The 288358-nt window shown below is 43.9% G+C and overlaps 1 pseudogene; it reads left to right on the top strand.

Annotated features, from left to right (window-relative positions):
• The first annotated feature begins 185685 nt into the window (after positions 1-185685).
• On the top strand, positions 185686-200958 carry LOC142454629 (uncharacterized; annotated as a pseudogene).
• The last annotated feature ends 87400 nt before the right edge of the window (positions 200959-288358 follow it).

Here is a 288358-nt window from a genome sequence, read left to right on the forward strand (position 1 = left end):
CAAATGTGGTGAAGAAAGTGGATGGTTCTTGGCTATCAAAAGATATAGCACCTAGGGTCTTAAAGGCTTGAAGTTAAACAAGCATCCATCTAGGAGGGAAGCAAATAAGCCACATGGAAAAAGCACACCAGCCTGTGTGATCATGAGGTATTGATGGGATCAGGTATCAGGAATCAAAAGATCTGAAACAAAAACTATATCAATGTGAATGAGGAGGGATTGAGGAAATGAGGGGAGCTAATAACAAAGATTATAAGACAGAAGAAAATGTTCTATAATTTATTATTTTGATGACAGTGCAACTCCTATTGATGTGACTGAACTATTGAATTGTATATGTGGATTATGTCCCAATAAACATGCTTCAGATTTCTTTAAAATAACAAATGCTAATGACAATAAAACAGAAGAAGGAAAAGGAATGAAAAATACACCGTAAGGTGATTTATTTAGACAAATGGAAACAATAAACAAAAGGAGTAAGGAAACAAGCTGTACATCTTGGAGATTACAATCATTGTCATGTAACAAAATTTATCTGAACTGTTGAATGGGAACTCAATTTGCTATGTGAACTTTTAGTGAAATCACAATCAAAAGATGACATATCACTGTGATTGAGTGGGGACCCAAAACCCATCTGTAGACAACTGGACATCTCCTTATAGAAGGGTCTCGGGGAGGAGATGAGCCAGTCAGGGTGCAGTGTAGTACTGATGAAACATACAATGATCCTCTAGTTCTCTCATGCTTCCTCTCCCCCACTATTCTGATCCCAATTCTACCTTACAAATCAGATAAGACCAGAGGATGTACACTGGTACAGATAAGAGCTGGAAATACAGGGAATCCAGGACAGAAAAGCCCTCAGGACCAATAATGAGAGTAGTGATACCAGGAGGGGAAGGGGAATGTGAGGGAGAAAAGGGGAACCGATCACAGTGATCTACATATAACCCCCTCCCAGGGGGATGGACAACAGGAAAGTGGGTGAAGGGAGACATCTGTGTGAGACATGAAAAAATAATAATAATTTATCAATTATCAAGGGTTCATGAAGGAGGGAGGGAGGAAGGGAGTGAGGGAGGGAGGGGAGGAGAGGGAGGGGGGAATGAGAAGCTGATACCACAGGCTCAAGTAGAAAGAAAATGTTTTCAGAATGATGATGGCAACAAATGTACAAATGTGCTTGTCACAATGGATGGATGGATGGATTGTGATAAATGTTGTACGAGCCCCCAATAAAATGATAAACCAAACGATGATATGTCTAACCATAACCACATCAATAAACCCACTAAATGTAGTCTGAATAACCTATTTGCAATGGAAAATTTTTCAGATTGAAGAAAAATGAAGACACAAATACATTATGCTTAAAATTGCAGCTGCAAAGGAAACAGTGTGATGGACTGAAAGGATAGAAACATGTATCACCCTGACTTTAATCAAAAGGAATATGGAGAAGCTAGTAGTACCTGTTAAAATATATTGCAGAGCAAAATAATTTTTTTAAATCAAGAAAAGGTTTGCATTTAGAAAGAAAGCGTCTTTGAAAGTTATGAGACAGTCCGGTATGTCTTTACAGGAGACACAGTCACATCTCTCTCCTTCAGAGCCACTAGTGGGTTTGAACCACACATGTTGTGGCTTGACAGGAGTGGAAAGCCCCGTCTTCCTCATGCAGAGTGACTGGTGGTTTCAAACCGCTGACCTTGCAGCTCGTAGCTCAAGGGTAACAACTACACCAACCAGAGGGTAGACATGCATTAACTTGGGTGAAGGAAAAGGCAAAAATGTAAGGAGAGACCAGCATAAAATGACTGTATACATCTCCTAGCACTTAGCTAACATCTATAGCTAGTAAACATCTGAAGTTCAAAGCTGGGTGCACATATCCCCAGCAGAATGCACACTGATTTTTTTAAGCAGCTTTCAATTATTCCAAGCTCTAATGGACACTTTCCCCTGACCCAAAGAACATTTCACAGTCATCACAATCTAACAGTAACATCTTCTTATATTTATAACTATCCTTGCAAGTTTATTTGAGAGAACACTAATGGGGAAGCAGTATTTTTAAATTGTGTTGTATTCACCTCTAATAAAGCTTCCTTTCTCTCTGGCCAACAGTGCATACCTTTATGCTCTTCTTCACCCAGTTGTTAGTGGGTACGAACACACAGCAACTTTCAATTTCCTGACATTGCAATTTAGCAGCAAGGTCAAACTAAACTCAAATTTCCATGAGTGTTTTCAAAAATAGCGATGCACAGACCTCGATCCAGACCACTTACAATTTTGCTGGGCGATTGTTTTAGGCAATTGTTTAGGGAAACTCCTCATATTCCAACCCCTTGGAATTGAACCTATTAGTCTACAGTCACAGGAATTAAGCAGCGGATGATACCTCTTGGACTAGCAACGGCAGTCTAAGATCGATTGATTCCAACTCATCGTCACCCCATGTGTTCTGGAGTAGAATTGCTCCATAGTTCTCAATGGCTGTGATATTTGGGGTATATAGATCAGTAGGCCATTTTTTCCAGAGGAGCCTCTGCTTGGATTCAAATCAACAACCATTTTTTTCAGCCCAAAACTCATTGGATTGTTAACTGCAAAATCAGCCATTCAAAACTGCCAGCAGCTTCGTGACAGAAGGAGGAAGCTGTCTTATTCCTGTAAAGATTTATAGTCCTGGAAACCCACAGTGGTAAAGGAGCCCTGTAGTGCAGTGGTTATACATTGGGCTGTGGTCCACATGGTCGATAGCTTGAAACCACCAGCAGCCTGGTGGGAGAAAGACTAGGCTTTCTACTTCTGTAAACAGTTGCAGTCTTGGAAAGCCACAAGGGATCACTGTGAGTCAGCATTGACTTGATGGCAGTGAATTTGGTTTTTATAAGGTTGCTATGAGTCAGGGTCAACTCAATGGCCATGAGTTTGATATTTTTGAACCTTCAATTAACGGCCTCATTTGTTGTTGATGTTAGGTGTAGTTGAGTCAATTCTGACACATACAGGTCTAGCTCGAGGCGATAGACTATAACAAATCCGAACACTGGGCGATCTCGAACTCTCCTCACATGCTTTAGTCTGTCGTTGCCATCACTGGGTCAATCCTTCTGGTTGAGGAGCATCCTCGTTTTCATGGAACTTGTACTTTAGCAAACACAGCATGTCCAAAATCTCACCATCCTCACTGTGAAAGCTCCTCTGGCTACACTTCTCCTTCTGGCGGTTTCTATCATATAGTTAATATTTTTCACCAACAACATAATTCAAAGATATCACCGCTTCTTTGGTCTTTATTCATTGTTAAGCTTGCACATGCCTGTGACTGTTGTTTCCTTGGGCACTGTTCCTAGTGAAATGAAATGTCAATCTATTCTCTGTTTATCATGTTATTTCGTTTTTTAAAAATCATTTCATCGGGGGCTCGTACAGCATTTGTCACAATCCATCTATCCATTGTATCAAGCATGTTTGTACATTTGTTGCCATCATCATTTTCAAAGCATTTTCTTTCTACTCGAGCCCTTGGTATCAGCTTCTCTTTTTACCCTCCCTCACCCCACACTACCTCCTCATGTATCCTTGATAATTTATAAAATATTTTTGTCATGTCTTACACTCACTGATGACTCCCTTCATCCACTTTTCTGCTGTCTGTCTTCCTGGGAAGAGGCTGTATGCAGATCATTGTGATAGGCTCCCCCTTCCCTTCCCCTCCTGGTATCACTACTCATTATTGGGTTTGTTTATCTGTCCTGGATTCCAGTGTTTTCAGCTCTTATCTGTACCAGTGTACATGCTCTGATCTAGCTGGATTTGCAAGGTAGAATTTGGGTCATGATAGTGGGGGGAGGAGGCATTAAAGAGCTAGAGGAGAGTTGTATGTTTCATTAGTGCTATACTGCACCCTGACTGGCTTGTTTCGTCCTTGTGACCTTCCTGTATGGGGATGTCCAATTGTCTACAGATGAGCTTTGGGTCTCCACTCTGCACCCCACCCCCACCAAAACACCACTGTGCGCCCTCCCCCTGAGCCCCTATTGTACTTGCTCTCCCTATAGGTTCATCAAACCTGGGTTTCATATACTGAAAAATGGAAAAGCATATAACACAGCTTCAAGAAGATGACCTCCAATGAACACCTCTGAGATACACCCTACTATGAGCAAACAAAAACCAAACCAAACAATACAAACACATTAAAAATTTGGAAACCAGGTCAGGCCCAGCCTGCATCATACGGGGGGAATCTACTGACAAAGTTTTGACTGTTTAAGTCAGATTGATGCCTTTGATCTTATATACTCCTCTCTCCCAAGCTTTCTGTTTAGGGATCACTTTCCTCTGTTCCCTCAATGCGTTTTTGTTTCTTTTTTTGTTTTGTTTTTTATAATTTTTTAATCATTTTATTAGGGGCTCATACAATTCTTATCACAATCCATACATACATCTATTGTGTAAAACACATTTGTACATTCATTACCCTCATCATTCTCAAAACATTTGCTCTCCACTTAAGCCCCTGGCATCAGGTCCTCATTTTTACTCCTCCCTCTCCACTTGCCCCTCCCTCATGAACCTGATAATTTATAAATTATTATTTTGTCATATCTTACCCTGTCCAACATCTCCCTTCACTCACTTTTCTGTTGTCCATCCCCCAGGGAGGAGCACACATGTAGATCCTTGTGATCAGTTCCCCCTTTCCAACCCCTCTTCCCTCCATTCTCCTGATATCGCCACTCATACCACTGTTACTGAAGGGATCATCTGTCCTGGATTCCCTGTGTTTCCAGTTCCTATCTGTACCAGTGTCCATCCTCTGATCTAGCCAGATTTGCAACTAGAATTGGGATCATGATAGTGGGGTGAAGAAGCATTTAGGAACTAGAGGGAAGTTGTACGCTTCATCGTTGCTACATCACACCCTGACTGGCTTGTCTCCTCCCTGAGACCTTTCTGTAAGAGGATGTCCAGTGGCTTACAAATGGCCTTTGGCTCTCTACTCTGCACTCCCCCACTCATTCACTATGGTAAGATTTTTTTGTTCTGATGATGTCTGGTACCTGATCCCTTCAACATCTCATGATCACACAAGCTGATGTGCTTCTTCCATGTGGGCTTTGTTGCTTCTGAGCTACATGGACGCTTGTTTACCTTCAAGCCTTTAAGACCCCAGTTGCTACATCTTTTGATAGCCAGGCACCATCAGCTTTCTTCACCACATTTGCTTATTCACCTGCTTTGTCTTCAGCAGTTGTGTCGGGAAGGTGAGCTTCATAGAATGCCAATTTAATAGAACAAAATATTCTTGCAGTGAGGGAGTACTTGAGTGGAGACCCAATGTCCTTCTGCTATCTTAATAGGAAACCTATAACTATATGCACATAGATCTATTTCCCCATCCTCATATATAAATGTATTTGCATATGTAGATGTCTTTATCTAGACCTCTATAAATACCTTTTGCTCCTTAGCTCTTTCCTCTATTTCCTTTGACTTTCTTCTCATCTCACTCATGCTCAGTCCCCACCAGAGTTTCAGAAATCCCTCTTGGTTACATTACCCTTGATCATGCCCTACTAGGCCTCCCACACCCTCCTAACCACCAATTTGGATCACTTGTTGTTCCCTTGTCCCTGTGTTTGTTAATACCACTTCCTTACCCCTTACCTTCCCTTATCCCATGTCCCCCTGGAACTCTCAGGCCCATTGCTTTCTCCCCCAGATTGTTCATCCAGCCTATCTTATTTAGACAGACGTGTAGAGATAACACCATGCACAAAAACAAGACGGAGCAAAACCAAGCAGCAATATACAAGAAAACAACAACCCAATGACAAAAAAACAAAACACAACAAGAAAGAAAAGCTTGTAGTTAGTTCAAGGATTGTTTGTTGGCCTTTAGGAGTGTTTTCCAGTCCAGTTTGTTGGGGCAGCATGCCCTGGCCCCAAAGTCCACCTTCAGCATTCCCTGGTACCTCGCCGCTCAATTCCCTTGCTGTTCTGTTGCACCCCCTTAGTGTTTTACCTCAGTGTGGCGGGATCAGATTGGGTGCAATTCCCACACTGTGTTTCCCCTGTAGAGCTATGGGTCAGTGAGGGACGGCATGTCTCATAATGGGGCTGGCTATGTGGTCCTCTGTGGACTGGGTGCTCTAATTGGGAACATCGTCCTCAAGGCCTGGTGGTCCAGGATGTGCTCCACTCTCCTCCTCCCACTTCATCTGCTCCTGTGTGCTCTGATCAGATATGTCCCTCTCCCGGAGCTGCAGATTCAAAGCCGCCCTTTGACATAAATTATTCTGGGGGGAAGAGCAGATGTCCACTTAGGAGTTGGGATTGGGGCTGGCCCTCCAGACCTCTGCACTGGTTCCATACACTATGCCTGCATGTTGCATTCACATCTTGGAGCACTGGGTTGAAGTCTGGTCCCTCTTTCCCTGTGGAGATATAAACAATACCTTCCCCTTGGGAGGGTTAGTGCCCTGTGCCCCAACTACGCATTTCTTTATTATTATTATGATTTCCTTTCCCCACCTCCGTTTTAGTTGTTTACCATGTGTATCCCTTTTTTTGGTCTGGTTCCTGCCATATTACCTGGTCCTCACCCCAGGAATGTTTGTATACAGTAGCTTTTTCCCTATGCCCCTTTTGCATTTTTTTTTTTAACGAGCTTACCTCAGAGAACTCATGTTGTACTTGTCCTTTTGTGCTTGGCTTACTTCGCTTAGCATGATTTCCTCCAGTTCTTTCCATACAGCAATGTGCTTCATACGTTCATTACTGCTTTTTAGCGATGCGTAGTACTCCATTGTATGTATGTATATACCACAGCTTTTTAACCCAATCATCAGTTGATGGAAATTTGGATTGTTTTCAACTCCTTGCAATTGTGAACTGTGCCGCAATTAACATTGGAGCAAAGATGTCTGGCCTTGGTTTGTTTATTGCCTCTTCTGGATATATGCCCAGTAGGGGGATTGCTGGATCGTATGGTAACTCGATTTCCATCTGTTTTAGGTATCGCCAGATAGATTTCCATAGTGTCTGTACATACTTACACGTCCACCAGCAGTGGATGAGAGTTCCTCTCTCCCCACAACCCCTCCAACACTTGTTGCTTTCTGATTTTTTGAATTGGGCTACCTTTGAGGGTGTCAGGTGGTACCTCATTGTTGTTTTAATTTGCATTGCTCTTATGGCTAAAGATCAGGAACATTTTCTCATATGTTTGTTGGCCATTCAGATTTCTACCCCTGTGAAACTTCTGTTCAAGTCCTTTGCCCACATCTCAAGTGGGCAAATAGTTTTTTTCTTTTTGAAAGCTAGCAGAGTATTGTAGATTTTAGTAATAAGACCTTTGTCTGATGAGTCATTGCTAAAGATGTTTTCCCATTCTGTGGACCCTCTTATTACTCTCTTGGTGAATTCTTTCGATGTACACAGGTATTTTATCTACAGTATATCCCATTTGTCAATTTGTGCCTCCTCTGTGTTTGTGTCCTTCCCTATTTCTGATAGCCTGTGTATTCCCTGTGCCAAAGTTCTCAAGTTGGTCCCAATTCCCTCATTGATGGCCCTAAATTTGGGGTTTAACTTCAAGGTCTGTGATCTACCTTGAGTTTATTCTTGTGCATGGAGTGAGATAATGGCTTTGCTTCATTTTTCTGCAGGTAAATATCCATTTTTGTCAGCACCACTTGTTAAAGAGGGCATCTGCTTCCCATTGGATATTTTTCAGGCCCTTATCAAAGATCTGTATGCTGATGATTTTATTTCTGGGTTTTCAGTTCTTTTCCATTGGTCTGAGTATCTGTCATTGTACAAGTACCATGTAGTTTTGACAAATGTGGCTGTATAGTATGTGTTAAAATCAGGTATAGCAAACCCTCCCACTGTGTCCTTCTTCTTGAGGAGTTCTCTGCTAATTCTGGGCTTCTTCCCTTTCCATATGAAGTTGGTAATCAGTTTTTCCATTTCTTTGAGGAAAGATGAGGGTAATTGAATTGGGATTGCATGAAACTTATATAGTGCCTTTGGCAGAACTGACATCTTGACTATATTGAGTCTTCTAATCCAAGAGCATGGAATATTCTTCCATTTGTTGAGGTCGCTCTTGGTTTCTTGTAATAGTGTTCTGTAGTTTTCCCCATATAGATCTTTTGTTCTTTTAGTCAGGTAGATCCCTAGATATTTCAATTTGTGTTTGGCTATTGTGAAGGGTACCACCTTTTAAATATCTTCTTCTGTGGTCTTATCTGATGTGTATAACAGTCCGATGGACTTCTGTTTGTTGATCTTGTATCCTGCCACTCTGCCAAACTCCTTTATTGCTTCCAGTACTCCCCTTGTGGAACATTTGGGATTTTCCATATATAAAATCATATCATCTGCAAATAATGGTAGTTTCACCTCTTCCTTCCCCAGACGAATACCTTTGATGTCTTTGCCTTATGCTGTTAGCTTAAACTTCCAGCACGATATTAAATAAGAGTGGGTACAAGGAAATCCTTATCTGGACCACTTTTTCAGTGGGATTGTCTTGGTCTATTCTCCATCGTCTACCACGCTGGCTGTTGGTTTTTCATATATAACTTGTATTGTCTTGAGGAATTTTCCTTCCATTTCTATCTTCTCAAGGGTCTTAAATAGGAATTGGCATTGGATGTTGTCGAATGCTTTTTCTGCATCTATTGATATTTTCATGTGGTTCTTATAGTTTTTCATGCCAATGTGATGAATAATACTAATGTTCTATTGTATGTTGAACCATCCCTGCATCCCTGGTATGAATCCCACATGGTCATGGTAAATTATGTGTTTTATGTACTTTTGTATTCTGTTGGCTAGTATTTTGTTAAGGATTTTTGCATCAATGTTCATTAGGGATATTGGTCTATAGTTCTTGATTCTTATGGGATCCTTGCCCACATTTGGTATCAGAGTTATACTAGCTTCATTGAAGGAGTTCAGGAGTTTGCCATCTTTTTCTATGTTGTGGAAGAGTTTGTATAGGATTGGTGTTAGTTCTTCCCTAAATGCTTGGTAGAATTCTCCAGTGAAGTCCAGGGGGATTTTTTGTTGGTAATCCCTTGATAACCTTGTGTATTTCTTCTATTGCTGTGGATCTGCTGAGATTCTTGACATCCACCGAGGATACTCTTAGGAGGGATTGTTTTTCCAAGAATTTGTCCATGTCTTCCAAATTTTTGGATTCATTGGAGTATAGTCCTTTGTAGTACTGTGTAATTATCCTTTTGATTTCATTAGGGTCTGTTGTAATGTCCTCCCTTTCATCCCTTATTCTTGCTATTGAAATTTGTTCCCTCCTTTCTTTGGTTATGTTTGCCAGCTGTCTGTTGATTCTGTTTATCCTTTCAAAGAACCAATTTTTAGGAGCATTAATTTTTTCCCATAGTTTTCTTATTTTCCCTCTCCTGAAACTCAGCCTTGATTTTTATAATTTCTTTTCTTTTGCTATTAGTAACATTGTCCTGCTGACTCTGCCCTAGTTGTTGTAAAATTTGTGCCAGCATATCAATCATGAGTCTCTCTTCCTTTCTCAAGTGTGCATGTAGTGCTAAGAGACTTCCTCTGATAACTGCCTTTGCTGTGTCCCATAAGTTTTGGTATGTCGTGTGCTCATTCTCATTGGTTTCTAGAAATTTCCTAATTTCATCCCTGATCTGTGGCAGTACACACTCCTTTTGCAGTAGAGAGTTATTCATCCTCCAATTGTTTGCTCTTGTTTTCTTTGTCTTCCTTTTGTTGGGATCAGAGAGAGGTCTGTATGATATCAATGTGCTTAAATTTATGTAGATTCACCATATACCCCAGCATGTGGTCTATCTTCAAGTATGTGCCATGTGGATTTGAGAAAAGTGTGATTTTTTTATTTGGATGGAAAGCTCTGTAAATATATTTCAGGTCAAATTGTCTAATTATAGTGCTTAGATCTCTAGCCTACTTCTTGAGTTTCTTTTCCTGTGATCTGTCTTTCTCAGAGAGCGGTGTATTGAAGTCATCCACTAATATTGTTGAAGCTGTGATTTCTTTTTTCATCTTTTGGAGTGTTTGGTTGACATATTCAGCAGGTCTCTCATTCGGGGAATATATATTTACAATGCTTAATGGTTCTTTGTCTACTATTCCCTTGAGCATTATATACTGTCCCTCCTTATCTCTTTTTATGGTTTGCACTTTGAGGTCAATTTTATCTGAGATTAGGATTGCAACCCTTACTGGTTTTGAATTATTGTTTGCTTGATATACCTTTCTCCAGCCTTTGATTCTCAGCCTATTTTTGTCTGTAGCCTTGAGCTGTGTCTCCTGTAGGCAGCAGATTGATGAGTTGTTTTCTAAGCCAGTCTGCTAGTCTCAGTCTTTTAACTCCTGAGTTCAGGCCACTGATATTCAGGGTTATTATCTCCATCTGAGGACTCTGTGATGTTTTCTTATACCATTTGTGTTGGGTGTTTTCCTACTTTCCTTTCTCATTAGTGTGTTGTGCATGTGTGTGTGTTTGTATCATTCTTGACTTCTTTCCATCCTTAAGCCAATGATATCTTGGGGTCTGTTTTCTCTTTGCTGCCCTCTTGGTGAGGTTGCTCTGTGTGGCAGTCCCTTATTTATGCTTGGTGAGTGTTGTTCTTCTGCCCATACTGGGTCGGCAAGGATCTTTTGTAGGGCTGTGTTTCTTCGAATGTATTCTTTGAGTTTTTCCTTGTCTTGGAAGACTCTTACTTCTCCATCTCTCTTGATTGATAATTTGGCTGGGTAGAGTATTCTTGGGTTTGCATTGTTTTCCTTCAATTTTTGGAATATGTTACTCCACTCTCTACTCTTCTTCGTAGTTTCTGCTGATAGGTCTGAGCATGTTCTTATTTGTTAACCTTTACATGTGATTGCTTATTTTTCCTAGCTGCTCTCATGATTTTCTCCTTTTCCTCAAAGCAGGATAGTTTAACTATTATGTGCCTTGGTGACTTCTTGGGAATCAGTCTAACTGGTGTTCTTTCAGCCTCCTGAATGGTTACCTGATTTTCATTCATAAGCTGGGGAAGCTTTCCTGCAATAATTCTCTCACTATTGTTGCAGACGAATCCTTTATTGTGTCTTCCTCTGGTAAGTCAATAATTCTAATGTTGTTTCACTTCGTAGCATCAGACATAGCTGTTAGGTTTTCTTCAGCTTCTCTGATGATCTTCTTAGATTTTTGTTCACGTTTGTTAAAGTCTGCTTGGCTGACCTCCTAGTCACAGATGCGGTTCTGTGCTTCCTCCAGTCAATTCATGAGGTCCGTGTTTATGCTACTGGTTTTTGTTATCTCCTCCCTAAGCTCCTGTATTTCCCTTTGGTGTATGGCCTTTATCTCCTCTATCACTTCATTCTTTTTCTGTATGTTTCACTCATATCCTGTATGACTCCAAGCAGCATTCTGTAATTTTTTTTTCCTTTGGCAGCTCAATGTCTGCTTCTTCTATGTGTGTTCTTATGTTCAGGACATTTTCTGCCATTGCCTTTTGTGTCTCCTGTTTTTTCGTTGAGGTCATTGGGGCTAATGACTGTTTACGTTGCATTGTTTTAGAGGAGCCAGGTGCCGTTTTCCAGCACTGGCCGTATCTGAGAGACTTGTAGGAATGCTTCTTCAAACTGCCGACAGCTAATTTCTGAATCCCTCCAAGACTTTAGAGGGATAAAGAGAAGAGATGGAAACAAAAGCAACAATGTAGCTGAACACCAATTCCTGCCCATGGAGCTGTAAGGGTCCAGTCCCTGCCCCAAGGCAGGCGGTGGAAAACTGTGTCTGTGTTGAGACCAAAGTCCCCCTTCGGGCTCCAAATGATCCTGGCTCCAGCAGAGACAGTGGCAGGGCCAGGTCAAGCCCCAGCCAGTCTCCACTGAGGTAAGCCAAAAGCCCCCAGCCCCTCAAAATCCCATGGGCCTGGCCTACTTATCTTTATGATGCTCCTCCTGCATTCCAGCAGTGTTGAATTTCCCTGTAAGCAACTCTCCTGGGCTGAATTCTGCAGAGTCCCTCTGGCATGTGTCACTTCGTGGCCATCTTCCATGAAGTCTCCCGCATTTTTGTTTCCTTTACATTAAAGTGCAATCCCTACTGGAAGAGCTGTACTGATTTGTCTCCATCAGTAGTTATTCAAATCCTTTTTACTTTTACCAAGGAAGTTTGTGTCAGCTGCACATTGCAGTGTCTTTCTGAATCCAGCTTCTTAGATTATCGACTCAACACACATATTTCATAACTATGGTGAAAAGATATGACTGGTATGCACAACTTTCCCGGTCTTAAACCACATCATATTTCCTGGTTGATTCAAATGTCTGCCTCTCAGTCTACATACAGGATCTGAAAGACCACAACTAAATTCTGGAATTCCTATTCTTTGTTATGTTCTCTATTATTTATTATTAAATTCTTATTTAGAAGACCTAAAAAATTGTTAGCCAGGAACTAACAGCATAGTGATGTTTCTCAAGCTTCTTATTTTCCTACCACCTTCCTAGTTTTTTTTGCCACATTCCTGTATCATATGTTACATTTTGGAACTGAAACATAATAAAAAATATTACAGCTTTAAATAGAAAACTAGAGCCATTTGCGATTGAAAGAAGACAACTGTAAAACAAAACAAAAGAAAGCAAACAAACATCACCCTACCCCAACACACACACACGCATACAAATGCAGCCTCTGTGACTTGGCAGAAAGCATCCAGCCAGAGGTCTACCCTATTCATTAACAAGGGAGAAACTCGCTGCCATTGAGTCAATTCAGACTCAGAATAGTGTTTTCTTAATGTACAATTAAATTGCTCTATATAAAGCTCTCTCTTATACACATATGCGTCTCCCTGGATTTGTTTCTCTAGTCTACCTGGATTAACACACCAACCTTCCAGGATCTTTCTGTTCCTTGCGAGTGTTTTGACTTGCATTTTCTAGCCAGTTCTATCCAATATAGAGTGAGAAGCAGGTTTATTTAAACATTTTTAAAATTTAAAGACACACCAGCACCCAACAGAGAGTTCCCCCTTGATATAATCAGGAAAATTGAAAAGGGATAACACCCTTCTCAGTTCAAGATCATTTAATGGCATTTCTGCTTATCAAATAACATCATCTTTGTGGCACAATTTTCTAGTTTGGAAACATTTGACTTAGATCAGTAGCTTTACAGGTACAAAGTTACAGTAGGCTATGATAGACTTACATCCACTTCTGCATATATTTCCTCCTTAAGAAAACTGCCAGTCACACTTGAACCCCCACAAGAATCTTGGAAACAGCAGAGTAGTAGAGAAATAAGTGACTCAATGTTTGTGCGTCTGATGTCAAGTGTGGAGATAAATGAACAGCTCAAAGTATTCTCCATGAGCCAGCCGTGCCCAGGATCACGTGGGAACTTGGACGTGAAGTCCAAGAATTGTGACATCAGAATCTGTATTGTATTCAGCCGGGTGCAAGCACATAAAGGCTTGAGAAATCCAGGATGCATGTCACCAACTCTGTGCCACTTTGCCATCAGCATCGTGCTATGCAGAGCTGGAGCTTACAAGCAGCTGCTGACTTCTGGGGAATGTGGGCTCCTTGCTCCAAGACCTGACTGTCTGCTTTGTCTCAGGCAGTTTCCTCTACAGCTGATAGGCCATCTGCACAAAAGAACCTTTAATTCCTTTGGCTGCAGCAGTTTCTGGGAGGTTCACTAATACCAGCACATCTTTGCTCTCAGCATGGAGTTGAAGAAGTCACAGATATTGGGCCTAATGAGAACCTTTAGGGATCTTTTCTTTGTTATCCAATTTCCTATTTATGTCTTGTAGTCTATGTATTCATTAATTCAAACAGAGATGGAACTCCTTTATCACAAGCCCATGTTTTGCTTTGGAATATAAAGACAAATAAACTCTGAGCACTGCCACAGAGATGGACAAGAGACAAGTACACCAACTTAGTAATATATTAAGATCAATGACCATCATGTTAAATGTAAACCCTGTAACCTCAGACTTCCTAAAATCAGAGTTATAATGACCAGCAGTGAGCTGGGACCTATTGTAATCTGGGAGAGATATTTAACGGAACACTTTTTTCACCTATGAAGTTTTAAAAATTAAGATTTTTTCTCCTCGTGTAACAGTTATATAAGTGACATTAAAATGACTGACTAAAGTTTCAAGGAATTCCAGAAAATTAAAAGAGAAAAATAATCAGAGCTCTTTCCTCCTCGCTGGGTCCCCTATATTCATTTTGAAGTCACTTTGGGAATTATCTACATCGATCCTTAGCCTCAATGATTTTGAATATAACTTCCTAAATCTGTAAAATGGAGATGCCTCTGCTGAGGATTCGATGAGTGGTATGAAGAGTGCCCACCACTGTCCAACATGCCCTGATGTTCACTGATGAGGAGCGGCCTGGACTACCAGAAGCAGGAATTCATGCAATAGAATTGTTGCTGTTGAGTGCCATCGCGCTGGCTCCGCCATCCTAATAATTGTTCCCATGCCTGAGCCCAATGAGGCAACCACTCTGTCCAACCATCTCTCGAGGGTCTTCCTCTTCTTTACTGCCCTTCTGCTTTACCAAATGTGATGGCCTTCTCTAAGGACTGATCTCTCATGAAAATAGGTCGAAAGTATGTAATAGGAGGTCTTGCACTCTCTGCCTCTAAAGAGCGCTCTGGCCTTACTTCTTCCAGTACAGACAGGTTTGTCCTTTTCACAGTCCATGTTACCTTCACTCTTCTTCTCCAGCACCACAATTCAAATGCACGGATCCTGCTGTGCTCTTCCTCATTCAATGTCCAAGTTTCCCATGCAGTATGATGGAATGGAGAACACCACGGCTTAGGTCAGGTGCATCTTGGTCTTCGAAGTAACATTCTAGCGCTTCAAGAGTCTAAAGAGGTCTTGTGCGGCAGATTTACCTAATACAATATGTCTTTTGATCTCTTGACTGCTGTTTCCGTGAGCATTGTTTGTGTATCCAAGCAGCACAATATCCTTGACAATTTCACCCTGTTCTTTTATCATGATGTTATCTATTAGACCAATTGTGAGGATTTTGGTATTCCTTATATTAAGTCATAATCCACACCAAAGGCTATAATCCTTGATCTTTATCAGCAAGGGTTTCAATTCCTCCTCACTTTCAACAAGCGAGGTTGTGTCCTTTGCATGTCTTAGGTTGTTAATAAGCCTTCCTCCAATTCTGATGCCACATTCTTCTTCATGAAAACCAGTTTCTCTGATGATTTGTTCAACATACAGATTAAATATGTATGGTGAGAGGATACAACCCTAATGCACACCTTTCCTGATTTTAAATCATGTAGTATTATTGCCTTGTTCTGTTCCCACAATTGCCCCCTGATCCATGTACAAGTTCCAAATGAGCACAATGATGTGTCCTGGAAATACCATTCTCCTGGTTATCCACAGTCTAGTATGGTCCATATAGTCAAATGCCTTTGCATAGTCAGTGAAACACAAGTAAATATCTTCTTAAAATTCTCTATTTTAAGTCAAGATCCATCTGACATCAGCAATAGTGTCCCTCATTCCACATCCTCTTCTGAATGCAGCCTGAACTGACAGGGAGTTCCTTGTCGATGTATTATTCGTGCTGGGAGATCTTAAGCAAAATTTTACTTATGTACAATTATCAGTGATATAGTTCTATCGTTTGAGCATTCCGTTGAGTCACCTTTCTTTGGAATGAGCACAAATACGGATACTTTCCAGTCAGTTGGGCAAGTAGCTGTCTTCCAAATTTCCTGGCATAGATAACTGAGTACCCCCAGCGCTTCTTTAGCTTTCTGAAACATCTCCATGGATGTTCCATCAATTCCTGGAATGAATTTGATATCCACTTCCCTATTCTATCAATTCTGGCTCCATTTTCCTGCCCAAGGGAAAATGTAACAGCCCTTATAATAGTGCTAGCCCTTGAACCAGTGATCAAAAACAACTCCAAACTCGATGCCGTTGAGTCATTGCTGACTCACAGCGTCCCCTGTGGGTTTCCAAGACTGCAACTGTTTATGGGAATAGAAAGCCCAGTCTTTCTTCCACTGGACCAGTGATATAAAACAGATTATTTTATATATATTGAAACATAATAGCCCTTGGACCATATAGACAAGAGAGAATTAGAAGGATATGTTTAGGGTTTGTATACCATTCTTGGGAAGACTGGGTTTTCTACTCCAGCTTTGGGGGCAAAGGGGATTTGTGTTAGTTGAGCCTTGGGCAAGCAGACCCTGATAGGAAATTAGAATTGGAAGAGGGTTGTATGGTGGAAAGCAATGGGGAGAGGCCATATCTGTGTAAGAAAAAAGGGGGGCAGAGGGGGAACAGGATTGAGAAGTGTGATAGTCTGGGTAAACTAGAGAAACAAATCCATGGACACACATGTGTGTATTAGAAAGAGGTTTATATTCAAGAGCAATTGAACATTGCGAATACATCACAGCACCATACAGATCAAGTCCATAAGTCTGATATTAGCCCATATTTCTGATATCAATCTATAAAATCCTCTTCAGACTCACGAAACACATGCAATGACACTGAATGCACAAGATCACAGGCCAGTGAGTAGAAAATCTTTGGATCCAGTGTCATTGGAAACATCTCAGCACTGGCAGGGGTCTCTCTGTGGCTTCTCAGGCTTCTGAGGTCTGGTTGTATCCATGTGGCTTGTCTTCTGCAGTGTCTCCCAGGGAGTAGCGCAGAGAGAGAGAGAGAGAGAGAGAGAGAGAGAGAGAGAGAGAGAGAGAGAGAGAGAGAGAGGTGTCTTTCTCCTCCAAGGAGGAAGTACCAGATTTCCCAGAATTCTTAGGAGAAGGCCATGCCCACAGAAGTCTCATTGGCTATCTTCAGATTGACAGCCTAGACTCCACCCCTACATTCTTAATCCTTAAATTGACACCAGATTCGGTGACTGCCACAAGAAGGTAAAGCCTTCAAACCACAAAGCTAATCTAACCTTTGTAAGAGAAAACTAGGGAGCAGAGAGCATAAGCATGTGGGGCCAATCTGACAAGATCTCAGCCAACTCCATGGGTTGTCCCTTGGGGAATCCTGTGTTGGGCAGAAGTGAGGAGGCCCTGGTACTCTTATTGCCCTGTTTCACTTATTGCCTAGGGACTGCTTAGAAAGAGTATGGCCTCGGCTGAAAAGATGGGGAGGACGCTGAAGTAGCAAACAACGGAAGCTTGCCAGCTGAGTTGGGGTAACAGAAACCCCACAGACAAGTTCAGGAAGTTCCCAGAGCAGAAGCTACAAAAGAACTTGGCTTCTAGGATGACGCTTGGATGGTGGCAAGCATTGCAGAGAAGCCTTGCCTACAGCATGGCCCCAGTGTTGGGGTTGCAGTGACTCTACATGGATGAGCCTGTGGGCAGTTTCATAACATCCTGTGCAGCCTGGGTGGTGAAAATACGTGAGAGTTTCTGAGTTTACAGGAATAAATGATGGGGGCCGGACTGGGAGAGGTCCCCTGGCCGAGCCAGGGGAAGGCAGAGTACATGGATCTTACCACTGAAGGCCATGGGCAGAGTGACATTCAAGAGATCATGGGACCAGGTAAGCCCCAAGGGAGACGAGCAAGGTTAGCCGATAGCCATGAACCAGGTTGGCACTTCCCTGAAGGCTGCTCCTGGGCTCACCTGTCACCTAGAAAGCACCACAGTGATGAGCAAGAACCCTGATCTGCTCGAGTAGTTCTAAACATGTGCGGCATTCTAAACCAGAGGGACACCAAGTGACAAGATTGAGTTGTCTGCAAAGGGAGGAGAAGCAGTGGAGTGAGGCCTAATGTGAGTTCAGTTACAGAAAGTAAAGAGATTTCCTAATTTTCTAATATTTCAGGTCAGTAATGTGTACTACAATGAAGGGGTCAAATGCCTAGCACTAGGGGAATCACTGCCATCACGTTGATGTCAACTCACAGAGACCCTCTAGGACAGGGTAGAACTGCCCTGTGGGTTTCTGAGACTATAACTGCTTTTGGGAGTAGACAGCCCCATCTTTCTCTCGAGGAGCAGTGGTGGTTTGGAACTGTCAACCATAAAGGTCACAGCCCAATGCATAACCACTATGCCACCTGGGTTCCAGTAGGAGACTAGTCTGGTGAATTATAATACATTCATTTTGTGACATACTAGACTACTGATTACAATGATATTTATATTAATGTTATGTAATAACATTTTCCCATTCAATTGGTTGGTGGAACAAACAAAGAAATACTGCCCACTGCTTTGTAACCACTCGGAGGCAGTCCATAGAAAAGCTTATCTGGCCTCTTGACACATACGTGTTTTCATTACAGAAAAAAATAAGACGTTTGAAACAATGCTCATCTACAAGGGGTTTGGGCATGTTTATATCCTCTGTTCTTCCATCTTTTTCTAATGTTAGTCAACCCCGCCACCTGATTTCATCATCACTGACGGCTCACAAAACTTTCTGTCACCTCCCCAATAGGATCCCTGAAGACAAAGCTGATGCATAAGCAAATGTGGTGAAGAAAGCTGATAGTGCCTGGCTATCAAAAGATATAGTGTCTGGGGTCTTAAAGGCTTAAAGGTAAACAAGCAGCCATCTAGCTCAGAAGCAACAAAGCCCACATGAAAGAAGCACACCAGCCTGCATGATCATGAGGTGTCAATGGGACAAGTATCAGGCATCAAAGAACAAAAAAACCATATCATTGTGACTGAGGGGGAGTGTGGAGTAGTGACCCACAGCCCGTCTGTAGACAACTGGACATCCCCTATGGAAGGGCCACAGGGGGGAGACTCCAGCCCCCGCATGGCTGCTGCTGAATGATGCGCGTTTTCATGAGCACTTTGATGTCCTGGTTGCTCCTTTCTTGATGTCTCCTTTTCTTCATCCCTCCCTCTCCAGCACAAACCATTTCCTCGGGCGCCTGCTATTTTCCAAATACTATTTGAAAAGCTAGGACCTAGGGGTGGGGGGGTGGGGGAAACAAAATCAAACTTTTAAATATTTTCCCATGTTCCCACAGTGTTCATAATATATTCAAAGATGACCTTAAGACCCGGTCTTGCCTTCAAGCCCACAGTCCGGGAAAGAAGCAGTGATCTCCCCAAAGATGTCCGGGTGGGCTTGTCCTTGTGTTCATTCTCTTTCCCACCCACGCCCAGTCCTGACATCACCATGGGCACTTGCTGGGGGAGAGAGACAGACAGACTGACTGGCATCCAGTGCATCGATGGTCCAAGAGCTGCTGCAATCCCGGGTGGGTCCACACCTAGCCATAAACGTTTTCCCTCTAATCATCATTACTAGCTCTAGTACGTGTTCATCACACCAAACAGAAATTCTGCCCCTTACTCACCGGTCATTCTCCATGTCCCACACCGGTGGTCACTAATAACCCTTGGTCTGTGTGTAGGCCTAGTCCAGGTATTTTACTGAAATGCTGCCGTATAGCAGTTGCCCTTTGGTGACCGACATATTTCACTCACCAGAAGGTCTTTAAGATCCACCCATGCCATGGCATCTGAACTTAATTTCTCTTTAGAGTTGACCACGATTCCATGGGTTACGTACTCAATTGTTGATGGGCACTTAGGTTAGGTTGTTCCTGACTTTCAGCTACTGTGAATCATGTCCCAGTGAACATTCACGTCTAAGTGCCGGCCCAACTCCCTGCTTCCCATTCTTTGGGAGAGACGAGGGGGTACCCCCACCCCAAAACTATGTATTAATTTAAAAAACCAACCTTATCACCTTCAAAGGACTCTCTAGGACACCTAATACATTTGTCAAATCTGTAATTCCATTCTTGGAATCAATTTTCAAACTCATCTATCAGGGTGGCTGACAGTACCTCCCTCCTTTTTCTCTTTTACTTCTTCTATATTTTCGAATCGCTGTCCTTTCATGTCCCTCTGCATTTGAAGAAACAAAAAGAAGTTGCATGGAAGGAGGTCAGGTGAGTCATGGGGCAAGAGAGGCCTGCTATTTTTTTTTTGCCCAAAACTGGCACACTGAGATGGCTGTGTGAGCAGGTGGATTGTTGTGGTGGCAAAACCAGTCCCCAGTCTGCCACAATCAGGCCTTTTTTGTGGCACAATGTTAAATAATCATTTCAGAACCTCAAAATAAGTGATTCTCAGCCTTCCTCATGCCACAACCCTTTAATACAGTTCCTCATGTTGTGGTGACCTCCAACTACAAAATTATTTTCGTAGTTACTTCATAACTGTAATTTTGCTATTGTGATGAATCATCATGTAACTATCTGATTTGCAGGAGGTATTTTCATTGTTACAAATGAAATATAATTAAGCATAATTAAAGCATAGTGATTCATCACAAAACAATAGGTAATTATATATTGTGAAATATTTATGTGTTTTCCGATGGTCTTAGGCAACCCCTGTGAAAGGGTTGTTTGACACCCAAAGGGGTCGCGACCCACAGGTTGAGAATGGCTGGTCTAGGGAAACAAATTCAGTGATATTCCTATGTATCAGAAAGAGTTTTATATCAAGAAGCAATCTTATGTTATGGAGGCATCCCAGCCCAGTCCAAATGAAGTCCCCCTTTAGACTCCCTTGACTGCAGACTGGCGATGCTGAAAGGTGAAGTGGGAAGTAGGAAGATCACAGGCTGCTGGGTGCAGAGTCTTGTGATCCAAGGTTGGCTCTCTGGGGCCACCTCTGGAGGCAGGCGGAGTCCCAGCAAGCAAGCCGGAAGATGAAGGGAGAGAGAAAGAGAGAGAGGGAGGAATCCCAGGTATCTCCCACTTACACAAAAAGGCGCTCGACACCAAGGAAGTGTCATCAGGTTGCAACCCAATTGAAAGGTTGGGTCCTTTCCCTACTCTTACCAGGAGTGGCTAGCTGACCGAATCCCTACCCATGTCAGGCCCCTTGTCACTGTGTAATGCCGCGCTAGAGGCACTCAACCCAGTCAGTCTGGGGCATTCTTACCCAGCCAGTCCTCTTGAACTACTGTCTCCGGCTCGAATCAGAAAATTTCCCCTCAGCATATTCTTTTGATACTTCCTTGAAGACTGTTCTGACCCCAAACTCCTCAGCCTCCACTTTCACTCCAGCACAGGGCTACCTTACAAGGAGCCCCCTCTCTATTGCGGGGACCCCCCAGTGGTGCAGTTCGTGCATGTGCTCAATTATGAACCGCAAGTGAGTGTGTGGCTGGAGGAACGGTCTGGCGAAAGCCCAGGGGGGCACAGTTCTAACCGGCATGGTAGGGGTTACTGGATTGACTCCATAGCGGCTGGATCTGCGCAGAAGCTCTCTCCTGATGGCTGTCAGGCTGTACAGGCGATCAGGGGGTTGCAGAAGTGTTTGGTATACAGATTTCAGGGTTCTCAAAATCCTGATTTAAAAAAAACAGTCCCTCCAGTCTTCCGTTTGCACCTCATGACAAATGTTCCTTTGGCAGCTTTATAAACAGACTGCTAAAATGCCACCTTTTAAGAAGTGTGAGAGGCTTGTGGGAGAGGACAGCAGGGGGCCAGGAGCACCAGGTGCAGAAGCCGGCTTGGCCTGAGCTGGCAATTTGAACGGGCACAGCTTGTTCATCTGCAATGTTTGGCCAGCTTGTAAGATGTAGAGGAGAGCCATCCTTCATGTCAGCAGAGATGACATCGTTGACCCTCCAGAAATCAGACGTGAGGTTCTGGGTGTGTTTGTACTCTCAGACTTGGACGCCTCTCGGTTTGGTATGTGAGCAGCCTGAAAGACAGTCCAGCTCAGAATGCAAAGATGGGTTTTGAACAGGGGAAGCCAGACCGTCTGGAGTGGCATCAACCACTACTGTCCTCCCCTAACCCTGTTTCTCTTAACAGCAACGAGTTCTGGCTTACGGGTCGAAGCAGACACAGATCAAATTGGGTACTTACCAACCCAAACGACCAGACTGCAGAGCGAGAATGAATCGGGTCATCTTAATACTCCGTTTGGGATCCCCAGAAGCCTACTGTGCTGTGAGATAAAGGAGTGCACTGGGTGCATTTGTGATTGTTCAATTAGTGCAGACTTTGGTTTGAACTGGGTGCAGGCCCATCCCTCCACAGAGCAGATGGAGTCCGCTCTGTTTGGCTCATCACAGACCACCAACGGAATTCCGCTTAAATGCTAGGGATTCCCAGGAGGCTCATCATACACGTCTCAGTTGCTGCCTGGGACAAGCTGGAAATGAGGAAAACAAAAGTCTTCATGTACTAAGTGAGGACAAACACGGCTACTTCAGGAAACGAAAATGCCCAGAATGTCCTAGCGAAAGGGACTGGTCCTTCGTCAGAAAGCCTGTCTCCACCGAATGGCCCCTGAGGTCTTTGTCCAGCAGGTTGGGGAGTTTCCCCCGCTCGAGGGTACAATTCTGCTTGGCAAACGAACAGCAACAAGCAAACATTCTTGGCCTCTGAATGTTGTTGTAACGTTTTTCGGTGCTGTGGAGTGGACTGCCACTCACTGTAATGAAATGTGCAACGGATCTTACGCCATCCTCATAATCATTCCTGAAGCTATTGTTGCAGCCTGGCATTACTCCCACTCTTCTCTATCACCCCGACTTGACCAAGCACACTGTTCATCTGCAGGGATTTGCCCCTTCTGAGAATATGTGCAAAGTAACCATTGAGAGAAGTCAACTTTCATCCTGAAGCTTCCAGACTATCGGCACAGCCTTTCTTCGATCAACGCCAGCTTTAACACTGTACGGTCCAATGGGGCAGCCACTGGTCACGTGTGATGAAAAGCACGTGAAATGTGCGTTCAGTGTGCAGTCAGATCTCACTTCAGCTGCCCATAGAAAAAGAACACCATTCACCTCAATGGCTTTGTGCTGACTCTATGCTGAAACGATATTAAGCTAAGCAAAACCTAGAGTTAAAGTTGACGTCACCTATCTATATATCCCTTTAAAACTTGTTCTTGAACTTAAATTCTGAGCACCCACTTTAAGAAGGCTGTGGCTGACAGTGAACATGAAAAATCCATGCTCAAGGTCCCCACAGGGAATAAGCCTCCAGGGAATCCTCTCTGACCACTGACCAGGGATATGAATAGGCTTGCTATCAGATCAAGTGCATTAGAAAATGGATTAATGCAGATGTCCTTCAGTTAAAATGTAATCACTTGCCATTTGTTCTCCCTTTTGACAAAATTGTAAATTTTTGTTTCTATCATTTTCTGCTGCTCTTTTTTGGATTGATCTTTTTTCTGTTTTATTCTGTTATTGTTGTTGGACTTGTCTGTGTTTCATATGGCTTTCTTTATAGGAAATCCTGGGTAGGTAAATCTACAGAGACAGTAATTGGAGTAATAGTTTGTTGGGGTTCTGACTGGGAAGGTTGTGGATAAATCGGGAGTTGATAATTATGAGTAAAAGAATGAAGAAAATGTTCTAAAATAATTTGTGGTGATGACGGCGCCGCTCTTTTAAATGTGTTTAAACCACTGGATGTGTGGTATGTGTGTGAAATTCAACAAACTGTGAACACCAATTGTCCCTGGCTAGCTTTATTCCCAATAACTGTACATTTGAGGGGGCTGGTTCCCCACTCACAAGGGGAAAGCTTGTAGTCTTTCTCCATTGAGAATACCGTAAACTGCTGGTTTTGGTAAATGCCCTCCCTGTGTTATCTGGAGGCATGTACCTCCTATTCCCACTATGCTGAGAGATTTTATAAAGCAAGCTTTAAATGACATGGATGTCCGTTTGTTTTGGACAACAATCCAAAAACCTCCTTCTCTTGAACTAAGTCTGAAGTCCTCTTCATGAGACAAAGGCTTTTTGTTTGTTTGTTTGTTTGACTACAAGCAAGGGCAGATTTAAAAATTCCAATGCTTATGAAACAATGGCTGTTAACCACTACCTGTTCTCCAGGAGAAGCAGGTAAGAGACGTTAGTCAAATGGGCATTCCCCGCAAAGATTTAGGAGTTCAAACATAAATCTTTCTTCACTGGTTGCTCCTCTTTTCTCTCACTACCAATGGGGGTTTTCCCAAGCACCACATAAAGGTAGGACACGGGCTATCTCCATCTTACAGACCAGCATACCTGGATTCCTATCACACATCCAATCCCACGGGCAGAAGGAATGCAGGACCAGATAAAGGGATGAGATAGCAAACCTGAAGGCAAGGGGCAGGACATTAGCTCCATCAGGCCAATGTTCAGCTATTTCTTTCTGCGATTGTGTCAGCTCCTCAGAAAGATGGCATTCCAATATATCTGCTGACATGAATTGATTTCTATTTAATTTTCACATTATCTCTGATTATAATATTAGGCTTCTGTAGCACACCACCTGTGATTTTTAGTCCATTGATATCCCTCAACATTACAATCATTTCTTTTTTATTATTATTTCTCTTTTTAAATTTAATAAATCATTTTATTGGGGGCTCATACAACTCTTATCACAATCCTTCCATCCATCCATTGTGTTAAGCACATTTGTACAGTTGTTGCCATCATCATTTTTAAAACATTTCCTTTCTACTTGAGCCCTTGGTATCAGCTCATTTTCCCCTCCCTCCCCCACCCATTTCTTATATGCACTTTTGCCAATTATAAAATATTGACATTGGATACTTTTTTTGAGAACTAGTTTTTCTTGAGCTTTTGGTTAGTTTATATAATCAAAGCATTATAAAATATTAAATTAGCATTTAAAATGAACACTGCCCCCACCCTTGTTTTTAGCTGCCACGGGCAGTCCCAACTCAAAGTGAACTGATCTACGCACAATAGAAGGAAACACTGGCCAGGCTTGTCTCACCCACACAATCATCGCTATGCTTGAGTCGACTGTTGTACCTGTGTCTGTCCATCTCTTTGAAGGTATTTCTCTTTGTGGTTGACCTCCTACAGCACCAAGTAAGATGTTCTGTTCCAGAAACAGGTTTCTCCCAACACCATGCCCCAAGTACATGAGATGAAGTATCTCATCCTTCATCCTTACTTTTAGGAGCATTCTGGCTGTACTTCTTCTGACACAGATTTTTGTCATTCTTCTGACAGTTCTCCATGCATTCAACATTCTACGCCAAGACCATAATTCAAGTGCATAAATTCTTTTATTCCCAACAGTTTGATTGGCATACAATTCACATATCATATGATTTAATAGTTCAATCCCATCAAGAAGAGTTGTACAGTCTCCACCACAATCCGTTTTAGCACATTTCCTTCATTCTGGTACTCAGTGTTATTAGCTCCTCTTTTCCCCCAGCCTCCCCTACCCTGTCCTTAAGGAACCATTAATCCAGTTGCTATCTCTATAGATTTACCTACACTGGATTTGATTTCATATACAGAAACACATAAAGAAACAAACAAACAACTAACAAGGAAAACAAAGTAGAAAAAATAAAAACCTCAATTGAAAAGAAAACAGAAAATATTAAAAATTACAACAAATTTAAATGGATTGTAAAGAATGTCAAATGATTGGGTGCTAAACATTTCTTCTTTGATCTTCCTTATTTAATGCCCATCTTTTGTATGCATATAAGGTGACTAAAAATACCCTGGCTTAGGGTACAGTATAGCACCGATGGAAAAATACAACATTCCTCTAATTCTTTAATGCTTCTTCCCCCCACTATCATGACCCCAATTCTACCTTACAAATCTAGCTAGACCAGAGGATATACACTGGTACAGATAAGAGCTCCTGACACACGGAATCTAGGACAGATGATGCCCTCAGGAAAGTAAAGGGAGTAGCAATACCACGAGGATGCGGGGAATGGGGTGGGGGAAGCCAGTGATAAATGCATAATGCCCCCCACCCCAGGATGATGAACAACAGAAACATGGATGAATGGAGACAGTGCATGATGTAAGATATGAAAATAATAATAATGCATAATTTATCAAGGGTTCATGAGGGTGGGAGTGTGGATGATGGGGGAACAAAAAAAAGGAGTTGATACCAAAGACTCAAGTAGAAATAAATGTTTAAAAATGACGACAGCAGCATCTGTACAAATATGCTTGATACGATGGTTGTATGAATTGTTATGAGCTGTTAGAACCCCCAGTAAAGTGATTTATTAAAATAAAAATAAAGAGAATATCCTGGTTTGAGTCAGGTGTGCCTTAGTTTTCTAGGTGACATCTGTTTTGAACACTCTAAAGAGGTCTCTGAGCTGTGGATACAGGTGTAGACACAGTTGTGCAATCATGTCAATATACCAATTCAAAAAAATAGAGGTATTGGCCTAGGTGCATAGTTTATATGGCAATACATTGAGGAAGTGGATGGACTTTGGGCCTTTGCTCAAACCCTCCCTCAATGCAAGAACACTTTGTTCTAACGACCTGGCATTCTGTGATGCTCACCCTCCCAACACGATCACTGAAGACAAAATGGGTGCATAAGCAAATGTGGTGAAGAAAGCTGATGATGCCCGGCCATCAAAAGATATAGCTTGAAGGTAAACAAACGGCCATCCCTGTGCCATCATGAAGTGTCAACAGAATCAGGTAACAGTCACTAGAAGACCCCAAACAAACAAAAAAAAAGCATGTTCTTGAAAATGAGGAGATGCCGGGACAGAGACTCAAAACCCATCTGTAGACAATTGGACATCCCCTCACAGAAGGGTCACAAAGAATGGATGAGTCAATTAGGGTACAGTAGAGCACCGCTGAAACACACAATATTTCTCTGGTTCCTTGAGGATCACCTCCCAATATCATGGCCTGAGTCCTGCCTTTCCGTTCTGGCTAACCCGAAGCATGTACACCGGTACAGGTAAGAGTTCAGGTCAGATAAAGCCCTCAGGAACAGATTTGGGAGTAGTGATACTAGGAGGGTAGGGAGAAGGTGGGGGGAGGAGGAAAGGGAAACCAATTGCAATGATTGATCCATAACCCCCCACCCGGGGGGGGGGAACAACAGGAACATGGGTGAAGGGAGACAGTTTCAGTGTAAGATAAGTTATAATTTATCAAGGGGTCACAAGGGTTAGGGGTATTTGGAGGGGAAAAAGAGGAGCTGATACCAAGGGCTCAAATAGAAAGTAAATGTTTTAAAACTGCTTGATACAATGGATGCATGGATTGTTATACGAGCTGTAAGAGCCCCCAATAAAATGATTTATTAAAATTTTTAAAAGAAATAAAATACCTGGCTTGAGGCATGTGTACCTTAGTCTCCAACTGACATGTTTGTTTTGAACAAGTGGCCTTATCAGGAGATTCTGTAATGCAAAATGGTATTGCTTTCTTCACTTCTTCCTTGGGCTTTGATAATGGATCGAGTAAAATAAAGTCCTTCATAGTTTCCATCTTTTCTCTGTTTTTAATGGTGATAGATTGTTTTAAGTCCAGATATTTGCCCATTGGATTATAATATTTTACCATGCCATTTGGAACTACCCTTTGAAATGTTTTTTCAGCTCTCATTCATCATTTCCTCTATTTTCTGGAGCTAGTCTGTGGTCAAGAGCAAGTTTCAGAGTTTCTTCTCACATTCATATTGGCCTTTTCTTTCTTTCTTGTGTCTGGTGTGTGTGTGAGGTATAGTTTATTGTGCCATCCTGGCCGATAAACACACATGGGATTAATTGAAGGGCGGAGAAATGAATGGGTCAGCGAGCCTCGCCTTTCTTGTTTCTCACTCTTTGATCATCGGACTAGTATGCGGCTGCCTTGCTTGTTCTGTGCCTCAATTTACAGGCTACACTACCTGTGGGACGCCTAGCCTGTGGACTGTGTCACTGTAAGTTGAGATTCCTTCAAAACCTGCTTCACCACACAATTGGAATTTACATCTCTTGAGCTGGGGACCTGGCTGACTGTTGGTGACCTGCCTGACTGTTGGTGACCTGCCTTGCTGTTTGCTGCCTGTGCCAGGATAGCCTGAATTTCTCTACAGAGGACTACCTGGCGACCCTCAAGACTTGAAGGACTGCCAGTATCTCACAACTGTCTCACAGGAGTGAGTTATACTGAACCATTTGTACTGCTGTATAATTTAACAGTTCATTTCTTGTGTTTTATATATATATATATATGTGTAATATATATATATATAATTATTAGCCATCTGGTTTTGTCTCTCTAGAGAACCCTGTATAACACAGTGTGTGTGTGTGTGTGTGTGTGTGTGCAGTTTTGTGACTTTGTTAGAGAACCAGCCTTCAGTTTTCATCTGCACTGCTTGCAGGTTTTTGAAAGTGGTGATAGGCACATAGGTAACCAATGAATAGAGAATGTTTGCTGACTCTTCATCCTCATTATGGTATCTGGACACCGTACACTGATACAGCAGGGACATTCCTGATTCCTTTGGCCCAGAAGGCTTTGTTGAGACTCTCATGTCAATTTATATATCTGATGTTCCCATCTGCTTCATGGCCAATTTCTGAATCTCTTTGGGTGGTCGAGGGGCATTCTTCTTGAATCCCACTCCATGGATGCTGTGCGACTAAGATAAACTTACGTCAACTTGGAGATATCTAAAAGTGTAGTGGTGGTATCCAACTTATCAGTCACAGCCTGATGGTGCCTCCTGGGGGGAGTGGCCTCCTCCCTCTGCCTTTCCATTTCTACGTGCTGATCCTGAGAACTGATGGAACCTATTTCCATGGACCTTGGATCCACGTGACTTCGCGCCCTCCAGCCTGTGATCTTCCTACATTCTGCATCATCGCATGTAGCTGCACGGACCTGAAGAGGGACTTATGAATGAGTATTGGACTTATGGATTTGAGTTGGACTGGGCTTGGATGCTTTCTTCATATGTAATTATTTCTTGATATACTCTGGTCATGACTTAGTTGATAGCTAAATGATCTTTCTTCTCACCAGCCTTTTTGCGGTAGCCATGGTGCTGGCACCAAATTGGGGACATTCTTTCTTATTTTAGGAATGACTTTTTTACTTTCTTCATGTATGATGACATTGATGTCACCTCCAAGTTTGTCTAGTGTTCAGTTGTTTTTGTTTAATATGTCAAAGCTACTCTTGAAATCGTCTCCAAATCAGGAAGGCTATATTAAAAACCATACTTTGACACTCATGGATTTGTCTTGACTTTTCTTCAGCTTCACCTTGAACTTGCTTCTGAGCAATTGGTAGAGTGTTCTGCAGTCAGCTCCTAGCCCTGTCCTGACTAATGACAGTGAGCTTCTCTCTAGTCTGCAGATGTAGTCTCATCACCTCCCCGTGAGTTCCATCTGTCGAGATCCACGTGCATAGCTTCCCTTTATGCTGTTGAAAAAAAATGTGTTTGCAATTAATACATTGTTGGTCTTGCAAAATTCTGTCATCTTATCTCATGTGTGTTTCTATCAAGCAAAATTGTATTTTTAATCCAATTCTTAGTCTTTGGTTTCAATTTTCTCATTCTAATTATCAGTAATTTTCAATGCATCTGGACTGAAGGTGTGATCCATTTCTGACCCAGAAGTTTTTTTAAAATCTTTGATTTCTTCATCTTTAGTGATAGTGGTTGTGGCATATATTTGAATAATATATTAATTTGTCTTTCTTGTAAGCACAAAAGTATTATCCTCTTACGGACAGCATGGTACGTTAGGACAGACCTTGAAATGTTCTTTTAAATGATGACTGTGATGCCATTCCTCTTCAATTTTTCATTTCTATCATAGAAAACCAGATCATTGTTCAATGCGAATGGGCTACTACCAGCTCATTTCATTTCACTAATGCATAAAATATTGATTGATTCTTATATACTCTGTTTTTTTTTGATGACTTCCAATTTTCCTGGATTTGTACTTTGTACACTTAACGTTCCAATTTTTAATGGATTGTTGCAGCTTTTTTTCTCATGCCACATCAGTAAATGAAGGTCTGAAAAAATGTACTCCATTTCCATTGTTAAAGTGAACTCTACTTTGAGGAGGCAATTCTTCCCCGGTAGTATTTTGATTATCTTCCAACCTTCAGTTCTCACCTACTGGCATTGTATCAGTTTTGAACTGCATCAGACAATGCTCCATTGCTGCTCAAAAGGTTTTCATTGGACAATTTTCCCCCCAAAGTTGATTGTCAGCTTCTTCTTTCCAGGCTGTCTAAATCTGGAAGATCCTCTGAAACCTATGCATTATAGGATGACACTATTGGTATTCAAAATATCGATGGCATTGCACCCAGCATATAGAAACACACAAACCATCACATTGTGAAAAACTGACAGATGCATGGTGTATGGTTCTGTGTCAATTGGGCTGGGCCAGAATTCTCAGTAATTTGGCAGTTGAGGCCAATGCCAATGAAGTGATATAATACCGTGTAATCAGCTTCATGATGGGATGGGCTATGAGCAGCCAAGCAGTTGTCGGAAGATGAAGGTGGAATTGTTGTTGTTAGGTGTGGTTGAGCCAGTTCTGGCTCATAGTGACTCTATGTACTACAGAATGAAACACTGCCCAGTCTTACACCATCTTCACAATTGTTCTTGTGTTGGTTGCAGCCATTGTGTCGATTTATCTCATTAAGCATCTTTCTCTTTTTCTCTGCCCTTCCACTTTACCAAGCACGATATACTTTTCCAAGAACTGGTCTCTCCTGATAGCGTGGTTCAAAGTATATGAAATAAACCTCCCCGTTCTTCTTTTGATGGAGCATTCAGCTGTACTTCTTCCAAGACAGATTTGTTTGTTCTTTTGGAAGTCCGTGGTATTTTCAATATTCTTCACCAGCACCATAATCCAAATACATCAATCCTTCTTTTGCTCTTCTTACAAAATGTCATATGCATACTAAGTGATTGAAAATAAAATGCTTTGGGTCAGGCACACCTTAGGCCTCAAAGTGACATCCCAGCTCGGTGAGACTCTAAAGACATCCTATGCAGCAGATTTAGCCAATGCAATGTGTCACTTGATTTCTTTAATGTTGATTCCAATGATCCATTATGACAACTCTGGTCCAGTTTTGAGGATTTTTGTTTTCTTGACCTTGAGTTGTAATCCACACTGCAAGTTACTGACCTTGATATTCATCAGTAAGTGTTTCAAGTCCTCCTCACTTTCAGCAAACAAGGTTGTGTCATCTGCATATCAAAAGTTGTTATTAAGGCTTCCTCCAATTTTGATGCTGTGTTCTTCTTTTTTTTTTTTTTAACAATTTATTGGGGCTCATACAATTCTTTTCACAGTTCATACATATACATACATCAATTGTATAAAGCACATCTGTACAGTCTTTGCCCTAATCATTTTTTTCTCTTTTCTTCTTTTACATTTTATTAGGGACTCATACAACTCTTACCACTATACATACATCAATTGTATAAAGCACATCCATACATTCCCTGCCCCAATCATTCTCAAGGCATTTGCTCTCCACTTAAGCCCCTTGCAGCAGGTCCTCTGCTGTGTTCTTCTTAATGTGGTCCAGTTTCTTGGATTATTTGCTTAGTAAACAGACTGAATACATATGGCGAAAGGATACAATCTTGATGCACACCTTTTTTTCTGATTTTAAACTATTTAGTATCTTCTTTTTCTATCCAAATACCTGCTCTGAATTGACATTAGTTCTAGGAGACACAACACACTCTGAAGGCCCACCAGTCAGAGTAGGGGCATGGAGATGTCTTAGCTCAGGCCCATCTCATGGTGGGTCCTTTAGTAATGAGTGCCACCATTAAGCACTTCGAAAATACAGGGGAAGTGATTCCCACTGTATCACCATTTAGCTCGTCTATTTGGCCTGTATAAAAAGAAGAGGGCTCTTGAGAATGACAGTAAATGATCATAAACTTGACCAGGTGGTGATTCCAATTGAAGCTCCTATTCTAGATGTAGTTTCATTCTTAAGCAAATTGATACTTCTCATGGTATCTGGGATGCAGCTCTTGACCGGCCAATACCTTTTGCTCAATCTCAGTTTCAAAGAACCACCAGAAGCAGTTTGCCTTCAGCTGGCAGGAGCAACACTACACTTTCAAGATCACCCACCTTAATGTTACATCAACTCCAACACTATGCCATGATTTAGTCCTCAGGGACCTTGATTGTTCTTCCTGGGTACAACCACTGCTGACAGATTGAGATCAACCAGCAACACGGTTGTGGGTTGATTACATAGGCCTAATGCAACCTTTAAAGGTAAGGAATAAGATATATCTGGATAGAGATATAGGAATAAGATATATCTGGATAGACATATAAGAATAAGATATATCTGGATATAGATTCTTACAAGAATAAGATATATTTGGATATAGATTCACCTAGCTCACTTGCAATGCTTCTACCCAAACTACCACCAGTCGACTTACAGAATGCTTTATCTACCAACTTGGTATCCCATGCAGCATTACCTTGCAAGTTAGTCCAGGTAGACTAGAGAAACAAATCCAGAGATACTCATATAGAGAATTTTATATAAAAGAGAAATTGTATATTAAGAAAACATGCCAGCCCCATCCATATCAAGTCCAATATTAGCCCATATGTCTGATACTAGTTCACAAATTCCTCTTCAGACTCACATGGCACATATGATGAGTTTGAATGCAGGAAGATCACAGGCTAGTGGGTAGAGAGCTCTGACTGCCATCAGCATGGCTCGATGTGTCTTGTCCACAGGAAGATGGAGCAGAGAGTGTGTGTGTCCCACCTCCAGGGAAGAAGAGAGCAAGTCCCAGAATCCCCATGAGAAGGCCATGTCTATTCAGAGGCATCTTTGGCTATGACCTGATTGACAGGTTAGACTCCACCTCTTTTCTCAAGTTGACACGAGATTATGTAACTGCCATACCTTGGAGCGAGGGAAACACTTCAAAGTAAACAAAGTTTGAAAATGTACCCAGGTTCATAGAACTCCCCACTCTTACATGTTTGCCATCATCAACACAAAATCACAGTGCCAGCTTCATCAAAATGCAATGACAGTGATAGCTAGGTGGCAACACCCTACAGGATTAGGATAATGGCTTCTATGAGATTGTATATGCTCAAACCAGCATCCAATATATGGTTCTGTTTCTCTAATAGCCAGAATTCCTGACACAACCAAGAGGGATGGTGTTGCATTCATCATCAAAATGGATAGAATTTTAAAAGACTGACTTGTTCAGGGAAAATAATCCTCTTTCAACAATACAAGAGTTAACTGTACACATGGACTCCTTCAGATGGAATAAACAGAAATCAAATTGGCGAAATCTGTGGAAAGAGACAATGGAGAAGCTCAATATCCATAGAAGACAGGTACCTGGCCAACTGAATAGAAGAGTCAGCTGTACCTATATGTACCCGTTCCAAAGAAAGGTGACACAACAGAAAGTTGGTAGAACAATATCATTAATATCACATGCAAGTAAGTGTTTGCTGAAGATCACCCAACCATGCTGCAGCTGTGCATTGACAAGGAGCTACCAGAGGTTCAGACTGGATTCAGAAGAGGACGTGGAACAAGCGAGACACTGGCCAACACACATTTGGGTGCTTCAAAAGTTAGACTTATTTCTGGCTTTATTTGACCTACTGATCCCAAAAATGCTACCAGTTTCCCCCTTTCAGCTCTAGTTTGGGTGATACAGAACATATACCATATACCATTCTTTACTCCGCTTGCCCAGAAAAAGTCAGGATATTTTAATGTAGTATTTTAATCAATGCCTTTTAAGCTTGAAAGCAACCTATTAAAATGAAAGAAAGTGGACTGCATGAGAATCTACTTATTTCATACCCAAGCACAGATTTCTGATAAAAATTCTCCAGTCATTTGACTCACAAGAAGTTCCATTAGTAAGACTGTTTGTTTGTTTTTTTTTTGGCTCATCACTTCTGTGACATGACATAGAAAAAGAAATGTAGATCATTATGAAATCTTATCATTTTGGGGGCTTTGTAGCCGAACCTGATTCTAGCTCTCATTCCTTCCCTTCATAAGAGAACAAATGGTCTTTCCTCCACCTCCTTGGGCCTCATTTCACAGCAAGCCAAGAGAATATTCCCTTTGTTCTGTTCCCACACTTACTACCCTGAATAATAGAGATTAACCTCTATGTGAAAACAAGTGGATGAACAGGGGTGTGAATTCAGGAGCTCCAGGGACCCTTTACACATATACGGTGCCTGAAATTCCATCTTTCTTTTTGGCCCAACAGTTTTATTGGCACTAATTTACATATCATATAATTCAATAGTTCAATCATATCAAGGAGGATTGTACAAGCACCCCTGCATCAATTGTAGATCATTCCCCCCTCACCCCTTGCCCCATGGTTCAATCGCCTTTAAGAAGAGTTTGCAGTCACAATCCATTCTAGGGCCCCCTCCCTCCTCCCATCTTCATTATTTACTCCTGAAATCCCCTTTCCCTCCCTATCATCCACCCCCACCCCTAAATTCCCTATATCCTCCTGTATCAGTCCATCCTTCTATTTGGATTTGTAAGATATTCCATTGTGAGGATTTCTGCTGAAACACAAGTGATTCTGGAACCCACTGTCCACGAGCTGAGTCTGGCTCCCATCCACCCCTAGGACCCGCAGAACCGCTTCTCAGGCTCCTTTCCGTCCCAGTAACACTTGGTGCTAAAAATTCAGGTAAGTCTTCTGCAAAAGACCTCTTTGAAGTTGTTGGAAAGCAAAGATGTTACTTTGAAGGTGAAGATGCATCGATGTTCGTGGTAATTTATCTTTCTCCAAGACTGAAGAGATGGCCTTGTGCACTTCTGCCGTCCTGGTGCAATGACCGATTGTAAGAGAACTGTGGAAGTTACATAACCTGGTGCCAATTTGAGAGGATTATTCGTGAAGGTAATGGAGTATGGCCTGTCAATCAAGATATAGCCAATAAGGCCTCTGTGTGGGCATAGCTTTCTCCTGAGAATTCTGGGAACTCCCGTGTTTTTCTTCATTGGAGGTAGGAGATACTCTCTCACTACTTACTCCCTGGGAGACTGTCTACTGACAAGGCAGACTCCCTATGAGACATCCCTGAGGAGAAGCCACATGAACCTACCCTGATGCAGCCCTGGGCGTTGGAGAAGTCACGTGGAAACCTCTGCCGGCGCTGAGATGCTTACACTGCCACTGGATTCAAAGACTTCCTACCCACTGGCTCGTGATTGTCCCTCATACTGTGACACTGTATGTGTTTGGTGAGTCTGAAGAGGGCTTTACAGATCGGTATCGGACATATGGGCTAATATCAGACCTATGATCTTGGACTGCACTGAGTTGGGAGGTTTTCTTAATGTACAATTGCCCTTTATATAGAACTCTCTCTTAGACACATGTGAGTGTCGATGAATGTGGTTCTCTAGTCACCCCGGAATAACACAAAAACCATGTTTGTAGCCATTATTTTAAAGAATACATTTCAAACTGCATTTTGAACTGTCGATGAAAAGATGCCACTCCCTCGGGTTATATTCTGAGAGACAAACTTCTTTAGAAGGTTTCTGATGGCGCTGTGTACTGCCAAGTTATTGACTTTGGTAAAGAATGCCAGCAAGCCCTTGTCTCTCCTTCAATAAAATGGAATTTCTGTTCCAGGATGAAGCACATTATTTCCCTTGACTGCAGAGGCCAGAAAGTCAGAAGACGCTTTAGCAGATTCAACCCCTTGATCTGATGATCAGTTCAATCTCATCACAACGTTCACTAGGTGAAGTTGTCTGGGAGCCGCCATCTCTGCCCTTCCTTTCTTCACCTTGTGCTAGAGCAAGGCTCACCCTCTGACAGCTGCAGCAGCTCACGGAAATGTGGACTGGGTGCAAAAATCACGTGTGGAGCAGTGTACATTCCAGGAAGGAAGTAGACGAATAGTATGAAACAAAGGTCACTACATACAAAATTGTGGGTTATTTAAACACCTGGATTTCCCACTGAAATAAGAAAACTTGTTATGAGATGCCCTTTGTGCAGAGAAGACCTTATAAAGAGAGGACTAGCGCTTTATAAATCCAACCATTCCTCAGAAACTAGAGCCGATGCTGTCTGTCTCCTGCAGTTTCTGAAACAGCACTTTGGATTACCCCAGGAACCGACCTAAAACCAAGACACCGAGAAAAAAATGTTGTCGGCTGTGATCTCACTACCGATGCCAAATGGATCTTGGCTGAAAGCAGTAAATATGAGAACGATGTTTACTTGTGCCTTATTGACTATGCCAAGGCATTTATTTGACCACATGGATCACAACAAACTCTGCATAGCCTTGAGAAAACGGAGCCTTCCAGAACGCTTCATTGTGCTCATGCAGAACATACACAAAACAAGAGGCAATTGTGAGAACAAAACAAGGCAATACTGCATGATTTAAAATCAGGAACGGTGTGTGTCAGGGTTGTATCTTCTCACCGTATTTCTTCCATTTGTATGCTGGGGCATAATCAGATAAACTGGATTATATAAAGAAGAATTGAGCATCAGGATTAGAGGAAGGCCTATTAATAACCTTTGATATGCAGATGACACAAACTTGCTTGCTGAAAGTGAGGAGGACTTGAAGCACTTGTTGAGAAAGATCAAGGATTGCAGCCATCGGTATGGACTACAGCTCAATGTAAAGAACACTTATTGAAAGGACCATGGACCCACGAAAGAACAAACAAATGTGCCTGGGCAGAAATGTAGCCAGAATCCTCGTTCGAGGCAAGGGTGCTGAGACTAATCTCACACACTCTGGACACGTTGTCAGGGGAGACCAGTCCCTGGAGCAGAACATCATGCTTGGTAATGTAAAAGAGCAGGGGTGGGAGGAGAAACCTTTGACAAGATGAGGTGACACAGTGGCTGCAACGATAGGCTCAAACATGATACCAATTGTGAGGATGGCCCAGGACCAGGGAGCGTTTCGTTTGTGGTGCATCGGGCCTCTGTGAGTTGGTACCAACACTGAGGTACCTAACAATAACCAACAGCAGCTGCAGGAGCCGTTTCCAGGTTCAATGTCTCTATGTAAATGAGTTTGTATGCATATGCATATGTGTGTCTCTCTACACAGTTCACTCACTTTGCTCTTCTAGATAAGCCAGTTGAAGACAGGAGGCAGCCCTCAAATGTTGGCCATGGCCTCTGAGAGCGCTTCTCAAACGACACTCTCTAGGGGACCAGCTTGCCTCCTGATACCAGCCCTGGGGTTAGGACAGGGCTTTCTATCGTTTCCTTCAACCTTGAGTTTATACCTATGTGGCACTTCGCCTCTCTGTTGTGTCAATACTCTTCAGACAAAAGCCACACGTCTGAAACCGTGCTTAGTGCAGGTCGGGCTTGTATTCCCTGAAGCTGCAGGTGGAGGGTGGATCTCAGCCTCTAGCCCCATTCAGAATCACCTGGAAGTCTTGTTAAAACACAGGTGGCTGGGCCCTAGCCCCAGAATTTGATTCAGATTGGGGTAGGGGGAGGTGACAGAAGTGACTCTAGGGTTTTGTGGGCTTGGGAGAAAGTGTATGAGAACCAGAGCATTCAAAACTGATCATTTCCTCCCCAGCTATGAAAAGACTTTCAACAGTTCATGGAAAAATTGAAATTCCAATGTAATGAGTGTGATGGTATTTTTCAGGAAGTCCTCTGCCATGTTCTGTCAGAATCTACCTTGTAACAAGACCCTCAGGTACGTAAGCTGCTTTGTGTGTATGTAATGATCACCTGGGTGGAAATGCAAATTCTCAACAGTGGATGAACCCAAATGAGCCACGTGGAAACCCTACTGAAGACTTTGGTTTTTAACAAGCTCCCAGGTGGTGGTGATGCTGCCAGTCTGGGGACCACACTCTGAGCATCACTGCTTTAGAGGACTAGGCAGCAAGGCTGGAAGCACAAGATCACCTTGGGAGTTTAAAAAACCCACTGGGCCAAGACCTGAGTTGAAAAGCGTCCTAGGTGACTGTAATATACAAGTACTGAGGACTTCTGATTTCACTGAGAGTATGGACCCGCTTGAGAAAATCATGTGAGACAATTGATTTCTTCCTTTCTCAAACAGCAATGAATATTTACTTAACCCATACAGCCAGACAGCCACCAAGACAGACTTCATTATCTGTGCTACATCTGTGTTATAGTCCCTGGTTTAATCCAGTCCAGAGGGAAATTGTGGTATGTGTTTATCTGAAAAGATCCATTTAGGTGGGTTTGCAATTTGAAAGGACATTTGGAAATGAGGCATATTTCATTTCACTAATGGAAATGACACGGCTCATTAAACCCCGCCAGTAAGTTTCCACTTGAAAAGCTCTATAACATCCTGGTCAGACTTGGGGGGGAGGGGGGGCTTTGTGTACTTGAACCACACATTTGATTCTGTAGGAGCTTATAGTGCAGGACCCACGGAACTTGCTGTGAGGTTGTTGGCATGAAGGAGCTAATAGCAGCCACGACAAAAACACCAAGTAGTGCTTTTTGCACCCAGGAAAGCTTCCTTTATTTCTATTTCTCAACTGCTGTGAACTCAGCTAGTTATGGCACTGCTGTGGGTCAGTGAGAGCTCCTCTTCCTGGTCCTTGATTTTGGAAGTTCATAGCTGTGTGCAAGGTATCCGAGGCCCTGCCACTATTCCTATAGCCAGAGCACAGGAATCAAGTTGCAGGGCTATCTCCCCGCTCCCACCCACCCCAGACTCAACTCTGGCCTTTCTTTCTACACCAGTATGGCCGTGGAACATGTAAAACCTGCATGTGGCGTGCTGTTTACCTGTATGGGTTTTGAAGTCGGACAAAACCCCACTGCCATCCAGGGGACTTCAATTCCCAGGGACCTCGCTAGGGATTTCAAGGCTGTAAATCATATTTAATGTGGTTCTTCCAGCCTAAGTCTCTGCCACTCCCACCAAATGACCTTTTCCTGTCTGGGAAGAAGGTGGAGGAAGACACTGATAGGCTTCAACTATGAGAAACTGCCAACAGGACGTATTGTGAGCACCATCCAGCTGCGTATAAAATGGGCCTGGTGAGAAACAGAAGAGGGGAATCGTGTTGCCAGCAACAGGCAGAGTGGAGCATGCTCCCTGGACCCTGAGATCCCTGTGCAGTGACCCTCCTGGATCCAGAAGTCAGCTGTGACTTCAGAGAAGCAGCAGCAGAACCAGGAGTCAGAGAATGAGATGGAGCAGGGGCCATCCCAGCCCACAGAGCAAGTAGAGCTGAGTGCTCTGGGCCAGGAGGCTGGTTTGTGGAATGGGGTCTTTCTAGGGGAGTTGGAGGAAGTGGGGTTGCTGACCCATGAAAGTGAAGCCGAGTGCCTTGAGGGTGAGGGTTACTGAAGTGGGGTGTCTCTGGGCACGTAATTCAAGGAGCTGGGTTCTCTGGCCCCTGGGACTCTGTACCCTGTTCTGACTGAACACTGTATCCTGAGCATTTCTCACTTACACTGAAATCTGTTAACTTCCTTAATGAACCTTAGATCCTATAATACTGAGCCTTGTCTGGTTTTCTGTGTGAGCACAGCCAGAAGGTTCGAACCTAAGAGAAAAGGGAGAGTGTGTTGTTTGAGACAGAATACAGTTTGCTTAAACGATGGATACAACAGCATGTATCCCAAATTTCACACAAAAGAGGAGAGTTCAACCCAGAAGAAACCACAAAATAGAGTAGATGTGGCTTTGCACAGCAATTTTTATGTACATTAAGCTTAAAATTTTCTCAACTACATGAAAAAAAAAACCAACTAAACTAAATGAAGGAAACAACAACAGAAACTTAAGTACAGATATCTAGACCTTCAAGCTACTCAAGTTGTACCATGTGTGAAGCTACCTGGTAATGAAAAGGAGGTAGTTATTTCTGAATACCTCTCAATATTATATTGGAGATTTATCCATTCTGCATTAATCTGTAATATATGAATTTTAAAAATTATATAGAGTTATAAGGATTAAATGACAAAATATGCACATAAGCAATTGGAATTCTTTCTACACCTTTCCTTGGATAGTTCACCCCTCATCCAGGTTTAAGGAGAACTGGCAGCACAAGAGCTCAAAACAGTTGGCTTATTGAAGTTCAACCTGCCCAGTCGCTCTGCAGAAAAATGAAGCTATATGCTCTCACAAAGATTGACATTACACTCTTAGAACTCTGATGAAATACTTTTATGCTGCCCAAAAGAGTCACTAATTGATTTGGTTGTGGTGTATTTAGTTATTGATCATCCAGTCTTAAGTGTCTCCTCTTTGAGAATACCTCTAGGTTTACATTTCTGGTTTCCAGACACATTCTGGCCACAACTTCTACATCCATTCAGTGGAGCATCACTGTGTTAGACCAGGTTGACTCAAGAAACAAATCCGGACGCATTCATATACGTAGAAGAAAGAGCTTTTATCAACGAGGAATTGTATATTAAGAAAACATTCCAGCCCAGTCCAGTCAGATCAAGTCCATAAGTTCGATATTAGCCCATAAGTCTGTTACTAGTCCACAGGTCCTCCTCCAGACTCACGAAGCACATTCAATGATGAAAAAATGTAGGAAGATCACAGGCCAGTGGATGAGGTCTTGTGGATCCAGTGGTGGGGAAGCATCTCCAGGGCTCTTGTAGGTGTCAGCGTGGCTCCACATGGCTTGTCAACAGGAAAATGAAGGCAAAGAGAGATGCAGTTCCCAGAATCTTCAAGAGGAGACCACGCCCACAGGAGGCAGCATCAGGCTGGGACCTGATTGACAGGCTAGACTCCACCCCTACACTGATTTATCAAGTTGACATGAAATCATGTAACCACCTCAATCACTCATCCCACTTCCAATGTTTTCTGTTTCCACATCACTTTCTTACCTAACCTTTCTGAACGTTGTTTCCGAGTAAGCACTGCCCTTCTAATGTCAAACAGCTGATTTTCTAAGGTGTCCATGCTTCCCTAGTGCTGTTGTTCCTGCTTACAGTTAGGGCAAGGGGAAGACTGGGAAAGAATTGGTGCGTTTGAATTATGGTGTTGGTGAAGAATACGGAAAGGACCACAAAATGCCCAAAGAGATCAGACAAGTCTTCCTGGAGGAAGTACAGCCAGAATGCTCCTTGGAGGCTGGGCGTTGAGACCGTGTCTTGTATAATTGGGACATATTACCAGGAGAGACCAATTTCTGGAAGAAGAGGCCATACTTGGTGAATTTATAGACTGGTATTGGGCTAATATCAGACTTATAGACTTGATCTGGACAGGGATGGTATGTTTTTTCAATATACAATAGCTATTTTGTACAAAAGCTCTTTCTTATACATATATGAGTCTCCCTGAATTTGTTTCTCTAGTCTACCCAGACTAACAGGGAGCATGGTCTTTCTTATGATTTTGAGCTTCATTTTTCTCCTACTCCATCCAGAATTAAAAAAAAATCATTTTCTTGGGGGCTCTTACAGCTCTTATAATATTCCATACATCAATTGTTTCAAGCACATTTATACATTTGTTGCCATCATTTTTCTAAACATTTACTTTCTATTTGAGCCCTTGGTACAGCTCCTCTTACCCCTCCCCCCACCCCATGACCCTTTGATAACTTAAAAATTATTATTGTTTTCATGTATTCAGAATGTTCCAATGTGATCCTTTCCAAAGCAATTGGCAGTGGTAACTGGACACCGTCTAGTTCTTCAGATCTCAGGGTTGTACAGTCTAATGTTTGCACGGTCCATTAGACATCTGAACTAATTGTTTCCATCAGTTTTAGATTCGTACCATTTCTCCCTTTGAAAGAGTTTCTAGCTCTGTATATTGGTCACTTGTTTACGCTACTCTGTCTTGTTTCTTCGTGTGAACTGAAGTTGTCTGTTGCCTCTGAGACATTATGACGCTATTGTATCTGTAATCAATTGGTAATTTTACATTGACGTGTTCTTAGGCACTCACCACCTATGCCCTCTTAAGTGTGATAGAGAATGTGAGTGCATGCATGATTCTCTGTTCATTTACACGGTTAAAGATAGTTTGGGCTGGTGTTGATAAGTTGGTACAAGAGCAGGTTGGCCCTTGTCCACATGATGGGACTGTAGGTGGTGTCGGTAAGGCTGGGCCACGTGGGCATGGCTGCTGTCACCCATCAGGTGAGACAAGAAAACAAACAGAAAAATAAACATAACAAGTTGGGAGACTCAAACAAAAAGCAACAAGTAAACACTATTTAATAACCAAAGAGAAGAAAAAAAGGACAATAAAAACAAGAGCAGAAACAATTCCAGGGAGCAAAACTGTGGGGGAGGGGGGTAAGAAAAGAAAGTAGTATTGCGGGGAAAATAATAATAGAAAAGGGAGAAGGAAACGGAGAATAGAGAAACAAAAATAAAACGAGGGAAGCAGAGAAAGCAAGAATAAAAGGGGGGCAGGAGAGAAAAAGAAAGACAGCTAGGGCAGTAGCAGCACCAAACGAAGAGAAAACCCGGGCAGGACATTCATCATGGGGCTGCACACTCCACAGCCAGGAGCTCACAGGGGGAGGGGGAGGGGAGGGGAGGGGCACTGAGTCTTACACGAAGTTCCTGCCAGGCTAGGTATGTCTGGGGCCACAGCATCCGATCCAGAAATTGTTTGAGCAGGCTCATCTGGGGGTGGAGGTCAGAGTGCTTATTCCTAGAAAGAATTCTTTGGGGCCCCGAGAGCAGGTGGGAGCAGAGTAGATGGTTGGGGAAGGAATCCTTCCCTGTCCAGAGGAGGCCAGGACTGTGAAGTCTGCTGAGAATGAGTTCGAACATCTCCAGACCCTGGGGTGGTGCAGCAGACAGCTGGTGCACGAGGATGGACGAGGCTCTGATCTCAAGCTGGGTGGGTGCAGGTGGGAGCTGGCCCTCCTCTGGTCACCGGGAGGAGGCTGAGAACGAGGGAGGAGGCCACATCCTCGCTGCCAGATTCTCTTTATTGGCATTTGTGTTGTTAGGCCATTGTCTTGGTCGAACGGTGCTTTCTTAAGTTCAAAGTGATCATGCATGTCAGGTCAGCTGACAACTCACCACCTCTCCTAGCTGGCATTCTACTCGCTTTTCTGTGCTTTCCTCTGAAGTTCACAGTTCCAGGATGTGATGATCCGATTCTGTTTCCTTTGGTCCCTGGTGCCTTTCCTGTGGCGTGTCTGTCTGTGTAGCATGTCCGCCCAGTTTGCCATCTTCTGGGAAGTCTCCTAACACCAGATAATTTTGAAAGAGGATCCTTATATGTATGATTCTATGCTCTTTTTAAAAAAAAAATCATTTTATGGGGGGGGGTCTTACAGCTCTTAGAACATTCCATACATCAATTGTATGAGGCATATTTGTATATAGGTTGCTGTCATCATTTTCAAAATATTTTCTACTTGAGCCCTTGGTATAAGCTCCTCTTTTTCCCCCTCCCTCACCCACCCTCCCATTCCTTGATCAATTATATGTTATTATTATTTTGTATCTTACACTGTCTATTGTCTCCCTTCACCCACATTTCTGTTATTGATCCCCTTCAGGGTTTGGGGTATATAGCCAGCCTTGTGATGGCTCCCTCTTTCTCTCCCTTCCCCCTCCCTGACCATCCCCCTACTCTCATGATATTGCTACTCCCACTACTGTTCCTGAGGGGACTATCTGTACTCAATGCCATGTGTCGAGAGACCTCTCATCTGTGTTCTCCAGTCTAGCCAGATGTGTAAGGTAGAACTGGATCATTGTAGTGGCGTGGGTGGTGGGGTGAGGGGGATGAGGCGGTGGGCAGGGAGGGGAGCACTCAGGAACTGGAGGTATGATGTGTGTTTTGTCGGTGCTATACTGCACCTTGGTTATGATTCTAGGATCTTATAGATGTTTCATTGGTGCTTCTTTGCATAAAATTCCTAAGTCTGTACACAGAAGAATCACCTAAGGACCTTGTTAAAATGCAGATTTGGAGTCAGTAGATTTGGGGAGGAAATGAGCTAGTTTGAGCCCTGGATGGAGGGAGGGGCAGTAAGATCCTCAGAGCTCTGGGAAACTGTGGCTGTGATTCCCCAGAATCAAATGAACTAATTCCCGAGCTAATACTGCATATCCTGGGCTTTCCTTTCTCCATTTGTAAATCAAACAGCTAGGATGTATTAACCAGAGGAGATGCCCGTTCCTTTTCTCTAAGTGTCCAGACCCTGACTGACAACCTGCACATAGAAAAAGAAATGACTAGCAGATTCATTCACGCAGATGCTGTTTTTAATTACATTGTTGCGCAACAGCTTCAGCTTCCAGGTGTGGCCTTTAATAGAGCACTTCTCTAGGAAGACGTCAAAGAACGCATGAAGGTGTGGCTCCCAAGTGGATTTTGACTCCGTGACCCCATCGGAGAAAAGTGAGCCGCCCCACAGGGTCTCCACAAAGCAGACTGCCACGTCTTTTCTTGCAGGCTGGCTGGTAGGCTCAAACTGCTGACCTTCCAATTAGCAACCAAGCACTTACCCACGGTGTCCCAGGGCTCCCACGTATATTTCCCCAATATATTTAAATGCAGCTCATCTTTGGATTTCCATGTGATCAACAATTCCCCAAAGTCGTAAGTTAAATACATTCATGGTCGTGAAATCTTAAGTTAAATAAACATTCAGGTCTTCAATGTGCCAGTTACTACAAGAGATGAATCATGGTATTATGCGAGGTAAACAACAATATAAAACAAGGTCACTGTGATAAATGATAAGAGGAAAGTCAGCGCGAAGCTGACATTTTAAAGGGTGAATGTCATGGTATGTGGACTCCATCTCAATAAGTCTATTATAAAATGTGTATTTGGAAAAATGCAATATGAAGTAAGGTCAAACTTCCTTTATTTATAAATGACGTTCTGAGACAGTCCGTGCAGGGCTGAGGAGGTGCCCTCTGGGTCAGGGCACAGGGCTCCTTCTGTACGAGCGATGTTTCTGTGTCATCTTGGTCCACAGTTTCCACCTTGGGCTTCAGGATGGCTACCTGAGAGCCAGTCATTAGGTCTGCATTCTAGCCAACAGGAAAAGGATGACAACGGCAGAGGACATGAGTCTTGTCTTGAAGGACCTTCCTAGAAATTGCCTGGCACGTCTACTGCCATTTCTTTGGCAGAATAAGGTCATAAGACCACACCAAATGAAACAGGGGGCTTATTCTCAATACCTACCAGCCTCTCTGGGGCCACCATCAACTCAAGATGTTCCGTATGGGTCAGAGTAGAGCTGTGGCCCACGGGATTTCCAGTGGCTGAAGTTTCAGTAGATCTGCAGGCCTTCCTTCCAAGGTGCTGTGGTCGAAGCTCAGCCCTTTGGATTAGCAGTGGAGTGAATTATCCATTTGCATGTAGGTTATGTATATACAGTTAACCGAGTGCGATCCAGTTGATGTGACTCACAGGGACCATGGGTGTTAAAGGAGAGCTGGATTCCACGGGGATTTCAGTAACTGATTGTAACTGGAAGTAGACTGCAGGTCTTTCTCACCAAGTACCTGTGAGTGTGCTTTTACTCTGTAAAGGGGACTTGAACCTGAAATTTTTGGTTAGCGACCAAGCATAGTAACCTTTTGCACCACCCAGGGACTGCTGTGAATAATTGAGCAAATTAGACCTCACCTGGGCACCAGAAGTCAAGGGAATCTTCTGGGTGCCTAGCAACAGAACAGAATCCTGGGCTGTCCCTGGAGTCCCGTAGCTCAGACTCTGAACAGGACTGAAATGAGCTGAAGGGAAAATAATCTCTCTTTCTTGGAGATGCTTATAAAGGGGAAAATAAAATAAATCAATGTTTTCTATTTTTAAAATTCTAATAAACTGTTTTGTTTAATAAGTATGTGTTAGGCTAGATTATCTGTAGAAGCAAAACTAATGAGATTTCATATATATATATATATAATTTTATATCAAGAAACTGACTGCATTAGTCCAGGTTGACTAGAGAAACAAATCCAGAGACACGCATATGTGCATAAGAGAGAACTTTATGTCAAAGAGTAATTGTATATTGAGAAAACATCCCAGCCCAGTCTAGATCAAGCTTATGAATCCAATATTAGCCCATATGTCCAATGTTAGTCTATAAATTCCTCTTTAGACTCACGCAGCACATGCAATGATGCTGAATGCAGGAAGATCACCAGCTGGCGAGTAGAGTGGATTCAGCAGATCCATTGGCAGTGGAAGCATCTCAGCGCTGGCGCTGGCCTCATGTGTCTCCTCCAGCTCTCTGAGTGTCTAACCAGCAGGGAAAGGAAGGCAGAGAGACTGGGTCTGGCTCCAGTGAACTATTTATCTCTGTTGGGCCTCCAAACCAAGCTATGACCTGATTGACAGGCTAGACTCCACCCCTTCGCTCAGGCTGACAGGAGATTAGGTAACCATCACAGTGACTCACACAATTGCAGGATCAGTAAAGTCCAGTGTAGTTTAAGTCCCTGGGTAGGAAGTTAAACTGGAGGCTTTTCCTGACTGGGGTAGTGCCTGAGCCAACAAACCGGAAAGCAGGAAAATGACCAAGAAGCAAAAAGACAACAGGCTGGTGGAGGCAGAGGTGGATGAATCAGCAAGTCAGGCTGGTGGCTGCAATGTTGGATGAATTCAAGGTCGGCAAGCAGTATGGCACACTAGCTGATCAAACAGATGCAGGATCTGCCCCCCCTCCCTCCCACACAGGGCAAATTAGCATTAGGTCACACCCCAATGAAACTTCCTTTCCATTGTATCAAGACTGTGACCAGATGAAGTGGGTAGCACTCCACCCAATTCTTCCCACATCTGATTGATCACAGAAGAGCCCATCAGGGGTTTCAGGACATTAGACTCATCATGGGGGAATCCTGGCCCAGTCAAGTTGACATAAAACCTAGCTGTCACAAAGTAAAAGATAGTTATGTATCATGAACATGTAATCATTTCTACCCTCCACTCCTAAGAGAGATAATGAGTATAAAATAAAGAACATTATTTTCCACATGTCTAGTATAAACAAGAAGACATAAATAAAAATTTTAAAGCTAACATTTGTATATTGTTCTGTAGTTTGTCCATTTCATCACAGGATAATTTAAATAAACTCTAAACATAATGATGCCCTTCAATGGGATTCCCATTTCACGCGTAAGAAAGCAGAACTTTATTACTGGGAAGGGATGACGCTCACAGCCTTGTAATCCTCCAATACGTGACTAGGACATAGTGGCTTCTGGGTCACATGTGTGTGTGGAATGTGTGGCGTTTGTGTCTGTGTGTACCTTGGTTACTACAAAGAGCTGAGAATGCCCTGAGTAATTGGGGAATCACAATTTAATGTCATAGGCAGAAGAAGATGCTTTTGTGCGAATCGACACCAGGGTTCCCTAGCATAGGAGACCTGTCTACCCTGTAGGGGAACATTGAGACCTGGTAAGGCTTCAGTTTTTTCATACATCACTGGTACATATTCTGCCAGCTGATGTGACAACCGAGTCCGATCCTTTCCCTTTTATCCGGTCACTGTTATCAGTTAATGCAGGTCTGTCATGCTCACTGGACTTCCACTAAGGTACTGAGTTATCTCCTGACCCATCTACAGGTCCTTAAATTCTTCCCACCTAAACTCACAAAGAAGGAAACACAACTCTGCACCTCCTTAAGTGAGTCAAATCCCTCATCTCCACAACCCTGACACCAGAACTAAATGGTACCACCTACCCCTGCCAACCGCTCTAAAAAGGGATCACATTAGAAGGTTCTGAATTGGACAGAAGAAAAATGTGGTAGAAAACTCAAAATCATGGAAGAGGCAAGACATACTGGTTGGACAGAGACTAGAGGTACCACAGAGGCAATGGTGATCATCACCCTGTAGGGCTGAGTTAGGAACACTAACATTAGTAAGATGTGCACACCTTACAAAAATCAACCATTGAAGAACCAAAGGGCAGCATTTCCCTAAGGACAAAGATCACAAAGATCGACACACTACAGAAAAGTGGGTAAAGGGAGACAGCGGTAGATGTAAGACATGAAAAAAAAAACCCAATTGATAAATTATCAAGCACATGAATTGTTGGATGTAAAACTGATGATCTGCTCTTTAAACCTTCACCCAATTCACAATAAAAAGTTTAAAATAATTAAATGGCTTTTTAAAAGAATTAAATCTCTGCTCACGAACAATAAAACATATCTGGTAGAAGAGGAAACGGTGAAGTGCACTCTAGGAAATAACATGAAGGATCTGGGGGCAGCCCACCTTTCTCATAACAGGGTATCATTCATGTCACCCCATGAGCAAGAAAAGATAGGTCCACTTACCCACTACACGTCACTCATTCTCTGAACAATGGTATCAGACACATTAGACAGCCATGCAGAATAATGTTTTATAACAGGAGGGGAAAGCAACTAATAAATTGAGTCTAGCCTATGGTTTTGATCACGTTAAATAGAAGAAAGGAAGTACACGCACCTGCTATCAGTGCTATTGCCATGAATTCAGGGGAAAATGCTAAAGCAACGTAAGGGTGGCAAATTAAACAAACACTAGGATTCCCACTGTTATAAGCTGCTCGTTTCTATCTATTGATATGCACACACACACACACACACACACACACACTGTAGGAACGCTTCCATTCAGATTTGAGGAATCACCCAACCCATCCTAGGAGGCAAGGATTACGCGCCATTTTCCAAGAGATTTAATAAAAAGCATGATGGAGACTCAGGTTCTGGTGTGAAGCTGCTTACTGTGATCAAGGCTTTGGGTGAGTTACTGAACTTCTTGACACCTCAATATTCACTTCTTTAACATGGAAATAACAGTAACCGGTGCTGCTACATGGGCTTGATAAGAAAATACTACAGCCCGGCACGCAGCGAGTACTTAATAAACGTTACTGAGGAGCATGCTGCTATTGGTCCTTTTCCTTTTCTTGTGAGGAACCTGCTGATGATTATTTGTGGCAACCCTTCTGTTTGTTCTAGAAACATCTGCTTCTCGGTCTGGGTGGTCTCTCTCTGATCTGAGAGCTCTGGGTAGAAAACTAGCTTCATACATGGGGATCAAAACGAAAGCCCACCTCTTCAAATGGGCAGAAAAACAGAAGCTGCAATGCCATCGTTTCTGTCACAAACCAAGGGTGCCGGAGCTGGGGCAGGCAGCCCACGTCATGTCACGCGTGAGTGGCATGTAGGCCGAAAGGAATATGGGCAAGTCTTCCACAGGCGACAGCAGTGTCACTGGCAAAATAAAAGCAAGAATGCTACTTTGAGGACTAAAGAGTGCCTGACTCAAGTCACAATATTCTCCATTGCATCCTGTGCATGTGAAAGTTGGAGCTGAACAAGGAAGGCCACAGAAGAGTCGAGGCATTTGAGTTGTGGTGTTAGAGAAGAATATTTATGTCCAACCGACTGCTAAGAGGACAAACCGATCTGTCTTGGAAGACGCATCACCAGAGTGCTGCTTAGAGGCAAGGATGGCCAGACTTTGTTTCACATACGTTGGACATACCTCGTACGGTCAGGAGAGACCAGTCCTTAAAGGAGGACACCTGTTTGGTAAAGTGGAGACGTGGTGAAGAGAGGAAGGCCCTCAACAAGATGGACTGACATCGTGTCTGTATCAATGAGCTTAGGCATGGGAGCAATTGTGAGCGTGGCAGAGGATCATGCAGTGTTTTGTTCTGTGTGCACAGGGTCGCTATGGGCTAGAGCCAATTGACAGCACCTAACTACAACAGTGATCGTCCTGCAGGAGTCAAAGAGGGAGGGGGTGAGAGCCCCACACATTGCAGCTGGAGCTCGGCATTTATGGGTCGCTGCTTCATGTTTTTAAAGAATAGTTTTAATTGACGTGTATCATTAAATGTCACCATTCAATAAAATTAAGGAGAATCATGCAGTCATCGCCACCATCAATTTCAGAACATTTTCTCTGGTCTTCATTTTTGTTGGCTCCCCATCCCCCACATCCTCCCCAGCCATTCCCCTAGGTAGTTATTAATCCAGTTTCTGTCACCATAAATTTATGCTGGAGCCCTGGTGGCAAAGTGGTTACAGGTGGGGCTGGAAACCACAAAGTTGGCCGTTTGAAAATACCAGCCACTCTTTGGGAGAAAACCCGGTTTTTCAACTTGTATAAAGAGATACCGTCTCCGAAATTCACAGGGGTCTTTCTACTCTGTCCTGTGGAGTCACAATGAGTTGGCATTGACACAAGGGCAGTTTGTTTGTTTTTTAAGTTTGGATTTCATATACAGAAAATCATACAAAACACAAACAGGAAGCAAAACATAAAAATGAATAAAAAACAACCCAACAACGATGACTGGACAAAACATAGAAAAACTCCAATAAAAAAGAAAGCATAAAATATTAAAAATGGAAACAAGTTTAAAATGGGTCAAAAGGGAGATCAAATGACATTACATTTCAACCTAACTCTATCTTCTATAATCAGCTTTACATGCTCTCTGTGATAGCAACACTCTTCACCTACTTTGACAATATTCCAAGGGGGTTGATTCATTGAAGGTTTTATGCATGTGGGGATCCTGTAAATGAATTTTTGACTTCCACTGTAAGCCATAGTCTTTTTCTAATCAGAAGTTCACAATTTAAACTCTGATATTATTCCCTTCTTCAGATTTGGATTTTATTATTTGCAATCCTTGGACCACACAGGCTGGTGTGCCTGTTGTATGTGGATTTAGTTGATGCCTCTCTTAGATAGTTGCTTGTTTGACGACAAGCCTTTAAGGACCCAGATGGTATTCTTTCTGATAGCTGAGCACCCTCTGGATTCCTCACCCCCTTCCCTATATAGCAACTGTATCTTCAGTGATCTCTTCAGGAAGGCAAGTATCGAATGGGCCCATGTCATAAGACCTAATTGTCTTACATTGGAGCTAGACTTAAGAGAGAGCCCAAAATCCATTCATGTATCCATGGTTTATGTATATGTTTATTTGCTTTGTTGGGTTTTGTTTGTTTGTTTGTTTATATATGTTTCTGGTTCACTTTAGAGACATCATGATCATTTTATGATAGAGAATATTACATATCATCTTCCTGGGCACAAGATAATTCTATTGATAGTTTCATTAATTTAGCCAATGCCTTTATATTGTTTACTCTGCCTCTTTGTCTCCCAGAACCCTCCTGAATTGTGCTGGCTCAGTTTTCCCTTCCCTTTGTCAGAAGTTCAGTTTATTTTGGCTTTAACTCAGGGCTTTAGAGAGGAAAGAAAATATATCATATTTCCTCTAGTCAGAGTTATATTTTCAGGGCACAGCTGCCTGAACCCACTAGAAATAAAATAAGAGGAGATAAGAGATCATGGGTAATTCCCACACAGGCCCCTCCTGCTGTCAGAGAAGCCCAAGGAGAACATATTCTAGAAAGTTGAGTCTACCAGGCTTACAGCATGGATTCTACATGCTGGTGTCTTATTAGCCAATGGCTTGAATGGGAGCTCTTTCCTGGGTGCAAGAGGAGCTGTCTCTAACCTTTGCTCTACTTCCAAATTCTAATGACTGCCTGTGGTCTGGGAGCAGTCTAATCTTTCACATGGACTGTTGGAACTGGAAAGTCCCTGAGATAAAGCAGAGGGGGAGAGAGAGAGAGAGAGAGAGAGAGAGAGAGAGAGAGAGAGAGAGAGAGAGAGAGAGAGAAAGCAATTATTCAGAATTATTCAGTGACACTGAAAAATTATAACAAATACTGGCAGTATAGTCCACACTGTGGGAAACCTTCTCATTGGACCTTGTAATTTTATGTCCATGTTGTTTGTGTATGTGACCAATACATATGTCCACTGGCTTCAAGCAGGTGATGGGAGAATGAAAGACTTGTGTACCAAGGAATTTGAAATATTCACCCCAGGACAGCAAATGATTGGCAGAAAGTATGGGCCAAAGATCTAGTAATAATAAACATTTGTATACAGTCATTATTGAGCTCTTATAATAAGTAGAAACTATCCTTCGAGCTTTAACACCTTCACTACAATCTGATCAGTTGGGGGCCAGTATTATTCCCATCTTATGCGTGGGGGAAAAGTAGCTTAAAATATTAAATACTTTTTCCAACCCCCCACCCCCACCCCAAAGCTTCTAAGTGTTTTTTTAAATTTTTAATCATTTTATTGGGGTCTCTTACAGCTCTTATAACATTCCATTCATCAATTGTATCAAGCATATTTGTACGTAGGCTGCCATCATCATTTCCAAAACATTTCCTCCTTGAGCCCTTGGTATCAGCCCCTCTTTAATCCCCTCCCTCTGCCCACCCTCGCTCCTTCAAGTGGTTAAATCAGCAGTTTACATGGTAGCCAGTCTGCAGAGCCAGGGCTCACCTCATGCAAATGACACTATTTTCCGGAAGGTGATCTCCGGACCAAGAGCAGGGTGAGCTCCCTTCATTCTACATGGACTCCTGTGTTGGGCTGGGTTGACTAAAGAAACAAATATTAGCACCTCAGTCCAATAAAGCCTTCTTCAGACTCATGCAGCACATGCAATGAGCAAAATGTGGGAAGACCAGAGGGTGCAATGTCTTGTGGATCCAGTGGTGGTAGAAACATCTCCAGGGCAGGTCTCAGTAAGTCTCCGCGTGGCTTGTCAACTGGAAGACCAAGACAGAGTGAGAATCTGTGTGTGGCCCACTTCTGTATTTATGTAATCTGGGGTCTATTTGAGGATCAAGAGTGCAGGGGTGGAGTCTAGCCTATCAATTAGGATATGGCCCATGAGACCTCTGTGTGGGTATAGCCTTCTCCTGAGGATTCTGGGAACACCAGTATTTCCTCTTAGAGACAACACTCTCTCTCTGCTCACTTCCTATGAGACATTTCTGGGGAGAAGCCATATGAAGCTACCCTGAGGCTTTCAGATTTTGGAGCTGGAGGAGCCACATGGAGACCCCTGTCAGTGCGGAGATGCTTACACCTCCACTGGAACCAAAAGACTTCCCACCCACTGGCCTGGAATCTTCCTGCTCTCGGCATCATTGCATGTGTTTTGTGAGTCTGAAGAGGATTTTATAGATTGGTATCAGACATATGGGCTAATATCTGACTTATGGACTTGATCTGAACTGGGCTGGGATATGTTCTCAATATTCAATTGCTCTTGTATATAAAGCTCTTTCTTATACACATATGAGTCTCCCTGGATTTGTTTCTCTGGTCTACCCAGACTAACACACCCACCTCCAGGGAGAAAGAGAGGAGGTTTCCAGAATCCTCATGAGAAGGCCATGCCCACAAGAGGCATTTTCAGACTATGACCTGATTGACAGGCTAGACTTATTTATCAAGTAGACATGAAATTATGTAACTCCCAAGGCAGGACCTGGACTCTTACCACCGGGGTGCAAGTTACTTTTCTATCATCCACTAGTCCTTGTAATCATGGACCGGTTCCTTATCCGCATCACCTCAATCTCTCGATCAGCTGGTGACAATAATCATACTAAGTTCATGAGGTTGTGTGACAAGCACATGAGATAACACAGAGCACCTGGTGGAGTCAAATGGCTGACCTTTTGTTTGGCAGATCAATGCTTAGTCCACTGCACCACCAGTACTCCTTTGTAAATTTCTTCCAAAAGACCAAAAACCAAACAACCCACCCAAAACAAATGGGCCAAACCCACTGTTATCTGTCCATTCTGATTGTTAGGGACCTTATGTAGAATTTCCAAGACTATAAATCTTGATGGGAGCAGACCAGCCCAGGGCTTCACTGACAGTGCCACCAGGGAAACGTCTCAGAACCTAGTGAATGCCAACTCTTCTTATCACCTGGTAACTGCTACAAATAACAGCTATCAATTGAGTGCTTGCTTTGTTCCAGGTACGCTTATTCTTAGATATAGGATTGGAGAGGGAAAGGACTTTACAGCTATAAAGAAAAGCTATAGCTGGGAGGAGACAGATATTGAAATCAATTTTGATATCACATGAAGCGATCCATAAAGGACCAACGGGAAAGGAGAGGCAGGCAGGAGACACAACTCACACAGAGACTTGAGCCAGTGTCTGAAGAGTAAGGAATCGTATGTGCTAAAGGGTTGAGACCTCATCCATGGAGGAAATGGTGCAGGAAATCAAGGAGCTGGGACATTCTTTTTTAAAAAATAAATCATTGTACTGGGGGATTTTACAGCTCTTATAACAATCCAGATATCAACTGTATGAAGCACATTTGTACCTATATTGCCATCATCATTTCTTCTCTTAGGCCCTTGGTATCAGCCTCTCTTTTTTCCCTCTCTCCTCGATCCTCCCACCCTCATAAACTCTTGATAAATTATGTTCATATCTTACACTGTCCGCTGTCTCCCTTCACCCACGTTTCTGTTGTTCATCCCTCTGGGGGTGGGCAGGAGGGGTTATATGTCCATCATTGCAATTGGTTTCCCATTTCTCCCCTTCTCCCCTCACCTTCCCCCTACCCTTATGGTATTGCTGCTCCCATAACTGTTCCTGGGGGGTTACCTGGCCTGGGTTCTGTGTGGAGAGCTCTGATCTGTACCGGTGTAGATGCTCCAGTCTAGCCGGATTTGTAAGGCAGAACTGGGGTTCATGATAGTTGTGGGGGGAGGAAGCATTAAAGAATTAGAAAAATGTCGTGTGTTTTTCCAGTGTTATACTGCACCCTGGCTTACTCGTCCCTTCCTTGTGACCCTTCTGTAAGGGAATGTCCAATTATCCAGTGATGGGCTTTGGGTTTCCACTCCAACCCCCCTTGTTCACCTCAATATATTTGTTTGTTTTGGATCTTATGATACCTGATCCTGTAGACACCTGGTGATCACACAGGCTGGAGTGCTTCTTCCATGTGGGTTTTCTTGCTTTCCTGCTCAATGGCCCCTTGTTTAACTGCAAGTCTTTAAGACCAGACACCGTATCTTTTAATAGTCGGGCACCATCAGCTTTCTTCGCCAAATTAGCTTATGCATCCATTCTGTCTTCGGCGATCCTGTCGGGAAGGTGAGCATCACAGAATGCCAGGTTATTATAACAAAGTGATCTTGTGTTGAGGGAGGGGAGCTGGGATATTCTTAAAACAGGAAGTGGCACAATCATTTCAGAGTCTGTTAACCTCTCACCAAGCCCTGCTTAATTAGAGATGAGCATTAGCAAAGCTCCAAGAAGAATAGTTCAATTAAAACTTTTTCCAAATTAAAAAAATTCTGATCTATAAGTTTTAAATACCATGTAAAAATAACATAAAAGGATTCACTGTACAAAGGGACTTCAAATTGTTTTATATCTCATATTTACTCAAGTGTGAGTGACTCTCATTGATTTGACACTCTGGTGCCCTCCAGTTTGTATAAAATATGCTTTATAAACACTAACATAGCACATGTTGCCAGAGGCTTCTCCTGAGTAAGACTACGAGATAATGCGCCAGGCAGCTCCCTCAGTGTGTGTGCCAGAGAATATATGATTGTGGGGCATGATCTCCAGAGAAGAGGAAGAATTCTGAAAGTCAAAGCTTGAGTTGGCTGGTTTTTACAGCAGTAAACCCAACTTGTCCCACCATATCCAAGCCGCATAGCCAAATAAGTGACCATCCAGGTGTTCTCTGCTCTATCTGTCTCACTCAAAACCAGAGAGCTACAGGAAGTGGAAAACACCAGGCTAATAAGGAAACCGCTAAGGATGTGTGTAATGATCCGCATAAATATGTTCATGACAGTGTTGGTAATGGTAGTAACAACGCCCCCAAATGGGGAAGTGTTATGAAGTACAGTGTATTTCTAGGATTCACAACTATAAATTAAACCAAACCCACATTGAGTTGATTCTGATTCATAGCAGGGCTATAAATCTTTACGGTTATAGATAGCCTCATATTTTTCTCTCAGAGTGGCTGGTGGGTTTGAACCCCTGGCGTTGTTGTTAACAATCTGACACCCAAATGGCACCAGCAGGGCTCCACTAGTGCATAGTGTTGAAAATGGTGTCTGTATGTGGAATATTATGTGAACAAAAAAAAAGCATGGCCTAGAAACATGTTTTCACATCTAATGATAATTATTATTATCTTTAGGTGGTAGGATTATGAGTAAATAGCAAACTTTTATTCTTCATATAATTTTATAGGGTAATAATTTTTTAAATTATAATAATTTAAGTCTATCATTTTTTATAGAGACCAAAATCAAAATTACTGCCATCAATTTGATTCTGACTCAAAGTGACCCTATAGGACAGTGTAGAACTGTCTCTGTGGGTTTCCAAGACTGTCACTTTCTGTGGGAGTTGAAAGCCTTCTACTATTTGCTATAGTAAGCATTTATTAATTTGGTATCCCAATTAATTTTTTAAAGCAAAGGAACATATACATGAAACTAATTTAATATTAATTGTAGGATCTGTATATAGGTTGATCAGTCTTCACAGAAATCCGATGGGATGATGTAACAGAAATCATTGATTTTTCCCACATCTGTGTGTTCATGGTTCTTGTAGTGATTGTTCACCAGACTCCTAGCCAGTGGGACATGGGCAGAAGTTATGTACCCGACTTCCAACCTGACCATAATATGAGGGAAAGTCTGAAAATTGTTGCTATATTAACATAGAACCCTTTACCAAACAAAAATATCAAAATGTGAAACTATTGTTTGTTGACATTTCCTCCATCTGCTTTTGAAGGCCATATTTTCATCTCTCTGACCATCCCCCAAAAGATTGACTTGTGTTTGATTGACTACAAAGGCCCTTGTCTGTGTCGATCATAGCTAACATTGCCATAGAAATTATAGAACATTCCATTGTGCTTATGCAGAACCTAGACACAGACCAAGAGGAAATTGTTTTAACAACAACAAACAAGGTGGGGGATAGTGAGTGGTTTAAAATCAAGGTGTACATCGGGGTTATATCCTTTGACCATTCTTACATACAAGCCTGAGCACATCATAGCTAGCTGGACACAGCAGCAAGATTGGTGGAAGACTCATTAACAGTCTGTGATATGCAAGCGCTGCAAGCTTGTTTGCGGTGAGTGAAGCGGACTTGTCGCGCTCACCGATGAAGGTGAAAGACAATAATCCTCAGTGCGGATTACACGTGAATGTTAAAAAGAAACATCCTTACAACTGAGACGAGAAACAGCCTCTTCAGACATGGAGAAAAGATTGAAGTTGTCTAGAGTTCTCATTTTTGCTTGGATCTACCAGCAGTCAAGGAATCAGGCAACGGATTGCCCGGGGAAATCTGCTGCAATAAGCCTCTTAGAAGCGTTGAAGAGAAAGCCGTCACATTGAGCAGTCTGGTGAGCCTGCTCCAAGCCGGAATGCTGTCTATGGCCCTCCATGCATGCGAAAGCCAGAGAGTGAATGACGGGGCAACAGAAGAATCGATGCTGGTGAGCTATGCTGTCCAGGAAGCCAATGCCATGAGGAAACCACACAGAGAGATATCTCCCCACCTCCGGGAGGTGAGGTGAGGTGAGTCCAATTCCTCACCCACCCAAGGCCTATCACCAGGAAGGAGCGGCCAGACAGGGCTCCACTCTCCAGCCTTCTTTTACCCTACTCTGACGCTGGGGGTTCCTCTTGTGACTTTCTGCTTTGCTCTTGGGTTCAATCACCTTTCAATGGCCATGAGAACTCCGAGAAGACTCATGATTAAGAGAGCTGTGAGATTACCACAAGCCAGGATCAGCAAACATGAAGGATACAGTTCCACAGACCCACCTCCTCTCAGGTGGTAGCCAAGCCTCCCTCCAGCCCTCAGCCTCTCATCCAGGTGACCCTTTGGTTTCTGCCTCTGGAGGCCAAGAAGCCAACCTGCCACTCTGCCCAGTCGTCTCATAGTCTCAGCAAAGCTTCTCTGTTCTGACTTATGGTCTCTTTGCCTCGGCCTCTCATCTCAGCCTGGCTCCTTTTGTCTGTGCCGTGGCCTCTAGGCCTCAGCCACGGATGCCTCTGGTGTCAGCTTCTGCCACTTCACACAGAGATTCCAAGTTTTCTCTACTGGTGGCTCTTCTTCCTCGATGGTCCTGGGATTGCTCTGTATTCCTACTTCTGATGGTCCTGGGATTTCTTGGTATTCCTGCTTCTGAGATACCTCTCTCATGGCCAGGGGGTTGACAACCAGCATCAACCGATAATCCCCTCTCCATGCGTCACATACCCTATTTGCATAGACCCACCCATCATTTGGTGGGAGCTACAGAGACATGGCTGGAAGAACTCAATTCAGAGATTCCACTTCACCACAGTCCTTGGCTGCCAGGAGAGGGAACAAATCTGCAGTTGCAGGAAATACAGCCCCAAATGCTCGTTAGAAACAAGGACTCGGTCTCCTGTGCTTTCGGCAGACTATCAGGGGGAAGACATGAGGCTTGGTAAAATAGAGGCTTGATATTGATATTGTCAGCTCCTCTGCCTTTAATCACGCATGTGTCCCAGTGATGACGCGGATGGTGCTCCGTGGGTCCCATCTAGAGCTACGTTGTACTGATTTGCTGCTACCCACGTCTGTGTGACAGTGTCCTCAGGCTCGTCCACATCCTTTTAAAAGCTCTATGTCCGCAGCAAATCCTTGGAGACCATCATGACCTCGTGCAGACGGTCTCCCTCAACTGAATGATAAGTTCCTGAAGTTGTTCTGTCCTGGCCCCCTAAAAGGCATGGAAACAGGCACCACATGGCGGTGGCGATGCGTAAGTTGAGACCAAATGTGTATGCATGCCTGAATGTAAAAAGGTTGGATCTGCTCTGGACACTTTCGCCTAACTCACAATAAAAATTTTTAAGAATAAATAAAGCAATAGAGGGCCAGTGGGGTGGGGGGAGGACAATGTAAACCCTCAACCAGGCAGATTGGCACAGTGGTGGCTGCGCCAGGCTCAAACAGAAAGATGGCAAGGATGGTTACAGGCAGGCAAGTGCTTCATTCTGATTTTCCTTTTAAAATCATTTTATTGGGGGGCTCTTACAGCTTTAATCACAATCTATCCATCCATCCATCCATCCATCCATCCATCCATCCATCCATCCATCCATCCATCCATCCATTGAGTCAAGCAGATTTATACATCGGCTGCCATCATCATTTTCAAAACATTTTCCTTCTACTTGAGCCCTTGGTATCAGCTCATTCCCCCTCCCCTTCCCTCACCCTCCCTCCCTCATGAACCCTTGATAACTTGTCTTACACTGACCAGTGTCTCCCTTCACCCACTTTTCTGTTGTTCGCCCCCCCCACCCCCTCCTGGGAGGGGGTTATAGTAGATAATTGTGATGCTTTACATGGGGCACTATGAATCAGAATGACCTCTACAGCCCCCTAAGGACAACAAAACAACCCCTCAGCAAAGAATCCAGCACTCTCTGATTTGAACCTCAAAATGGCAATTTGGGCATCCTCAAAGGGCTTGAATTACTATGCTCCTCTCCGGGGGTTCTTTCGGTTTTGGGAACTAAAATAAGTAAGAAGGGTCAAGATCAGGAATGCAGGATTTATGGGATAAGGTTTCCCTATGAATTCCTCATAGGACAGCCTGGCGTGTTTAAAAATTCCTCAGCACAAAGTTTGTTTTCTTTTTATCACCCATACAGTTTTCTTAAAACTTCTTCCTCATAACCCCTCCTGAGTGTCTTGTCTTTTCCAAGACATAGGGAAAAAAAAAATCATTCCTTTGCAATTCCAGATTCCAAGTCGCCACAACCTTCTGAGCTGACCTCTCTGCCGTGAACAGAACTGGCCCAGAAGTTCTCTTTCAGTTGGACTTTTTCGTTTTTAAGGCAATGAAATAAGATCAAGACAAGTATACGATCGAGGGTGTTTGTCTGCAGCCACCCAGAGATTTCAGAGGCGTGGATAAGCTTGCTTTGTTTAGTGTAGAGGCGTGCATGTATGAACTAGAATACCAGTAGCAATGCGCTTTCACTTACTCTCATCTTCCCCAGCCTCTCTGTCTCTGTCACTTTCTCTCTCTTCCCCTCCACCGGAACAACTAGAAGCAAATGACTTATGGCCTGATGGAAGATGCTCAGATGGGCCACTTCCCTGTTTATGACTCTATAGTCACATCCACGTTTTAACTTTTTTCCACATCTTCATAACATTTTATTTAGGCTATCATATAGTGAATTCATTTACTACTGTTATTTTTAAATGCATCATTTTAATTGTGAAAGTTAAATTTATGATAGCATTAATCTTAATAAATATAACTTACATTTACAAATATTCTTTGAGGTCTTCAATAGTTTACAGAAATTTATGAATTGACCTGTGGTCTTTTTTGCGCGTGTGTGGTAGCAATTTTTTTCTTTTTTCACATCCACTTTTTCAGAGCAAGAAATGTTACGCCACTGAGACATCCAGCCATTCACTTCAGCAGCGGCTCCTTCAGCCTGTGCTAATAAGGGCGAGGACTGCTACCATTTTACAGATGAAGAAGCCAAGCCTCAGAAATGAAGTAACGTTCCTAAAATCACGCCGCGCATTCAGGGTGGCAGTGGGGTTCAAATGAATGCCTGTTGTTTTCTAAATCCATAGACAGTTAACCTTCATTTTCCAGCCACCATGGTGATTTTTCACGTGCTTGTCCGATGACCCCCTGGCTGATGGGGCTGCAGTTAAAGCTTGAGAGCCACAGAAATCAGGTGAGATGCATTTAGTGGATCTTAGGATGCTATTAAACACAGCAGAGGCGACAGAGCCCCTACTTTCAGGGGGGTTGATGCAGTCACACAGAAGAATCAGCCAAACACAAGCATCCCCAGCGTTGTCAAGTCAATTCCTCCTCATGGCAAACCCTGAAGCCAAAGCAAACTCACCGCCCTCCAGTCTGCTCCTGGTCATCCTATAGGACAGCATAGCTAGAACAGCCCTAGGGCAGTGGTTCTCAACCTTCCCCATGCTGCGACCCCTTCATATGGTTTCTCATGTGGTGGTGACCCCCCAACCGTAAAATTATTTTCGTTGCTCCTTCATCGCTGTAATTTTGCTACTATTATGAATCAGGTGACCCCTGTAAAAGGATTGTTCGACCCCAAAAGTGGTCGTGCCCCACAGGTTGAGAATCGCTGCCCTAGGGTTCTCTCCCCTGGGGTTTTCTGAGGCTGTAAATCTTTACCGCAGCAGGAAAACCTCCATTCTCTCCAGTGGAGCAAATGGTGGGCTTGAACTACTGACCTTGCAGAAAGCAGCCCAACACAGAACTCAGTACACCTCGGGGCTCCTTCGAGCCCCTACAGGAGAGAGGACAGGAGAGAATGGAAGTGCTGCTTCCTAGGGTTTCCACCCTGTCCATCGCTGTGAAGGCAGGCTGCCCCTCATCCTCCCACCCAGCAGTCAGCTGGGACGTCTCACCTGCCAGTTCACTGCTGAGCATTTTAACCACCGTGCTACCCTGGTACCATGTTGGACTGCTAACCACAAGGTCAGCAGTTCAAAACCACCAGCCTATCTGAGGGACAAAGATGAGGCATTCTTCTCCCATGAAGAGTGACAAGCTTGGAAATCCACAGGGGCAGTTCTACCCTTGCTGGCCATGAGTGAGTGCTAACAGGGCTCCTTCACTCAGAGGCAGGGGTTAGAAAATCTGAATGTTTAGCTGATAATCAAGTAGAAGTCTTGGGGTCACTGTTGGTGTTTATGAGATTGGAAGTCATTGGAAGTAGTAGATAACGTCATTCTTTCTGGGCCCCTCAGTTTATGGGCTCCTCTGTCCCGTCTTTGGAATAATGCCCATCACTTCGCACGGAAGCTCTACATGCTAATGACATATTTTCCCAGATCTCAGACCCATGACCTGGCTTGACCTCTTAGGCACATCTGCCCCTGGCATAGGAACCAAGTGAGTCAATGGGAGAAGAAGAACTGAGAGGAACCACAGGATAAGGCTGTGCTGTTACTTGTCAGTGGCAGTCGTAGGAGCAGCCACACCAGAGAAATTGTGCCATGTGGTTTTAAGGCGATTCTGGCGATAGAGCCCTAACCTTGCTCTCCTGCAATTCCTGGGAACTACCAAAAATCCTTTTTTTTTAAAGAGACTTTTCAGCTGGTTGGTGCTTCCTATTAAGAACTCCACCTGCTGTGTCTTTGGAACCTGATTGAAGCCGGGTTAGCAGCGCTCTGGTGTCAGCCTTTGAAAAGCAACTGCAAAACATTCCAGGTGGTTTACACTCCAAACTAATCCAATGCAGTTCTTCACACCTGGCAAGCACTTCTCCCCCAAGCTCCAACCCAAACCCTAACCCAGACTTTATGGGGACCTCACTTCATACCTTCCCAAACTTCCTTTCAGTGCTAAAGTATCCAACAACCACCACCACCACCAAGTCTCTGGGCTTCCCCTGAGAAAGGCCAGACTGGTTACCCCTGAGCAGATAAAGGCAAACACTGCCCTCATGAACTTGAGGGCAGGAATCTGAGAATTCTCAGGTGTCTATATTACAGACTCCAGAATGTTTCAGGTGTCACATACCCTCCACGTGAGCGATGCCACCTTGCCTAGGCTTCTGCTGCTTCCCGGTGCCTTAGAGCTGGCAGCAGTCGGGGAATTCCAGTCACCGATGGGGACATCTGCTTGTTAGTTTCCATCTGCTCTGTTGGCATCTGGGACCCTGTCCTAGAGGCTCCTTATGAGTCAGCGTCGACTCGACGTAGTGAGTCCTCGCCTCAATGCTTCACATGTGGACGCTCTCATCACGATTTCTGACCTCTGAGCCTTGCCGCCTCTCAGCTTTGTTTCCAACGGCCCATTTGGGGGCTTAGTCTGTTCAGGGACCGATAGGAATTATCTGAAGCCACTTCAGGCCTATCAGTCCAGTCATTCCACATACCCATCCATCTCTACTGACTACTCTTGCTTCCTGTCCAAGCTATATATATATATATAAAAGCTATATATATATATATATATATAAAATATATATATATATAAAAGCTATATATATATATATATAAAATATATATATATAAAAGCTATATATATATATATAAAACTCACTAACTCAGTGAGTTGATTCTGATTCACAGCAACCCGACAGGACAGGGTAGAACTTCCCCTAGGAGTTTCCAAGACCATAACTCTTTATGTAGGAGTAGAAAGCCTCATCCTTCTCCCCTGGATCAGCTGTTGATTTCAAACGGCTGACCTTGCTGTTAGGAGCCCAGCTGAATCCACTGTGCCACCAGGGCTCAGGTTACACTTAGAAATCAATAGACACCCCGCCTCTGGGCTGGAGTCTCTCAGACTGACCGTGCATTTAATCATTACCTCCACCTTCACCAGTTGGGCACACACCAGGGAGGACAAGGGACAAGCCACGTCTTCTGAGGCCAGATCTCCAACCTTCTTCTTCCAGAGATCAAGGGAATTTTTCAAAGTTAGTTTTGAGCTTGGGAAAAAACTGGCTCTGGGTCATTATATAGTTGTTGCAATCTTTTGTCCCAAACCTTGTGTTCTATTAGGTTCCTGCTGTGGGTTAGGCTTTTAAAACTGAAACATGCTTCTCTCCCTCTCTGATGTGTCAGTTCTGCCTGACAAAGTGTATTGAACTCCCCAGCTGGAGCTGGGGGGAGGGCCGAGAGGGAACGGGAGAATCCAGGGGACCCCGCAGTCCAGATCTTAGAATAATTCAATGCAGTCGGAAAAGCAAATGACATTGAGTCCTTAGATCGTGTCCATTTATTTACAAAGCAGAGGTTGTTTCATCTCTGCGTGTGACACAGGTGCAGTTTCTGTGTGCATCTGAGATTAATCCCTGTACAAGGAAGCGCGCCTCTCCCTCTTCTGGGATTTCACGTCAATGGAGTCTTGCACGATGTGCGTTTTGGTGTCTGGAGTCTTTTGCTCAGCTTGAAGTTTGTGAGGGTCATTCGTGTTACGTTGCACACTTTTTATTAGTGTGTAGTATTTCGTTTTATGAATTGGCCGCACTTACATTCACCTGTTCTCACGTCAACACACATGGAGTTGTATCCAGTTTGAGGTTATTAGGAAGAAAACTGCTGTGTTAGTCTGGGTGTACTAGAGAAACAAATTAATGGACACAAATATGTGTTTAGGGAAGAGCTTTATATACAAGAACAGTTGAATATTGAGAAAACATCACAGCCCAAAGTCTGATACCAATCTATAAAGTCCTCTTCAGACTCATGAAACACATGCGATAATGCAGAATACAGAATTTATTTTGTATTGCCTTACTACACTAATTAGTTTTTTCAGTTTGAAATAGTAATAATGAGCCTCATCTTTTTTCTGACCTTAGTCGGGAGTTCAATAGTTTACAATTTATTTATTATTCTCATTAGCTGTACGTACTTTACAAGTATCCTTTATCAGATTGAGGAAATTGTTTTCTAATCTTAGATTACTGAAAAAATTTATTGTAAATGAGTACTGAAAGTTGCCAAATGTGTTTTCTACATGTATTGAGATGATCCTATAATATTTTCTTTTTTTATATTGTTAGTTCGATAACTTACACTTGTTCATTTTTTTAATATTAAATAAACTTTGCAACTTTTTAAAACTTGAGCTGGTCATAATGTATAGTTTAAAATTTTTATCACTGTGTTCATCAATTTATTAATAGCATTTTGTTTAGGATTTTAGTGTTTATGTACCCAAGAGACAGTAGCCTATAATAGTTAGAATTTCTTTTCTCTCTTGTAAAAAAGTATATCAATTCTCCTTTAAATATTTGGAAAATTTTAACCAACCAAGTCATCTGATACAGAAGTTTTGATTTTTTTTTATGGAGGGAGGAAAATAAATTGTTACTTACAATTTCAACATCCTTATTAAATATAAGGCTAATCATCTTTTCAAAATTTCTACTTGTGTCAGTTTAAGCAAACTAGTGTTTTTCAAGGCCTTTATCCATTTCAGTTTTGTTGTCAGATTTCTTGACATACAGTTGTGACATTCTCCTTGTGGTGAAGTGAAATTACTTGGTATGGCTCTTCTCTATATAGCTTCGTAACTCCCAACAGGTGATTGGATGGAACCAGGCAAATTGGTTGTGTGAACCACTAACAAAGGTAATTGATCAATCTTGCCATTCGGTTGGGTCTATGAATGAGCCATCTCAGAAGCACAAGGAGGATCCTATGACCATCAAGAAAGAAGAGCCATCAGAAGAAGACATGCAAGATGTTTCCCTGAAGTGGTGACAATAGAAGTCACCACAGGTCACAGCACCAAGATCGTGAGACTTTGCAGAAGACCCTGAGGTAGAGTGATGGGTTTCCCAGGCCTCAGGACATGGCAGAGGCCAGGAGACACTGTGGCCGAAAGACTGAGGATCAGATAGAGACATGCATGCCACCGTGGCTGAGAAGAGGAGCTGTAGACAAAATAACTGTCACCTTACCATTATGCGAGCTGCTAGCTTCCCTAATACACCCCATAATCCTGAGAATTATATCTGTGATGTCTGCAGAGTCATTGCAGTGATTCTTCAAATCCAGTAAAGGAGGAGTGTACCAGGAGAGGCTGGTGTCAGAATAGGGCAAAGAAGAAGGGAAGGTGGGGACATGTCTGACCTCTGCCTTGTGGCAGTCTGCCCTGGACTGGTTTTGATTGAGATTTTCCTTCTCCTTTACTCTTGTAAAGAGTTACAGTCTCAGAAATCCACAGGGGCAGTTCTATCGTTGCCTGTTCTATAGAGTCACTATGAGTCAAAATTGACTTGATGGCAGTGAGTTTGGTTTGTTTCTTGTGTAGCCAGAGGTGGTCAGATATGGACCCTACCATTTTCTCAATCCCCTTATGTGTTCACCTGGGTTGAATAGCAAAAAAAATCCAGAGACACTCATATACTTGTAAAAGTGAACTTTATACCAGGAAATAATTATGCATCAATAGAACATCCCAGCCCAGTCCAAATCAAGTCCATCAGTTCTATATTGGCCCGTAAGTCTGATATTAGCCCATGAATTCCTCTTGAGACTCATGAAGTACATGCAATGATGCCGAATGCAGGACTATCACAGACCAGTGGGTGGAAAGTCCTGTGGATCCAGTGGCAGTGGGTGCATCTCCAGGGCTTTGACTGCTATCAGTGTGGCTCCAGGTGACTTGTTAACAGGAGAGAGTGTGTGTGTCCTGCCTCTAGGGAGGAAGAGAGGGAGTTCCCAGAATCCTAATGATTAGGTCACGCCCATAAGGAGAAATCTTCAGACTGTGCCCTGACTGACAGGCTAGACTCCACCCCTTCATTCTTTTATCCAGTTGGCATGAAATTGTGTAACTACCACACCTTACAACTTTTTCAATGTTTAATTTGCTGGTTGTGTGTATGTTGTTGATCCTATGTTGGGATTAACCATTTTTTGTTTTTGATAATTTTTCTACTCCACCTGTTTCTATTTTATTGATGTCTGGTATACTTGTCAATGTTTTCTGTTTTTTAATTTCTTTGGCTTTACATATTTCATTTGGTCTTCTTTTGTGCTAGCATCTTAGAATATAAGTTTAGGTCCTTGATGTTCAACCTTCTTTATCAAAGCAATAAACGTCCCTCTGAGCACTGTCTTCATTGTGCTCCACACATCTATGTAAAGATGTCAAATTTTAAATATTTTTAATACTTTGAATTGCTAATGAAAACTCGTGTGAAAATGTTAAATGCTGCAATGGAGCATATCATGAAAAGTAAGTTTTCTTACAGTACAGCTTAAACATCTGGCAGAAAACCAAAAAAATACCCCTTTACTTTGTTGTTGGTAGATGTCTTCAAATAGGTTCCAAATGATAACTACCCTCAGTGCACAGAATGAAGCATCTGCCCTCGCCTCACAATTGTTGTTACGTTTGAGTCCACTTTTGCAGCCACTGTGGTTATACATTGAGGTAAAAAACCACAAGGTCAGCAGCCGAAAGCCAACACCTGCTCCTTTGGAGAAAGAAAGGGCTCTCTCCCCTTATAAGTAATTACAGTCTCAGAAACTCCCAGGGACAAAACGTCCCTGTCTTATAGGGTCGCTCTGTGTGCTAGTCCAGGTTGACCAGAGAAACAAATCCAGGAACACTCGTGTGTGTCTAAGAAAGAGCTTTATATCAAAGAGTAATTGTATATGAAGGAAGCATTCCAGCCCCGTCCAGATTATGCCCATAAATCCGATCTTAGTCCATATTTCCGACACCAGTCTATAAATTTCTCTTCAGCTTCACGCAACACATGCAATGATGCTGAATGCAGGACGATCAAGGACCAGTGGGTGGAAGGAAAGTCTTGTGACTCCAGTGCCACTGGAAGCATCTCAGCACTGACGTGGGTCTCCATGTGGCTCCTCCAGCTTCAGGGCCCTGGCTGCCATCAGCAGAGCTCCATGTGGCTTGTCAATGGGAATGTCAAGCAGAGAGAGTGGGTTCTGCCTCCAGGGAGGAAAACAGGAGTTTCCAGAATCATCAGGAGAAGGCCATGCCCACACAGAGGCATTATTGGCTATGACCTGATTGACAGGCTTAGATGCCACCTGAGTTAGTTTATTGGGCCAACCTGGCCAATAAACACATGTGGGATTAATTGAAGGGTGGAAGGATAAATGGCTCAGTAAGCCTCGCCTTTCTAGTTCTCGGGTCTCTTGCTTTGTGATGGTCGCACCAAGGTGCAGCTACCTTAGCCAGTTCCCTGCTTCAGCTGGCAAGGCTCACTTCCTGCAAGACATCCCAAGGAAAAGCCACATGGACCTACCCCGATGCAGCTGTAGGTGTTGGAGCAGCCGTGTGGAGACCCCTGCCAGCTCTGAGATGCTTACACACTCACTGATTCAGCTTTCCTCCTGCAGTCGGCATCATTGTGTCTGTTTTGTGAGATGGAGGAGGACTTTGTGGATTTGTGTTGGACATATGGGTTAATGTTGGACTTCTGGGTTTGGGCAGTACTGGGTTGGGATGTTTTCTTGATGCACACTTAACCTTTATATAAAACTCTCTCTTATACACGAGTTTCTGTGGATTTGTTTCTCTAAAGCACCCAGACTAACACACCACCCCTTTGCTCAAATTGACAGGAGATGATGTAACTGTCCCATTATGCGTCGGCATCGACTCAATGGCAGTGAGAGAGAAAAGAAGGTTGATCTATCTCATTGAGGGTCTTCCCCTTTTTTGCTGACCTTCTACTTTATTAATCATGTTGTCCTTCTCCGGGGACTGGTATCTGATAGCAGGTCTAAGGTATGTGAGACTAAGGCTCACCATCCTTACTTGTAAGTGCCATTCTGGCTATTCTCTTCCAAGACAGATTTCTTTGTTCTCTGGCAGTCCATGGTGCTTTCAATGTTTTTTGCCAACACTATACTTCAAAGACATCAATTCTTCTGTGGTTATCTTTATTCATTGTCCAACATTCATATGCATATCAGATTTAAAATGCCATGGCTCTGGTCAGGCACACCTGAGTCCTCAAAGTGATTCTCTTGCTCTCCTACACGTTAAAGAGGTCACGTGCAACAGATTTTTCCCAAGGCAATAAATACATTGTTTGATTTCTTAACCGCTGTTTCCATAGCTTTGATTATGAATCCAAGCAAAGGAAATCCTTTTCTCTGTTTATCATAATGCTTCTATCGGTCTAGTTATGAAGATACTGGTCTTCTCTGTATTAAGTTGCAATACAAACCGCAGGCTTTGGCCTTTGTTTGCATCAGCAAGTACTTCAAGTCCGCCTCGCTTTCAGAAACGTTGTGCAGTTTTCATTGTTAAAAAGCTTTCATCTGACCCCGAACCGCCCCCTCCTTTTTCTCATCGAGTCCAGTTTCTCAGTGTATTTGTTCAGCATGTAAATGAAATAAATATGGGGAAGGGGGCGACCTTGACACACTTTTTCTGATTTTAAACCCTGCAGCGTTGCCTTGTTTTGTTGCAGGACTGCCTCTTGGTCCACGCACCGCTCCTTCACAAGCGCAGCGAAGTGTGCTGAATCCCCGTTCTTCTCAATGTTCTCCAGGGTGTTTCTGTGCACTCCCGCCCCCACCCCCGCGCTCCTTTGTAACTGACCAGTAGAGACGTTATTAACTATTTGTATACATTCGCAATGCATGTACCCAAGTCCCAAAATGGCATGTAGATACGATTCTTTTTCTAAATTCCAGTGACTTTCCTGCTTTAAATTTAAAAAAAGAGGTTATCATTTGATCTTAGCCAAAAGGCCAAAGGGGAGGGAGGGCATACGAAGGACTCAAGTAAAAATTTTAAAAAAGTAAATAGAAAATGTTTTCAGAATGATGATGGCAACCAATGTACAAATGTGCTTGACACAATGGATGGATGTATGGATTGTGATAAGAATTGTACGAACCCCCAACAAAATTATTTTAAAAAAATAAATGAGGCAGTTAAAAAAGAGAGCGATTACCAAGCACTATTATCTTCAAATGTTGATAAGCTGGTACAACTTAAGTCCCACTAATTCACATGCACTACCTACTCAAATGTCCAAAGCTTCACAGCCCCCAACAATCAGGAAAACTGGACTACCGCAACCAAAGGGGCTACAGAATGCACACAGTTCTGACAAGAAACCACAGTGAAAGAATGTTTTCAGACAAAATTCTATGTAAAAAGCAAGCAAACAAACAGGAAAACAAAAATGTCAATACTCAAGTCAGACAAATGCATGACAATGATTCCAAATTGAAATTAAGTATGTTTTATAGTAGGGATGCAACAGTCCTCACCCCCACCTCCGATCACATTTAATGTCATGTTGACACCCAAGGCAGCCAAATCTTACCACCATTGAGCATCCCAATATTTTCTGGTTGTACACAAAAATAAACAACCTATAAATGATTTCAGATCTTAAAAAAAAGAAAGCATTTACACTGAAAAAAAAGGGGGGGGGTAAAGTGGGATTTCCTCCTCCTTAAAAATGTTTCTAGAGCTACTAAAAATCTCGCATTTACAAAATAGTTGACAAAAATATTCCTCTGGATTCTACAAGAAGGAAGCTAAAGGGGCCCGCTGATAAGACATGGCAGATAAACGTGAATCAGACGTGGCTTCTTTTTCTCCACTTTCACCAGAGCTGAACGATCTTGGTTTTTCGTTTCTCCATTTTCAGCAGGAACATCTTCTCTAGTGTCTTGGTTAGCGACTTCGACCTCTTTTCCCTTTGCTCCCTCTGTCCCTTGTGCTGGCACTGTTTTTTGTCGGAAGATGTATCTTTTCCTGCTTCAGACACAGGTTTTGCTGACAACCTCAAGATCTCCTCTTGCGCTCCTCCCTCACCTCCCCTTCACCCAGCTGACCTTCCTTTGGGCGTCTTAGCTGAGGGGAGGGTGCTTGATGCAGGGTACCGAGAGCTTTCTCAAAGCTGGGTTGCCTGGCCGCTGCCCCTCTCTCTGTTGCCTGATCTACTAAGACCCAGGGTGGAGGCGGTGGGAGAATGGGGCAGTTTATTATAATCCACATGGTCCAGTGATTTCTCATAGTCAATGGAACACAATTAAACATCTTTCTGAAATTCTGCACTTGAGCCAAGACCCACCCACCTGGTTTCCCTCATGCAATGTCGTCTTCTGAATTGAGCTTCAGTTTCTGGCAGCTTTCTGTCAACATGCTGCTGTGACCACTGCTGAATTAACTTCAGCAAAAATTTATTTGCATGTGCTATCATTGATATTTGTTCTATAATTTGCACATTCTGTTGAATCACCTTTCTTTGGCAAGGACACACGTATGAATCTCTTCCAGTCAGTTGGTCATGTAACTGTCTTCCTAATCTTGGCATGGATGAGTGCTGGTACTCTATCAATTAGTGGAACCTTGTTTGTCACTAATGCTTTCAGTGCAGCTTGGACTTCTTCCTTCAGGACCATATGCTGCCTCTTGAAATGGCTCAATGCCCACCCATTCTTTTAGATTCAGTGACCCTGTGTATTCCTTCTATCTTCTTTGATGCTTCCTGCACTGCTCAACATTTTGCCCATAGAAATCCCTCAGTATTTCTATTCAAGACTTGAATTGTTTTCTTCAATCTTTCAGCTTGAGATATGCCGAGCATGTTCTTCGGCTTTCTGTCTTCTTCAAGCTGCCTTTTCTGTTATTTTATATTATCACCCTTCCATTAATAGTAGTTGTATTCACTGGACCTCCCTGTGGACAGACAGATACTGTCCTACCACAGACAGCATTGCACTTCAAGGTTGACCTCAAAATGTTTTTCTGTTGTGTTTGGTTGGCAATGAATGGGACACTGTTGATCTCGAATCTATCGGTTTGGATAGAGTAACCCAGATGACTGTCTGATTTAAAATGTCTAGTACCTGTCCGGTTCAGCCCACTGATGCTTAAGATATTGATCTCTATGTGTTCCATTTCATTTTTAACAAATTTCAATCATCCATGTTCTCATAATTTATGAATATTTTCTTTGTTCCATCTCTTTTTGACTCATGTTCCATGAGCAAATGAAGGTCTTGAAATTACATACAGTTAATACAACTCAGTTAACACAACTACTAATCAAATGTATGCACCGACCTCTGAAAGCAGTGAGGCATCAGGTGAAGCACGCTACCGCATTTTTCAGTCTGAAGGTGACGACGCATGCACTGAAAATGCATCGGTAGTCACTGGCAATTTGAACGTGAACGTTGGAAATAGGAAGAAACAGAAGTCAGAACATACGGCTTTGGCGATAGAAAGCTTGACTCCATCCAGGTCCTGAAGGTCAACTCCAGTGTGAAGAAGCAGCTCTTCCTCAGTCGTATTTTGAGTGCCTTCCAAGCTGGGGTTGGGGCTCAACTTCAGGCACTATCTCTGACAGCGTGCTGATGCTGTTCATACAGTTGATGGTGGCCAGTCCCTCAGAAGTGGACAGCCTCTTCTTTCTCCATAGTCTGTTCCTAGTCAAAAAGCTCTGCTGAAACCTGTCACCATGGGTGGGCCTGCTGGTATTTGAAATACTGGTGATATTGCTTCCAAAATTATAGCAACGTGCAAACCATCTATGGCAAACTGATAGACAAGTAGTGGATACCCCTACTGGTTCGAACGAATGCACTTGACTGAAAGATTATTTCAGACATGTCAGCTCTGCTAAGAGATCATAGAAAGACTATTTAATCACACGGAGATGATTTGTCATCAACAGACACTCTTTGTCGCCTCTAGACCTGAAGAGGGCATGGAAGGACATGGTGCGACTGGAGACTGGCAAAAGCTTGAGCCTTGCTGAAAGGATCCTCTGGAGGTGCTGTAGTTGTAGAGTAGTAAGGACACTGCCAGGACTATTTCCTCAAACAAGAGCAAGTCAGAGGGGAAATATGGCGACCCTCTTGCCCCTGTGCTTCCATCTTCTGCTCTTGGCTCCTTTGGTTGAATCCACGCCAGTCTAAGATGGTAACCCTAAGAGAAGGGGCCAAAGGGGATGGGGTAAGAGCAAATAGGGAGGGTGTTCAGGTGTTATGGTGCAGCAAGTTATTTTATATGATTGTTGTAACTCCCACCAAATGTGAGATACTTGTAACCCACCAAGGGGACGGCAAAGCTTGCTGGCCATGTAAATAAAGGGCATACTACCTTTGAGGGTGGGGCATGCAAATAAGATGTATGGAACTCTATTGGTGGGATTGATCCATTTTGTCATCCCTCTAGAGTGTAAAATAAGTCATTTCAGAGGCAGAGAATGGAGCTCACTGTCATCAAGTGAAACTAATTCATTCAAGTGATATTGATGGGACATTCTTTAAGCCAAATTGAGCACATTCGTTGGGCCAAGATTCCTACAGTGAATGTCCTCTATCCAGGACATAAGAAATAAACATACCCTCTCTGTCCATATCAATCATGCTTAAAACAAACACCAAACAAAGTCTACATTTCCTTCCTTTATGTTCTTGCCTGAAATCCAAAATCTACATGGTTATCTAGGTTAGCCAACATGGACCAAAGGTTGGAAAGTAAACAAGTGGCCATCGAGCTGAGAAGAAGCACACCAGTCTGTGTGATCATGAGGTATCAATGGGATCAGGTATCAGGCATCTAAGACCCCAAACAAAATGATGTCAATGTGAATGGGAAGTGGGAGATCGCCTCAAGGAGTGGAGACTCAAAGCCCATCTGCAGACAACTGGACATCCCCTTACAGAAGGGTCACAGGAAGAGACAGGCCAGTCAGGGTGCAGTACAGCACTGAGGAAACATACAACTTTCCTCTAGGTCTTTAATGCTTCCTCCCTCCCAGTATCATGACCCCAATTCTACCTTACAAATCGGACTAGACCAGAACATGTACGCTGCTACAGATAAGAACCCACAACACAGAGAATCCAGGACAGATACACCCTCAGGACCAATAATAAGGATAGAGATACCAGTAGGGGAAAGGGAAGGTGGGGGGAGCAAGGGGGAATTGATCACAAGGATCAACATAAAATTCTCTCCCAGGGGGATGAACAATAAAAAAGTAGGTGAAGGGAGACAGTGGATGATGTCAAATATGAAAATAATAATTTATCAAGAGTTCATGAGGGAGGGAGGGGGAAATGAGGAGCTGATATAGGGGCTCAAGTAGAAAGAAAATGATTTGAAAATGATGATGGCAACAAATGTATAATTGTGCTTGACACAATGGATGAATGTATGGATTTTGATTTTGATAAGAGCTGTAAGAGCCCCCAATAAAAGTATTTAATTAAAAAAAGATATTCCTGCTTTTACCAAATAAATAATTTCTGTACCTTTTTGGAAAGGAGTAGGGAGAGTTAGTGATTGAGGTTGTTATTTGACAATAAATCCAAGTGGAATTAAAAAAAGAAGTCTTCCTTGGTTTCTCAAGACACACACATGCACAAATCTTAATAAGCATCAGGAAAGGAGTGCCAGGCAGGAGACACAACTCACACAGAGACTTGAGCCAGTGTCTGAAGAGTAAGGAATCACATGTGCTAAAGGGTCGAGACTTCATCCGTGGAGGAAATGGTGCAGGAAATCAAGGAGCTGGTAGGTTTGAACCACTGACCATGTGATTAGTAGTCCAATGCTTACCCACCGTACTGCCAGAGTCCCTTAAAGCACGTATACAAAGACATGCATTGGGAAATAGACACGATTGTGTTGTAGACTCACAGTCAGTTTCTTTCAACTTTAATTATTGATTGAAATTATTGACCAAAAGAGGTTGCAGGGGTAGGAGGGAAGATGCTGAGAGCGCCCATTTCATGTTTTCTGAGGGGTGTGTGTGAATCACAGGGAACATCATGTTTCAGAGCAAGTCAACAAAATGAGGAAAATCTTAAATGAATGGATTCACACAATACTGCCATAGTGGACGGAAACATACCAATGACCAGAGGCACAGGAGCAGACATTTTGATTTGTGATGCAGAAGGTCCCCAACGTATACATGAGTCAACAACAACTTAACTAGCAACAAAGACCTTGCAGGCTCCTGAGCAGATGTGTTGAAGTGATGCCCGGTTCTCCAAGGCCCTAAACAGTACTTGGCACATGCGGGGGGGGGGGGGGGGGGGAGTTCCACAGCTGCTGCTTGGTGCGTTGTGTTCCCCAAACCCTTTCCTGTTCACGGATTCTGCACGGGTGGGGGGGGGGGCAGTCGGCACCACCATTACTCTCTGTCCACCAATAAGGACGTTCTTGAGAAGCAGCTCAAGTCACCAGTGAGTGTGGGACATGAATAGAATTTTCCCCAGCTTTGTCTCCCCACAAACATGCCTAACCTGAGAGGCTATTTGCCAGCACAAGGTCAGGTGCTTAGAGATATTTTCTTTGTAGGCATTCAGCCATCCAGAGCAATCAGACTCTATTCTTTATCCCACCATATGGGGTCTCACTCCCTGCTGTTAAGGGCAGTGGATTCCTTTCCACAGAAAGCGTAGAATAAGTCAAGTCTCCAGCTCAAGGACAAGCAAGGTTATGCCATCTAGACACTAGGATCCGCCCATCTTGCCACATGTGTACCCCTGATCCCTGCTCTTCCTATCACCTATACACCCCTAGATCGTTCCCCTCCCATTACTGTATTGCCTTTGTTACAGCCTCTTCCTGTGACGTAGGTCATTACCTGTAGTCAGGGGGCTTGCACATCCCCAAGTATATGTAAGCTTTGGTTAGAAATAAATCGGTCTCCCTGGAGCTCCTCTCTGGTCTCCGGATCTCCACATGGCCATCAAGTGGGGTTGAGGTGAGCATGCTACTGTGAAATGTGTCTGACTCCTTCATTTTATTCTCTCTCCTATCTTATTCTCTATGGCTTTACTGCAATCTTTACATATTATCACTGTACAATTGCACATGCCGGGTCTGTGATGCTTTGTTAGGGGCTGGCTCCCCTTACCAGTGAGCTAGGAGATGCTCACAAGATTTCTGACACCTCCACATGGAAAATGCACACCAGCCTGTGAGATGACAAGGCATAGAAGGGATCAGGCGTTAGGCATCAAACACACACACACACACACACACACACACACACGCACACACACGCACGCACGCAAAATCATAGCATTGTGAATGAGGGGAAGTGCAGAGTGGGGACCCAGGGCCCATCTGGGGGAAATTAGACATCCCCTTGCAGAAGGGCTGTGTGGAGGTGATGAACCAGTCAGAGTGCAGTGTAGCCTCAATGAAACATATGATTTTCCTCTAGTTCTTGAATGCTTCCTCCTCACCCACTGTCATGATCCCAATTCTACCTTACATAACCAGCTGAACCAGAAGATGTACACTGGCATGGATAGGAACTGGAAATACGGGAAATCCAGGACAGATGAGCCCCTCAGGAACAGTGGTGAGAGTGGCAATATTGGGAAGATGGAGGGAGGGTGAGGGAGAGAGGGGGAACAGATGACAAGGTCTACATGTAACCTGCTCCCTGGAGGACGGACAGCAGAGAACTGGGTGAGGGAGACGTTGGATGGTGTTAGATATGATAAAAATAATACTTATTTATAATTTATCAAGGGTTCAAGGGGAGGAGGAGCAGGGATAGAAGGGAAAAATGAGGAGCTGATACTAAGGGCTCAAGTAGAAAGCATGTCTTTTGGGAATGATGATGGCAACATATGTACAAATGTGCTGGACACAAATGATGTATGTACGGACTGTAAAAATAGTTGTATGAGCCCCTAATAAAATGATAAAAAACATTCATATGTGTTTTGTTAGGCTTTATTCCCCCTCTCACCCTGCCTTCTCCCGGATCCCATTCCTGTTCACGCCCTTCTCATAGGCATCAAAGTCTTGTCTATTGCTGTATAAATCATGTTTCTTTTTTTGTTTTTCCTTATAACAATGATAACATTAAATATTTTCTTTATAACTGAAAAAAAACAAAGATTTCTGACACCTAACTCCTTGCTCTTGGATCCTCTGTCTTCATATTCAACCCAAATTTCCTCCCCTTTTGCCAGGTGGTGCTCTTAGTTATTAAGGAGGTATGAGATGAACAAACTTGGGGAATCTCAGTAGCCACGATATTGGTGATTCACACGTGGGACATATGTTTTTCCTCCCAAAGGCATTTACATTAATAATAGTAATAATAATAAAAAGAAACAAATGGGGCAACAACTAAGCCCTAGAAATAAATAAATCTTTAATTGTAGTGCGTAGCAAGTGTCTTGGGAGGAGGGCACGGAAACAGAGGGACAGGGAGAGGAAAACCGGCCCATGGAAGGTCATGTCTTCTAAGTCAGCAACGTCCCCATCAGCACACCAAGTCCTCCTTGTTGAAACACAGTCATCCTATCTTTCATAATGTAGGAGCTCAGTTCATTTCCAGGTGCAAACTGTTCATTCTAGTTGCATGGTAAATTGTGTACTGTTCTTGGTAGCTGCTGTTGAGTCAATTCTGATGTACGGTGGCCTGATATGGAAAAGTCAAACAATGCCCAGTCCTATGTCATCCTCGTGATCACAGGCCTGCCCAAGCCTATTACTGCAGCTGCTGTGTCAATTCACTTCACCGAGGGGCTCCCATCACCTGTGGTCCCTCTACTTTACCAAACACAATCAATGTCTTCTTTTAGCGATTGATCCCCAGTCAGACAATGCAGGACAATATGATCCAGGTTTTCCTTGGCTAAAATTCCTGTCCAGGACAGACAATTCATTTCTATGCTGCCATTGTGCCTTTACACCTGGGGAGCAAATATTAGCTTGTCACTTACCTGAGGACAGATACGGAAGGCAGAATATATATTTTTTTAACTTGAAAGAAATCCATTGTTCTTCTAAAATTGAAATTCATGTAATCCTAAGGCTTGTTTGGCTCTGCAGATGTTCTGGGCATAAAAGTGTTTTAAAGCAATACCAGGAAATCCAATTGGCCTGAGCTCTTTACCTCCTGACCCCAATTCTAGTGGGCTTATTGTCCCCACACCGCTCACAGTACCAACAGTATCTATCCCCTGTAACATCACCAAATGGAATGCTCATGTAATTAGATTTCATCTTGAACATTTCCCAGCCTGTGAGAAAACGCAGTATCTCAGCATACTCAGAAGCTCCAGGGGGAGGTTGCTTTAAGTACAAGTATATCGTGAACACATGAGAGAGCAGGTAATGAAACAGAATTCCCCAATTGGGGTGAGGGTAGATACCCCATGGAGGTCAGAGGACCATCCCTGGATGGAGGGAGATAGATGGATGGTGGGCTTCCTTAAGACCCGCCCCCCACCCAGCCATGCTAGCAAACAGTCCGTTTAAATTTACATTATTGACATCAATTTGTATACCATAGGTTAAGGAAGGAAGTGTAGAAGTCAATGACTTTTGTATAGTCATGGAGTTGTTCAACCATCAATTCAAGAAAAATCCACCCCAAGAAAAATCATTCTACTTCTTAAGAGGTACTCCCAGACCCTGATAATGACTTATCTACTAACTTATCTATGGATTCGTCTGTTCTTCACCCTTCATAGAAATGGCCATGCAATAAATGGGCTCTTATGACGGGCCTCCTCCTCTTAGTATTATGTTTTCAAAGTTCATCTGCCTTGTAACATGCATCAAGCATTCCTTCCTTGTCATTTAGTTTATTTATTTTCTGAATAACATCCCATTGCATGGATATGCCACATTTTGTTTGCCTAATCATCCGTCGGTAGAGATTTGTATTTTAGAGTGTTTGGTTGCTGTTGAAGTTGAATCGTGCTACCACAAACGTTCATGTAGAGGTTTGGGTATGGATATCTGTTTTCCTCTCTGTTTCCCCCAGGAGTACAATTGGTGCTATGGTACCCCTGTCTTGAACATTTCTGACGAACTGCCAAGGTGCTTTCCAAAGCAGCTGTGCCGGTTCACCTTTCTCTTATGAATGCATGGAGGTTTCTCCATCAGCATGGGCTATTGCCTGTCATTTGGATCATAGCCATTCTAGTGGGAGGGAAGTGGCGTCTCACTGTGGTTTGGGTTTTCATTTCCCTAATGACTGGCCATGTTGAGCACCTCTCTAGTTTATTGTCGAATTCTAAGTGAAATGCATAGATTCTGGATACAGGGTGCCCTAACCTTCTCCAAAGGAAACCCCGTACAAGCTAACTTTCTTTCTAGGTGTAAGAGAGAAGGAGAAGTGAATTCTGGATGAGAGTCACTCTGCCCTTGTAGGCCTGGAGGTGGCCAAGTTGAGTGAGAAGCAGGTTAAGCTGGCTGCAATCAAGAAGCATTTTGAGGCCTATCTGAGCACACGTTTGAAAGAAATGGGGCTAGAGCCTCAAAGATCTGTATCCGTAGGACTGGAAAGAGTGGCTTAGCCCAGGAGACTGCAGCCTCTCCAACTGGCAGCAGAGACCAGATGCAACCTGTTGATGGTCCCCGCTCCAAAGTGTCATCCCGTGACCACTGGCTAGAAACTCCCAATCTTAGGTCCCAATTCAGACGGACTGAAGCAGAATCTGTACTGAAACAGGGAACCTAGGTGATCTACAGGCACATGACTATTTCAGAATCGTTACCATAGGCTACTTACATACACTGGGATTGCCCCACGGAAGGCCTTCCTGGGCACTGTGTCCGATAGGCCTGACTAGTGCTTCAGACTGGCTGTGGTGAGGAACAGCCATTCAGGTAAAGTTTATCTCGAGCGTCCCCAAACCAAATCTTCCCCAATCTTAATTCTTTTCTTCGTATTGTGGATTCCACCCTCCTCGCACACATTCCTTTGTTTAGTTTTTAGTTTGTTTCTGAAACAGCCAGCACATTTTCTCCCTCTCTAATAGGCGAGCCTGCTCTGCCTACCCTTCCGCTTGCCTTCACATCATCGGGAAGACCTACATCAATGTCGTCTACATAGTCACTTTTTTTCCCCAAGTAGGAGGAACCCTGGTGGGGCTGATTACCTCAAGGCCAGCAGTTCAAAACCACCAGCCACTCTGATGGAGGAAAAACTGACACTTTCTACTCCTTTAAAGAGTTACTGTCTCAGAAACTCACATAGCAGGTTCCACTCCGTCACACAGGGTCACGCTGAGTCAGAATCATCTCAACAGCAATGAGTGTGTTTCATTGGCTTAGGAGGAGCTCTGGTGAAGTAGTAGATTACACACTGGGCTGCTAACCACAAGGTCAGCAGTTTGAAATCACCAGCTGCTCCCTAGGAGAAAGATGAGGCTTTCTACCCCGGTCAAGATTTACAATCTCAAACACACAGGGGCAGTTCTGCTCTGTCCTAAAAAGGTCACTAAGAGTTGGAGGGAACCAAGAGTTGGCCGTGAGTTTGGTTTCATTTGGTGAGGAAATAAGAAGTAAACCTTTTGGTAGAAAAAACAAAAGCCAAAACATGGGGGATTTTCTGGCTCCTGAAATGACACCAGGGATGATTGTTAGGTCGGAAGAGCTGTTTTTAACACCATCAGGGGTGGAGTTTGTGTACTGGTGTTAAGCTATATGGAATAGTATACTTCACCAGAAACAGGTTGCAAATTTGGTTCTGAGCTTCTCAGCAGCCAACAAGAATAGGGAAACTATAGATTACATGTTCAACATCCAAAACATTTTCAGTTTGCTTTTTTATTTAAATCAGTTATTTAGGAGTTTCACAGGCAATTTTGGTTACTGAAACTCTGAAACTAAAGAGAATTTTCCTCTTGATTATTCATATTTCCAGATAAAACCAGGTAGATCCAAATACAGAACAAAGATTCCAGTGGAGGTCCCTTGAGTTAGCACAGGATAGAGCAAAAGAGCCTGAGGCAGGTCCTGTAACTAAGAATCACTCTAATGTGCTTACAAACCAAGTAACTGAGACCTCAAAGGTGTATTATTCTACAGATAAACCATACCATGTGTGTTAGACTAGAGAAACAAATTCAGAGACACTCGTATGTGTATAAGAAAGAGTTTTATTTATAAGAGCAATTGAATATTGAGAAAACATTCCAGCCCAGTCCAGATCAAGTCCATTTGTCTGATATTAGCTCATATGTCTGATTCCAACCTACACAGTTCTCTTCAGACTCACGAAACACATGCAATGATGCCCCAAGCAGGAAGACAACAGGCCAGTGGGTGGAAGTCTTGTGGATCCAGTGGTGTTGCGTCTCAGAGCTGGCAGGGGTCTCTATGTGACTCCTCCAGCTTAGAGCACTAGTGTAGCACCATGTGTCTTGTCAGCTGCAAGGTCTCCAGGGAATGAGCCTGTGTCACACCTCAAGCAAGCTATTTATCTCCTTAGCACCTCCAAATGAGGTCATCAAGCTGCCACCTGATTGACAGGCTAAACTCCACCCCTTCACACTTATGAACTACTGCACCATGTAGGCAACCATTTGAATTAGCGGTGTTTAGTGAACTATGTTTTTCCCAACTCTGCAGCAAACTTAGAGAGTGAGACAGTTAAGGTTTATTGTGCCAACCTGGCCAATAAACAGCTGTTGGATTAACTGAAGGGCGGAGACATAAATGGCTCGGTGAGCCTTGCCTTTCTAGTTCAAGGTCTCTAGCTTTCTGATGTCAGACTAGGGTGCAGCTGCCTTAGCCAGTTCCCTGCTTCAGCTGGCAAGGCTCACTTCCTGCAAGACATCCCTGAGGAGAAGCCACAGAGACCTACCCTGATGTAGTCCTGGAGCAGCCACGTGGAGACCTGCCAGCACTGAGATGCTTACATGCTCACTGATTCGACTTTCTTCCTGCAGTCGACATTGTTGTGTGTGTTTTGTGAGATTGAGGAGGACTTTGTAGATCGTTATCAAACATATGGGCTAATGTTGGACTTATGGGCTTGTGCAGCACTGGGTTGGGATGTTTTCTTAATGTATACTTACCCTTTATATAAAACTCTCTCTTATACATATGAGTTTCTATGGATTTGTTTCCCCAGTTTACCCAGATGAACAAACAGAGTCTTCTCTGGAGCTGAGAAAACTGGGTCACAAGATCTAATCTTTTCCATCTAATAGGAAAGCATGTCTTTGCTCTCAGAGTTCCAAGCACTTGAGAATGTCGCAACTGAGAAGGACCTTGGATGTTCACCTAGGCGCTTCTCCAAATGTCACTGAGCCAGAAGGCTTTGGAAATTGGCTGCTTCCATGGGACATCATTCCAAACGCTGCCAGTGGAAAGTGCTGACATCACTCATTGTCCTAGCTGCTTGCTGCCACATGATTGGTTAAAAGGGGCCAGGCAAGTGACGGGCAGGCTGGGGGCAGGGCAGGCAGAGAGGGAGAATACGGAACTGTACGCAAAGGAGGTTCCATTGGTAGAATGGAAAGATCATCAGGTGGACTTAGCTGTGTGACTTTGTTCATGTCCTTAACTTCCTTGGGCTTTCCTAGTGTGTCATACATAATCAAAGCATTCAATGCTTGCTGGTTTCTTAGCACTTTATAGCGTGGTGAATCTTCACAACAACTTTTAAATGAGAACATTTGGAGATGAAGAGGTTAAGTTACTTGTTCAAGGTCACCGTATTGAGCCCAGGCAGTCTGACTCCAGAGTCTGAGTTTTGTCAGCTAAAAGGGTTGGATTGGATGAACGCTCTGCTATTAATTTTCTTACTTGTTAAATTGGGATAATCATAGAACTGGAGTGACAATGAAGAGATATCTTGAGTTAAGTGTGCCTGGAACAAAAATGCTCAGTAAATGTCACCAAGTGACAACTGCTCATGCTTTCACTGACTGTTTTATAGAACAGATCACTTTGGTCACCTTACGGCTGCCTGCGTGCAGTTAGTCTGAATGAGCTGGTTAATAAAGTCAAGCAGTGCGTCAGTTTTGTCATACGATAAAGCAAGCCTGGATTGATGCTGGTATGAATCACCCAGCTAAACAGTCCCATGCACCCCTATCCAATATAACCGTTGAGGGTGGTGGGAGTGTTGTAGATCTTCACTTAAAGCCATGAGTGGCATGGAACACGTGCAATGTGGCTATGTGACTAAGAAGTTGAAGATTTCGTCTATTTAATATTAGTCACTTGAATTTTTAGAGCCACATGGGGCTCACAGCTGCCTTATTAGACAGTTCACGTGATAGCCTCTCTGGCAGCCAAGTGAAAAGACATTAGGTGTCAGGTCCAAGAAGAAGAGGCAGCTGACCACAACCCCGTGCTTTAAAAAGAATGGGTCCTGGAATCTTCAGGCCAAAGAGGGTCCCCTTCACCTGCGAAGAGAGGTGTGCGTTTGGGGGTGGCCAACAGGGTGTTCAGAGGAGAGAGGACACTTCCACTCTGCTCCCTGGGATGTCCCCAGTGGTGTTGGTACTCAGGGATTTCTTCTGTTGCTGTCCATTATTTGTAGGTGGTCTATACCTGTGCAAGATGACGGGGCGGTGACACGCTGGCTTTCAAGTGCTCCATTTCAGGATGTGCTGAGACTAAAAAGGGATGGCAAGCCATGGCTTGAATGTATAATTGGGGCAAAGAAGATCGAAATGGATGCTCAGAGAATCATGCATTCTGAGCGGGATGTCTCATAAGCATGTCCATGACAAATTGGTATCTTCCGGAAGCTGCACACCCATCTCCGGGACACAAATGTGCTATGTGCCTTGCTTTTCAAGCTGCCTGGCTTTGGGGTGTAGTCAGAGAAAAGGGGTACTCAGTCAGTGTTGCAGTCGGTGACAGGGCCACCCTTCAGGTCTCACCCTGGGTCTTTGGGGATGCAGACCATTTTCTTCAAGGAAGGAAGGAAATTCCTGGTAATCTGAGGATATCGTTAGCCTGTTCCGATCTAATATAAATGCTCTCGACACTGTCACTCCCGCCTTTGGCGATGTCCTGGTTCTAGAGGCTGGAGGCATCATGACACAGCAGCCAAACATTTGCAGAAAACGAAAGCGACGTCTCATGAGGCTTAGTTGTGTTACCCCCTTTTTAAAATGAGTCATTGAGAGACTTTTCATATAGAAAGGCTTTGTTGACATGGAAACATTAAAAGCCACCACCAAAATACAGAGTCCGAGGCATAAAGGATTTGCTTTTTGCTGCCTCTGAACGAGGCTGGCCCACGTCCGAGCCGTGAATCCGAACACAGTGGCCTGTCCTGGCGTTTGTGCCACTCCACCACGGTGCCGTGGCGTACACCTCAGAGTGCGCCAGCGCTGTGGCCTCTCAGGCTGTCTGCAAACAGACTCAGGCCATCTGCCCTCTTGCCTTCCACCCAAACACAGCTGCTGGGCTGGCTCCCAGCTGAGGCCATCTGGAAGGGGCACAAGCCTTCCCCCCCCCCCGCCCCCCCTCACTCTCCTCCTGGCTGCTGAGCGGTGTCTGGGAAGTCTTGGCACTTGCTTAGCCGCAGTGAGGACCTAAAAGTGGAAGAAGCTGCAAGACTCAGGTGCCTCTCTCTACATGGCAGGTCACTTAACCCCTTTGTCTGCCCCCCGAAACCTGTGTTGAACTCTGACAAGTTTAGGAGTGGAGCTGGCTCTGGGGAGTCAAAATGCGAGGCAGCCCTGGGTTTGTAGGAGCTGGCCCATCGAGGAGGACAACGGGCATACAGATGGAAGCCCTGGGAAAGACTGGGAACCCAATAGAGGGATGTGTAGCCCAGCCTGAGGGCTCCGGAAGTCCTTCACTTCAGGAAGGTGGCACCGTGTCTGACATCTAAAACTGAGCTCTCACCGACACCGGCCAGCCTAATTGGGTAAAGGCTAATCCAAGGGGAGTGAACACATAGCTCCATGGGGTGGGCTTGAGGAGAAGCTACTGTAGAGACAGAAGTGAGGGAGATGATGGACTGCTTGAGCCGGTTTCACAGAGAAAAGGGATAGGCAGGGAAGGGCTGTGAGCACTGGCCTGGGCAGATGCTTCAGGTGGCAAGGTAGAGTAGGGAGTTGAGGCTGGAAGGCTAACCAGGAAGAATCCCAGTGATCCAGAGGAGGAATAACTGTGGCCAAACGAAGCGACAGTGTATGAATTTAAAGGGGGGTGGGTTGGGGGGAATCTCCACAGAACAGGTTAGCTCTAAACTCTCTGAATCAGTTCCTAAATGAGATGGACATTCACAACAAGCCCTGCAAAACTACCATTCTTTAATGTGTCCGGATCCACTTCTCAAAAAAGAAGCAGTTGACTGTGTGACTGTGTTGCCCGAAAGGGCCTTAAGACCACCTGGCAGCCACAGATAGCATGAAATGGCACATGAGACAATGCTCCCAAAGGAGACTTACCACGAGTTGTCTAACTTTGTGAAAAGGCATCAATCCCAATTTCAGCACTTACCTATGATCTTCCTTCCAGTGATATCATCAGAGACATCAAGGAAGACCTCCTTTCTGAAGGTGGGTTATGCAGCTGGCTGCAGTCAATTCTTTGGTGCTTCTGACCAGGTTGAAGAAATAGCAGGCAGACTCAAGGAAAGAAGCCTCAAATAAATATGTCAACCACTGCCTCTTACTCCTTCTTCCCATTCCATGGGTGTAAATGCTACCCACACGATCTCATTATCGGAAAGGTCCAATGAGCTGTATTTGGGGGATTTGTTGTGCTGTTGTTTTTAATTAAGATACAGCCAAAGACTGCCAAATTTTAAAAACTCTGACCCTGTTATAGGATACCCAAGAGACTCCACATTTCAAACATAATTTAAGAAGTGCATCTATTGTGTCTTAAACAGGAAAGGACAAGAAAAAGACACATCACGTGGGGGAGTGAGGCCAGGAGCACGGAGTCATAATGGGTCCAAGGATTAAGAAAATCAGAGGCTAAAGCAGGACACTGGGGGAAAGGGAGAAAACAAAGAATTGTCATAGAAGCAAGATTGGCAGCTGATCAACACATCACCACTGAAATGAGATCTCATAAAAATGAGAGTAGAACTATGATTGGGAAACATACATCATAGGGGACAAAGAGCTTGTAAGATCGGTCCAGAATTTAAGCTCTAACACACAACACCAGTCCTTCTCAAAGTCTCTCAAAAAATAAAAGAGGGGGTAACACTTCCTAAATCCTTCCATAGGCTTAGAATTACCCTGACAATAAAAGTAAGCAAAGACATTATAGGAAAGTTAGACTTTTAATAAAATAGTAATATATTGAATATAACAAAGTATAAAAAATATTATAGACCACAATTAAATAGAATGTATCCCAGATATACAAGGTTGGCATAACATTCACCAATCAACAATGCAATTCATCATATCAACAAGCTATAAAAGAGTCTTATGATCCTATCAATAAATGTAGAAAAAATTATTTAACAAAATCCAACACCCATTTATGATTGAAACTCCAAGCAAATTAGAGAGAGAGGAGAACTTTTTTTAAACAAGAAATAACATCCTTGTCTTGTTTTTCTCTTAGGAGGAAAGCATCTAGTTTCTCACCATTCAGTATGATGTTGGCTGTAGGAGAGATGATCTTTATCAATTTGATAGGATCATAAAGAGACTGGAATAGAAGTGAGTCCAGAAATAGATGCATTCGAGCATAGTCAACTGATCTTTGTCAGAGGATCAAAGGCAATTCAATGGAAAGGAAAAAGGTAGTCTCTTTATTTTATCTTTGTTTCTTATTATTATTAGGTAGTCTCTTTAGACAAATGGTCCTGGAACAACCGGACATCGACATCCAAAGGAAGGAGCATTTTAGCTTACATTTTTCACAAACATTAGTTCAAAATGGCTCATAGATCTAAATGTAAAATTAAAAACTATAAAACTTTGAAAAGATAGGACAGAAAAAAAATCTCAGTGACCTTGGGTTGGTCAAAACTTTTTAGATCACACACCAGAAAAAGAGCATGATCCATAAAAGAAAAAATCTGAAAAATTATATTTCATTAATATGATATTTAATATTAATATTAAAAAGTTCAGAAGACACTGTTAAGACAATGAAACAACACATCACAAACCAGGAAAAATATTTGAAAAGCAGATCTAATAAAGACTCGCATCCAAAACAAATAACACTGAAGCTCAGTAATCAGAAAACAACCTAATTACAAAATGGGCAAAAGATCTGCATTGACACCTCACCAAAGATATACAGATGGAAGATAGGTATATTGAAAGATGCTCAACCTTGTGCACCACAATTGAAAATGGTAACAAAAATACAATACCACTACCCATCTAGTAACCAAATGCCAAATGCACTACCATTGAGTCGATTTTGGCTCAGGACCACCCTCTAGGACAGAGCGGAACTGCCCCTGAGTTTCCCCAGACTGCAACTCTGGGAAATAGCGAGTTTCATCTTGCTCCTGTGGAGATGTTGGTAGTTTCAAACTGCTGACCTTGTGGTGCAGCACCACGCCCCCAGGGTATCCCCCACTTTGAAAGCACCCCGCTAGTGAGCATGTGAAGCCACATGGACTCTCACCCATTGTTGGCGGGAATACAAAATGACACAGCCACTTTGGAAGACAATCTGGCTATCTCTTCAAAGTGACGCATACTGTATCACGCATACATGTACCACACACAGCCACAATCATGCTCTGAGCTATTTCCTCAAGATGAGGACATGAAAGCCTGTGAAAGAATGTTTGTAGTGGCTTTATTCATAATCGCCCAGGAAGTGTGCACACAGTGTCTTTACACAGTGTTATGAGTTCAGTTATGTTTCCCAAAGATCTGTGTTCTAATCCTTAACCTCCAAGTTGGTAGCGATCATCTCTTTTCAGAAATGAATGATCGATGTTGTCTTATGCTATGTGAATGAGGTACGGATAGTGGAGGGGGGTTTTGAGTCAACGTCTTTGAGATATAAAAAAGATTAAATGTAAACTAGCAAACAGATAAGAGAGAACATATGGCAAGCCACATGAAGATTGTGAGGTGAAGCTCAAAAAAGACAAGCACCTACCTGCCGAACCAACAGAGAGAAAGCCTAACCGGAGAACTAGCACCCTGAATTCACATTTCTAGCCTCCTAGACTGTAAGAAAATGAATTTTCTACAATTGATGTATGTATATGTATGGATTGTGGTAAGAGTTGTTTGAGTCCCTAATAAAATGTAAAAGAAGAAAAGAGAAAATAATGATTAGGGCAAAGACTGTACAGATGTGCTTTATACAATTGATGTATGTATATGTATGAACTGTGAAAAGAATTGTATCAGCCCCAATAAATTGTTAAAATAAAAAATAAAAAAAGTGTAAAGCCATCCGTGTACAGTATTTCTGTTATAGCAGCACAACCACAGTGATAAGTAAATGCACAAACAAACTGTGTTACAGCCATACTAGAGAGTATTAGTCAACCATAAAAAATAAATTGCACAGTGGCATGCAGGAAAGTTAAACCCAGATTACTAAGTGAAAGGGGCCAGTCTGAACAAGTTAAAAACTGTATGATCTCCATTATATGGCATTCTGGAAAACATAAGGTGTAGAGACTAATAGAGATCAGTGGTTGTCGGGAGTTTAGGGGGAAGGATGAAAAGGTAAAACAATAGATATTCTTAGAGCAGTGACACGATTCTGTGTGATGCAGTAATGGTAGATCGTGCCAAAGCAAGAGTGAAGCCCAATGTAAACTATGGACTTTTGTTAGTAGTAATACATTAATGTTGGCGTGTGGATTATATAGCGAATGTGTAAAAGTCCAGCACATTATAACAAATGCCGTCTACAAGATAAGATGTGAACAATAGAAGCAATGTGCAGACGAGACGGAGGCATCGAGGGAGTCTGTGGTTTTTGCACAATGCTTTCTGTAAATTCAGAACTGCCCTTAACAGTCAAGTCTGTGATAATAGCAGTCATGATGATTATTATCGATGAAAGGAAAGAAGGCGAAGGTCCTTTTGTTCCAACGTTCTTCGTTCCTTAAAATGCAGCATTTATCATTTCAAGAGCATTATGAAGAGCCAAGGGCTGCTCCTTTTTCAAAAGGTGGAAAAAAAGCAAAATGAACATTTGATTTAAGATAGAACGGGAAACAGAGGTTGCAATAACAACGTCCTTTAGACCTCCTGCAAGAGACTCTAAAGAGCTACAAGAAGGGGAGCCTGAGGCCTGGCTCTCAGCTGGAAATCTCAGTTTCTAATCATGGACAATGCTTTCCAAGTGTTTTCCTCCTTGGCTCTGCAGATCTGGTCAAGGGTGGAGAGCTGCCGTAGGTCACTGATCTGGCAGCCAGAGCGAGACATTCCTTTCCTCACTCAAAACTCACAGCATCTTTGTTTGGTTTCGTGCTGTATTGTTTTCTCTCTGAGTGATGGGCCCCCAACTTCCATTGTGATGAATTATATTTTGCAATTAATACAGGGAAAAGATGCAACTCACAACTGTCCCCAAATAACCCTGCTGCCTTCCTCTAAGGAAGTTGCTTTGCGGGTTGGTTTGAATTTTTGAAATCATCTTTGTGTTTTAGAAGCTCTTCTGTTACTACATCAGACAGTGTGGAAAAAAAACGATAGAGAAAAACTTGTTAACTCAGCTGCTTCATAATTTCTTACATAGAAAATTCCACCAGCAGTTTAGAAGACATGAAAAATGAATCGTGTAGCCTTCCAAACAGATTGCTGTGGGGCCCAAAGATCAACTTTAGGAAAAGTTGATTTACTTATTTTAAAATATCAATTTCATATTAGAAGAGAGAATTTTGGAGTGTTGATCTTGTCTCCACAATGTAGGCTGACCTTAACCCTCAGCCCATTGATTCCAAGGGCAGTGAACTTTTTAAAACCCCTCTCCTGGGTGCGAGGAAGCAGATATGATGATGTTTAATCTTTCAGGGCTTTGGTGTTCCGTCGTTTATGCTTCCTCTGCATTCTGTTTCATGTCTTCCCCACACTGTCTTCTCAGATCGCGGTTCTGAAGTGTCCACATGCCTAGCTTTCAGCTGGAGAACGCTCGGGGCGGTTTGCTCTCTAAGAACGCATGACTTTTGGTGGCCCAGAAGGCAAAGTCCACGTGACTTCCCCATCACGTGTCGGGAATTTGCTTTGCCTGAAGATTTCCCAGCATTTCTTTCCCTCCTTTTATTCCAGATCCTTCATTCTCCTTGGCTCTCATGCTCAGTATTTCAGCAGATGGTCTTCTAAAAGGAAACACTGTATGGTGTTCAATTCTCTCCTTCATCCCTTGCCCCTTTAAGCGTCTGTAGATATTTTTTGAAGTATCAAAACACACTGCCCTTGAGATGATTCAGACTCACAGCAACCCTGTAAGACAGAGTAGAACTTGCCACATATTTTTCCAAGGCTGTAAACCTTTATAAGAGCAGACTGCTACTTCTTTCTCCCACAGAGTAGCTGGTAAGTTCACAGTGCCAGCCTATTGGTAAGCACCAAGTGCTTTAACCACTGTGCCACCAGGGATCCTTGTTTTGAAGTACAGGGGTCCCCTTACTACCACAATCTCTTGTTCTTTCTTGCATGAAATATAAACTCAGGACAAGTGGAGCCAACACTATTCTGGGGCATCAGACTAATGCTTGAGGTGCTCTCCTGTCTTAGCTGTTTTCTATAAAAACAAACAGCAAACTCTAGTTCCTAGAAACCAAACCTGGAAGTCCAATCTCATAATGTTGTAGAACTAGAGGAGACCTTTGAGATGATGTGGGGCAGTGTCTGCATTATATAGAAGGGGAAATGATACTTTGGAACTGCTTGTGTCAAGTTCACCTGATGTTATGGCAGTCAAAATCTGAAGCACACATAACTGCCTCCCAGACCAGGGCTAACTTTCCCCCTGTTTCTTCCGTCATACAGTGAAGAGCTGTAAAGTGGAAAGAGGTCCTCAATTATAATAGAAGTACCCAGCTCACAAGAGTGTTGTGGATGGTAACTGCGTTAATATGTGTAAACATTTAGAACGGTGCACAGAGTTAATGTCCCATAATTGTGAGCTCTCATTGGCATGAGCATGCACTGAACATCTCCATGCTGGAACAGGATGCCTGATATTATCACTGTGTGCATATTGTCAAAATGACTACATTTCTTCACTCTATTAAGCTGGTATTAGAAACTTGGAGGATAGAATTTGACCCCAAACACATATGATATGGGTGAATACGTTTACCAATACAAAATAGGATGATGGCAATAAAGGCACAGGGAAGCATCATCTAGTGTCCTTTGATTTCAGAAGGGAGGAATCGAAACCAAGCTCACCACCACTGATTCGATGCTGACTCATAGCAACTCTATAGGGTAGGGCAGAACTGCCCTGGTGAGTTTCCAAGATTATAAATCTTTACGGAAGTAGAAAGCCTCATCTTTCTCCCTCAGAGAAGCTCAAAGTGGCTGTGTTAGTCTGGGTAGACTAGAGAACCCTACAGAGAGTCATGTGTGTATAAGAGAGAGTTTTATATAAAGGGCAATTATACATTAAGAAAGTATCCCAACCCAGTTCAGTCCAAGCCCATACGTCCGATATTAAACCATATATCCAATACTGATCTATAAAGTCCTCTTCAGACTCATGAAACATGTACAATGACGATGACTGCAGGATCATCACAGGCCAGTGGGTAGAAAGTCTTTGGATCCAGCGGTGTTGTAAGCATCTCAGCCTGGGCAGGGGTCTCTGCACAGCTTCTCTAGCTCAGGGCACTAGCATAGTTCCCTGTGTCTTGTCAGTAGTGTCTTCCAGGGAGTGAGCCGAGAGAGAGAGAGAGAGAGAGAGAGAGAGAGAGAGAGAGAGAGAGAGAGAGAGAGAGAGGTGTGCCTCCCGCCTCCAAGGGGGAAAATACAGGAGATCCAGAATTCTCAGGAAAAGACCATGCCCACACAGAGGCCTCATTGGTTACATCTTGATTGACAAGCCAGACTCCACCCCTTCACTCCTAATCCTCTCAAATTGACACAGAATAATGTAACTACCACAGTGGCTTTGAATTCCTGGCCTTGAGATTGCAGCCCAACTCCTAAGCCACTATACTAGCAGGGCTACTCTCACAGGGGGAAAGGAGGATCATAATCAAGAGCGTCAGCTGCCCAAGACTCATCCAATAAGGCAGCGATCAGGCTGAACCCATCCCCAAGCCTTTTAGTAGTTCTGGCACCAAATGTCACCCAGCCCGCTCACTTCCTCACACTCCCCACCTCACTTCCCCACAGCACTGTTTTCTCTGATTGGGTCACCACAGTGGCCACACAGAACTCACAGGCAGTACTACTTCCTGCCCTTGCCTTCCTTTCCCAGTTCGTCTTTCATGAGCTGAATGATCTTAGATAGCTTGCTTAACTTCTCTCCCCTCGTGTCCTCATCTGGAAATGGGAAGCATGGTAGCTACCTTACAGAGCTATCTCTCATGAGGATGAGGACGGAATGAGATCATTTCATGCAAAATCTGGACTGAGGCTTTTGCCCAATGTGTGCACCGGCTCCGGTTGTGGTTGTTAGGTGCTGCAGGGGGTTGTATCATCACCACCGGATTCTGTTTGAGCCCATTGTTGCCATCGCCACGTCAATCCCTCTCCCAGAGGGTTCCTTTCTTCCTCATGGGGACTTGACTTTACTATGGATCATGCCCTTTTCCAGGGATTGATCCTTCCTAATAACATATCCTAAGTGTGAGAGGTGACATCTCACCATCCTTGCTTCTAAAGAGCATTTGGCTGTACTTCTTCCAAGACAGAGTTGTTTGTACTTCCAATATTATTTTCCGGTCCCGTAATTCTTCTCCAGTCTTCCTTCTTCACTCTCCAGCTTTCACATGCATTGGACGCAATCAAAATACCACAGCTTGGGTGAGGGATGCCTCAGTTCTAGTGATCACGTTGCTCTTTAACAATTTAAAGAGGTCTTGTGCCACAGATTTGCCCAATGCAATTCGCCGCTTGACTCCTTGATTGTTGTTTCCATGAGCATTGATTGTGGATGCAAGTAATACACCACCCTTGATGGCTTCCATCTTCTCTCCATTTACCAGCATGGTGTCCATTGGTTCCATGGTGAGGACATTGCTTTCTCTACATGGAGCTGTAACCCATAATGGAGGCCAAAATCTTTGATCTTCGTCAGTGAGCGCTTCAAGTCCTCTGCTTTCAGCGAGCCAGTTTTGTCCTCTGCATATTGCAGGTTGGTAACAAGCCTCCCCAAGCTCTGACGCTGCTCTTTTCTTCAAATAGTCCAGTTTCTTGGATGATTTGCTCAACATTTGATAAGTATGGTGAAAGGATACAGTCGTGACACGCATTTTTTTCTGACCATCATACAATATCCTCGTGTTCTGTTCTAATGACTGCCTCGTGGTCTGTGTCCGTTTGCTCACAACAAAGTGTTCTGGGATTACTCTTCTTTCCAATGTTATTTGTAGTTTGCTATGACCGACACAGTCAAATGCCTGTGAGTAGCTAAGGAGACTCATGTAAACATCTTTCTGGTGTTCCCTGCTTCCTATCCAAGAGCCATCTGACATCAGCAATGCTATTGCTCCTGCCCTATTCCCTTCTGAATCTGGCCTGAAGCTTTGGCAGTTCCTTATTTACATACCATTCTTAGAGCCTCTGGCTTATCTTCAGCAAAATTTTACTTGCATATGATATCAATGCTACTGCTCAATCATTTCCATAGTCTGTGGAGTCACCTTCTTTGGAACGTTGGTTGACCAGGCTGACCAAATGTTGTGGCACAGATTCGTGATTGCTTCCGGTGCAGTCTGTTTGCTGCAACATCTCAGGAGGTTTTCCATCCATTCCTGAAGCAGCCCCCACAGCTCTTTCTTATCCACGATCGTGTCGACCCAGTCTTTGCATCTCTTTCAGCGCCTCTCTCAACTGCAGTTGACACCTTCAGTTCCTCTGGATGCATCTTCTTTCAGCAAGGGAAGGGGGGAAAATATAGCTTCCTCAATGTTTTTATATTTATTAAGAGAAAATGACCAGGTTATATGATGAATAGGAAGATGAGCAGACATGTACAATGCAGTACTTCACTCAGGAGGCCCAGACTTGCCCCAGAATGAATCTGATATTCTTAATGATCTTTACAGTGATTACTATGCATTATGCACTATGTGCAATAACCATACATGTTAAAAGATTCTCACAGGAACTGGCATTTGAAAGAGAATGCTAAATGTATATCACACTTTCAACGACTTCATAGAGAACTTAGTAATTTTTCTCTCTCTCCTGCTCCCTCTATTTAGTTTCCATGAACATTATGTTGTAAGCTTATTGACACATTGACATTTTACAGCCTTTTCACTTTAAGTCATCCCCCTGAGGATTTCTCACCATTATCCCTTGTCTACTATTTGGGGGGATTGAAAATACCTGAGGAAGAAATCATTTAACTGAAAACAGAGCTGCATATTTGATGAATAGTTAAGTACTACTGCATTATAGAAAAAGACCACTGCTTTCAAGTTCATTCATGTTATAACTCTGTTGCGTGCGTGTGTGTGTGTGTGTGTAATTATTACTATTTTATTTTTCCTGCTAACTTTCTTTGTCCTCCAATAACTCTGCTACTCTTGTATGCTGCCCAATCAACTCTGAGTCAGAGTGACCCCAGGTGACAGAGTAGAACTCTCCTGTAGACTCTGCTGGATTGAAATCCTCGCAAAAACAGATCACTTTTCTCCCTCAGATTAGCTGGTGGGTTTGAACTCCTGACACTGGGGTTCGCAGCCCAGTACTGAATCATTGCACCAACAGATCGCCATTTCTAGATGGAGAATAATCAGGATGAAACATGTGGGAGAAATACTAAGGAATGAAAGTAGAGGAAGATATTCTTTCAAAATACAGTTCGTTGTTTAAAAAACACAAAAAATTGAAAGCTATAAATATGGCCAGGAAAGTTGTTCCAGTTTTGAAATTTTTCTGCTTTCTTTTCAACTGAGGTTTTTCTCTATTTTCTGTTATTATTGTTGTTAGCTTTGTTGTTTCTTTATTTGTGCTTTCGCAAGGTTTTTGGTATGAGGATCTACAGAGACAGTAACTGAATGAATAGTTTCTTGGGGGCATGGTAGCGGAGCTAAGGGACGAATAACAAGGAGCACAAGAAAGAAGAAGAAATGTTCTAAAATTGATTCTGGTAGTGATTGAACAACTCTTCATGATATGGTTCAATGATTGAATTATATGATATGTGGATTATGTCTCAATAAAACTGATATATAGATACGTATATATTTATATATTCCTTAAAATCCTTAAGGGGAAAATACATATATAGTGTATTTTTTGAAAAATATGAAACGGAAAACTAAAATGTGGCCAAAACAAAGAAAGAGAGCACAGATTATAAAGGATTTTCCTAGGTCCTTGGCAATGGCATCTGTCTTGTACATCTGTCTTGTACAGTATATTTTACTGTTGGGACATTTCCATTATTACTTCCCAAGCAATGTTAATATGGCCCTTCTAACCACAGCCGCACAATGCTCATGGATGCCATAGTCAAGCGATCAGATGGCATTTGAATTGGGTAAGCTAACTGCACAAAACCTCTTTAACGTGTTGAAAAGCAAACACAGTACTTTTCAGACTGAGGTGAGCCTGGCCCAAGCTAGGATGTTTTCAGCTGCCTCCTATGCATGTGAAAGTTTGACATTGAATAGGGAAGATTGAAGAAGGATTGATGCATTTGAATTATGGCTCTGACAAAGAATATTGAAAGTGTCATTTTAAAAACAAAAGCAAAATAATAATAATTTATAAATTATCAAGGGTTCATGAGGGAGTGAGAAGTGGGGAGGGAGGGGAAAAATGAGGAGCTGATACCAAGGGTTCAAGTAGAAAGCAAATGATTTGAAAATGATGATGGCAACAAATGTACAAATGTGCTTGACACAATGGATGTATGTATAGAATGTGATAAGAGCTGTACAAGCCCCCAATAAAGTGATTAAAAAAGACACAAAGCAAACAAACCAAAAAACCAAGTAGCCCAATTTGTCTTGGAAAAATATGCCCGAATGCTCTTTAGAGACAAGGATGGTGTGTTAATCTGGGTAGACCAGAGAAACAAATTCATAGAGACACTCATATGTGTATAACAAAGAGCTTTATATACAAGAGTAGTTGAATATTGAGAAAACATCCCAGCCCAGTCCAGATCAAGTTCATAAGTCCAATATTAGCCTGTATATCCAATGTCAATCGATAAAGTCCTCTTCAGACTCAGGAAACATAGGCAACAATACAGAATGCAGGCAGATCACAGGCCAGTGGGTGGGAAGTCTTGTGGATCCAGTGGCTTTGTAAGCATCTCAGCAGTGACAGGGGTCTCCATGTGGCTTCTTCAGCTCAGAGCTCTAGTATAGTTCCATGTGTTTTGCAAGTAGAGTCTCTCAGCAGAGAGAGAGTGTGTGTGTCCTGCCTCCAGGGAGGAAGACAGGAGTTCCCAGAATCCTCAGGAGAAGGCCATGACCACACAGAGGCCTCATTGGCTATGACCTGATTGACATGCCAGACTCCACCCCTTCACTCATAATCCTATCAAATTAACAACAGATTATATAACTGCCACAGACTTTGTATCACATACTTTGGACATGTTATCAGGAGAGACCAGTGTCTGGGGAGGATATCCTACTTGGAAAATGTAGCAGTTGCATAATCTACTGCCAATTTGAGGAAGGGGTGGAGTTTAGCCTGTCAAACAGGTCACAGTTTGATGACCTCATTTTGGAGGTGCTACGGAGATAAATAGCTCACTGGAGGCCAAACCCACTCTCTGCTACACATTCCTGTTGACAAGCCACATGGGGCTATGCTGATGAAGCCAGAGCCCTGGAGCTAGAGGAGCCATGTGGAGACCCACACCAGCGCTGAGATGCTTCCACCACCATTGGATTCACACAACTTTCCACACATTGACTTGTGATCTTCCTGCATTCAGTGTCATTGCATGTGTTGTGTGAGTCTGAAGAGGAATTTATGGACTGGTATGAGACTTATGGACTGGTATTGGACATCTGGGCTAAAATCAGACTTGTGAACTTGATCTAGCCTGGGCTGGGATGTTTTCTCCATGTAAAATTGCTCTTGTATATAATGCTCTTCCTTATACACATGAGTCTCCCTGGATTTGTTTCTCTAGTCTACCTGGACTAGCACAGTGAAGGAGAGGGGCAGCGAGAAAGAGGAAGGCCCTGGAGCAGATGGATGGACACAGCAACTGCCAGCATGGGCTCACACATACGAACAATTGGGGCAACAGACTGGCTGACGAGTGGGCACCTCTGAGCACTGACAGACAGACTGCTAAGGACTTAGTGACACTGGCTCATACAAGGCAGAGGCCAGACCAAGAGGAAGGAAGGGCCACAGAGGTCGCACCTGTGAGCACTGCTGAGAAGGGACTCTCCTGATTGAACAACTGTATCCTAAGTGATCCTGAACCTGAATTGGCTGAGAAAGGGAAGGAGCTCTGGAGCTATGTGAATGGCTAGCAAGCTCAACTGGAGGGTAACGGCTGAAGTCCACCCAGACACACTTCAGATGTAAAGCCTGATGATCCATTTATCCTCGCCAAAATCAGCAAGGACAACCCTACGGGTCAGGGTTCTGCTCAGACGCACAGAGTCCACATGACAGAACAGTTTTCTGTGGCTGGGGATAGAGTGATAAGAAGGTGGATACAGCTGATACCAAGGGCTCAATAGAAAGCAAATGTCTAGAAAATAATGATGGCAACATATGGACAAATGTGCTTGAGACAATTGATATATGGATTGTTATAAGAGCTGTAGGAGCTCCCAGTAAAATGACATTTTAATAATAATAATAATATATGTAAAGGAGAAGAGGAACAGGGTGGATACAGTGGCCCTTGTTTTGTGAACAAGCCTATTGGGAGTAAGAGGAGCAAGGGCTGCGGTGCAGGCAGGAAGAGAGCAGCGGAGTGAAAGGCAGCTGGGGCTGGCATGGGGTCCGCACCAGGGTGGTTGCTTGCCTATCACTGTCTCAGCAGACAGAGTGCTGGCAGCCTCGAGAACTGCCCTTTCAGGATCAAGAAGCAGGGTCGGGTGGGGCAAATGTCTTGATCTTCCTTTCCAAGTTTCAGCCATACCGCTGGGACATTGATGAAGAGATACAGCATTTCCTCTGCTGTGCGACAGACAGACAGACCAGGCTTCCGCAGCCTCGGGGGTCTCTGTCAGCACAGGAGGCAGTAGGTTACAGGGAGCCTCGCACTTCTCTTCTTGTGGTCTCCGCTTCCTCAACCCATCACCAACTCGTTGCTGTGACCCAAGGTTGGCGGTCACTCTCCCCAAGCTGAGTTAAGCCACAGCATTGCACGGCACACTATTATGCACTTAGGCCAGGTGACCACCATCTCTCCAGAGAAGTCAAAACCTGGCACGTTGGGGAAAAACAAACATATTTCCACTCTCCAAGTGGGAAAGTTCTTGACCAATAGGGAGACTTGCGATGGGTCCGAACTCATATCCACAATACTCCTACACACGTCTACACCCACGGACACACGGAAGCTTATGTTTCTAGAAGGGAACTTGTAGGACTGAAAGCATTAAGCTTAGTGGCAGAGCAGAGCACAGAAACCAGGGGACACCGCGGTTGTGTCAGGTCCTCTCCCAGGTGGGAGTCTCCGGAAAGCACGCCCTGCGGTGAGGGTGAGCGCACAGGGTGTTCACGCAGAAGCGCCCTGGAGATCAATAGTTGCTGATCTCCAGCTCAGTAGAGAGAGAGACGTCGTCGGGTTGCAAAGCAGGCCCCCCTGGTTGCCTGAGAGCCTCAGTCAACCCCACAGGAAGCTCTGGAGCTGGAGTAACTTTCGCCCAAATGTGCCAGGGTCTTGATACCCCCACCTTAAGCAGTCCTTGGAATGAGCGGCCCGGGGACCAGGCTGCTCTTCTGCGGAGGTGATCTGATCTGGCGGGCTGACCATGAGAGATGGCTTCCAACTGTCCCCCCAGAAATAGCAGCCACAACCCCTTTCCCGGAGGGAGAGTTGAGTGGCCCATCACTGCGACCACCCCTGTTCTACAGCACCTTGTGTATATGGCATACACACCTCTCAGCTCTTCAACGTTATCCCCCACAAAACAGCTGGTTGACCTCAAAGATTCGCTCGCTGAGATTCTTCCTGCTCCGGCAAATTCTTCGTCTTCAAAAGTCACATTGAATTTCCACAGCCTGACTTTGATCCTGCTTCTCGTCAACATCGAAAAGAAAACACTCCTATCGTGGATTTGTCGTGAAAATGAAACAGACAAGCATACGCCTCGCTAGGAAATCACTTGGGTTCCTCTGTCACACCAGGAGTTTGGCCAGAAAGTAAAAGCAAAAGGGAGAGGGACAAAGAAGGCCACGGGAACGCTTCGATGAGAACGCCGTTCCTGGGCTGCGCTGAGGAGTTGGCAAGATGGCTGCAGGGTGCGTGTCTCTAGAATGTGGAGTATACACTTCACAAATTGTTCTCTGCGGCCTGTAGAGGCTCCGGCTTCTCCCCCTAACCGTGATAAGAACTCCCCCTCTCCCAAAGCGCAGGGATGATGCAGGTGCGGTGGTAGGCGCACCAAGGGGGGGAAGCACCCTTCTGGTGCCTTCCTTTATCAACCAGCCCACAGCATCTTCCACCTCCTTCCCAGCGAGATGTTTTGAGCTCGTGTGGGCATCTGCAGCCTGGAAGCCAGATGGCACTTCGCTTGGAGCTGCCTGGTCTCCTTTGGCGCTTTACAAAAAGCTCCCCATGCAGCACTCTCCGGAGGGGTCAGCAGGAGAAAGCAATGGAATCGGTGGGTCATCTGGGATGATGGGGTCCCCAAAATACGCAGCGGATGTCAAGACAGCCTAAAAGCAAAACTAAAAGTTCAGTGAGACACTGTGCTCCTAAAGATCCTTCCCTAAACTCCCTACGCAAGATGGTGACTGTTTGCAGGAAATGGGACTCTAGTTTTTGTTTGTTGTGGTTGAGGGAAGGACAGGGGTTGAGAAATTGCACGCATTTGAAGGTCAAGGCTGATTGGAAGAGTGGAAAGTTTGATGGCCGGTACAGCTGAACATTTTTGCCAAATACCAGATTCTCTGGGACATATTCTGTGAAAACCTCAGGGTAGACCACAGTGGTGGCTAGCTGTTGGTTGAGATGATAAAATGGCTGAGGAGGCATGGCTGCGGGGTGCAGAGAGGTAGGGGTGCTGAGGGAAAGGGAGATACTAGAGGATTCTGATGTGAAGGGAGGCAGAGTGGTCCACCAGTTTTCAAATGCCAGCTTGTAGGCTGGGGACAAGCTGGCTGCCAGAATCACTTGGGGAGCTTGTTAAAAATAGAGATTTCTGAGAGTTCATCCTCAAAAATGTTGATATAGTAACAAATTGCCCTGCTTGATTTTGATAGGCAGTTAGGAGGAGTTAAATATGAAAGGAAAAAGACTGGGCTTCATCTGTTTTTCCAATATGCAGTCATTAGGCGTCTGTAGAAAAGGTTAGGGGCCCTGGTGATGTGGCGGTTGATTAAGCGCTTGGCTGTGAACCAAGAAGGCAGTGCTTTGAACCCACCAGCTATTCCATGGGAGAAAGACGTGCCCATCTATTTCTGTAAGGATTACGGCATTGGCAATGCAGTTCTGCTCTGTTCTATTGGGTCCCTGTGAGTCAACATTGGCTCAATGACAATGGGCTTGGTTTCCATGATAAGAAAGGGGGTGGGTTAAGTCCTATGGGGTTTGTAGGTACATGAGATGTAGGCTACCTTAAAACATTTGACTATGAACAGAGAACTAGATAGGTAGACAGGTGACAGACGAGATGTTCTCAGCAATTTATATAGAATCTACTTAGGATAGAGAGAAAGATGGAACAGATGTGTCAGGCCAAGTAAGGAAAGCACAGTGGGGCAGCTTGGTCTGGGGTTCAGATGGCCAAAGGTCGGAGAAGTTGAAAAAGGCAACAGAACTGGGCATGACCAAAACACTGTTTGTTGGCATTGCCATCCATTCAGCAGCAAGTGAACTGCCTTCTCCACCAGGTCAAGCCATAGGTGGGTAGGTGTTTAAGGTTCCTGCATTGGTCTATAGGATATCCCCAGAGACATGGGTGGTCCCCTGACTTAAGACAGGTTATTCCAAGCTGTATTGTCTTCTCCAGAAGAGGCAGCCCTGCTAGGAAGTAAGGGACAATTATAGCAACTCCACTGGAACCCGTGCACCATGGTGTCTCTGTTTGTGTTTGAAGTACTTGTGATGGCGTTTTCAGCATCCCCAATGCTCCTCAAACTCACTGCCACCCCGTTGATTGATTCTGACTCCCAGTAACCCCATAGAACAGGGTAGAACTGCCTCTGGATTTCTGAGACTGCAACTCTTCATGTAAAACTCTCTGTGTGAGTAGAAAACCTCATCTTTCTCCTGTGGGTTGGCTAGTGGTTTCAAACTGCTGACCTTATGGTTAGTAGCCCAAAACGTAACCTCTACAGCAACTTACAAACCATCATAATACCGTCAAGAACTCTGGAGAAGCCTAACATTCTCACCCACCCTAACACCTCTGGGTAAACAAGCCTTGGTCCCAATAAGACCCTGGGTTTCCCTACCTATGAAAGGTCTCAGAAGTCTGACCAGGAGTTCCTAATTGGTGTGCCGGGCATGGGTTACAGGTGTTAGAAGCATAACCATTTTCTTGGCCCATTTGGGCAGGCCTTGGGGGCCAAGACTGGAGTTTGGACAAAAAGATGACCATTCATCCCACAAGCATTTATTGAGCAGTTAATAAGTACCTTGAACTATTCTAGGGCCTGAGGGTAATGCATTCAACAACACAGCCAAGGTTCCTGGAAGTCCACAATCTGGTGGAGGAACAGACAATAAATACCGGAACAAAGAAATAAATGAGAAAGCAAAGTATGGCAGGTGACGGTGACTGGAGGATCTACTTGAGAATGGTTGGTGAGCTGAGCAGTATTCTCCTGAAGAGCCGTCTATATGAGCTCAAAGTGACCCCAGCGACGGAAAAGATAAGAGAAGAACCGTAGGAAGCCTTGAGTTTGGGTAAGCAGGGAAGCTAGAAGAAGGATGCACAATCCAGGGAGCATGATCACTGAATGGCACCTGCAGACAGTTGAATTGATGGAGGTTTTACCAAGTAGCTTCTCAACAACAAACTGCAATGGTTATCTCACAGACATGGTATAGGAGCGGAGACGATTCCCACCAGGAACTGGATGCACACACACAATTTAAATAGAGATGAAGGAATCTATATCCCCCAGGAATATGTGGGCCCCGGACCACATAGATTACAGACTGTGGTAGTTACATCTGATGTCAATTTGCGACTTGAAAGAATTAAGTGTGAAGGGGTGAAGTCTAGTCTATTAATCGGATCATAGCCAATGAGGTCTCTGTGTGGGCATGGTCTTCTCCTGAGAATTCAGAGAAGTACTGCATTTCCTCCTTGGAGGCAGGAGACTCTCTCTCTGCCCACTTTCCGGGAGGCATCCCTGAGGAGAAGCCACATGGACCTAACCTGATACACCCCTGGGAACTAGAGGAGCCACATGGAGACCCTTGCCAGCGCTGAGATGCTTACTATACCTCTGGATCCACAAGGCTTCCCATCCACTGGCCTGTGATCTTCCAGCATTCGGCATCATTGCATGTGTTTTGTGAGTCTGAAGAGGACTTTACAGATTGGTATCGGACATATGGGCTAATATCAGACTTATGGGCTTGATCTGGACTGGGCTGGGATGTTTTCTCAATATTCAACTGCTCTTATATATATACCTCTTTCCTATACACATATGTGGTTTCTGTGAATTTGTTTTTCTAGTCTACCCCGACTAACACACACACACACACACCCTGTTTTATTTGAGTGTCCTGTTCCTTCTCTCCGAAGGTGATGTTATCCTCCCCCACCTCCAGTGGGAAACACACTGTGTGAGGAGATACTTGCCACTCAGAAGAGAAAGTCAAGGCTGTTGCTGGAGAACGAGTCGTGGGTTCTGCTTTCCTTCCCTCCAAGGAAAAGGCAGTGAACGGTCGGCTGGAAACGATCTGATCTCACGCTTGCTTGGAGGCAGAAGTAGAAAGCTGACTAAAAGACCCTTAAGCCCATAGTTGCCTGCCAGGGAAAGACACACTCCCCACGAGTAAAGACAGCTTGATTCAATTCCTGGTTGGAGGAAGAGGATGCCCTTGTGCTGTTGGCAGTGCAAGGGCACCAGCTAGGGCCTGCGAAAATGCTGAGCACAAGCTGCTGTGGAGCTGAAGACGACAGGCCCGGAGAGGGGAAGAAGGAGCTCCATCTAGTGTTGTTTCCGATCTAGACCCGCGGCATTCCGAGAGAGAAACTCCTTTCTGAGGGCAATTGCCAGGGAAGCAATCAAGGCCCGTGTTGTCAGGAACATAGGACAGAAAAGCAGGAATGCTGGGATGTAGGAATTTAGGGCAAAGTGCAAGTAAGAGTTGATTCCCTTTGGCCTGGGAATAAACCAAGCAATGAAAAGAAGACACAGTTCGTTGTCTTACGGGCCAGGTCAGTGGTTCTCAACCTGTGGGTCGCCACCCCTTTGGGGATGGAATGACCCTTTCACAGGGTTGCCTAAGACCATCGGAAAGCACTTCTTTTCGATAGACTTAGGAACCCACACATCGCTCCTCTGTCCATCTCCAGGTGGGCCCGCCCACAGATGGGTGCCCAGCGTGAAGACTGTGACCCATGCTACACCCTGCTTCAAGACAATATTTTATTTATTTGTCATTAGAAATAAATATTTCACAATATAGAATTACATATTGTTTGGTGATGAATCACTATGCTTTCATGATGTTCAATTTGTCACAATGAAAATACATCCTGCCTATCAGATATCAACATGACGATTCATCACAGTAGCAAAATTAAAGTGAAGAAGTAGCAAGGAAAATATTGTATGGTTGGGGGTCACCACCACATGAGGAGCTGTATGGAAGGGACACAGCCTGAGGACGGTGGAGACCCACTGCTCTAGGGCATCACAACCACACATAAAACGTTATTTCCTAAGAGTGCAGGTGCCACCCACCAGCGCAGGCTTGTCAATCAGGAACGGGGTGTGGGGGGGGCGGTTAAAACGTCTGCAGCTCTCCCACGGGAGGGTAGGGCGCCACATAAACAGGGTGCTGTGCATCGATGAGTGCTGGAGCATTTGGGTGCATGCTGGCATCTGATGAGTTGTAGAAGATGCCTATATCCAACTTTGGCAAATAATAGCAACCCGTTTTCCTGTATCAATTCGCTCAGAGTCTCCATGGCTTCAAAGCTTCTCCAAACTTGGTACTGTCATTCACTTTGATCATTTGGAGCAAAACCTTATGGTGTTGCAAGTGGCATGTTCCTCGTTGGAGGAAAATCATGGCTTGTGGATTTCCTGGCTCTTTGTGTATCCTGGCGTGTTGGGCTGCTAAGCACAGATCAGTAGTTCAAAGCCACCAGCCACCCCATAAGAGAAAAGGGTGGCTTTCTACTCCCATGAAGAGTTAATCCCTAAACTCTGGAAAGGGAAAGGAGGGAATCTTCATTGCTTAATGGAAACACAAACAAACAAACTAGTATGATTTCCAAATGGAAAAGCTACAGCTAAGCAATAAAATGTCGAGTTGCAAAGTATATGACTCCCTTTACACTAAGGATGACAAAGATGTTTATTACATATACATGTTTGTCTTTGTGTCTTACTGGCTATTTAAGTTTACTCTTTTCTTTGTTTGTTTGTTTTTAATGTTATAAAATCTAATAAGATGAAGATAAGGGCTGGGCTAGTTAGACCTCACCGGCCACATTTAAGTCTTATGATAATGAATTTATCTCCGGAGAACTTGGCAATGTTGAGACACAATATAAAGCACTTCAAAACAAAACAAACAACACAGCTTCCCTAATTCTTCTCGGCTATAATTCTCTTTTCCAAGTGAAAAAAAATATCGGGACAGATTATGTACTAATAAAACATTAGCTTGAAGAATAGGAATTAAAACAGAAAAGAAAAAGAAAGCGTCCCGTCTCAGGAACTCCCAGAGGAAGCTCTACTCTGTGCTCTGGGGTCACTTTGGGCTGGACTCTCCTTGATGACAGTGCATTTGCCATGGAGTGGGGTCTTCTTCCTAACGATGCGCTCTAGTTCTTTCTATCTTCTGATTGAAATATAGCCCCCTTCTTGGCTTCACTTTTGCACTCTTTAAACGGTGTCTCTGGAGGAGCAGAGACGTTTACATTTAATGGAATCCAATTAAAACTATTTTATGGGTTGTGTTTTGCATACTACTTAAAAAGTAACTTCCCGACCCTGAGGGCACACACACACACACACACACATTTTTTCGAATGCTACGTCTTTTGCATTTAGATCTGAAATCCCGAGGGATTGGCATTTTATTGCATTGGGCGCAGTGGCTAAATTTTAGTTCTGTTTTCCATATTGATGCCCATTGTCCCAGGATTAATTACTGGAGAAAATGTTCCTTCCCACTGCTGTGCAATAGCACTGTGTCATAAATCAACTGTCCACAGAACATGTGAGACCATTTGGGGTGATGTCATCAGTTTCCCTGTTCTAAAATTACCCTGACCACTACAACTTTCTACTAAGCCTTGGTCTCTTAGAGAGCTAGAACTCTCGCCTTGCTCAAGGGGACTTGAGCTATTTCCGAACTTTCACATTTCCATATGACATTAAGTATCATGGGATTACATCAAATCTGTAGTCTACTGGAGGAGAATTCACATCTTTATGTTAAGTATGCAATCAATGAACATGGTATATCTTTCTATTCATATAGGTTTTCTTCAAGTTTTTTCAATAATGCTTCATCATTTTCCATATAGAGATCTTGCATATCTTTGGTGAGATTTATTTATAGGAACTTGATTTTTCAATTTTCTGTAAATGCATCTTTACTTCTTATTCTTTATCCTGGAATATAGGAATAACATTTATTTTTGTGTATTAGCCTTGTATTTAGAAACTGTGCTAAAGTTGCCTGTAAGCATTAATAATATCTACAAATTTATTTTAATTCTATACACATATTCATACCATATCTTAATATGTAATCCTTATATATTTTGTTTCTTTTTCATGCCTCACTGTACTGACCAGAATTTCCAGTACAATGTCGAACAAAAGTGATAATAGCATGTTTCTTTGTCTTCTTTCTAGTCTTAGGAGATACTTTTAATATTCATCATCAAACACTTTTTAAAAAACAAACTTTTTATTTGTAAATACCCTTTATCAGAATAATAAGAAGAATTTCCATTTGCTAAGAATTTTAATCATCAAGAGATGTTTACTTTTATCAGTTTCTATCAGATAATCATATAATTTTCTCTTACGCTCCATAATCATCACATAAGGTATGTTTGTTTTCTTTCTGTTAATTATATTTCTTAACTGTTCTAATGTCAAACTGTCTGGATAAACCCAAGTGAGTGTGATATACTACAGGGCTTCAGACTGAGTTGCTGTGCGTCAGAATCCACTCAACCGCAGACAGCAACAATACGTGATGGACAGGAGCCCGAGTGGTGCAATGGTTAATTCCTCGAGTGTTAACCAAAGGGTGAAACGTTTGAACTCACCAGTGGCTCCCCGAAGAAAGAGTCGGCCACAGTTTCTCATAACGATTGCAACCTAAGAAACTGCAATGGGCAGTTCCCGTAGGCCCTGTGAGTCAGAATCGACTCTATGGCACAGAATCACCATGTTCTTCACAATTTTTGGTTTTACAATCATGATCAAAATTGACCCATAGTTTTCCTTTCTCATAACAACTTGGATAATGTTGGTAGCAAGACTGTACTGGCCTCATTTGATGAGATAAGGTGCGTGACTCTTTTCTTTATTGGTATCAGTTTTGTTTGTTTACTTGTTTCTTTTTTGTTTAAGATTAGCCCTGTTTTCTAAACGTTTGGTAAACTTTACCAGTGAGGCCACCTGGACCTGGAGTGTTTTTGTTTTTCTTTGGGGGAGGGGAGTGGGAAATTTTGAATTATAGATTCAATTTCTTCACTAGTTTATTCTGATGTCCTACTTTGTGTTGTTGATGTTGTCAGTCAGTGTCAACTCCTGTGGCCCCTATGTAAAGAGAACAAAACACTGTCCAGTCCTGCTCCATCCTCGCGAGTGTATGCTGAGCTCATCACTGCAAACATGAGAAATCCATCTCTTTGAGCGTTTGATCTCTTTCGCTGATCCTCTGCTCTACCGAGCACGATGTCATTTTCCAGAGATGAATCTCTCCTGATGACATGCGCAAAGTATGCGAGACAAAGTCTTACAGTCCTCAAGTCAATGAAGCATTTTGACTGTACATTTCTTCCAAGACAAATTTGTTTGTTCTCTTGGCGGTCTGTGATATTTTTAATATTCCGAAGTAACACCATAATTCCCATGAATCAATTCTTCTTCAATCTTCTGTCTTCATTCTCCATTTCCACAGACTTAGGTGGCAATTGAAAATACCACGGATTGAGCCTGGTGCACCTTAGTTCTCAAAGTGACATCCTGGCTCTTCAGCACGTTAAAGAGCAGATTTGCTGAACACAGCGTGTCATTTGCTTCCTTGACTGCTGCTTCCATGAGCATCGTCTGTGGATCCAGCAAAATGAAATCCATGACAACATTCCATTTTCTCTGTTTATTATAATGTTGCTTCTTGAGCAAGTTGTGAAGGTTTTTCTCTCTTTCCATTGAGTTGCAATCCATACCGAGTGCTTCAATCTTTGATGGTCATCAGCAAGTGCCTCAAGTCCTCCTTGCTTGGAGCAAACAAGGTTGCATCATTTGCCTATCAAAGGTCGTTAAGCCTTTCTCTGACCCTGAAGCTGCCATCTTCTTCAGACAGCCCAGGTTCTCGGGTTATTTGCTCAGCATATGGATTAAGTATGGTGAAAGGAAATAACGCTGACAAACAACTTTTCTCATTTGTAACCAGGCAACAATCCCTTCAGAAACTCTGGTAGTGTAGTGGATTCCACACTGAGCCACTAAGTACAAGGTCAGCAATTCAAGCCAAGCCACTCCTGCAAAGATTTTGTAGCCTCAGAAACCCCAAGGGCAATTCTACCCTCCCCTGTAGGGTCGATGTAAGTAAGAAGAGATTCGATGTCAGTGAGGTTAGGTTTTGTTTTTCCATTAGTGTCCCCTTGCTCTGTTTCTACAACAATCTTTGGGACTATGGACTATGAACACAATGAAGGGCTCTGGAATTCCCATTCTTCTCACTGCTATCTGTAGCTTGTTATGATCCGCACAGTCCAATGACTGCAAAGTCAACAGAACTCAAGTGTTCTCTTTCAGCCCAGACCCATCTGACATCAGCAATGAAACCCCTTGTTCCACGTCCTCTTCTGAATCCAGCTTGAACTTCTGGCAGCTCCCTGTCAATGTATTGCTGCAACCATTTTGTTGTTCTTTGTTTGTTATTAGTAAACCATTTTGTTGGGGGCTCTTATAGCCATTATAACAATCCATACATCAATTGTATCAAACACATTTGTATATAGGTTGCCATCATTATTTTCTTTCTACTTGAGCCCTTGGTAACAGCTCTTCTTTCCCTCTCTCCCCCACCCTCACCCCTTCACCCATGTTTCTATTGTTCATCCCCCTGGGGTGGGGGAGTGCTATACATCAATCATTGTAATCAGTTCCCCATTTATCTCCATTCTTCTCCACCCCCTCCCACCCCCACCCTTAATTCCCTCAACCCACATGGTATTGCTACTTCCATTTCTGTTCCTGAAGGGTTTATCTGTTCTGGATTCTGTGTGTCGCGAGCTCTTCTCTGTACCAGTGTACATGCTCTGGTCTAGCCTGTTTTGTAAGGTCAAACTGGGGTCATGAAATTGCTCGAGCTTTTCTATCATACAAGGATTGTTTTAAACTAAATTATGGAGAATCAAACCATGGTATAATATGATATTTGGTCAGGTGACCTCTTTCTTGACCCAACCTGAATATGCTCTAGGCTCAAATATTTCTTGATTTTTCTATAACACGAATTTCTTCTCTGGCTTTATAAATATTGTTGGTGGTCTTTTCTTTTGTATTTTTCATTTTTATCTTTGCATTACTATTATTATTTTATTCTTTCTGTTTAATTTTGTTTTTCAATGGTTTCTGTTAGGTGTCCTGGTTTTTGAGGCACAGAAATGGACGTGTACAACAATAACTGAAGCAGTGGCTTCTCTGAATGGGAGTTGGGGTGGAGGAGGGGCATTGGGGAGCAATCAATGAATGCAGGGATGGGGAGAAAACATTAGAACTGATTGTGATGAGGTATAGCAACTCTTTTAAAAAGTGATTTCACTATTGAAGTGTATATGTGAATATGATACCAAGAAACAACTAAAAAGAGAAAATAAGAAAGAAACCAAATTTAACCTATGGTCCCATGGGTGAAAGAAGAGTTTTTGCTTTGGGGGCATTGAGTTTATTTTCATGATAGTGGAACAATTTGGAGAAGGATATCAATAATGGGTGCACAACATTGTGCATCAATGGCACTGAATTATACATGTAGAAGTTGTTGAACTGAAGAATGTTTATTGGGTATATTTTTTCCAATTTTGGAAAAAATATATATGAATAACAGTGAGCACAAGGAGGAAGAAAAGGTTCCGAAATTGATTGTGATGATGATCATACAGCTCTTCTTGATGTGACTGACCTGTTGAATTGTGTGATCTGTGGGTAAAGTGCCAATGAAACTGTTCAAAATGATGATATTGCTCAATCATTTCCACATTCTGATGGGTCACTTTTCTTTGGAATGGGAATAAATAGGGATCTCTTCCCGTCGGTTGGCCAGGTAGCTGTCTTCCAAATTTCTTGGCCAAGATGAGTGAGTGCTTCCATGCTTCCTGTGAGTGATTCTTTTTGTTGGCTTTGAGATACTGCATTTAGCAAGAATTTTTCCTCCTCATCTAAATCCCCCCCAAATTTAGCAGGTAATTGCCTGTTATTATCTCTTAACATTTTTCTGTGTCTGCACAGTTCTAGCGATGTTATCTTTTTCATTCTTTTTTTAAAAAGAACATTTTATTGGGGACTCGTACAACTCATCACAATCCATACGTACATCCATTGTGTCAAGCACATTTGTACATTTGTTGCCAACATCATTCTCAAAACATTTGTTTTCTACTTGAGCCTTTGATATCAGCTCTTTTTCCCCCTCCCTTCCTGCTCCCTCCTCCCTCATGAACCCCTGATAATTTAAAAATTATTATTATTTTGTCATATCTTACACTGTCTGACGACTACCTTCACCCACTTTGCTGTTGTCCATCCCCCAGGTAGGAGGTTATATGTAGATCCTTGTAATCGGTTTCCCCTTTCCACCCTACCTCCACTTTTCCAGTATTGCCACTCTCAACACTGGTCCTGAAGGGATCATCTGCCCTGGATTCCCTGTGTTTCCAGTTCCTATCTGTACCAGTGTACATCCTCTGGTCTAGTCAGATTTGTAAAGTAGAATTGGAATCATGATAGTAGTTGTGGGGGCTGGGGCAGGAGGCAGGGGGAAAGAAGCATTTAGGAACAAAAGGAAAGTTGTTTCATCCTTGCTATACTATACCCTGACTGGCTCGTCTCCTCCCCCTGACCCTTCTGTGAGGAGATGTCCAGTTGCCTACAGATGGGTCTTGGATCCCCAATCTGTACTCTCCCTCATTCACAATGATTTGATTTTTTGTTCTTTGATCCCTGATACCTGATCCCTTCGACACCTGGTGTACTTCTTTCATGTGGGCTTTGTCTTTTTCATTCTTGATGCTGCACTGTTTCTTGAGCAGCCTCTTCTGGTGTTTATCAACGTCATTAGTCTTTTCAAAGAGCATTGTTGGCATTGTTGAGTCTCCTTATCTTGTTAGTTTATACCCTTTAAAATTATCATTTCCTTCCCTTTTTGTTGTTGTTAGTTTTGGTTGTGAAATTACTTTGTGGTTTTTTTCTCCTAAAATTTTGAGATAAGTGTTTGTCATTAACTTACAGCCTTCTTTTTTTTCTCTCTAATACATACATTTAAGGGTATTCAATTCCCTATAAGCCCCACTTGATCTGCATTTACTGAGCTTTTATATGTCATATGCAATTTTTATGCAATTCCAAATATTTTATAGCTTCCATTCTGGTTTCCTCTTTAACCTATGAGTTATTTAGATGTGTATTAATTAATTTCCAGACACAAAGAAGAGTTTGTAAGTACCTTTTTAATTAATTAGTTCCATCTTATTAATTGCATTAAGTTCAGAAAACATGCTCTGTATAATTTTAATCTTTTCAAATTTGTTCAGACGTTTTCTGGTCCAGCATATGGTTTTTGTTGTTTTTTATGTTGTGTGTGCTTGAAAGTCATTACTTTAGTAGTGTATAAACCCAAACCAAGCCCATTGCACCATTGAGTCAATGCTGACTCATAGCAATCCTACAGGACAGGACAGAACTTCTCCTGTGAGTTTCTGAGACTGTAACTCTTAACAGGAGTAGAAAGCCTTGTCTTTCTGCTGAAGAGAAGCTGATGGTTTTGAACTGCTGACTTTGCAGCCAAGCTAATAACCACTATGCCTTATAAGTGGCTCCTTATACTATTATATCTATATGTTAATAAATCAAAGCATGGTATTTGTGCTATTCACATTTTGAGTATTCTCTCTGGTTTTCTGCCTGGCTTTTCCATCATTTTACTGAGAAAGTTGTTAGAATCTTATACTTTAATTGTGAATTTTCTACTTCTCTATTAAGTCATATTAATTTTATTCTATCTTCCCAGTGACCTTAGAATTTTAACATTATTAAATCTCCTTCCTTATATCTACTAATACCTTTTGCCTTAAAATCTACTAGCTACTTCATGTTATATGGTATATCATAACCACATCTAATTTCTTTGCTCAGTATTTGCACAGTACAAATCCCTAATTTTGTCTTCCCCCTTTCTGTATCCTTATCTTCAAGAAATATCTTTATTAAAAAGTATATCGTTATCTTAAAAATCCATTTAACAAATTTTGTTGTGTTAGTCTGAATAGACTAGAGAAACAAATACAGAGACACGTGTGTAAAAGAAAGAGCTTTATATACAAGAGCAGTTGAATATGAGAAAACACCCCAGCCCAGTCCAGATCAAACCCATAAGTCCAGTATTATCCCATATGTCTGATATCAAGTAATAAAGTCCTCTTCATAATCATGAAACACATGCAACAATGCCAAATGTAGGAAGATCACAGGACAGTGGGTGGGAAGACGTGGATCCAGTGGAGTTGCAAGCATCTCAGCACTGGCAGGCGTCTCCATGTTGCTTCTCCAGCTCCAGAGGTCTGGCTCCATCAGCCTCTCTCCATGTGTCTTCTCTACAGGGAGTGAGCTGAGAGAGTGTGTGCCTCCTGCCTCCAGGGAGGAAATACAGGAGTTCCCAGAATCCTCAGGAGAAGGCCATGCCCACACAGAGGCCTCATTGGCTATATCCTGATTGACAGGCTCGACTCTACCCCTACACTCTTAATCCTGAATTTGAGACCAGATTATATAGCTACCACATTTGTCTTTTAGCTGGAAAATTTATTCTATTTTTAGTCAATGTGATTGCTAGATGTATGATTGCTAGATATATGATTTGAGTTTGTTTGGTTTGGTTGCTAGTGATACTTCATCCCCCCCCCCATATAATCCTTTTTCTTGATTTTATCAGCTTGAGTATTTTTAAGTTTACACACATACACACACACACACACACACACACACACAGTCACCATGGGAGGTTGAATCAACTCCCAAATTCACAGCCATCAAGTCAATGCTGACTCAAAGTAATCTCATAGGACAGGGTAGACATGCTCCTGTGAGTTTCCAAGACTGTAACTCTTTATAGGAATAGAAAGCCCCAACTTTCTTCCTCGGGGAAGTGGGTGGTTTAAAACTGCTGACCTCTTGGATCACAGGCCATTGCATAACCACAATGCCACCAGGGCTCCTCAAGCTGGGCAAGGGCTACTTTTTGTGTCGGCTCTTGAATTCCCAGAAATGACTGAGGGGAGGCATTCCAGTGGAAAGGGGAGGTAAGGGGTCTTGTCTTAGAGCGGAGCTATCATTGTTTGTGTTTAAACTGTAGGTTTATTTGGAATGGCGATGGAAAGTCTGCAGCAATGTTTTGTGAGAGCTCCCGTCCCATCCCCAAGCACTCGCTGGAGCTGACTTGTTTTCTTGGGCAGTGAGATAGCAGCACTCATCCATCACTTCTAATGGATGGTTTGAAGTGTGCTCTTCACAAACATCAAAAGGCTGCCCCTTACCCGTTCATTTCGGCATGTCTTTGCATGACAAAGGACAAAGATGCAAATCAACGTTCAATAGCACCATATACACAAAAACTCATTATAAAAATAGAGGCTTGTCATGTTTCAAATCAAAAGAAGAAAGAAAGGAAGAAAAGATTCATCTGAAATCCAAATACCTCATAAGCACTTGATCCTGTAACTTGGCCTCAATGTTAATGAAGCAATTCAGCTCACTCAGCAGGATGAACAACAAAAGAAACCCCTTTCAAGACACAGCTGTCAACAATTACATTTGGTGTTTGGGTGGGGGGTGGGGGGCACGAGGCTGGAACTGGCTGAGATTCAGCATCCACAGACTCATGGAAATGTGGAGTCTATTTGACTCCAAAAAACATTCCAGACTCGGAGAAGACAGTCAGCCTTGTTTACTTTGCAGTCTAGAGGATGGGCTACCCTGGCTAGCTGGAGATCCCCACTCAGCTCAGAATCACTGATCGATCACTCAAAGATGTAGACTGACGCAGAGTGCCCCTCACTTACAAATGATGCAGGGCAAACCCTCGCCTCTCCTGACATGCTGGCCCAGACGCCATTCCAGGCAAAGACTCGCTGACTTGATATTGTCACCGAGAACTTTTTAAAATGTGATTTCTTGGCTATTTGGATTTTTAAGTAAGGAAAATTTCATTTTACTGACTGAACAGGACTCTCTGAGGATTATCCTTCTCCCCCACACCCAACACACACTACTTCTCCTCAACATATACACACTACTCTCCCTCCCCAACACACACACACACACACACACACACACACAAACACATACCCTCTCTCCAACACACACACAAACTACTTCTCCTCAACATACACACACTACTCTCCCTCCCCAACACACACACACACACACACACCCCACATTACACTATGAACGTGACATAGACCTGAAAATGGGAACCTGCGCTAAGGATCACTGTCATAGAGTGGATTCTGACTCCTAGCGACCCTACAGAACAGGGTAGAACTGTCCCTGTGAGTTTCCAAGACTGTAACTCTTTACTGGTGTAAAGCCTCTTCTTTCTACCGAGGAGTTACTGGTGTTTTTGAACTGCTGATCTCACAGTTGGTAGCCCAAAGGGTAAGCACTATACCGCCTTGGCGTCTGGTGACAAGGGTATGACAGATATGGCACATGCCTTGTGCTTCACTTTAGGAGAATTGTGCCAAGGATCAGTGTCTATGCCATCCAAGTTTCCATAGATAGCGAGAGAGACCAGTCAGCAATCGGAAACTAATTGTCACAGGCTCAGCATGCATGAAACTGAAAGAATTAGGAAAAAAATTAAAGCCTGAAGTTGCAAGAATAAAAGATTCTATGGTGAAAATACTGAATGATGCTGGAAACATCAAAACACAATGGAGAAAATACAGTCACTGTACTAAAAAGAACTAGTTGACATTTCAGCACTTAAAGAGTAGATTATGATCAAGAGCCAGTGGTACTACTGAATAGCAAAAGCAGAATAAACTGAATTGTGGGATGTGCGCCGAGGCCAGCTCCGACAAGCACAGAAAAAAAAAAAAGCAGAATAAACCAATGGCAATGGTTTTATTTTTAGATTTGTACCGAATTTTGCGCTCAGAAGAGTGTGAGTTTTCCATAGCAGCCCTTATTTCCAAGATCATTTTGACTAGCCTGTGTTTTCCGTATGTCCAGAAGCATTTTAGGGCCAACTAGTCAATTTCTGTGAAGGCAGCTGATGTTTCCCCAAGGATTTGGTTGAATCTATAGGCAAATTTGGGGACCATCACAATTTTAATTATCTTAAATCTTCAGACCCATTAGCCTGGGCATCTTCCCATTTATTTAGATCTTCTCGAAACAGTGTTTCTGTAGCTTTCAGAGAGTAAGTTTGGGCTTCTTTTGTCTCTGCATTCCTAAGTGTTTTCATCTTTCTCGTGCTACTATACATTCGTGGGTTTTCAGTGGCCTCCGACTTAGGGGAATATTTCCCTTTGTGCTTTGTGCTCAGAAAAAGCAGCACAGTGACTCAGAACATTAGACTTGGGAAGTCTGCTAGAGATGTGACTTTTAAACCATGATGCATTCAGCTATAGCTGATTCTAACCAAGCCCCTCTACTTCCAAAGTAGTAAAGCCTTCAGGATCTTCATTTGCAGGTGAGGAATGACCTTCATTTGCAGGTGAGTTGTCAACCTCTCCATTAATCATCAGAACTTTGAATGTATGAAGTATGAATCAAGAAAACTGGGAAGATATCAAAAGTGAAATGGAATGTATAAAGGTCAATATCCTCCGCATTAGTGAACTGAAATGGACTGTTGTTGGCTACTTTTAATTACACAACCATATGATTGTCCATTTACTGTGCCAAGAATGACAGATTCAAGAAGGATGGCATTGTATTCATCGTCAAAAAGAACATTTCAAGAGCTCTCTTAAAATGCGATGCTGTCCATTAGAGGATAACACCTCCCCATACACAAGGAAATCCAGCCAGTACAGCTATTACCGGTGTTCTAATTTATGCACCACCCACCCCCTCAAGCTAGTGATGCAGAAACTGAAGAATTTTACTAACGTTTTCAGTCTGAAATTGATGAAATATAAAATGCAGATGTGTTGACAATTACTGGGTATTCAAACGGAAAGGTTGAGAATAAAGAGGAAGGAAAATATGGCCTTCAGGAAACTGGAGATCACGTGATAGCACTTTGCAAACCAATGACTTCTTCATCACAAATGCCTCTTTCCAACAACATGAACGATGACTATACACATGGACTTCTCCAGATGGAACACACAAAATCAAATGGACTACACCTGTGAAAAGAGATGACGGAGATGCTCAATATCAACAGCCAAAAGGAGGCCAGGGATGACTGAGGAAAAACATATCAATTGCTCAAATGTAAGTTCAGGTTGAAGCTGGGAAAAATAAAACAAGTCCACAAGAGTCAAAATACAACCTTGGTTCTATCCCACCCGATTTTCGAGAAAATCTCAAGGACAGATTTGGCACATTAAGACTAATTAACTGTGGAAGACATCAAGAACATCATACATCACACTAAGTAAAGTGAGCTTTACCTCAAACTCACCTGTTGCCCTTGGACTTTAGGCCAAAAGTCCCTGGTGGGAGGAGAAGCAGATGGATAGGCAAATGCACAGACACAGTACCGGATGAATGGTTTCTTGAAGACATGGCAAGGGAGGTTGGAAGGCAATGGGGAGCCAATAACAATGAGTACAAAAAAGAAGAAAATGCTCTACAATCCATTGTGGTGATAATGGTACAAATCTTTTTAATGTGATTGAACTATTGAATTGTATGGTGTAGAAATTATATTCCAATAAAACCATTTTATCAAAAAGAACACCAGACATGAAGAAAGCAAAAGATCGTTAAAAAGACAGGAAATAAAGAAAAGACCAACGTGGATGCTGAAAGAGACTCTGAACCTTGCTCTCAACTTTTGAGTAGCTAAGGTCAATTAAAGAAATAATGGGGTTAAACAGAAAATTTCACAGGGTTGTTTGAGAAAACAAATTATTATAATGAAATGTGCACAAAGGTCCCTAATAAAATGTAAAAAAAGAAAAGAGGAGAAAAAAATGATTAGGGCAAAGACCGTACAGATGTGCTTTATACAATTGATGTATGTATATGTATGAACTGTGATAAGAATTGTATGAGCCCCTAATAAATTGTTAAAATTAAAAAAAAAGAAATGTGCACAAAGACCTAGAATTAGAAAATCAAAAAGGAAGAACACCCCCAGCATATCTAAAATGGAAAGAATACAGGAAAAGAACAACTTCAAGCCCCGAGTTGTAATATTGCTAGAGTCTCTGGACACAATATTGAAGCATGCAGGAAGTATCAAAATAAGATAGAGAGAACACCCAGATTCATTGTACCCAAAAAAACCTAATTGAGATCGAACCATTTCATGAGGTAGCACATGGCCAAGAACCAATGGTAATGGAGAAGGAAGTCCAGGGTGCACTTGAGCCATTCACCAAAAATGAAGTGCCAGGAATTGAAATGTTGAGACAGCTGATGAAGCACTCACTCGTCTATGCCAAGATTTTTGGAAGACAGCTACCTGGCCTACTAATCTGAAGTGATCCATTTTGGTGACTATTACCAAAATAGGTTATTCAGCAGAATGAACAAATTACAGAACACTATCATTAGTATCACATCTGAGTGAAATTTTGCTGAAGATCATCCAAGAATGGTTGCCGCAGTATATAACAGGAAGCTGATAGAAATTCAGGCAGGATTCAGAAGAAGACATGGAACAAGGGATTTCATTACTGACGTCAGATGGATTTTCGCCAAGGCCGAGAATGAAAGACGGATGTTTGCTTGTGTTGTACTGACTATGCAAAGGCCTTCAACAGTGTGGACCGTAAAAAACCATGGGTAGCTTTGAGAAGAGTGAAGATCAGGGGACACTTCCTTGTGTACATGAGGATCCTGCACATGGATCAAGAGGCAGTTGTGGAACCAGAACAAGGAAATGCTGCATGGTTTAAAAATGAAGAAAGGTGTGCATCAGAGTTGTATCCTCCTCATACTTATTCCATCTCAGTAATGAGCAAATAATCTGGAGAAACTGGATTATATGGAGAATGCAGCATCAGGATTGGAAGGAAGCTTATTAACCATGTTAGATAAGCAGATGACACAACCTTGCTTGCTGAAAGTAAGGAGGGCTTAAAGCATTTGCTGATAAAGATCAAGAATTGCAGCTCTCAGTATCAGTTACAATTTAATGTAAAGAAAATAAAAATAATCCCCACAACTGAAGCATTAAGTAATAAATGGAGAAAGACTGAAGTTGTCAAAGATTTAATTTTGCTTGGATCCACAATCAATGCTCACGGATGCAGCTGTCAGGCGGTCAAATGACACATTGCATCAAGTAAGTCTGCGGCACAAGACCACTTGAAAGTGCTGAAAAGAAAGAATGCTTCTTTGAGGACTAAGTTGAACCTGAGCCAAACCATCGTATTTTCAATTGCCTCCTATGTGTGTGACAGTTGCACACCGAATAACTGAGAACATAGAGGAATTGATGCAGTTGAATTACGGTGCCAGCAAAGAATATTGTAAGTACCACACACTGCCAAAAGAACCAACATCTGCCTGGGAAGAAGTCCAAGCCAGAATGTTCCTTGGAAGCAAGGCTAGTGAGATTTAATCTTATGTATTCTGGACAGTTGTCAAGACAGACGAATCCCTGAAGGACAAACTGCTTAGTAAAGTACAGGGGCAGCAAAAAGAGGGGAGGGCCGTTGGAAAAATGGATTGATGACCAGAGTGGCTGCAAAGTTGGGCTCGAACATATGAACAATTGTGAAGATGGTACAAAACCGGGCAGTGTGTCCTTCTTTTGTACATCAGGTTACTGTGAGTCAGAATTCACCCCAATGCGCCAAACCACCACCACCGAGCACCCCTCTCTTCCACCATGAAAGATCACCTTCAACCAGACAAAAGTCCCAACACATACCTCAGCTGCCCTTCTTGGAACACTAGCAGGTGTTCTCAAGATAGCTGCAAGGTAAGCAAAAACTGCAGCTTGGTTTTATCACTGGGGTGTTTTAGTGATGGTTTGGAGAACCACATTCAACAAGACTAAGAGGAAATAAGCAAAAATGAATTCCATTACTGAGTGGCAACAAAGCTATCTTTGCCCCATAAAATACATCATGTTGGCAACAGGTATAAAAAACTGATGTCAGATGATGACGAAATTGTTAATTTTCTTAAGTGCAAGTATGGCTCTTAAAGAATGTCCTTATTTTTCTTTGAAGATGTGTGCTGAAGAATTTAGGGGACACGGGCATGCTATATGCAACTTACTTTCCATTAGCAAGAACAAATACAAACTTCATGCATAGACGCACATAAAAAGAGAAAAGGCCAAAGTGACCCAGCTCATAGAGAAAGAGAGAGAGAGAATTTGAGCGTGAACTCAAAATAGTGCTATGTTAATCACTGGTAAGCCAGGTTGAGCTTTTATGGTTTTATTTTAATATTTCACCTTTCCATAGGTGTGGAAATGTTGAGAGAACGAAACAGTTGTGGGAATAACAGGTTGGGGGTGGAGGTGGGGGGCAGGAAATCACCTTATTCTTCAAAGGGAGACGAAGTGATTTTGCTATTTATTTTTATACCCCCCCCCCCAATGACCTCTTCTTCAAATGGAAACCAAATTGCTTTGGCATTTCTTTTTCTAGCCTTTTCTGATTTCTGCAGGTGCTGAGAGTTAGCCATTGAAAATACAAATTGCCCTTAGTCATTTTAAGTTTGAGCAGAATTATCGATTTACTTTAAATAACCCTTCCGGGGACTTGGTGTGTAGCTTCCCAGACTGCGACCACACAGGGGGCTCCTTCACAGAGAGTCCCCAGAACCACTAACTAAAAGTTGGATCAAACCTGCAGCTTCATGGAACAAAGATGTGGCAATGGACTTTGTGGCAATTATATAATCTCCTGTCACCTTGTGGAAGGGTAGAGTCTAGCCTGTCAATCACGTCATAGCCAATGAGGCCTCTGTGTGGGCATGGCCTTCTCCTGAGGATTCTGGGAACTCCTGTCTTCCTCCCTGGAGGCAGAACACAATCTCTGCTTTGTCTTCCTGCTGACAAACCACATGGAGCTATGCTGATGGAGGCAGAGCCCTGGAGCTGGAGGAGCCACGTGGAGACCCACGACAGCACTGAGATATTTCCACCACCACTGGATGCACATGATTTTCTACCCACTGGCCCGTGATCTTCCTGCATTTGGTGTCATTGCATGTGTTGTGTGAGGCATGGGAGGCAGTTGTGCTGTGGCTTGGGTTAGGGACACGTTAGTTCTCAAAGTAACATCCTTGCTTTTCAACATTTCAAAGTGGTCTTATTCAGCAGGCTTACCCAATGCAATACGTAGTTTGATCTCTTGACGGCTGTATCCATGAGCTTTGATTATGAATCCAAGCAGGATGAAGTCCTTACAAACTTCCGTCTTTCTCTGTTTATCATGATGTTACCTATTGGCCTAGTGGTGAGGACTACTTTTGTTTTCTTTGCCCTAAGTTTTAATTCAAACTGGTGGCTCCCATCCTTGATCTTCATCAGCAAGTGCTTTAAAGCCTCCTCACGTTCAGATAAGGTGGTGTCATCTGCGCGCACCTACGGTTGTTAATAGTCCTTCCTCCAATCTTGATGGCACATCTTCGTCATAGAATCCAACTCCTCTGGATTATCTACTCAGTACACAGGTGGAAGATGCATGAGGAAAGGATGCAACCCTGACACGCAGCTTTCTTGTTTTTAAGCCCAGGGCCATTGTGGAGAAGCACATCCAAGACGTCTGTCTGAAGTGGCAGAGTCGGCCAACACCAGAGTGAAAAGACTTTGCTATATTTTATTCATAAGATAAACACATTTAATGAGCACACAAACTTATTGGGTACAAGTCCCCCACGGTTTAAGCTGAGACTAGTGATATTTTTAACATTCTAATATGAAAAAAATAGAGTTTGAAATTTTATTCTTTATCCCAGGTTCCCAAAGGAGTTGAAAAGTGACCCAATATCCTAAAGAATCTTTCTAGTGTACTCATCTTTCCCTACAGTGTCTCTGAGCTTTTCAGCTTCCCCACCCTAACCCTCCTTCCTGTCCACAGCCCGGCTGCTTGGGCACACTCCTCAGCTCCAGAGTATACACACTTTGCCAAACGCGCTCTCTTCTTTCTGCTCCATCCTTTCTCCCTATGATCTTTCTTCTCTACTCGCCCTACCTCTACCCTTCTTCCACCTCTTCTCCTTCCTCCTCCATTTTTTCCCAGCTCCATCCTACACTGTCCATCTCTGATTCTGAAACAGGAAAGTCTAGGAATTAGATCTTTCTTGAGAACCACACAGCAGCATGTGGGAGTGAAATAACATGATGTTTAGGATTTATTTTTAAATAGTTCAGGGGAAAATGTAAGTAAATGTCTTGACAATTGCTAAGTCTAGGTGATGGGGCTATGGGTGGTTTTTGTTGTTTAATTATTCTCAGTTCTTTTTTGAACTTGGAAAAAGTTCACAAAAAGAATAAATAAGTCTTGTAGCCAGTGTGGCAGAACGACTTTGTCCTCGAGAGAGGACGGGAAGATGGGAATGAAACAGGGCACTTAATTAGGCTGGGTCATTTCCATGCGGAAGTAAGAGAAGGAGGACCATTATGGTTATCCCACTGTTAGTTAGTCCACTTTGCAATTAGCAGTCTGGGAAATCACCAACCAAGGGTGAGAAAGCCTGCTTTATATCAACTTATATCCCGATTTCAATAGAATACTTATATGTTAAAGTCGGGACACTTTCTAAAATGCAATTTTTTTGCTGTGGGGAGTTGACCTGTGTGTTGTGGGATGTCCGGTAGCGTTTGTAGCCTCTACCCTTAAAAGAGTCCCTTGTTGCTGATACTGTGTCAATCCATCTTGTTGAGGGTTGTATTAGTCCGGGTGGACTAGAGAAGCAAATCCAGAGACACTCATATGTGTGTGAGAGAAACTTTATATCAAAGAGCAATTGTATATTAAGAAAATATCCCAGCCCAGTCCAAGTCCACATATCCAATATTAACCCATATGTCTGACACCAGTCTATATATTCCTCTTGAGACTTATGGAGCACATGCAATGACATGGAAGGCAGGAAGACCAGAGGCCAGTGGGTGGAAAGTCTTGTGGACCCAGTGGCGGTGGAAGCATCTAGGCGCTGGCAGGGGTCTGTGTGGCTCCTCCAGCTCCAAGGCTCTGGCTCCATCAATGTAGCTCCAAGTAGCTTGTCAGCAGGAAGAGGAAGCAGAGTGTGGGTCAGGCCTCCAGTGAGCTATTTATCTCCATAGGGCCTCCAATTGAGGTCATCAAGCTGTGACCTGATTGATAAGCTAAACTCTACCCCTTTACTCTTAATAATCTTAAGTAGACTCCAGATTATGTAACTACCACAAGGGTCTTTCTCTCTCTCTTTTTTTTCTTTTGCTGACTCACGACTTTACCAAGCAGTATGTCCTTCTCCAGGGACTGATTTTAGGCTGCCAAAGAACAACACTGGAAATACAGGAAAAGAGGAGATTTGGATGAATGGGTAACAGCAAAGAGTCTGAATGCACTGTGTACACAGGGAACCAAGCCCACACCTGATGCAGGTTATTGGAGACAGGTACCCACACGGAAATTTAGAATCCAACCCGACGGGAGATCAGAGCCTCTCTGTTCAGGGGAGGAGCACATCCTGAAAATAAAATTCCTTCTGGTTGGAACTGCTCAGTTTGCCTCTAACACAGAGTTAAAAACCAACTCACGGTGGTGCTGCCCCAGCTGGCTGGGGGAGCCTCTGCGTTTGCTCTTGGGCCTTGCTCTTCTCTGCCTCCCAGCAGAGGTCAGGCAGGAGCTGGGTTTCCCAGGAGGAAAGCTCCCTGGGGGGCTTTGCAGCAAAAGAGGCAGTGCCTCAGAAGGCGGGGTTAACCTTGGAGCAGTTCTTCCAAAGGCTCCTCAAGGAATGGCGCAGTGGTGCTGTACCTCTCAGAAGCCAAAGGTTTTCCTTCCCCGTGGCTCAGCCCCCTTGGGTGGTTGAGCAAGCACCTCAGCCTGCAGCAAGTGGGGACAGCCTTACTTCTCAGGCCCCACTGGCCTGCCCGCACTGTCCTCCCTGCTTGAAATGCGCATTAGGGACACCTGGAGGCCCAGCTCCCTCACCACCAGCACAGCACCTGCAGCTCCAGAAAAACCTTGGTCAGGTGGCTCCACTGGCTTCCTTAAGCTTCCAGAGCTCCTGTGTGCTCCCACTGGGTCTCACAGTTCTGCCTCCGCACAGATGTCTCTGCTGGGGAGCTGCCCACGGTCCCAGGCGAGGGAACACTCTGCAGTGCCTGGTTTCTTTGCCATTGTCACTTGGGGGGGGGGGGGTGTATGTCATATTTTTAATTCCAATACTGTCAGCTTGCCAAACAAGTCAAAGCCTCCGCCTGAAGCATTTCAAACTTCAGTGAGGTGTGGCTGACCTGGAAAGGCCTAACCAGGCGAGCCCACTGGGTGCAGTGGAGAGGTGCCCCCAGGCTGTGACCGCTCACAACTTTACACTGCAGCGTGGATCTGGGGACCACAGGGACCCTTGGAGATATCTGTGGGGGAGGTTTCAAATTTCATCTGGACATGGATGGGGATGTGGCCTTTTACTTGGAGGTTCCAGCCCGGAAAGAAAGCTTGTGTCTGCATCCTGAATGACTTGCAAATGTGCCCACTAGACTTCCATGTAGATGGGAGACCCTATCTAATTTTATGTGCATAAGCCCTCATTAGAACACAAAGTGTTTGGGGGTGTTTATTTGGGGGGGGCGTGGCAGATTTTAATAGACACTGGCATTTTAAGGATGCTAGCTGGCTGACAAATGGAAGCTGCTTCCGCACAGTACTCATTTTGTACAGGACTCGACCGGGCATTGCTCATTACTTTGGGAAACATCACAGTATGTTTGACACAGAGCTGGGTGCCAGGCTGCATTTGCAGCTGTGGTTCTACGAGTTTGCACAGGTGTGAACGCCTGACCCCTACTTGGCATGACTTCTGTGAGTGCCCGGGCCACTGTTGGCTTAGGTATGTCTTTCCCTCTACTTCTCCATAATCATATGCACAGCACTGGGGGGGTTTCTATTGGGTGTTATAACTATGTCTATGAATAGATTTTAATAGCCATGAAACTTATTCAAGATGGTAAAGGGGGCGTATATCCACTTTCTGTGGCTGCAGGACGAAGTTCCACAAATGCTGTGGCCTAAAACAGCACACATACACCACTGCTGAATTCTGGTACATCAGGGAACCAGCACAGCTTCCACTGGGTCATTTTCTCAGGACTGGTGAGGCTGTGATAGCATCTTTATTGCAAAGCCAACCTAGGAAGGGATCTGCTTCCAAGCTCCTTCACGTGGTTGATGCCAACAGATCCTGTTTTCTTGCTGACTGTCAGCCAGGGGGCACTGCCCTCAGTTCCCTGACATGTCTTCCCTTCCATAGATCCTCTCACAACCTGTGAGTCCCAGAGCAAGAGGACGCCATCTTTCCAACACTTGATCTTAGTCTAAAGGTCAGGTCCATGTGGAGTCATTTCCCTGTTTATCAGCTCACAGTCAACCGATCAATCACCTGAACATAGAATGGTAACCCATTATTTTAATTGGTCCTTCCACACGCAAGGCAAGGATATTAAACAGGTCTGCTACGCCAAGGTTGGAAAGCCTTCCTGGCACGGGGTGTAACAAATTACTATTATAAAAGGGGTCTTGATTCTCCTAGGACGGAGGACCCCAGCTATCTGTTAGCTTGCAGTACTACAGTAATCTGTATCCTGCTGTGAGGCTAGAAGCTATGCCGCTGCTGCCTCAAATCCCAGCAGAGTCACGTGTGGTGAGCAAAAAGTAGAAGTGGACCCTACTCCATCCCTGTCCACCACAGGGGCGTGGGAGGACCATGTGGATGGGAGAAAGAAGACAGAGCCCTACAGTACAAGCAGACACTTACTCTGAGATGGACAGTCCAGGGTGCTAGGGTGGAATTGCACTGCATAGATGGGAACTGGTGGGAGAAATACCAGTGGGGAACAAAAGGGGTGGGTGTTATGAAGTGATGGGGGGTGGGTGGCAATCCAAGAGGGGAGGTAGTTGAGCAGGCGACTAGAGTCTGAGGGTGGGTAACTCAGACCATGGGGAGAAAGGCTTGCTAGAGCCCACCCTCACAGAGAGAGAGTCGCAGAGCTCTCTTCTGCTTTCAGGGGCACCCCTTACTAATTCACTGCTGGCAGTCTCTCACAGCACCCCTCTGTCCCACCACGGTCACCCAGGGTTGTGGATAACCGTGAGTACGCCAACTTCCTTCATTGTTTCTTCATCAGGATGCAGCTGGGCAGCGGCTGAGATAAGAACAAGAACTCTTTATTTCTAGCACATGGGGAGATCCAGGTCTCCTGGCCCTCATTCTCAGCAGCTGGAGTGATGGCTGGGTCTGGTAGTTATACACTCTGTTGTCAATTTGAGAGGACTACGAGTGAAGGGGTGGAGTTTACTTGTCAATCAGGTCATAGCATAGCCAATGAGGCCTCTGTGTGGGCATGGCCTTCTCCTGAGGATTCTGGGAACTCTAGTATTTCCTCCTTGGAGGCAAGAATCAGTCAGCCTTTCTCCCTCTCCCTCTCCCTCTCCCTCTCCCTCTCCCTCTCCCTCTCCCTCTCCCTCTCCCTCTCCCTCTCCCTCTCCCTCTCCCTCTCCCTCTCCCTCTCCCTCTCCCTCTCCCTCTCCCTCTCCCTCTCCCTCTCCCTCTCCCTCTCCCTCTCCCTCTCCCTCTCCCCCTCCCCCTCCCCCTCCCTACTTCCCAAGAGAATACTGCAGCTGATAAGACACAAGGAACTACCTTAGTGCCCTGAGCTGGAGAAGCCACGTGGAGACCCATGCTAGAACTGAGATGCTTACAATGTCATTGGATCCACAAGACTTCCTACCTGCTGGCTTGTGATCTTCCTGCATTCGGCATCATTGCATGTGTTTCGTGAGCCTGAAAAAGACTTTATAAATTGGTATTGGACTTATGGACTAATATTGAACTGATGGACTTGATCTGGACTGGGCTAGGATGTTTTCTCAATATTCAATTGCTCTTGAAGATAAACCTCTTTCTTATATACATGTCTATGAATGTTTCTCTAGTCTACACAGACTGACACACTGGGACAGCAGGGACAGCGAGAGGGAAAGTTTGGCTGAACTAAAGAAGTGCCTACTTTTCAAAAGGGAAGTAGGGTTCAGAGGAGTGTGGGGCCAATCTAAGCCCAGCTGCCTGCATGGCCTCCATCCAGGGAAAGACAGGCGGGGCCCAACAACTCCTTTCAGGGACCTCATCTTTCAGTAAGGCTCACCAGGGCTCCAGAAGCAGGTGACAACTTCAACACAGCGCTGCCTTCTGTGGGCTCTGCTCCAACGAGCTGGCATGCAATGTGTCGTGTGGCGGGCAATTGATAGGTTGCTGGGGTGTGCGTAGCCCCGATCCACCAAACTCGGCACCCTGAGGGTGGCTGGACTGAAGGTGAGGGAGAGGTGCATGCTCCTGGCCACTGAGAGTCCCCCAGGAGTCTTCACTGACCATGTTAGTGGAGATCCTCTGACAAAAAGAACACAGCTGTGTTGGATAGGAAGGACAGCCTGGTTGGTGCCTATGTGTTGCATGTTCAGCTGCTAACTAAACCACTAGAAGGTCCCTTCCACCCAGAGGTGCCTGCGAAGAAATTCCTGGGGTCTGTTCTCTCTCTCTCTCTCTCTCTCTCTCTCTCTCTCTCTCTCTCTCTCTCTCTCTCTCTCTCTCTCTCTCTCTCACACACACACACACACACACACACACACACACACACACGTCATGTGAATTGGAGTTGCCAGACAAGAGAAAGTTCAGATTTCCATCATGAAATCAACTGTGCATTTAGGACAAGAGCCTCCAGCTGAGTCATCAGCTGGAGAAACCACTGAATCCATGCCCTGGTCGGGGTTTAAGTCCTTCATTCAGGCTCCCAGTCACAACCCCTAGGAGGCGCCAACTGTGGGGATAGAAAGAATTTTGCAGCTGCCTGGACACGTATTCAGAACAAAAATATTGAGAAGGATCCTCATTAAATATTCCATCTTAGCCATATCAGGAGCCCCGACATGGGCCCCCATTGCAAGGTCGGCAGTTGCAAACCACCAGCGGCTCCCAGGGAGAAAGGCAGACCTTTCTACTCCCTTACATAGTTTCAGTCTCTAACATAGTTCAGTCTGCTATTAGCCCATATGTCTGAGACTAGTCTATAAATTCCTCTTCAGACTTACGTAACACATGCAATGATGCTGAATGCAGGAAGATCACAGGCCAGTGGGTGGAAAGTCTTGTGGATCCAGTGGCTTTGTGAGCGTCTCACCTTTGGTGTGGGTCTCCACATGACTCCTCCAGTTCCAGGGCTCTGGTTCCACCAGCATAGCTCCATGTAGCTTGTCTCACAGGGAGATGAAGCAGAGTGTTTGCCCCACCTCCAGAGAGGTAGATAGAAGCTCCCAGAATCCTCAGTAGAAGGCCATGCCCACACAGAGGTCTCATTGGCTATGACCTGATTAACAGGTTAGACTCCACCCCTTCACAAGTTGATAGAATATTATGTAACTGCCACAGGAAGTAACTTGAACTTGTTGGATGAAGAGTGTGAAGGAGGTGACACACAGGTCAAGCAGTGGCCCTGTGTTAGAAGGCTGGGGAGGCTCCAGATGAGAGAAATACAAATGCGAATGGTTAGGCGGTGTGTCTGCTGGGCAGCTTCTGAGATAGCTCATTATGACATTTGTGTCATCTCCTGCCCACGAGCATCAACGGGACTTACGGACTCATTTCTAACAGACTATAGCTAAAGGAATGGGGTGTCAACAGATGATAGATCTAGTGGTTTCTATCTTCGGTGATTTCTCTCTCTCTTGCTTGATGGCTTCATTCTGATGGAAGCCAGCTACCATACCATAATCTTACCTATGAAGAGGCCCAGGTGGGAGGGAGGCCTCTAGCCATGAACTCAGGTCCTCAGTCCAATGACACACAATGAACTAAAGCTTGTCAGCAGTCACCTGCGCGAGCTTGGAAGCCAACCTTCCCCTCGCTGAGCTTTCAGATGAGTCCACAGCTCTTCTCAAGAGCTGGACTGAAAACTAATGAGGGGTTATAAGTCAAAGGGACCCCACTGAGCTTCACTGGATTTCTGACCCACAACTACAGTGGGATAATAATTTTTTTAACTGCTATATTTTGGACCAGTTTATTATGCACTGGGTGGGTGGGAGTTACTTGAGAAATACAAAGCTACAAGTGAGGTCTACTCACAGTTGACTGGATTCTGATTCACCTGGACATTACACCGGTATGTCTGAAGTTCAACAAGAACCCTGCATCTCCGGGTGAAAGAGGAAACAGGAATAGGATCGGAAGGTAAGATCAGGAAGGGGTGTCAGTGTTGTCCCTGTAAATGTGGTGACCGTGGTGGAATGTACACTTGTGTCAGTAAGGCTGCTCTTTCATCTGTATTGGGGGTGCTGCATTAGAGCGACCCCTTTGAATAACAAAGAAGTTACTGGTCATGTCTCTGCAGTAGCAGACATGCCAAGACATCTGCCTTCTGTGACTGGATAGCCTCAGTGAGCTCCAAGAGAGGAGGGTCCAGGCAGCTGAGAGCATGCCGAAAGCCGCAGGGCTCAAACTAGAGCACAGCTTCTCAGCCGGGACCCTCGCAGCTGTTACTACTGCTGGGTTCCATCGAGGTGACTGACTCATAGTAACAGAAGGCCACATTCCCCGGTCCGGCACCAGCCTCACGATCATGACTGTGTTTGACCCCATTGTTGAAGCCATTGTGTAAATCCTTCTCACTAAGGGGCTTCTTCTTCTATACCGACCCTCTACCACGCATGATGTCCTTCTCCAGGGGACCGGGGACTGATAACGTGTCCAAAGTGAGTGAGGAAAAAAAAACAAGACTTGCCCTCCTTACTACTAAGGAGTATCTGACTGTACTTCTTCCAACACAAACCGATTCATTCTTCTCAAAATTTATGGTGTATTGAAGGTTTTTCATCAACACCAGAATTCAAAGGCAGCAAATTGATTACTCGTGTGGCCCCAGGTCCAAGAGTCTGGGACATCCACAGTGACAGCTGGTGTCCATTACCACATTGGTGAGCTCTCATCTAGGCAGTTACATCAGCTGTGGAGGGCAGCATCCCCTGAGAGGATAAATGTCCAGGGCAGATGCTAGAACAAACTGGCCCTAGGAGCCCAAGGTGCAAGAATGAAGCCCAAGGCCTGGCTGATGGATGGGGGACTAACGTGTACAGCTCCATAACCTTTCTTCTGCCCCCTGACATGTTCTGGCTACTGATTGCAAGGTGAATAATGATATGTACACCTTTTGCGTGGTCCTAAGCCAAATTCCCTGCCATTGAGCTGATTCTGTCTCATTTCGACCCTACAGGGCGGAGTAGAACTGCCCTCATGATTTTCTGAGATTGTACCGCTTTATGGGTGTAGAAAACCTCATCTTTCTCCCATGGAGAGGCTGGTGGTTTCAAACTTCTGACTCCGAGGTTAGCAGCCCCACGAGGAACCACTACGCTACCAGGGCTCCCCTAGTCACTGTATAGAACAAGGTAGAACTGCCCCTGTGGGTTTCTGAGACTACAAATCATTACAGGAACAGAAAGCCTCATCTGTCTCTGGAAGAGTGGCTGATGGTTTTGAACTGCTGACCTTGTGGGGTCAACAGCCCAAATTGCAATCTGAAAACATTTGGATTAGAACTCATTTCCTTTGTCACAGGAAATGCTGACATCCCCTTGTCGATGGAAGAAGAGAAAGAACTGTTAGGTTCTCTTTTATTATCATTTCAAACGTAAATTTTTGAATGATTATAAAAACAGTCTTAAAATTTTTATCACCTCCTTAGACAAGCAAAGTCATTGACCAGTGACCATCAAACCTTTGAAGAGCTGATCATTAAGTCTTGAGGAATTGTTGCCAGGAGCTATTTCAAATATAAAACTGGATACCAAAGAAATTATGAGAAAAAGATGTTTTGGAAAGGATTATGGCAACATATGTCCAAATGTGTTTGATACGATTGATGTATGGATTGTTTTAAGAGCTGTATGAGCCCCCCAATAAAATGATTTAAAAAGAAAAAATCAAGCTAAAGCATGATAGATAAATCAGAATCCTAGCATATAAATTTAGGCCAACTTATAAGTAAACGTATTAATTGATTTGTCATCTCATTTCATAAAGAAATTTTCTCCTTGGAAAATTGAATTTCTAATAAAAATATCCTTGGTGAATAAACATAATAAATTATGTTTGTGGACGCCAATTCCAGTGCTTTTGTTTAAAAAATATGTTTTTGAAAATATTTTATTTGGAAGTTTGAGACAAATTCAATACTCACCATTATATAATGTAAGTAAATATAATGAAAATTTCCCCCAAGCTATATGAATACCTTCTAGCTTGAGTACAATTTGCCTTTTCTATGTATCTCTAAAGAAGTCCTGATGACAAAATGGTTAAAACACTCGGCCACTAACCACAAGGTCAGCGGTTCAAACCCACCAGTCACTCCATGGAAGAAAGATGTGGCAGTCCGCTTCCCTACAGATTACAGTGTTGAAACACCTATGCTACTCTTTCCTATTAGAAATTCACTCATTTAGGTTCTTTGCTGTGGAGTCATTTACAGTGCACAGCCACGCTGCAGGCCCAAGATTGGGAAACAATGCTCTCCCCAAGTCAGTAGCAGTTCAGTGGCAGCCTTAATCTAAGATGAGGAGAGCACACAGAGGCTGGTGGCCAGGTTCCCAGGATTCGCTTACAACACCAGGGGGAGAATCTGTCAGAGTAAAACTGTGGGGATAGGTTTTTCCATGGATGCTTCTTTAGAATTAGATCACCTGGCCTTTCTTGTGAGGTACTGTGAGCCATTTCAAACGTCCAGCCTAGTGCACTAACCATTTTGACAACCCGAAGACCTCTCCACAGAGACAGCTAGCGCACTTAACTTCTGCTCAAAACAAACCTCCATCCCTAACACCAAGGCCAGACTGTTTCTCACGACGCCTGGCACCATAAAGGACATGGCGAGTCTTCCTCCTTTGAGGGGATTGATTCCCACAAATCTTTGAGTCACCTGGGGCTAAGTTCAAATGAATGAAACATGTGTAAGGTCCCTAATAACATTTGGAATCCCGAGAAAGTGTGACATGAATTGATTGTTTCCCCTATTTTCCCTAAACATACTCAGAGGGCCATTTCCTAAGCCAAATGCTTTGCATGCGTCTGAAATAGTCATATGGGTTCCCTGGGTTAGCAGGGCAAGCATCAATCAGTTGTACAAGGGCTCAGCTCTTTGATAAATCTCATCCCCACTGCTGTACAGCAGTGCCACTTGGGGTACAGGAAGCAGATTCTCTAAATTGAGGGTCCCGAGAGGCAGGTGAAATCGTTTTACTATTGTTTTTAATGAAGTTCTAAAAATTAAAGTTATAGTTCATTATTAGCATCAGTCATTTAGGGATTTATCTTCATAAAGAGATGGAAATGATATCCTGACAGCTTCCATTACAAATCGCTATAAAACATTGACTCTTTGTCTGCTATTCATCCACTTCTATTAAATTCCAGGCTACGCTAATGTGTCACCAGGCAATTAAAATTCATCAGAGAACGAGTGAAGGAACAAGGAAAATGTGGACGTGACTGCGGGTGAGGAGGGTGTGGGCTGGTTATCATGAAGGATGACATTAAGCACTTACAACTTGTCAGCAGATTCCCCCTAGGATGCATGGTCTGGTTTCCAAAGTCTTACGTTTTGGGGTTGTATTGTTTTGTTTGCTTCTGATTGTACATATTAACAGGTATCTCAGGAGCATTAAGTCATTGGGGGTCACCCTCTTGAAGTTGCGGTATATGTTTTTTCCTTCTTTTTTTGGGGGGGGGGGGTGGTATTTATGAAAACCAGGACTGGTGAACCTGTAGAATCAGCATGTGGAATCAGATTTTGGGAGACGGGGGACATAGGGGCGGCGGCGGGGTGAAGGGGTGATGACATCAAGGCACCCATATAGAAATGAATGTTTGGAAACGGTGGTGGCACATGTGCAATTCCACTGGGTGGGATTGAACTATGGAATGATTTGATAGATGTAGTCATGCCAATTGATTGTTTTTAAAAATAATAAAATAAAAGATGGCATTGATTTTTCCCCAGAGCTCCAGAGTCAGATTCAGGGTTCCCCTTTTTCATTTGGTGCATTGCTTGTTTTATTTCTTGCCGCTTGCTTTTCATTACGCGGATCCATTCGTAATTATGAAATTAGCAGGAGCTTGCCCCCACCCTGCCCCCCACCCCCCAAAAAACTATTAGAATAATGAAAAGCAAACTGTGGGAGATTCCCACGTACTTACCTGTCCCAGAATAGGAGGAACCAAGGCCGTGGGCTCCGCGGGTGCAGTTCCGCGCGGGTACACACGGGGTCTCCAGGAACCGACAGCGACTTCGCTGCCACAGGTTCGGACGGGTAGTTTACGCTGCAGTTCTGCGCACACGTGGGCCCCCCACTCTTACACAATCTTTTGTGGGTTCACTGAGCCTCTGAGGGTGGGCGTGGGGACACGATCCTGCAGCGGCGGCTCTTCAGCCCAGCTCCCCGCGCCACCAGCTCCCTCGTGCGGTTCGGAGAGGTCACTGCGGACTCGCTGACCTGCAGGCCTGGGGTGCGGGGGTGGGGTTGGGGGTGCTGGGCATGGGTGCTGCTGAGCACCGAGCCAAACACTTCTGGTCTTCTCCGGAGTTAGTCTTCTGTGCTTCAGAAAGTGCCAGAGATCACCCCGAGTCTCCCACTGTCTCTGACCAGAGTCCCTCTGACCCCTTCTCTTTCGTCCTTAGAATTTCCCAGACGCATCCAAAGAGCACACCTTAAACCGCCGAGGAGAATTCACGGGTGTGTGTGAGGCACAGACAGGCAGGTGAGTGTGCGGGGGGAATGTACACGAGAGGGCTTCCGAAGTCCGTCGGGGAAAACAAAGCACCTGTTCTCTTTGGAGGCCATTTTTCTTACCAACTTGTTGAAGTCCCCGCAGATGTGTGGGCGTGGATGAGGACTGTGTGGGTGTGAGTGTGTGTGTGTTCTTTACGTGGGAGAGAGAGTGCGTGCTGTGTGAGGGTGACTTAGGACGAAAGACAAGAAAGGGGGGAAAGGAAAACAAGAAAACAAGCAAGGGCAGGCAGGGGTGGGTGGGCATGAACAAAGATGGCTGCAGCTGCATTACGGTACTGCCAAATTGCCACACGACTGCCAAATCTTTGGGAAGGGTGTGGAAAATCCTTTTGCGTAAGGTTTATTTTCAGACAAGTGTCCATCTAAGTGAGGCATCGACTAAATCCACGTGGAAAAAACACACCAGCCCTGTGTGATTTAAGGAATGTAAATACTATAATCCCAGTCTAAAGGAGGGAATGGTATCAGAGTTTACATCGCGAGCACCTGGTTCACAGAAGGTGATGGATGACGGTGGAAATCCAAAATCCATTTACAGGGTCCACACATGGATTCTCTGGTGAATCCCCTCCGACCACAGTTGAGCGATATGAATAGTGCTTTTATCTGACAGGGAGTGCAGGGTAAATTCATAGATAATGGAAGACATGGTTAGATCAAAATGTTCTGTCATTTGAGCTCCCTTCAGACTGATTTTAAAGTTGTTTAAGTTAAAAAGTGAAGAGGAAATTCAAGTGAAGTAACCCCCTGGTAGACCCCTCCGACCATGGACCAGGGTCATAGCCTTGCGAACGTGCAGGATGCACTGGGCAGTGAATTGTTGCTGATGCCGTTAGATTCAAGTTTAGCACCCTGTCATTTGATCTTCCTTATGATCCCTTGTTTTTAATATTTTCTTTTCAATTGAGGTTTATTTCTGTTTTACTTTCCTCGTCTTGTTAGTTTGTTTTTGAATGGTTTCCTATATATGAAATTGAGGCTAGGATAAAAAGAGTCTATAGAGACAGCAACTGGATGAATGGTTCCTCGGAGGTGCGGCTGGAAAGTTGGGGGGAAATAAGGCGCTCACAATGATGACAAGAATGAATAAGATGTTCTCAAACTGGTTGCAGTGATAATTGTCCAACTCTTCTTGCTGTGAGTGAACTATTAAATTATATGATATGTGGATCATATGCCAATAAAACTGTTGGTGGAGGATTATTTGGCTTAGCAAACAGAAATGAAGCACGTGGAATACACTGGCACTGGGGATTCCGATGTGAACCAGATACATTCTGCTACAAAGGTGCTCCTTGAAGATAGAAAGCAATTGCCTCGGGGAGTTCTTGGTCTATGAATACACACTGAATCAGAAGATCTGAGATTAGCCTCTCCTCCACCCCTAGCCTTAGCTTTGTGTCCTTCAAGCAAGTTGCTGAACTTCGCTAAGCCTCTGAAAACTGAGGTCAAAAATACGGAACCTTATTTGCTTCCACTGGGCTGTTAGGAACATCAGCTGAACAGCGGTCTGTGAGCGTGCTCTGAATACCCCCATGGTGCTGCAAACAAACATTGATAACATGAGCAAGATCGTGTGAGGGGCCTAGACAAACCAAACCATGTCTTAGAAGAACTTTCCCATCACTTGTGCCGGGGATTTTCCCCGCAGGATTCACTCTGAAGAACCTTCTGGGATAATAAAGGGAACCATGTCAATTCTCAGGTGCCCATTTGATGGACTGATCCTTCACAGGCAATCCATGAGCCAGACCTCGGGTCTCTTTAGTGGAAGTCTCATGCAGGAATTGCCCTGGTAACTTTGTCTATGTGACAGGGCAGCCTTCCAGCTTTCCAGCTGAAACAGCAGTCTCTGAGCATTGGGCCCTGGCAGTTACATAATTTTCCTGTCAACTTGAAGATATAAATGTATAGGGGTGGAGTCTAGCCTGTCAATCAGGTCACAGTCCAATGATACCTCCTGGTAGGTGTCGCCTTCTCATGAGGAGGATCCTGGGAATTTCCCCCCCTCTCTGCTTCACCTTCACTGGGAGAGCTGCCAGAGCCACCGCCATTGGATCCAAGGGACTGTGTAGCCAGTGATATTCCTGTGTTTTGCATCATTTTGTGTGGTTTTGTGAGTCAGAAGTGGGATTTACGGACTAGTATCAGACATGGACTTGATCTGGACTGGGCTGGGCTGTGTTATTGATGCATGATTACTCCTTAATATAAAGCTCTTTCTTACATGTAGGTATCATTGAATTTGTTTCTCTAGTCAACCTGGCCTAACACAGGGCTCACCCAGTGACTCCAGCACCAAGATCAAGAGGCCTCTACCAGGTATCCTTCTGTGTTAGGCTGGGTTGACTTGAGAAACCAATCCAGTGACTACACACACACACACACACACACGAGTTTAATATCAAGAAGTAATTGTGCGCATATATCAAGAAAGCATCCCAGCTCAGTCCAACTCAAGTTGTAAGTCCAATTCTAGTCTATAATTCCCTCTTCAATCACACACAGTCACATTCAATGATGCAGAATGCAGGTGGATCTCCGGTCACGTGGGTGCAGAGTCCTGTGGTCAATGGAGATGTGGTCAGAGTCCAAGGTCAATGGAGATGTGGCAGGGCTCCAGCAGCTTCAGATTCAGTGGGAAAGTCCCAACAGGCAAGAAGGAAGGCAAAAGGTCTCAGGGCCTCCCTTCTAAAAGGCCTACCCCCCAGGCTGTGACTGGATTGACAGGTTGGATACCATCCCGACACTTACATACATCTTCAAGTTGACATAAAATCAGCTGACGACCACATCCTGTTTCCCTCAAGGATTTCCAAGCACCACCCCTTCTTCCACTTGGCCGACTCTGGAGCTTTGGCACTGCTGCCACTGTGTAGAGTGACTTGGCTCAGTGCAAGGTTGTAGTGCAGGGTGACAGTGTCCACACCCAACTTATCACTCATCTCTGGACACCAGGGGCTACTGCGGGGAACTGAGTTTTCCCTGCCTGAGGCCTATTTGGGGCTGCCAGTGAGTTAATGCCCCCAGCCCCCAGAAGTAGCCCTGAAGCAATGACCGATGGGATGTGGGTGAACAAATACAGCAGCTTCTTCATCCCTGGGAGCAACTCAGAGGAGCGGTCCAGTGTTGGCCACTTCCCCGTGGGACTGAGCCCCAGTGTGTCAAAGAGGTTCCCTACTTGATAATCTTTGCTCCCTCTCCATTAGTACTTCTTGAGATCCCCTCACTAATTAACTACTTACATTCAAATCCTTGTCTCAGCCTAAGACATCCTCTCAGTGGGATTCGGGAACTGGATCAGTCACCAGGCAGATGGCCACAGACCCGGTTGTTGGTGGTCAGCAGAGTTTTGAGAAATTCTTTCTCCTTTGGCAGATGAGTTCTGTTTGAGTCTCATCTGCAGTGGATTGGAATGGGATCCACTGAGAGGATATGCACCATCTATGCGATGGGGAAACTGGGGTCGCTGTGTCTGAGACCCTGGAACCTCCAGATTCCAAACCATCCCACCGTGGGCAGAAGTCACTCCTTCTTGGTGTCAGAGGAAACTTTAACCACAGATCTGGCATGTTAGAGAAATAGCAGCAAAAGGTGGCAGAGTTGGTCATTGTTACCGCCATCAAGCAGGACCTCAGGGACAATAATAGGATGGGACCATTGTGACCCACAGGGTTTTTATTGGCTGATTTTTGGAAGTACACTGCTATAACTGAGATGGGGTGAGGGAGAAAAGGTGCAGATTTGAACAGAAACACGTATGGAGCCCATGACATCTTGGGATTGTGTTTCCCAGAACCCCTTGTACCCTCCATCTGAGAAGCAAGGAGTTCTGGGAAATAACTCAGTCCTTTCTAGTCCTAATCTGTTTTAGTCAGAACACCCTGCTGAAGCCTGTTTGGCCTCATAGCAACATGTAAGTCTCTGTGTGGTGCTCTGACCACTAAACACCACTGCCGATGGAGTTACGTCTCTATTATGAAGTGCAAATAAAACCCTCAGCTCAGCCAGCCACCGGCTCAGTATTGTGGAAAGCATTTACAAAGACCTTAATCTCCTGTGCCCGGAAGAAGTTCCTGAAGACAAGCAGGTTCAGGAAGAAAATGTCTGAGTGTAAGAGTAGCAAAGGAAGTTGAAGTCACAGCCCCGGCATGTTGCCTATGGAGAAGTGTCCTGACGAGAAGAATCCTGGGAACTGAGATGGGGAACTGGGGGTTGGTGAGTCTGAGACCCTTCAACCTCCAGATTTCCTACAACCTCTGGGTGGGCAGGAGTCACTCCTTCTTGCTTGTTAGAGCAGAGAAACCTCTCCTTAACTAGAGACTGAACAAAAGAGTCCCCAAGCCATAAACCTTGCCAGATGGCGTGTGCTGTGAAACCCCCAGGTCTCCTCATTTCTGTTAGACCGATGCTGTGGTTATAGTCACGTCTCAGCCTGGCTTAGTGGGAAAACGCTCTTCTTGCTGTGGAAAAAGAGGAATCCTTCACCAAAACGGCTTCAGGACGAGGCTTCGAAACACAGGCAGAAACTATGAAAACATGCCGCGGAATAGATCTGGAGAGCCTCAGGCCAGGCTTGGATAAGACCTTATTGATGTGGGGCCCAGGCTCATGACGTAGGATACATCTGAAGTAATTAAAAACACACACTGGGGAGGGGGTGAGCAGGGTGGGCACCGACGTGCCTGGCAAGCTCGGTGTGGCTTCATTACAATGTGTTGACTCTGAGATGGGCGTGGACAGCAAGACAGGAAAGTCAAAATTGCATTAAGGCATGACTCCTGGGGGGAGGCATGCGTTTCTGAGCCTCTCCTGTCTTGGCTCCTGTCCCCCTCGCAAGAAAGAATTCAGGGGAGGGACAACATTCAGACCAGGTTCAGAGAAAAGGTTTGGGTAAAACAAGTGGGTTTATTGAGGGGGGTACTTTGGTGTGGAGCACCGAAGGGCCCCCAGCTACTCCAAGGGCCCTACTAGAACAGTGAGCAAGATTTTTACACTGCTAATGGCTGACCTGCCGCTGCCGGATGTCTTCCTGGTGAGTCTTCTCTTGGTTGTAGCTCTTCTTTCTGATAGGCAGGGAGCTGAAGGACAAGGGCCCACCGATCCATAAAGAAGAGTTAGCCGCCTGCAGAGGTGGAAGCATTTAGCATCACAGCTAGGGCAGCTCTGACCAGCAAAGATCTCTGTTCTGGCTAGCAGAACCATGATGTACGCAGGGGCGAGATCCTGGGCGGCCACTGATAGCATTGCTTGGCCTATTGAACCCAAGCAATCAAGTGCAAGTGAGCAAAGAGCTGGTGTCAGCTGCCACAGTGAAAGACCATAGCTCTTCCTCTGTCTGCAGACCGAGTCAGCTGTTTGATCCAGAGTCCGTCAATGGAAGTGGCAGTGGGTCTCACTGAGGAAGGGTCCGTTAACACCATCACACCAACTATCATTGTAACTGTCCCCCTAACTCTTCCCCAGAGGGTCCCCTGGACATTTACCTGAGTAACCCTGCTCTGGAGGAAGAAGACATGCAGATCTCTCAAGGACAATCAGATAGAGGCTTGGAGTTGGCACTGAACCCTGTTAGAATGAAAACAGACAGACAGACCACTGGGATAACCTGCCCAAATTGTTTTGTCATGGATTCATTGATCATACGGTGATCATGCCCATAGTCCAAAATACGTGTCTATCACTTACCTATCAGATCAGAATCTGCATTGACAGGCCCCCAGGTGATTCATGTGCACACACAAGTGAGAGACCCTGTTCCAGACCCCAGACCCCAAACAACAAGAGCAGCCAGCGTCCTGAACCAAAGATACCATGGGGAAGAATGTCCTTATTTTAAAGTCAGTGAGCCTGCGACTTCCAGCAAGCACCACAATGGCCACCACTGACTGCCATCCCCACCAGCATTGGCCAGTCTTCATCGGGTATCCATCTGATGATCTTGGACCACTTTTATAACACACAGCCCAAATGAGACAGGTAGACATTGCCTGGATGTCATTGGTCCCATGTGGCCAAGCATTTGTTACAGACTAATGAAGCTTGGAAAATGTTTACATCCTCTGACGGAGTTCTACCATGTAGTTCCTGTGGTAGTTACATAATCTGGAATCAATAGAGTGAAGGGGTGGAGTCTAGCCTGTCATTCGGATCATGCCAGATGTTCCTTGTGGGCGTGGCCTTCTCATCAGGAGGTGTGGGGAACCTCCCCTCTCACTTTCTCTGCTTCACCTTCCTGTTGAGAAGCTACTTCGAGCGGCATGGATGGAGCCAGAGTCCTGGAGATGGATCCACCACCATTGGATTTATAAGACTTTACACCCACTGGCCTGTGATCTTTTGCATTCTGCATCGTTGCATGTGGTGCATGAGTCTGAAGAGGGAGTTATGCACTAGTATCAGATATATGGAGCAGTATCAAACTTATGGACTTGATCTGGTCTATGCTGGGATGTTTGCTTGATATATAATTGCTTCTTGAGATGAAGCTCTCTCATACATATGAGTGTTCCTAGATTTGGTTCTCTAGTCAACCCGGTCTACACCCTGCCTTTCCTTTGCAGTTTTAAATCACCTTCCCCAGCAACCCCCACTTTCCCCCTGCACATATTCCAGTGTTTCTGTCCACCTCAGTGCAGCCGGGCTGGTCCCCCGCCCAACTCCACCGTCGGCCAGTCACTCAAAGATGCCTGCTATTGTCAGGGCCGCCAGAGACAACAAACCCTTCCATTAGCAGGAAGCGGTCAGCACCTCTCAGGACTTCCTATTATGTGAGGGGCCGGCTTTTCCAGAAACACAGTGCAGCTCAAAATAGCAAGTGCCTGGATTTCCCTTCATCTCCACACAGTGAGTTCATGCCTGGCCTTGAATGAGGGCCAGACACAAACTTAGGTCCATGGAGGTGAAGGAAACTGTTGCAGGCTGGCTTGCCAGCTAGGGTAGGTGGCTGTTTGCTTATTCCTCATTCTTTGTTATTTTGTTTGATTTTTCCAGTCCAGCCGGGTAGGAGGAAGGAAAGAAGGAAGATCAGAGGCCATAGATGAAAAGGAAGGAATTTAGGGGGCTGGGGTGGGTGGAGGAAGACCAGTTGTGCTTGAAGGGAGGGGAAGACTGCCGAGAAAAGGGGGGTAACTGGTGCATTATCAGGAGGAAGGAAGAGAAACTGAAGAGAGGGCAGCAAAGTAGGTGTCGATGTGGGTTTCGGCTGACTCAGGGCTCCTGGAATGGTCCCGGCTTCACAGCTGGCTCATGGTGACCTGAGCTGGAAGATGAAGCCAATGTTCGTGTCAGTGCGGGTTGGTGTTGTTTGTGTCCTTCTGTACAAGCCCTTGAATAATGACATCACGGCCTCAAGGAAGAAAAATCCTCCCTCTGGTCTCCTTCTCTGCCTCTTCCCTCTTCCCTCTTCCGTGTGTGTGTGTGTGTGTGTGTGTGTGTGTGTGTGTGTGTGTGTGCGTGTTGTGTGTTTGGTGAGTGTGAGGAAGTTAAAATTTAAAACAAAAAGCATCTTCCTTAAAATATAGGAGAGGATTTAGGTGTGTGGTCAGCCTGTGGTCTGCCATTCAATTGCAGAATCCCCTGTCACAGTGAGGCTTTGTGTTGACTTGGCCGCATGCTCCGCAGTGTGGCGGTCAGGTGGACTTCACAGCTGGGACGTGACAGCCTCATTGAGGTGTGACCTATGTCATGTCTGTACATAGACTATGGAGAACCGGTTCTGTCACTTCTTCCTGTCGCCCTGGATCTGGCATCTTGGAGCAGCATCCGCCATGGAGTCGACTGACCCTAGGAGCTGTCGATCTTGGGTCCCCGCAACTTTCCGTCCATGGTCTTCCTGCTTCCTAGCTCATCACTCTGGCAGCTGTGGGCGCTGGTTAAGGGCTTCCAGCTATTGTCTGACCCACTGACTCGAGCTGGTCTGGGCTTGCCCGCTCTGTAGCTGTATGAGCTTCTTTCTTCATGTAAACTCCTTTTCTGATGTATGAGTCCTTCTGATGTGTAGATGGGTGTCACTGGGTTTGTTTCTCTAGAGCAGGGTCGGAAAACTTCTGAGATGGGAGGGCCAGTCCTGTCCCTCACAATTCAAAAATCATTCGAGAGCCATAAGTGCATTTTCACAAACAAATGAAATCACTACTATCTGAATAATATTCTTTAATTTTTTTGTCAATTGTCCTTGTTAGCCTCATTTACATACAGAAAGAGCCGCACAGGACTCAAAGCCACAGGTCGCTGACTCTTGTGCTAGAGAATCCAGCCAAGCATGGCGACTGTATGAGACCCAAGACTGGGAAAAGAGGGCTTGCGTTGGACATTGTGAGGTGTATCAGCAACAAACTGTAAACCATTGTAATGCAAGTCAGTACTATCTTAAACCGACAGGGAACTTTCAGAGGTCCAGGCCTCTGGATTCAGAAGAAGACATGAGACGAGGGATATCATTGCTGATGTCAGGTGGATCTTGACTGAAAGCAGAGACAACAAGAAAGATGTCTACTTGTGTTCTGTTGACGTTGCCAAGGCCTTGAGAGGGATGGGGATCCCAGAACACGTCACTGTGCTCCCGAGGAACTTGTAGAGTTGTGAGAAAGGAGCACGGGTTCAATTCAGGAAAGATGTGCGTCAGGGATATGTCCTCTCACCATACTTGTTCAGTCTGCATGCTGAGAACATCATCGGAGAAGCTGGATTATATGAAGGAGCGTGCGGCGTCAGGGTTGGAGGAAGGTTTATTGACAGCCTGAAATATGCCGATGGCACAGCCTTGCCTGCTGAAGGGGGAGTTGAAACTAAGATCAAGGATGGGAACCTTGAGGATGGCTTGCTCTTGCTGAGGAAGATCAAGGATGGCAGCCTGCAAGAGGGATGACAACTCAATCTGAAGAAAACCCAAATCCTCACAACTGGACTCATCATGATAAATGGAGAAATAAATGAAAAAAAATTATCATGACAAATGGAGAAAAAAATGATGTTGTCAAGGCTCTCTGGTGGCTTGGATTCCCAGTCGATGTCATGGAAGCTGCAGTCAAGAGAACCAAGGTTGCGGCACATGATTTCTTCCAGGTGTTGAAAACAGGGAGGTGACTTTGAAGATTAAAGGGAGCCTGACCCAAGCCATGGTATCCTCAGTCGCCTCGTGTGCATGGGAAAGGCAGACATTGAATCAGCAACACCGAAAGCACTGATGCCTTTGCGTCATGGCGTTGGCGAGAAGCGTTTGGTAGTCTGTCAAAAGGACAAACAAATCCATCTTGGAAGAAGTCAAGCCAGAGTACTCCTTGGAGGCGAGGATGGCAAGACTTCATCTTACATTCTTTCGACAGTGTCCGCAGAGATGGTCCCTGGAGATGGACATCACGTTTGGGAGAGGGAAAAAGAGGAAGGCCCCCAAAGCTATGAATTGATACAGTGGCCGCAATAATAAGCTTCCGCATAGGAACCACGATGGGGATGGCACAGGACTGAGCACTGTGTTGTTCTGTTGTGCATGGGATCATGAGGGGTCTGAATTGACTGGATGGCAAGTGGCAATAGAATCCTAGAATGACCATCCTCTGGCTGTTCTAAGAGGCCAAGGCTTAGAAGTGTTCACTGGAGTCTTGATAGGTTAATTAATCCCTGTCTTGGGAGGTTCTGACTTGAGAGTAGGGGGGACTAGCTCCTTTGCACAGGGAGGGTGAGGGGAACCAGTCCGTTGGTTGACACACCAATGGGAAGTGATGGGTTCTCTCTAACTTTTCATGATCACCAGCAGGCATATGCCAATCTGTGCAAACCCTATTTGTTGCCCACTCATCTATAATTAGCATTTCTAAGAGAACCCCTCCCCACCCCAGTATAAAAATTGTGGGAATTGCCATCGCAGAAGCACTCCTGCAGAGAATCTTCTGCAACTGGTTGCTAATGAATTCAATTGATCAGTCTGTTTGACTCAGGGTGGTGGTGGGTTGGACTTCCTCACTGCAGGGTAAGGACTCCATATTTGGAGGGGGCAATATTGAAGGAGGGGACCTGGGAAGAGAGATGGGCAGTCCAAATGTTGATGCCGGAGGAGCTATTTGGAAGGACGCATTTCATGACCTGGGAATTCAAAAGAAGGTGAGAGAAGCCAGATGCGATGGAGTTTAACATTACTGAGGACCAAGCAAACATTTATGACTTGGCCCAGCCCCACAGCTTCTCATGATGCTGAGGTGAATAGACGCAGTTTCAAGACCCAGCTCTACCCTCTCCCAGATGGGTGGCCTTGAAATAGTGACTTCACTTCTTTGAGCCTTAGCTTCTCCACCTATCCATCCAGGCTAATTGATTTCATGAAGGTACCCTGAGGGCCACACGTGACATGAATAAGAAGTTCCACTTCATATATAGTCAGGGGGTGGTAATCTAATATACATATACATATATATGTCTTAATGATCATAAGCTTTGATCTGAATCCAGGCATTGGAGTAGGAATAGGAGTGGGGTCCAGGAAGTTAAAAATACAATTCCATTTCAACCTTCGCCACTGGGGACCCAGTGGGAATACAAAGCTTTGTGACTTCAGAGTGTAAACTCGAGAGAGGAGGGCAAGTGGTGAGCTGAAGAGGAGCCAGGTCACTGCACACTGTGGCTCAGAGCAGCTGAGGCAAAGGGAGGCGGGCAGGCAAAGTTCTGTCTCTAGAATGATCCAGAGTCTCTAGAGTTGAATGGAATTGGATTATCATCACTCTCTGAGCCCTGGAGTCCCTGAGTAGTTACTGTGTCGGGCTGCCAACTGAAGAAGCAGAGGGTGAGCCTGCCTCTGCTTAGCTCAGAAGATCCTGGTGACCGACTTCCCCAAATCCAGCCAGTGGAAACCAACGCAGTGGGGTATAGGTCTACCCCGACACACTGAGAAGGTTCAAACCTGCTCCCCGGCGACTGCGTTTGCTTCGTTTCAGAATGAAATGATAGACAATAGACCACACCAGTAGCCACTGTGCCCATTGTGAATGTGCTGCTTCTCAGCGGTCAACTCTGCCCTGCTCTTTAAGAAGGAAGGTCATCCTTCCTTGACCGGGATCACAGTGCTCAGCTTTGTCAGTAGAGGGCACTGGAGAGACATTGCGGGAGAAGGGGCTTTTGTTAGGGCTCCCAGCCTGGGCCCAGATGGGGCCTTTGCCAGACCCCTTCTGAGATGGACACCCACCATCCTCACCACTTACTTGTATCCCAGAAAATAATTTCCCATGACCTTTCCCCCATGAGCATGGCACACTTGGGCCTTGCACCCAGGATGACTCCCAGCAGATTCAGCCTGCCTGGACGCCAGTGGGTTACTTCCTGCTTGCCCAGTCCCTGTGGCCACTCTGGCCAGGTCTAGCCGGTTAACGTAGCCTTTGGTATGCTGCAAGCACGTCTTCTTAGAAGGTTTGCAGTGTACGTAGTCTTAAGGAGGTATTTCTTTGCAGATATATTTTTTTTCCCCTGAGTACTCTCCCCTGACCACTGAGGGCCCTTTGGGGATTTCTTTACATCCTCTTAACTACTCTCCCATCATATTTTAATAATTCTGCATATCATCTTTCTCCTGTTTGGATTACTGTCTGCTTTCTGTTTCTTAGGGGAACCCGAATAATAAAATCTTCTTGTCATCTAGCCTCACAAAGTCTCCCAGAATCATGTGACCTTGTTAGACACACAAAACACCAACGCTGACTCTGATCAGGCCTTAGACCTAACTTTAAGAATTCAAGAAGTACAAAGGACCGACGAATAGGATGCATGTATCATCAGCAAGTGCCAGTCTATGGGGAAACGCCATAGATAAGAAACCAGATTTATTCAGACAAATAAACTACAAGAAAGGGTGAGAGAGAATGAACCTGTGAATGAAAATGGACATATTGGCCAATTTACAAACTCTACTTGGATCCTGAAGGAGCCCTGCTAGCATCGTGGGTTACGCATATGGACTGTTAATGCAGATCTGCAGTTCAAAACCACCAGCCACTCCAAGGGAGAAAGATGAGGCTCTCTGCTTCCATAAAGATTTACAACCTCCAAAACCCAAGGGGGCAATTCCACTCTGTTCTCTGGCGTCAATAGGAGTAAAAATTGACAGCCATTCATTTTGGGTCCCGGTTATTTGGATCCTGATCTAGTTCAAACAACCGATTTAGTTTTTAATATCTGAGCCTATGGAGGGAATCTGAATGCTAGGTATTCAGTGCTAATAAGGGGAGTTATTTTTATTTTTAATGTGATAATAATCTTGTGGCTATTTGAGTGCTGATCTTTTAGATATATTTATAATACTAAAGTATTAACAAATTAGATGACGTGACATTGAGAGTTTGATTCAAAATAATGCTTCAGTGGGGGTAGAAGTGGATGAGATATCACATTGACCAGGAACTGATATTTATGGAAGATCAGAGGCTTGGTGGCTCAGTAGTTAAGTACTCTGGCTATGAACGAAAAACTCTGTGGTTCAAACCTACAGCTGCTCCACGGAAGAAAGGTGAGGCAGTCTGCTTCTGAAACGGTTTCAGCCTTGGAAACCCTGAGAGGTAGTTCTAGTCTGCCCCATAGAGGGCTCCCTTGAGTCTAAATCGCTTGGATGACCATGCACTGGCATTGAAAATGATACATAGAGCTCTTAAAAAGGAATTAAACACGTCTACTAAGTGATTGGCGAGAAAAAGAACAAGATACCTGGCTGAAAAGTAAGAAAGTGCATCAACAGGCCATTCATAAAATAAAGATGCTTGACCATAAATATATATGTAATGTCCTCAATCTTGTTAGTGATAAAGAGGTCGTACATATAGACAATAAATAAAATCTGCCAGAATATGGAGAAACTGTTCTTCCCTCTGATACTGACAGATTGGGAGATAAATTGGAAGAGTTTGTTTTTTTTTAATCTACCATATGCATTTTCTCCAGCCCAGAGTTTTGGTTCTAGATATCTATCTTTAAGAAATATTCAAGTAAGTGTGTAAGAATATTTGTTCATTGCGGCACTTTTTACCTATCAGTGGAGAAGTGGCTGAAATGATTCAACAAAGTGTCATGTATCCATCCACCGAACAGGCTTTCGACACAGAACAGCTGCCTGCTGACAGGGAAAGAACTCCTAGCATACAGGCACGTTCTGTTTTGAAGCCACGCTACAGAGCAATGCGCTTCATTGGATCCGCAGACGAGGGCACGGTGGGTCTCTCTTCAGTGGGTACAGTGGGGTTAGGTGTTATTTTTCCATCCTACTGGCTGGACCCCATTGCATACAGGCAACCAATCAGATTTTAAGATAAGCTTTTCCCATTTAAACGCACCCTGATGGCATAGTGGGCTACCAGGTGGGCATTAAGCTCAAGGTTAGCAGTTCAAACCCATCAGCTGCCGCTCTGAGAGGGAATAACACACCCTTGAGTTCGCCATAAAGATTGATAAGTCTAGTCCCAAAGGGCCCCTATGAGTCTGAATGGAGGGAGGGAGTTTTACCCACTCACAAGGGTCTCCTCGATTTTGTCTCCTCATAGGACTTAAAGCCAGAGGGCTGTAAGAGACCAGCTGATCAATTTCCTGGTTTTTGAAAATGTGAACGCTGAGGTTGAGAGAGGCTCAGTGAAATGCCTAAGCCTCAGCCTACCTTGTGAAGTAAAGGGGTTCCAGGTAAGCTAACTGCATGCTGGCAGTTCAAACCCACCAGCCTGTCGACACTCCTGTAAAGATGGACAGCCTTGGGCTGTGAATCAAAAAGTTGTTTCTTCAAATCCATCAGCCACTCATGACAGGAAGATGTGTCAGGTTGCTTTTATAAAGATTTATATAGTTTGTGGACAAATGGAATGAAAAGAGATTGGAATTTTTCCAACAATTACCCTCTATACCACCAGGGCCCTTGACAGCACATTTGGGGTGTAAAATTGCCTCAACGAGCCATGATTTGATAGCCATGCTAAACATTTGCCTATGATTTCTTAAGCCTTAAAGGACATTTATAGAGATCTAAATACAGGCATGGACACGTGTAAATATATTTATATATAACGATAGGGAAATAGCTTTATGTACATGTTAAGTATTAAGGTAGCAGAAGGACATTGGGCCTCTACTCAAGTCCACCCTCAATGCAAGAACACTTTGTTCTAATAACAGCATTCCGTGATACTCACCTTCCCAACACGATCACTGAGACAAAATGGGTGCACAAGCAAATGTGGTGAAGAAAGCTGATGGTGCTTGTTATCAAAAGATATAGCATCTGGGATCTTAAAAGCTTGAAGATAAACAATGTAGCTGAGAAGCAACAAAGCCCACATGAAAGAAGTGCACTGACCTGTGTGATCATGAGATGTAGATGGGATCAGGTATCAGGCATCAACGACCCAGAACAAAAAATCTTATCAATGTGAATGAGGGGGAGCGTGGAGTCCAGATCCAAAGCCCATTTGTAGACAATGGGACATCCCCTTACAGAAGGATCACGGGGAGGAGATGAGCCAGTCACTAATTTTTAAATTAGAAAGGGTTTATGAGGGAGAAAAAGTGGGGGTGGGAGGGGGGAAATGAGGCGCTGATACCAAGGGCTTAAGTAGAAAGAACATGTTTTGAAAATGATGATGGTAACAAATGTACAAATGTGCTTGACACGATGGCTGGATGGATTGTGATAAAAGCTGTATGATGACCCCGACAAAATGCTTTTTAAAAAGTGCTCTTAAGCCTCTACATTTGTACCACCTTTTGTGTAACTATCTGCTGATAGACATTTAGGTCCTTCGATCTTTTGGCTACGGTGAAAAGTGCTCAAATAAACCTTGGAATACAGGTTTCTGCACCCTTTCAGAGTCCAATTATTTCGGGCCTATGTCGTGCAGGAGCAGAGCATTATTTGGTGTGGCTCTTCTAGCCAGTGTCTCATGTCACCAAGTGACCTTCTGCTACATGGGTCTGGGAAGAAGGTGGAGGAAGATACTGGCAGTATTACTCACCTGTGAATCATTTTGAGCATGCCCTGGAATGTTGTCCTGCTGTGCAGAAGATGCACCCTCTTGGAAGCAGAAGAAGGGATCTTATTACCAGCAAGGTCCAGGAGGGGAGCACACCATCCGGACCCAAGATCCCTGTGCAGTGAACCTCTTGGATCCAGAACATGGCTATAACATCAGAGGAACAACAGCAGTAACAGAACCAAGAACCAGAGCATGAAGGAGAGTGGAGGACCTCACAACCCACAGGGCGAACAAAGCTGAGTGCTTTTGTGCAAGAGCCTGGCTTGTGGGGTGAGGTGTCTCTGGGAACTTAATTGAGAAAGCTGGGTGTTGTGACCTGTGGAACTGAGTGCACTCGGGGTGAGGCTTATTGGAGCGGGGTGCCTGGGGCATTTCATTTGGGTTTGCAGTTGAATATCTTTGAGTTGAGGCTTACAGCAGAGTTGTCTGCCCCCTTGGGCATTTATTAGCAGACCTGAAAGCACTCTGTAACATGTCTTGATAAATAACTCTATCAGTGGATATAGCTATATATCCTTTTTAAAAATGTATGGATTTCTCACTGGAAGTATAATGTGCTAACTTCCTTAATAAACTTTTTAATCATGAAAGAAAAAAAAGACTGACAGCCTTGGTATCTCTAGACAGGCTGTCTGGGAATTGAATGGGTGGCAGTGGGTTTTCTTGCTAAATACCAGGAGGGACATGCCTAGGGAACCTGTGTGATTTGGGGAACTCTGCTTCTGAGAGAGGAAATCAGTAGGGAGTTCTGCGTTCGGGATGAGCATCCGGATTAGGATTCTTGCAGAGTTGCAACAGCTCTGCCTGGATGACTGTCTTCCAGAGCTAAATCACGTCCCGGATCAGAGCATGAATCACCCATGAGCTTTGTTCTCTGCAGGGCAGCACATTTTCCCTGCTCTCCGTCAGGGGATTGTTGCTGCCCGGGTCACCGGGCTGAAGGACCCACTGCATTTGGCTTCCTTGCTGTCTTGGCATGCTGCCTCAGCCAGGGTGAAGGAGGGCTGTTTATAAGTGTTGTATCCCAGGAACACATTCTCTGTGTCTGATGAAGCCCAGAGTCAGATAGACTGTGTGTGTGTGTGTGTGTGTGTGTGTGTGTGTGTGTGTGTGTGTGTGTGTGTGTGTGTGTAAAGAGCGCTGGACAAAGAGGCAGCCAGCCTGGGCTGGTTCTGTCAGAATCAGCCGCCTAAGTGTGAGCAATCATTTAAGGTTTTTCTACCATGCAAAGTAAACAGGATAGACAAGATCCCCCCAGGCCTCATGCTTTGGGAGACTGGGTAAGAACATAGCTTTCAGAATATATTAGGGGTAACCCCCCCAAAAAAAACTGGAATTTTTTTCAAAGCTATGTATTTAATTATTTTTACAAAACAACCTATCACCTTCAAAGTGCTCTGCATGACACTTAACACATTTGTTAAATCTGAGATTCTATCCTTGGAAACATTTTTTAAACTCATCTGTCTGGATGACTGACAGCACCTCTCAATTGTTTTCTTCACCTCTTCCACATCGTTGAACTGCTGTCCTTTCATGTCCCTCTTCATTCGTGGAAACACAAAGAAGTCGCAAAGGAGTGAGGTCACCTGAGTGATGTGTGGGGAAAGAGAAGCATGCTTTTTTTTTTTTTTTAAGCATGCTGTTTGGGGCCAAATACTGGTGCACTGGCTGCGTGAGCAGGTGCATTGTCGTGGTGGCAAAACCAGTCCCAGTCTGCACAAATCGGGTCTTTTTTTCTGTCACACACTGTTACGCCATCTTTACAGAACCTCTAAATTAAAAGCTTGATTAACAGTCTGACTTGGTGGAATGAACTTTCAGTGCACTATCCCCTTCACGTCACATCCAATTTGGGGGTCGGCACCCCCTTGTATTCTCTCAAGCAGCAGGGAAAAGAGGTGCCAGTTTATTGCCTTGACGGCAATAGAGCCAAAGTCGGGTGCTAGGGAAGAGATAGGGTTCCCAGCTCCAGTCAGCAGGATCTAGAAGGTTCCATCGTCCATTGACCAGATCTCTGCACAGTGGCTTCTTGGAGCTCTGTGTTGACCCGGAGTGGAATCTGAAGGTGAGCTCAGGGAAGAGATGGCTGGTGTGGGGAAAGAGGTGGCATAGAATGGGGTAAGAGTGCTACTTTGGCCCCCAACTATTATGCTTAGGTCTGCGTGCCCTTGACTCTATGGCTTCAAAGGAAATGACTAACATGCCCATGAAAAGATGTCCTTAGAAAGAAAATGTTTAGGGTCTGGCCCATGTGAAGTGTCATTAGCAAATAAGAGAGCTGGGAAAGGCCAGACCTGGGGTCCGTTCTCCGGTCTGTCTCTAAACCCTTAATAATCCACAGCAGGTTAAGAGTAAAGCCCCCAGCTCCTCTTGTGTTGACCCCGAGACAGGCCACCGAGGGATCTTTGGGGTGCAGGGTGACGTGCAGATGGCCCCGTAGCCACAGGAAAGATTCTCAGGGGCTGCGGCCGGTGATGCTGTTATTTTAATAGCTGCTAGCATGGCGGAGGGTCTCGTCTCGTCCGGTTGGTTTTAGCAGGTGGATGACACGTTTCTCTCAATTGTCATACACATGAGGGGGTGGTCCAAAACGTTCAGAGGGAAATGGATGTAAACGATAATGAAATTTCTCCATGGACTATTAGAAGCACCCTCATCAAAAGGGAAGGAAAATATAGACCCAAAAGGAAGACTGCGGCACCGAGGGGCTCCCCAGACCGTCGCTGGCGGCGTCTCTGATGGCGAGCACTGAATTTTGCCCTAAGTAGCATCCTGGTGTGAATGGCACGGCAGACATGGCAAGGTTCCCGCGGATGGCATGAGGGTGACACTCGCAAAAGTGAATTTCCGCCTTGTCCAACCCCCCTGCCCCCCCCCCCCCGCTCATTTTGATCACGTTTATAGAATAAAGGCAGAAAGCATGGTCAGAACGTCCTGCCTTGAGCGTGGCCGCACACTGGTCATCTGGAAATAAACCACTAGAGCCATGCATTTGCTCAGGGGGGAGGGGTCAGTTAGGGCCTGGGGACAATGGACTTCCTTGTAGCCCACCGGAGCCCAAGTATGCCGCGCCAAGGAGAGCAGAGGGTTGGTGGGAGGGCTGATGCCACATTGGAAGTGCACCACCTGTGGGCGCCCAGCAAGCACCACCTCGACTTGGCATCTGGGACATCAGGGCACTTAAATTGGCCCCAGCAAAGCAGCCAATCTCATGGGGACACAGGCAAGTGGCCGTGACCTCCCGGGCTCAGCCGTCTGAATGCCCTCTCCGAATGCCCTCTGCCTCCGTCTTCTGCAGTCTCAATGTCCTCTGCCTCTGAAGCGCAACCTGAGCACCTCCACGGTGTGGCCCACCACCCTGCCAGGTGCTGTCTGGGGCTGGATAAAGTGATTGCCCCCTGACCCGGAGAAAGCAGTTTGAAAAGCAGCTAAGGGGACCTGCTGGGTAGACAGGTCAGGCTCTCTCCTGGGAACAAAACCTTAGAGCCCAGGAGCAGCAAGATGAAGATTTTCACATCAAATCTGCAGGAGAGGAAAACAGAAAGGGAACTCCAGGCATCAGCCATGTAAAAGATTTGGTATATGTACTTATGCACCCATTTTGTCTTCAGTGATTGTGCCAGGAGGGTGAGTATCACAGAGGGCCAGGTTGTTAGAACAAAGTGTTCTTTCACTGAGGGAGGGCATGAGCAGAGACCTGAAGTCCATCCACTATCTCAGTGTATTGCCTTATAAATATATGTACATAGAGCAGTAATTATTTTTATGAATTAGTGTATTTACATATGTACACACCTATACTTATACCTCTAGCCACTAGGAATTAACGCCATATGCCATGATGCAGGAAGATCACAGGCTGGTGGGCGCAAAGTCTCATGGATCCAATGGTGGTGGACGCCTCTCCAGGGCTCCCTCAGCACCTCACCAGCAGGAAGGTGAAGCAGAGGGAGGGGAAGTTCCCAGAATCCCATCAGGAGGTACCATCAGGCTGTAAACTGATTGACAGCCTAGACTCCGCCCTTATCTTCTTCTTCCTCTTCTTTTTAAAAAAATCATTTTATTGAGAGCTCTTATAGCTCTTATCACAATTCATGCATCCATCCATTGTGCCAAGCACATTTGTACATATGTTGCCATCATTATTTTCAAAACATTTTCTTTTGACTTGAGCCCTTGGTATCAGCTCATTTCCCCCCTCCCTCTCCCTTCCTCATAAACCCTTGATAATTGATAAATCATTTTATTTTCATGTCTTACACAGACCTCTGTTTCCCTTCACCCACTTTTCTGTTGTTTGTCCCCCTGGGAGGGGGTTATATGTACACCATTGTGATCGGTTCCTCCTTTCTACCTCCCCACCTTCCTTTTCCCCTCTTGGTGTTGCTACTCTCATCATTGGTCCTGAGGGGTTTACCTGTTCTGGATTCCCTGTGTTGCAAACTCTTCTCTGTACCAGTGGACATGCTCTGGTCTAGCGGGATTTGTAAGGTAGAATTGGGGTCATGATTGTGGGGTGGGGGGTAACAGGGAGCATTAAAGAGCTAGAGAAGAGTTGTATATTTCCTCAGTGCTATACTGCACCCTGACTGGCTTGTGACCCTTCTGTGAGGGGGTGTTCAGTTGTCTACAGATGGGCTTTGGGTCTCCACTCCGCACTGCCCCTCAGGTGATGGATGCCAGTAGGGACCAGAATAGGCTCGTCTGCAGAAGGCGAGAAGTTAGTAGGCTACGCAGGTGGGGGTGGCATCATGGGAGGACAAGCGGTGCGTCTGCCTTCAAAGCGCTCTCTGTTAACCGGACAGTCAAAAGCAACAGAACAGCTCTCCAATAGTTCTGTGTTTGTCCAGGCACAGTGCTAGGCACAGCCTCGTCTCCCAACTGACGGATTGCCTGGCTGCCATTCATCTGAACTTGGTTGAGCTCTGACTTCAAAGCTTTTCCATCTGACTGACCAAGGCCCCGTGTTCCATTCGCCTTAAAGCAGCTTAACATTTTTTTGGCTACATTACTGAGCCACTTTGATTTATCACTTTGTTTTAAAGAACCACACTATCCGAAAATAGCCCAGAGTTACTCGTTCTGATTCAAAGGTAGTTGGTACTGCAGCCTGATGTGACACGCACAGTCTTCAGCGGGAGCCCCTGGGTGGTACCAACAGCTCACTTTTCCTGCTGTTAACTGAAAGGTTGGAGGTTTGGGCCTACCCAGAGGAGTCTTCAAAGAAAAGTGAGGCAATCTATTTCGTAAAAAAATTTTAAGTCAGCCACTGAAAAACTTGCTATATTTTTCTCCGACGCACATATGTTTGCCATGCATCTGAGTTGGCCCCACCACAGTTGGAACTGGGACTTTTCCACGGACTAGGCCAGTGTCCAGATAGTCCTAATTTTGTGTGCGTTCTAGCAATCGCCCAAGGAGGTGTGAGCTCTTTGTTGCCCGCTGTTGACTATTTACCACCAGAGCAGCTAAAGCAAGAAGGTCTGATGAGCCTCAGAGAAAGGCTGTGCTGAAGTTCTTTCTGTCCAGATCCAGGCAGCCTGGACCTGTCAGAAAGGATTGCCTGATCCAACTGCCTTTCTTCCCACTTTCCACCTTGCCGTTTCATGAATCTGCACTTGTTTGGGTGGTTGGTTGTTTTTTGTTTGAATGCTCAGGCCTACATTGGATTTTAGGTTTTCAGCATACAGAGAACTTCATTTAGGATCTTACTGGCACTTGGCAGATCATTAAGATGAGACTGTCTTGAGAGATAAAAACCAGGGATGGTTTACCCAGAAGTTTTGATGCGGATTCTTTGGGATTGCTCTTATTTTCCTGATAATGCCTTCTGTCCTCCTCCTTGCCTCTGCTCCCTCCCTTGTGTAAGAGGACCCCATTTTGGTGGGCTGTCTGGAAAATGGCTACCATGGAATCTAAATGCGGATTAGGCATGGAAATGCCAGGTATTAGGAAATCCCAGGAGTCAACTTGCTTTGTGGTTCCCGTTGCCTCTCCAGCCTCGGAGACTGTCCAGAGGGGAAGAATCCTCTGTGACCCACAGGAAATGCTGCACCTCCCCCCTCACTCCCAGCTAAAACAGAACCTTGCATGGGCGGCAGTCATTATTGGAAAAGCGCAATGTTTTCCACATTTGTTGACTTTTTAAATTTTTCTGTTTTACTGAAGACCTTTGGGAGATTTATGCAATCACATTCTGTCCAAGAAGGGAAAGTCTAGCTGTTATTCATGTTATTAAATGCCCTGCATAAGCCACAGAATCTGGGCATTCCTAACGCCTTTCCCCAAGGAGCTCAAAAATCTCTCTCTCTTCCATATTCTCCTAAGGGAATGTAATCTTCCCAGGGATTTGGCTCTTATAGTGCCATATGCCTTGTTTCTATTCTGAGGTTCCCCCAACTAAATGAAAACATGGAAGCTCAGCAAGGTTTAGAAGGACCGAAAGGTAGAATCCCCAGCTTGGGGCAGTTGTCGTACTTTGAAGACACCCCTGCTTTCAGAGCTAGGCAGTGGTCTACAGACTCTGCCGATGAGGGAAAGGGGGCTTCCTCCTCAGCATATGGGAACAAGACGGGGACTCCAGGAGCCCAGAAAATATCTGTGGGCTCCAGACGCACCTTGCCCCAAAGGCAAGCTCTCCCGCCTTCCAGTGCCCAGGAGAGCTGCTGACACATCTCCCTGGCAGTCTTCCACTGTGAAGAACGAATCTCCAGGTCAGCATAGTCTCATCTTCCTGTGCTGTGCCCGGGAGAATCTGGGTCAGTGGGAGTTTACAGGTCGAGAAGCAGTCAGTCTGGGCTGGGGTGGGGTGTGTGCACTGGGGTGCCTCCACATCTCACTTTGTGGTCAGTGAGCCCAGGAACAAGTTCCAGGGGAAAGTGTCTGGTATCAGACCTGTCTGGAGGCAAAAAGTAGACTGGAAGCCTTCTCATCCCTTTGGGCATCTGGATTTCCTTCTGGAAAGTTGTCTCTCTCTCTCTCTCTCTCTCTCTCTCTCTCTCTCTCTCTCTCTCTCTCTCTCTCTCTCTCTCTGTGTGTGTGTGTGTGTGTGTGTGTGTGTGTGTGTGTGTTGTTAGTCTGGGTGCATTAGAGAAACAAATCCACAGAAGTTCATGTATAAAAGAGAGTTTTATATAAAGGGTAGATGCACATCAAGAAAACATCCCAACCCAGTGCTGCCCAAGCCCACAAATCCAACATTAACCCATTAACCTATATGTCCAACACCAATCCACAAAGTCCTCCGCCATCTCACAAAACACACACTATGATGCCAACTGCAGGAGGAAAGCCGAATCAATTAACGTGTAAGCATCTCAACGCTGGCAGAGGTCTCCATGCAGCTTCTCCTCAGGGATGTCTTGCAGGAAGTGAGTCTTGCCAGCAGAAACAGGGAACTGGCTAAGACAGCTGCACCCTGGTCTGACCATCACAAAGCAAGAGATCCATGAACTAGAAAGGCGAGGCTCACTGAGCCATTTATCTCTCTGCTCTTCAATTAACCCCACATGTGTTTATCAGCCAGGTTGGCTCAATAAACTAACTACCCCTCTCTCTTTCTCTCTCTCTCTCTCTCTCTCTCTCTCTCTCTCTCTCTCTCTCTCTCTCTCTCTCTCACACACACACACACGCGTGCATGCACACAGGCACCCTTTTTAGCTAGCCCCCTACTCATATCACCACTAACTAGAGAGACAAGAATCACAGAGTCTTTCCAGTAAGGTTGAGCTGCCTCTTTCAGGGGTATACAACTAATATTTTATGTAAGGAATTGGCAAGCCATGTGATGTGGTGGGAGCATTTTATCCATAGCAAGGCCCTCTTTAAGATGTGTGTTACACAAGAAGTGGGGCGGGGTCTGGGTCTTCCGACTCAGAATGCAGAGCCTAGAAAAAGTATGAATACATCGGAATTCTAGCATGAAGAGATTTCGTTCTCCTTAGACATCTGCTGATGGGTCTTCTGGTGAGTAAGTTGGGTTCAATACTTTCTCTTTCTGGGTCTCATTCATTTTTCTATAGTGTAAAAAACAGGAAGATTCCTTCCACGCCATTCCTTCCACCATATTCTCTTCCCTATCCCTCCTGGTTGGAGCAGCTTTGTAGAGAAGAGACGACCAGCCAGCCAGAGTGAAAAATGGTGGTCTGTGGCTGGGTTTGTTCCAGAATTTCCATGTCATTTGAATTAGGGAGCAGCCATTTAGTAGATCCAAGTGGAATAAAATTACTGACCACTTCGAGGTCTTCCATATTGTTTATCGGTCCATTTGTGAGGATTTTTGCCTTCTTCACATCTTGATGTATCCAAGCTGAAGACCAGCTTTTGGCGTTTATTGCCATGTGTTGGAGCTGATTCAATGGCAGGAAACCACACACACCATGAAGTGGGAGGGTGAAGCAAGCCGGCCCTGGGCGGTATAGAAGATGATGAGCAAGTCCGTGTCTACCACCCCCAAACCACACTGCATCTCCAGTCCACATGTCTGCGTGCTAAGACACCTGATCGTCTAGAGCTTCATGACTCGCCATGTCGGCCTCCACCTGTGGCCTGAGCCTCTGAGTACCTACCGTGGACCCTTTGCAGACCCTTCTGCGTTGCCTCTGCCTTCCCTCCTTTCCAAAATCAAGAAGAGACGAGAAATGCAATTGCCTTTTGGCTCCATCGTGGGAGCCAGAGCTGTCCCAAGGAGCAGGAACAGAGATGGAAATGCCTGCAGCTCCTTGCTGCCATCGGACAGAAGCTTCAGGGCAAACTCGCCTGTGTCCAGGAAAGGAACGATTTTAACAGAACCAGTTCTTTTAAAAAGGTTATCAGGCAGGGCACAGGTTAAAAAATGTAATAGAACAACAAAAAAAGAACCTGTGGAACAGGTATGACATCTTTTTTTAAGTCTGCTGGAGCTCGCTGCCAAGATCACCCTGGAGGGGATGAGTGTGAGGAAGGCCAGGTGAGGGCGTCTGAGGGATGCTGGCATGGCTTGTGTTGTTTTAACCGTCTGGATACTCTTCTGGGTCTATCTGCCCGGTTCCTGGCTCACACATGATCTGGGCGATTCATCCTCTAATGTTGTTGGCTTCGACACACGCTTAAAGGTCAGTGGACCACACAGGTTGGTGTACCTTCCCAACTAAGACAGCCTGCGGGGAGAGAGGGAGAAGAAATCCCTGGAAATAAGTTCCCTAAATTAGCCGATGAAAACCTCATCAATTACAACCCAGTTTGAAGACGCCGTATGGTGGCCACAGGGGTGAACACAGTGTGCCAAAGATTAGGGAGACAGCCCGAGGCCTGGCAACGTGTCCCAACTAGCAAACAAAATGGATCAAGCATACTATGTCAACATGACTTGCTTAGAGACCCTGCAGTTCAGGTTTCCAAGCCCGTGGCTGGGCCCTGTCACCTGCTAACCAGGGTGCTAGGTTCTGGGGACCCATGGATGTGACGCAGTGAATGCCTTCTCTCCTGCAGGGTGCAAGCACATAGGCAGGTACCTTAACCTGACAAGGGATGTAGCCAGGGCCTGCCATGACAGAGTGGGGGGTCCTTGATCTGCCACGCTGGGGTGGCGGGGCCCTCAGAGAACGCTTCCCTGGGGAAGAGAATTGTGAGCTTCCGCTGCACACTGCAGGGTGGAAGGCAGGAGGGCAAGAGCGTTCCCAGCAGAGGGAGCTCTCCTTTTGTCTATTGTGGACAAGAACTAAGCTGGGAAGAATGTAGAGAAGTGAGGGGTTAGGGGAAGAGGAGGGGGTGTGGCGGAAAGGGAATTGCAGCCTCTTCTGTTTGCATTCTCCACCCCTCCTGCGCTCCTTGCCAACAGAGAGAAAGACGGTGGTTGGGCGTGTTTCTTTGTAGCTTAAAGAGATGGAAGAATGCTTCATGTGCATTTTACCCACGCGGGCCCATCGCTGTGCGTTTGCACGCGCACATGGATAGACACAGGCACACAGAGCACAGAAACTTTCACTCGTTACTCCCCTCACTATTATTTACATTTTCACTCTGAGCCTGGTTCTCACTTACAGGTTTCCTTCCTCCCGCTCTTTCTCGTTTCTTCGTCCTTTCTTCTTCTTCCTTTCTTTCTTCCTTCCGTCCTCTTTTTCTTCCTTTTCCTTCCTTCCTCTCTTTCTTCTCTCTCTCTCTCTCTCTCTCTCTCTCTCTCTCTCTCTCTCTCTCTCTCTCTCTCTCTCTCTATTTCTTTCTTTCCAATGAAAGAAAATCAATTTGGAGAGAAAGGCAAGACACTTCCAATCACCTTTGGTCTCCACCCCGGCCCCCAGCCTGCATTCTGGACACTCTCCTAAAGGTAGCTCAAGTCTGTACCGGTGTGTGTGACAGGGCCAGCGGCAGGCTCCGCAGCGGCAGGCTCCGGCAGGGGGGTGGAGTGGGGGGCTTCCATATTGTTAGAAGAGGACAGCTCAATTGAGGGGTTACCAGGAACCATTTGCTAGTCTTAAGTAAGTCCAGGGAGCCCTTTTGTGATCATCTATGAATAAATAATGAAGTGAAATTACAATGAAAATAAGTCACTGATCAAATTTCATGCTCTCATGGAGAATATAATCGAAATTCTAATGTGACCATAAATTACAATGTGTCAGAGCCTCTTTACCCAAGGGTAAGAGTTTCTAAAATATTTCCTCTTACCCAGCCACCCCTCCGACCCCCTCACCTCCCGCACGTCCATGACCTTGTCTGAGTTCATCTAAAGCCAACTACAGAGCAGAAGTCTCTCACACTCATGACCAGCAAGTGCTTGGATGATAGACAGCCGGAGCAGCTCCCGCCCACACCAGGTGGGCTTGGGAGTCATCTTCCCACAGAAACCTGCGGAGAAGTGCTGGGTTCCGAGAGGAGTCCTGGACTGCACGAGCGATTCTATTCCTGGATCTCTACTTCGGGTCAGAACTAAGAAAAGCTCTTTCCTTCGATTGGTCAGCAAGTAGCATTAGCTCTATCCCTAGTTTAAAAGTCAGAAGCTGCCGGTCAGGGGAGCCCTCCTCCCACATAGCTTAGTTATGAAGGCCAGGTCCTTTAACCTCTGTAGTCTCTCATTTCCTCACATCTACACTTCCGATGCCAGGGGATGGCTGACTAAGCCTCAAGCGAAAGGCTCGGAGAGTGGAGGGCATTCTGTTTTTGAGGAGCAAACCATGATGCTCTCACCAAAGCAAAACATTTTACACCAGACCCTGGTCTGCATTGCCTGGGCGAGGCACGCCATCACCTGTCTTTCCATTTATTGTTCTGGGATGGTTTACACGTTGGTTGATGCTGACACGTATGACGCACCAACCAGGCAACGGTTGGTGCCCAAGTTCCAAGGAAACTTCCAGGCCAGGATTAACTAAGGAAAAATACTTGGTCATCTATTTCTGAAAATCAGCCAATGAGATCATGGCAGAATATTGCCCAAGATACTAGAGAACTGGTGTGTTCCAATTGCACATCTAAACTTTCTTTCATTGTCGAGTGTCTAAGGCACATGGAGTAAGTGAGGAAGTCAAAGAACTGAATAGAAAATTCCAAAAGGCAGCTCAAGAAGACAAAGTCAACTATTATATTGAAATGTGGGAAGATTGAGAGTTAGAAAACCAGAACGGAAGAATTCACTCAGCATATCTGAAACTGAAAGAACTCAAGAATAAAAATTCAATCCTCGAGTTATAATATAAAAAGATTATTTGGGGAAAATATTGAATGATGAAGGGTTCATCAAAAAGGTGGAAAGAAAATACACAGAGTCCTGTGCAGAAAGAACCCGCAGACATCCACACCTTTCCAGAGGTAGCATATGAGCAGGAACCAGTGGTCATAAAGGAAGAAGTTCAAGCTGCACTGAAAGCATTAGTCAAAAACAAAGTACCAGGAACTGAGGAGATACCAATAGAAATGTTTCAACGGTTTGATGAAGCATTGGGAGCACTCACTTGTCTACGCCAAGAAATTTGGAAAGCCACAGCCAACTGATCTGCACCCATTCCAAAGAAAGGTGGCCCTACAACATGCTCAAATTATAGAACTATATCATCGATATCAAATGCAAATTCGCTGAAGATCATACAATGGCTGCAGCAGCACATTGACAGGGAGCTGCTAGAGGTTCTGGATGGATTCGGAAGAGAACATGGAACAAGGGATGTCGTTGCTGACTTCAGATGGATCTTGGCTAAAAACAAAGGATATAAGAAAGATGTTTGTTGACTATGCAAAGACTGGACAGATCCTAACAGACTATGGATAATCTGGAAAAGAATGGGAATTCCAGAACACTTTGTTGTGCTCATGAGGTATTGTACAGGGGTCAAGAGGTAGTTTTGAGAACAAAACAAGGAAATATTGCTTGGGGTTAGATCAGAAAAGGCGTGTGTTAGTTAAAATAGAATATCTTATCATTTGATCTCCCTTTTGACCCATTTGAAAGTTGTTTCGGTTTAGGAAAAAGTGAAGGAGAAATACCCATGGATTGAGCCTCTACAGAATGCCCTCTGAAATAGACCAGGGGGTGGAATAGCCTTGCTCACCTGCAGAATGCACTGGAGCATGCATTATTGCAGAGGCCGGGACGTTAACATTTAACACTGTATCGCTGGATCTCCCTTTTGATCCTTGTAAAATTTGCTTTTGCTTTTATTATTTTATGCCTTTATTACATTTTTCTGTGTTTTCTTTGTTGTGTTGTTGTCTTTAATGTTTTTCTGCATAGGAAATTCAGGATAGGTAAATCTATAGAGATAGCAACAGGATTATTGGTTTCTTGAGGGTACAGCTGGTGAGGTTGGGGGAAATGGGGAGCTAGTAACGTTAAATACATGAATGAAGAAAATGTTCTACAAGTGATGTGGTGATGATTGTACAACTCTTCTTGATGCGATTGAAATATTGAATTGGATGATATGCGAATTATATGCCAATAAAACTGATAAAAATAAAAATTTAAAAAGGAAAGGTGTTTTTCAGGGTTGTGTCCTTTCACTGTACTTATTCGATGTGTGTGCTGAGCAACTCATTAGAGAAGCTGGATTAGAAGAAAAGAACGTGGCATCAGGATTGGAGGAAGGCTTAGTAAGAATCTGCAACATGCAGACGGCACACCTTGCTCACTGAAAGTGAGGATACCTGGAAGCACCTGCATCCTTCTGTATGGCTTACATACCGTGTTGGGCCAGGTTGACCAGAGAAACAGAAACAGATACACTCATATAGGTAGAAGAAAGAGCTTTATATTAAAGAGCAATTGTGTATTAAGAAAACACACCAGCCCACTCCAGATCAAGTCTATAAGTCCAATATTAGCCCATAAGTCCAATACTAGTCCATAAATTCCTCTTCAGACTCCTGCAGCACATGCAATGATGTAAAAGGCAGGAGGATCACAGGCCAGTCAGTGCAAAGTCTTGTGGGTCCAGTGGTGGGGAAGCATCTCCAAGGGCTCTCATAGGTCTCAGTGTGGCTCCACATGGATTGTCAACAGGAAGGCGAAGCAGAGAGAGGGAGAAAAAGAAAGGGAGTCCCACCTTGGAAAGCCATTTATTTTGGTTGCCCTCCAATAAAGCTGCGACCTAATTGATAGGCTCAACTCCATCTACATGTTCTTATGGGAGCCACGTTGGCACAAAATCCTACCTATCACACATACTCATTTTAAAGAAAACCAAAATCCTCACACCTGGACCAGTAACTAACATAAATGGAGAAAATATTGAAATTGTCAATGCTTGGATCCACCAATACTTGTGAAGCAGCAGTCAGAGCTCAAATGACACATTGTACTATGTAAATCTGCTGCACAAGACCTCTTTGAAGTGTTGAATGGCAAGGATGTATGTTACTTTCAGGACGATGGTACGCCTTGGAGAGCCATGCTATTTTCAGTGGCCTCACATGCAGGTGAAAGTTGGATGTTGACTAAGAAAAGCTCAAGAGAATATATACACTTCAACTATGGTGTCTAAGAATATTGAGACTACCATGGACTGCTAGAAAACAAATTTGTCTTGAAAGAAGGATAGCCAGACTGCTCCTTCGAGACAAGGATGGAGAGACTTCATTTCACGTACTTTCACCATGTTGTCAGGAGACACCAGTCCCTGGAGAAGGACAACAGGTTTGGTAATGTCGTGGGACCTTGAAAAAGAGGAAGGCTGTCCATGAGATGGGCTCACACAGCGTCCGCAACAATGGGCTCAAATAGAAGAACAATCGTGAGGGTGGAGCAGAGCTGGGCAGTATTTCGTTCTGTTGTCCACAGGGTGGCCATGGGTGTGAACCAGCGACAACAATTGCGAATATTCACTAGAAACTAGGATGCCGAATGTTGAACTGCCCATTGTTTACCAGGAGAGACGCATTTCTAGAAAAGGGCAGCAGGTTGGTAAAGTCAATGGCAAAAAAATCAAAAACAAAAAAACATCAATGAGCTAGATTAACAGACATGTTACAGCAATGCACTTCCTCACACATGTCAAGCACTGCGAAGAAGCTGCAGGACTGGACGGCATTTCCTTCTGTCGGGGCACCCCATGACAACTCACAACCACAAATGAAGAACGAGAGATGAGGTGCCTCCGCCGAAAACCCAGGGATTCCCCATTTCTACGTGCATAGTCTTGGTCCATAACCAAGATCGTTGGCCATAATTTAAAGGGTCCGTGCACTAGTTGCTTGAAGAAAACAATTACCTTTATTTCTCCTCACCTCTCTGAAATTTAACAATTGTTCTGTTTGAATGTGGTACCAACCCCGGTTGGCACTGTTGGTACCTGCCACTGTGTTACCACTTGGATCTCACAGCTAATCTCCAGTCACCTTGCGTTTGTCCCAGATGTCTTCAAATCTGTACCCTAGTCCTGATGACAGTCTGTTAGGATAGTTAAGGTGGCTATTTGTCCTAAGCTAGACGTTTGTTCTTAATGCTTAATAAAAAAGTGCCTACATTGCTATATTATCTCAAAACCAAACTCACTACCATCGAGGCGATGCTGGCTCGTAGCGAACCTACAGGACAGGGTAGTCCTGCCCCTGTGACCTTCCCAGATGGGAACTCCTGTTTACAGAGTAGAAAGTCCCCTCTTTGTCCCAAGGAGCTGCTAGAGGTTTCAAACTGATAACCTTGCAGTTAGCAGCCCAACATGTAACCATTAGGCATAGATTTAAAAATATTTTTAGAACTGTATTTTAATAAGAACCCCTATTGGCATAGTGGTTATGCCTTGGGTTGTAACCACAAGGTCAGCAGATCTCAACTACCAGCCACACTTCAAGAAAAGCTACAGGACTTTCTACTCCTGTGAAGATTTAGAAGCTTGGAAACTTACCAGGCCACGTCTACCCTGCCCTACAGAGTCATTAGGGGTCCTAATCAATAGGTGACAATGAGCTTAGAGCTTTCTGCATATTTCCATATAAATCAGATATTTTAATAACCCAATGTATTTTTATTGTCCTTAAATAAAAAGACAGTATACAGAGAAGTGTCCATAAACTTTGCCAGACTGCCAAAGGGTCATGACCCAATAAACATGAAGATCCTGTGATCAACACGGAGTGTGAATGGGAGTGGCAAACTTTCCTTACGATCTGTGTCCCTGTCACTTTATTTACACATCGCTGAGGGCCAGCCCCCAGAACCTTCCTCTTCTCCTAACCAAACATGCTAAGGAAGAGGCTGCATCTGTACAAGCCTCACCCCATGAAAGGGTCCACTTTCCTCTTCTTCTTCACAGGTGTCTGAAGCCAGCCAATCATGACATTCCAACCCAAACCCTTTGGTGTGGAGTCAGATCCTGGTGCACAGAGACCTGGCAGGACACAGGAGGACGCCCCCTGGGTTTTCCAAAGTTAGCATCTTTATGGAAGTCAACTGCCGCATCTTTCTGCCACAGAGCAGCTTGGCTCCCTGTTGACCTTCCTTCCCAGGCTCACTAGAGCACTTTCCCCACTGCCACCGGGGCTCCTTTAGCCGCATTAGAAGGATCAGGCGCCCTGTGCGGCTGCAAGAGGGACCCTGCTCTCTGGAGTTGCAGACCAGCCAAGCTGGTGTAACTTTGTCACTCTGCGAACTAGTGCAGTCGAAACGTGTTTAGGAAAGGAACAAATCACAAAGGCACACGGTTAACTTTCTAGGTAGGGTGTTAGGAGTATCCATGAATACTGCTGAACAGCTGTCATATGAAGAAGTTAGGACTTCTCATTAGTGCTTAGACTAGGAAAGACCAATTGCACCCTGATCTGGACAAGCTACAACTGTGTTGGGAAGGGATCTCAGGCCATTTCCAGCCTTAAGAGGAAGAAAGATGCTTGTGAGCAATTGTTGGTGTATAGTGTGGTAAAGGAGGGGGGAGGGGGAGGGGGAGAACCAATTCAAGTTACTGTGGAGATGATTCCAACGTGGGGGGTCCTATGTGGCTCAGAGTAGGATTTCTAATGGCTGCATTTTTGAATATTATTTCTTCCCAGAGGCCTCTGGGCAGACAAACCTCCAATCCTCTAACAGTTAGCAGCTGAGCGGGTTAACTGCCTGGCACCACCAGGCAGTCACGTGTACTACACAATGATCCTGAGCCCAGCCCCACCTAGAACCACTGGCCCCTTTTACCTGAGACCCGGATGGAACTAAATCCTGGCTCACCCTTCCAGATCCCATCCTTCTGCTGAGAAGAACGTGGAACCTCTGTCCCTGCCATTATTTTGCCAACAATCATGATAGCTCAATTAACGAAGGATCTTCTCAAAATAATGCGTTTGATTAGAGAAACGTATTCTTGTACTTCCCTCCTGCTGTGGGTATCATAAAGTATGAGCTCACGACTTCTGACAACAGGTGTTTTTCTCAAATCGCATGCTCACCGACTCTGTGTCCTGGCTTGGTATCCTTTGTAGACTTGCTTCGGCTGCTGCTGAATCTGCTCCATATGCGTAAAGTAGAATGAATGGCCCATAGGGTTTTCAAGGCTGTGGGTTTCAGATCAGTAGACGTGTCTTCTAAGGTGCTTATGGGTGGATTCAAACCTCCAACCTTCTATCTCGTAGCCAAATATCTAAATGTTTTTCATTATCTAGTTTTCCTTAAGCCGTTACAGAAAAAATATAATTCTGGCTTTCATTTGCAGAGAGTTTTAACTTTTCCCAGAGCAGTTTCTAGAACACTCTTTCCTTGGCACCTTTAACAGGCAGGGCAGACTCAGTTTATCCTGTCCCCCACTTTGCAAGTAAAGGAACCGGCCCTCCAAGAAATCAGAGCCTTCACCCAGAATCCTGCAGCCCTTCCTGCTCTTTGGCGCCTGCCTGGGTTCCAATTGCTCCTATCAGGAAAGGAAGCCTTTAAAAACAAAAGCAGGCCAGCGTCCTCTTATGAATTCAAAATAATACTATCACCCACCTACCAGCTCTTTCCACATGGGCCAGCATGTAGTGACATTTCTGGTTTTCTGATCTCTCCTCCCACGTTAGTGTTGAAAGAATCTGTCTGACCACGTGTACTTTGTCCTTTGGCCAACCCAAACAATTTCATCATGGGACACCCCAAGCCAGCATCTAACGGAATCGCTCAGCCATCTGACTGAGTTTTTTGAGTTTTGTTTTGGGGAACGATGAAAGAGGCAAGTTGTCTTATCGGTAAATGTTGTCCATCTCAGAAGGGCTTTCAGTTGCTTCCAGTTAAAATTTTCAAGAAAGGAACATGTAGGGCCTTGGGGACTCGCCTTGAGTTAAACAAGATAAGAAGCTAGTTTACCACATAAAAGCTCTATAGGCACAATGATTAAGTGCTTGGTTGCTAACTGAAAGGTTGAACATTCAAACACAGCAGCAGCTCATGGTGGGAGGGGGCAATCTGCTCCTTTAAAGATTATAGCCTTGGTTAAAAATCCGACTCAACCAAAGCATGTATACTGGTGAAGATAAGAGTTCACAACATAAGGAATCCAGCCCAGATAAGCCCCTCAAGACCAACCATGAGAACAGAGGTACCAGGACGGTAAGGGGAAGGTGGGAGAGAAAGGGGAATGGATCACAACGATCTACATATACCCCCTTCCCAGTGGGATGGACAACAGAAAAGTGGGTGAAGGGAGACAACAAACATGGGGGGGTACCAAATTTTATAAATTATCAAGGGTTCATGAGGGAGGGAGGGAAGAGGGGGGAAATGAGGAGCTGATACCAAAGTAGAAAGAAAATGTTTTGAAAAACAAATATGCTGAGACAATGGATGGATGGATGGATGGATGGATGGATGGATGGATGGATGAATGATGATAAGATCTGTACGAGGGCTCAGTAAAATGATTTATTAAAAATAAAGATTATAGCCTTGGAATCCTATGTAGCCATTCCACTCTGTCCTACAGGATAACTATGAGTTAGGATGCACTGGAGAGCGATGTGTTTGGATTTTTTAGTTTTGGGTCAGAAAGCAAGAGCTAGTGTGAGGTAATCAAGTGCTGAAATCAAGTATCTCCATGCATGTGACTCTCAGGATCCTGTAGGATACTTGGGCCTATATCCTGAGAGCAATGGGTAGCCACTTGTGTATGAATCTTTCCAAATGGCTTTGGCTGCTGTGTGGGAAACAGAGTTGACCGGGGAACAAGACTGTAAGCACAGACCCTAGTCTCAATCCAAGTGAAGGATTCCGCTAGTGCAAGACATTGTAGAGAGTGGAGAGAAAGAGAGGAAGAGTTAGGAATCACTAGGTGGGCGTTCCAACGCCCCTCTCATGGGACCACCCTTTTGATGTTGCTGGCTTTGAGCTGTTTCCACTCATCCCAGATCATAGGGCTGAGCACAAAGAAGGCCTCGTGCTAGGCAGATCGATGGTTAATTAAGGACAGTCGATCTGCTTAAGGGTTCTTTCTAAGGTCTCAAGTCAAATGAACAAATCCAGGGAATTCCAATATGTCTGTATCATCACCGGCACGAATTCTGAGGGCAGGGAAAGGCTGAGACAGTGTCCAACGTTTCTTTAAGGATGTCTCAGCAAGTAAGAAAACAGAGGAAACCATCTGAAGAGGGGAGCTTCCATAGAACACTGGGTGTCACTCAAGACACCATACCAACCCCAGAAGCTCCAAAGCTTCTGCCAGCCAGCATTTCTTTCCTCTGCTTGAAGGCAGCCATTAGTTACCCATTCCCTGGGTACCTCATTGCGTCTACTTACTACCTTTCGATGTGTCGCCTCATTCTCTCTTGCTGTAGGCTGGTTTTCCCTGTACTTGTATGGCAGGGACGAATTTTGGCAGCCCTAGCCTAAATCTTTCCAAGATCCCCAAAGACCCCAAATCATCTTCCCTGATGCTCAGGGGAGGACAGTGATTGGTCCAGTTTGGTTCACATGCCTGCCCCTGTTTTAATCACTGAGATTATGAGGGTGGGGGCTTATGTACAACCAGCACATGTCATGGGGAGTAATTCATGTGAGTAGTGATGCTTTAGCAACCTTGGTGAATTTCTGAGAAGAAAAACTCTCGTTAGCAGGTACTTTGGGCTTCATGATTGTATTAGTCTGGATAAACTAGAGAAACAAATTCATAAACACACATATATGTAAAAGAAAGAGCTTTATATTCAAGAGCAGTTGAATATTGAGAGAATATCCCAGCCCAGTCCAGAACAAGTCCATGAGTCTGATATTAGCCCATATGTCCGATGTCAATCTATAAAGTCCTCTCAGACTGACAAAACACATGCAATGATGCCAAATGCAGGAAGATCACAGGCCAGTGGATGGGAAGTCTTGTGGATCCAGTGGCATTGTAAGCCTCTCAGTGCTTGCAGGGGTCTCCACATGGCTCCTCCAGTTCCCAGGGCATAGGGGGTCTATCAGCTCAGTGCCATGTATCTTGTCAGTAGAGCACCTCTCAGGGAGTGGGCCTTGTCGGTAGAGAGTCTCCAAGGGAGTGAGCCAAGAGAGAGAACAGTATCTTCTGCCTCCAAGAGGAAAATACAGGGGATCCCAGAATCCTCAGGGGAAGGCCATGTCCACACAGAGGCATCATTGGCTATAACCCCACTGACAGACAAGACTTCACCCCTTCACTCTTAATCCTCTCAAGTCCCAAACTGACCCCAGATTATGTAGCTACCACAATGGTCTATCTTTACTTTAAGCTTTACTAGCTCCTAAATGTATGTAATTACTTTTGCAACTTTTAAGTGTCTATTTACCATGATTTTGTTTTTGTTTTCTTTTTCTAATGTCTTAAATCTATGGTCCAGTTATCAGATTTTGGAATAACTGAAAAAAAGAACAAAACAAAGAAAAAAATAATTATATACTCATTTTGTTAAAAAATGCAACAGTTTTATTGACATATAATTCACATAAAATTCAATGGTTTGGGGTAAAGGGAGACGTCAGACAGTGTAAGACATGACAAAATAATGATAATTTATGAATTATCAAGGGTTCATGAGGGAGGGGCAAGGAGGGAGGGGGGAAATGAGGAGCTGATACCAAGGGCTCAAGTAGAAAGCAAATGTTTTGAGAATAATCATGGCAACATATGTACAAATGTGCTTGACACAATGGGTGTATGTATGGATTGTGATAAGAGTTGTAGGAGCCCCCAATAAAATGATTTTTTTTAATTCAGTGGTTTAAGTGTATTAGAAAGAATTGTGTGATCATCACCACAATCAATTTTAGAACATTATTTTCACTCTTGTACTCTACTGTTAGTTGCCTCTTTCTCCCCAACATCCCCTGACAAATCCCTAAGAAACCACTATTCCAGTTACTGTCTCTATAGATTTACCTACTCCTGAATTTCATCTAAAGAAACACACACACACACAACAACCAACAATATTAACAAAGCAACCTCAAATAAAAAGAAAGCCGAAGATAATAAATGTTAGAATACATTTCAAGTGTTCAAAAGGGAGAACAAATGATAAGATTTTACGTCTTAACCTAACTAGAGCTACATGAATCCAATATATTCTGTCTGACAGAAAACCTCTTCACAACGGCCAGTGTGGCTTAATCTGCCCAAGGACTCTTTAAATGGATTTTGTCCGTTTGCTGTCACTCATACTCTTCTGCAAGCCCGCTGCTTAGAATTTAAGCTCTAATACCGTTTCCTTCTCTGGTCTTGGATGTTATTAATTACAATCCTTGGGTCATATATGCTGGTGTGCTTCTTCCATGTAGACTTAGTTGACATGTCGCTTAGATGGCTGCTTGTTTTAACACAAGCCTTTAAGACCCTAGGTGCTGTTCTTCCTCATATCCACGCACCATCTGGTTTCCTCACCACACTTGGCTGTAGCATCCATATCTTCAATGAGGGCTTATGGTGAGCAAGAATCGAGAACGGTCAAATCATAAGAAATAATTTTTCTTAGGTTAGGGTTTATAATTAGGTGCTACAAATCCATGCATATATGTACAGTTTATATGTGTCCCTGGCCTACATCAAAGACACTGTTATTGTACTGAGGAATATTATAAATAATCCTCATGGGCCATATGATAATTCAATTTATGTTGTTGTTAAGTGATGTGGTATTTACATAAGCTCATGACAACTTGAGTGAAGGGGTGGAGTTCACCCTGTCAATCTGGTCATAGCCAATGAGGCCTCTGTTGTGGGCATGCCCTTCTCCTGAGGATTCTGGGAACTCCTGTCTTCCTCCCTGGAGGTGGGACACACACTCTCTCTGCTTCACCTTTCTGTTGACAAGACACATGGAGTCAAGCTGATGACAGCCAGAGCCCTGCCATTGGATCCACAGGATTTTCAACCCACCGGCCTATGATCTTCCTGCGTTTGGCTTCATGGCATGTGCTGCGTGAGTCTCAAGAGGAAGTCATGGGTTAATATCAGACTTATGGGCTAATATCAAACTTAAGGGTTTGATCTGGACTGGGCTGGGATGTGTTATTGATGCATAACTACTTGTGGATGTAAGGTTTTCGCTGGCACATGGATGAGTGCCTCTAGATGTTTTTCTCTAGTCAACCTAGTCTGACCCAGGTGCCATCGAGTCTTTTCCTACATACAACAGAAAGAAACACTGCCTGGTCCTGCACCAGCCTCGTCAGGGTAAACCAGCCCCTGACAACATCACAGGGTGTGTAGGCGCAATTGTACGACGACAATATATAAAGATTATAGTAATGTCATAGAGAATAAGAGAGATAGGAGAGAGAGTAAAATAAAGGAGTTGGACACATTTTATGGTAGCATGCTCACCTCCTGGACGGCCATGATCTCAGTAGCCAGGTCCTTGAGGAGAACGGAAGGAGGAGAAGGGAGGAGAAGGGAGAGAGAAAAGGAGGGAAGGAGAGAGCGTCTTCACTTTTGGGGGCTTCTATAGGTAGCCATAAGTCATGCATATTCAGGAGTATCATATGTCACAAGGTGGGTGGTCACCACAGGAAAATCCCTGAGCTCACAGGTGAGGAAATGCAATACCTGCATTGGCGGAAGACCATGAGAGAGGTGGGCGTCGCAGTGGGAGGAGATAATCGGGGAATGTTTGCCTCTACAGGGAGACAGAATCAACCATGTGCTCATTTTAAGGCAGCACAGCTATTAGAGGAGAATCTGTGGGGATATTTAAAGCAGGATCATGTGCTTGAACTTTATCTCTAATTTACCAAAGTGGTGGCTTTCCTACAGTGGAATATTAGCTGTCCAGATTCCCTGTCATAAGTCAGGGAACGTAGCCCTGGTCTATTTCCCTCCGTGTTAGTTTCCCACACACCCGCACACAATTGTTCTGTGTTTCAGTCCAATGTTGCAGCCACTGTGTCAGTCCATCTTGTTGAGGCCCTTCCTCTTTTCGCTCACCCTCACCTTCACCAATCACCATGACCTTGTCCACTTCCTGGAGCCTTGTTTCTGGCTAATGCTTTCAGTGCGGCTTGAACTTCTTCCTTCAGCACCATTAATTCTTGCCCATTTGCTACCTCCTGGAACAGTTCAATGTCAGCTAGTCCTTTTGGGTATAGTCACGCTGTGTATTCATTAAATCTTCTTTGGATGTGTCCTTCATCATTCAATATTTTGCGCACAGAATCTTTCAATATTGGAACTCGAGGCTTGAATTTTTCATGAGTTTTCTCAGTTTAAGATATGCTGAGCGTATTCTTCCTTTTGGGTTTTCTAATTTCTAGGTTTTTTCACACTTCATTATAATTATTGAGATTTCCATTCTTAAGTTTCCCTTTGAAATTTTCACCTCAGCTCTTTCACGTCATCATTTGTTCCCTGTGCCTTAGATATACTCTACAGTGAAGAGCAAATTTTAGAATCTCCTCTGCCATCCCCTTTGATGTTTTCTTTTCGTCTTGTCTTTTTAGTGATCTTTTGCTTTATTCGTGTGTGATGTTCTTGATGTCATCCCACAGGTCAGCAGGTCTTCTGTCTTTAGGGTACAATGAAGAAAATTTGTTTATGAGATGCTTTCAAAACTCAAGTGGGATCGACTCAGGGTCGCATTTTGATTCTCATGGGCTTGTTTTCATTGTCTTCAGCTTCAACCTGAACTTACATATGAGCAACGGTCACCTCCAGGTCTTGTTTTAGCTGCTGATATTGAGCTTCTACATCATCTCTTACCACAGATGTCACCTATTAGATTTCTATGTATTCCATGTGGAGAAATCCTTCTGTATAGTCACTGTCCATGTTGCTGAAAAAAGCTATTTGCTATGAACGAGTCGTTGGTATTGCAAAATTCTATGACGCAATCTTCAGCTTCATTTCTATCACTAAAACCATATTTCCAGCTATTTCTTCCCTTTTTGTTCCCAACATTTCCATTCCAATCACCAATAGTTATCAATACATCTTGACAACACGTTTGATCAATTTCTGAAGATGCTGGAAAAATTGTGTTTCTTCTCACTAGTTTTAATGGTTGTGCATAAATTTAAATTGTATTGATTAGATTTCCTTGAAAATGGATATCTATAATCCTATCACAGACAGCATTATACTTCAAAATAGATCTTGAAATATCCTTTTGACAAGTTCAAGGCCATTCCTCTTGATTGTGTCATTGTCAGCAGAGTAAACCCTATGATTTTCTGATTCAAAGTGGCCAGTAACAGTCCATTTCAGCTCCCTGATGCCTACGATATCGATTTTTATGTGTTCTGTTTCATTTTTGAAGACTTCCAATTTTCCTAGCTTCATACTTATCGACATTGAAAGTTCTGAGTATTAGTAGATTTCTGCAGCTGTTTTGAGTCATTCGGAGTCACATCCCATCAATGAATGAAGGTCCTGACGACTTTACTCCCATAGGTTTACTCCATTCATTCAATGTGGTTGACTACTTTGAGAAAGCAACTCTTTCTCAGTCGTATTTTGAGTTCATTCTGACCTGGGGGCTCATCTTCTGGCACTATCTCTGAAAATATTCTGCTTCTATGCTTTAGGCTTTCAGTTTTGATGCTATTCATAAATTCTGCAGTGGCTTCTTCCCTCGGAAGCAGACAGCCTATTCCTTCTTCACAGCCTGTTCTTAGTCTGGAAGCTCCGCCGAAACCTGTTCACTCTGGGTGACTCCACTGGTATTTGAAATACCAGAGACACAACTTCCAGAATCACAGAAACACACAAGCCGCCACAGTATGGCAAACTAACAGACAAGTGGTAGAATCCCATCATAAATTTAACTAAAGGTATAGAATTTAGATACTGTTTAGAAGATGAAATTATACATGTATTGGATAGCTTTTTTATACTAAAATACATGGATTATTGACTTGCACAATTAACAGCTTAAGTGACTGGACACTATTTAAGCAAATAATGAGGGTAGAAGATAGGGCAAAGCTTCAATAATGTTCATTTGCTAAGGCAGAACTCTGCCTGCTAGGTCAAGGCATGTAATGAAAAACCGAAGCGATTATGACAATATCAAACAATTATTTGTTGTTGTTTGAACGTAGGTCCAATGGCATCCAGATCCACAGCTTTGGGATAGTGGTCATCTGCTTCTGCTCACATTGGGGTATTTCAGCCTTACATCCAAGGGAAGATACCAGTTCTGCTACAGATGTGTTGAAGGTAAAGTCTGGTTTGCTTAGTGGACTTTCCAAATCAGATCCTACTGGTGTGGCTTATAAAGGATATTGTGACCATTGAGAGGACGCAGTCTAAAGTCCCAGTTGGGCCTAAGTCCCCAAGGGCTGGATAGAAACTTGGTCAAAAGTGCCTGATTGGGCATAATGCAGGACCTCTTCTCCCAGGGAGGGACTGTGAAGCATTTTGCCCCCCAATGGCAAGTTGCCTTTCCTGTTTTGCCCACATCCAGAAGTGAAATCACCTTCTCTAAGACAGACGTGTCCCTCCCCACCAGCTTCCGGACTTGAATTCCCCTAAGGTTTACTGAGCACCCTCATGAGAGAGTCTATTGATTTGGAGTGACTGTGAAACAATGCAATCGGGCAGGAACATGAGAAACTGACCCCAGCTCAGGTGAGGTCTCCTCTGATAAAGTGTTTTTGAGAAGCGCAAAATAATGGGGTCATATATGGATCGTGGCCATTACACAGGCACACCACCTTGTTGCTTGGAGGCCAGATTAGAGCACTATATGACCTAAGAACAGCTGGCTACACTTGTCCTGGTGTTTACCTTTATAGTAGTAGTCTCATACAACATTTATCCTTTTGTGCTTGACTACCTGGGCTCAGCGTAATGGTTTCCTGGTACATCCATGTCATTAGGTGCTTCGTGGTTTGATCACAGTTTTTGTGTTGGGTTTTTGTTTTGTTTCTCAGGAATTCATAGTATTCCATTGTATCTATATACCAGCGTTTCTTCATCCATTTTTCTACTGCTGGGCATCTGGGCTTTTCTCAATTCTTGCTCTTGTGTACAGTGCTGTGATGAGCACGGGAGAGCATGCATCTACTTGTCATGTGTCTCCAACTTCGTTGGGGTATATACTCAGCACAGGTATTGCTGGGTCACATGGGGTTTCTATTCCCAGTTGTTTCAGGTAACAGCATACTGCTTTCCAGAGTGGTTGTACATGTTTACAAACTCACTAGCAATATTTAAGAGTTCCAATCTCTCTGCAACCTCTCCAGAATTGATGTTTTTGTTTTTTCAATTGGGCTATCATTGTCAGTGTAAGGTGATAGTTCATGGTTGTTTGGATCTACATCTCTCAGATGGCTAGTTATTGCGAGCCTTTGTTTTATGTGTTTGCTAAACATTTGAGTATCATTTTTTAGTGAACTGTCTGTTCATGTCTTTGCTCACTTTTAAATTAGATAATTTGTTACTTCTTTATTGAGGTTTTGTAGACTTCTATAGTTTAGATTGTAAAATCTAATTCAGAGTTTAGGAATGAGTCCCTTGTCTTGTATGCCATTGCTAAAGATGCTTTCCCAGTCCACAGACTTGAGTTTTCACTCTTGATGCACAGGAGGGCCTTGTTGTTAGGAGGTCCCAGTCATCTGTTGCATCTTCTACTGAGTGCTCCTTCTTTATTTTGTTTGCTATATGCGTATGCCTTGTAACGGGGTTCGTAAATTTTCCTATTTTCTCAGTGATGATCCTTATAGCTCCGGTGTTTAAATTTAGGTCTATGATCCCTCTTATGCTCATTTTTGTACACAGGATCGGTATGAGGTCCTTTTTCATTCTTGTTCAGATGGAGATCCAATTTTGCCAGCATCGTTTTTTGAAGAGGCTGGGTTTTTATCCATTTAATGTGATTTTTTTGACCCTTTGTTAAAGATCAATTGTCTGTTGGTGGATGGATTTATTTTTTGATTTACTATTCTGTTCCATTGGTCTATGTATCTATCATTGAACCAGTCCCAGGCTGTTTTGACTACTGTGGTGGTGTAATAGGTCTTGAAGTCAGGTAATACAAGTCCTCCTACTTTCTTCTTCTTTATCAAAAATCTTTAGGAATAAGCTGAAGATTAATTCCTTTAAAAATACTAGTTGTGGTTCCATAGTTCTACAATGTGGTGAACTAGTTAATATAACTCTTCTAGCCATAATTCCACCAAATGATTGGGTAGGAATATGCAAATAAGGTATATGAAACTCTAACTAGGGGATTGAATTAGTCAACGTTACCAGCCTGCTGGTATAGAATGAGTCATCTCAGAAAGAGGAGTAAGGACTCTCATTACCATCGAGAAAGAAGAGTCGGGGGGAATGCGCTAAGGTAGGGTGGTGGTGATTGTACAAGTCCCCTTAAAACAATTGAACTACGCAATCGTGTAATATGTTTGTCTGCAGGCACAGCTGAGGAGAGTTGCTCCTAACTGAAGAGCTGCATATCCTGAGCATTTCTGATCCTGAATCGTAACCTGTTCACTTCTTCGATGAAGCCCAGAATCCTTGGAGCTATCTGTGAGTCCCGTGGCTATTCTAGCAAGTTAGCAAACCCAGCGGAGTCCTAATGCCATGAGAGGTATGCTTGGTGTCAGAAATGGTTATGTCACGCAATTATGGAACAATAATTCTAACCATTTCTTCTGTTGTGCCAACCATATAATATTCAATCTGCCAGGAGAAGTAGTCTGAATGTTTGAGTCCAGGTTACACTCTTGTCCTGGGTATCCCGGAAGTGAGGAAACCATCTATGCATGGGAGGATCATTGTACTTCTGACTTCTCTTAATAAAAATAAGAGCAAAATTAAGAATACAAGTAGAGGAGCTGCTATGCACTCAGCAAATTATTCCATCCTTAAGGGGCAATTTCTGAATTAACACACTCAATACGCATAACAATCTTAGGAGATAGGGGGTTTCCCCTTTAACTTCCAGAGTGGGAACCGAGCCTTGGATATACTGACGACTAAAATCTCACACTGTGGGGATGACATGATTCTCTTGAAAAACAAAACAAGACATGTGGCTATGTTAGGAAATAGTTTGGATTGCGAACAACCCGGAGATGACAAATGTTCACTCCACAGGACAAATAAGAAAACAGGACTTTAATACAAGTCATCCTTTCTTGTGTTTAGCAATCTCATGTTGGCTTTGAAAGTTGAATGCTCTGAGCAAGGTAACATAGAAGGGAAACCGAAATGAATAAGACAGTGACCTTCTGAGCACGATCACATGACAGAAAAAAGAGAGGGAAGTTAAAAATAGAGAAGGGCTTCAAAGAGTTCATTGAAAAATCCATTAATTTTTTTATTCCGTTTTTCTTTTTCATTATTTTCTTTTCTTTTCCCAGCAGTTTTATTGGCCCATAATTTACACGTTATCCAATTCAGTCGTTCAAACATTCTGTTTCTCTGTGAACTTTCCAAAGCTCCCCCATAGCTCTGAGGAACACTCACTGACAGGGAAATAAGGTGGGAAGGGTATAATCCCTACAAAGGAGTGTTGAGCCTGGCCAGGGGAAGATGGGCCCCAAAAACCGAGTCTTGCTGAGAGGGCCAGTTCTTCCCCCGCAGCCACTCTGCCCTCAGCCTAAACCTCACCACAGACACCATCTCAATTTGCCAAACCAAGACAGCCAGGAACGCTATCACGACTGCACACTTGAGGTTCGTGGGGCTGCAAGGCTGCCAAATGGAGTCTCGTGAAGAGGCAGAAACCTGGAAATCCCATTAGTGACAGATGCAGCCCAGCATGCGTGTCTGAGGAGGCACCAGCCTGAGCCCTGGGGCCAAGGCAGATCCATCTTGGAGCATGACAAGCCACTTCAAGCCAGCCTGAGACCGGCGAGGAAGCAAATGGATGTCGACAGGCAGCTAGCAGCCATCACTCGCCCCAGAGCAGGCCGGGAACGTGGGCTGGTCATCCGCCCTAACATTGAGGACATTAGGAACCTGAACGCCCTCATGCACATCCTACTTCTGCCACTTCCCCTGGGCTGGGGCAAGTGACGTCACCTCTTCAGACCTCCGGTTCACATTTGCAAAAGAGGCTAAAACATTCTGGACCAGCCATGAACATTGAAAGGCGAGGATGTCCAGAAGGAGTCTACTGGGAACTCACCATACGCCAGCCAAAGGACTTGTGCACTGTGACCTACATGCCACGGGGGTGGGCTGGGGTGGGGTGGGCATCCCTTTCTCACTCTAACCCTCAGGGACAATCTTAAGCCCACCCGAACCCGAACCCTGTGAGATGGCAATGTCCCAACTCACTCCTGGTGTCCTTAAGAATGCCTAACCGTGGTTCGTGGTGACACATTTGCACGCCGTGGTGCGTGTCATTGACGTCACTGCATTATGCACATAGAAATGTCAACACGACAAATGTTTTGTGATCATCTTACCACAATTTGAACACGCTTGAACACACGTGTCCGCATGTTCGTTCATAGAAGCAGCCGTTGTACTGATGCTTTACCTGTGCCCGTGTTCTATTACTGTGCTGTGGCTATTGGGATCTCTGGTGAGAGCCACACATGGGCTAATGCCAAAGACAACTGTTTCCGCCTCACCGCCTCAATCGCTGCACTGGCCCCACCTCTCACAGAGAGTCCATTCAGGAAGGGGGCCAATAGAGACTGCAAGGGGACGAGGGCCACGAGACAGGAGAATGCTGGATTTAGAAGTTCAATGTGGGGATTGTACCCGCTGAAAATATTCTCAATGTATGTTTTAGTGGTACATTGTTAACATTCCTTTCATACTTCCTGACCTCAGCTATTCCCGCCCCTCCACTGCGGTTGAGGGTAAAATTCAGGAATGGACAGTTTTCAGAGAACCAAAGAGACAGGCCTTTGCCTGTGGTCAGAGGGGGGTGGGGAGGGGTGAGAAGAAAGAAGCATTCAGTTGCTTTGCAGCTGGTTTCGTGAGATGTCGGGGCTGGGGTAGGCCATGGGAGGGGGCACCTCTCAGAAGACCACCAGAGGGTCCACTGCCCTTCTGTCTTGATTGGGCTTCTGGTACAAGAACTTGCATGAATGTAGCCCACACAGAATAACGGAATGGGAGACACTGACATGTTTTGCATAAACTACAGAAATTAGAAGCAGCGCACTGCAGATGAGCCAGTCATGGTGGAAGAACCACCAGGTCTGAAAGCCAATAGCAGAGTTCTCAGATCGAGCCTCCAAGAAGCTCGATGGTTTATTGCAGTGTCATATTTATGACCCACATAAGTAGCAGTCAGTTCCAATCATTATCATACTCTGATTTATAGGCACTTTATTGGACCCCTACTGGGACCACAAATTTGGTGGGACCACCTCCCTATTTACATGTGGAATTCCTGCAGTAATTGGGGATAATTGAGGCCCAGGGCTGCCAGCGGTCAGGCAGCTGTGGTTGATCATTTTGCATATCCCCCTTTTCAGGGGACAGAAGTCACACACATATGGCTCAATTCTTGGCTTTTTAATTTCCATTAGTCGCTAATCAGAAACAAAGAATGTTCTTAGGGGGTGGGGGGCGGGGGGGAAACTCCAATAAAATGATGAATAAATCAGTGGGACTAATCCCAGATGGAAAAATCATCGAGATGTGTAGAAGTTGACAACTGGCTTCTTCAGCAATGTTTGTCTAAACTCATTCTCTAAAAGCAACAGTAAGCCACCCATCAGTCTCGTGATTCATACCGGTCACCTCTCTGCTGATGGAGTGAACTGTGACCCTACAACACATGTGCTGGGATCCCAACCCTTATCCCTACCGATGTATTCCTCTTTGGAAAGACAGGTTTCTGTGTCATGTTCACAAGACCCTATTAGCATAGGGTGTGTCCTCAAGCTAATCACTTCTGCGTTACAAAAAGCAGATGAGACACAGGAACAAACAAACGGGATGAGACCAGGTGCTCCGGGAAGACTGGCAAGGAATCCAGGGAGACAGGTCCACCGAAGCTGAAGGGAAAAAGGATTTCCCCCAAGATCAGATAGAGTGCTTTCCCCAAGTGCCAGTGCCCGGAACCCAAACTTCCAGCCTCCTGAACAGTAAGAACCAATGCCTTCTTTAAGGCTACCCACTTGTGGTACTGTGACAGCAGCCCAGGGTAACTGAGAAAACAAGGTCTTCCAGGCAAGGGGAGTGCAACAAGATGACACTAATCCAGCAAATGTTTGATTTCTGCCCTCCCTCCCACCTCAAGGAACAGCTACTATCCCAGAGCCAAGTCTGACCTCAGCTGAGCCTGCCCATAGCCCCCACTCTGCAGCGAGGGGGCGGGAAGAAATCACTTAAAAGAGATCACATTCAGTTTTATTAAAAAAAAAAAAACACAACCAAACAGCTGGGGCATTGATTCACAAGTTCTGTAATGCCGTTGGTATGCCTGAGCTGGCCAAGATATTGAAAAGATCGTGAAGGACATGTTAGCGAGTGTCTCCAGCACAGCTTCGGCATATTCAAACAGTATCACGGTGCTGGTGGGTCCTATGCATCGCTCTGCAGAGAGAAGGAGAGGGAACCTGATTTACTGCTGCGCATCCATGATCATGGACGCCTGTGCCCGATCGGCCCTCAGCCATCTGTCCCAGACTCCATGTGAGTGACAATGGTGTTTGTGGAGACAGATTCCTGGGGTCTGGCTGTTTGGAACAGAGATCTCAGACAGCTGTGCGGTGACTGGTTCAGGTGAGAACAGCTGGAGGCAGAAGGCCCCAGGAGAGCCTGTCAGTTTGGGGCTGCAGTGGTTTTAAAGATGAGTCAGAGGCTAAAGCCACAGGATGGAAAGAGAATTCCTGAGCCTTCAGGACCAAGACGATTGATGAGAGAGGAAGTCGGGCTTCTCTGTGGAGCTTTCCACTGTGGCTGGCCTCCCAGCTCAAGTTCTCTTTCCCGCTTCGAGCCCAGCTGGCTGTTCCCTCTTCCGGCAGTCACATTCCTTAGTTGCCAAGACCATGCATCTTAGCTCTTTTCCCAGCTGCACACATCGTCCCTGCGTGAAGCCAGCTGCCGCTTTGACCGTGTGGATTTTCCAACTGCCTGCCGATTGCAACACGAGTGGAATAGCCTTTGCTTCTTGGCGTCAAATCAACACCGACTGAAGACCTACTCTGTGTAAGGTGTCCTATTAAGGCCTTGTGAAAAGAGAAAGATTACTTTGGTAAAGACGGGGAGTCTTTACCTTGAAAGGCTTCCGTCTAGTTATCAATTTGCGCAATGGTGACATCCTGGCAAACTGAGCATGCTTCTTCTCTGTACCTTAGTTTTTTCCATCTATCAAATGGAGAGAGTACTTGTACATAATATCACAAGAAATAAGTTAATAGGTGTTAGAGGCCTGGATTAGTATATGATGCATCCGAAGCATTCAATAAAGGTTAGATAGTTTTTCCCCTAGTTGGAGGAAAGGAAAGTTTTTTTTAAAGGAAAGGAAAGCAGTGTTTATGAAGGGCATAAACCATTTGCCTTACCTGTTACAGGAGTTTCTTATATGTGCATTTATTTGTTAAAAAAAAGCCATGACAAATAGATATTATTATTCCCATTTCTTTTCTTTCTCTCTCTGTTTGTTTTGTTTTTGAGAGAGGAGGGGCTGGAAATGGGGTACTACTTCAAGCTAAAAGTTGGTGGCAGGGGTGGGGGGTGAAAGGGATGCTATTTCAAGATAAAAATTTGTCCAAGTTTTCAATATTCACAGAGTTTAGGGTCAAGACTAGATTTACCTGGTGCTAATGCCCACGATTTTGAAAAGACAACTAGTTTAAAATGTAAGCAAGGCTTCCAAGACACTAGAGGTTGCATTTGAAAAGTGATATTTGATTGATTTTCCAAGAAATGGCATAGGAAGTCATTGTTGTAAGAGTTCGCTTTCCGTGGGAACATGAGGGATGGCAGACCCTTGGAAGTACGGGGCTGGAAGAGACTCTGGAGGGACACATCTAACTCTGGAAGTGGGTAACAATAGCCATGTTTCTGTATGAGCAGGGAAAAATCAATTTTTTTCTTGGAACCATAGTCAATGCCCATGGAAACAGCAGCCAAGCAATCAAAGAACATATTGCATTGAGCGAATCTTCTGCAAAGACGACTCTAAAGTGTTCGTGAGTGAAGGTGTCACTAGGAGGACTAAGGTGTGCCTGACTCGAGTTGAGGTATGTTCAGGAGAAAGCTGTAAAATGAATAAGACATCGGAGAAATATTGATGCCTTTGAACATGGTGTTGGCAGAGTGTCAAGCGGATGACCAGAAGAATGAACACATGTGAGTTACAGGAAGTACAGACAGAACGCTTCTTAGAAGGGTAGAGACAAGACGGTGCCTCACGTAATTCGGACATGTGATAAGGAGGGTCCAGTCCCTGAGAAGAGACATCATGCTTGGTAAAGCAGCGGGTTCAAGGGGAAAAGACTTTCAAGTAGATGAACTGACACAGCTGTTGGTGGGGATGGTGCAAGACCAGGCAGTGGGTCCGTTCTGTTGTGTCGCAATTCCAATGAGTTGGGACTGGCTCAATGGCACCTAGTAACAAGAGCAAGAAATCTGAGAGAAGGGGTGCAAGCTGGATGGACCAAGTTGGGAGTTCCGGAATGTCTGAAAATGACATCTCTAAATATTTTCCTGTGAAAAGGGGATGAATTGAGTGTTTGGGCAGTCCTGGGGGGAGATTTGCTCTGCTAGAATATAGAAATAAGCTGAAGAGTGAGTCGAAAGCTCGGCTATTGCAGGCCTCTTCACACCAACCTCCCATGGCCTCCCTGAGGGTGGGGGCAGGGGGAGTAAGCGGGGAACAGATGGCATACACAGACAAGGTCACCGGGCAGAGCAGACAAAGAAATTATTTACAGAGGGCCCTGGGTGGTACAACCAGTTTGTGTTCAACTGCTAACCTAAAGATTGATTATGAAAATTTTTTAAAGAGTGGCGAGGCCGTGAAAGGAAAAGCCTAGCAAGCTAGTGGGAAGCTTTTTACTGAGGGTGCCATGGGGTTGACCTTGACTCACAGTGACTCTATCGAACACACTTCCCCTTACAAGAGCAGCTCGCCCATCTTTTCGACCACCGAGGGACTGGTGGATTTGAAGCACAGAGCTTTGGTCAGCAGCCAAGACTTTAACCAATGGCTTTCACTGTTCAGATTACAGCCCAAAATACCCTGTGGCGCAGCTCTACTTTGTTACACGTTGTATCCTCACAAGGGAAAATGGACTCAATAACAACAGGTTTGGGTTTTTGTGTGTGTGCAGGGGTGTGATGGGGATAATGCTCCACTGCTGTGCATTGACTTGTGTCCTCCCAACCGGGACGTTGTACATACTAATCTTTATGCCAATGGTTGTAATCCCACTTAGGAATGAGCCATCTTTGCTATGTTAATGAGACAGAATTAGTGAAAGGTGTGTTTTGAGTCAAGCTCTTTTGAGGTATAAAAGGAATCGATTAATTAAAAAGTTGAGATAATACAAAGCATCTTCTCAGCTTACAGCATGATAAAATCAGATATCGGTAGTAGGAAGATAAAGAAAAAAATATTAAACACATGGAAATTGAATAACATTCTGGTTTTTTTTTAATTACTGGCTGTTAGGAAAAATTTTTAATGAAATTTAAGAATTCTTTGAATCAAGTAGAGAGTAAATGTTTTGAGAATGATGAGGGCAATGAATGTACAAATGTGCTTTACACAATTGATGTCTGTATAGATTGTATTAAGAGTTGCATGAGCCCCCAGTAAAATGATATTTTTAAAATTCTTTGAATCAAACAAGAATAAAAACACAGTGTACCAAAACTTTGGGGACCCGACCAAAGAAGTAATCAGAGTCCAAGCTCAGTGGACAAGAAAGAACCAAAATCAACACATTAACCCAACACCTCCAACAACTAAAGAGCAGCAAAATTAGCCGACAGTCACAGAAGAAAAGAAATCATGTAGATTAGAACAGAAATAAATGGGGAAAATAGAATCAATAAAACTAGAGGTTGGTTCTTTGAAAGGAGAAATCAAATTGATAAGTCAATGGCAAATTCAGCAAAAGAGAAATTTCAAGCAACATGAATAAGAAATGTAATGGAGCAGATTACAACAGAATCCATGGAAATAAAAAGCATAATGTCAGAAACCTAGGAAGATCTGTCCTCCAACACATTTTAAAGCATAGAAGGAATGGACATATTGCCTCCCTAAACTCACACGGACTGAAATCAGAATTTGAATATAACCATAACTAAACAAGAAGGTAGTTGACTCGGTAAAAAGTCACACTAAAAAAAGTCCAGGCACAGACACCATCACTGGCAAGTTCAACCAAATATTTAGAGAAGAGCTAACACCAATGCCACTAAAACTGTTTCAGAATATAAAAAGGGATGGAATGTGCCTAAATTTGTTTTATGAAGTGAGTATATCTTTGATACCAAACACAGGCAAACGCATCACTAAAAAAGAAAATTTTAGACCAACATCTTCATAAACATTGATGTAAAAACTTCTCCAAAAAAGCCCAGTCAATATAGAAGCCAACAACATATCAAAAAAAGTATACATCATGACCAAGTGGGTTTCATACTAGGTACACAAGGATGGTTCAACATTTTAAAAGAATCGACATAAACCACCAATAAATAAAATAAAGGAAAAGCGCCCCCAGGCTCGTATTACTAATGCAAAGAAGACATTTCACAACATCCAACAACCATTCCTGATTTTAAAAAAGGACTCACCAAAAGAGAACTAGAAGGGAAATCGCTCAACATAAATAACTGCAAAAATACAAATCCACTGGCCAACATTGTTATCAATGGAGAAAAGCTTAAAGCAGTTCCCTTGTGAACAGGAACAAGACAAGGATGCCCTTTATCACCATTCCTATTCAATAATGTGTTGGAAGTCTTAGCTCCAGAAGACAAGAAAAGGAAAGTCCAAGCATTCAAATGGGCAAAGAAGAAATAAAACTCCATTCCCAGATGATGTAATCCTGTCCTTAAAAATATTTTACAAAATGGTAGGATACAGAAGCAACATGAAAAATAAAAATTCCTCTACACCAATGGTTCTCAATCTTCTTAATGCTGCGCCCTTTAATACAGCAACTCATATTGTGGTGACCCCAACCATAAATTATTTCTGTTGCTACTTCACAACTGTAATTTTGCTACTGTGATGGATCTGGCGACCCCTGTGAAAGGGTCGTTCGACCCACAAGGGGGTCGCGACCCACAGGTTGAGAACTGCTGCTCTACATCAACAAAGAGAGCTCAAATTTATCATTTATAATATCCACCAAAAATATTAAATACTTAGAACTAAATCAGACCAGAGCAACAAAAGGCCTACATAAAGAAAACTCTAAATACTACAACAAGAAACTAAGAGACCTACAAAAATGGAAGACTGTACCGTGTGGATAGACTGGAAGATATAACGTGATGAGAATGTCAATAGTTCCCAATGTAATCTACAGCTACAATGTAATCCCAATCCACATTCACTATCATTCCTTAAAGAGATGGGAAAATTAGTCACCAACTTGTTATATAAAAGAAAGAGACTCCGGAGAAGCAAACAGCTGCTAAAGCAGAGCAAAGCAGGAGGCTTCACCTTTCCTTATCAGCAAACTTACTACAAGGCTGTGTAGTTAAAATAACCTGGTGCTGGTACGGACGCCAGTGAAACAAAATTTAGAAACCGGAAATAAATCCATGCGCCTAGTCAAAGAGAAGATCGTCTCTTTAGCGTATGGTGCTGACAAAACTGGGTATCCATTTGCATTCAAATTAAACAGGACCCATGTCACACATCATGCACAAAGACCACTTAATCTCTCGATTTTTTTAAACTTCAGCACCTCAACAAAACAACAAATCATCCAATTTTAAAGGGGGCAGAGAACCCAGACACTTTGCCAAAAAAGACATTCTGGTGGCCCACGAATGCATGGAGAAATGCTCGAGATCATTAACCACTAGAGAGATGCAAATTAAGATTAATTTCACCTTATCATCCATAGTAAGCTTAAAGCAAAACAAAGAACAGGAAGCAATAAGCACTATCAAGGGTTAGAGAGGCTAGAACCCTAATATACCATTGGTAGGATGGTGGTAGATTATACAGAAGGTAAACTTATTAAAAGTTTTTAGACATAACCAAATATTTTGAAGGAATGGCTTGCTGAGCCTGGGGACTCAGGACCATGCTTTCAGGGTATACCAAGGACAATTGGCATAGCAGGTTTTCACAAAGATAATGCTCTACATCAGCGGTTCTCAACCCGTGGGTTATGATCCCTTTGGTGGTTCAGTGACCCTTTCACAGGGGCCACCCGATGGTCTTAGGAACTGAGACACCGCTCCTCTCTCCATCTCCAGGCGGGTCCGCCCACATGCAGATAGGCTGATCTGGTGAGAAAGAGGCTATCTCAACCTTTGCACTGAAGTTGGCTTTTTACGCAGCCTGTCGCAACATGTAGCAATGGAGGTTACTGTTTGTTATGTTATGACTGTTACCCATGCTACACCATGCTTCAAGACAAAATTTCATTGATTTGTCATTGGAAACAAATAATTCACGATATGTAATTACATATTGGTTTTGTGATGAATCACTGTGCCTTATGTTCAATTCGTAACAATGAAAATACATCCCGCCTATCAGATATTTACATGATGATTCATCACAGTAGCAAAAGTGCAGTGATGAAGTAGCCATGAAAATAATTGTATGGTTGGGGGTCACCACAACATGAGGAATGGTATGACAGGGTCGTGGCATGAGGAAGGTTGAGAACTGCTGCTCTACATCCTACTTGGGTGAGTAGCACCCAAGTAGCACCTTCCAAGCTCATGAGCAGCCGTGTAAGGCGACTCTTGGTCTCTCTTTGTCCGGAGGAAAGGAGGGTGAAGAAAACCAGAGACATAAGGAAATAATCCATCCAGTTAACGAATGGGCCACATGCACATCAACCTCCACAACCCAACGTCTAGAAGAACTAGATGGTGCTTGGCTACCACTACCATTGCTTTGGAAGGACTCCATATTAGAAGGTCCTGCAGAGAGTGGAAAGAAAAATGTGAAATAAAACCCAAATTCACTCAAAGAAAAGGAAAAAAAGACTAGGCTTCCTCGTTGTGTAGATACTGGAGGAACCCCTGAACAAATGACTCTTTGTCACCCTTCACATCTGGAAATGACCTCCCCACCCCACCCCCTCACCCCCAGGAGTTCAATTCTCAGCTAATAATAGAGAGGTCTGTAAGGGAGCAATAGCTCTAGGGAGATGTGCACACCTTACAATAACCCAGAACCACTTGAGGTCAAAAGAGCACCCTTACTGAAAACAAAGTGTAGAGAGTCTAGTGGGGGAAAGGAGACTAGAAATAGGAGACAAGGGGAGAAAGTGGGATATGTAATGCTACAATGTGGGCATTTTAATCAACGACATGAAACAAAATGTATAGGAGTTGTTGACCGCACAATTGATCTTTATAAACTGTCATGAAAAGCAAGTTTTTTGTGTTTGTTTGTTTGTTTAGAGGAGCAGATTTAAAAAGTAGAAATGGGAATAAGAAATATGCCAAGCCATATGTGTCTGCTGTTCTCAACCTGTGGATCGTGACCCCTTTGGGGGGTCGAACAACCCTTTCACAGGGGTCACCTGATCATAACACTAGCAAAATGACAGTTATGAAGTAGCAACAGAAGATAATTTTATGGTTGGGGGTGGGGGCCACCACAAGGGGAGGAACTGTACTAGAGAGCCGCGGCATGAGGAAGATTGAGAACCGCTGTGTTAGGAGAAGAAGCTTAGAGAAAGGGACCTTTGTCCAGTACCAGCGCCACAAAAGCCTTCCCCTTGAGCCAGCAGCCAGGATTCAGACCTCGAACCTCCTCAACTGTGAGCAAATACACTTCTGTTTGCTGAAGCCCCAGCTGTGGAATTTCTGTGGTCGACACACTCAATAACTAGGACATCTACCATCAGGGGTGGGAGAGTCCAGGGACACCAGGGAGCTCTTCCCATCACTAGCCCTGAGGTGGGGAGCAATAAGGAAAGCTTACTGAAACTCAAAGAGGCTGCCTACATGGAGACAGCTGCCAGGCCGAGCTGTGGTGCACAAAGGGACACAGCCAACCCACTGTGACAGACAGGGAAGAAGCCAGGGGGTAAAATACCCTGATCGTATCCTCCTGCCAGCTACCCGTGTCCACAGGCAAAGGAGGCCCTTGCTGCAGTCCACAGAGGCCTGCTATCTGAGCAGAGCGCAGGAGGGAGAAGGCAGCAAGCACACGGAGCTGGGGTGCCATTGGAAGCCGTCCAGCACAGGAGGTGTGGTATGGGATGACATCATCGACCTGGCACCGGGCCTGGTGCGTGCTAGATCCTGTGCCCTGATGGATAGCGTTACTTCTTACTGCTTTTCCTGCTTGGATGGGCTTGGGGTTGCTGTGTCCAGCTCAGTCCCCCTGTCCTCACCCCGGAGAGAAAGTTATCTAATCCCTGCAGTCGCCTGAAAAGTGACTCACGAAAGTCTGTCAAGTTTTTGCCTGCGCTTTAGGGGGGCCTCTTTTATTTCCTGAAAGGAACCTCTTTTAAAAATAGGAGGCTTGGAAAGCATCGTTGTTTTAAACACCACCTTGTGATGGGGTTTTACTGGAAATCTCCTTAGCCGGAGAGGGACTCGCTGGCTCAGACTGACATGCCACAGGAGGGGGCGCGGAGTTCATGGCTTCTGGGTTTGGATTATTTTAAACTTCACCCAGGAGAAAACCGATCCACGCTAAAGACAGGGGGATGAGGAGTACGAACACGCATGTTTCTGCAGTTCTAAATAGCACAGTACAGAAGAAAACATGGACAAAGGCAGAAATTACTCTCAAGTTGCTTACTTCAGAGTTGGTGGGAACTACTTCTTTACCTAAATCAGTGGTTCTCCACCATCCTCGGGCCGCGACCCTTTCATACAGTTCCTCATGTTGTGGTGACACCACCCTCCCAACCATAAAATGATTTTCATCGCTACTTCATCACTGTCGTTTTGCTACTGTGATGAATCGTCGTGTAAATATCTGAGAGGCAGGATGGATTTTCATTGTTGCAAATTGAACATCATGAAAGCCTAGTGATTAATCGACACCTCGTGATCGCACAGGCTGGTGTGTTTCTTCCATGTGGACTTCGTTGCTTCTGAGCTAGATGGCCGCTTATCATCAAGCCTTTAAGACCCCAGACACTGTATCTTTTGATAGCCTGGCGCCATCAGCTTTCTTCACCATATTATCAGATTACGCCAGAACATGCACACTGCTACAGATAAGAGCCTGCAACACGGAGAATCCACGATAGATAATTCCCTAGAGTCAACAATGAGAACAGCGATACCAGAAGGATAAAGGGAAGGTGGGAGGAGAAAGGGGGAATTGATCCCAAGGATCAATATATAACCCCCTCCCAAGGGGATAAAATAAATATGTAATTATATATTATGAACTATTTATTTCTAATGAAAAATAAATGAAATGTTGTCTTGAAGCATGGTGTAGCATGGGAAACAGTCTTCACTCCGGGTACTCATCTGTGGGCGTCTCTTCATGTGGGCGGACCCTCCTGGAGACAGAGGAGCAGTGTCTCGGTTCCTAAGACCATCGGAAATATGTGTTTCCCAATGGTCTTAGGGGACCCTTGTGAAAGGATCGTTCAACCCCCAAAGGGGTTGCGACCCATAGGTTGAGAACCACTGATCTAAATGGTTTTGTTGTTTGTTTGTTTGTTTTTATCACCAGTTTACACCTTTCAAGGTAAGCAATCACTCAACATAAAAATGGAATCACTTTCTACCACACAAAGGGTTAAGTTATTTCCTAAGAATTCTTTCTAGCCGCCCTTTCCGGGGGCCCACTTGTGCACACCAAGCACAAGTGGGTTGAAGCAGCCGTAGATGAATGGGGAGGGGAGGGGCAGATGCCTCCTCAAATTCTCCCCCTATTTTAAGCTCCATCTCCAGTTTTGTTTACAAAAGCTTCAAATTCCCCGTGGCACTATTTTCCATTCTGCCAAGAGGCTTTGCCTTGACATTCCTGTCGGTGCTGGCTCTATCAGATTGGCAGCCTGAATGCAGCTCCTGAGTTTTCTGTCCCAGCGAGAAGGGGAAAATGCACAGGGCCCTGAACTTGGTTAGATCTGACATCTGGAAGCCAACGCTGCGGAAAGAGAGCAAAGGTTAAGGAAAAACACAACACTCAGTAGCAACCAGCAAAGCAAACTTTTCTCTGGAGCAACAAGAAGGCGCCGCAGACAGAGATCCGCCCCCGTGGCACCAGCTCTTCTTTTTAAAAACAATGTCTTAAGCCTTATCGCACATTCAAAGATAGAAAAAGGTACAAAGAAACAAATAAAAAAGAGTTAAAATACCGCTACCCCCAAAGCTGCCAATATGAACACTCAGAGGTACTTCTCTCCAGTTGTGTTTGTTTGTTTTTTATAAAAACATATCCTAGATGCATATGATTAAATGGCAAAGAAACACAACCAATATTTTCCAAACTAAAAAAGAGGATTATTTGACACCTGCAGTTATCTATCTTGCATTTTACGTCTAATGTTTTAGCTTGATCCTTTCCCCGTGTTATTAAATCTTCCAAATGCTTTTTCAAAAACATTTTATTAGGGACTCATACAACTCTTATCGCAATCCATACATATACATATATCAGTTGTATAAAGCACATCTGTACATTCTTTGCCCTAATCATTTTCAAAGCATTTGCTCTCCACTTAAGCCCTTTGCATCAAGTCCTCTTTTTCCCCTCCCTCCTCGCTCCCTCCTCCCTTATGAGCTCTTGATAACTTATTATTATTTTGTCATATCTTGCCCTATCCAGCGTCTCCTTTCACCCCCTTTTCTGTTGTCCGTCCTCCAGGGAGGAGGTCACATGTAGATCCTTGTAATCGGTTCCCTCTTTCCAACCCACTGACCCTCTACCCTCCCAGTATCGCCCCTCACACCCCTGAGCCTGAAGGTATCATCCACCCTGGATTCCCTGTCCCTCCAGCTCCTATCTGCACCAGTGTACAACCTCTGCTCTATCCAGACTTGCAAGGTAGAATTCGAATCATGATAGTGGAGGAGTGCGGGAGGAGGAAGCATTTAGGAACTGGAGGAAAGCTGTATTCTTCATCGTTGCTACATCACACCCTGACTGGCTCATCTCCTCCCCTAGACCCCTCTGGGAGGGGATCTCCAGTGGCCGACAAATGGGCTTTGGGTCTCCACTCTGCACTTCCCCCTTCATTCACTATGGTAAGATTTTTTTTTTATGATGATGCCTTATACCTGATCCCTTCAATACCTCATGATCACACAGGCTGATGTGCTTCTTCCATGTGGGCTTTGTTGCTTCTGAGCTAGATGGCTGCTTGTTCACCTTCAAGACTTTAAGACCCCAGACACTATCTCTATTGATAGCCAGGCATCATCAGCTTTTTTCACCACATTTGCTTATGCACCCGTTTGTCCTCAGCGATCATATCTTGGAAGTGTGCAGCCAATGATATGATTTTTTGTTCTTTGATGCCTGGTAACTGATCCCTTTGGAACCACGTGATCACACAGGCTGGTTTGTTCGGCCATGTGGGCTTTGTTGCTTCTGAGCTAGATGGCTGCTTGTTTATCTTCAAGCCTTTAAGACCCCAGACGCTCTCTTTTGATAGCCGGGCACCATCAGCTTTCTTCACCACATTTGCTTGTTCACCCACTTTGGCTTCAGAGGTTGTGTCTGGAGGGTGAGGATCATAGAATGCCAATTTAATAGAAGAAAGTATTCATGCATTGAGGGAGTACTTGAGTAGAGGCCCAAGGTACTTCTGCCACCTTAATACTAAACCTATAAATATAGGCTCATAGGTCTATTTCCATATATATATATATATATATATATATATATATATATATATATATTTGCATGACATGTACATGTCTTTGTCTAGACCTCTATAAATGCCCTTTGCCTCCCAGCTCTTTCCTCTATTTCCCTGGACTTTCCTCCTGCCGCACTATTATGCTCCATCCCCACCTGGGTTACAGCTATACCTCTTCATTACTTTACCTTACTCTTGACCATTCCCTACCAGGCCTGCCACTCCCACCTCACCACCAATTTGGATCCCATGTTGTTCCCTTGTCCCTGGGTTTGTTAACACCACTTCCTACCCTCCACCTCCCCCTATCCCAAGTTCACCCGGAACTGTCGGTCCCATTGTTTTTCCTCCAGATAGCTCATCCAGCCTATCTTATTTAGACAGACCTGTGGAGATAATAACATACACAAAAACAAGACAGAGGAAAACAAAGCAACAGTATACAACAAAGCAACAACAACAAACCACTGACAAAGAACAAAACAAAACACATCAAGAAAGAAAAGCTTGTAGTTAGTTCAAGGATCGTTTGTTGGCCTTTAGGAGTGTTTTCCAGTCCAGTCTGTTGGGGCACCATGCCCTGGCCCCAAAGTCCACTTTCAGCATTCCCTGGGGACCTTGCTGCTCTATTCCCTTGCTGTTCCGCTGCACTCCCCCAGTGCTTTTCCTCGGTGTGGTGGGATCAGGTCAGGCGCAATTCCCACACTGTGTCTCCAGTGCTGTCCCTTGTATTGCCCTTAGTCACTGAGGGGCATCATGTCTCATAGTGGGGCCAGCCATGTTGTCACCTCTGTGGACTGGCTGCTCTACTCAGGAACATCATCCTCACGGCCTAGTGTGCCAGGCTGTGCTCCACTCTCTCCTGCAGCCCCCTTCATCTGCTCCCGTGTGTTCTGATCAGATATGTCCCTCTCCCGGAGCTGCAGAATCAATGTTATCCTTTGAAACAAATTCCTCTGGGGGGAGGGGCATCCAAAGGCTTTTTGTTAATGAATTGACTCCATGAAAGACTAGCCTACGGATGAATTTTGCAGATGAAGGTATGTTACAGACTTGGCATAATTTGTTTAGCCAACTTCATATTGTTGGAATTTGTCTTGCTTCTGGGGTTTTTTTGTTTGTTTGTTTGTTTGTTTGTTACAGAGAAGATTTTGATGAACTGCCTTGAGCAAAATAACTTTGTGGCAGGGGGTGGGGGGGATTCCTTAGGGTAATATCCTAGAGGTGGAAGTATTAGATGACCAGCACTTGAAATATCCAATTGCAGTCTGGAAGGTGATGCCAACTCCTTGTCTTGCAGGCAGTGGATGAAAATCCCCACATCATCACATCCCTGCCAGTCCTAAGACCACTATCATCCTCCAACTCAGCCTTGTTGAGAAGTGCGTCTTCTTTTTATGTCACCTTCTTTGCTAACAGTAAGTTGGAGCAGAGCTACACGGGGCTTACTTGCCATCTCAAGTCAGCTTTTGCCATTTTGGAAAAAAATGAGGCAAAGCAAAGCTGCCCTTGCCACCCATGTGCAGGACGGCGGAGTGCCACTCCCTGAGAAAGTCGGGGATGTGTGGGGAGGGCCCTCTTAATATAACTATCACACACGCCCTGTCGGTCTTAATTTTAATAATAATGCCAAACAAGGGCCTCTTTTCTGTCACGTTGTACAATACAGTCCTGCCAGCTTTCAAAGTCTGGCACGCCCTGGAGTTGCTAGCACAGTTTGTGGCAAGCCACCCTGGCACCTCTCCAGCCCGAATGATAAGTGAGCCTCCCTGTCACTCTGAGCCCACAGGGTGATAGGACGGGGACACGGGGTTGGGCGGCAGGGACACCCGTCAGCAGCCTGACACTTGTCTACTGCTCACATGGCAGGGGCCCCATCTTTGGTGACAACGACCCCTTTGGCAACTAGGTGACGTTCACAGATCCCTCCTCAGAATGTCTTTAAATGCACACAGGAGGATAGATAGAATTCGAAAGAGCACCCATTGTGTTGAAAGTAGGTTATCCAAAGAATTATAAAACCCTGGGGCACACTTGTTCATTTATTCCGCTTGGGGGAAAAAACAAATGGCGATGAAATAAAGGCATTTGAAGCTCTCTGGACCAACCAGCTGCTCACTACAAGAATGAAGAGCTGAAAGGTAAACATCCAAAAGTTACCAGCTGAAACTCACGGAACGCAGGACAGAGAAGCCCCTCAGGACCAATGTTGAGAGTAGCCATACCAGGAGGGGAAGGGGAAGGTGGGGGGAGAGAGGGGGATCTGATCACAATGATCTCCCTAAAAAACCCTCCCAGGGGGATGGACAACAGAAAAAGGGAAGACATTGGTCAGTGTAAGACATGAAAAAAATAATTTAAAAATTATCAAGGGTTTGTGAGGGAGAAAGGGTGGGAGGGGGCAATGTCACGCTGATACCAAGGGCTTAAGTGGAAAGGCAGTGTTTGGAAAATGATGATGACAACAAATGTATAAATGTATTTGACACAATGGATGGATGAATGGATTCTGATAAGAATTGTACGAGCCCCCAATAAAATGATTTAAGACCCCAAAAAAAAGTTACCAGCCATAGAGCTTATGCTGACGCCTGGTGTAATCCCTATGCAGCCAGGGCTCCCTTCTGAAGTGTAAAGCCGGACTCAGTGCCAGCAAGTAGACGCTGGCTCATAGCAGTTCTGAACCATCCCCGCCCACCGAATTCACCCGTTAAAAGTTTGGTTTTATATATTTTTTCTCTTAGTGACAACGTCTAACTCTATCAAATATGGCTGTGCTTTGTCACCCACATTTATAACAGAGGAAATACCGCCTGACAGCGAGGGGTTAATAAAAGATAAAGTGCTTCCTCATCCCGGTCCTTGGGACGCTTGTCTTCTGGCCTAGGCTGGCCTGGCCTCGGCCGCAGTTTAGAGCACACCTTCAGATGAATGCACGCAGAATAACCAAGGATGCAAATACAGGATCTCCTCCCTCCCACATCTACCAATGTGACATTTTTCCTGGGCCCCATCCACTATTTGATTTTTGGGTTTTGTTTTTTTTTGCTCTAATGACTACCATTCTGGGAAGCTGCTGGAACAGCGTAGTTGGGTTGGCCACAGTGGAAGAGCTTAGTCAAAGGGTTGAAGTCACCATGTTAAAAATAACATGCTCGGTGCAGCTGCAGACCTGTGCACTTGGGGAACAGGCTGCACTCAGAGCCAGTGCACCCCACTGTATTGTGGATCCCACACGGAGGATCAGGAGCTCCCCTTGGGTCTCACTCCAGCTTGACCACGAATAATCTGTGTAACCTTGGAAAAGGGCTCCTTGATCTGCCTCGGCCTCAACTTTTCTTCACTCAAAATAAGAAACAAAGGTTGCGGGGCAACTAGCTTCAAGGTCCGCCATTCAGTTCTCACAATGTTTTATTCCAAAATGTTAGTTTGTTTTTTAAAGTAAGACTTGCACTGTATTTTGATTATTAATATATCTTCCTGAAAGAGTTTGTCAGCACCCAGAAAGCCTGAAATCAGCAAGCGAAAAAACAAGCCAGTTGTCCTTCAGTGAACTGCAATATTTGACTCCCCGATGTATGTTGCTTTAGAACATGTATTTGGTAAACATGTGCTCTCTAGCATTCTGAATGGCTGATTTCTCAGAAATACATCACCAGCCCTTTTTTCCCAGGCGCCTCTGGGTGGGTTCTAAGGTCTGCTAGCAGCGAACTCATTAACCTGTAGCACATTGAGAAGGGGCTGCCAGAAACCCTTGCTCACTCCTAAAATAGTCACTAGCCCTTTCTCATTCCCTTTTTCCATTATTTTTCTCTTCCTTCTGAAACCAGTGGGGTTTCCCCCCTTTCCCTTAGAGCGAGTGAATTCAAATCCTCATGCTGTTTCTAAATAGAACTTGAAGTTCCTTCTTCAGCTTCAGCCAGCACCTTCTTGTCTAATCTGAAACCAGCTCAGCTTTGGTTTCCACAGCCCCCCACCCCCACCCCACCCCTCCGTTCTTTCTCGGAGGCCAGGCCATCTTAGCTCTCCCTGTGTTGTCTTGAGCAAGTTGAGAAAAGTATTCGGTTCCCCTGCTCAAACAGACTGCACAGAGTAAATATTTCCCATGGCTTTTTCCTTCCAAATCACCCAATAGTTTTAAATACTTGGCATTCTGCTCAGTTCAAGTGGGGGAGCCGGGATCCAGCGAGGGCCCTGGGCTTCAGGTGTCAGAGTGAGCAGAAATGCTGTGTGAATGAGGCAGCCTGGCAGCGAGACCGGGGCCCCTTGCTCTCAGACTGCTCACAGGGTTGAAGGGAGAGGCTCAGAGACAGCCTCGCTCTTGGCAAGCCCAGGCAGGGTTTCCTTTGATGTGAAGTCTTGCTTGATATTGCTTTGTGTGTCTGCGTTTGTCCTTGGCAGGCAGACGGCATTTCCTTTCCAACAAGGAGGTGCCCTTGTGTATTCCTGCCATCCGCTGAAAGAGTGATGCATGCAGGCCGTCCCCTCCACCCCCCATGGGGTCGGGCCGAGGGTGGGGGCTGGGGCTAGGCATGAGGAGGATACTCAAGTGCCCAGGCCGGGTCTTTAACAAGGAGGCTGGACTTCCACAGACCCGGGTTCTCAAATCATGTTTTACCAGCTATACCTGGAAGTCCAAGGTGAGAAGGATCTAGCATCATTTACGACACCATGCTGAGAATCTGCATTTCCACCCCAGATGGACAGACTCCAAATCTACATTTTAACAAGAGCCCCAGGATTCTTAGGTACCCAGCTACACGTCACATGGGGTTCTAGGCTCAGAGACTCACAGGGGCAGTTCTACTGCCCTCTGGGGTCACTACAAGTCGGAACTAACCCCAGGGCAGTGAGGTTTGAGTTTGGGACAGATTGGAATGCAGAAGGACTTAGGACAATTGTTGTGGAGTGGAAGTGGTGTGTCCACAATCGTGGAATTATAGGAGAGAAAGAGGTTCTGATGATCGTGGAGTCTACATCCATCCCTGGAGAAAGATAGGAAGGAAGGAAGGAAGGAAGGAAGGAAGGAAGGAAGGAAGGAAGGAAGGAAGGAAGGAAGGAAGGGATTTACTTCATTCACTGTTATATTGAGTTATCTGTCACTTACTGATACAAAACCTTATCTCTGAGTGGTATAATAATGGGTGATGTTTAGTCACTTCTTTACAATTATATTTTCCAAGTTTTCTACAATAAGGACAGGTTATCTTCATATCAGGGTAAACGTGTGCTTGGGCAGAAGGTTTGCAGGTAAAAGCAGAGCGCTCTGAAGGCAGGGGGCAACTGACAACCCCTAGGATACCTTTTGTAAGAAAGGCCGCTGCTGTGAATCGCTTGTGCTCAATTCAGTGTTGACCTAGCCCTTGTACTACTCTCGACCTTCTCCTACTCTACAATCTCCTGCACAAGTTTCTTGGTTTCCTGTCCTGTCTGAGTTTGGCAAAGGGAACTGTAGTAGTTACATAATCTGTTGTCAATTTGAGAGTCTTAAGAGTGAAGAGGTGGAGTTTAACCTGTCAATCAGGTCACAGCTGGATGACCTCATTTAGAGGCACTGAGGTGATAAATAGGTTGCTGGAGGCAGTACACATGCTCACTCCCTGGGAGACATTGCAGTTGACAAGACACATGGAGCTATGCTAGAGCCCTGGAGCTGGAGGAGCCACATGGAGACCCCTGCCAGCGCTGAGATGGTTCTACCACCACTGGATCCACAAGGTTTCCCCTCACTGGCCTGTGATCTTCCTGCAGTCGACATCATTGCATGTGTTGTGTGAGTCTGTAGAGCACTTTATAGATTGGTATCAGACGTATGGATTAATATTGGATGTATGGACTTAATCTGGACTGGGCTGGGATCTTGTATATAAAGCTCTTTCTTATACATAAATGAGTATCTATAAATTTTGTTTCTCTAGTTCACCCAGACTAACACACACTATTTTAAATATCTCAAATATAAAGTAATTTAGTACGGGGCATTGGGTGTTATTGAATCACTGGAAGAAATGCAGAAATGGTCATGAGGAGGCCCTGCTCAGACTTTAATTCCTGCATTGCTAGGCTTTGAGATCTTGACTCTGAAGCTTTAATCCAAAACCCAAGCCAACATGCTGCCATTGAGTTGATTCAAACTCACAGTGACCCTGTAAGGCCAGGTAGAGCTGCCCCTGTGTGTTTCTAAGATTCTACCTCTTTACAGGAGTAGAAAGTCTTATCTCAGCTGGTGGTTTTGAATGGGTGACCTCACAGTCAGCAACCCAACAGGTGACCCACTACATTACTAGGACTCTAAAAGTCGAGAAATTACTGTAATCCCTAGGTCAGGAAATCGTTGTCAAGAAACTGTCCCTAATTTCCCAGCTACCCCACCGTCATGAAACTGAATGTGACATGTCCACTACAAAATCTCCATTCTGCTAGCGCCTGTCTTAGCCTGCCAGATCTCACAGGGAGTCAATTTCCCCAAATGTGGGAAACTCGACTGCATAATTTGTGTAGTGGGGGATTGCGTTCACACTCTCCCCTAAAGAAAAATTAAATTACATATTCTTCCCCAATCATTTGATGGGATTCATATCGTGGCAGTTACATAATCTACTGTCAACTTGAAGAAGGGGTGTAGTCTAGCCTGTCAATTAGGTCAAAGCTTCATGACCTCACTTAGAGGTGAAACAGAGATAAATAGCTCACTGGAGACCAGACACACGCACTCTGCTGGGTCTTCCTGCTGACAAGCCACATGGAACTACTCTGATGGAACCAGAGCCCTGGAGCTGGAGGAGCCACGTGGAGACACACACCAGCACTGAGATGCTTCCACCACCACTGGATCCACAAGACCTTCCACCCACTGGCCTGTGATCTTCCTGCATTCCGCATCATTGCATGTGTTGTGTGAGTCTGAAGAAGAATTTATATCTTTGTATTGGACATAAGGACTAATATCAGACTTAGGGTCTTGATCTAGGCTGGGATGTTTTCTTAATATACAATTACTCTTTGATATAAAGTTCTCTCTTACACAGATATGAGTGTCCTGGATTTGTATCTCTAGTCAACCCAGACTAATGCACTTATAATCATGGCTAGAAAGATCATATAAAAGCAATCTCTCTTTATTCGGAGCTCATATTTAATTATAAGCCCTAATTGAAGAACAATTAGTTCTTATGATTTGGCTCTGTTCAATACTTGCCCTCATGAAGCAATCACTAAAACTATGAGTGTTATAGTGTGGTGAAGACAGCAGAGGGTGTCCAGCTGCCAGAAGGAATAGGCCCTGGGTTCCTAATGGCTTGTCTTAAAACGGGCAGCCACTTCAGAGAGCTGACTGCAAAATTGGCACGGAAGAAACACACCAGCTTGTGCAATTCAAGGATTGGAAATAATAAAATCTAGGACCAAAGCAGAGAATTGTATTGTGGCTTAAATGCTGAGCACTGGGTTTGCAGAGGCTACGAATGACAGTAAAGCCCAAAGTCTATTTGTAGAGTTTCCATTTAGATAAAGTCTCCATTGACCTCCCTCAGGCCACTGATAAGATTTATGATAGTTCTGTCTTCATACAGAACGCATTGGAAAATAGATCACTGCAGATATACTTAGTTTAAAATTTCCCTTTGGACCTATTTTTAACTTGTTAGAGTTTTGATTATTTTCTGTTTTCTTGCAGATTGAAGTTAATCTGTGTTTTGTTTCATTGTTGCTGATAGGTTGGTTTTTGTTTTGGTTTTTTTTATATTATCAGTCATTTTTTATTTTGAAACTATGATAGATTCATAGGCAGTTGCAAAGGTAGTACAAGGAGGTCCCAGGTACTCTTTGCCCAGTTTCCCCAATGGTTGCATCTGACATAAGTATTGCTGTGATTGATAGGTGCCATCTACTTGGGTTTTCCCTCATAGAGACCCATGTGCCCAGAGAACAGACTTCAGTCTTTCTAGGAGCAGATTACTAGGTCTTTCTCTCACAGAGCAGCTGGGCATGTTTGAATCATCAGTCTTTTTATTCAGTAGCCAGCAGGGGGGGATGAAGAAAGAGGGTCTTTTAAAAAAATGATTTTATAGGGGGCGCTTATATCACTTGTCGCAATCCATACATTCACCCAATGTGTCAAACACATTTGCACATATGCCGCCATCATCATTCTCTTCCCACCTAAGCCCCTGACATCAGCTCCCGGTGTCTTCCCCCTCCCTCCCCTGCCTTCCGTTCCACACGAGCCCTTGATATGTTATAAATTATGATTTCCATACCTTACATCATCTCCCGTCTTCCCTCACCCACTTTTCCATGATTCGTCCCCCTGGGAGGGGTACTAGGTTGATCCTTGTGATCAATTCCCTGCTGTTGTTGTTTTGTATTATTTTCATTATATGAAATTCAAGATCGGCAAATCTATAGAGACAGTAACAAGATTCATCCCTCCTTAGGGTTTTGATGAGGAACACAGGGGGTGGGGGGTGGAGAACTAATAACCATCGATACAAAAACGAAGAAAATGATCTAAAACTGACAGCAGTGATGATTGCACAACTCTTCTAAATATACTTAAATCACTGAATGGTATCACACACCTTTTTTTTTTAAATAAAAAGCAATCCATTACTAAGAGAAATATTCAACAAAGTGCAAAGTTGAAAATCTGCCAGGTCCCTCTACATTAGCGAAAAGAACCCTGAGAAGGAAATCAGAAAAAAAATACCACTTACACTCACCACCCGAAAGGTGAAATGCTTAGGAATAAGTCAAACTGAAGAATAAAGACCTATACAAAGAAAACTACAAAGCACTCTGGGTGTTGTTAGGTGCTTTCAAGTTGATTATGGCTCCCATAAACCTTGGAAATAGAAATACTATATGTTCCAGCAATCCCACTACTATGTATCCTAGAGATATGAGCCATGATGCAAACAGATAAATGCATACCTTTGTTTATAGCAGCACTATTCACAATAGCAAAAGATGGAAACAATTTAAATGCCCATCAACAGATGGGTGGATAAACAGACACACATAAACACGAACATTATGTACATAAACACAATAGCGATTAAAATACCACTGATTCTGCAAACACCTTAGAACATGGATGAACTTCAAGGACATTATGCTAAGTGACACGTGTCAATCACAAAAGGACAAATATCATACGAGATCATTGCCATAAAAACTCAAGAGAACACGCGCACTGGCCCTTGGCTGGGGGAGAGGCTGGTGGTCGTGGGGCACTGAGAAAACTGAAGAGGAAACGGTGAGCCCAGGCCCCAAAGGGCCAACTAAGGAAGCAAGACCTGCGTGAGGCGGCCTACGAGGATATCAGGAGCCCATGCCATGCCTGGTGGCCTTTAGAACTGGAGCTGGCACTGCAGGTTTCAAACACACAGACCTGACTGTTCCCAGAGCTCAAAAGAGAACATCATGTCTTTCAAAAGTCAAAGCCATGTCTCAGGGATCAGTGTCATTCAAGGATGTGACCATGGATTTCACCCAGGAGGAGTGACTGCAACTGGCCCCTGCCCAGAAGGCCCTCTCCAGGGTAGTGATGTTGCAAAACTCTCATCACCTCATTTTGGTGATGACTCCCTCTCGTTAGCAGAAAACATGATTATGCTCATTGCAAGGTATTAACTTTGGGTTTCACATAACTAAACCTGGCATGAGCCCCAAGTTAGAACAAGGAGAGGAGCTATGGACAGCAGAAAGAGTGTAGCCAAGTTGGATCTACCTAGGAGAAGATGGGAACGCTGGAGAAGATATAGTGAAGTTCAAAGAACACGAAGACAAGCATTCCAGATCAGGTATATTTTAACCACAGAAATTTAATTAAGGAAAGAAGCTATATTTATGAGAAAACATTTACTCCGGGCAAGTACCAAATTTCAAAAACACTAGGTAAATATAAAATGAATGGGAAATTTTTGGAAAATATTTCAGAATTAGCCATTAGGGCTATCAACTCTATGAGAGAGACATGCAGTGAGAATAAAGGATGGGAGAAATCACTCCTCAATACTCAGCATGAGAAAATTCATCCTATGGTTAATCTTGATAAACAAGTAGAGAAGTCTCAATTATAAACAAGAGCCTATTCAGCATCAGAAAGGTTATATTCCAGAGCAATTATTTGAACATAATGAATGTGTGGAATCCTTCCTTATGGAAGGAATGTAATTTACACATGCTAGAGTTCCCAAAGGTGAAAGACCATTTGAATATTATAAAGATGGAATAGTCTTGCTCCAAAAGTTCAAATGCTGGTGTCCATCCACAAATTCTTATGGAAAAGAAGCCCTGTGCTTACAGCAAATATGGAAAAATCTTATTTAGTAAGTCTGTTTTTATAATGCATGAGAGGTCTCAAACAGAGCAGAAACTCTTTCAACGTCCTCACCGTGGGAATGGTCATGGAGGACGTCTTACCTCATGCAACACCAGAGAATTGGCACAGGTGAGAAACCTTATGTTTGTAGAAAGGCCTTCCGTGTGAAGACAGCTCCCTCACTTCACGAGAAAACACATCTAGAGGGGAAACCCCATGTTTGCTTTGATTGTGGGAAGCCATTCCGCCAGAAGGCAACACTCACCAGACATCACAAAACACAAACAGGGGAGAAAGTGTATGAAGGCCCTCAATGTGGGAGCTCCTTTAGAAAGCACTCAGACCTCGTTCATCAGCAGAGAACTCACACTGGAGAGAAACCGTATCAATGTCATGCATGTGGGAAGGCTTTGACCCAGAAGACAACCCTCACTGTGCATCAGAGAACTCACACAGGAGGAAGACCTTACATTTATACTGAATGGGGAAGCTCCTTCTGCCAAGACAATCCTCATTCTCCCTCAGAGATTCAACAAAAGAAAAACCCTGTGCTTGCAATGAATATAGAAAGTATTTTTGCCAGAAGGTAATCCTCACTGTTCATCAGCGAATCCACACTGGAGAGAGATCCAATGGATGTCCTCAGTGTGGGAAAGCCTTTAGCAGTAGGAAGTCAAACACATCAGAAAACATAGGAGAGAAACCATCCAACTGTAAAGCATGTGGGGAATTTTTCAGTTGTAAGTCAAATCTCATTGTTCATGAGAAAACGCACAAGGAAAGCCTGGGAATATATTGAGTGATTTGGCTTTTTTGGTAAAAACCGATATTAGCAAACCGTATGCACTAGAAGTATATTAATATGCCATAGTTTAAGGTACTATGCCATATATTTACCTACTGTTTGGTAGCCTACATAATACCAAAAATGACTTATTAGACAAATGACAAACATCATTAAAACAATGAGCCAGATTTTAAAACATTAGAGGAGATAAACATCCTCTCTCACAGATCTCAGGGGCCAGTCCCAATCCCAACTACATGGACAGCTGCCCCTCCCCCCAGAAGAATTTACTTCAGAGGACAGCACTGAAGCTGCAGCTCAGGCAGAGGGAAATGTCTGATCAGAGCACACGGGAGCAAATGAAGGGGGAGGAAGAGAGAGTGGAGCACATCCTGGCCCACCAAGCCTTGAGGACGATATCCCCACTCACAGCAGCTAATCCACAGAAAAGATCATATGGCCAGCCCCACCGGGAATTGTGCCCGATCTGACCCCACCACACGGAGGCAAAACACGAAGGGCATGGAACAGAACAGCAAGGGAAGCAAAGCAAGGAAGTCGTGAGGGAATTCCAGAAATAGACTTTGGGGCCAAGGCGTGGCACTCCATCAGTTTCTACTGGAAAACAGTCCTAAAGGCCAACAAGCAGACCTTGAACTAGTTACATGCTTTTCTTTTTTGTCATTGGTTTTTCGTTGTTGTTTTCTTTTCTTTTCTTTTGTTGCTTTGTTTTGCTCTGTCTTGTTTTTGTGCATGTTATTATTTCCGCTGGTCTATCTAGATAAGATAGGCTGGATAAACATTCGGGAGGAGAAAACAACTGGACCCGCGGGACATGGGAGAGGGGGAGATAGGGGAAAGGAAGTGGTGTTAACCAACCCAGGGACAAGGGAACAACAAGTGATCCAAAATCAATGGCAAGGAGGGTGTAAGAGGCCTGGCAGGGCTTGCTCAATGGCAATGTAACTGAGAATTACTGAAACCCAAATGAAGACTGAGCATGATAGTGGGATAAGAGTAAAGTCAAAGGAAAGAGAGGAAAGAACTAAGAGGCAAAGGTCATTTATAGAGGTTTGAATAGAGGCATGTACATATGTAAATATATTTAAATATGATGATGGGGAACTAGATCTACATGCATATATTTTTAGGTTTAGTACTAAGGTTGCAGATGGGCATTGGGCCTCCACTCAAGTACTCCCTCAATGCAAAATTATTTTCTTCTATTAAATTGGCATTCTATGATGCTCACCTTCCTGACACAACCACTAAAGAAAAAGCAGATGAATAAGCAAATGTGGTGAAGAAAGCTGATGGTGCCCAGCTATCAAAAGATATAGCATCTGGGATCTTAAAGGCTTGAAGGTAAACAAGCGGCCGTCTAGCTCAGAAGCAACAAAGCCCACATGGAAGAAGCACACCAGTCTGTGTGACCACGAGGTGTTGAAGGGATCAGTTATCAGGCATGAAAGAACAAAAAATCAAATCATTGTAAATGAGGGGGAGTGCATGGTGGAGACCCAAAGCCCATCTCTAGGTAACAGGACACCCCCTTACCGAAGGGTCGCAGAGAGCCAGTCAGTGTGCAGTGTAGCAACAATGAAACATACAACTTTCCTCTAATTCTTAAGTGCTTCCTCTGCCCCTTGCCCCAATCATGATCCCAATTTTACCTTCCACTGGTACATATAGGAACTGGAAACACAGGGAATTCAGGACAGATGATCCTTTCAGGACCAGTGGTGAGAGTGGCGATACCAGAAGGTGAAGAGAAGGTGGGGTAGAAAGAGGGAACTGATTACAAGGATCTACATATAACCTCCTCCCTGGGGGATGAACAACAGAAAAGTGGGTGAAGGGAGATGTCAGACAGTGTAAGACATAACAAAATAATAATTTATAAAGTATTAAGGGCTCATGAGGGAGGGGGAACAGAAAGGGAAGGGGGAAAATGAGGAGCTGATACCAAGGGCTTAAGTGAAGAGCAAATATTTTGAGAATGATGAGGGCAAAGAATGTGTAAATGTGTTTGACACAATGGATGTATGTATGGATTGTGATAAGAGTTGTATGAGCCCCCAGTAAAATGATTTTTAAAAATTATCAAGGGTTCATGAGGGAGTGAGGAGCAGGGAGGGAGGGGGAAATGAGGAACTGATACCACGAGCTCAAGTAGAAAGAAAATGATTTGAGAATGATGATGGCAACAAATGTATAAATTTACTTGACACAAGGGAATGTATGTATGGATTGTGATAAGACTTGTACGCATCTCCAATAAAATGATTTAAAAACAAACAAACAAAAAATCCGCTCTCTCAAACTGCCATAATCATTTTAAATTTGTTATTTTCATACATATCTTCTTGTGAACCAGTAATAAACAGTTGGCTGACAAGCAGTTGTCCATGGAGATGTGACCTGTCTTTCTCATTGCAATATGAAGTAAAAATTAGTTGTTAGCTAGTCACTTACTGATAGTGCTTGCTTTTCACATGATAAATTAGTTTTTACTGTCTGTTAAACTATTTAAGTTTAAAAATACAATGCATAAAAGGAGCCCTGGTTATTAAAAGCAAACTAAAGAAATGGTGAGGTCGCAGTAAGGTTGTCAGGAGTTTAAAGTTATCAGGAGTGGGAGGGGAAAAAGGAAAACACACCTCAAAAACCAAACTCACTGCCATTGATTTTATTATGATTCATAGTGACCTAATAGGATAAGTAAACCTGCCCCTACAGGTTTCCAAGGCTGTAAATCTTTCCAGAATTGGAAGCCTCATCATTTTCCTGAGGGCGGCTGCACTGCTTACCTAGCAATTTGCAGCCCACCATACAACCCACTCCAGCACCACAGCTCCTTGAGTGGGAGGGGAGTCGACATACTAACTTGAGTGAAGGGAAAGGCAATATGGAACAAAGGAAAAGGAAATCAACATAAAATGACAAAGGCAAAGGAAGCTGCTGCGAAGGTCATAGGAGTTAGAGGTAACGAGGTAAATACTACTACATACGCAATCCAATGAAAAGAATTGACTAGTGGGTAAGCAGGTAGACTCTCCAGCTGAACACTGTTGGGAAGACGAGTGTGACTACAACCATGAATGTATATACTCGTAGGTGGGACCGAGGATAGTTTTATTATGTATTTATCTGTGCTGTAAATATATCCAGGAATACAGCCGAGCACACAGAGAGCAAAGTTATGAAATATCTTGGTCATAACTGTGCATCTTGAGGAAATGAGTTACTGGGCCAGATTTAGGACTATAGTCTTAGGGAGCATCACGGTAAATCAGCATAATATACGGTAGTTCATAAAGACAATGTTCCACATGTCATTTCGGTGAGGGTTATTAAAGGCATAGGAGTGGCCGCCTACAGTAACCAAGTCTCTCCCCACCTGGAGCAAAGAAGAAAAACCATCAAAGATACTTGGAAGCAGTTAGGCCAAAGGACTAATGTACCATGTAAGCCTGTCTCTGCCCTGAGAAGAGAAACACTAGATGATGCAGGCCATCACTGCCCACTGTCCTGAAAGGGATCACAATAGGAGGTCCTGGATAAAGTAGGAGGAAAATGTGGAACATAACTCAAAATCATAAGAAAAAAAAAACCGACCAGGTCTATTGGTCTGAGACAGACTGGGCCCTTCAAGTTGGAAATGGAATTCTCCGACAAGACTCAACTTTCAGCCAAACAATAGACAAGCCTATAAGATGAGCAATAACACCAGGGAGGTATATACTTTATAAAACAAAACTGATCAAAAGATCAGTATTTTCCCAGGGTCAAATCTAAAAAGGCAGCTAGATATAAGAAGGAAGGACAAACATAGACAGTAAACACAGCAGAAATCGAGATGAGGGATTTGACTTTGTGGGGTTTGCAATGTCACAATCAAAATGCATATGATTTTGAGTTGTCCAGTGAAAAACCAGTTTGTTCTATAAATGTTCACCCAAATAATAATAATAAGTTTAAACCCCAAAAAAGCAATCCATCGCACGTTAATGACTTCCTTCCTCACCTATTTCTTTATAACCCAAACTATGTCAATATGCACTTACTACGAGCTAACCTTGTGTTTGACACTTCAAGAAGTACAACATGAGTGAAGTTCAGATCACCACATTCTTCATCCACTTATAGAACATATGCTTAATGTCTACCCGGTACTCAAAATACCTTCCATGGTTCCTCATTGTCTATTAAAGTCCAAGCTCCTTCATGTAAATGTAACAGACTCTCTAGCATCTGCCCTCAGCTCATGTTGCAGTACTTTTCACTTCTCCACTTAATGTGCTCATAGGGGCCAAGCATAACAGGAAATTGGATTGTTTCCTACTCTTGACACATACGTCTCTCTTTTCTGCTACCAACAATTTTGTGATGCTGTTTTTCCAACATAGAAGTTTCTTTTTTCCATCTTCCAGAATCAAAGTGCTGACCATCCTCTGTGGATCTTTTGCTGATGGTGAACAACTGGAAAAATCTACCTTCACCAGAATCCTTAGAATTTGATCTATGAGGGGGTACCCAAGAAAAACCGGAATTTTCAAGTCAAAAGAAAATGTTTTGAAAATTGATTTATTGATGGTTATAAGATCTCTAAGCGCCCCCAATTAAATGATTAAAAAAAAAAACAAAACAGAATTGTACTAGGCAGAGTGGAGCTTTCATACTACGCATTTTTCCTAATAATTGAGCATTGAGCAACTCACTCTGAGTTACTGCACCCAGTGACATCACCAGGGAAGGTTCTCTCTGATCACAGTGAATTTTTTTGGAAAAGCTGTTTCACTTGAACCTTGTTTTTTATAATGGCTGATTTAAGAGAACAGTGTGCAGCTTTGAAATTTTGTTTCCTGCCCAGGAAAAATGCCGCAGAAACTTGTGACATGGAACACAGCTTACAAGGACAGTGCTATAGGAAAAACTCAAGGATCCAAGTCATTTTCTCATTTCAAAAAGGTGAAATGTCAATTGATCACAAACCTCATTCTGGATGTCTGTCAACTTCCCAAAGGGTAAAAAATGTCAGCTCCTAGTGCATTTGGAGCTTGTTCCACCAGGTCAGACTGTTCATCAAGTTTTCTAGCTCTGAAAAGATTGCATAACAGTGTGTGCCCAAAAAGATCTGGTTTGTGGCAGACAGGGGACTATACCTGCTCACACAATGTACCTGCTCACACAGCCATCTCAAGGTGCCAGGTTTTGGCCAACAGCAGCATGCCTCTCTTGTCCCATGTCCCTTACTCACCTGACCTTGCTCCATGCAACTTCTTTGTGTTTCTGCAAATGAAAAAGGATATGAAAGGACAGTGATTTGACACCGTAGAAGAGGTGACGAAAATAATGAGGGAGGTAGTGTCAGCCATCCAAACAGATGAGTTTGGAAACGGTTTCCAAGAATGGAATAGCAGATTTAACAAATGTATTACGTGTAATGGATAGTCCTTTGAAGATAGTATGGTTGTTTAAAAAAAATACGTAGCTTTGAAAAAATTTTTCATTTTTTGGTGGGGTACCCCCTCATATATTCCTGCCATGGAACTTAGAACCGTCCAGCTGCTACTGCAGCTGTGTATATAGCATCATTTCTTCCCTAATAGACTATGAGCCAGAGAGGATCATTTCTTATTTATTTTTTATCTCCCACAGTGCCATATGGTATGCTGAATCAATTGATGCAAAACTGGAAGGCAGTTTTCACTCTCAGTCACTGAATGTAAATCAGGAATTAACAACAGCAACAAAAAAGCACCATCAGTTTGTATTTCTTTGCACATGAAATATGAATTTCTTTTCCTTGAATTTCATGCTCCTGAGACACCTGTTATTCCACCTCTGAATTCGTTAACTTTCTTTGATAGTGAACAAGCTTTGTCATTTTCTCCAGTGGGCTTATCAATCGTTTGTTTCTGTTTTCCTCGCACTGTATCACGTTCTTCCCATACTTTGCTAAACCACAAATAATATGGTGATGCCTCCTCCTCTCTGTAATGAAACAGCAATTAATAAACTGTGTTCATTTCTAATATACACTGATAGTTAATGCAAAAGATACAACTCGATTGTAAATGATGAATATAATTCAAAAGCTCATTTCCATACCATTCACAACTCTTTTCGTGTGTTCATACCTCCAATGATTATAATCGAATTATAAGCCTTAGTTCTTTTGCCAAACAAAAGAGATCAAGCATAAAATTTTACACTGAAGCATCATAATTAAACTGACTTATTTTCCCACAATGTGGACTTTATCCTTGACTAGAACGGCAGCATTTATAAATGTTCTGATTTTCTTTTTCAGCTATATGTTCAATGCACCCCTCCCTTCACGAGTTCCTAGATTCTTCCAGGTAAGGCATACGTTGTCTTGAATCTTTATCCTCTGCTGTCTCATCCATGGCACCTTGTCTTACAGTTTTCAAATAAGTTGTCAAATAATGCGTAATTTCAAGGGGCTTTTGGAGGTGGGGGGACACTGAAAATAGCATCAGCAAAGTCGCTGCTGATTTGCATGTGCAGAGCTGCGCCTCCAAAAATCACCTTAAGAATTCTACAAAAGAGCATGATATGGATGTCTGTTCTATGAGAGAGACCATGTGCGGGGGCTACGAAATCCATACGCTGGTAGCCTGCCGCAGAGCGGCGTAAACATGCGCTGCGCATACTCTCCTGGAACTAAAGACAACGTGCCAGGGGCGGTCCGTCTGTTCTTGCTACAATGAGAGTTGTTAGTGGCCATTGTGTGGGTCCCCAGCGCACGACCACCGCAGGTGTTAGAGGAGAACTGCCCCATAGGGTCTTCTTGGCTTCAGTCTTTATAGAAGTAGGACCACCAGGCCTTTCGTCCACAGAGCTGCTGGCTATGTTCCCACCGCCAGCCTTTACATCAGACCGGCAGGGATGACAGAAAAGAAATGTCATCTTACACTAAGTCTTCCAAGAGCAGAAAGCCAGAAGACCCACGGACCTTCCTCCAGAGCTGACAGAGAGATCCCGTCTTTTTCCAGAGTCGGCACCCTGGAATCGAACTTCCGATCTCCTAAAGTGTGAGAAAATAAACATCTGTCTGTGAAAGCCACCCACCTGTGGTATTGCTGTCACCGCAGCCCTGGATCACTAAGACAGTCATTTACGCCTGTACTCTTGGTTTCCTGATACTTGCAGCTTAATATACCCTAATCAACAATCAAATAATCTGACTGTTGTTGTTGTTGTTGTTGTTGAATAGATTGTTATGAATAGCGTAATTGCACTGGGCCCTGCCTTCACTTTGGCCACCCGAAAACCTAAAGTTAAACTTGTAATTTATCTCTACTAGTCTATGAGACTATATATGAGAATTTTTGTCTCTGGATTTCATATTTTGTAGCCCATATGTTCCTTTCAAAGAGTCCTGAGAGCGCTAACCCACCCAAGGTGTTGTTTATATCTCCACAGGAGAGGGAGAGAGGGACCAGATTTCAACCCGGTGCAACAAGATGTGAATGCAACACACTGGCATGAAGCAGGGAACCAGTGGAGAGGTCTGCAGCGCCAGCCCCAATCCCACGTGGACACTGAGATAGTTAGAGGAATGCACTACAGAGAGAAGGATGCACTTCCGAGGACAGCACTGAATGTACAGCTCAGGGATAGGGGCTCATCTGATCAGAACACACAGGAGCCGACGAAGAGGGAAGGAAAGAGAGTAGAGCACATCCTGGCCCACCAAGCACCGAGAATGATATTCCTGTGCAGAGCAGTCAATGCACAGAGAGGACCATAGAGCTGGTCCCCCCACCACGAGACAAGATGTCCCTCACTGACCCATATTGCTAGGAGGGACAACACTGGAGGCACAGTTCAGGAATTACACCCAATCTGACCCCACCACACTTGGGTGAAATGCAAAGAGCATTCAACAGAGCAGCAAGAGGAGCAAAGTAATGGAGTCCCGGGGAAAACCAAAAATAGACTTTAGGGCCAGGGCATGGCACCCCATCAGACTCAAGAAAACACTCCTAAAGGTCAACAAAGAGACCTGCAACGATTTATAGGCGTTTCTTTTCTTTTGTCATTGGGTTTTTGTTGTTGTTGTTTGGTTTTGTGGTTTTCTTTTGCTCTGTCTTGGTTTTGTGCTTATTATTGTCTCTACATGTCTATCTAGATAAAATAGGTGGGATAAACAATCCAGAGGAGAAAACAACAGGACCGGCAATTCCAAAGGAAACATGGAAGAGGGGAGGCAGGGAGAAGAAGTGTGCAAACAAACCCAGGGACGAGGGAACAAGTGACCTAAAATTGAGGGCAAGGAGGGCGTAGGATGCCTGGAAAGACTTGATCAAGGGTAATGTAAGTGAGAGGAATTACTGAAACCCAAATAAAGGCCAAACACTATAGTGGGAGAGGGAAAATAAAAGGAAATAGAGGAAAGAACTAGGAGGCAAAGGGCATTTATAGATATCTAAATACAGGCATGTACATGTGTAAATATATATACATAATGTTAGGGAAATAGATCTATGTACATATATTTATATGTTAAGTTTCAAGGTAGCAGACGGACAACGGCCTCTATTCAAGTACTCCCTCATTGCAAGAACACTTTGTTCTAATAACCTGGCATTCCATGATGCTCACCATCCCGACATGATCGCTGAAGACAAAATGGGTGCATAAGTAAATGTGGCGAAGAAAGCTGATGGTGCCAGGCTATCACAATATATAGTGTCTGGGATCTTAACAGCTTGAAGATAAGCAAGCAGCCATCTAGCTGAGAAGCAACTAAATCCACATGGAAGAAGCACAACAGCCTGTGTGATCGTGAGGTGTCAATGGAATTAGGTATCATGTATCAAAGACCCAGAAAAAAACTCATATCAATGTAAATGAGGGGGAGAGCAGAGTGGACACCCAAAGCCCATCTACAGACAATTGGACATCCCTGACAGAAGGTTCACAAGGAAGAGATGAGCCAGTCAGGGTGCAGTATAGCACCCATGAAACATGCAACGTTCCTCTAGTTCTTTAATGCTCTCCCTTCCCTCATTCTCATGATCCCAATTCTACCTTACAAATGTGGCTAGACCAGAGCATGTACATGGGTACAGTTAAGAGTTGGAAACACATGGAATCCAGGAGAGATAAACCCCTGAGGACCAATAATGAGAGTAGTGATACTAGGAGGGGAAGGGGAAGGTTGGGGGAGAAAGGGGCCACCTATCACAATGATCTACATATAACCCCCTCCCTGAGGAACAGACAACAGAAAAGTGGATGAAGGGAGGCATCAGTCAGTGCAAGACATGGAAAAACAATAATTTATAAATTATCAAGGGTTTGTGTAAGAGAGAAGGTGGGGAAGGGAGGGGGAAAATGAGGAGCTAATACCAAGGGCTCAAGTAGAAAGAAAATGTTTTGAAACTGATGATGGCAACAAACGACCAAATGTACTTGGCACAATGGATGGATGGATGGATTGTGATAAGAGATGTATGAGCCCCAATAAAATGATTTTTTAAAAGAGCCCAAATAACAGCACTTGCCTGCAAATGAGAACATGGGGGTCTGATCCCTTCAGCCACTATGCAGTAGAAACTTGTGGCAGTTGGCTTTCCAAACCAAACACACTGTCATCAAGTCCGTTCCGACTCATAGTGACCCTAGGGGACAGGCTAGAAGTGCCACTGTGTGTTCCCAAGGCCTCCTCTTTCTCCCCAGGAGCGGCTAGTGGATTGGAACGGTGGGTCTTGGGGTTAGCAGCTCAGTGTTAAGCCCACTATGCTACCGGGACTCCTACTGCGTAAGGAACGCAGCCTTGGAAAGCCTATGAGGAAGTGCTACTCTGTCCCCCAGGGTTATTATGAGTTAGGATCAACTTAACAGCAACACATTTGGGGGTTTTTGTTTGGTTTTCTTTTCCTCTGACTCTGTCCAGTATTATTTTGTACCCTGCATTTTTTTGTTACCTTGTGTGAGTCTGGGTAGACTAGAAAAACAAATTCATAGACACATGTGTATAAGAAAAAGCTTTATATACAAGAGCAATATTGAAAACATCCCAGCCCTGTTCAGATCAACTCTATAATCTGGTATTAGCCCATATGTCTAATACCAATCACTACAGTCCTCTTCAGATTCATGAAACACATGCAATGATGCCGAATGCAGGAAGATCACCGGCCAGTAGGTGGAAAGTCTTGTAGATCCAGTGGCGGTGGAAGCATCTCAGCTCTGGTGGGGTTCTCCATGTGGCTCCTCCAGCTGAAGGCACTAGCATAGTTTCATGTGTCTTGTCAGCTTCAATGTCTCCCAGAGAGTGAGCCCAGAAGGTGTGTGTCTCCTGCCTCCAGGGAGGAAGACAGCAATTGCCAGAATCATCATAAGAAGGCCATGCTCACACAGAGCCCTCGTTGGCTATGGCCTGGTTGACAAGCTAGAATCCACCCCTTCATTCATAATCCTCTCAAACTGACAACAGATTATATAATTAACACGCACCTCAAAATGTGTTCTAGAACAAAAGGTATAAATAAATATCCTAAATGAATAAACAGCCATCAAGTCAATTCCAACTTGTAGCCATTTAATATGACAGTGTGCCATGGAGTTTTCTAGGCTGTAATCTTTACTAGAATGCATCACCAGGTCTTTTATCCTGCAGAGCGGCTGAGGGGTTCAAGCCATTGACCTTTCATTTAGCAGCTGTCTTTTGTGCCACTACCACCAGAACATCCCCACTGGAGGATTAAGGAGGGTCAGGTGACTGTTTCCCAGAGGAGACTATTCCCCGCTCTTTAGTTAAAGTCACTACTGCAAACAGTTCCTCAGATGGTTACTGAAGTAAACCAGTAAGTATTCAAAATAGTGGCTCATTAAAAATCTTGTCTCTACTTAAGTCATCACTCCGAGATGAAATAAGCCAGAAGGGTTACCATCGGACTTCACGAGCTTCATAAAACAAAATGCCGTTTGTATTCAAAAACATGTATTTTCCTGGGTAAAGGTCTAACTCTTTCATTTGATTCTCAAAGAAGTTGATCAATCCAAAAGCCCATTAAGGAACACGAGGTGAAGTCACATTGACCTATCTTGAACACTTACATGTACCCCAAATCACCCCTGCAACTAACGTGGGCTTTTGCTTCTCTGTCAAGGCCCCCCGTTTCTTGAGAGTACTGAAGCCTGCCCTGTTCTGATAGATGCGCACTCAGTACATGTTAGTTGACTTAGATTGATATTGAATTATTTACGCTGCATTTGGTGTCTGGAATGGCAGTCTCTGGGTGATCTTTCTGGAGGCCCTGAATCCATCGCCTGCATCCCAGTGGGCCTGGTGCAGAGCAGACACACAAATCAAAACCGTGTGAGGGAGGAGAGAAATCATTGCCGTCTAGGCCATGCATTTTTCATGAGAAATAGGTCATTACACATCCGTTGCACCGGCACTTGCTCTCACTCGTCCTCTTCATTTTTTCTCTCTTGTCAAATGATTTCTCTTCCTTCCTTGTCTCTCACAGTGTTTCCCTCGGCCTTATCGCCCTATGGGATGATTTTACCACCTCCCTTTTCCTTTGATAGGTATTCGCTGGCTTCCACGTGGCCTGTATCTGAGCCTTTGTCCTGTGTACTCATTGTTGCTGCTGTGCCCTGGTCCATCATGGGGCACCATTCTCTTCTCTAACTGTTGTACATTTTATTGCCCCACTCAAGTTGAAACATTGTCCACATTTTCACAAATTCATCATTTATATCCCCAACCCATAAAAAGACAACTCTCACATCCCATTTTACTAGGATTCTTTGATTCTCCCTCAAGATTTCATTTTACTGCCTACTATAATCTTTTCCCTGTTTCCTTTCACGTCTGTGAACACAGACCCAATAATTTACTTGTACCAATTTTCTATTCTGTCATGCAAATTCAGTAGCAATTTCCTCCCTAAATGATGGGCTTGACATGACCGATCCATCACATTTCTTAGCTCAACTTTCTCTCCGCTGGTTGAGATTCTGAGTACATTCAACTAAGTTAGAGCTTTTCAAGGGAGGGAATTTAGTTCATGAAAGAAGTGACTCCCAGGGAGGAGTGGGGGGTGGGAATCTGTGAAAAATTTTTGTTTCTGTTGACAGTTTTTTTTAAAAAAACAAAACCAGTTGGATGAATTATATACTTTTTAACCAAAATTTAATTGCATGTAGGGTTAACATCTGAAATTGTCCTGAAAATCACTGAATATGAACTTAAATGATGGATCAGACTTATATTATAGATGACGGTTTAGAAGTTACATTCTTAATGATCTGTACATTATTCATGAAAGTATTGGTTTTCAACCTGTTTTAAAGAAATAATTAAATTCGAGACATTTATAATCCAAGGAACTTGCCACCGTGAAGTTTCTTCCTTTGTGTTTATCTCCCTTGTGCTAATGGAGTTGTGGGAAGAGGGGGGGTTAGTATTAGTTTGTTTGAGGTGGGCATTCTTTTTCTTTAACTCATTTACTTTTGAAATTTAAGAAGCAGTCAGGTCCTTAAGTCAGGCAAGTAAGCTATAAAAGAATAAAACTTGAAAATTATCCAGGCATGAAATCCTCTTGAAGTAAAGACTGCTCCCAACATCACGTTCTCCAGAAGCACGAAACATAAATGTTAACGTTTCAAAATTAGTTTTTCAGGAAAAGTTCATCCTAGGAAACTTGATCATCTAAAATTAGTCAAACCTACATTCTTCCTCACCTAAAAGAAGCGTTCATACCCCCTCCCCAAGATGACCTAAAAATAATAGACTGCATCTCACTCCCAAAGTAGCTTGGCATGAGCCCAAGAATTAATACATACATGACACTCAGAAATGCATCCCAAAAAAGAAGCGGCAATCTCTTTTTTATGAGCTGTCACAGTCCAGCCAGCCTTCTCTGCAGAGTAATCCTAATTAATGTCCGTCCTCTCACTGTGCCCCAGTGTGAAGAATGCGGTGCGGCAACCATCTTCGCTGGGAATCCAGCTCTCGAGAGGCTGCGGTTACAGAAGGTATGCCTGCAGCTCTCTGCTGTGAGCCTCCCTTTCTAAATGGGATGGTGTGTCTTCCCTCTGAACGCTTGAGGAATTAAACAGCTGAGGCGGCAAGGAAAAGATATCACTGGGGAAATGTTTGCTTCTCTGTCACTTTTCTCACGACAAAGTCCAATGGACATGGGGCAGCAAACACTAGAGGTGGGAGAATAATTGGAATTAAAAGGGTAAGCAGGCAAGGGGAGGGCAAAGAAGAGATAGAGGGAGAGGGAGAAAATGGGAAGAAGGAAAAGGCAACCAAAAAGGGAGAGGCAGACAGCAGGGCTACATCCTGATTTTAATGGGCCCTAGATACTTCCTTCAATGTTTGTGAGCCACTTCTCCATAACAGCATATTAAAAATTAGGTTTTTCTAGGAGTGCAAAAGGTTAATTGCTCTGCTACTAGCAATTCTATTCTTCCCACACAAAATCTCTTTGAGAGGGAATCCACTCAATGGCAATAAATTTTGCCATGAAATTAAAAAGTAGTGAGTGTATTTATATTGTAATTTGCATTATGATGAACTATGTCAAAGGGAAAAATTCCCTTCAGTTCTTTTAGCATTTTTCAGGCTAAAAGAACTGAAGGAATCATTCAAGACTCAAGCTGAAATATTGCAGGAATTCATGGGTTAAATATAGAACGATGCAGGAAACATCAAAAGAAGATGGAAGGAATTCTGAGAGTCACTGTACCACATAAAACTGGTTGATATATAAAAGTGGGTGAAGGGAGACATTAGTTAGTGTAAGACATGAAAAAAATAATCATAATTTATAAATTATTAAGGGTTCATGAGGGAGGGGAAAAATGAGGAGCTGAGCCCAAGGGCTCAAGTAGAAAGAAACTTGAAAATGATGATGGCAACATGTGTACAAATGTGCTTGGCACAATGGATGGATTGTGATAAGAGCTGATGAACCCCCAATAAAATGATTTAGGAAAAAACTGGTTGGCATCCAGCCATGCCAGGCAGCATATGATCAAGAACTGTTGGTATTAAAGGAATAAATCCAAGCTACACTGAAGGCACTGGTAAAGAACAAGGCTCCAAGAATTGCTGGCATACCAATTTAGATGTCTGAAAGCACTCTCACTCAACTCCCTGTCATTGAGTCATAGCAAACCTGTACAACCGGGGAGAACCGCCACCGTGCTTTTCCAAGACTGTAACTCTGTACAGTAGAAAACCTCATCTTTCTCCCACAGCGTGTCTGGTGGTTTAGAACTCCTGACCTTTCCATTAGCAGCCCAATGCACGGCCCACTACACCACCAGGGATCCCTAATCCAAAATATCTAGAAGACAAGCTACCTGGCCAGCCAACTGGGAAAAGAGCCATATTTACACCCATGCCAAAGAAAGGGACTCCAAAAGAATATGAAAATTACAGAATGATGCCATTCATGTGACATGCAAGTGAGAGCTTGAGGGCAATTCAAAAATGGTCGCAGGAATCCATTGACAGGATTTAGAAGAGGATATGGAAGGAGGCATACCACTGCTGATGTCAGATGGATCTTGACTGAAATCAGAACATGCCAACAAGATGTTTATCATGCAAAACTTGGACAGAGACCCAGAGGCAGTCATTTTTAAAAGACCAAGGGAATGCCAGGTGGTTTTAAACCATGAACGGTGTCCCTCGCGGTTATAACCTTTCACCATACTTCTTCCATCCATAGGCTGAGCACATCCATGATCTGAGAAGCTGGATTTTATGAACACCAGGAATGAAGGAGGACTGAATAACACTCTGCATCGTGTAGATGGAATCAACTTCCGACTGAAAGTGATGAGGAGTTGAAGCACTTACTATGAAGACCAGAGATCACAGCCTTTGGCCTGGATCACATTTTAACATCAAGACAACAGAAGTCCTCACAAATGGATGGATTTTGATAAGCAATATTATAAGTGAAGAAAAATGTGAAGTTGTCAAAGATTCCATTTTACTTGAATCCACAATCAACGCTCACAGAAGCAGCAGTTAAGAAGTCAAATGCTACTATTAAGTTTTCAGTTCTACCTCATTAACCTTGTTAGACTTGTGTGTGTTCGTTGGTAAAATTAAGATCATTTGGTGCATGAAAGTTAACATAGATAATCCCCCAGAAAAATTCATTAGAGTAATGGTTTCCTGAGGGTATGGGGGAAAGGGGGTGAGGGTGAATTAATAGCATTGATGACTGTCTATGACCCCATTTGAAAAGAGTGCACAACAGAATTGTAGGTGAGTGGATATATTGGATAGTTTAAGATATGTATCGTTTCTCAGCCTTTTGGCTAAGATCAAGTGAAGATATGTATATATATATATACAATAATAAGGTGGTGGAGTGGGGGGTAGTGGATAAGAGAAGCTAATATCAAGGAGGTCAAGAAGGAAGAAAATGTTTTGAAACGGATTGGGGTAACAAGTGTACAAGACTGCTTGATGTGACGGAACTATGGAATGTTATGATATCTGTAAGAGCACTCAATAAAATGATTATTTAAAAAAAAGAAATCAAATGCTGTTTTGCATTGGCAAATCTGTTGAAAAGGATCTCTTTAATATGTTACAAAGCCAAGATGTCACTTTGAAGACTAAAGGGCACCTAACCCAAGCCAGGGTCTTTTCATCTGCTTCATATGTGTGTGACAGTTGAACAATGGGCAATGAAGATCAGAAGAACCTATGCCTTCGAATTACGGTCTTTGCAAAAATTAGTGAGGAAACTACGGACTGTCGGAAGAATGAATAAATGAACAGCCAGAAGGCAGGGATGGCATGGCTTCATCGCACGTATTTGGGCTGTGTTATCAATAATATCCTCCCGTACCTAGAGGTCACTGTGTTCTGTGAAAGTAGAATATCAGCAAAACAGAGGAACACCCTCGAAGAGTGGAACTGATACCGTGTTTGTACAAGCGAACTCAAACATGGGAATGTTTGTGAGGACGGCACAGCACTGGGCAGCGTTTCATTCTGTTGTATAGGAGGTCGCTGTGAAGCAGAAGTGACTCACCTGCACTTAACAACCTGGTGGTGCAGTGGTTAAGCACTTAACTACCAAACAAAAAGTGGGCTTTTCAAACCCACCAACGACCTCACAGCAGCAAGATATGGTGGTCTGTTCCCTTAAAGACCACAGCCTTAGGAATCCTGTGGAACAGTTCTACCCTGTCCCACAGGGCTCACGTGAGTCAGAATCCATCCAATGGCACAAGACGATTCAAGGGCACAGCAGAAACATAGGTAAAAACATGTTCTTTTACTTAAAAAGGCTATTTGTTTTCTTCTGATTTTTTAAGAAATAAACATTGTATAGGTGCCTCTGAGTATTGTAGGCCTAAGCACAGGGCATACTTGTCTAATGGATAAGTTGGTCCTGGCAAATAAGGTGAGGGTAAGGGAGATAGGAAGAACATTCAGCTCAGAAGGGAGAGGCAGAATTAAATTCTCCCAATATAAAAATTCAATAAGCACATATATTGCTATATCCCCACAATCTAGAGAAAAAATATATATTAAATTGTAATAGCCATCATAGCTAACCTTTACTGGGCAGGGATTAGGTGCTAAACACCTGACCTGCTTTATCTCACTAATTCTACACAGTAATCCTGAAGGGCAGGAAGACTTAACTTAAATCTTTAGGCCCCTCCTCTTTTTCTTGTTTAAAACTGGTCTCCCAAAACTATTCAATTTTCAAAGGGCCTCCCGAACTTCTATATATGCTTCAGGCCCCACAAAACCTGACTGTACATGTAGGGAAGTGGGCTACCCTCAATGCAGAGTTGAGATTATTTGAACAAAGAGAGGTCAAGTGATTTGTAGAATGGTTAAAGTTTTAGGTCTATTTAGAGAAAGATGATTGACTGTAACTGAAAATACTGTAAAGTCCAGGCACACATTTTCAGTAAAAATATATCTGTAATTTAAAACATTTTAAGTCATAGCTTAGAATTAAAAATTGGATGGAGTGTAAGGTTCCCAGAATTCCTTTCGCAACTGACTTTTCCCAAATGGTTTATTTAACATCCCTGGTTTTAGCTGTCACTCATTGGCTGATGGTCTTAAATACATTTAGGATGTTTTCAACTGTCAGTAACAAGATCCCCAATGATCAGAAAACATACAGAAGTACTGCCCTACAAGGTTATCCAGAGGTGGTCTAGTTTGACAAGATGGCTGACTCTTAAGTACAACAATGATGTTAAGGAGACAGGCTCTTTTCCCCTCCACTCTGCTTTCCACAGGGCTGGCATCGTCCTGCTGCTAAGTACCTTTGTGGTACTAGGATGCTTGCCTGGAGATCTTAGCACTGTAGACTTCCATGTCCAAATCCACTGGGAAAGAATGGCTTTCCCAGAACCCTCCTGCAGCCATCCTCTTGTCTCTCATTAATAGGATGTGGATCACATGAACCAATTACTGACTTGTAGCTCAATCGTGAGATTAGATCAATTTCTCATAGTGCCTTAGGAGGGGAACGGAAGCGCTGGGGAGTCCACATTTCTGGTCTGATAAGTGCGCAGTGAGCATCTCCCTCTAAATATCCACAGATGCCTTCGGTGCAGTAGGTCCAGAGTGGACCTCCCAGTGTGCCTCTCAAATCTTGTCTTCCCGTGTCCCTTGTTTGGATTCAACGCTGAGAGGCAGAATTGAGAAAACAATCCTTGACTTCTCTCACACCCTCATTTACTTCATTTTTCATACGTAGTCGTCAAGGCTACTCCCAGTGCCCAATTGTTTCCTATTTCATCCCTCTTCACTGCTCACTTGTCTTCCTACAGGACCTCTTTGGCTCAGAATCCTATTTCTGGGTAGGATGATGAGATGAGAAAATGATCACATCAGTACTTTATACAGCTTCCTTTGGCAGTTTCCCCAGTATATATATTCTAATGTGGCTTATTTATTTTGTTACCAAATATGCATATGCCAGCCTCTGGTCTAGGGCCTACGGATAAAAGGATGACAAAATTGATGGCGCCCCTGCCTTCATTGAGATTTACCATCTACAGGACTCTGGGAAGACTGGGTAGGAGGTATCCTGAGTAAAGTTCACATTCAGAAAGCATAGCAATTGGCCGGCTTTTAAAATAGGATCACGACACATTGATCTTGGGTAAAAAGGAACAACAAAAGTGGTTAGTAGCGGTGCCTCTTCAGTATTCCCAGAATTCCTTGTACCAGTCAAATTGCTCATCTTGGTGCTGCTTATTTACAGTTTAGTCTCTCCTTTTAGACTGCTGCTGTTCAATTGTATATCGCCAGTCTAAAACTTCTGTGCGTCCTATTGTTTTATCATTTCATTCATCTGTTTATTGATACCCTTCCTTGTTCCCAATCCCAAAAAAACTTTACAGTTAACCTGCACATAATAGGAAATCAAAAACTTTTTTTTTTAAGTTTAAAATTAGTTCATGAGGGAGGGGAATGCAGGGAGGGTGGGGGAGGGAAAAGAAGAAACTGAGGAGCTGATTCCAGGAACCCAAGCGGAACGCAAATTTTGAGAATGATGAGGGTAAAGAATGTGTAAGTGTGCTTTACACAATTGATGTATGTATGGATTGTGATAAGAGTTGTATCCGCCCCAGTAAAATGATTTAAGAACAAAACAAAAAAGTTTAAAATTAAAAAACTGAAACCCAGAAAGGTTCAGTTCTTAACCATAGTCAAACAGTTAAATTTTCTATTAAAGTCATGTAAAACCGGACGGTGAATGCCCCATCACAAGAAGTACCTGAGAACAAGTTGGGTGGTGTAAGTTACAGATCACTCTTAGGTCCTGGTGACCTTGCCAAACTGTGATTCTATGAAGTACAGTTGTAAATAGAGGTTAATGATTTATAATCCTTTACAAAATTCCTCAACATTAAATAAGATTTAAAATGATTTTATCTGTTCAATTAAAAATTTTTTGTCATTTTAGGTTAATTTTTAAGGAGCCCTGGTGTTGTTATAAATATGTATCTAAGCTTAATAGAAATTTGATAGAGTCTAATATATTCAAACAAAGACCAAAATCTGATTTATATAATGCATAAAGACTTGTTGGCTGTTTCCTAGTGCTGCTATAACAGAAATGCCATAATTGGGTGACTTGAAAGAACAGAATTTCATTTTCTCAAAGTTCTAAAGGCTGGAAGTCTGAACTCAAGGCAAATACTTGACAGACATTAATTAATGAGGTTTTGGTGGCATTTACAAATTTCATTTCCCTTGAGTATCTTAGTAAATACACTACCTCCTGAGGGAAAATGTTAATACTATATTTTAAAGACCTTCTGATAATAAGAGATGAAGCACAATCTTGAGGAACATTTTCTCTTTTTCTATTTCTTTTTTTGTATACTGGGGTTTCAATTACTGGTGAAAAAAATGAGGTAAAAAAGGGGTGTGGGGGGACAACAGACTACAGAACCCTTAAGCAGCCAAGATTATTTAAATGCACATTTTCCTGAGATACTAGAAATATATTTTTATCAAGATTATTTCAAGAAAATGGTACAAATTGTTGTGGAACTTGTCAAGTTCAAAATTTCTGGGTCAGGTCTCAGACTAGAGACTTCTCCTGACTTGTGTGTTTCAGAGATTGGTAACCCCAACATCATGAGGTAAAATATCAGACTGAAGAATCATGGGTGTGTGAGAGCTGTGAATCTCAAAATCTGAAGGCTGTTGTCTCATACCCCCCAAATTAGTAGTCAGATGATGACAAGATTGATGCACAATCAAGAAAGAGAGTAAGATGGTTTTGCCAGAATATTCACATATATTGGATTCAAGCCACACCCCCAAAGAAATCTCCATTATATCAGTTCTCAAAGCCGAAGATAATTACATAATACTCAGAATTACAGTCTAGCCAAGTTGACATAATTTTACCCATCATATTCCACCACTTATCAACTTGGCACCTGTATCCATCTTCTTAACCACAAATAATCTCTGAATAAAACCAGTGATAAAATCCTACTTGTGCTTAATATAATACGACAAACATGTATACAAGCCAAAATGCCCTAGACCTCTTTAAATGTGATATAGCACTTTTTATTGCAAATTAGGTGGGTTTTTACATTTCAGGTCATTATCTTTGTATTCAATAGTTTAATCTACTAATCAACCGTCTCCCAATAGTTTACCCTTCATCTGATAATTTTTCTCCCCTTCTTGTGAACCACAACCTTCCACTCACTTAAATTAACACCTATCGACAATCTAATCCACTGCTTTGTCTTCCCTCCCTTGACCCCTGGCCCTTGGAATTCTTCAACTCCTAGTCCCTTTGACTTGATACATATTATATCTTATGAGTAATGAGATGAAAAAGGGAAAAAAATTAAAAATATGTGCCATTTAATGATGGAGTAATCTCTTCAGATGGGAGTATTAGGGCTGGTTCTGTGACAGGAGTGAATCAATAAAAATTAAAGATTTATTTTCCCCAATTTCCAGATGATATCTGCCCACCTGTTCTCATCCCACGATTCAGAATTCCATTTCTTCCCAATCAATGCCCACACTTTAAGTTCAGACACCATTCAAGGTTGAGAAGGCAATTGGTGTAATTCAACCATTCTTGCAAAATGAGTCTGGGTTTGTAGCAATATTTGTTCTGTTATGATAAGAAAATGGCTTCTTCCCCCACCCCTCACCCCCGTCCACCGCCCAGAAAAAAGGTGGAAACAATCAGAATTGGTATGCTCCATTTCAGCTGGGAATTGGAAGTTTAAATCCATCTCTTTCTTTTACTATCTTGTCAAGCAAAACTGGGTTCAGCCAACCTGCTTCTTCATAATTTTCATTCTGACCAATTGTAGAAAAGTATCCAATATGAAATTACCTAGTGCCTTAGCTCACATCTACTTGATCAAGTGGTCTTGATATTTTCTGTATTGCATTGCCATTTGACACCATAGATTAACAGTGCCCTCTTTACTATATACATTCATCCATGCCAAGAAATTTGGAAGGCAGCAACCTTGCAAACCAACTGGATGATATACCTATGTTTGCGCATTACAAAGAAAGGTAACAAAGCAGGATGCAAAAGTTACAAAACAGCATCATAAAAACCACATGCAAGTAAAAGTTTGTTGAAAACATTCAAAAACAGTTACACCTGTACATGGACACAGAGTTTCCAGAAATTCAAGCAACATTAGGAAGATGCTGTGGAATGAGAAATATTCCTGCTGACATCGGATGGATACTGGCTAAAAACTGAGAATGCCAGAAAAATGCTTTCGTCGACGATGCAAAGATTGTGTGGATCATAATAACCTATAAATACTATTCTGAATAATAGGAATTTCAGAACACATCATTGTGCTCATATTGAATCTTTATGTAGAACAAGAAGCAGTCATACAAGCAGAACATGGGGAAAGTGTGCGGTTTAAAATCATGAAAGATGACACATACCAGAGGGACTCCTCAGAAATCAGCCCAGAAGAGTTGCTTAAAGGGAAATTCAACACTGCTGGATCGCAGGAGGAGCATCATAAAGATAAGTAGGCACAGACCCACAAGGTTTTGAGGGGCTTGGGGCTTCTGACTTACCACAGTGGAGGCCAGCTAGGGCTTGACCTTAGCACCTCCGCTGTCTCGGCTGGAGCCAGGACCATTTTGAGCCCATGTGGGGGCTTAATCTAACATAGCCACAGTTTTCCACCTCCTGCCTCTGGGCAGGGACTAAACCCTTGCAACTCCATGGGCAGGGATAGCAGCTCAATTACATTGTTAATTTTGTTTTCCTCTCTTCTTCCTAGCCCTGCACAGTCCCAGCAGGCTTGCTTTTAAAAAATTATTTTCTCCTCTTTGTGTCTTTCCTGTTCTCTCACACTTTCCTTAACCTAGGAAATTTACGCCTGCATCACACTCAGCTAGGTGAGCTCCACCCTGTGCAGCCTAAGGTAGCTCAGTCAACACTCTTCAACATTCAAAGCTGCTGCAGGAACCTCTGCCCAACCTCTGCAACACTGAAGCAGGCAACCCACCAGCCTTCTGGGGCACTCCCCTGAGAGGGAAGCCACAGGAGGATAAAGTGGTAGGCTAATTGCATAGTGAACTTAGCTGTAGGCAGTTCGAAGAAGTACTCCTGAGTCTCCCAGAGAGAGCCAGTGCTCTTCGACTCCCTGGAAAATGGCACCTGGCTCCTCTAAAACAACGCAAAGCAAACACCCATCAGCCTCAACGATCTCAACAACAACAAAAAAAACAACAGGAGAAACAAAAGGCAATGGCAGAAAGATGTCCTGAACATAATGACATGCATAGAAGAAGCAGATATTGAGCTGCCACAGAAAGAAATTTTCAGAATGCTGCTTGGAGTTATACAGGATATGAAGGAAACAATACAGAAAGAAAATGAAATGATAGAAGAGATAAAGTCCATATACCAAAGGGAAATACGAGAACTTAGGGAAGAGATAACAAAAACCAGTAGCAGATACATGGACCTTGAGAATCGACTGGAGGAAGAAGAGAACCACATCAGTGACTTGGAAGACAGCCAAGCATACTTTAACAAACATGAACAAAAATATAATAAGATCATCAGAGAAGCGGAAGAAAACCTAAGAGCTATATCTGATGCTATGAGGAGGAACAATGCTAAAATTATTGGCTTACCAGAGAAAGACACAACAAAGAAGTCGTCTGCAACAATAGTAAGAGAATTCTTGGAGGAAAACTTCCCCAGCTTAATGAAAGAAAACCGGGCAACCATTCAGGAGGCTGAAAGAACACCAATTAGACGGAATCCCCAGAAGAAGTCACCAAGGCACATAATAGTTAAACTATCCAACTTTGAGGAAAAGGAAAAAATCATGAGAGCAGCTAGAGAAAAACAAGCAATCATATATAAAGGTTCCCAAATAAGAATATGCTCAGACCTATCAGCAGAAACTATGAAGAAGAGGAGAGAGTAGAGTAACATATTCCAAAATTGAAGGGGGAAAAAAGCAAACCCAAGAATACTCTACCCAGCGAAATTATCGATCAAGATAGATGGAGAAGTAAAAGTCTTCCCAGACAAGGAAAAACTCAAAGAATATGTTAGAAAAACACAGCCCTACAAAACATACTTGCCAACCCAGTATGGGCAGAAGAACAACACTCACCAAGCAAAATAAGAGACCGCCACATAGAACAACCTCACCAAGAGGGCAACAAAGAGAAAACAGACCCCAAGATAGCACTGGCTTAAGGATGGAAAGAAATCAAGAATGATACACACACACACACACACACACACACACACACACACGTACATCACACAAATGAGAAAGGAAGGTAGGAAAACACCGAACGCGTTAGGTATAAGATGACATCACAGAATCTGCAGATGGAGATAATAACCCTGAATATCAATGGCCTGAATGCAGGCATTAAAAGACTGAGATTAGCAGACTGGCTTAGAAAACACAACCCAGCAATCTACTGTCTACAGAAGGCACATCTCAAGGCTACAGACAAAAATAAGCTGAGAATCAAAGGCTAGAGAAAGGCATAACAAGCAAACAGCAATTCAAAAAAAGCAGGGGTTGCAATACTAATCTCAGATAAAATTGACATCAAAGTGCAAACCATAAAAAGAGTTAAGGAGGGACGCTATATAATGCTCAAGGGAATTGTAGACAAAGAACCACTAAGCATTATAAACATATATTCCCTGAATGAGAGACCTGCTGAATGCATCAACCACACACTCCAAAAGACGAAAAAAGAAATCAGAGCCTCAACAATTATAGTGGGTGACTTCAATACACCACTCTCTGAGAAAGATAGATCACAGGGAAACAAACTCAACAAGGAGGCTAGACATCTAAATGACACAATTATACAATTTGACCTGATAGATATTTACAGAGCTTTTCCTCCAAATACAAAATAAATCACATTCTTTTCAAGCCCATATGGCACGTACTAGAAGATAGACCACATCTGGGACATAAGACAAATCTACATAAATTTAAACACATTGATATAATACAGACCTCTCTCTCTCTGACCACTGTGCCAGAAGGCTAGAAATCAACAAAAGGGAGACAAAGAAAACAAGAGCAAACAATTGGAGGATAAATAACTCTCTACAGCAAAAGGCGTATGCACTGGCACAGATCAGACATGAAATTCGGAAATTTCTAAAAACCAATGAGAATGAGAACACGATGTACCAAAACACAGCAAAGGCAGTAATCAGAGGAAGATTCATGACAATGCATGAACACCTGAGAAAGGAAGAGAGACTCATGATTGATATGCTGGCACAAAATTTACAACAACTAGAGCAGAGTCAGCAGGACAATCCTACTAATAGCAAGAGAAAGGAAATAATAAAAATCAGGGCTAAGATTCAGGAGAAGGAAAATAAGAAAACAACAAGCAACAAATGTTGGAGGGTTTGTGGGGAGACAGAAACTCTCATCCACTGCTGGTGGACCTGTAAGTATGCACAGCCAATATGGAAACTGAGCTGGCGATACCTAAAACAGATAGAAATCAAGTTACCATATGACCTAGTAAGCCCCCTACTGGGCATATACCCAGAAGAGGCAAGAAACAAACCAAGGCCAGACATCTGTGCTCCAATGTTCATTGTGGCACAATTCACAATTGCAAGGAGTGAAAAGCAACCCAAATTTCCATCAACTGACAAGTGGATTAAAAAGCTGTGGTACATACATACAATGGAGTACTACGCATCGCTAAAAAGCAGTGGTGAACATATGAAGTATATCACTCCATGGGAAGAACTGGAGGAAATCATGCTAAACAAAGTAAGCCAGGTACAACATAAGTCCGCTGAGGTAAGCTTTAAAAAAAACACAGCAAATGGGCATGGGGAAAAAGCTACTATATACAAACATTCCTGGGGTGAGGACCAGGTAATATGTCAGGGACCAGACCAAATACAGGGATACATATGGTAGCCAACTATAAAGGAGGTGGGGAAGGGAATAATAATAATAATAATAATAAAGGAATGGGTAGCAGGGGCACAGGGCACTAACCCACCCAAGGCGAGGGTATTGTTTATATCTCCACAGGGAAACAGGGACCAGAATTCAACCCAGTGCTCCAAGATGTGAATGCAACATGACAGCGTGGAGTAGGGAACCAGTGGAGAGGTCTGAGGGGTCGACCCTAATCCCAACTACTACATGGACACCTGTCCCTCCCCCCAGAAGAATTTATTTCAAAGGACGGCACTAAATCTGCAGCTCCAGGAGAGGGACATACCTGATTGGAACACACGGGAGCAGATGAAGGGGGAAGAGGAGAGAGTGGAGCACATCCTGGTCCACCAGGCCTTGAGGACAATGTTCCCGATTAGAGAAGCCAGTCCACAGAGAGGACCACATGGCCATCCCCACTATGAGACATGATGTCCCTCACTGACCCCTAGCCCTACAGGGACAACACTGGAGACTCAGTGTGAAAATTGCGCCCCATCTGATCCCGCCACACTGAGGCAAAAAACTAAGGGAGTGCAACAGAACAGCAAGGGAATGGAGCGGTGAGGTCCCCAGGGAATGCTGAAGGTGGACTTTGGGGCCAAGGCATGGTGCCCCAACAGACTGAACTGGAAAACACTCATAAGGCCAACAAACAGTCCGTGAACTAACTACAAGCTTTTCTTTCTTGTTGTGTTTTGGTTTGTTGTCATTGGTTTGTTGTTATTTTGTTGTATACTGTTGCTTGGTTTTGCTCTGTCTTGTTTTTGTGCATGTTATTATCCCCACAGGTCTGTCTAAATAAGATAGGCTGTATGAATAATCTGGGGGAGAAAACAACAGGACCCACAGTTTGGGGAGGACATGGGAGAGGGGAGATGAGGGTAAAAGTAGTGGTGTTAACAAACTCAGGGTTCCAAATTGGTGGTGAGGAGGGTGTAGGAGGCCTGGTAGGGCGTGATCAAGGGTAATGTAACCAAGAGGAATTACTGAAACCCAAATGAAGATTGAGCATGATAGTGAGACAAGAGAAAAGTCAAAGGAAATAGAGGAAAGAGCTAGGAGGCAAAGGGCATTTACAGAGGTCTAAATAAAGGTATGTACATATGCAAATATATTTATATATGAGGATGGGGAAATAGATCTATGTTAATATATTTATAGATTTAGTATTATGCTACCAGAAGGATATTGGGCCTCCACTTAAGTACTCCCTCAATGCAAGAACACTTTCTTCTATTAAATTGGCATTCTATGATGCTCACCTTCCCGACACAACCACCGAAGACAAAGCGGGTGAATGAGCAAGTATGGTGAAGAAAGCTGATGGTGCCCGGCTATCAAAAGATATAGCGTCTGGGGTCTTAAAGGCTTGAAGGTAGATAAGTGGCCTTCTAGCTCAGAAGCAACCAAGCCCACATGGAAGAAGCATGTGCAATCCCAACCTGTGCAATCCCAAGGTGCCGAAGGGATCAGGTACCAGACATCATCAGAACAAAAAAAATCTTATCATAGTGAATGAGGGTGGGAGTGCGGGATGGAGACCCAAAGCCTATTTGTAGGCCACTGGACATCCCCTTACAGAAGGGTCTCAGCGAGGAGATGAGCTAGTCAGGGTGCGATGTAGCAACGATGAAACATACAACTTTCCTCTAGTTCCTAAGTCCTTCCCCCTCTCCCACTATCAATTCCACCTTACAAACCTGGCTAGACCAGAGGATGCACACTGGTACATATAGCAAATGGAAATGCAGGGAATCCAGGGCAGATGATCCTTTCAGGACCAGTGATGTGAGTGGCGATACTGGGAGGATAGAGGGAGGGTGGGGGAGAAAAGGGGAACTGATTACAAGGATCTACATGTGACCTCTTCCCTGGGGGATGGGGCAACAGAAAAGTGTGTGAAGGGAGAGGTGGGACAGAGAAAGATATGACAAAATAATAATTTATAAATTATCAAGGATTCTTGAGGGAAGTGGGAGCAGGGAGGGAGGGGAAAATGAGGAGCTGATGCCAGGGGCTTAGGTGGAGAGCAAATGTTTGAGAATGATGAGGGCAATGAATGTACAAATGTGCTTTACACAACTGATGTATGTATGTATTGTGATAAGAGTTGTATGAGGCCCTAATAAAACTATTATAAATAAATATATTTTTTAAACCAATTAAAAAACACAAATCATGAAAGATGGGTGTCAGGGTTGTATCCTTTCCCCATCCTTAATCTACATGCTGAGCACATATTCCAAGAAGCTGGATTATATGAAGACCAATGCAGTGTCAGACTGGGGGAAGATGAATGAACAACCTGCTATATGCAGAGAACAAACGTTACTTGCTCAAAGGGAAGAGAGTTTGAAGCAGTTAATGATAAACATCAAAATGGATAACAAAATGGATAACACTTCAACATAAAGAAATCAAAAGTCCTCACGGATGGGTCAATAAACAATGCAAATGAGGAAAATATTAAAACTGTCAAGGATTTCATTCTACTTGGATCCACAATCAACACTCAAGGAAGGAGTAGTCAGGAAATGTCATATTGCATTAGCCAAATCTGCTTCATGAGACTTATTTGAAGTGTTAGAGAACACAGATGTCATTTTGAATAAGGTGCACGAGATCCCAGTGATGGTGTTTGTAATTGCCTCATATGCATGCACCAGCTGGACAACAATTAGGAAGACCAAACAAGAATTCATGCTTTTGAACAATGGTGTTAGTGAAGAATATTAAATATGCCATGGCCTGCCAGAAGAAAGAGCAAATCTGTCTTGGAGAAAGCCAGCCAGAAATCTCCTTAGAAGCAAGGATGGTGAAACCTCATCTCAAGTAGGAGAAGACACCATACTTGGTAAAGTAGAGGGTAAGTGAGAAAGAGGAGGACCCTCAGTGGGATGTATTGACACAGTGGCTGTCACAGTGGACTCAGACTTAGACACGGCTGTGAGGATGCTGCATGGAGTGGACATAACAAGAACATGACATGTAACAAGAACATGGCATGTAACAAGAACAACTTTACTTCTACGGGCAAAGCCATCAGCACCTTGAAGAGTAGTCAAACTCCAGAACAAACACAAAAATCAAACCTCATTTTTTAATATTTATCACCACTTCTTTCTTCTAATTATTAATTGGCACTTAATACATACATCATATCATTCCATAGTTCAAGTCATTCTTTTTTGTTTGCATACAATCCACATATCATTCAAATCAATCATTCAGTCATATTAAGATGAGTTGCGCAATTACCACCCCAATTAATTTTACATTTTCTTCTTCCTTTTAGTTATTGTTCTTAGCTCCCCATGTTCCCCCAACTTCCCCTGGAAATTATTAACTAGGTGATTACTAGTTCAGTTACTACCTCTATAGATTTACCTCTCCTGGGTTTAATATACAGAAAAGAACATGCAAAACAAAACAAACAAAACATAATAAAACAGAAGAAAAACTTCAATCAAAAAGAAAGCTGAAACTATTTTTAAAGAGAGCAAGTTTTAAATGGGTCAAAGGGGAAATCAAATGATAAGACATTACGTTTTAACCTAACTGCGTCAGCCACAATCAATTTTACAATGTCCCCTGTCTGATAACAAGGCTAGTCACAGCCCTAGACAATTGGTGGTCAGGGGGACTTCACGGGAGGCTTAATCTAACCCTGCAAATGGATATTGAGCTTCCACAGTTCTCCATAACCTTCTGCAAACCAGGTGTTCAGAATTTAAGATCTCTTACCATTCCCTCCTCCAAATTTGGGTTTTCTTATTTATAAACCCTAGAACACACGGGTTAGTGTGTTTCTTTTATGTGGCCTTAGTGGTAACCTCACTTAGATGGCTGCTTGTGTGAAGACAAACCTTTCAGATCACAGACATTATTCTTTATGATAGCCTGGCACCATGTGATTTCTTTACCACACTTTACTATAGCACCCATATCTTCACTGATCTCCCCATGAGGGCTAGAATGGAGTAGGGCCATGTCATAAGAACTAATTGCTCTTAGATGAGAGTTATGTAAGTGTGAGCCTCCAGTCCATTCATGTATCTATGGTTTATGTATGTCCTTGGTTCATTTTAGAGATGTAATTTTCATCTTATTAGAGAATATTCTAAATCATCCCTATGGATCATAAGGGAATTCTATTGATAATATCATTAGTTTAGCCAGTGGTATAAAATTTAAAATATTGTTGAGAAAAGAAAATTATATATGTATAGGCCAGCTGTTTAGACATGAATTGTTAACTTGTACAGATTAAAAGATTAAGTGGCTGCACACTGCATACATAAACAGTGAGGGTTGGGTATACGGCAATATTTTCAATAACATTTGTTCATAAAAGCACAACTATGCCTGCTAGACTAACATGTACTGTTAAAAAGCCACCATATGAGGGGATTCTCCCCCCCCCAAAAAAACTGGAATTTGTTTTATCAAAGCTATACATTAAAAAAAATTTACAAAACAACCATATCACCTTCACCAAATTGCTGTCCTTCATTTGCAGAAACAAAATGAAGTCACACAGAGTGAGGTCAAGTGAGTCAGGTGCATGGGGCAAGAGAGGCATGCTGGTTTTTGCCAACAACTGTCACACTGAGATGGCTGCATGAGTAGGTGCATTCTCAGAGTGGCAAAATCCGTCTTCTGTTGGCCACAAATCAGGCCTTTTTGTCGCACATGTTATGCAATCTTTTGAGAACCCCTAAATAGAAAGCTTGATTCATAGTCTGGGAGAATTAACTCCATTTTCGTCCGTTTGGGAAGTTGACAGACATCCAGAACAAGGTTTGTCATCATTTGACATTTCACTTTTTTTGAAATGAGAAACCCCCTCGTACACTTGAGTCTTTCCCAGAGTAGCATCCTTGCAAGCTGTGTTCAATATCACAACAGTTTCTGTGGCATTTTTCTGATCATGAAACAAAATTTCACAGCCGCACACTGTTCTCTTAAATCTACCATCACAAAAACATGAGGTTCAAGTAAAACTGCTTTTATGAAAAAAATATTCACTGTGACCAGAAAGAACCTTCCCAAGCGATGCCACTAGGTTCACTAACTCAGAGCGAGTTGCTCAGTGCTTTCCCAGCCAGAAAATACATCCTATGAAAGCTCCAAACAGCAGACAATTTTTTTCATTTTTGCAGGGGTACCCCCTCGTATGTTGGGCACCTTCAAAAGCAGAGATCCTAGCCAAAGCCAATGGTCAATTCCATAGCCTCGGGATACTTGTCATTTGCTTCCTCTCACATTAGGGCATTCCGGTGTTAAGTCCCAAGGGAGGATTTCAGTTCCTTACATCTGCTACTGATGAGTTTAAGGTAAAGTCCAATTCACTTAGTGGGGCTCCAAATCAGATCCTTCTGGTGTGGCCAATGAAAGGTGCTGTGCACCTAGAAAGCACAGAGTCTAAATCCCAGATGTCTGTAGTGTGCAGCCTGAGTCACACAGGTCTGGATAGAAAATAGGTCAAGTGTCCATTAGGAAAAATATATTGGGTATATTCTCCCCTTGGGGTCTATGCTAAGTAATAAGAAGCAAAAACTCATTCTTATAATCTTGTTCCTCTATAACTGCTCTCTTGTCTAAGGTTGGGGTCTCTAGTAGAGCAGAACTAGTGAAATAGATGGTCATTAGATGGGCAGACAAACAGACACAGAGACAAGTATGCATAAGTAGAGATTTCAAGGAAATGGCCTATGCAGTTCTGAAGGCTGGTTCCAAATACATGGATCAGGTGTCAGGTAGAAGCTTCTCCTGTCTCATATCGTGGCAGGGACTGAAACCCCAAATCAGCAGGTAAGACAGCAGACTTCTAACCCATGTCTCCCAAACCAGAGGTCAAATGATTTGAGGGAAAGAGAAAGAGAAATTTTTATCAGAGAATATATATAGAGAGAGATTAAATATATGCATCTCAGCCCTGGCACGAGTCTCCATGTGACTCCTCCAGCTCTTGAGTGTGGCTTTTCAAGAGGAAATGAAGCACAGAGAAAGAGGAATTCCCAGAATCCTCATGAGAAGATCACGCCCACAAGGAGGTATCATCAGGCTGTGACCTGATTGAGAGGCTAAAATCCACCCCTTCACTTTATTTCATTGACATGACACTTCGATTTCATTGACATGAAGTTATGCAATGATCACACTTTTAAATATCCTTCTTCAATAGCAGCAACTACTTACTAGGCTTATCATGTGGATGACTTAATGGGGATATGAAATTCCTAAATATCCCAAACTGAACATTGCCTTGGGATGTTCCTAAGGGAAATTTTTTATTTAACTGGAGTATATAACTTCTCATTGTACATTTTAAATCCAAATTATGAATAATTGTTTTAATTTTGACTGTACATCCCAAATTAATGGAGCACAAGCTACCTCGAGCAATACTGAAAAAAATTAAAACTTTGAAGACATTTTGGTAGTCTGTACCTTTCCTGGAAAAAAAATGTCAGTTTTCCCAGGCATCTAATTCACTAATATTGTACATGTTCAACTTAATGTTTAGACTTTGTGTGTGTGTGTGTGTGTGTGTACACTGTAGTAATCATTTATCCTATCTGACTAGAAATGGCAGAGAGGTAATTATCTAAGCACCCTGTCGTCAGCCAGAAATAAGGCCAGGAGTGGTGCAAGAGTACATCAAAGGCTCAATTGCAGGTTAAAATTAAAGCAAATCCCCAAGAGCCAAAATCTGACCTTGAGTATATCCCTCATGGATTTAGAGATCATCTCCACAACAGATTGGACCCATCGGCCACTAATGATCAAAGATGAAATGAGCTGTGGGGAGACATCAAGACCATCATACATGAAAAAGATAGGACAGAAAGAAAAGACCACGGCAATGGTTTGACATCAGAAAGTTGGGCGTCAGGGTTGTATTTCTTCATCACACTATTCAATCTGTAAAATGAGCAAAAAACCCAAGGAGCTGGACTATATGAAGAAGAACATGGCATCAGGATTGGGAAAGGACGCATTAACAACCTCTGGTTTGCAAATGACACAATCTTGCTTGCTGAAAGCAAAGAAAACTTTCTGATGAAGATGAAAGACTACAGCCTTGATTGTGGACTACAACTCAACATAAAGAAAGCAAAATTCCTCACAACTGGACCAATATACATCATCATGATAAATGGAGGGAGAACGAAACTGGCAATGACATTATTTTACTTGGATCGAGAGCCAATGCTCATAGACCCAACAGTAAAGAAATCAAACAGAAGTTAAACAAGTGGCCAGCTAACAAGAAAGCAACAAAGACCACATAGAAGAAGCACACCAACCCGTGTGATCACAAGTGTCGACAGGGATCAGGTATAAGGCATCAAAGACCCAAAACAAACGACCATTTCAATGTGAACGTGGGGGTCAGAGTGGAGACCCAAAGCCCATCTGTAGACAATTGGACATCTCCTAACAGAAGGTTCACAAGAAGAGGATGAGCCAGTCAGGGTACAGTATAGCACTGAAAAAGCACACACTTTTCCTCTAGTTCTTTAATGCTTCCCCCCCACACACACACCCCAACTTTCATGACCCTAGTTCTACCTGGTCCAGCTAGACCAGAGCATGGACACTGTACAGATGAGAGCTCTTGACACACAGAATCCAGGACACATAAACCCCTCAGGACCAATAATGAGAGTAGCTATACCATGAAGGTAGGGGGAAGGTGGGGAGAGAAGAGGGAGAAAGGGGGAACGGACCGCAATAAGTGACATATAACACACACACACACACACATCCCAGGAGGACAAACAACAGAAACAGGAGTGAAGGGAGACAGCAGACAGTGTAAAATATAAAAATAATTTATAAATTATCAAGGGTTCACGAGGGTGGGAGGGGGAAAAAAGAGAAGCTGATACTAAGGGCTTAAGTGGAAAGATATTTTGGAAATGATGATGGCAACATATGTACAAATGTGCTGGATACAATGGATGTATGGATTGTTATAAGAGCCCTCAATAAAATGAATTATTTTTAATTAATATTTTAAAAAATGAATCAAACAATATATTGCATTGAGAAAATCTGCATAAGATTTCCTTAAAGTGTCAAAGAATTAAGATGTCACTTGGAAGACCAAGGTGCCCCTGCCCCAAGTCATGGTATCTTGAATCACAACATATGCATGCAGCAGCAGGACAGTGAACAAGGAAAACCATCTGTGGAAGAATGGCAACATTCGAATGATGACATTGACCAAGAATGTTGAAAGTACCATGGACTACCGGAAGAGCAAATCTGTCTCTGAAGAAGTACATTGAGAAAATTCTTTAGAAATGAGAATGACGAGACTTCATCTCACTTGCTTTGAACATGTTATCGGGAAATACCATTCGCTAGAAAAGGGCATCATGCTCATTAAATAGAGGGGTCATTAAAAAAAAAGGAAGACCCTCGAGGAGATGGATTGCCATAGTGGCTGCCAACAATGGGCTCAACCACACTAACTGTGAAGATGGTGCAGGGCCAGGCAGTGTTTCATTCTGTTGCACATAGAGCCAGTAAGAGTTGGAGCAGACTCAATGGCCCCTAGCAACAACAAAAACAACACACTCACTATGATGGTGGGGCAGGAGGAAGGCAAAAGGAAACAGAGGAAAGATCTAGGAACCAAAGTTATGGATAGAGGCATAAACACAGGTGTGTACTTGTGTAAATATATTAAGTCATAAAAATAAAGGTATGGGCATAGGTATAAATATTTATATGGCACTACATTGAGGAAGTGGATGCTCAAGCCTTCCCTTAATGCAAGAACACTTTATTCTAACAACCTGGCATTCTGTGATTTTCATATTCCTGACAGGATCACTGAAGACAAAATGGGTGCATAAGCAAATGTGTGAACAAGGCTGATGGTGCCTGGCTATCAAAAGATATAGTGCCTGGGATCTGAAAGACTTGAAGTTAAGCAAGCGCCCATCTAGCAGAGAAGTAGCAAGCCCACCTGGAAGAAGCACACAAGTCTGTGTAATCATGCGGTGTCAACGGGATCAGGAAACAGGCATCAGAAGACCCAAAACAAACAAACAAAAACATATTGTTGAGAATGAGGGGAGTTGGAGCAGAGGCCCAAAACCCATCTGGACATCAGGACAATAGGACATCCCCTCACAGAAAGGTAGCAAGGAAGGGATGAGTCAACCAGGGTGAAGTATAGCACTGATGAAACACACAATATTCCTCTGGTTCCTTGAGGTTTCCTCCACCCGCCCCCACTATCATGAGCCCAATCCTGCCTTTCACTACAGACTAGGCTGGAGCACATACATACAGGTACAGATAAGAGCCCAGGACACACAAATAAACCCTCAGGAACAGAAGTGGGAGTAGGGATACCAGAAGGGTAGGGGGAAGATAAGGAACGGAGGGTGGTATGAAACCGCAGGAGAAGGGAGGCAGCTGTCAGAGTAAGATACGAAAATAATAATAATTTATCAAGGGGTTATAAGGGTTGGAGGAGGGGAGGGAGGGAAAAAAGAAGAGCAAACAGCAAGAGCTTAAATAGAATGCAAATGCTTACAAAATAATAATGGCAACATATGTACAAATATGATTGATACAATTGATGTGTAGATTGTTATAAGAGCTCTAAGTGCCCCCAAAAATGATCTTTTTATATATATAATGATCTTTTTATAAGCACCAATACAAATGAAGTAATGCGCACTTTTTAAAAAAAACCTCACTCTAAGGAGCTCTGGTGACTTTGCGGGCTGTGTACTGCAAGGCTGGTGGCTCAATTCCAACACCTGCTCTGTAGGAGAGAGATAAGGCGCTGCTCCCGTGAACATCCACAGTGTCAGACACCCTAGGTACGGTCTCCAGTAGGTGGGAATCACCTTGCTGGCAGTGGGCTTTGGAAGCTCATGAAGCATCCCAGGTGACATAGTAGGTTCAGAGTTGGGCTCAAACTCACCAGCAAGAGGAAGTGGTCTGTTCCCAAAAAGATGTGCAGTCTTGGAAACGCTAAGGAGCAGCTCTATAGCATTGCTATGTGTCAAAATCTGCTGGATGGCAGTCAACTCACCGCCATGGAATCTATTCCAGAGGTGGGTTTTAAGCTGTCACAAGTCAAACACCAACTCCACTGCACCTAACAACACAAAAAGCCCATAGGGCATTCCCGTGTTTTTCTAAAATCACCGTCTAGCCAAATACTTGCTTTCCATTTGCTGCTTTGTAATGAGCTGCAAAGACTTGGCAGTTATAAATGAAGCCCACTTATTGTAAAACTTTGTGAATGCAGAATTCTATCTGTAAATCTCTTTTTCAATTGTGCCTAACAACTTGTCTTGTGTTTGTGGAAAAACACAGCTTGTTCACAGTAGGGCCCAAATACTAAACTTGTAAAGATAGTCCAAGAGGACGCACCCAAGGCAAACAGAAACTTCCCAAAGTTGCAGACAACAAAAGCCCAGCAGAGAACGTTGTCTTCCAGTTACCACATCATAGATTTTTAGTAACTGAGTACAACATCACTCGAGATCTAAGCGTAGGATGTTTCCCGTTACCTAACAAAGAGTGGGCATTCACCCCACAATCAGATCCCCTTCCTGGGCTAATAAAAAAAAAAAAGGGAAGAAAAGTACAGTGCACTGACATCATTTACAGCCAATCAAAGCACAGCCTGATGGCGAGGGGAAGTGTGGGGAGAATCCTTTTGCAACTGAGACTCAGGGTGACATGCAATGTGTTTGATAAACTGTGCTAACACATGCTCGACTGCTCCGAGCTTCTGGTTATAAAACAGCCTCTGGTTATAAAACAGCATTTGCTGGCGGCTTCCAGGCTGCCGAGATAGGCCAGCACTGCGTCATATTCCACAAGAAGACCAATTGTGATGGCAGACCCAAGGTGACCAGGGACAACCTTTGTCCACCCTTCCATCACATGGCTCTACAATAAATATTAGTCATCCAGTGTACACATAGGATGTGAGGAGGCTTCCAGAAAGGGCAAAACCCTCTCTCCGAGGCCAGAGTCCACTCCCTATTCCAGGTAGATCCTTCATCAGCTTGATTGTCTACACCTGGGAAAACCAGTTTTCCCCTGAAGGAGAAGTCAGGCCCAGGAGCAGCCACTTTCCAGTTCTCTCTCTTGTTGTCTTTCTGCGTCTCAAACAGCTCGTGAGCCTTTGGCATTGTAAAGTTTCACCTTTCTCCCTTGCCTAGCCCTCCCTAAGGCCCGAAGGGTTCTGAATAATCTCACCTTGTGGCCGCATGGACTAGAGATACTGTAGAAGGAGAAGGCACTGCGATTGTACTTGGTGGCATCGGTCCATGTATTAGGCTCTCTCTTTTCTGTTCTTTGTGAGAACACATCCTTCTCCAAACACAGGACTATATCAGGTCTTAGCAGCAGCAAAAAATAGCTCCGTGATATGTACAATCCAGCATCATCAGTTTCACGCAAAGTATTATAGAGCCATTTTTTAATTTGAAAGTGCATTTATATTGTAGCTTTGGCTTTTCTCCATCCCCTATATATGTGTGCATATATCTATCTATATATATATCTACATTTTTTAATTAAGGAGAGAGAATGGATAGAAAGAACTGGTGGTCAATCCCTACCTTGGATTTTCTATTTTAAAAATAAAATAGCACAACATTTTAAATAGAGTAAATGGCCTATGGACAGTACACTCATAGGTATTGCCTCTTGGGAGAACAAGTCTGACCAGGTTAGATTCCTTTACTATGAATGACACCCTTCCGAGAAGTATTACACAGATTAAAGAAATGACTGCACCTTGTTTGGGTAGCCTGGTATCTGGAGCCAGACCTTTTCTTTGTCCCCACCTGTTCATCACGCCAATCAGTTGCCTTATACCTGTTCCAGTCCTTCTATCTGGAGCAAAACGCTTACAATTAGAACTTGCTGGGGATTTAGGGGCTCTTAGACTTACCCTGCTGTTGTCAGAGGTCAAACCTGACTGACGGTGGCCCCACATGATAACATAGAACTACCTCGTAGGGTTTTCTCTTTATAGTGAAAAGAAGACGCTTGAAAGATGAATGAGCACCCTGGGTTCAAGCATAACGACGGTGAGGATGGCTGAAGGCTAGAAGCCATTTCCTTCTGCGGTGCGCAGGGTTGCTATGACTCCACACTGACTCCATGATGCCTGCCACCAGCAACAGTTTTTACAGGAGATTGCCAAGGCATGTTCCCCACAGAGCCACTCCGAGGGTCTGAACTGCTAACCTGAAGATTAGCAACCAAGCACTTCACTGTTGTGTCCTCAGGCCTCCATTATAGTCTCTTACTAAATCACAATTCCCTCCATCTCAGTTAGAATTGTTCCCGATGCTGCCCTTCCACGAGATCTGCACTGACCGCAGGAACCTTTGGGTGGTACACATGGCTAATGTGCTTGCTCAGCTGCTGAATAAAAGGTTAAAGGTTCGAGACCACCCAGAGGTGCCCTGGAAAGCCTTGGAGATCTAATTCTGGTAAATCAACCCCCGAAAGCCCTATGAGAGCATAGTTCTTCTCTGCCACAAATGAGATAGCAAAAAGTCAGCATCATTCACCACAGACCTAAAATCCAGGATGATTCCGTCCAGAAGTTACAAAGTTCAACGATCACTGAGGAATGTCCATAGATGGTTCCATGTCACCTGTACTTCAAACTAGTCGCCTCTGTTGACGTATCTTTCCTTGTCAACTTCACTCTGGAAATTCTTCCTTCTGAAGTGATCTCTCTTCATTCACTGCACAATAGGAGGCATGCCTCAGATCCCCATCTACACAGCCAGTCACCATGAGGACCCATGTGGACGTAGGTCCAACAACCAATCTTCTGTGTTCTCCACTCTTCAAATAGCTGCTCTGAGCCTTGCTCTACCCTAGCCAGTGGATTCAGACTTGCCGTGGCCCTAGAGAGATGAGCGAAACTGCTTGCTCCCTCTGATTTCCAAAGCTGTAAATCCTGACAGAAGCAGACAGTCCCAGCTTTCCCCCAAGGGTGGCTGGTGGATTCTGATTGACCTTGGACATTGGGCTGTGTGGCTTCTTTCTTACCCTGGGTGTCCAGAGAGTAACAGGGAAAGGCAGCCATACCTTCACTCATCCAAACCCCATGGTGTGCAAGGAAGAGGAGTTCAGATGCCACTGGCATTAGACAGCCTCTAACCTTGGCGGTTCTTATCCCAACCTCACTCAAAACTCACTGCCGGCAGTCGATTCCGACTCCTCGCCGGCCCTGCAGGACAGAGCCCATCTGCACCTGTGGGGTTCCGAGACTGTGGCCCTTTACAGGAATAGAAAGCCGTCTTTCTCCAGCAAAGCTGAAGGTGATGTCTAACATCTGTCCTTGCGGTTAGCAGCCTGATGCCTAACTGCTAAGCCCTGCGGCTCTAATCCAAAAGAAGAAGAGGTTTTCTCTCTCATGGGATCAATACCCACAGGCACCCATGTCTGTTTCAATCAGTTCGAATAAATTCTTTAGTGATTTTACATTACCCCAATATTGTAAGAAGGAGCCCGGGTGATGCAGCGCCTAAGCATTTGGCTGCTAATGGAAGCTTGGCAGTTCAAACCCACCAGCCACCCCATGGGAGAAAGCTGTGGCCGTCTGCTTCCAGAAAGATGGCAGCCTTTGGAAGCCCATGGGTAAGTTCTGCTCAGCCCTACCAGGCTGCTATGAGTCAAGACCCTCACTGTGGGTGAATAACAGTACCGGGTTCATATTTTAAGCAACTTTTGAAAGAGTGTCCTAAAATGTCTTTGGACATTATGGAATTGGGTGGGCACAACTCCAGGAAAAAAAATTCCAAAATGAGGTGGAAAGGCAGAGGCACAATGTGTATAGAGTGTCTTTAGATGAGATTGATCATTGATTTTTCAAAACTAGAGTGTTGCTTGCTGAGACATTGGCGGCGGGATTAATGAAGACCTCCACTTCTTGTTGAAAAGGGGCAGAGATTGCACCTCTTGGAGAGGGAGATGCTATTTCGGAAGTGGAGTTACTAGTGGGAATTCTGTGATCTCCCAGAGATGATGTTGTCACCCATGCCGAGGAACCAACCCTAAAAGTGTATGTTCCATTCTCTGGAAAGCCTCCCCTCTACTCACCAGAGCAGAGTCTGGCCTTGGCCAACACGAAAAAACTGGATATATTGGATTTTCTTTTTACCCTCAGCCACCCATATTGTCTCTCTCTCATACACACACACACACAAAGCACCTTCGGCCCACCTCCAGCCAATGCCCAGAAGTCCTCCTGACTAGACTCCTCTGCTGGCCTCTTGTCAAGAGACAACATATGGTGATGACATTCCACATACTGGAGGTCATGAGAGGTTGCAGTTGGAAAAGATGTCCCTGAAAGTCATCACACAAGAGTATGTTCCAAATTGTTCTTTTCTTTTCCAAACCAAGCTCTCACCTATTTGTTAGTCTCTTAATTTGTTGGCCTTCCACAAGCACAGAAACAAAGGAAGAGATCGAAGTTCCCCAGCACACGTTCATCGGCTCCCTTTGTGGCGTGTCTCTTCAGTTGCATATAAACCTGAGGAGCACATGTCTGACTCCAGCTTAGTTCTTCTTCGGGATCTCCTCTGGAAGTTGTACCTGATTTTATTACTGGTTTGCATTTGAATCTATTAAAGAATGGTTTCTTGGACAGGAATGTCTTGATCCTGAAAGTCTTAGAAGACACAGGGAGGATGGAAGGCAGCTATGAAGAAGGAGAGGGGGAAAGAATGGTTAATTTTTAATATTTTAGCAGCAAAATTCCATCTTCAAATGAAACACTGTACAAAAGTCCAGTGAGTCAAGATCATCAACTCCGCTCTGGTTGGAGGACTTTCACTTCCCAGAGAGAGGTGATTGAACATCCCCAGAAATGTAGAAAAACCACCAAAAGAGTCAAATCCCCTCCTTTCACAGATGACAAATTTGAACCCAAAAGTGAACCCAACTTGCCCAGCATTGCCCAATAGAAACCAGACAAAGGTCACACACTCCTCCACGGGAATTTTTACTGTCCCTGAGCCAGACAGAGGGCTTCAGAGAGACCTCACCATAAACACTCGTTCCAGCACTCAACAGTTGATGCTGTGCTGTTAATGGATGCCGTCTTTAAACAAGCCCCTCTTCGCAGTGTTTGCCTCCCTTTAAACAAGAATCAGTTCCTTAGATCCGAGGAAAGAGTATGGAAGAGCAAACATTCAGAAGCTAGCAGTCGCTCGTTGGCTCAGGAGAAGATGGAGGGCAGCAGTATTGACCTCCCGGAAAGGCTGCGTTGCCCTTTAAAATTATGTTCAATTTAGTGATGTTGTATGGGGAGAGGAGATGAAAGCAGGAGCTGTTGTTTCATAAAAGGACCTCACATCAGAAAAGCTAGTGCTGGCTTTGTCGCAAATAGCTAAAATGGGGGTGATAGAGAAGGTAACCATGGCGCCAGGGCAAGCATGGGGCACACAGAGGGCAGGATGGCTTCCACCTGGGCTGCTCACCAAAGGTGACCATTGGACCCCAGGAGTCACACAAAGGAGGAAGAGGTGGCTTTGGTATAGACTGCAGACTCGGAAACCCCATGGGGCCCTTCTACCCTGTCCTATAGGGTCTCTATGAGTCAAAAATCTACTCAATTGCATGCAGCGACACATCCCTGGTGACCCAATGGATTAAAAGCTCTGTTGAATAGTTGGCAGTTCAAACCCACCCAGCAGCTCCTTCCTTAAACCCTACTGCCTAAAAAATGCTACAGGGAGGTTGCCATGTGTCACGTGATGTTATTATGAGTCATAATAAATTGTAATCAACTTGACAGTACCAATCAACAAAATCATGAAGAAAAACTAAAGCCAACCCTGTCATCTGATCTGGTGGGCCGAAGTTAAAATGCAACCGCGTTCTGAGTCAGCCCTACAGTATCAGATTGGGGCATGTCGTTACTAGCCTGTGATGCCATCATCCTTGTGTGGTGTACTATGCAGGCTCTGTCAGACCATGCTTGGAAGGCCTTCTGTCTCAAAGTTAAGTTCTATTTAATGTCAGCTCTCTTCAAACTTCTAAGACTCGAGTATGAAAATCAGACTTTGGGGACCTCAAAAGAGACTTCTGTTTCTAGTTTTTTTCTTGTGCCTAGACATGGGTCCAACGTGCTGGCCAGAAAAACACAGATGACAACCGTATGCGTGTTGAGATTTGGCATGGACACCCTTTCAGCGGTGATACATATTGTGCTATGAACACGTGTGTCATGGCAAATGAACCCAAACATCTACTTAGCAGAGAGATATAAAGATTATTGGCAGACAAAAGATCATCACCACCCATCAGCAGCAGCAGCCTCACGCCTGGCTCTACGTGCCTGACTGGACACTTTCCCTCCAGTAGTTTCAGGTTTATGTTCTTACTGCAATGGAGGAAGAGGGTGATACTAACAGGAAATAAAACCAAATTAACTCTGACCCATGATGAATTCATGTCTACTGCGAAGGAAGAGGTAGGGCTTCCCAGTAGACTGTGAAACACTGCGTGACAGCTGAGCATCATCTTGATGTACCTCTGAGTCAAAATCACGTAAATCTTATTCAAAGAGCTATGGAGTCATTGTTTACTTCTCTGCCAGGTACAAATGTCCATTGAATCATGCTAAAAGATGATAAGGAATTCACACGGGTGGTGATAGCTTTCCATCTTAAAGTTAGCAGGGATTCACATCTTCCCAAAACTGTAGTTGAAGAGAAATTTCAGAAGAAATTCAAGTCCATCTTCTCATCCAATGCTACCATCAATGACAAACATTAGGTGTTTCCATCGATCATATTGTTCTTTTCAGCCATGTCACTTGCTGAATGGAAAGATATTCTGCTCAATGGCTTATGAAAGTGTCAATGTCCCTAAAGCTAGCATGGAGGAAGAAGGACGTGTGTTCTCCACATTTAAAGATTATCATTAAGATTTACCGTATTTCTAAATTGGTTCAAATGTGCAAAAATCATCAGAATGCCCATAGAAGATGCTCTGACACCAAGAATGTTTATTAAAAATAAAAGAACAAGCATCCTATTTGGCCTAGACAATTACAGGAAGACCTTCGCTTTTCTCTCCAAATGCTAACTTGTAATTTTGCTTTTAGTTCATGCTTGTCACATAGTACTAACCTATTCTAAGAGTTCCTGAGAAATATGGGTAGGCACATGCAAGAACTGAATGCTTCAGTTGCCTCTTTTTTGGAATACAAAGAAGATGAACAATAGAATGTGTGGTAGTTACATAATCTGTTGACAACTTGGACTATTAAGAGTGAAAGGATGGAGTTTAGCCTGTCAATCAGGTCTTAGCTTGATGACCTCATTTGGAGGCGCTAAGGAAATAGCTTGCTGGAGGCAGGCCACAGAATCACTTCCTGCGAGACATTCCTGCTGACAAGCCACATGGATCTATGCTGATGGCAGCCAGAGCTTCAGAGCTGGAGGAGCCACGTGTAGAACCACGTCAGTGCTGAGATGCTTCCACCGCCACTGGACCCACAGGACTTTCTACTCACTGGCCTGTGATGTCACTGCATTCGGCATCATTACATGTGTTGCATGAGTCTGGAGAGGGATTTATAGACTGGTACTGTACTTGGGGGGCTGATATAAGACTTGTGGACTTGATCTGGACTGGGCTGGGATGTTTTCTTAATGAACAATTACTCTTTATATAAAGCTCTTTCCTATACACATGAATATCTATGAATTTGTTTTTCTAGTCTACCCAGACTAACACGGTGTTCAACATATTTGATAGTATGGTATGGGCACAGATAATAAAGACTAACAGGGGCTATGAATTAAAAGGTTTGTGTACCTACTGGGTACTAATTAGTTCATCCTTCACAATGACAATGAAGGGGCAACACAGGTATCAATGCAGAAAGACATCCAAGTTATAGAGCCAAATGAGAAAGAACAGAGAGCTGCATACCATGTGTACAACATGATTCTGTTTGCAAGCATTAATAGGAACCCAATGAGCCTTTCAGAATACCCCCACAGGATTCTGGCAGCATGTGAAGAACTCGGGACAAAAGGGTGTCTTGAGAGTCTTTTATCTGAGTTTTTGTACCAACTCTACCACATTACAGAACCCTTTCAGGGCCCTAGTTCTGTAAAATCAAGCCTTCCAGCTAAAAATCCTTCACACCTATTCCATTTCTAAACAGTTATGTGCATAAGAGTATTCTTTCTTAGTTTTCTTTGGTGAAATAGGGATTAAAAATACCTACTTCAAAGAGTACTGTGAAGCTTTACATGAGCAGGTTGGTGACCGTGCACTGTAAAATGTGAATATAGTGTCATAATAATAATAATAATAATAACAACGCAGAGCTGGAAAAGCCTGCACATCAATTGATCCCAATGCGAGGATATTAGCCCCACAGCTTCTTCGTCATAATACAGGGAGTTTGTATCTGAGGTGGCTTTAAGAGCCGCACCACATCAAATGCCAGCCTCGGAGCGGGGAATCTGTTGTTGCAGCCAAATTGGCTTAATTAGATTTCTGAAAAGTGGATCCTGTTTTCTCATTGATGTTCTTAATGAACTGAGAGTCACAATTGCTAGAAAATATTCCACTGGATTAGGTTGCAAACTCATTTTCCTATTTAAAGAATTACAGCAGTTGGCTGAATAATCTTTGCAGGGAAGGGTCTCAATCACATAAAATAACCTGTGGTCCTGACTCTCTTTCAGAATTCAGTTCATGGGGTACCTTCCCTCAAACCAGAATGCCAGCGTACAGCCCCTCTCACCTTCGCGTAAGGTCTCAGGAATGTGTGTTCCATCTTGATGTCAACCCAGTGAGGTTGATTTTATGCCAAATGTGTTTCTTATTAAACATTGTGACTATAGAGGACAGAAATAGAGTTGATGAATGTCACAAAGGGAAGAACTGCCTGCCAACAACTTCAGACCAGCCAGAGCTGTCCGATAAGGAAAAATCCAGCCATTGGAGGAACTGCATTTCCTGGAACAGACGACAGTCAAGAGAGAGCCACCACAGGTGGGGATGACTGTGTACCTTGTGACAACGTTGCTATGCAAATCCTTCAGCTCTCTGTGTGAATTGTCAGTATGGTAGTTACATAATCTGTTGCCAATTTGAGACTTAAGAGTGAAGGGGTGAAGTTTAGTCTGTCAGTCAGGTCACAGCTTGATGACCTCATTTGGAGACACGAAGGAGATCAATAGCTCTCTGGAGGCAGGAGACAGAGACACTCCCTGTATGACATTCTTGTTAACAAGCTACATGGAGATAGACTGATGGCAGCCAGAGCCTCAGAGCTAAAGGAGCCACGTGGAGACACTTGCCAGCACTAAGATGCCTCTACCACCACTCAATCCACAAGACTTTCCACCCACTGGCCTGTGATCTTCCTGCATCCAGCGTCATTGCATGTGTTTCATGAGTCTGAAGAGGAATTTATAGATTGGTAATTGGACATAAGGGCTAATATTGGACATAGGGACTTGATCTGGATTGGGCTGGGATGTATCTCAATACTCTATTTCTCTTTTATATAAAGAGCTTTCGCATACACATATGAGTGTCTATGAAGTTGATTCTCTGGCCACCTTTCATAGGACTTCCACGGCTTTGTAAATCTTCATAGGACCAGACAGCCTCATCTTTCTCCTGCGGGGTCACTCTGGGCTTGAGACACAACCTCGTCATAATCAGGCCAACACAGCACCAGGGCTCCTTCCTCAACCTTTTAATGGGTGGTAAAGCCCACTTAATGGTTTGAAAACCAGAATGTTTTATGGGGAAAAAAAGAGAGAAGAACAGCATAAAACCAATCTCACTTCCCTCGAATCAATTCCAACTCACATCAACCCTGTGGGACAGAGTAGAGCTGCCCCTGTGGGTTTCTGTGACTGTAAATTTTCCCAGGAGTAGAAAGCTTGATCTTTTTCTCACTGAGCAGCTGGTGGTTTCAAACTGCTGACCTTGCAGCTAGCAGCCCAACGCATTGTGTAACCCACTACTAGGGCTCAAAATATCAGACTGCATCAGCCTCCAACTCACTCACTGCCATCGAGTCAATGCTGATACATGACGACCCCCTGTGGGTTTCCAAAACGATAACCCTTGGCGAGAGTAGAAAGCCTTCCATTTTTAGTTTTTAGTGTTTCCGCCCACTGAGGTGATGGTGGTTTCGAGATGCCGACCATGTCGACCATAACCCAACTCGTTACCTCGTAAGAAAAATTCTATTTCGTAAAATTTTCATTTCAGTAATTTAGATTTGTATGTGTATATGCTGACTTGTGTTATAAAATATATTTCTTATTGCGCATCATGAGCCCTTAAAATAAGGTCCACAGTGCTATCACTGGCTTGAAATGTCCATTAACTGTCCAGTTTTCTCAGGAGACTACGTTGCTAATAGACCATGCGCCATATATAGAGTGACCTGCTCTGTTCAATAACCTTCCAGAGCATCAGCAGCAGTTGGGAGAACAATTGACCTAGTTCCCAGAGTCCATGCCCTTGGGCCGGTTGGAATACAGGAAGCAGCACTTATTTTACATTGTCCAGGGACAACCTGAAGGCCCGATGCTGCGCAGCTTTTATGGCCTTTTTCCTTCTCCAGTCCTGGAAGTAGGCGTTGTTCCAGAATTTATCCCACCTTGATTGCCCACTGTTAAAGTCTCCCTTGTTCTTTGGCTTACCCCTTGGCAAATATGTGAAGCAGCATTTACAAGGGTTAAACATTTATAAGAATCTTGCTTTTAAAAGGTTGTTTAAAAGGTTCTTCCTTATCCCCCCCCCAGAAGTCCCCACTGTCTCTCCCCTCTCTCAAGACCACAGCTAAGTGTTTAAAGTCACTCTTCCTATAAAAAGTGGTCTCCATTCCTTTACAGTGGGAAGCATTCCATGGGTGGTAGCAGTGGTTAAAATAAAAAAGCAAAAGCAAATATAAACAGTTTTAAATTGCCTCTTTCAATTTTCTTTCAGTAGCTTTAAATGGCTATAAATGATGTACATTTCACAAGCAGGAAAAGGTTTCTTCTTATAAATATTTTATTCTTTCAGCATAAATAAAATGCAAATGTATTTCACTCGGTAATATATGCTCTATTCACCAATTCTTTTCCCAAAAAGTAATGTTTGGGAAAAATTTTTAGCTTATCAGTATGGTGCATAAAGGATATTTGAATTAAAGCTAAATCTATTTCCTCAACTTTTTAAAGAGTGATTATTCTCTAAATGAAGAATTATTAAAAACAGACTTATATGAAATTGACTTTAGCAGTAATTATTTTCTTTGACTAGGAAAAGGACATTTTAATTTCCCAAATGCACATTAATTGAATTCTTGAACTGAATCCTTGTCCTGCCTGACTTTTTGCTATTTTGTTTTTCCTAAAAGAGAAATGTTACATCGCCTCTCAGAGAAGTAAACCTTGGTACTCTGTGGAGCACGCCTTGCATGGAATACAAGTGGGTGGTGTCCACTTCATTTGCCATTTTGCCTTTTGCTACTCTTATTGGGAACCACCAGCATCCTCAGTGAATCTTATTGTCAAAATTGGTGAAGCTGCTTCAAGGGAGAGGAAAAGAAATCAGGTCGGAAATGAAGGGGCTTGCTTCTTCACTTTTCTTGGCCTCCGTAATGTGTACACATGTACACCCTGTGTAAGTAAGAAAACTCATCTAAAAGAATCTCCAGGAACTTTTTAAAATAACTCTCAGGTGTCTTTGATTTTTTTAACCAATATTTTATCATTTTATGTTGAACAAAACCAATGCTGATGACATTGTGATGCTAGACATGTATTGAGTTTCTTTTACATCGCTTACAGAGGATGGCTTAGAAATCAATTGACATTGTGGAAAAAATTGGGGCAGTTCCTAAAAAAACCCGAAAACAGAACTACTACACAGCCCGGAAATTCCGTTCCTAGGTACGTACCGAAAGACCCACAGTCAGCACCTCGGAGACTTGTACACCATCATTCATCGCATCATGAGTCACAATAACTAAGAAGTGGGGACCACTTGCGCACAATGGGATAGGGCTCGGCTCAGCCAGTAGAAGCGCCAGTCTTAATACAGGCTACGATGTGAACGGATATCAAAGACATTCTGCTGAGTGAAAAACGTCAGTTGCAAAAGGACCTCTTTGATATTAAAAGGCAAGCAAAGGCTAATGTGTAGCAAGTAAAGTTTACTCGCAGTTGCCAGGGACAGCGGGAGGGATAAGGCCAAAGACAATGGGAAATCAATTTAAGAGTAGGATTGTGCAACCATGATAATTGAGGCCAATAGTCGTACACCTATAAAGAGTTGAAGTTGGGCAAAGTTGTATGATATCATTCAACAATGACACCCCTACCCAAAAAAAAACCCTCAAAAAATACACTAGATTTCATTTTCTTATACTTATACCATATATCATTTTGTATTAGACTCATATATCATTTGTTAATCAAAGGAAAATGCTAAAACGGACACTGGATCGATTATCACATAAGCTGGATGATGACAGTGAGTGGGTGAGAGAAATCTCACCAGACAAAGCAAAGACGCTTCTGAATGGCTTCTCTCCTTTGTAGAGCAGTAAAGCACTCATGACCAAAAAGGGGTCACAAATAAGACACTACAGGGGCAGTCCACGCCCACAGGGCATGGGGCAAATTCATCTAGTTGCTAAGAATCCTGGGGTTCTAGTAACTCTATAAACAAACATGTTTGCTTTTATCAAAGGTTAGGGTAAAGGAAAAATTGCCAACAAGATTACGGGAGCACTTCATGACATCGCAGCCAGTTAGCCAGGGTAGATCTGAATTGTTCAGTCTTTCCAGAGGCAGCAGGAAAGCAGAACCTTCTGGCCCTTTCGGAGGGGAGGTTTGGGCGCATTCCCTTGTATGTTCTGGAGAACCACCTCTCCCTGTCCCGCCCCCAAGGATTGTTGCTGAACCGGAAGGTCATTTCTCTGCCATCCAGGAGAGAGGTAATGGGAACTCAGGTAGACAGCAAATCTTGGACATTTTCCAGAAGTTTTTGTTCCAGCCAGGCATCAATCTCTTCAAGAGGAGGCCTGGGCTAAAGCGATAAACAGTTTTATCGAAATATTGAATCCTAGAGATGTTTCTCTTCACCCTCATTTCTCTTTGATGTAAGGGGCCCAGAGGCAAAAAGAAACACTTGGGGAAAGACACGGGAGCTTCTATTATGCAGCTCCCCAGTTCAGGGTGACACGGTCACGTTTTCCCGTTAAGTCTTGTGCACCGGAACATTTCAGATCTCTACATCGCTTGACTTCAGCGAGGAGCAGCAACTCCTGACCGGGTTGTTCACCTAAGCCCCTCCCACTGTCTCCGCCCCGCTGCCGATTATTTTGAAGCAAATTCCAAGCATCGTATTATTTTAGGCTTTTCCGCAGTGTCCTCCTTTCCATTTCGTGTCTTTTCTTTCATCTTCCTAACATGGTTTGGGGGAAGAAGTGGCTTTTTCGGTGACTTGCAAATATCTTCCAGTTTTGGGAAGTGAGAAACTCCGAAGGCAGACGTTAGGTGCCTTTACTGTGGTTCAGACACATTGTATTAAGTTGCTGTCCTCCCGGGGTACCCCCCAAGCTGCTATGTCAGCAGGAAGTCAGGCCTGCTGCTGGTGCGCTGCGCCGCCCCTGGGTCCAGCTCAGAGCGACCCTACGAACAAGAGAACATCACACAGGCTGGACCTGCGCCACCGTCCCAACTGTCGTCGCGTCTGAGCCCATCCACGCAGCCACCGAGCCAATCCATCTTGTCAAGGGTCTTCCACCTTTTCACCGACCTTCGACTGTGCCCAACGTGATCACGTTCCTTGCTAGGAACTGACCTTTCCTGGTAACACGTCCAACGTCCATGAGGCAAAATCTCGGCCCTCCCTTCTCAGCAGCATGCCCGCTATCCATCTTCCAAGACAAATTTATTTGACATAATAAATATAAATATGTCAAATCTGTTGATGTACGGATTGTGCTAAGAATTGTAAAAGCCCCAATAAAATTTATTTTTTTAAATTTTTATTTGTTCTGTCAGTTCACAGTACGTTCCATGGTCTTTACCAACACCATCATTCAAATGCGCCGATACCGCTGCGGTCTTCCCTGCCCCCAGTCCAGCTTTCACGTGTGTGTGGAGTGATTGAAAATACCCTGGCTCGAATCAGGGACACTTTAGTCCCCAAGTGACATCTTTGCTCTTTAACCCTTTAAAGAGAGGGGTCTGCACAGATTTCCTCAATGTCACCTATCACTTGATCTGTTGACTGCTTCTTCCATGAGCGTTGATTAAAGATTCAGAGAAAATGAAATCGTTGAAAACTTCGACCTTTCGTTTTAAGAATTTTCATTTTCTTTACATCGAGTTGCCACGGATACTGAAGACTGCAGTCTGATCTCCGTTGGCAAGGGCGGTAAGTCTTCTTTGCTTTAAGCAAGCAAGATCGTGTCTTTGGATTCTCATAGCTTGTTCAGAAGACTTCATACCATATTATTCTTCATATCATCCAGCTTCTCATTTTATTTGCTGAGCAAATACATTGAATAAACACAGTGAAAGGATACAACCCTGACACACACCTTTCCTGGGTTTAATCTGTGCGAGTTTCTCTTTGTGCTGCTTGACCAGCTCCCTTTGGGTCTAGGTCCTCCTCATGAACACAATGAAGTCTCCTGGCATTCCCATTTTTCACACCATTATCCAGGGTTTGTTACAATCTATACACAGTCAAAAGTTTGCTTGGTTATGAAAACAAGAGGACATTTTTCTGTGTTCTAGGCTTTCAGTCAAGAGCCGCATGATGTTCTATCTTAGGTCATCAAAAATGCCTTGCTACCCATAGGCCTCTACATTTTGTCTAATGTGGAAAAAAATTGAACTCCCTTCTCTAAGGATCATTTCTTCCAAACATTCCCATTTATTCTGAAGGCTACCAATTTCACAAGAACGTAAGTTCCTGCTTTATGTTTCCTCAGAGTACACCGCCCATCCTTTGCCCCAGACCCAGCTGCCCACAGAAATAAAAGAGAGAGCTGGAATGGGACCTTGAATGCTCATTTGACCGCACTGCCAGACTGATAGTAGATCATTTCTGAAATCTCCGAGATCTTACTCTGCTTAAGCCTGGCTTTGTTGCAGGGTAGCCTGCTGTACTGCAGATCAGTGCTCTCAGACTTGAGCCTGGCTGTGTTGCAGGGTAGCCTGCTGTACTGCAGATCAGTGCTCTCAGACGCACAGCCGTAGACATTCATCAGTGTTCACCTATTAGAGAAACGTTAGTCCCCTTTTCCTTATGTTGCCCTCACGCTCACATGTCTTGAACACAAACTACATTTTTACTGAACAATGACTTATGGTCCTTTTGTCATATGTTGTTAATATTTGATAACGTTGAGGAAATTGTCTAAAGGGAATTCTTTTTTGTTTTTTAATCATTTTATTAGGGGCTCATACAACTTTTACCACAATCCATACATACATCAATTGTGTAAAGCACATACATATTCATTACCCTCATCATTCTCAAACTATTTGCTCTCCACCTAAGCCCCTGGCATCAGCTCCTCATTTTTCCCCTCTCTCCCCCTTCCCCCCTCCCTCATGACCCTTGATAATTTATAAATTGTTATTTTATCATATCTTGCCCTGTCCCACGTCTCCCTTTACCCACTTCTCTGTTGTCTGCTAAAGGGAATTCTAAGTCAAAGAAAGAAAATATGTTTTTAAAAAATCAAAAACAAAAAGAAAATATGACTAGGACTTTCTATGAGCTGGTATATCTTCCAATTGAAAACCACAAATACACTTTCCTGTAATAGATGTTTCTTCTTTGAAAAATAATTAGTCATACAATTTCTTACACCATAAAGGAATCTATTCAATTCCAATTTTGCTGGCACTTATAGGCAATTTTCCATAACTACCCCCAATACCAACATACCATGACATGTAACAGTCACATAGAAGCCAAAAAATATATCCAAAATGCCCCAAGGAAAAACCTGAAATTCAAAAGGAGAGCCATCTTTGTCTTAAGGAAAGCACTCTCGTCAGAAGATTTTGACAATGGTAACAATGTGAGGCTCCCAGACCGACCCAAGCCTCTAATTTTATAAGTGAGAAAATTGACACTTGAGGCATGATCCAATTCCCTAAAGTGTTGGTGTCAAAAGTCTTACTGAACATCTGTTCTATAGCTGACATGTAAGATGATTTGAAGTAAGAGGTGCGAGGCAGGGTGCCCCCACACCACCACCACCAAGAAGTTTTACAGCTCAGTGGAGATGTTGTTAGCTGCCTTCCACTCGGCCCCCAAACATGGGGACCCTTTGCACAGCAGAAGGAAACGTGCCCTCCACCACTGACAGACAGATAGATGTTGCTTTCACATGAGATGGTTTGGCCTTGGGATTCAGGTCTCCACGTGGAAGCTGGGAACTCCATGACTGAACCACCACTGCCCCCAGAACAGAGTAACAGGTCCATTGATAAAGGCTATCACAAAATTAGGCCCAGAATCCAGAAAGGCATAAGTCAGGAAAGGCCTTCTGGAAGGATTGGGTCCTGAACTGGGTTGTGAAGGAGCTGCATTCACTTCAGATGAGTCCGTTACTCAGAGTTGGGGTTTAAGTTTGTTTCTGTCTGTGAATCGTTGTTATGGCTTGGTTGGAACATGGTGCTAATGGAATGGAAACTCCAAGGGAATTGGAACCCACACTGGCCACCTGAAAAATGCCTGACACTGGCCACAAGGGGGAGCAGGGTAGAGATGACCGTGGGCCTGCGTTGCATGTCATGGCGCTGACAGCAGGAGGGTAGGGGTCACCACCTGCCATACCAGACCATACAGAATGCTTAGGCATGTTAATTATCCATTTTAATCATAGAATCATAGGTGGCAAATGTAGTTGTACCTTGCCTAAATACCCACACAGTATTTCTTAGGTTATAGGAATAGTAGCAAGAGAATTGTTTTTGCAAATAGTTCTGCGTGCGTTTACAGTAGGAGTTATAACATAATTAGTGCCTGGTGAAGGCCCTTTCTTTCCTTTAATTACTTCCTCGCTCTCAAAAATCGTTATGGCTAGAGGTTCGCAACCACTGCCCAGCATGATATAATAGCTAGAACACCGGGAAAGTTGATGGCATCAGTGACTAAAACAATAAGTGGCAACTGTGAGGGCTTGGAGCGAGAGGACAGCATCCCATCGTTCCAAGTGCCATTGTGATTGGGTCACGGTGACAGTTCTGACAGGATGAAGCATACAGGGAGGCTTAAAAAGCAAATAAGCATAGAGTTTTTAAGCTTGTGGATATGTTGATACATGTCAGCTGGGTTTACAAAAAAAACACGTTTGTTGTTATAACTATAAGGGCATTCTGCCAAAAATAATAAGTTTCTGCTTAAACACTGCCCCAAACTCTTATGGACTGTGACTGTGGTGTCACCACCCCCTTTGACAGGGATAGCCAGTGGTGTTCTCACCAGCTCCACATCCCTAGTGGCGCCATTGGGTCATGGAAGACCCTCGGACTTCCTTATCAAGACAGCTTTGCTGATGAGTTACTCATATAGTTGCCCCGTTTCCTCTTCAACAATCCATCCATCCAACATGGAGACAGAACATAGGAGTGCGGGAGACATCACATGCACAACTCACATTTCTTCATCCAAGTGCTTGTTGAGTTCCTGCCATTTATCATGGAGATTTTAAAGCCATAAGCTAGTCATTGTTTTAACCCTTTTTTAGAAGGGCTTGGGTCTTTCCTCGTTTGTGCCTTTGTTCATGTTCCCCCAGGATCCACGTTGGGGGCTCTCACAGTCTAGAAACAGTTACATTAAAGAAAACAAACAACTCCTATGTGATCCCATGAGAATGACAATCTCACTGATGGCAGGTCTGCATCGAGCGCCTCTTCAGGACAGGCTCCGTGAAGGACTGCTAAGTTTTCAACACTGGGATTCAGGATGTTTCTGCTTTGTGCGCGGAGTGAGGTTGGAGTGTGTGTTAGGCCAGACTGTCTAGAGAAACAAATCCGGTGACCCTCATCTATGTATAAGAAAGAGCTTTATATCAAGAAGTCATTATATAGCATGAAGACACCCCAACCCCATCCAACTCAAGTCTTTAAGTCCCATGCTCATCCACAAGTCCCTCTTCAGACTCAGGAAGCAGCAGGCTGCTGGTGCAGAAAGGTAAATAGGAAGCAGGAAGATCACAGGCTGGAGGGTACAGAATCGTGTGGATCCAACGTCAGTGAGAACATGTCAGAACATCGGCAGCTTTCAGAATCGGGCAGCCCACGTGGGACTGCCCTGGTGGCAGAGAGTCCCAGTGAAGTCCCAGTGCGGAGGAAGGTGAGGTGTCAGATTGAGAGCAGTTCCCACAGTCCCTCACTCTTCTATAAAAGTCCACACCCCCACGACGGCATCATCAAGCTACCATGTGATGACAGGTTTGACACCACCCCCAGCCATGAGCATCTAGTTGACATAAAATCGGCCCCAGCTATCACAGTGTGTGTAAAGACTCTTACGTTCATTCATTAAAGTTGTGGCCTCTTCTCGGTCTTCCAAATTCCAAACAACTAGCCATCTTCTGAATTTCTGGAGAGACACCCAGTGAGACAAAAATTTAGAACCCACTGTCTGACGAATAAAAATATCTTTGTGAGAAAAATGGGTTGAACAGTTAAAGTCGAGGTTGTTGCAGAAAATTCAAGACATGTAGTAGCTTAGGTCCATGAAATGGGGGTCCATGGACTAGGCTACAAGCCCTCACATGGACATAGGTCCTGGGGGAAATGTTCCTACTGCACAAGTAAGTCCTTTGGCCTAAAGATTAATTAGATAAACAATAAGTAATCAATCAGTATTACTTCTGGCTGACTTCAAACTCGCTCGTTTTCAGCCACAACATTCAAATGTTCCCTGAAAATTTCCACTGTTGCTGGGTCTCGTGTCAAGAATAGATGTTATGAAGATCAAGGAAGGGTTCTAGCTGTTGAGAAATCTAGGTTTGCTTTGTAGCTGATGTTTTCTCATCTACCCCCAGCCTACGGATATTGATGTCTACGCTAGTTTTCCCCAACGGAATTGTTCACCAAATATTTCCACCCCTCCACAGTTTCAGCATGGTTGGATCCCATTTTCTCAGTCTCATTGGTTGGATCAAACCAAGTGTATAGTTCTGACCAGAAAGTTGAAAAAGAACAGAAGTAACTGCTCTCTCTGTCGAAGATGACAGCTGCCTTGTCAACCACAGTCCATGACTGATGAAAACAATGTAACCATTCCTTTAGGATCTGCAGCCAGGACTTCCAAAGACATTCTCTTCCAGACACATTCCCACTCCCTGGTGTTTTTCAGTGAGTGCTACTGGGTTTTTTATATCACCCTAGAACTGTATCAGTCCCCTTAAAAGCCATTGACTATCAGTTCCAAACACAAAACTCAGTTATGTCCCTAAATGATTTCTTGAAAAGGTATTTACCTACGTGGGACATATTTGTCCTTCTCTTAGGCCTATAATATTAACTTAAAGGCAGTAGATAAACTGTACTAGAGACTAAAATTGCAGCCGGAATATAGCACAGTAATGTCAGAATGTTCTGTGTTTTTGTTGTTGTCGTGTTTGTTTTTGTTTGGGAGTGGTGGTGAAGGGGGCTTGAATGATCTTAAACACAACCAAAAGACCCAAGTGGAAAAGCACACTCATGACTAAACTTGAGTCCTACTGTGTGCCAGGCGCCTTCCATGCAAACACTCGTCCTCAATCACCCAGGGTTGATCTGTTTTAGTTCCAGCTTTCATCAATGAACTCTGGCTCAGGGTGTGTGTCAGAGTAGACCTTGCCCCATAGGGTTCTGAATGTCCAGTTGTTGTTTTTTCCCAGAAGTAAATCACACCGCCCTTTTTCCCTTGTGCACCTCACAGTGCACTCCAACTTCCGAACTTCGGGTGAGCACCAAGTGCAGTAACCCTTCGCACGGCTCATACGCGCTGAGTTTTGTAACAGCTAAAGCTATCAAGGCACAGAGAGGTTACGGAACTTGCTCAAAATCACCCAGTCAAGAGGTTAGTGTCTCAGGATCTAAACCTAGACAGACTTGCTCCAGAGTGTCTGCTTTTGATCCTCAGGCCATTGTCTCCTTGGCAATTGGTAGGGAAGAGGGGTTGGGAGCCTATTTTTGATGTGGCCTTGGGACGTGACTGGCCTTGAGAAGAGGTGGCTCTTCCATTATTTAGAGAATGATTGTTCAGTGACTTCCACTTACTTTATGCATTATCTTACTGCTCACAGCATCTAGGTTACTTCCAGATTTTTTGTTTTCACTTAACTTTTCATCTGTTTTTGTTTTGTCTCGGCAACAGCATTTGAAGCCCCTTAAGAGAATCCTTTGAAACGCTATAATATCTAATAGTGTGTTCCTCATACTCGCCCAGTGTAGCAAAGATTTTGCTATCTATAGTTTTACCACCATGGAAAGAATACACATTAAATCAGACATTGGTGGATCCCCTAAAGTACTTCTGTGGAAACCTTGGTTTCCATGCATCACAGTTTAAAAGAAACAAAAGGTGCCTTATCTCTGAGGTACCTTCTGAACCCAATGTTCTCTGGGTCTGAGCTTAAATCATATGGCAAAAACTACTGCCAAGGAAACACACACTGCCCGGTCACTTTGTGCTCCTGTGATGACTAGGTTTATGGTGCCAACCTCGACAATAGGAACATGTGGGATTCATCAGGCCGCAGTATGAGTGGAGGGCGAAGAGATAAATGACTCTGCAAGGCCTGGTCCGGTCTCTCTTGCTTTCTGGTGATTAGACCAGCATGCTGCTGCTTTAGCTAGTTCTCTGCCTGAACCTGTAAGCTACACTACCTGTGGGCCAGGTCAACCCATGGATCGTGTGACTAGAGCTTGCGGCTCCTTTAAACTCTGCGGCTCCTTTAAACTCTGCTTCACCATGCTGCTGGTGCGTACATCGCTTGAGCTTGAGGATGGTGGATCCTGTCGCCTTGCTTTGCTTGCATTCATATCCCCTCCAGGCCTGCTTCACTGAGCTCCCTGCTTCACTAAGCTCCCGAGCTACTGACTGTTGGTGACCCACCCTGCTGCTAGCTGCCTGTGGGCAGACTCTGCCTGCCTTGCCCCAGGGAGGACTCTGCTGTCTGCTACCTTGATCTTGGACCAGGCAGCTCACATGAAGTGAAGGACGTCGGGTATGATAACTGTTCATTGGATGTGAGTTGAACTGAACTCTCGGCACTGCTGTGTGGACTAATTAGCTGTTATATTCCTTCTCTGTGTATTAACCTATCCATGTGTACATGTATGTGTGTGTGTGTGTGTGTGTGTGTGTGTATAATCACAAATATCCTGGTTTCGTTTCTCTAGAGAACCCTGCCTAACACATCCCCCATGAAGTTCAATACCTCTTTTCTGGTCTTCAGCAGGGCCAGTACCTAATAGTAATCAAACTAACCCATTCATTCTCTCAGCAGGTTTTGGTGGCCAAAAACAGTGCTACATCTGTGGCAGTTGAAAGCCTCGCCTCAATGACATATAACAACTTTGTGTCTCAGCTTGGATTCCCCACGTATAACTGTGGATATGTCCAGAAGCAGAAAGTCTGGTTCAGTCAACCTTTGGATGTGGGCGGACCAGACATCTAGTGAATGTGAAGCTCGAAATAACATCACACAATGAAGCCCAGTGAGGCTGTCTGGAGAGGGAGACGAGCTTCCATCCTGCTGCTTCTCTGCGTGACCCTGACAAGTAACTTTACATTCTGGAGTCGAAGTTCCTGATCCCAAGACAAGCTGCAGGCCCCTTCCAGCCGAGCCTTCTTTTTCCTCAGTTTACCATCCCCATGTGAGCAGCTGTGCAGCTTTGTATCCACTGCAGGGTTGACTTCGCAGACACACAAGCTGTGCGGCCACCAGGTTCAGAAGGCCCCTGCACTTGGTTTCATGAGCTAACGTCACCCACTTGAACATTTTGAGTTTTGCCTTCTGATTTGTGCTTTGTAAGTGAAGCCCAATGGGATCGTGACGCACATGCCTGACCAGAGGAGATACTGCCGTACGCACATCCACCGTGTGCATAAAGCATTCACCATGCCCATGAACACAGAATTTTGGTGACCCATGACGTTTGGCTGCTACCTCTAGCATGTCACTTTTATAACTGAGTCAGCAGGCCCACTGACAGCTCCAACAGGCCAACTAGAACTTGCTTCAAACATAGAAGGCAGGAAATGGCATTCCAAGACACATGAACAATCACAGAATGTTATCCTATCCTTTCAAATTCACGTTACTTCTCTGTATTGCCCAACCATGAAACGGACAGTGGGGACACTGAGGCAAAAGGAAGCTAGGACAACCCACAGGACCTTTCCCTTGCGGCCCTTCGCTCGTGTTATTTGACCCTTCGTGTTGTGTGGCCCCTTGCTCATGTTGGCTCGGTTCCTGCTCATAGGGACCCTGTGCACACAGAATGACACTCTGCTTGGTTTTGTGTCACCCTCACAACTATTGCTACGTTTGAGGCCATTGTTGCAACCACTATGTGATCATCTTTTTTTGCTCTGTCCTTCTGCTTTACTAAATACGATGTCCTGGCGCAGGAGCTGCTCTCCCCTGATAACACAGCCAAAGTACATGAGCGGGAGGGTCATCATTCTTGCCGCTGAAGAGCATTCTGGCTGTACTTCTTCCAAGACCCATGTGTTGGTTCTTTTGGCAGTCCATGGTACTTTCAATATTCTTCACCAGCACCCTAATTGGAATACATCGATTCTTCTTGGGTCTTCCTTATTCAATGTCCAACTTTTTACATACATATGATGGGGTGACTGAACATGCCAAGCTTGGGTCAGGTGTACCTTAGTTCTCCAAGCGACATCTTTGCTCTTCAACACTTTACAGTGCCCTGCGGATTCAAGCAAGATGATATCTTTGACAACTTCAATCTTTTCTCCATTTATATCTCATGACAGCCCTTTCGTGCTCCTACGTAAGTGGAAGATAATGCTAGTAGAATGTGCAAGCATCATGAAGTGAAGTAAAATTAGTTGAGTTAATCTCCTGTTAATTTCCAGCACTTCCCTGTTATGGGAAGAACATATAAGCTCTTGTTGTTTGGTGCCACTGAGTTGGTTCCACACGCACGTGTAAGGCGTCCTACTGCTCCACCGCCCCCAAGTCAACACCAACTCACAGCAACCATATGGGACAGAGTAGAATTGTCCCATGGGGTTTCTCAGACTGTAAATCTTTATGAGAGCAGACAGCCGCATCTTTCTGCTGTAGAACAACCAGTAGATCTGAACCTTTAACACTGTGGTGAGCCACTCAAGTCTTAGCTTAGTCTATGTTACCTATGAAACAAATTGTGTCATTTTGGTGATTCCACATATTAATTAAGTGTTCTTCTGTTTACATTTAAAACTGGCATTGCACAACATAAAGATACATAGCAAAATAATAATTTATAGGGTTTTTTGCAACTTTATTTAGAAGGACATTAAATAGCAATTGAATTTCAAACATAACATTACAAATTGAGAGAAACAATGGAAGAAAAGCAGAAGCTTTATATTTTACTGAATTTGGCAGTGTTTGTTTGTTTGTTTGTTTTCCTGCTCTTTGATCAAGGAGCCTCATATTCCCAGCTGCACAAGGACCTGTGACGTAAGTACCTGACACTGTTGAACACATTGCATAATCAATAACCACTAGTATTATTCAATGCCCATTAGGTGCCAGGCATTGTGCTAAGCACTGCCATAAATTGTTTCATTTAATTTTCACAGCAATTCTGAGAGATGGGGTGTTTTTATGTCCTTTTACAATTTAAGGGATTCGAAGTTTAAAGAAGTTGAACATCATGATCAAGTTGACCTCGTTGTCTGATCCCCGAGTTCCAGCTCTTAGCCACCAACTAAACCACACCAGCTGACATCGCAAGCTTCCTGTGGTCCTCCGTGAGCTCTGCTCCCGGCCACCAAATATAAACCTCGCTGATTGCAATGTTCAGGCATTTGCCAAAGGAATTGCCTTATGATGTGAATCATCTTGGGTGTAATGCTGAATATTCCCAACTAGCAGATGCTTTTAGCAAATCCCAGCAAATTCCTTGGATGGCACAAGCCACATAAATGGACAAGAATCTGATGGACATTATGGACAGTACTGCTTTAGGGAAGAAATCACGAACAAGTTCGTTTTCTTTAAGTAAACATACAATCTATAAATGTTTTAAGGAAGAAGATATGTCTGGACCGTCTTAATTTTACACTGAGACGACATGTAAGATTTACACAGCAAATACACACAGAAATGAAATTAATCTCCTCAGATTCCTTGGCTAAGTTCTTTTTCATACTTGTTCCTGGTTTTTGTTTTGGTTTTTTTCTTTTACTCTCTCTTTCTTCTTTCACTTGCTCAGCACATAACTATGGGGTGGAGTAAAGGCGACCTTTTTCATAGTTGTGGATTTGAGACACAGTTGTTGGTACTAAGCTCAGGGCTCTCTGCCAATCCCATAGGCCTGTGTTCTGTGGCACAGATGTAAGCATGAATTTACCAGATAACTCAACTCTGGGGAAACCAATCACCCTCATACTAAATACTGATCTTAAAAAGATTCTAATATTAATCAGTCTGTTGAAGTGTGTGCTGCACGTTTTGCTGAAAACCACATCTAACTGAACAGTTGCGTCTGCAGTGGGGAAAACCCACCCTCAGGAGATTTGAAGTAGATATTTTCAATCCTGCTGTTTTCTTGTTTGATAAAGCAAGCCAGCCTTTGGCATGAATCTGTGTGCTTCTCTGGTGCATGATGGAAGCATGGGGAATATGTTATGATAAAAATCCCAATTATGTGTTCCACCATCTGTTAATAGCATGTGCTTGTGGATATGTTGCCAGGAAATATCAAGAACAAAGGAATGAGAAGCTCTCATTCCAGAGAAATGGATCTCAGCTCCCACTGTGGCTCACGGGTTCGCTCACAGATGTGCCCATGGCCGCAGCAGTCAGCCCCCATTGCACAGAAGGCTGCGACCTTGGAGCTGGAAGAATCCAGATCCACTTGGGAAGGTAGACTCAGTGAAACGCAACGTGGATGTGTTTCTTACAGTGTTGAGAAAGCACAATTAAAAAGAAGAGAAAGAGATACATTATATGAGGGGGCTTCATAAAAATAGTAGAAAGTGGAATTTTTCAAAAAAATTTAAAGCATTATAATACATAGTATATTTTATAAATATGTAAACACTTATATGCATATCATATAATGCTTCAAAAAGTGTGTGTGAAAGTTCCACAATTTTACGTCTAACAGTAAATCAACATGTATTGCTACAAAATCATAGAAATCTTCAATGAACAGAAATATCAAAATGTGATGTTATTGTTTCTCAACAAAGCTCCCATCTAAGTCTGTAAACTCCTGAGGGTGGCATTTCCACCTATTTGCTAAAGAATTCTACACTTTTAAACAATAACGAGAGTAGCGATACCAGGAGGGTAAGGCTAAGGTGGGGGGTGGAAAGGGGGAACCAATCAAAATGATCCCCCTCCCAGGGGGATGGACAACAGAAAAGTGGGTGAAGGGAGATGTCAGACAGTGTAAGACATGACAAAACAATAGTAATTTATAAATTATCAAGGGTTCATGAGGAAGGGAGGGGAAAATGAGGAGCTGATACCAAGGGCTCAAGTAGAAAACAAAGGTTTTGAAAATGATGATGGCAACATATGGACAAATATGTTTGACACAATGGATGCATGAATGGATTGTGACAAGTGCTGTACAAGCCCCCAATAAAATGATTTTTTAAAAAGAATTCTACACTTCTGAAAGACACGACGTCGAAGCAGCAATCTTGGCATCCTCAGGAGATTCGCATTGTATTCCTTTAAAATGTTCTTTGAGTTTCTGGAACAAAAGGAAGCCTGAACATACAAGATCAAGGCTAGGGGATGTGGAGGGTGAAGCTTCCCAACAGAAATCTCGCAGGAGAGCCCTTGCTGCCCTTGAAGAACGAGTGGGTGCGTTGCCAGGACAGGAAAGAAATTGCTTACTGCCACTTTCCCCATAGCCTCTTCTAACTAAGGCAGCTTTCAATTTTCTGAAAACTTATTTATAATAAACTCCCAGGATCCTCCTGGGTCCTCCAAGAAAATGTACCAAGATTACTTCTTTGCAATCCTTCAAATAATTCACTTTCTGAGCTGGCCTCCCTGCCTTGAACTTATTTAATGGGCCCAGCAGATCCCTTGGGAAACCGCCGTCTTGAATGGGCCTTTCTGTGAAGGCACCCAAACGAGGCGCTGAGAGATCGTGTCTGTAATGCCTGCTGTTGCAGAGACAGGCGGAGCCGGGCTTTGCTGAGAGTAGACGCGTGCGGGGAGACAGTAGAGCCATGCAGCAATGCTTTCTCGCCTGCCCTCACCTAATGGACCAAGCTAAACCCACTGCTGTTAGGTGGGTCGGACTCAAGCAATCCTGTGTAGGGTTTCCAATGCAGTAAATTTTTTAATCATTTTCCTGGGGTCTCATAGAGCTCTTATCACAATCCATACCCACACCCATTGTGTCAAGCACATTTGTACATTTGCTGCAAGGTAATAAACCTGTATGGGAGGAGACAACGTCATCTTTCTCTCTTAGAGCGGCCGTGAGTTTGAGTTTGAATTGTGGCTCTTTGGATGAGCAGTCTTATGCCTAACCCACACCACTGCTGGGACCACACACACACACACACACAGAAATATATACGGATATACAAATGCACATACATACCTTTCTGTTCATATATAAAGAGAGATAAGTATATAGAGATGTATAAATACACATACATACATGTTTGTTCATATATAAAGAGAGATAAGTATATAGAGATATATAAATACACATACACAAAGGACTAAATTATTATATATGTGTATGTATATATATATATATTTAAGACATTTTTAAAATGCCCACAGAGCTCCTCGGGAGAAAGTCATTCTATGCACAGGACACATCTTAAATCAAGTTTTACAACCACCACCACCACCACCCCCGAAAAAAAAAAGTAATGTTATTTTAAACATGTAAGCTGGAACCATGGTACCTTATCAATAGGAGAAATACTTCATCAAAATGATTGAGACTAACTCTAATAGATATGAAACAATCTGTAGAAAGAAGCACTAATTCTCCATAGGACACTAGAACTCACAGATAAGGATTCATTGAACCATTAGTTTCTCCCTGTAAGTTGCTATCCGAGTTGACAACTAGTAAAAATTCTACTATATTTTAAAGATCTATAAGATCAAGAGCACCTAAGTATACGCCTCATTCTTTGTTTTCTAACATAACTTCCTTAGTTTACAAATGAAACAGTTATGCTCCTCCCAAACCAAAGGACCATCCTGTGGTTTCTTAAGGAGGTCGCTCTTCTCCATTCACTTGCATTTCCAGCTCTTACAGCTGCAAAGTGAGCCGCCGAAACCCTTAGGCAAAGCAGCAGAGCACAGTACGATCCAGAGCCTCAAGAAGAGAACTTCGGGTGAGAAGGCGCTCAAAATACAACTAGGATGGAGGCCTGCCTCCTCAGAATAGCCACCCACGTGGATGTGGGTGGAGCAACGCTATTAAGACCTCCCTTCACTTGGGAGTCAAGACTCAAAATGAGAAGAAACAGCTCCAAATACCTAGTAATGAGAACGTGGGACGTAGGAGGCCTAAATCTAGGAACGCTGGAAGTCATCAACAACGGAGCGGAAGGCATCGAGAGCAACGGACGGCTCACAAGCTGGTGTTGCGCTGCAAGCACTCGCTATCAAGGGCAGGCCAACAATGTACGAGCCAGCTGCCAGCCACGCATCTGGAAGAGATCCATATTTGTGTCCATTTTAAGGAAAGCGGTCCGATAGAACGTGTGAATTATCTGGCAATACCATTAGTATCGCATGCAAGTACAATTTTGCTGAAGATCCTTCCAAAAACGGTTGCAGCGATACATCAACAGAGAACTAACAGAAATTCAAGCCTGATTTAGCAAAGGGTCTGGAAGGAAAGATGTCCCGGCTGGCATCCGGTGGATCTCAGCTGAAAGCTGAGACTACTCAAAAGATGTTTCTTGTGTTTTCTTGCCTATGTAAAGGCATTCGCCTGAGCAGATCATACCAAATTGTGGGTAACACCGAGAAGAATGAGAGTTGCAGAATGCCTATGCCTAGACCACACAGAAGGAAGAGGGTCCGGGATGGTTTACGCTCATGAAAGGTGTGCGTCAGAGTTGTAACAGTTCAGTACACGTATTCAATATGCATGCTGAAGAAATAATCCAAGAAGCTGAACTCTATAAAGAAAGTCGCAGCTGAATTGGAGGAACGCGCATGCACAACCCGAGATATGCAGATGCCATAACACTGCTTGCTGAACACAAGGATTTGAAGGACTTACCGTCAAGATTACAATCCTATATAAAGAAAACAAAATTCCTCTCCATTGGGCCAATAGACAAATGATAAACGAAGCAAAGAATGATGCTGTTGAGCATTTCATTTTACTTGAGCCCACAGCCAATGCTCATGGAAGCAGCAGTCAAGAGACTGAGCAGTGTTTCGCAGGGAGCAAACCTGCTGCACGGCACCTCTTCCAAGTACTGAAGAACGAAGATGCCACTCTGAGGACTAAGGTGCCCCTGGCCCCAGCGTGGTGTTTCAATCACCTAGTATGTATGTTCCAGAACACTTAATTGTGCACTTGTGGAGCCTGTATGTGGACCCAGCGGCAGTTGTTCGAATAGAACAGGGTACACTGCATGGTTTAAAATCAGGCAAGGTGTGCCTCAGGGCTGCATCCTCTCACCATACGTATTCGATCTGCCTGCTGAGCAAGTCGTCAGAGAAGCCGGGCTGTATGAAGAAGAACACAGCACCAGAATTAAGGGGAACTTATGAACAACCTACACACCATGTGCAGCTGACACCGCATTCTTGCTCAGGAGGACTGGAAGCACTCTCTGATGAAGGTCAAGGAGTGCAGATTTCAATGTGAATTACAATTTAGTGTAAAGAAAACCCAAACCCCCATGGCTGTACCAATAGGTAACATCGTGATAAATAGAGAAAAGATTGAAATTGTCAAGAACTTCGCCTTGCTTGGATTGACACTCAATGCCCATGGAAGCCGCAGACGAGATCAAATAGCGCATTGCATTGGGTACATCTGCTGCACAAGACACGGGCATTTCTTTAAGGACTAGGGTGTCCCTGAGCCAAGCGGTGGTATTTTCCATCACCTAATATGCAGGTGAAAGCATATTATGTCTTCCAAGTGGTACAGCCAGAATGTTCCTTAAAGGCAACATTGGGGAAACTACATCTCATATACTTTGGACATGTTATCAGGAGAGGCTAGTCCCTGGAAAAGGACATCATGCTTAGTACAGTAGAGGGACAGCAAATCAGAGGAAGCTCTTGACACGATGGGATGACCCAGTAGCTGCCGCAATGGCTTCAAATGTAAAAGCAATTGTAAGGTTGGCGTGGAAGCAGGCAGTGTTTCGTCGTGTTGTTCACAGGGTCACAGTGAGTTGGAAGCAACTGCACGACACCTGTCAACATATGCATGTGACAGGTGGACATTGAGCAAGAAAGACCACAGAAGAATTGATGCGTGGAATTACAGTGTGTGTGGAGAGTGTTGAAAGTTCTGGGGACGACCAAAAAACGGCCAAATCTCGCCAGGAAGAAGTAGAGCCAGAATGCCCCTTAGATGCCAGAATGAGAGGTCTTCGTCTCATGCACCTTGGACATGTTAACCAAAAATCAAAACCATTCGAGTCCATTCGGGCCCATATCGACCCTTACACCAGCAGGTTTCCAAAGCTACAGATCTTTACAAGCGTTGTAAGCCTTGGCTTCCTGCCGCAGAGGCTGGTGGTTTCAAAATGCTGACCTTGCAGTTGACAACTTGCAGCCCACTATCCCACGAGGTCTCTCTCTTGATTTGAGGGGTCCATCGTGAAGGCAAGCGGGAGCATCAGAAAGAACGGGGATTGCATGCCTCATCTTAAGGAAAGGGGAGGAGGGGAATGCTCTAGAAATGATCTGGTCGTGCTTGTACAATTCTCCCAATTCTCCTTGATACGATTGAATGGTCGAACTACCGGATTGTACGACATGGAAGCGACGTGCCAATAAAACCACTGGGAAAGGAAAAAGGGAAGTCAGCAGAAAAGAGGAAAGCCCTCCACCAGATGGACGGACAGTGGCTGCAACAGTGGACAGTGGCTGCAATAGTGGGCTCAAACTGGACAGTTGTGTGGATGGTGCATTGCTGTGCACCCTTTTACTGGGCATGAATGCTCTGCTGTACATGAAGTTGCCCTGAACTCAAGCGTACTCAGTGGCACCTATCAAGAACTACAACACCCCCTCAATACTATGTACACAACCCTCACCTCCACCAACACCTGATAGCCCCTCCTGCACCCCTGTCACACGCAGGACTGAAGGACGGTGGAAGGAGCAGCCTTCCCTTCTCTCTAACCACAACCCGTTCTTCCTTCACCCTTAGACACAATGTCTCAACGTTGGTGCCTGACACATGTCGTTGTAAATGTTCGTTTAAAGTAAAAAAGTAAGTTCTGTTCCCTAGAATACTTGGAAGATACAGTTATGATGAAGAAAGCAAAAACTGCATAAATCCACAATCCAAAGATTGTGAAGTCATTGGCCTGGATTCTGTCTGGGACTTCATCAGTAGCTGTATGATTTCACATTCTTGGGAACTGACCAAAGATAGAGTTTTTATTCCAATTTCTTTTCTCATGTCAGTCAGCATTATTTAGGGGAAGGAGCATTTGAACTGTGTGGTGATATATACACAACTCTTTCTACACGTGGCTGAACTATGGAAGGGTGTGATATGTGAATATTATATCAATAAAACTATTTTTTAAATTGTTAAAGCATGTTTCATGACTGTCTTCTATTTTATGATACACTCTGCATGGAAAGGGCTGCTGATTAACCATTTTAATTGACTCTGTCTCCATCATGTACCGGTAAACAGGCTCTCTGAATAAAAATTCCGGAATTGTAGCATTTTCCCGTTCCCAATTTTCATAGTGTAAATATTCCTCATTTTGTGGTCAGTTTCAAGCTACCAACTAGATAATAGCTGGTTCACAAAAATTCCTCAAAGCTTAAGAATCAGCTCTGATGAGGCCGTACTACTGAGCCAGCTTCAGCAAGCCACTTGGAGTTGATGCTTGCGAAGATTACCTGTTTCTGTGCTCAGGAAGCCAATCTGTACCACCATCAAGGACTGAGAGGGCTAAGAGGGTCTTGATAAACAAGAGATAGCCCTGAAACTCTGGCCGTCTCCCTTTTCCGTTCAGTGTATTTCACGCAGCTTTGGTCCTACAGGAGAGTATTCACTTCCCTGCACGGCCGGTCGCTCATCACGGACTCAGAAAAGGCCTAGCCAAACAACTCAAAATATCCCTCAGTACTTTGCTTCACATGCCTGACTCTGGTCCCATCCAATCCTTTTCCCGAGGTTTCTGCTTCCTGCTTTTCACCACTCGCCATTCAATTCTAATGGTTTCCAGCTGTGTCACTTCCGTTCACGTGCACTTGCATACGTTTTGAACATGGACAAGGAGAGCTATTCCGCAATTTTTTTTAAGGCTAAAGTGTAGTGTTGTGGATAGGTGAACGAGCTTTCCAGCCATCTGTTCACTGACTGCTCACTTGTTCTTATCTGAAAGACACAAAAATCTTGAAACTGATTTTAGGATTGAATGCAGAGAGCCGTTTGAAAGTTTGATTGCCTAGAATGGAATCCTACAAACCATGAGCTTCCAATCAACGTGCCAAATTTGAATGTTTAAATGTTTCATATATCACGATGGTATTATATCCCTTCCACCGCCCCTCTGCCTGGACTGGGGGGCTTGGTGTTGCCATGACGCTGGGAGCTAGGCTATGGCATTTCATATCCCAGCAACATCTGGGATGGAAAGGCAGCAGACCAAAAAAAAAAGAGCCAGATTAGAATGCATGCCCTGGAGATCTACTTCTGAAAATTAGCCGATGGAAATCCTACGACTCACGACAGAATATTGTGTTAGCACAGTGCTGGCAGGCGAGGCTCCTAATAAGAAGATACTCAAAATACAGAGGGTCTGAAACAATGGGCTCACCCTCACGAAGGATCGTGATGATTGAACAAAATGGGACAGCTTTGTTCTGTGATTCATGAGATCACCATGAGTGGGGCAGATGGATGACGACCACATTCTACAAACAACAGCAATAGTTGGACGAATTCGTTTTCTTAGCTAAGTTGACATTGACCTAAAAATTTCTGGCTCAGTGCTAATTCATTTCTTGTGTCTCCCACAAAATTTGGATAGTGCCTTACATGTGGTGAGAATTCCTAGTAAAGATGTAGTGAATGAATGAAGAACAGCACAGACATAAGACGAAGAGAGGTAGAGGAAAGTTTGAAGGTTGTCCGGTTGGTTGGGCAATCAGTAACGTTTGGGACTTGGAAAGACCTGAGTTGAAATCCCAATTCCTTCTGACCACTTGTATGACCTTCAATGCTACGTGATCTTTCTAAGCCTATTTCCTTATGCAAATGTTTGGATGGCCATGTCTGCTTTTATGGGGTGGTTATCATATGTTTCATTGACCTGTTGTTTTACACACACACAAACAATTTTTTGGCTTAAAACAGCCTTTTACAGGTCTGTCTAAATAAGACAGGCTGGATGAACAATCTGGTGGAGAAAACAACAGGATCGACAGTTCCAGAGGGACACGGGAGAGGGGGAGGTGGGGGGAAAGGTAGTGGTGGTAACAAACCCAGGGACAAGGGAACAACAAGTGATCCATATCGGTGGTGAGGAGGGTGTAGGAGGCCTGGTAAGGCATGATCAAGGGTAATGTAACCAAGAGGAATTACTGAAACCCAAATGAAGACTGAGCATGATAGTGGGACAAGAGGAAAGTCAAAGGATATAGAGGAAGGAGCTAGGAGGCAAAGGGTATTTACAGAGGTCTAAACAAAGGCATGTACATATGTAAATATATTTATGTATGAGGATGGGGAAATAGATCTGTGTGCATATATTTATAGGTTTAGTATTAAGGTGGCACATGGACATTGGGCCTCCACTCAAGTACTTCCTGAATGCAAGAATACTTTGTTCTATTCAAACTGGCATTCCATGATGCTCACCTTCCCAACACAATCACTGAAGACAAAGCGGGTGAATAAGCAAATGTGGTGAACAAAGCTGATGGTGCCCGGCTATCAAAAGATATAGGGTGTGGGGTTTTAAAGACTTGAAGGTAAACAAGCGGCCATCGAGCTCGGAAACAACAAAGCCCACATGGAAGAAGCACATCAGCCTGTGTGATCACGAGATGTCAAAGGGATCAGGGATCAGGCATCATCAGAAGAAAAAATCATATAATTGTGAATGAGTGGGGGAGTGCAGAGTGGAGACCCAAAACTCATTTGTAGGCCACTGGAGATCCCCTTACAGAAGAGTCTCGGGGAGGAGACGAGCCAGTCAGGGTGCGATGTAGCAACAATGAAACATACAACTTTCCTCTAGTTCCTAAATGCTTCCTCCCCCAACCCACTATCATGATCCCAATTTTACCTACAAATCTGGCTAGACCAGAGGATGTACACTGGTACAAATAGCAACTGGAAACACAGGGAATCCAGGGCGGATGATCCCTTTAGGACCAGTGGTGTGAGTGGCGATACTGGGAGGGTAGAGGGAGAGTGGGTTGGAAAGGGGGAACTGATTACAAGGATCGACATATAGCCTCCTCCCTGGGGGATAACAACAGAAAATTGGGTGAAGGGAGATGTCAGACAGGGCAAGATATGACAAAATAATAAATTAATTATTAAGGGTTCGTGAGGGAGGGGGAGGGAGGGGGAAAATGAGGCGCCCGATGCCAGGGGCTTAGGTGGAGAGCAAATGTTTTGAAAATGATGAGGGCAATGAATGTACAGATGTGCTTTATACAATTGATGTATGTATGGATTGTGATAAGAGTTGTATGAGCCCCTAATAAAATGATTTTTTTTTAAAACAGCCTTTTACTTAGTTTCGATTCTGCAGGTCAGGAATCTGGGGAGAACTCCGCTGATCCAACTTTCTCTACTGCACCCCCATCAGATCAGTGGCAATGGCTGGAGTGAGACAATACAGAATAAATAGCATCTGTCCAGATCATACATACGAGCACCTTGGTACTCTGGCCACTAGCTCTCATCTTCATTGGTCAGACGCTCCAGACTTTCATAGTAAAGGACCAGATGGCAAATAGTCGAGGCTTTGAAGGCCATGTGCTCTCCGTCGCCGCTACTTAAGTCCACCATTACCCCCTGAAAGCAATCAAAGTAGAACGGATCAGGTCCACAGATCATGACTCTTGGTTCTTAGACTTGGCTCTCCCAGACCGTCCCATGGTCCACACACCCAGTGCCACTGCATCCGCAGACAAGACAGAAACACACGAATGTGACTGCATTTTCCTGTAAACGTACTTATGACCGCTGCACTTCAGTGTTACGCAATGGCTGCACATGGCGCATCAGGGAGCAGGCTAGATTTGGCCCGCAGGCCATAGTCTGCTGACCTCTACCCTGAGATTTCTCCAAACAGCCTGACCGCCTCACAGTGCGGGGATCCGACACAGACAAACTGCCGCAAAGCAGCTCACTGCCAAGAGCAGGTGCTTTAAAAGGTAGAAGGAAAGTGACCACGCTCTTAGACCTGGGCCTCAAAGCGAGGACAGCGTCACTTATACTGTATTCTCTTGTTCAGCAAGAGTTGTGGGGTTCACTCAGGGTGGAGAGAGTAGAGAAACGGGCCTCTCCTCTTGAAATTATCGTGGCCGCAAGCACAGCCCACCACATGAGAGAAGGAAGAATGTCTAGAAAGTACCATCTTGTGCTTTGTACTCTATCCATGATGCTTTATGTTCCTATTGGCAGTAACTGCAGCATGATTAACTTTCAGAGAGAAGCAATTAGCATGGAGATACATAATGAAAATTGTCGGCAAGGGAGCCAAAAAAAAACTTAGGCTTTTTTAAAAGTCTCACTTGCTTTGCCTCATCTGAAGTATTGGTTCCAAAAGTTAATGAAATATAGTATGGAGCATCCGTTAGAACAGGCCTGGTAAGAAATTCGAGAACAGTTAGAGATGATAATGAAGGTGATATTATGGTTTGAGAATAACTGATCATTTTCAGCCTGCACGGGCTTTTCTAAAAACTGCTAAAATCCAGCCACTAAAATGAGGCCAATGGCCAAATCTCAGGAGCTAGTAATGTCAGGAACTCTAAAACTGACACACTTGAGAGAAGAGACAAAAGCTGGAGGTTGCAGGGTCAAAAATTATATCTAATAATGTAGGGACAGTGCGTTTTTATCAGTGGGGAGGGACGACTCTGAAAAGAGGATGAAAACAATCGTGCAACTCAAACAATACATAGTCCATGGGGCCGGTTTTGTTGAATTCACTGAATTGGTATGTTCTCCACTGGGTAGATTAACAACAACAACAACAAAATAAGACATCCGTAAAAACTTATGGAGCACAGATAAATATAACTTGCAAATAATGATATGTATTATTGCTATCATCACATCCATACCTTACATACGCATGACAATCACATGCTGAGCTCCATTTTTGGTTGGATTTCTATTTCTTTTCTCAACAATTAATGGGCATCTCTTAGATATATCACTATTGATCAGTAAAGTAGACATAAAATAAAATTTTAAGCAGAGAATTGAATTTAAAAGAAAAGAATTATCAAGGTGGCACAAACTGAAACCTTTGGTGTTTTATTGACTAGGGTGGTTTTCAGTTGGTAAGCGTCTAAAACAAGGCAGCAACTGGGAAGAGGGCTCAGGAAGTGAACAAAAGCGCTAAACAATGGCCAATGCACGCGACTCCAAAGTCATAAATCTTGAATCTTCCTGTGGGATCACCCTCTTCGGGCAAAAGCCTGAGACAATTGAGAAGAGCGTGCCTTCCTTCCCTGGAGGTCAAGGGCACCCTGGGCTGTCATCAGACCCGCTACAGTGAATGCAAAGAAGGGCTTCGTGCTTCTGCTCGAACTGCTGTGTGAGGGGCTGGGTTTCCCCCAGCCTGGGGTAAAGAGGTCCCGGCAGGGGAGGAGTTTCACACATCAATGTCTTCAGCCCTTTACACAGAATCTCCGCTGGCACGGGAAACCGATTAAGTGTGAAAACAGGCATGGATAATGGGGGAGAATTTCTGTCCTGGAAAACACAGGGCAAGGCCTCCGCAACCAGAGCAGACACTTTCTGTGCTGCAGGATGTAGAGAGACGGATTATTGCCCTCTGGTCTGTGAGCCCTTCTTTGTTCCCGCTCTGTGTATGTGTCATTCCTAACATACAAAGGTGATTTTGCAAAACAACCATCAGAAAAGAGCCCAGTCGCAGAGCAGCTTCCAGATCAAGCAGATGAGCAAGAAAGGCCTGGCATTCTACTTCTGAAAACTAGCCACCGAGAGCCTCATGGATCACAAGAGAGCATTGTCTGACTAGCTTGCCATGGACAGGTCATCAGAAGGGATCCATCACTGGAGGAGGACACCCTGTCTGGTGAAGTAAAAAGCCCATGAGCGTAAGGAGGCTCTCAGTTAGATGGAATGGTGAGACCGTTACAAGCATGTCCTCAAACATGCTGGCAATTAAAAGGATGGGGGGGGGGGTTGGGAAGTCCACCACTCTGTTCGTGTTCTGACTCCTGGTTCTGCTGCTGCTGCTGCTCTGACCGTCTAACCATCTTCTGGATCCAAGAGGATTACTACCCAGATGCGCTCCACTCCTGGCTCTTGCTGGTGATGAGCTCTCTCTTCTCAGAAGGTGTGGTAGGGACTTGAGAGGAGTAAGAGTGAAGGGGTAAAGACTAGTCTGTCAATTGGATCATAGCCAATGAGGCCTCTGTGTGGGCATGGCTTTCTCCTGAAAATTCTGGGAAATCTGGTTTTTCCTCCTTGGAGGCAGGAGAGACTCTGCTCACTCCCATGGAGATGTTTGACTGATAAGACACATGGAATATGCTCTGCTGACAAGACACATGGTACTACGCTGATAGACCGCATGCCCTGGGAACTGTAGGAGCCACGTGGAGACCCCTGCCAGCACTCAGATGGCTCTACCACCACTGGATCCAAAGATTTTCTACCTACTGGCCTGTGATCATCTTGCAATCAGCATCATTGCATGTATTTTGTGAGTCTAAAGAGGACTTTACATATTGGTATTGGACATATGGGCTAATATTGAATGTATGGACTTTATCTGGACTGGACTGGGATGTTTTCTCAATTTTCTTTTTTTAAAAATCATTTTATTAGGGGATCATACAACTCTTATCACAATCCATACATACATCAATTGTGTAAAGCACATTAGTACAGTCATTGCCCTCATCATTCTCAAAATATTTGCTCTCCACTTAAGCCCTTGGCATCAGGTCATCATTTTTCCCCTCCCTCCCCGCTGCTCCCTCCCTTATGAGCCCTTGATAATTTATAAATTATTATTTTATCATATCTTGCCCTGTCCAACGTCTCCCTTCACCCACTTTTCTGTCGTCCATCCCCCAGGGAGGAGGTCACATGTAGATCCTTGTAATTCATTCCCTCTTTCCAACCCACTCTCCATCTAAACCTCCCAGTATTGCCACTCACCGCTGGTCCTGAAGGTATCATCTGCCCTGGATTCCCTGTGTTTCCAGTTGCTATCTGTACCAGTATACATCCTCTGGTCTAGCCAGACTTGCAAGGTAGAATTGGGATCATGATACTAGGTGTGTGTGTTGGGGGGGGGGTGTTGCGGGGCTTGGGGGAGGAAGCATTTAGGAACTAGAGGGAAGTTGTATGTTTCATCGTTGCTACATCACACCCTGACTGGCTCATCTCCTCCCCTAGACTCCTCTGCAAGGGGATCTCCAGTGGCCGACAAATGGGCTTTGGGTCTCCACTCTGCACTTCCCCCTTCATTCACTATGTAAGATTTTTTTGTTCTGATGATGCCTTATCCCTGATCCCTTCGACACCTCGTGATCACACAAGCTGGTGAGCTTCTTCCATGTGGACTTTGTTGCTCCTGAGCTAGATGGCTGCTTGTTAACCGTTTTCTCAATTTTCAACTGCTCTTGTATATAAACCTCATTCTTATATGCATCTGAGTTTCTATGAATTTGTTTCTCTAGTCTACCTGGACTAACACAGAAGATTCATTTTATACACCGCAGGATGGCACTCTGGGGAATCCTGTTCACAGTGTCTCAGAGGTGACTACTAATAAGCATCGTGCCCTCTTTCTTAACAGACCCAGGTAGGAAAAGATCCTTGGTGGAATTTCAAGACTTTGACTAGAAGAACCACTTTAAAGAATGTGCTGCCCCTGCAGTACTTCAAATAGTTCATGGATAAATTGAATTAAAAGATCATGAGATTTTTTCGCAAACTCCTTGTAGGTCCTTGTCTGTGTTGTGTTTTCAGGAAGTGGGGAGAGGTGGGCTATTGTCAGATTGAATTTCTCAGCTTTCCTTAGGTTGTACTGGCATCCTGAACTCACACAATGAATGGCAAGGTAGCCCCTACCTTGATCTCTTTCTCTCCAAAACCTACTGCGCAGTGCATTGTTCCGCCCAGCAGATATGTGTGTGGTGAAGAGGGCTAAAGTCTTTCTTCCGGGTGAAAGTGCTAGAAGCAATCCCAAGGTCCACACTGCCAACCCTCCTTTAAGTTAGAGCTATGCCAACACAGACATGACACACTGACTGACTACTAAACTGATAGGACTGCTGCTGTTGATAAAAACACTTGGCATTTCCTTACTCTTGTTCTGTGCTTGCTCAGTCACTGACTAGTCATCCTATATAAGTCGGAAGTTAGAATGAGCCCCTGCGTACTGCTCTAAATGAACTAACATGATGCATGCTATAATTTCATTTGTCCCCATGCAGCGTTCAGGAACCCCCACTTGGTCAAACTGCTGAAATGAACACATTTCTTGGTTTGACCTTCTAGGAGACTTGGTGGCACAGAGGTTTACAAGGTAACTGCTAAGCGCAAGGTCAGCCATTCCAACCCTCCAGCCAGCTGCTACCCAGGAGAAAGAGAGGCTTTGGGTCCTATGGAGACTTGCTACCTCAGAAACCCACAGGGGCAGCTCTATTCTGTGGTACAGAGGTCCTGTGGCTAGGACTCGACCTGGTGACAGCAGATTTGGTTGTTGCTGACCTTATAGGAGAGGGAATGTCTTTGGCTCTAATCTGATTTGTGTGTCAGCTCAGGAATTTAAGGTCTCAAGAAGCATGATTTCAATCTCTTCCTATTTGCTCTCGTTGAAATCTCCTGAGCTGCCTTGCACTCATGGTTACTGAGCAGGAGTTGTACTCAATGACTGGTGATAAATGATACACTTTTGTCCTTACTCGGTTTGTGCACGTCAAACTCTTTCCGAGGTCTCTGGATACTGGGAACTAGGCTTGCGGGTGCCAGTATCCAAAAATCCTCAAGAACCAGGGACTGGCCCTTGCCATTCCTGCATTGAAAGCGAATCTAGGAAGAAAGAATTCTTCATGGGCACATGTTTGCTGGCCTTGTTCCAGAAGAAGTACACACTAATCATATAGGGTATTTCCAACTTCTGGAAAGTTGCTGTTTGTTCCTTGTGCTGATTGAAGAGGTCATTGAGTGCCCTAGTGACAAAGTGGTTACGAGTTGGGCTGAGATCCTCAAGGTCCGCAAGTCAAAAACACGGGACAGGCTTTCTGCTCCTGTAAACAGTCTTGGAAACACAGGGAGTAGTTCCACGCTGTCTTATGGGGTCGCTATGAGTCAGTGTTGACTCCATGACCAAGGGAGTGGTAGTTACATATCTGGTGTCAATTTATGAAGGGGTGGAGTCTAGCCTGTCAATCAGGTAGCAGCTTGATGATCTCATTTGGAGGCACCATGGAGATAAATAGCTCACTGGAGTCCAGATACAAACTCTCTGCTTCATCTTTCTGCTGACAAGCCACATGGAGCTGTGTAGAGCCCTGGAGCTGGAGGAGCCAGGTGGAGACCCACACCAGCCCTGAGATGCTTCCACTGCCACTGGATCCACAAGACTTCCCACCCATTGGCCTGTGATCATCCTGCATTCAGCACCATTGCATGTGTTGCGTGTATCTGAAGAGAAATTTGTAGATTGGTATTGGACATATGGGCTAATACTGGACAGAGGGACTTGATCTGGGCTGGGCTAGGATGTTTTCTTAATGTATAATTGCTCTTTGATATAAAACCTTCTCTTATACACATATGAGGGTCTATTAATTTGTTTCTCTATTCAACCTGGACTAACACAGAGTGTTTACAGTTTTTTTTGTTTGTTTTTTAATAATTTACTGGGGCTCATACAATTCTTATCACAGTTCATACATATACATACATCAATTGTATAAAGCACATCTGTACAGTCTTTGCCCTAATCATTTTTTCTCCTCTTTTCTTTTTTTACATTTTATTAGGGACTCATACAACTCTTTTTTTTTTAACAATTTATTGGGGCTCATACAATTCTTATCACAGTTCATACATATACATACATCAATTGTATAAAGCACATCTGTACAGTCTTTGCCCTAATCATTTTTTTCTCCTCTTTTCTTTTTTTACATTTTATTAGGGACTCATACAACTCTTATCACAATCCATACATATACATACATCAATTGTATAAAGCACATCCATACATTCCCTGCCCCAATCATTCTCAAGGCATTTGCTCTCCACTTAAGCCCCTTGCATCAGGTCCCCATTTTTTCCCCCTCCCTCCCCTTTCCCCCTCCCTCATGTGCCCTTGGTAATTTATACATCGTTATTTTGTCATATCTTGCCCTATCCGGAGTCTCCCTTCCCCCCTTCTCTGCTGTCCCTCTCCCAGGGAAGAGGTCACATGTGGATCCTTGTAATCAGTTCCCCCTTTCCAACCCACTCACCCTCTACTCTCCCAGCATCGTCCCTCACACCCTTGGTCCTGAAGGTATCATCCACCCTGGATTCCCTGTACCTCCAGCCCTCATATGTACCAGTGTACAGCCTCTGTCCTATCCAGCCCTGCAAGCTAGAATTCGGATCGTGGTAGTTGGGGGGAGGAAGCATCCAGGATCTGGAGGAAAGCTGTGTTCTTCATCGGTACTACTTCGCACCCTAATTAATCCATCTCCTCTCCTAAACCCCTCTATGAGGGGATCTCCATTGGCCGACACTTGGGCCTTGGGTCTCCACTCTGCACTTCCCCCTTCTTTTAATATGGTATATATATATACATATATACATATATACATATACACACATATGAGTGTTTACAGTTTTGAGTGAGTAAATGCCAGCAATGTGCAGAATTCTGCACTAGGTTCTTTCCGTGGCTGTGTAAGGTTTTTAAAAACACGCCTCTGACTCTTAGTAAATTACTCCCCATGGGCAATCTATTCAATATTCTTAGTGTTTCAAGTAAATAATACCTTCTGTGTGACAAAAGAATCAATATCTCAGAAGGATTTCGGTGAGAAATGTGAAATTATTCCTCTCTGCACAAAAATTAAAGTGCTTGCCATCAGTAGGGTGAGCCTCCCCAGTGTGGTAACTTAGAGCATCCCCCAGCCTCCCATGGACCGCCTCCCCTGCAAGACCACACAGAATCCTTCATCGTGTTGACTATTATTTTTAAGCACAGAATAAACAGCCAAAACAAGAAGCAAAATTACCTTTGAGTCAATTCTGACCCCCAACAGCCCAACAGAATAGTATGTGCCAACTATCGTTCTAAATTGCTTACATGTAATATTTCTTGGATTGTATTAAGAAGAAAGTGTTTTGTAAGATTTTTCTGAAACACGGAACAAAAGTTTTATATAGACAGTCATTTTAGTGTCTGTGATAGTTAGGTTCTTGTACCAATATGGCACCCCTAGGAAGATGTGGGTGAAGTCTAGCCTGTCAATCAGGTCACAGCCTGATGTTCCCTCCTGCTGGGCATAGTCTCCTCATAAGAAGAATCCTGGGAACTGCCTCTCTCTCTCCCTACCTTCACCTTCCTGCCAGCAAACCACTCAGAGACCTGCCAGAGACCTGTGAGAGCCCTGGAGATGCATCCACCGCCATTGGATCCATGGGACTTTGCACCCACCGGTCTGTGATCTTCCTACATTCTTTATCGTTGCATGTGGCTGCGAAAGTCTGAAGAGGGACATATGGATTAGTATCAGACTTATGGACTTGAGTTGGACTGGCCTGGGATGTTTTCCTGATATGTAAACCTTCTTGATATACAGCTCTCTCATACATATATGAGTGTCTCTGAATTTGTTTCTCTAGTCAACCTGGCCTAACATGATGTCACCCCCTCTGACAGTGTCTCCCCCACAGTCCCCTAGGGTGATGCTACTGCTTGGTTACAGATTTCAGGAAACTAGAGCCAGATATTGAAAAAGGAAACTTGACACACGTGGTAAGTGGAATGTCACGTTTCCTTCGTAATTCATAAAAGAGACTTGTGGAGCTCTATAACTCAGTTCCTAGGCAGCTCACTGATGGGGTCCTGTTTGTTCTCCACTTAGATTTCCTTAACCGTTTAGCCATTCCACTCCCTTAATCTCTCTGGTAGTCCTTGCTCCATGATATTCCCGCCCATCTCTGTCGTCTTGGGAAACCCCGTCAAATATCTTCAGATCCTATTAAGCAAAAAAATTAAACCAACTGCCATCGAGTAGATTCCAGCTCCCAGAAACCTACAGGGCAGAGTAAAACTGCCCCTTTGGGGGCCCCAAGGCTGTGTACCTTCAGGAAAGCAGGAAGCCTTGGGAGTGGTTGGTGGGTTTGCATTGCTGATCCTGCAGTTACTCAGCCCCACACACAACCCCCTGTGTCCTTGGGCTCCTTGAAGATACTATCAGAGGCTATCAGCAGCCCCAATGCTGTCCTGGTTACGCATTGCCCTGGGATCCACAAGGTCTGCAGCTGGAAACCACCAGCAGCTCCGCAGGAGAAAGACTGGGCTTTCTACTCCCATGAACACTTACAGTTTCAGAGACCCACAGGGGTCACTGAGAGTTTGTTTGTTTGTTTGTTTGTTTGTTTTGGTATAATAGACTATTAGATGTTTACTTGAGAGACTCCACCAGTACCCATTTCATCAAGACAAGAAGTATATTTGCAGTGAATAATCAAAAGAGAAGTTGTTCCACCCATTCCCCTCCTGCCCCACCCCACCTCACGCATCCAAAATCAAAGTCATTGTCTAGTGGATTTCAACTCACAGCATCTATCAGGGCAGAAGAGAACTGCCCCTTTGGGGTTTCTAAGCATGTACATTTTCAGGAAAGTGGGCAGCCTCATCTTTTTCCTATGAAGCACCTGGTGGATTCTGAGCTGTCTACCTTGTGATTAGCAGCCCACTAAGCCACGAGGATTGAGTCAAAATTAACTGCTGTCAAATAGATGCCAACTCATAGTGACCCTATAGGACCGGTTAGAACTGCCCCCTGTGGGTTTCCTAGACTGTAACTCTTTACGAGGGTTCCTACCATGAAGTGGCTGGTGGTTTTGAACTGCTGAACCTTTGGTTAGCAGCTCAACACATTGCCATAATGCCATGACAACTCCTCTCCATGAGGACTGCTTTATGCAAAACCCAGTACCTGACAGTCTTAGCCCCGGTTTTCTTTATCATCTGACTTTGCTTTTCCCTATCGTCTTAATTAGATTAGGCCACACATGCATGGAAGACTATAAAAGATTCCCGGGAGATTAGAGGTGAGGAGAGAGGAGACACTTGGTGTCACATAAGACTCGAGAAATGAATAAATCCCAAATCAGGGATCCCAGGTGTTCACATTTCAACTCTTTTCTTTTAAGGAAGAGCTCATCCCAGGAAGCAAGAAAACCTGCCACTGGTGGCCGAGGAAGACACAGAGATACTGAGATCAGCCAACAAAGCCGTGGGGCCCTGGTGGTGGAGGGGGTTACTCAAAGGGCTGATAACCACAGGATCAGTGGCTGGAATCCACCAGCCACTGTGCTGAAGAAGATGTGGCTTGCTACGCCCGCAAACAAAGTCTGGGACGCCCATAGGAGCAGCCCTACCTTGTCCTGTTGGGTCTCTGTGCGTCAGAATCATCTGGATGGCAGTGAATTTTTAGCGAGAGTGACCCTATACAGGACAGAGTAGAGAGCCCCCAATGGATGCCACACTGTACATGTTTTGCAAAAGCCAACTGCGTCATCTCTGTCCTGTGGAGAGACTGGGGAGTCCCAAGCACTGGCCCTTGGCTAGCTGAGCACTGAACCTCTCCACCGTCCCCGCTCCTTTTGGGCACTAGAAGCATTGGGAAGGCCATGGGAATACAAAACAAACAAAAAATGCAGGCAGAAAAATCATGCAGTAAATGAGGTAAAATACCAAAGACACAGATTAACCAAAGAGGAAAACAGGGCCTTAGAAGATGAGAGGGTAAACACGCTGGGGCGAAACACTAAGGGCACTAAAGGCACGCAAACGGGCAGTAAAGTGATGAAATCCCTGGGGAATACCAAAAAATAGTCTTTGGAGGCAGAGTGTGGCACCCCATCAGACTCGACTGGAAAACACATGGAAAGGCCAACAAACAGACCTTCAACTTATAGTTGAAGGCTTCTCCATTTTTGTCAGTGGCTTTCTTTTTGTTATTGTTATGTGGGTTTGTTTTGTTGTTATTGTTTTGTTGGTTTTGGCTTCTTTTGTCTTTTTATTTGGCTTTGCCTGGTTTTTGCACTTATTAATGTATCTGCATGTCTATCTAGATAGGATAGGCGGGATCAATAATTTGGAGATGAAGAGAATGTGACCAATTGTTTTGAGGTGCTCTGGGAGAAGGTGAGGTGGGAGAAAGGAAGGTTGGGGTGGGGGGAGGGAAACAAACCAGGGACAAGGGGACAGGCCAGATTCCGCCAGCAAGTTGGTAAGATGTGTAGCTGAGGTCAGGACAGCTGAAGAATCCAGACACACTCGGTGCCACGCCCGGGACATTATGAGGGAGATGTTCTTCCGGACCTTTGTTCCCTACCTTGGCTGGTCACTGAAATCACCAGGAGCTCTGGGGAAAGACAGACCCCTGGGCGCCTCCTCCTGGAGATGCTGATTCACCGGGTTTCGAATGGAGCCCCGCAGTCTGGCCAGGTGATTCCACGGATCAGCCAAGTCTGGGGAACTGGGCTTTAGCGTTCAGACCTATGCCTCCCTTTTTCTCTCCCTCATTTCAAGATCTGTAATGGAGGGCCTCTGTGACTTGGCCCCTTCTCTACCCTCTCAGAGACTCTGGCCTTGGCTGCCAGCCCAGATGGACCTGCAAAATAAAAGGCAGCAGGTGTAGAATCATTGCGTAAAACCAACCATCTGACGCCCGAGGAAGTGGCAGCCTGAGGTGAAGATTCACGCCCCCGTTTTAACGATGCTCCCCCAGCACGCTAGTCCTAACTGCCAGCCACTGGAGCCAGGGGAGGCCCACAGACTGCACTTGAGTGCTTTTGACACTTGTCGGTTTTCGATGATACTGTGATACACCCATGCACGGTAAGGGCATGGGGGAAATTTTCAAAGGCCGTGGCCAACAGCAGATGCTTATATGACTTTTCAGTGGCGTTGAATGAGTGATTGTTTCCCCTACCCACCCCTGGGTCCCCCAAAATCCAAGGGATCACAGACACCACCCTGGTCTCCTGGGCACTTCGGCAGTCGACAGCAGCAGAGTCTGCCTCGGCAGACTTCCAAAGCCTGTCCTGTTTTGCCGTCAGCAGCTTTCCTTTGAGAACATCCCCCTGTGGCACACGAGGGACTCCCACCTTTAAGACATGCGCGGAGGAAGAAGCAGCGCTGAATCCAAAGCCGAGGTTCTCTGCCTTGCCACATTTGGAGGGACGCCTGGTGGTGCTGAGGGCCAGGGGTTGCACCGAGAGCCTCGAAGGCAGCCCACCGACACCAGGGGAGAAAACTGAGGCTACCTTCTCCCACCTTGATTTAGAGCCTCTGAAGCCCCGTCGAGGGTCGCTGTGGTTCCCATTCAACTCGATTGTGGTCAAGTTTAGGTGGCACCACGCTTAAGCACTCAGCTGCTAACTAAAAGTTCAAGCCCACCAGCCACTCCTCCGGAGACATATGTGCCAGCCACCGTCCACCGTCCAAAGATTCACACCTCTGGAATAGTTCAACTCTGTCCTACTGGGCACTAGGAGCCAGACAGTGCGTTTGTTGGCATGCTTGTTGTGAGGGCTGTCCTGTGCATTGTCGGATGACAGGAGCAGCATCCCTCCCAGAGATGGCCATCACAAATGTCATCACACAGTTACAAATGTCTGCTAATGTCACAGTTGGGTGGTGGCGCTGTGGTAAGTGCTAGGCCTTCCTCAACTCAATTACCCACTCACTCACCAGGCAAAGGCAGGATTCAGAGCCCGGCCGTCTGACTCCAGACCCATGAGCTTCAGCCTGGCCTCATAGTGCTCAACTGACCTACAGAATTTGAATGTGTGGCTTCCTGGACTCTGAGTCAGTACAGGGTCATTGCTCAGTGATTGATGAATGGAGTTGTTAGCACACCCTACACACATTTTCTAGATTCTGAAGTTTCAACATGCCCACATTCCTTTGCGAGGCTAGGAGCTAGCCAAAAATTCAGAGCTAAGGTCTATAGCATTCATCTAAATCACAAGTTGTACGTGTGTGTGTGTGTGTGTGTGTGTGTTGCACACACATGGGTTTTGTTAGATTTTCTAGCTGGAAAGCATTGCTTCCTACTTTGGAAGCAGACGACTCTTCAGAGGCTCATGAAAAGGCCCATGTGTGTCTAAGAAGCTCCTTGGACATCACAAGACTCTTGTGAAAGAGGTCTTTCTTAAATTGAGTGTAAATGAGGTAGAAACATAAGGATTACATTTCCTTTGAAAATCAAAGGCTTGAAAAATCAGTAGAGCAATTACCACAGGACAGAACAGATACGAGCCCCAAATGGCTGGGCCGGGCCCCCCTCCCTGGAGACAGTCCATTTTAGTTCTCCCAGAGCTGCCGCAGAGGAAGGACACACAGGGAAGTGAAGTTCCGGGGCTCCCAGCTGATCAAGCAGCCAAAAAGGACCATGGACACAAGAAATTGCAAACAGGAAGTCCTGGTTTCCCTGGAGTCCTGACCAGCACACCTGAAAGAGGAAGGCTAGCGTGGGGAGGGCCACCCCCTCCTTAACCGTCTCTAGGCTCCTGCCTCTGCTGAGCTGCTTTTCTGCTTGTCCCCCAAATGAGCTGTGATTTTTTTCTTTCTTTCCAACTTCGTGGAAGGAACATCTCCTGAGGCCCCTCAGTTCCACTTGTCTTCTTGGATTAGCTTCTCTTCCAGGCCGGAACCCTGGATCTCAGCTGTGTTGGGGGCGGGGGGGAGCAGGAGAGTGATATCGGCAGGAAGGAAGGCGAGTCTGACTGGTGAGCATCGAATACCCGCTGCGGCACTGGGTGGGAAGTACAGAGACAGGAAACGAGAGAACGAGAGGACAGGGAGAAGACACCACGATTCTGTCAGCCTTGGAAAACCAAACGCAACTTCTGTTCGCTCCATTTCGAACTGATTATCCAGACACATTGGAAACTTCAATGGAGGCCTAATAACTCAAACAGTAAACGTTGGGACACTGCCAACACACACACACAAACACTCTCCTGGACGCCCAGGCTCTGGTATGTCCCTTCTGGGGCTTGAGGAGTTTCAGGTGGGTGGTGGCTTAAGACGCTAAAGCGCCAAAGTCGCCAATGTCAGCTGAAGTTTTCTCTCGCTGCCTCTGAGCCTCAAGCCAATGCTCTGAGCTGACCGAGAAACAGAGCCTGGCAAGGGGTTGGCAGAGACATGACAAGACTGTCGAGGAGACTTAGAGCCCTGGCCACAGGGTTAGAGATGGAACTTGTGAGGAAAAGAAAGGGACGGCTAAATTTGCCTTTTCAACGGTAAGGCCAGCCCCGGTGGATCTCACCTGACAGCATGGTAGTGGCTAATCCGTGGGGCAAGGTCAAGGAGGACTAAGCCAAGGGACAACTAGACAAAGGGTCGCAGAAGCCTCTGGTGGACGCTGACTTCCGGCCAGCATGCCCACTGAGGCAGAGGACACACCGGAGACCTGGGTGGCATCTGCAGAGGGGGAAAGTGCAGGGTGTGCGCTTATCGATGCTTTGTTTGGCTGCTTAGTCATAATCCTCCCAAGGTCATGGGATGTTGAGTGTCAGATAGCTTAGCTGGGAAGGGGAAGGGATGCATGCGACTTCCCTGTGTCTACAAGTAGTAATGGGGTTTGATACTGAATTTCCAGAATGAGCACATGCTCATTTGTTAGCTACGCATCTTTTTAAAATAGGGTCCATTATTTTTAATACAGTATTTAGCAGAGTGTCTTAACCACACACGTTGGGTTGTGTGTGTTCTTATTGCTAAGTTTTAAGAGTTCTTGATACATTCTGGACCAAATTCTTCATGCATATGTGATTTCCAAAACTAATGTTCTGATATGAAAACCTGTCTTTGAGAGCAAATGCCTTGAGAATGATTGGGGCAGGGAATGTATGGATGTGCTTTATACAGTTGATGTATGTATATGTGTGGATTGTGGTAAGAGTTGTATGAGTCCCTAATAAAATATAAAAGAAGAAAAGAGAAAAAAATGATTAGGGCAAAGACTGTACAGATGTGCTTTATACAATTGATGTATGTATATATATGAACTGTGAAAAGAATTGTATGAGCCCCAATAAATTGTTAAAATTAAAAAAAAAAAAAAAAGAAAACCTGTCTTTTCTCTCTCTGAAGAGAGTCTTGGATAGAACCAATGCATGCCTATTCCAGAAGAGAGACTCCTCTTTTTTTTATTTCTTTGGTGCATCGTGTCTCATATATTTTCTTCTGGAATGTGTGAGATTTTACTTTTTGCATTTCAACCTATGGTTTGTTTTGAGTTAAAAAATGTTTGTTTTTTTAGAACTTTCAGAAAGATGGTTTGAAAGGGGTTACTCATTCATTGTAACCAGCATGCCCATTGACAGTTGGCCCTTGGTCTATATATAAACTGAATGCTATAAGATATCTTTTATCAAAGGTATCCCCAGTATTTCATGTTCTTTAATCCATCAACAAATTTCACTTTCATTAGTGCCTTGTGAGCAATTTAGGAAATGTCTGGTTGGACAGCCAGTACTCCTAAATCGTATCGCTGGGCTCCATTGTCCTCATAGTTACTCCGTGGACCCAAAGCTATTTTCATTAGCAGTCCATTGACAGATCTACGGCCAAAAAGTCCAAAGGAAGAAGTAACTGTCTGTTATCTCTGCGCAGTAAAATTCCATTTGCTCTCCTCCTTGGAGGAAAGGGCAGGAAGAAGACTTCACCTCCACAGGCAACATGAAGAAAAAACAGGCATGTGAGCAGATGAGTCAAACTTCCAGAGTGCTGCCCATCCTCTGTCTCGACTACTGGATACTTGGGTTATGCATAAAGCTGAAAGCAGTTTAGAGGTCACTTGGTCTTAGACCTTCACCCAATCACTCAATCAAGCCAACGAATATTATTACTGAAAGTCTCCTATGAGCCAAGGGATCAGTTCACGACAGATAAGAAAACCAAAGCTCAGTCAAGTAAAGGAAGCTGCCCACAGCCTGGGGTTTCTGGAGGAGGCACAGACGTCACCATTCTCGGGTGACTGCCCCACAGGTCTCCAAGTCCTCCACAAGGTCGTAGCACCCGGGTCACGCCTCTTCCTGAATCCGCCCCACCCACCTGATCAGTACTGACCGTGGGTTTCTTGGATGGCAGGGGAGGGGTGTGGAGTTGGGAGGAGCTGAAAGGGAGGCGTTGGAAAGGAGGCTGTTTTGGGGAACATGGGATAACTACCAAGAAAGGCCAGTGCTTCCAATTTGGAAAGAAAATTTTAAGAGAGGGAGATTATGATTTAGAGTTTTTTGGAGAAGAGGATAATATGGATTGAATGTTGTCATTTTGTCTCTAAAAACATGTGTCAACTGGGCCAGGACATGATTTCTAATATTATATAATTATCTACTTTTTGATTCTATGTAATTACCTGATGTGTTATAAATCCTAAGTTTATGTATTAATGGGGCAGGATTCGAGACAATTATGTTCACAGATATCATCAAAAGTATGTATTCTACAGAATTAGGCTATCTCTTGAGTCAATCCCTTTTTTGGGTGGGGAGGGTTGTTTTGTTTTGTTTTGAATCATGTTATTGGGAGCTCATACAACTCTTATCACAAGAGTCAATCCCTTTTGAGGTATAAAATAGATTAAACAAGGATGCAGAGATCAGAGTGACCTAACTACCATCAAGGAAAAAGAGCCCGGAGCAGGGTGTAGATCTTTGGATTGGGGGTCCTTGCACGGAGAACCTCCTAGACCCAGGGAGTGAATAGCAATGCCAAACACATGAAGATCGATCTCCAAGGAATGCCAGGGTCCGGGAATGCTGAAGGACCCGCTTCCAGTGAGAGAAAGCCTCTCCCTAGAGCTGGCAGCCTAAATTCAGATTCCTGGCCTCTTCAAAGGTGAAGTGATTCATTTCTGTTCGTGAGAGTAGGTCGCTTACGGCTTTTGCTGTTAGGAGCCCTAGAGAACTAAGACGGTCCTAACTGCGGCCTGTAATTGTTTAAAGAGAACAGGGGAAGAGGGCTGCGGGATGGGAAAAAGAAAGGCGGGTGAAAGAAGAATCATTTAAAGGCATAATCTGTAATTTGGAGGCCAAACATTTATTTATCTTGGACTCCAATTTACTTATGAGATACAGTTGACAATTTTAACTATCTTTTGAGTATTATGCCATTTTAAAAAATCAGTAGCTCTGAATGTTTTCTTCTTTAAAACACAAGTTCAGGTAGCACTCATTGCTACTTATGCATTGCTGGTGGCTTTAAGAAGGACACGTTTTATATGTTTTCCTCTTCTGATAGCTTTTGTTAGTTGCCACTGATTCTATCCTGAGTCCCAGCACTCCCCATGTGTGCGGAGAACTGTCCTTGTGGATCACCAGATCTATCTGATCACTCTTGTCGAGTTCCTGAGGCCAACCTTTCAGCCAGTAGCTGCATGCTGAACCATTAGTACTTCTCTGAGACTCCTTTCAGATTGCAACAGGGAGGAGATCCTGCTGCTTTTACCGCAGCCCTGAAGAGCAGAATGGAGTGAATGTTACTCGGACTCGAGTCCTGACTATAAAGTAAAACCCAGCTTGCACAGAGTGCAGGCTGAGCCCTCGCTGCCCATACAACGCAGCATCCCATGGATGCTCCTGTTCTACTCTGCAAACGGTGAAGTCCGTGTTACTCGGATCTGACAACAGGCTGCCCAGCAGCCTTCCTCCCGCCTCACACACCTCACAGTCCTCTGGTTTCCATTTTAGCAGACGCTCTTCCAGAGGAGGGCCAGCAGCAGCCTCCGGGGAGAGGGAGAAGGGGTGGGTGGAGGGGAGAGGCAGCCAGTTGAACTCGTCCAGCCTGTTAGTAATGTTGGTGGGCAGGCAAGCGCTTGGGCTCCAAGGAGAAGGCGTATCTGTACTCTGTGCAGAGAGCTTACTTTTCTCATGCCTTGGCTGCAACTTGGGTTAAAAAACAAAAAAGGTAACCCAACAGGGATGTAAATAATGTCCCGGTTTACAACATCTGAATTTACACTTCCCTCATTCTTGAAAATGGTCTCAGATACTGAGTGCTAGGAAGCACTCTATTGTTAAAAAGAAGGGAAGAAACATGTGGTAGATCCATCTGGAAAATGGATTTGTGTGTAAGCCAGGGATTTTCGTACATTGGATTTTCTTCCAAGGACATAAAACTGTTCTTAAAAGATAGGAGACCATCTCTGAAAAGCAGCTCAGTTTTCATCACAAAAGAAGTAGGAGTTCATCTAGCATGTGTGTGATACACATAAACCTATATTTATTGAGAATATACTGTGCCTCATGCACGGTAGCCACCCCGTAGATGAAGAAAATTAAAGTGAAATCATCCATATTCCCATCCAGAAGGAACCGTGGGTGCCAATCCTTGCAGTCTTTTCTGTGCATATCTCAAGTGCACTGCTGTTTCATTCGCTGCTGTTTTCACTTAACAAGGTGTCACGAGCATCGTCCAGAACATTAGCTGGTGGCATGGTTCTCCCTTGTTCATCTGGATCAGGGCCTATCTC

This window comes from Tenrec ecaudatus, chromosome 8 (assembly GCF_050624435.1).
Source record: "Tenrec ecaudatus isolate mTenEca1 chromosome 8, mTenEca1.hap1, whole genome shotgun sequence".
NCBI classification, from domain to species: domain Eukaryota; kingdom Metazoa; phylum Chordata; class Mammalia; order Afrosoricida; family Tenrecidae; genus Tenrec; species Tenrec ecaudatus.